At 40.5% G+C, this 288,358-nt stretch overlaps 5 protein-coding genes and 1 long non-coding RNA gene across 19 annotated transcripts; 2 read left to right on the top strand and 4 right to left on the bottom strand.

Moving 5' to 3' along the window:
* Positions 1–3,474: 3,474 nt before the first annotated feature.
* rapgef2b (Rap guanine nucleotide exchange factor 2b) lies at positions 3,475–109,987 on the bottom strand. 13 transcript variants are annotated; one of them, XM_071457595.1, is made up of 31 exons: positions 109,136–109,987; positions 81,365–81,435; positions 78,708–78,764; positions 70,457–70,540; positions 58,781–58,856; positions 55,348–55,515; positions 47,831–47,848; positions 31,899–32,030; positions 26,542–26,719; positions 24,715–24,851; positions 23,657–23,815; positions 22,850–23,002; positions 22,490–22,654; positions 22,118–22,225; positions 21,792–21,995; positions 20,023–20,131; positions 19,433–19,709; positions 18,751–18,908; positions 18,050–18,064; positions 17,373–17,613; positions 16,517–16,900; positions 16,157–16,368; positions 15,000–15,123; positions 14,481–14,504; positions 13,015–13,238; positions 12,547–12,714; positions 11,839–11,988; positions 9,519–9,720; positions 8,874–9,400; positions 7,971–8,388; positions 3,475–6,251 (listed from the first exon to the last, which is right to left on the bottom strand). In XM_071457595.1, the coding sequence occupies exons 1-30, from the start codon at positions 109,202–109,204 to the stop codon at positions 8,015–8,017; spliced, it is 4,968 nt and encodes a 1,655-aa protein (XP_071313696.1). In that variant the 5' UTR covers positions 109,205–109,987; the 3' UTR covers positions 3,475–6,251; positions 7,971–8,014. The 13 variants fall into 13 exon arrangements, with proteins under 13 accessions (XP_071313696.1, XP_071313698.1, XP_071313695.1 ...); XM_071457597.1 differs by having other exon boundaries at positions 7,967–8,388; positions 8,889–9,400; positions 109,136–109,986; XM_071457594.1 differs by having other exon boundaries at positions 7,967–8,388; positions 109,136–109,986.
* A 2,562-nt stretch (positions 109,988–112,549) lies between these two features.
* On the top strand, positions 112,550–126,200 carry elp1 (elongator acetyltransferase complex subunit 1). The gene is made up of 36 exons (XM_071457608.1): positions 112,550–112,690; positions 113,651–113,863; positions 114,119–114,271; positions 114,452–114,533; positions 115,046–115,126; positions 115,280–115,365; positions 115,451–115,641; positions 115,771–115,894; positions 116,071–116,164; positions 116,685–116,915; positions 116,995–117,165; positions 117,636–117,714; positions 117,972–118,127; positions 118,266–118,372; positions 118,643–118,746; positions 118,849–118,902; positions 119,006–119,111; positions 119,712–119,827; positions 119,944–120,017; positions 120,421–120,499; positions 120,838–120,917; positions 121,000–121,137; positions 121,376–121,461; positions 121,587–121,735; positions 122,333–122,456; positions 122,614–122,711; positions 122,946–123,147; positions 123,257–123,318; positions 123,511–123,573; positions 123,760–123,820; positions 123,995–124,108; positions 124,557–124,656; positions 124,767–124,894; positions 125,215–125,366; positions 125,759–125,849; positions 126,057–126,200. The coding sequence occupies exons 2-36, from the start codon at positions 113,714–113,716 to the stop codon at positions 126,122–126,124; spliced, it is 3,954 nt and encodes a 1,317-aa protein (XP_071313709.1). The 5' UTR covers positions 112,550–112,690; positions 113,651–113,713; the 3' UTR covers positions 126,125–126,200.
* On the bottom strand, positions 126,201–142,103 carry LOC139605809 (probable carboxypeptidase X1). 2 transcript variants are annotated; one of them, XM_071457609.1, is made up of 15 exons: positions 141,707–142,103; positions 140,552–140,710; positions 136,457–136,566; positions 136,232–136,371; positions 135,693–135,777; positions 134,270–134,429; positions 134,090–134,181; positions 132,653–132,776; positions 129,900–130,096; positions 129,576–129,755; positions 129,225–129,422; positions 129,043–129,139; positions 127,930–128,069; positions 127,657–127,759; positions 126,201–127,330 (listed from the first exon to the last, which is right to left on the bottom strand). In XM_071457609.1, the coding sequence occupies exons 1-15, from the start codon at positions 142,041–142,043 to the stop codon at positions 127,014–127,016; spliced, it is 2,439 nt and encodes an 812-aa protein (XP_071313710.1). In that variant the 5' UTR covers positions 142,044–142,103; the 3' UTR covers positions 126,201–127,013. The 2 variants fall into 2 exon arrangements, with proteins under 2 accessions (XP_071313710.1, XP_071313711.1); XM_071457610.1 differs by lacking the exon at positions 140,552–140,710 and having other exon boundaries at positions 141,707–142,102.
* A 1,142-nt stretch (positions 142,104–143,245) lies between these two features.
* On the bottom strand, positions 143,246–150,296 carry smu1a (SMU1 DNA replication regulator and spliceosomal factor a). Its single transcript, XM_071457611.1, has 12 exons — positions 150,149–150,296; positions 148,435–148,645; positions 147,990–148,142; positions 147,542–147,652; positions 147,205–147,333; positions 146,930–147,049; positions 146,699–146,815; positions 146,372–146,499; positions 146,102–146,228; positions 145,823–145,990; positions 145,019–145,171; positions 143,246–144,692 (listed from the first exon to the last, which is right to left on the bottom strand). The coding sequence occupies exons 1-12, from the start codon at positions 150,172–150,174 to the stop codon at positions 144,594–144,596; spliced, it is 1,542 nt and encodes a 513-aa protein (XP_071313712.1). The 5' UTR covers positions 150,175–150,296; the 3' UTR covers positions 143,246–144,593.
* A 77,357-nt stretch (positions 150,297–227,653) lies between these two features.
* On the top strand, positions 227,654–284,864 carry LOC139605968 (complexin-2-like). The gene is made up of 4 exons (XM_071457878.1): positions 227,654–228,165; positions 229,237–229,355; positions 275,074–275,249; positions 281,023–284,864. The coding sequence occupies exons 2-4, from the start codon at positions 229,325–229,327 to the stop codon at positions 281,215–281,217; spliced, it is 402 nt and encodes a 133-aa protein (XP_071313979.1). The 5' UTR covers positions 227,654–228,165; positions 229,237–229,324; the 3' UTR covers positions 281,218–284,864.
* LOC139605897 (uncharacterized) lies at positions 243,888–246,363 on the bottom strand. The gene is made up of 3 exons (XR_011684496.1): positions 246,193–246,363; positions 245,046–245,111; positions 243,888–244,041 (listed from the first exon to the last, which is right to left on the bottom strand). It is a non-coding gene; the product is annotated as an uncharacterized lncRNA (long non-coding RNA).
* Positions 284,865–288,358: the final 3,494 nt, after the last annotated feature.

Below are 288,358 nucleotides of genomic sequence, written 5' to 3' on the forward strand. Positions count from 1 at the left end.
AGAGCGATGTAGCTGCTACAGCGTACACAGATGGTTTCGTTCCCTGTTTATAGGGAGGCTCTCTCTCCTTATCTCTGCACATTTGCAGGTGCTCTGTCAGAGGCAGACCTCACTATCTGCTAATCTACCTCAGTGGGGACTTGAGAGCCAGAGCAGCAGAGTCGAGGGAAGAGCAGCACCGAGAGCAGAGCAGAAGAAAACATTTCCTCTCTCACAAACAACCAAATGGTTGATACGAGATAATAACGTCCGAATAGTTTGAAAATACTTTAGCTGTTGTGCTGATTGGCAATACTGAATTTTTTTTTTTTTTAAGGTGTCATAAGATATAAAAATGTATTGATGTAGCTCAAAATGTTTTTACAGTGGCAATTGCCTCTTGGAAATGATTGTTATTGGAAGGTGGGAGACTAGTTTGAAAAGCTGATAGGATGGAGGCATGTATCTCTGTGGTATGAAGCAATGGGCTCTTATCCCTCAGAGGAAAATACTCTGTGCTAATACCTCATACTGACATCACATATTTCAAAGATAACTGTGGTGTAGCAGGGATTGTTTCCAATTAAATCTAAAATATCTGACAGATTTCATAAAATGTAATAATCCAGAGTAAGCGCCTGCGGTAATTAAAGAATTCCATGCTGAGATTACGTTACAGGCTCTCTTCAGAAGTGTTTTGGAGCGATTGAAACAGCATGAGTCTCTTTATGAACCATGTTGAATGTGAACATTTTCTCAATCAAAACAACAAAGGAGTGAAATCTGCTCTAAACTGCTCCTCGGCCCCTGTCTCAGCCCTCAAACCTTTCCTGGATCTTACCACAGCAAATTGCACAGGAAGGCACCTGCATGGGCAGAGGAGCGCACAGCTTTTATTAATCTTTCTTTTTCTCGATTCTTTGACTCTGACAGCTTTTAACTGAATTGTCTGCTCGGGCCCGTGTAGCCCCATGGAGTCCAGACACAGGCCGGTGAGCGCTGTGACATCTCCACTCTCCTCAGCCCTAGTGCTGCTGCCTTCATCCAATTTACCATGAAAGGAATCCAGACAGTCCCATAATATGACCCACAGCTGCCTCGATTGAACACGGTCGACAACTCTGTGCCTGGGCTTTACACACATAACCAGCCGGCTATCTACAGAGGACCACTGGCTGCCTGCTACCCCTTGATAAGGCCCATTGCCCAGGGAGAGAGTGGACATGTCCATGTGGCGGTATTTAATAGTGAAGAGTGCCCCCTGCTGCTTCTGAGGGAGAAGCACACTTCAAGAGCCAAGTCAGCAGTAAACACATCCCTCTAACTCTAATCACGGGGTGGTTTTACTGTCGGACACAGATTACCGCAGTGTTTCCTCTGTAGTTTCATGCAGCTGCATTGCCTGAGGTATTTTTTTGTTGTTTTGTTTCCATCCTCATGTCAGTCACAGTTATCTTTCTAATGCAGGCGACTGCATTGAGAACGTTTTCTACTTCAGATACTCTATCACAATGAAAACATGATTTGTCAGTGTTAGGGATGTACCTCCATTTGTTTTGAGGGGAAAATAGGGGACAAAATGTAAAGCTATTTTAACGTCCCTTTTTTCTCTCCATTTCCTTTGCTGTGATTCCACACCTCGTGAATAATAAGGAATCAGTCGAGTCCCAAGTGTCTGGTTGAGCTAAAGGAATGAAAAACAAGGCAGTGATTTTCTGTTAAGTGAAATTCAACTGGACAAACACTAAAGCTGTGCTGACTTTGTTTTTATCCTTTAAAAATTCAGACGGAAAGCGTCCACAGATAATCCGCAGAGGTCAGAGCTCCTCTCTCCCTCTAAAGACACGCTGAAGCTACATCCGTTCATTTCCTGCTGGTGCGTCGATAACACAAAGCTCTGGTAAAACTGAAAACCAAATCAAAGAAATGTAACTTTCACAGCTCTATGACAAGGTTTTTTCCAGTCTTCAAGAGGAACAATATTAAACTAAATAAATAGTATATACTATGACAACGTTGCAGCTGTTTTGAGATTTTTGACAGGAACTAATTTACAAAGAATATTGAATATTGGCACAAATTCCCTGCAGCTTCAATTAAAAAAAAAAAAAAAGTTGTTTCTCCCACATTCTCCCGCGTTTCTCTCTGCGTGTAGAGAGAGAAGGGATAGAAATAGAAATGGAGGCAAGAGACAGTGAAACAGATATTTTTACCTTTATTTACTTGCCGGAAAGTTACTGTATGAGTGTGTGTGTCAGTGTTGCTCCTCATTTCTCGTGGTAGGAGTGTGTATCAATTTTTGGAGAGTGTGACAAATTGGGGCCCTCGGCTGTGTGATAGAGGAAACCAGGACCATCTAGCCTGCATTATTCATGAGGACCGGGAATGTTGAGCAAGTGATATGGCGTCGAGTGCTGCAACAGAGATACAGTCACAGGGCATCTTCCCATCTGTACACACACTCTCATCACCAAGGCATTTACAGCACCAGCTGATGGTAATGTTAACAGCAGTGGAGTGGATTTACAATGAGCTTACTCTCTTTGTTCATGAGAAAGAACACAAGTAGTGACGATCTCTGAATTTGTTTAGACCAACTACAGTGAATTTAACGCAATTTGCAAACATTAAAATACAGTGTTGAGCATACTGTGTGGTGTATGGCTCAGTTCTTGACTGTTAGAGGAACAGTGCCCTCTTGTGGTCTGAAATCAGAGAAGATTTTCAAAACAATGAAACCACTTTACTGCAGGTCCCCTTGGAAAAACTAATCATTATATGTGTGGTATAAACATTTAAGACATTTAATTTTCAAAGAACAGAAAAACTCTTTATTTCAGACTGCTTGCTGTTTTTATGTTGCTGCAGGCGACTTTTTTGTCATTTTGAATTATTTTTTTAATCTAATGGAAATGTATTCCTTATGTTTTATTCATAGTAAATTCATATTTCTCAAGTTATTATAAATAAGAGTAAATCTCAGCAATTATGTTAAAGAATTAGACAAAAGTAAATGTTTTACTTGCAGGAGAAATAACTATAACAGCATGTATCCCCTGAGCGCTGGCCATGGGTAATACGTTTGGTATCACTTCATTTTTCTTATAACAGGGATGCAGTGCACAGAGAGCTGGAAATCTAGTTTTATCATGAAGTGAAACAGCTAATCTAAGAAACAAATTAAAAACAATGATAATAAAAAAATGAGAGATGGGACTCGCACTATTCTCACAGTTCCGTGTAACAAGACAGCAGAACACAAGCAAATAAAAGCAAGGGCAGTCTTCAATATCTCTTTTTTATTAATTCTGACACACTGAGGTCAGATAGAAAAGTATGAGAGTTACACTTTTCAAGTTGCTTCCATGACTTGTGCAAACACTAGACGGTATCTGGGGGGGGGGGGGGGGGGGGGGGGGACTCTCAAGGAAAAAACTAGAAAAGAAAGACATCAAAATGCAGAGAGAAATGAATACGTGCATTTAAACCTAGGTGTTGATTCTTTATGCAGTATTTATTGATTCCCAGCTTCATATAAACTGGATGTTGAGGCATAAACATAGTACATTTGAACAAAAATATAACCAATATTTACAATTATTGTATTAAAAATACAAAAACAACTGATACGTACTCCACCAATTGTCTTTTTAAAAGACATACAGGTCAAAGTAGTACAAGAAAGAATGAAGAACAGAAGGTCATCACCAGCTAAATGTACATTTCTCACTGACATCACACATCAAACGGAGTAGCAGTTCTACCTACTACACTTATCTTTACGCTTGTACATTTTTGTGCAACTTTTTGTTTTTCGAAATAGGACTCGGCCCACTAATATGCACATTATCTTCAGAGTTGAATGAAAGTGAATGATGCATGTCACCACTGTAATACAAACAAATTATTAACAATCTATCTGCAGCCATTACAAAAAAAAAATTACAATAACAAAAGAAACCCAGGAAATTATTAGTATGTAGTCACAGAACACAGTGGAAAACACTGCACTCATTCATCTTTTTCTCAGTCTGTAGTTTCCAGGACTGATCAATGTGATCAGTGCGAATCAGTGATTGAAGAAAAAGCAAAGTCATTTTTCACAATTGGAGTCCTAATCATTCTGATTGGCAGCCTTGAAAAAAAAAAAGTTTCTTCAAATGTCAACTTCCCTACCGGAGTCAAAGAAAATAAGAAAAATCAAACTCTTCAGTCACTTCCATCTTCCATTGATGGCAAGATATGCTGGAGAACTCGATGCAGGCGTTAGCGATATACATACAGCATCCACTGAGCTGACGTCTGTAACAGGTGAGAGGACTGTTCCTTTTTATTCTTTTTTTTGACGAATCTGGTAGCACAACAGCAGAGGAAGCGGTGCAGGGTCACTGTGTGTAGACAAAAAGATCTACACCACGGCCACAGGCAAAGTTTGAAGCCACATAACAATAAAACAGAAAGAAAATGCTTGACTTCATCTTGTACCGAGTCTTAATATATTAAAACAGTCAGGGGAAGCATCTTAAATAAGGCATTTCACTCCACTATTGCTTGATTCAAGACTGCTCTTGAAACAAGGTGAATCATGATGAGAACAACCATGCAAAGAGATGTATGCAATCATGGCATCGTAAGGCGCTTTGGACATTCACAAAATGTGGCAGGTGTTCAAGATGGGAAAAAGCCAAATCTGAATTTGTGGATACTTTTATTTTGAAGGGAAATGTGTATATTATAAGACTCTGTACAAGATCATTTGTAGAAGTAGTTAGAAGTACACTCACAATTTACACATTAGCATCACTGAAATCTGCTGATGTTTACTACCCTGGTTGCTCCATGTCCCTTCAGACCAAAATAAAGAGACCAGCGGCAACTTTTCTAACGTCAGTGAGTGCTCGCTTACAGTTTGTACTTTTGATTCTTAAATGACGAATTCCTGCTGGCGTCCACACCTGTCAGGAGCTTTTAATTTGGGCAAACAGGGTGAATCTACAGGCTTCAATCTTCTCTACTGCTGCTGACTTTGTGATTTAGTTAAAGCTACCTCGTGTACCTCTGATGCGCTGTAGAGACCAACGTGTTCGCTCAGTTTTCAGTGGCTGGTCAATCACCTTATGTGCTTTTTGATATCACCTACAGGCAACTAACAAAATGGTACGCTGTGATGTAACAGCCAGCCACAGGATGATGAAGAGACTTTGATATAACCAGACGAGCTCCGCGGTGGGATGACAGTAAGACATGGTTCACTCATACCCTGCTATCCAGGCCAAATGTCTGGTAACAACTAGGATTGTGCTGAAAGTGCTATATATTTTTTTTTTTTTTTTTTTTTTTTTTTTAGAAATGGACTCTGTATGCACTAGTACAAAAAATGTACTCTGTGTGTATGTGTATGTGTGTAGGTATGTCAGTACACTGTGCATGTTGATTCTCTCCTCCTAGCTTAGATTTGAACCAACACTTGATAAGCTTTCACATGTGAAACATGAGATAATACTGGATTTAGAGTTCAAACACTCAACAACAGATGGGTAGTTTCAGTCCAGGCAGAGAAATGATGGGCTGACTTGGTTTCTCTTTTCGGCCCCCCAGAGTGCAATCAGTCAAAGAAAAGAAAAGAAAGAAAAAAAAAGAAAAGAAATCTAGAGGGAAGTTGAAAATTAAGAGTCAAGTCAACCGTTGTTTCTCTGTCTCCAAACAAAAGTCTGTTTTGCTGTTTTTTTACTTTGTTCTGTTTTTAGAAAGTAGAAAATGAGAAAGTGCAGATGAAGCTCAACACGTCATGATGCTGTTGTGTTAACAGGTGGGTTTGCGGTTTTTGTCACTGGGTGGGGGCCGGTCTTAAGGAGCCGTTCCCGTTTCTAACAGCAACATCTATGTGGTTTTGTGTGTGAGGCCAGGTCGAGTCCCCAGCACCAGTTAGGTTTCTGTAGTCTTTTTCCAAAGTGCCAGGCATTTTGTCATCGTCTTTGACCTTCTCTCCACCTCTTCTTCTTCTTCTTCTTCTTCACAGTATTTTTTGCATGCAGGGTCATTCAACCCCCCATGATGCTTTAAGGCAGGGGAGGGAGATGAGCAGAGGAATCCACCGATCACGAGGGAGAGCCAAGTGGAGGAGGCAGGCACGTACGTAACTGATGATGAGTCTATTGGTCTTTCTGTCTGTCTGTCTCTTTAATCCTGCCCACCCCAAACCAGGGGGACTTCAAGTTACTGCAAAAGGACGTCCACTGTTGCCCCTCACACCGCTGACACCTGTTCATCCTCTGTGGAGAGAGAGGACAGAGACGGTCAAAGCTTAGGATGACACGCCACATATATATTTCAAGTTCAGAAACGAGGTCACAGACACATGAATCACAGTCTATATTTTACGACACAACATTTGCCCAAAGCGCGCCGTCATTTTTCAGATTGATTTCCTGCCTTCCACTCATGTCAGTGTAACATGAAAATCAACTTGGAGTGACTTGAAACTTGACAGAGACAAAGGACGCTTTATCAATTTTTATTCTTTTTTAAGTTTGTTCTTGACACATGATGTAAATTACTGAATACTGAGTGATGAATGATTTGAAAAAAAAAAAATTATATTGCAGTTATTTTGGCAGATATTGTTTTTGCGATATGAGCCATGATTTTCAGGTGGAATGATCGTTTTTGCATTTTATGTTTACAGAATTTTTTTTTAAATGATAATGTGATTTTTGTTGGGGCTTGTAGGAAACAGGCATGTTTCCTTACATCTGGAGAATATGATTTGTAGGCCGGGGTATCGCTGTAGCGCCACAACATTTATGGTAGTAACAATGCACAACATTGCTGTGACACACATCAAAAAATTGCAGCTCCTGTGATTTTGATTATATTTTGATTAATTGTGCAGCACTACTGAATACAACAACACCACAATGTCTTGTATCTCAGTTTCCTGTATATTAGCAGCACAAGAACTGTCTTCCTCCCTCTAGCCCACCTCTGTCTGTTTTCCCTCTCCTTCTCATGACTTACTTGCAAACATGAAAAACATCAGCAACCCTCAGACCTGCAGTGCATTGTCTCTGTAGCTGTGATGGGGCCACATTACAACACTGGAGCATGCAATGAGCATTAAGGGTCAGAATCAGCTGCCCAGCAGCAACCTTTCAGAAACAGTTACATGAACAGTCTCACAGAATCAATCCATGTCGGCTTAGTGTTTGTCTTGGTAAAAATGCTCACTGCAGTGGTCTCCAGGATGTTTCAAGTCTGTTATTTGATTTTCATCTTGTACTGAAATGACAGAAAACAAAGGCTCCTTGGCAGGCAGGAGAAGAGTCTATAAAATGCTTTGGGAAATTGCTGTTAGTATTCTCGAAGTTCTACATGCTTATATCCTGTTTCAATAAATAAAATATTGATTTTTATACACGATTTTTAGGCAACATCTGTCAGGAGAAAGCAGATGAAAAATTACTTGATGGTAAGAATACATGACATTGACACATCTGAACACATTTCTGTCTTTTAGTTCAATACCTGCTGACTGCAATAATACAGAATTCAATCAGAGTCACTGTAGGTGAGTCAGGTGCGTGTGGGTGCAGGAGAATGGAGGTGCATGTTTTCAGGCAGAGAGTTCTGTGCCTGCTGATGGATGCTGTTCGGCACAGTGTGTGAGAGAGGAGAGAGAGAGAGGAGCAGAATGTGTGGTGGCAGAGAGGTGGTGAGTTTCTGATCCAACCAGTATGACTCATGCATGATGACATATTGTGAGTTAAAGGTGAGGGTCCCACTCCAAATGAACAATTCCCAGATCATAAATACTGAATGTCTGAAATTCAATTGATGGAAAATTGTCATTTGAAATGGGACCGATCCTACTGGTGCTGTGGGAGGTTGTGTGAAGAAATGGTCAGTCTCAGTCCAAGTGTGTGTTCCTGTTCACATGCAGGTTCATTGGAATGGAGAGGGGGGGGCAACCTGATAAATTAGTTTTTACCTGCCTTGGGGAGAGGGGCCCTGCCTGTTAACCCCCGTACACACACTCTCATGGTCTGGGAGTCTCAGGTGTATGCTGTGCCACTGGCTTTGGCTTCCTCAGAGCGACTAGTTTGGAAGACAAGGACTCACCCTCCTCTTCCTCATCGGGCTCTTGCTCCTCAGCCGGTGAGCGAGTGCGGTGGAGGCCGCCTGCCCGCTGTTTCGCCCCCTGGTGGGCCTGGTGGGAGTCAGGCGACTGGGTCACCATGCGCGAGCGCTGCAGGGCTGTGGTGTAGTCTGGTGGCCGGCGGCCTGAGTGGGTCGCCGTGGTCGTGGGAATGGACGGGGCCGGGTGCTGTCCTTCGGCGAGGTCAGGGATAGTCAGGGCAGTGTAGCCGGGGGGAGTTGGGGGAGGCTCACGGTAACGACCTTCTTTCCGTGCTGAAGGGACACAATAGAGAAGATAATGATGAAGGCCCCTGAAAACATTTTTAGAATACAGTCTTATGAAGATGTGTTTTTGGGGCAGGTCCCTGGCTTTAAATTGGATATATAGATAGATAGATAGATAGATAGATAGATAGATAGATAGATAGATAGATAGATAGATAGATAGATAGATAGATAGATAGATAGGATACTTTATTGATCCCTGGAGGTAAACTGCAGTGTTGCAGTGTCTATTCACATATAACTTACACATCTTGCATAAAAACAGAAACAGACATAACACCATATTAACAAAAAGAGATTCAAATAATAATGCTAAAAAAAAAACTGTACAATAATCTTGAACCCCTCAGCCATCAGGACACCCCAGGAGTATAATTCTTGCTGGTCTATTAGTATGCAGCTAAATTAGGTCTGTGCAAAAACTGGACCAATCAGATATTAAAGCAACTGGACTGTGAAGTGCAGTCACTCACAAATGAGGCCTTTACCCCCAGCAGTGATGGGTGATGGAGACGGCCGGCTGAGATGCTTGGCCTCCTCTGACCCGGTGGATGTGATGCTACTTGTTTCTGGGTCGGCATTGACGTCCTTCCCTCCTCTCCTCTTGATGGTGCCGGTGTCACCCTCAGAGTCCTCTCCCCAGTACGCTGCTGAGGATGAAGAGGAGCTGGCAGACGCCCAGCTCCCCCGGGCCTGTGCTGCCCACAGTGCAGGTCCTCCTAAATAGGCCTCCGGCCCCCCAGGAGGGAGCCCTCCGATGCCACCCCCGCCTCCACCTCCACCAAAGGCAAGAGTCTCCCAGCTACGTCCCTGCTGCATGGTCTGGATGTTGTCATGGGAACCAGAGGAGCAGGAAGTCCAGGAACCACGGCCACTGTCTGCAGCATCGAGGGAAACACGATCGCCCTGATCCTGAGTTAGCTCCTCTGAACTGGGCGAGGAGAGAACTGTAGGGCAGCCGGCATAAATACCCCGACAGTCCTGCATCGATGAATATGACCTGCAACATGACACAGAAAAAACAAGCAAACAAACAAAAAAACAAGAGCAATTCATTTAGTTTCAAAGTGAGAGAAGCAAAACAACAGATTTTATAATTAAGTCCTTAGTGTTCCTACCCCAGACTGTACTGGTCGGGGTCAGTAGTGGCTCTTCGTTCCAGCCGTGATCCTCCGATGTGAGATTCCCCAACTCCTCCAGAGTGACGAAGTCTCCTCTCCTCCTGGGCCATGTCGAAAGAGGAGTTACTGACAAGGCTGGAGCGAGAGGAGATCTCACTGTGACCAGAGTCTGAGTAGGCGTCTCCCATCCTGTTGTAACCTGGACAATAAAAAGAGAGGGCAAATTCAAACTTGATTCTTCAGAAACTTTAACCTGAAGGGGAGTATTGTGAAAAATGTCCAACCTAGCATGTGAACCTCAGTCCCACTAACGTATTGGCAAAGAGTAAACCAAACAAGACTAAATCACTCAAGTCTTGCAAGTGAATACACAGTGTTTCATAAAGCCACATTCCAACACACAGCTCCAATTCCCTGATGAAACATCAGCATAACTCATGGTGGGTTGATTCCTTCCTACTCGCACAATAAATCATCTGTAATTCACATATCTTATCTCAGTCAGTTTTCAAACGAGGCATCACACACAGACTCGAGGATAATTGTAGAGTGACATTTCCAAGTTAACCAGCCAGCTCTGCAGGGATGAGTATGTCAGATTCTTACTGAAACAGCAGTTTACTGCGACACTCAGGGTTTCAACACAGCCCTGAAGAGTGTGGAAAAGTTGAGATAATAAGTGTGATAGGACTGAGAATTGCACAACACAGTATGGAGAAATCTCTGGTGCTGACTGCTGACACATGTAAGTACATATTTCCGAGTTATAGGCAACTGTCATCACGGTATTTGCTGTAGCTCAGCTATAGAGTTTAATAGCATAGTGGTCATATTTCCCAGTCATCCTCAGCATGAATCAACCCAGTAACCTCTCCACCCGTGTCTATACTTTTGAGTCTGAGGAAAGGAAAAACTTCTTAAAGGAAACATCACTCTAAATGTAAAGATGTGGAGCAAACATAGGAAGTGCTAATTGATCAGGATTAGCCACCACCAGGTGACGTAACAATTAAGCTCAGGCTGAACCGGAGCCACATGAACTAACAGGACCTAATGACAAAAACAGTTTGTAAGTCACTGACAACTGAGGTCTTTCTATAAACCAGATTATTGAGACCCAGAGTCCTGGGGTCTACAGTCCAACCACCCAGGCCAGCTGCAGACAGCCTGCAGCCAGAGGCAGCTGCATGAAGAAGTTGCATACTGACACATTTCTGATGCTTGTCATTGCTCATTCATCTTTTTGGATCAAATTAAGCTGTATTTACTCTTTTTGTAGCAGAGAACAGTCTTAGACTTTTTTTTATTATTATTTATGGTATTTCTCATAAATTGACATATTTAGATTTGACGTCTGACTTCAATATATATTGTTTTTTTTTTTGTACTCTTGGTATTTTAATATGTTCTTACTTGTGATACTTTGATTGCTAGTATTAATTCATTTGTTTGATGATTTAACATACAAATTAAAAGTATTTTAAATAATCAAGTATAAAAAGACAAAAACCTAAATGTTTATTAAATATATTTGGTCCTCCACATGTAACAAGCAGTGAGACAAACATCAGACAAATACATACACACCGACAACTACAAACAATACTTAAAAGTGGCCAAGTGGCCTGGCCTAGAAATGTATTTTTATCAATCAAAGTCTTAACATGAAATTTCTCAGCACTAAAGATGTTGCCAAAATCCTTAAACCAAGAATTCTTAGGTCTTAGATTCATCTTGAACTACATTTAATGCATCTCACACAAGACTAGTTTGTGCCAGAGTTTTCAGACCGACAAGAATCTGTTCACCACCAGACCAGTGCTAGTTTAGCTGAGGCTGTAGTGGTTTAAGAGGGAATCTGTGGTCTGCTGATGTTTCTAGCTCTGTGACCAAGGCAAACACATCACAGGTTCAAAACTTTGTAGACTGGACCTAGGTGGGAATTTGGCAGCCTCTGTGTGGCCCACAGTGCTGGTTATTTATGTTTTTTTTTGTAGTGAGGTGTGTGCAGGAAACTGCTCCTAATCAATGCATGTTGTGATGGTGGTATGTGTTTCACTTACATTTAGTCATGTGACAGACAATTTTATCAAAAATGACTTACAAGTAAGGGACAACATTAAATCTCCAGTGCAGTGGGAGACCTTGGTGTTTGTGCTAATTAATGAATCTATTCAATAAGTGCAAGGGGATCACATGCTGAAACTTAATGCAATTCATGAAGGCAACCACCAGGTGGCATTTGTGGCACATCATGACAGAAAGAAGGCGCCTGGAGAGAGGTGTGAGAAGGAGGGAGGATTATTGGCTTACTTACCCTTCTTGGGCGAGCTCTGGGGGGAGGTGGGAGGGGATGAGAGCTGGGAGGAGGCGTTGGACACTGTGTCCTCTGGCTGCCTCCGGTGCCTTTCGCTCCCCTCCTCTGACAGAGACAGGATCTTCTTCAGAGACTGCGGGGAACTGGTGCCTGTAGACATTTGCAAGAAGATGAGCAGAATTAGCATCAGGAACACTGCCATTCCCCAAGGGTGTTAGGATGCTAAACTGCTTTGTCTGGGATTTTTTTTTTTTTTGTATGTGCTTGTTGCCAGACAGCCTCTAGGTGGCAGCAACACCATGAAGACGCTGCGGAAGGCCTGCTCTGCTATTGTCTGCAGATCACAGGATGTGGAAGAGAAAACAAGGTAATGGTGGAAGGTAGTGGGACAAGTAAACAGGCTTCCACACTGGTATCAAGAGAAACCATCAAGAACAGAGTGATAGTGGTTAGGGGTACTTCTATCATTAACGGGACTTGTATTCAATCAAGAGATTTTACATGCACAATATTTTTCACATTTACTAAATTTAGTTATACACTTACACACTACAACATATACCTCTAAATGAGAAAATGTTAGTCTTGTTATGAAATACAACTTTTCAAGTACCATGAAACTGATAAATATAAATAAATCAAAAATAAATAATTATTATTAGGGCACCTAAAAGTACTGGTTACATCAATCTCAGTGAAATCTCTTACCGAAAGGTGGCAGGTCTTTGACTGGCACTTTCTTTCGGGATGGGTAAAGGGCCACAGCGGGGACCTGGAGAGCTTGGTTTCCTTTGGCCAACTGGCCCCTCTGCTGAGTGGCAGCTCTGGACACGACTGGGGAGGTGTCCGGTCGTTTCCCACTGGCATTCTTGGGCACTGAGTATGGTGAGAAAGAAATATGTATGTAAACGGATTTATGAGAGGACAGGAATTTGCTGTCTAGTTGAAAAAATGACAGTGAGGTTTGTTGCATGGATCAAATTACTAATGTGGTTCAGCCATTCTTACTCCCTGCCAGTGAGTCTTTAAGCAAGACAGAGTTTTGTTACGACAGTGGTGCCCCCATGCCGTCTGCCTCTGGGCTGTGAATCCTGGGAACATGTGTATATCTTGAGAAAGAAAACGCCTACACCCTATTTGAGTATTTGTGTGTACAAAGCTGTGTCACAAACTCACGCGTACTGATGGAGGGTTCACACTGCAGCGAGAGCGTCTGCAGACTCTCCTCGTTCGTCTCCAGGCTGAGGTTGGACAAGTACTGTTTGACCTTCCTGGCCATCTGGGCGTCCTCGTAAAGCTTTTTGGCGTTCAGGAAGGAGCTGCGACGCACCCGCTTCTTGTGCCCGCCTGTCTGGGTGACGTCAAGCACTGCCGCATTGGCACTACCCTGGCTCAGAGACCTGGCACCCACACAGACACATGCACATAAACACAGAGAGGAACGTAGATTTGTAGCCACAAACAAAGACAAAGACACACGAAAACAGACTTGTTAAGATATCGTTTTAGATTGTCAATGAACCTATAGTCAATTATGAATGTATAGCTATGCTACTGGGCTGCACAGAGGGCATGGTATTTAAACTAGGACATGCAGAGAGCAGCTTAGGTATCCCTCTCAACACCAATACATTCCAGACATTCCAGGCAGTATGGGGTGGGTGGCGGGGGGTTGGGGGTGGGAGGGTGGGGGGTGGTTATAGTCAAACAACAGGGGCGTAGAAAGGGGGAATTCTAAAAGTGTAACACTGTCATTTTTTACATTTCTGTGGCTTGAGTCAGAGCTGGTTGTAGTAGTAGTAAAAGCCTTTTCTTGCACATGGTTTCAGCCAAACAGTAACACAGACAAAAGGCTTCAGTGTTAGTCAATGAGAAGTCATGCGTGTGCTTGTCAGTGGAAAGTTTTTGGTATGAACTGTTCAAAACATGTGTCTTTTAAGTGATATTGACCGTCAAGACACAATTTCTGCACACTGCATCCACCAAAGAAAAAAATATGACTTCAGTGTCTTGTAATTACAACTAGCACCTCATATTTCTTAGAATAAGGTCTCATTATTATGAGAAAATAATCTCATCATTACAAGATAAAGATCTTATAATTAAGTTTTTAGTTTTCTCATAATTACGAGATGCTAAATCATAAATGTAGTGTACCCGTATGTTCCTCATCAAATGCTCAGTATGCACAATGATGTCCCATTTGTCCACAAGAATGTAAAGCATGATAAAATACTTAATATCCAGAATCTGTGGCTGTTTGGAGGTTTAATACACAGATTAAACCTCAAAGACAAAGACTGAAGTTGCATGCAAATTGTTAGGTAAAATAACATAGCACGAGAGGTCACATTTGCTATGCAAGGGTAGATCCCTTAATTAGTAATGATATAGGATATATGTGTTTTGGTTTAGAACTGTAACAAAAGTAAGATTCTGTGTCTTTCTATGTGGTAAATAGCTATGTCAGCATAAGTGACCTTTGTTTAATTCATGCCCTTTGGTTAGGGTCAGGCAGTGTTAGTGGGAGGATTCAACTCAAACTGGTTAATGGAAACAAAGAAGAAAAGAAGCAAGCAAATTGACAGAATATAGAGCCGTGGTGCAGGGAATGCAAAAGGCTGCAGGGTCACCAAACTTACCCTAAACTTCTCCATTTCTTCTTCCTAGAGGGTGGGTGCCATGAACAGAGAAGCATGGGGGGCAAAGGGTGGACGAGTAGAGAGAGAAAGAGAGAAGGAGACAAAGCTTAGGACAGGAAAGACCACCAAGATCACCAAAGAGGAGCAATTTCACCAAAGACCCACATGAAAGTCAGCAGATAGGAAATCAGATGGCAACACTCCACTAGGAAAAGACATCATTAGACAAAGACACACTTTCACAGGAGCACTGTGCACACTTTATGCCAACAATGTGTATGGGGGGGGAAACAGTTACCAGAGGAAACAGTTACCAGAGGAAACAGTTGCCAGAGGAAACAGTTGCCAGAGGGAACAGCTGCTCGAAAGAAAAGCGTGATGCAGAAATCTTAACTCAGTCTATGTGAACTGGCTAACCCCACAGTTTGGTTAGTCAGAAGTGTGCTGACTGGTCCTACAGGGAGGGTGAAGGATCATTAATAATCTGAAATCTGGCTTTGTTGTTGAAAGAGTCCTTACCTTGTCCGGAACATGAGGGCCGGATCCATGTTGACAGATGCCATGCGACCAACATGGCGAATTTCTTTGGCAATCATCCTCAGCTTCTCAAAGTTGACCAGGCCATCCACTTTAGAGTCATTGCCTGAGATATAGGGCAAGAAAGAAGGTGAATATCAATAACACACACATTACACAGCTGACAGAACTAAAACCAATCAGAAGCACAGCAGGATAAACTTCTGATACTGCCCTACAAAGCCACAACTCCATGTCTGGTTCAAATTTGGACAAGAACCTGACATTTTTGTTTTACCATATAAAAATTATAATTGCAAGCCAATGTGTGATTTCTAAGGAGGCCACATATAAAGTTTGCAGTTACTACATAAGCCAGTCAACTAACTAGACAGTTAACATTAATGCAATGAAGCTATCTCAATTCTAAAGCTAGCAGGGGAGATAGCCACAGCCAGGGTTAGCTAAATCTACATTTACCTACTTTTCTTATCTGCTGGTAATTTAAATATCAGTATTCATGGTGCCATATTTTAAAGTAGTAATTCACTTTGTTATACGGCATAAATAAAACAGTATAAAACAGAAGAAATACAAAACAACACAAGCTAAACTAGTCTCACTAAAAAGGGAACTAGCCTAGCTTAGAGGAGTAGCCTCAAAATAGTGGAATTCACATATTTGGTGTTGTTTGGCTATATTTGAATAGCATATTGAAATTACATAAACCTATTTAAATTACACAATTACAAAATTACATTTAAATAACATTTAAATGGTTCGTATTATGGATAAATTTATCATTAGCGTTCAATGAAATGTTAAGTTTGCTGAAATGGACAAAAAGCAGATTCATCAGTAGATACTGTATGTGCATTGTGCTTTTACTTAAGATTGTCTAAAGCACTAGAGGGCAGTATCTGCATTTCTTTTATGTATTACATAGGGTCTGTGTTAAAGTATGTTAAAGGATGTTATAGGTTTATACAAACATGTACCATTACCAACAAAAGACTTTAATTCTACAATCTGATGTTATGAAAACTTTAAAATATGAGACAGCTTTTCAGTCACCAGTTAATTTGCTGATAGCTTTACAAAATACTACCATGTTGGATATGGAATCAGCTGAATACGTATCCATATTGGATATCATCTACCTTCATGTAGAAAGGTGAGGTCCTTCTTGATGACAGGGAACAGGGGAATGATTGGTGGCTGGAGGTTTTGATTGTTGAGGACATTCCTGTACTTGGCCATATTTCTGGAAGGGTCAAAGAGGTCCTGCAGGTCCCCAAACAGCTTCTCGTATTTGCTTGGTAGCTTTTCCCATGTTCCCCTCAGTCTGGAGACTGGAGCCAGGTTCAGACCGCTGTGGGGAGAACCATATTTTCAATGAGAAATGGCAAACTGTCACAATCTATTTGTTTCTGGTTTACTTGATTGCTATCTTTAATTAGAGGCTATAACTAAAATATGATAAAATAAATCATTTGTGCAGATGTTGCACTCCCTCTCACCTGATGATGGCAAACATGGAGTTGAAGTTCTTGCACTCGCGACAGTGCAGGGCGATCTTGATGAAATGCTTGATGGTTTTCATGCGTTTCAGCTGGTTGGGCTCCCGTGTCACCTCCGTGGCCACCCAGAAGGTTTCGTGATTGATGGCCTCCTCGAAGCGCTTCAGGCTGGCTGAGCCTGTCTTGGAGCGTAGCTTGAACAGGTCATCAATATATTCAGTGGGCTCAATGGCACAGAAAAGTTCAAAGGCCCGCATTGAGAGCTGAGTAGCCACCTCCACCGTACTGAGCTGCAACAGAGAGATCTGGCCTTCTCGAAGCAGGTCCTGGGCGTCCTCATCTGAACATAACGTCTCTGTCTCCATGTTGCTCTTCAGATAGTATCTGATGATGGAGGAAAATGTGTGATTTTCTAAAATTTACTTTAGTGCTGAAACAAATAATCAACCAAGTAAACAACAAAAAATGAACAATTTCAGTAACAGATTGTTTAAATCAAGCAAAAATACCAAACACTTGCTGATTTCAGATTCTCTAATGTGAGGATTTATAGCTGTTTATATCATAATTGATCAATAACTTAATTAGGTGTTGGCTGGTCTTGAAAAATATGATTTTTTTTCTGACATTTTTTAAGACCAAATAATTAACTGAGATTAATTGCTAATGAAAATAATTGTTAACGCCAGCCCTCATTTATTTTTATTTGACCTTTATTTAGCCAGGAGGGTCTTTTGAGGTTGGACATGTCATAAGACCCTGTTCATATAAGGAAGAAGAATAAGAACAGGAGGAGAAGAATAATCCTAACAAACAAACGGTGAAGGTTAGCAGATCAAACTAAAGATGGCATTACCTGCCGCTCAGCTGAATTCTGTCGGCTAGTTTAGAGAGCTGGTCTGGCAATCGCCTCTGTTTGATGACGCCCTCTGGTGTGACGGACACCTCACACAGTGAATAAGCCTCTGGTGCTGCAGTCAGGGCAAACTCCCTGATAGCCTGAGCCACCACTTCCTTAGCCGTCGTGTCCTTCCCAATCATGATGTACCGAGACTGCTGGTCCGCTTTGAAGACTCGCAGTACCTGGTCTGACATATCTGTGGACAGCAGATCATGGTAATGAGGATAATCAACATTGTGTTACTACAAGGTCTTAGTAACACAGTAATTCACCAAGAGCCATTCCATCTTCCCATCAGTTTTCTTTTAAGAATAACACACCAGCACCTTTGAGATATCACCAACAAACCGCATTTCCCATAATTCATTTTTCTGATCAGAAATACAACCCGACAAATCACATGATCCCAAATCTCGATGACATAAATCACCCCCATGTACCAAGAGAGAAGTGAGAGGTCAGTGATCAGTGCAATGCTGTTAGCATTACTCAATTAGCATCCACAAGCATGAATGCAGATTAACTGAGTTTATGTTACATCAGCAACTTATTAATGTCTGTAAGTCTGACGGCATTGACAAAGACTTGGCTGTGGCTGGAGAAGCAGGATCACGGGGAGAGAATATACTCACTCAGTATGACTGGAACTGGAAGGACATAAACAACATGTGATGGACAGGAGTTACTGAAGATGCAGTTAAAAATATATTGTTTATAGTTCTGCCACTGGCTTTCAGTTTTGAGTTCAAAGTTTCCTTTTGACCTTGGAAACCTCGAGGTCTGTGTGCTTTCATCATTAGACTGAGTTTCTTGACACTTGACACAACTAGGCAAACTCCATCAGCTGATGAAGATCATGTGAGTGATTGAAAGAAACAGGAAAGCTACTAAACAGACCTTGAGGTGACCTTGATTAGTCAAATTGTTAATCAAATAAATTTCCAGGAAAAATGTGGCAATATCAATATAATGGTATAACATAAAATGAACCATGATTTGATATTTTATCTCTATTATCCCCTGAAAGGAAAGGTATTTCATCACAATGCTGTGTCCAAGATCAAAAAGACCCACTTCTCAGGGCTCTTCAATATTAAAATCTCAACCCCTCCCCCATAAAAAGCCTATTAATAGTGTAGATGGTTTCAATTCATGCTCATGAATCTGCTAAAAGAAAAACAAATGTAATTTTAAATAGGGGAAATTACTGTAATTTAAAAAAAAACTTATTTGCAAATAATGATGTCAAATGTTGTAAAGAAAACAAAATAAAAGTGATTTTTGTTCCCAGTTTCACATCATATCAAAATGACAATGACAGTTAAAAACACACCAGGCTGGTTGTTGAAGTCAAGGATGCGGTGGTGAGACTGCAGAAGGTCTGGGTTTGATGAAGAGAGGTTTCCGCTGACGGGCAGAGCCGGTGGAATCTGTTTGGACTGTTTCATCCCCACAATGCTGTCGTCCTGCGATTGGCCCACACAAACGTCACTAGGGAAGGAAGAGGGAGAGCAAGGGAGGGGTAAGACAGCAGTTCTGTCAACAGAAGGCAGAGGGCGATGTTTGTGTTGGCAAGAACTGGGAGGCGTGGACACCTCTGGCTGTAAAGAATATATTCCACATGAAACATGTCCTCATTTCAGACCTATGACTGGTTGAATGGTGCTTTGACAGGCTCATTCGGCTCAGTGAACAGAAATATCAAACTGAGTTTCGTACCTGGTGCTAGATCATTAGAATAACAAACCTTCTTTCCTTAGGACGTACAGTTAAAAAATCTCAGTACATGAGATTTTCTTTTCTCTCTCATGCTTTCTATATCTTTCTAATATAAAATAGACTGACCTGCTGGTCTGGTGAATAGGCATGTGTGCAGTTTACCGCCATGATGATTATTGGGTATTAAAATTACATATCTCAACCATTTACCTCTCACTGCCATCTACAGCTGTCAACATGGAAATGTTTGTGTGGTTAGTTTGGATTGTAATAAACATGTCAGCAGGTCTTATTACTTGTATGGTTTGGGAGGCAGGATGCTGGTGAGTGTCTTGTCGAAGATCTTCTTCAGCTTGTTGCGTCCCCCCACCGTGTTGGTCTTCGCCTTCTTGCTGACCTTCTCCAGGCCCATCACCTGCTCCACGTCCACCGCCAGGTCGGGGATGGAGTAGCGGCTGGCCTTCTTGATGTCTCCAATCTTTGGAAGGTGGGGTGCCCCGTTCTTTCTGTCATGTTCGTCCTCACCATCCAAGTCATGGTCTTGTTCTGGCCTTGTTAGAAGCTCTTTAAACACTAGAAAGGAGAAGAGAAGAGACAGAAAACTGATAAAGGGACGAGCAATGTTCTCTGTGTTTCTCAAAATACTAATATCATTTAGAGTAACGGCTACCTTTTGAGTCCTTGCCAGCCCCCCCTCTTTTCTTTTAGTTTTTAAGCACTTTCTGTCTGTCTTTAATTGCCATTGGTTTCAAAAACTTTGCTCAGTTTTATTTATTTTAATGGGTTTTGATTCCCATGTGTACAATAAAAAATAATAAGAACTATAACTCACAAAATGGAAATAAAATGTCAATTTTTTCTCACAAATTGATATCCAAAACCTTACCTAAGAGGTTTGTTTTCACAGTTATGGACAAATGGGTGTTGTTCTTCAGAATCTCGTTGGCTTTGCTGAGCTGGACATTCTCAAAGTTCTGCCCATTGACCTCCAAGATCTGCAGAAAGAAGAAATCAATCAGATACATCTTCCTAACTCCCCATCATACAAGTTATAGACTTGAAAAAAAAGCAATGTCTGTTAATGGTCTTGTACCTATATGTCTTGTGCCCAGTTAGTTTAAGAGTTATTGCTACTTCTCCGAATGATTCATTTGAATAATTTTAGAGATCTAAGGAGTTAAAATGACCAATTAATGAATGGAAAAAAATGCAAACAATAGGGCTAAGTGTATATTTTTTTTCTACTTCCTCCTGGGGTAAGTGGAGAAATCTTACCAGGACCTTTCTCTTCCTGTCTTTTTCATACTGTCTCTCACATCTTTGTCAGAATAAAGATAAGTTGATACACTTAAGTCTAAATCTGCAGTTACCTCACCCAAATTATTCGCTTGTCACCATGTAATGTTAAACTACATGACATATTCAACCTGTGCAGAAAAGTCTTGAACCTTGAAGTAAAGGAAATGTGCCAGGGGATGACCTCTGAGCTATATTTCATCCAGTGAACAAAGGCAGGTAATAAACTCCCTAACGCTGACATGTTGTACATCATGACATTTAGTCTTAGACACATGGTTTTGACATTAATGTGGACCTTGTCACCTTCAAATTGTCATGTCTTTGTCTTAACAGCTTGACCTCTGTATAGGGGCCGGATATTTGCACAATGTGCCAACCAGACTTTGTGACTTCCTATTTAGTGGAAAAGGAAGTCACCTTTGACTGTAATGTAAGTACAGGCCATCCGCTGCTGCTAATACAGAACCACTTACAAAACCAAATGTCTGTGTTGGGATCACCAGCGATCAGTGAGATGCTGAAGTTTACTATTGAGGGACTACTGCTAATGACCCAATGACAAAACCACTGAGATAATACCAAAGCTCTGAAATGATGGGTTCTGAGTAATGGCAGAAACTGAGGCTGTTAAAAAATGGAAGGTGTAAGCGGGTGTGGGAGAGTGAATGCTTCCAAGGATGTCAGCTTCTTTGCTTCCTTTTGGGGAAACAGCTGCAGGGGATGTTTGGAGTCAAGAGGGCTTAACTCGCATCCACACACTCAAGATGGTTTCAAGGATTAAGGGACTTTGCTTAAAGCCCTGAGGACTGCCGAGTGTGAAAATGTTTGAGAATTCAAGTTGTGAGGAGAAAGCCAACATGGGCTGCCTGCAGCTACTGGCAAGTTCAACTTCAGACTTTTTTTTTTTTTTTTTTTATAAAAAACCCTTTTAATGCCAGTTAGAGCAAAAATGTAAAACCAATTTCACAACAAAAATTAACTGAGTCTCAATTCAAATGCTAGACTGTGTGACAGGAGTGATTTCTCCTCACAACTGTAGCCTACAGAAAGAAAAAAAAATCTGAGACTGCTAAACTTGTGAAAGATTTTATGTGCAGCTGCCTTTATAGTTGTTATCCTTAAAATTCAAGGGGAACCCCCAAGATTTTAACAAACTGCAGACAATTTCTTGCAGCAGAAGCAGCACTGAATGCTGTCTGCCAAAGGAAATAGGGTTACCTGGAAAAATCATACCCCACAGGCAGATTAGGATGGTAATGTAGAGGCTGTTATGGAGGATGGTGGAAGTGTCCGTGAGTGAGACACCAAACGTAACATGCAATGATGGGAAAAGTGGTAAAGATGGAGATATCTTACCTGATCTCCACGCTTAAGGCCGACTTCTGCTGCCTTGCTCCCAGGCTCCACAGCATCAATGAAAATGCGGAAACCTTTCTCCTGACCTCCGAGAAGGCTGAATGCCAGTGGAGAGTCCCTGGATGGCTTGGTCAGTGTCACCAGCCGCGGCTTGGCTTTAGCAGCACATGCTATATTTAACAGTCTGAGGTGCCCACACATTTTCTGCAAAGATAAAAAAGAAAAACAAAAAAAAAAAAACACGGATATGAGGAGAGTAAAAACAAAATAACCAAATTCAGTTTTGCATGTTCAAAATCTCTACTTAGTGCACTCGTTACACTTACTTCTTTCTCCAGATTGTTTTCAAACTCCTCCAGAAAGTGAGTCATGGCAGGGTCACCCTCAAAGTCATTGAAGTGATTGTTTACCCACAGCAAGACTACCCGTGTAACCTGGAGCAATCACATGATCAGCACAGGTCAACATATGGTTTACTGGTTGACTAGTTGCACAAAAATAATGTTCTTCACATCCTGACCCACAGATGTCCAAAGCTTTTTTAGAACTAATATTTTAATAGCTAGAAATTTTAAGTTTTTAAGCTTGTGTCACACAAGCAATCTATTCAGTTGTGATTACTGGAATATATAGTCTTCATCAATATTTGAATTATTTCAATAGTTCATGCAGGTATACACAAGTCCTTCAGCTCATACCTTGTCCCTGAGACTGGGGTCGTGGAACCACTCCAGGAGCTTCTTGCCCACGACCATGGGGCTGGAGAGGAAGGTCCTGTAGGTCAACAGGAAGTCCTCGATGTAGGTGGGGTCCACCACTGAGTGCTCCTCCACTAGGTGCATGGTGAGACGCTCCGATGTGCCCTGAGGTAATAGTATTTGTATTTAGAAGGGGTTCTGTATAGTTTGTATAAAATAATTGTTCATCCAACTGATTGGCTTGAAGAGATCTGTTCAAATATTTAGTTATCATCACTAGGCTGTCTGATGTTATACTGAGACTCCAGATTTTTTATGGATTAAAGGGAAATGTAGATTAACTGAATGTTCATTTGTCACCTTGATTACGATGTGCCCTTTCCTGGTGCCGGTGCGGTCCAGTTCGCGGTGTTCCTTCACCATGACAATCTCACCTTCCTCCTCGACCTTCTGCATGTTCTTCTCCACCTGGTTGAGGATGCAGCAGTAGTCCTGCTGGGCTATACACACAAACTGGACAAGACCAAGCAAAACAATAGTTAGAGATGGATTTGATTAATTCTGAAAAAAAAAAACTGTATGTATTTATCCTACATGCTTAACAGTATTGCAGTTAGGTGTATTTTAAACATGTATGATATTTCTGTTACTGGAGCCCCTTGATTCTTGATCTGTTAGTGGCATCACTTGAATGGAGATTAGCAAATCTCTTACAGAGCAACTAGTTGAAACTCATAAATGAACGGCCAAATGAAAGTTAAATAGTACAACTGATACCAGCTGACTAGGAATAAATTCTGCATAGCAACTAAACTACTATTCCCAGTGATAAATTATGAAAAAAGTGCTTTCACTAATTACAAGCAAAGGTTTTCTCATCTCAGCCATGGAGCCTGATGAGCTCCGTTCCTGACGATTAAAGGACTAAAACATTTCAGTGTCCTCACTTTCACTGTTTAGTACTTCATTCTCATTAAACACATGATGCCAAAAATGTGACTCCACTCACTTTATGAATTGGTGTTATTGCCCAAAACAACTGTGATACAATGGCAGGGTTTGTGATATTGCTTTTTACCCTGAGGTGCACAGGAAATGGACCAGTTAGCCCTAGCAGTCGAGTTCTGCTAAACTCACTGATCATATGCAAGAAGATTATGATCCCACCTGGCAGTCGTCCACCTTGGTCTTCATCACGCCCTTCATGTATTCCTTTTCCATGGTTGGTGACACCCCGAAGCTGTTACCCATACACAGGATCTCCGTCCGGCTGTCTGGATACGTCACTTCCACCGAACCATTCAGAATCACTGACCAGGAATCCAACTAGCCAAAACACATAACAGTGATAAGATGTTGACAGAAGAAAAGAGAACATTAAAAGAGACCACTGCAACAATGCTAACTTTGTTGATCAGACTAAGCTCGTGCTAATAATATTCCCAACAGCTGTTGTCCCTTAATGACTCATAGTTATGTATCAAAAAGAACCATGTGCAGAAAGTACAAGGGGACTGCTGCACCTAGCAGATGGTTCCTTCTTTACCTCAGAGGGATACAGCAATAGCATGGGAATACTAAAGCTAAACTAAAATCATAAGCTGCAATACACTTCAAGTATTGTTACAAGTAGTACCTGCTTGCTTGAATAAAATGAAGAAAATTTGTTTTATCTTTTTGAGCAAACAAGTAAAAATAAGTATGTTTTCAACAATTCCTGAAAAGCTGGCATTTTGTAGATTCACAGCTTTCACCCCGACAGCAACAATATGCTCAATGATCCCTGAATTCTCTATGACCGGACATTCACTTAAGTGGCCAGGCCTTCGAGGCAAGTCCTGCTCTCTATTATTTGAGTAGCTTATAGCAAAAAGCAACCAACCAAATTGTCTTCATTGAAACTCATGTCATGTCTTGACCAGAGAGAAAGAGAGCAAGTAATGTCTGCTTTAGATGCTTAGGGGATCGCACAGAGGCCTGGTGATAGGAGATGTTCATCCATTCAGGTTTAATAGAGCAGAAAAAACATCAAATGGAAAAAGAAAGATTCATTGGTGTGAAGGGGTAAGACTAAGGTTCAGTTTCCTGACACACACACACACACACACACACACACACACACACACACACACACACACACACACACACACGTATAAATACAATTAAAGGCGAGATAAAGTCACAAGACCAGGCTTGTGCTTGGATGAATATGGACCAACACACACCTCCTCTCCATCATTGAGAACGATGGTGCCAGCGCGCTCGACCACAGCAAAAACCATGACGGCGCAGAGTTCCCTCCTCACTGACATGGTCATGTTTGCAAATGCTGGCAGTTGATGCATGAACTCCAGTAATTGCTCTGTGTGAGGGACAGAGGAGAGACAGCGGAGGAAGTGGAGGAGGTTGAGAAAAAGAGCAAACAGAGTCTTGACACCCAGAGGAGAGAAAGAGGACATGCAGTGTTCTTGGCAAGCCTGTGCTGCCCTCACTTTGAGCCAAGAAGGCACGAGCTGGAGGCTGAGCATCAAAATGGATCATTACCACAATGAATAGCCGACAGAGGAATCATTATCTAGAGAACATAAAGCCAAATATCAATTCCATTGATATAAACTTTCAAGGCAAGCCAAGAATAATTGCTGACACTTCACTCTGTGACCTCTGTGTGAGTTCACGGGGGGGTGAACCCGAGTGCTCTGTCAGCGATGATCCAATTTAAAGGTTCTGCAAATTACCAAAAAGCACATTGTCTCACACATCCCTCGAGGTACAGATGGGTGATAGATTAAGCTGTTGGGCCACCATGAACTGCCAGAACAGTTTCAATGCATCTTGACATTGATTCTACAAGTCTGAGCTCTATTGGAGGGATGAACACGGCTCCTCCAAAGGTCCACAGGTTTCTAATTTAGTGTTCTGATGATGGTGGTGGAGACAGTCTAACACGTTGGCCCAAAGTCTCCCGCTGGTGTTCAGTTAGGTTGAGATTTGGTGACTGTCACCTGACTGTACCTAAGAGTGCAACTAGGTGCATGGAATTTTCTCTGCTGCCTCCAGGCACTGAAAAATGACAAGTGAAAAACTGAAGAGCAACTTGCTTTTTCAGACACAGTTTCCCAGTTACTCTGGAAAATCCACAGACTTTACTGTAAACAGTTTTTATAAGCAGAGTATCTGCACAGACTAAAATCTGAGGATCGTGCGGAGTGAGGTTTCTGATAATGTTCCTGTTGTTTTTTCATTGTTTAAATTTATTTGCTACCACCTCGCCTTCACTGGCTGGCCAGCAGCAGTCTGGTGCTCAGGCTGACCTGTGCTTGGCATGGCAACAATGTTGTGTGTGAAGCTGCGGAAGCACTGAAAGTTTAATGTGCTGGGAGAGGTGAGGCGAGAGGATATGCCAGAGTGACCTAGAAAAGCCTGCCGGCAGAGGGAGGGGTGTACAGTGGCAGGATCGGCTGAGGGGGGGGAGGGGGGCTGGCACTCTCTCTTACTGTCTCTACATTCAATGCATCATCCGCCCCCAGTCCACATCTGTAGCTAAGCTCTGAGAATGTGGACTTATTTTTTTAAAACATGCCTATCATTATCACTGGAGTTGAGTCACAGCTTTGAGGGATATGATACTGCAAGCCTGATGTGGCTTTGAGAATTACTTGAAAGCTTACATTGTAAGTGAGAGCAGTTCAGACTTCAGACAAATGTAAATTTACTGTGACCGATTTAAATAAGAAGGAAGGGTGTGGTTTTTATAGCGTACTGAATTCATTGAAAAATGGGACAAGTAGTGTCCCAGCTGAGAACAACTCGGTGTTTTTCACTGATGTCTTTGAATCACACCCTTCTCTAAAGAAGTGTCACACTGTCAGTTTAAACAAAAACAGACTGGATCTATTTAAAATAAACTGTACTGCACAGACACATAACTGTATTTACAATAGTGCCATTCATAAGCTGCATCGAGATGCAAACACTGATTCTTATTCGGTTTGTTTTGTATCTTGTAGCGCAAACAAACAGAGACAATAGAACCCTGACTGGGCGCTCACCTATGTCATCATCGGTTCTGTCCATCGGGTCCTTCTCCAGGCAGTCACGCACGATGTCCCTGCTCATGAGGGGATCTGACGCTCGCTCGATGTCCTCTTCGTCGTCGTCCTCCTCGGAGTCGACGGCGGTCTCTGGCAGGCCACTCAGGTCCATGTCACCTGGTTCGTTCTCTGTGGCCTAAGAAGGGGAAACAGATCAGAAATTAGTTATTGATTAGTGATGAAGATTGAGGGGGGGGGGGATTTGGTGTCTCCATCTAACATCAGCGGTTGGCAAAATACAGCTGGCTGTCCCAAAGCCAAGGTCAGAGTTCAGATCTGTGCAATAACCAGCAAGTCCATGAAAGCCACGTCTTTGAGCAGGACAATAAATCACCTACCTGCATGCTCATTACACACAGGTCGCTGCTGACCAAGCCAGTCACCAACTCATGTTCTACTGTCAAAACTCAGTCAGAGCTGACTCATTTATGTAAAAATTCAGCATAATAAGGATGCTATGGTGCAGGTTAGCGCATACACACTGTTAAAATAATTTTACAGTACAAACATCAGCTGCAACACACTACATTGCCAAACAAAGCCAAAATAAAAAAGACCTTCTGTAAAACTGCTGTGCAGATTTGACCCACTTCATGAAATGGATTAGAGGTATTCAGTACAGTATGAGAAAGACAGGCATCAACGCTGCATACCAAACAGTCTGCTATGCATAGCACCAGGCTCATTAACTCTCAACCTTCCTCACGTCTCCCCTCAGCAAAATTCGCCGCCTGCCTCGCAGCCAGATCCTGTTCTTTGAAAGCGCAAGATGCAATATGTGTGGAACCAGGAAAATGAACAAAGATGAGGAGCGAAAGTAATGCAATTACTTGTGCATGAGCGATACTAACGGAGTTCCTCTGCTATCATCAAAGAAAATATTTCCATAAATGACAGAGGGGCCACATTGCCTGATTCAAGCTCCTGGTTCACAACATGAAACCTTCTCACACAATAACCCAAAGCAGTTAGAAAAAAGGACAAAAAGCCCTGATAACTAACCACTCCTACCTCAGTATGGTGCTCAACCTCAAGCTTCTTAATAGAAAGGGAAGAAAAGGTTGCCTTTGCAAAATGTCCACAAAATCTCAGAGCCAGACGCATCTTCACCTCCCAGACTGTCAGTCTGCTTTTAATTTTTCAAAGCTCAGAGTCCCCGTACCCGGTCTCTCAACGAAACCCTATGTCATTTCTCCTCAAACGCCATGTGCAAAAGGCTCATTAATGATTCAGGCCAGTGTCTGAGTGGCCATTTGGGCATCACCGACGGGTGGGGCCAGTCAGGGTCTGCAAAGATGATGTGGGTGTATGTGTGTGGCCTTTTGACTGTGGAAAGTCACAGATGAAGTGAGGAGCATTAAACAGTACAAGCAGTGTTGTATATTTTATCTCAAACTAAATTAAAAAAATGAAGAATAAAGGAACTAAATGATATGTAGTATCAAAATGTCTGCAAAAACCACAATGTCTTTCCAGAACTGAAAATGAAAGGACTTAATACAATAATCTGAAACATTCCCTGAACACTCCTTGTTTCAAACCACAGTTGCATATTCATTGCCAATTTTCAACAGATGGACAGAGGACAGAGTCAACAGGTTCACCTTTTATCTGCAGACAATATATTTAGGAACAAACATAAATCCGCCAAAGAGAAGTGAGGATGCATATTCCTTCACAATTACTTCATTTGACTTCAACAAGGAAAAAAAAACGCTGAAGATCCGTGAGCCAACATGCTGCATTTAAGCAAAGGCCGCCTGCTTGCCTTTGTATTCGTGCACAGGCTCGTTTTCGTGTCATATATGCATCAACAATCCATAAATGTGCAGTAAGCATTAAGAATCAGTGGGCAAGTCAGGTGCTGTTAATATTTCATCAGGGCTATTCTTGGATCAATGCTTTCAAAGTCCTTCTGAAGGACCAATTTCATGATTTATTCAGACACAAAACAGTGCGCCATGTTGGCAGTGACGTAAAACGATGTGGTACTCTTCGTATGGTGCTTCAGTCATAGAGGCCGACAGAGGCTGTAGAGATTCATCACAAAACTGCACTGCTATGTCCTCAGCAACTCTTTATACCAGCTTCAGCTATTTGTTGAAAAATGCAATGTAGTCTACAGTTAAGATCTAATACCACCATGTTTCTTTGTACCATTAACTTCCTGTGGTCTCAAGTGTAAAGACCAGGCAATGGTGTGCTTATTCAAAAGCAGCCCCAGTGAGGACCACCAATATCACTGGTGATCTACTTTGCTCTGTTATGAATTCGACCACCAGGGTGCAACTTTAGCTAATGATAGAAAAGAAATATAGCATAATACAAAGAGTTTGAGGAGTCATGCCGGGTACCCCAGGAGGGGAAGATATGAATTTCAATCCTTTTCTCAATTTTTAATGCTTGTACATTTTAATTTTGTGTGCTGAATATAAGTGGTCCAAAAGTTAGGGAAGAAGGATTGAGATCAGTTGTTCATCCCTGGAGATTGGTAAAAGACCACCGATCTTCTTCATTCAACTACAACCACTTCATCGTCATTACAAGGGCTGGTGCAGCAGTTACCTCAAGTGGTCTTGAGATAAATCTGAGAGGTCAGGGGGGTGATATCTGATGATTATTTTCTTTTGTTGCAGTTTTTATGCCTTTATTTAATAGGGAAAGTGGAGAGAGACATGAAATACTGGGGGGGGGGGGGAGAGAGAGAAAGAGAGAGAGAAAGAGAGAGAGAGAGAGAGAGAGAGAGAGAGAGAGAGAGAGAGAGAGAGAGCGAGCGCTGCAGTAAAGGGTTCGGCCGGCCAGGAGTCGAGCCGGGGACCTGCTGCTCAGGGTCCTAACCACTTAGCCATCAGGACAACCTTACTACCTTACTATCTCGATTAATCAATGACACCTCTTGTATATAAAAAGTCATGAACAATTTTCCAGAGCTGAAAGTGGCACACTTGAACCGCTTAAGTTGTCCAACTCATAGTTCAAACCCCTGACACATTCAGTTTATTATCATTAAAGACAAAGAAAAGCAGCAAATCCACAAATCTGAGGCACTCAATCCAGCAAACGTTAAAAAGCCTTGAAATAACTCAAATGATTACTACTTAATTTTATATCAATTGAAAATTCACAGCTCTAAATTGGAAATGTAGGAGTGTGAGGCAGAATGCACACAAAAAAAAAAACAGCTGGCATACTGACAAAAGTGTTACAGGTAGAGGGAGCACAAGCACACATCAGTGAATCACCACTGAGCTGAGCAGAGAAGTCTGATCACCTGTGACAGGAGAGAAGGATTAAGACACTGAGACAAAACAAAGTTGCAGCAAAGTGTTGGAGTAGATCCCGTAAGCAGGGACTGAGCAGTTTTTGCTATAGGTCAGTGAAAAGCTGTATGTATAGGGATCCAGCAAAGGATAATAAAGAAGAAGAGTGTGTGTGTTTCAGAGAGAGAGAGAGAGAGAGAGAGAGAGAGAGAGAGAGAGAGAGAGAGAGAGAGAGAGAGAGAGAGAGAGAGAGAGAGAGAGAGAGAGAGAGAGAGAGAGAGAGAGAGAGAGAGAGAGAGAGAGAGAGAGAGAGAGAGAGAGATGAAGAGACTGCCTGCCAGAGAGCTGCTAGCAGATGGCTCTAAGACCAGGATCACAGACTGGGGACAGTAGAGCCTGTTCAACCTGCCCCAGCCAGCGACAGCATGGCCAAACACGTACACACACACACACACACACACACACACACACACACACACACACACACACACACACACACACACACACACACACACACACACACACACACACACACACACACACACACACACACACACACATATCTCTACAGTAACACTCACTCAAACTGGCCTAATGCGCTATTATAAAGCTGTATTCAGACATTCAATGCCCCTGCACACACAAACAAAAGCCAGAAAGAGGCCTGAACAAAACGGCAATGATTGTGACTGATGCCCCTGAGCACAGTCACAAGCACACTTACAGACAAACACACATAAATAGGCACACAGCAGGTGACAGTGGTGGGAGCCAATGGGGTGAGTGCGCTGTGTTAAGAGGATTAGTTGCAGGGTTTGGGGCACGTCCATAGTCACGAGAATTTGTGTACGTGTGTTCTGTTGAGCTGAATGATGTTTTATTTCTTTCCTTCCTTCCTTCCTTCCTTCCTTCCTTCCTTCTTTTTTTCTTGATAATTTGCTCATAAAGCTCCTTATCACATGACATTTGTTCGTCACAGCTCCCTGGGAGTTCTGTACCTCTGCTTTGAGGTGAGGAGAGGCACAGCTGGAGTCAGGATGTCGGCTGGACCACCTGCTCGCAGCCACCAGCCTGTCTGCTAATCATCCCCTCTGCAAAAACACTGTCCCATTAGTGTTTTATAGCATATCTGGCTACCAAGCGTTTACATTCTTTCCTAAAATTTGTCATCCTTCTTAATGAGACTACCATGTGCTCCCAGAGGTACATTTGTCATTTCACCAGGGAGAGTAGGAATAATATGAGCTGGGCTTTAGTTCAACCCTCTTACTTCATTTATCCACACAGATTGGGTTAGACACATTGGTTCACAGTTCCTTTTACACTATGTACAGGTTATACAGTCCTGCTTACACTGGAAAATAAATTCCACTGTGGAAGAAGTTAATCAAAATTTAGGTCATTTGTCTCTCTCACTACATATTTCCCCTTTGGTTACAATCATGTGTATGATTATTGTTGTATTTCAACAAGCCAAATATGAACTAACTCAGAGTTTAACATGTACATGTAAAAAACTTCCACAGAGAAACTGTTTCTTTGAGAATTTTGAGAAATACACTTTAGATTTTTCTTTTAAGATTTACATTTAGAAGATTGATACCACTTTCATGTCTGAACAGTAAATATGAAGCTGGAGCCAGCTACAGCCAGCTAATCGGCTGTTAGCTTAGCTTAGCATAAAGACTGGAAACAAGGGGAAACAGCTAACCTAGCTCTGTCTGTTGGTCTAAAGCTCACTAATAAACATGTTATACATGTGTTGTGGTTCCAGTCTTTCAACTAAGCTAACTAGCTGCTAGTGCTAGCTTCATATTTGCCATCAAAGCATTAGTGGTATCAGTCCTCTCATGTAACTTTAAGCAAAAAAGCAAATAAGCTTATTTCTATGTTTAAATGTGTAAATAAATAAAGTTGGATACCAACATTTAGGGGAGTTTAATCTCAACTTTATGACCTCATCTACTAACTCGTAGTTGACAAGCTACTGCACCTACTCAGCTACCCGGGGGGAATCCAAGCTGGGGATCCAGCACCAGGGTGGGGAGGCCTTACCTGGTAAATGTCTGACAGGCTGCTGCTTCCAGAGTCGCTGGTGATACTACATCCTGAGTGGCTGGAGGAGACGTGGGTCACCTGTGGGTGCAAGCCGTCGGCCAGGTGAAGTCTGCTGAAGTCTGCGGGGAGCTGCACATACACACACACACAACATACACACAGATGGTCAGTATCAGCCAGCTCAGCAGCCACCACTGGTCACTCACACTGACACTCGTGCTGACTGCCAGGCGTTTGGAAACACACTTAGCGGCATGCTGAGCCTCAGTTGGTCTGGAAATATGACACAACACTGCACACACTGTCTTCTCTGCTTGGATATTATTGCGTTTCGCCCCTAGTGTATATTTTAAAGTCAACACACGGTAAAGCTTGCTGTTTCTTATTATTGGTTAAGCAAATTTTCTGGTGAATTGAGCAGTCAGTCAATGGATGTTTCGCACTTGATTTATACACCAACCATAAAAATATGGCTCCTCAAGTCTTAATTGGAAAGTAGCCTAAAAAGAATGAAATAAATGGTTGAATGAAAGGGATTTATCTTTGTTTTTATTCTAACTGGTGTGATTGCCCAATGTTAACGGAACAAAAAAACCTTAATTAGCTCCGCTGCACGAGCTCAACTTTACACATAATTCATTATCAAAGCAAAGGGAAAAACAGAAAACAGAAGTCCTTAATTAAATCATCTGACTTCATTGACTCTGTCAAAGACATCTATAAGACTGAAAAACATTCCCCTCCTCTTCACCTTCCCACTGTGTGTCAGTTAAAGAGCTGCCAGATAAAACCACATATCAAGACGTTATTTTGCGCATGTCAAAAGGGGAATTGAATCTGAAGGGTCTAAAAAAAATCCACATGATTTTAGTTTAGAAGTCACAAAGTAAAAAATGAACCGAGAAAAACACCAAAACTTTGGTGACACATTTTCTTTTTGCTCTGACACACTATTAGATATCAGCTGTTAGCTGTTAAATGCACTGGAACTTCTTTCATGAACTGAGCAAAGAAACAAGAAGAGCTGCATACATCAAGGAAATACCCTAATTAAAGCCTGCAACTTGGATAATCTAAATGAACACCAGGCAGTAATGGGGGAAACCCCTCTGAGTAATTCACACTGTATAAAGTACCAGAAAGCCCCACTGTAATTATCCATATTTTAAATGAGCCAACCCACTTCTCTATGGAGATGACCCTGTAATGTAAAATACATCAGAAATGTCCTACTGAAGTTTTAGGAGGGAGCTGAATAAAGCAAGTACATTAGTTAGTTTGAGATAATGTATGTTATGATTTGGCGCTTTACAAATAAAGCTGGAATTAATATTTGTGTGCTGCTTTTGTGCGTTTTTTAAGAAGAGCCGAAACAATTAAGCAAACACGTAAAATAGTTGTAATTTTTCATAATATATTAAAGATTTAAGTCATTTTTAAAGAAAAATAACAAACATTTGTATTATTATTTTATTTCACAATTTTCTGACAACACAATGATCAATAAATTAACTGAGAAAATAATCAGCAGATTGATAAATGATTAATCATCATAATCATTTAAGTAACCAACATTTTGTTTTTATTTGTTTTTGTTTTTAAAAATTATATCTGTAATGATAATGAATATCACTAATTTCATATTTCAAACTCTTTACATAAACCATAGTAACATTTGGATAGTTTACAATGTCAAGCAGTAAACATTTTCATTTCAAATGATATTCTATATATTATCTTAAATGTATACAATATATTGTGTTTTCAAGTGAAATTCATCATATCTGACTTGAATGCCAGAAGGGTGAATTATGAATTTAATCAAACTGCGTAAACTGGTTCATGGGGTCTATAGATGTGAATATTTTATGACTTAAATGTTTTATTTACCAATATATATTTGATCCTCAGCAGGGAGACCGGTCTGAACCACTTTCAACTCCACTTCTGGCTGTGGCAGATCATCAATATTACATTTTAACACCTAAAAGTCAAATGTGTCTGATTTAACTAGGCTGCTTCATTCATCACGCTGTTCAGAGCCAAATCTAAACATCCTGAGAGGGAGTTTAGAGTTTTTTTTTTACATGCTGTATAACTTCGGATGTGGATAGTAAACAAGATTTGGAATGTAATTTATGTGAGGTGATTCAAGTCTTCCTCTAGATGATAAAAACTTTTAACCAAGTTTTTTCACAGAAAGACAAAGTTTTCTCCAGTAAATCCTGGTGCAGCTGTGACACTGGACATTGTACAGTCACTACAGAGGCTTTCAGCTTTTCTCATCTGAACCATAAAAGTTAAAATGGTCTCTGAAGTACCATAGTCTGGGTGTCAGCATCTTCTGCCTCAAAATGCACTTTGGGCTGTAAATAACTACACAGCCTCAGATAGTTTTGGAAATTGGTCTCAACAGCAGAGACAGTGTGAAGTCTAACTTGGACGACAAATGGAATAGATTGGATAGAAATACATCTTTGGAGGTTCATTTGCAAGTAAATGGGTTGAAGCCATCATCTGCTCTCCAACGTACTTTAGGAAAACGTCCATCGCTATAGCCTCTGAGGCTCCTCTGCATTATAGCTTAATTAAAGAGTTTTGGAGACGCGAGGGGAAGTGTTTTGCTGCCAGAGTTATCAATGTGGAATACTAGAAACTGGTTTTGACTAAAAGACCTCTCAATATTCATGATCCACAATAAAAATGAAGACCCTGAAAGTGCTGAGACACTGACTTGATTTTGCAGAAGGTGTTGCAAGTTATTTGAAGACATTTCTGAGCTGATTGTGAGGGGAAATTAGAATCTGAGATTCGTCTATTCACAAAGTGCCTTTGTGTGTCGGTGAGAAGAGACTGAGAGCCAGACAGTGCAGCTCCTGTGGCACTGAGGTGTGATGTGATTACACTGTGTCAAAGATTGCCATCACGTTTAATTATCTGGCTGGCTGCACTAACCAAAATGGTCGACCAGAGGGGCCAGCCAGTCACTAACCCCCCTTCAGGCTACTTTTTCCCATCCCCTCGCCTGGTCGACTTCACTCTGACTGCCTCCAGCTGACTTTTACGTTATTATTTCTGGCTAGACAATATTGTGTTTGTGTGATGAATGTCTTTGTTTGTAACTGCAGCGATAAAGCATCATTACGTTTTCTTTTGATGACTTTTGGGACCAAAACTGATCATGGTTCAGTGTATAATTCTCATGTAACAAACCTCAGACGTGAAGGTACATGTACACTGGAGGTGCCTCAGTGACCATTTAAATTTATTTTGAGACAAACAAACATACACTTCAACTTTACTATTATGCTGAAGGAAGTTTGGTTTAACATACAGTCAAAAATGTAATAAAAAGGAATAATTCTGCTGAATGTCTAGATTTTCTTTTGGTCAACAAATCCCACAAAATGACTAAAACCAACAAAGAACTGACCTCATGAACAAGTATTGTAAATGTGTACTAATCTGCTGCTGAAAGTAGTTTCTAAATAATACACGTTTTAGGAAATTACTCAGCCTTTTTTTTTAATTGAAGTGAATATATTCTTGACCCATTTTAAAGATTTACACCTTCACCGTGGGGGACTAAGACATTCTGGGAGTTGGTATTTTGCTGACAATAACAAGGATATAGAATTTAACCAGGCTTTTCCTTTAAGAATATATAGGAATATACATTGAAAGCCTCCTGTTGTATATTAGCATTTTGCTACAAATAATAAATCTAATGCATCTGGTGCTTGTGCATAATCATATGTTGCAGTTACAATGCTATTATGCTATTATGTTATGTCCATGTCAGATCAAGTCAACTAAAAAACAAATACTGTAGCTAAAAGCATCACCACCACGTGGGAATCAACTTTAACATCAGCGTCAAGTAAATCCTCAGTTGTTTACATATTCTTAAAATTTTGGTTGAACGCTCAATAAGTGGGAGTTCACCAGGGAGGAAATGAATTGAATATTCTCATTATTGAGAGTACAGGACCAGTCATGTGGAGGTTGTCGATATGGCCTTCCAGCCAGGCACTGGAGTGGTCTACATGTCAATAATAATATCCCCACTGGTTTCCACAACCAGATAGAAAAGGTCCCACCTCCTTCAAACAAACCCCCCCGCATACAAGGCCCTCCCCCTGGAAAGAGGGAGAGATAAAGGGAGGGCAGGAAAGAGGGATAAAGGCAGAGGATAATAAACGCTTAATCCTTTCTCTCCGCTCATTTAGGTCATCAGTCTGTTGGTCAATAAGCCAGGGTCCATTCAGTCCATAAGCATGTGGTCCATTGACCTCTTCTGCCCAATGGTATGCAAAAGACTGGGTCAAGACGGATGCCAGCACAACAACGACACGCACTCATTAAACTTTTCCAATCAGTGGCACGACAACACGGAAATACATGCACCGTGCATTGTTGACCCCATCGATCTGCGGAGTCTTAACTAACATGCTACTGTTTAAATCTGTCTCTAATATGCTCAACATCGACCGCAGCATCAAATTATGAGCATTCTCCTACCTTAATTGAGCCCTCTGTACTCCTGTGCTCCAAATTCAGCGTTCTCTCACAAACAAATGAAGCGAGCTCTGCAGAACCGCGAACCGAAAATACATAGAATCAGCTGTCACAGGAGGATTAAGCATCGCTCTAATGCTCAAGCCACAACATTCAGTTCTGCCTACATGTGAGCAGATGTGGCGCTCCTTAAATTACACTGTAGACCTAATGACCTAGATTGCTGGGTGGAAGCCCTGGGTGGAAGCGCTGGCTGCCTCTCAATCTCTTTACCGCCTTTATATGCTGGGGGTGAATCTGTGCTACTACACTACATGCCCAATGCTGTGGGTGGCCAAGCTCAGAAACGCAACCCTGCATGGAGTGCTAAGTCTGTAAGAGAGTCCCACTTACACTGAGAACAGACAAATTTAAATTGCTAGTCTAATAGTTTTAAATTATTTAGCAAAACACAACAAGAAAAGGATTTTTTATTTTCTTTCTGAATTCAAACTTGCTGCAGCTGCACTGCTCCTTTAAACATTTCAGATGTGGTTTTTAATTTTGTCTGCTTGTTAAAAGAGACAACAGACACATCCCAGAGTTTCCCCTGACCACGGTGGCAGCTTCTCGCTTTCCTGAGCTTCATGGATCAAGAGATTAAAACCCTTTCAGCAGGGTGTCCGATTAAATGGGCCTGATATGCACTCTGGGCTTTCCTCTCCCTAGTTACAGTGCTACCATTCAGCACCACACAAGCTAGCAGTTACAGGGGGAGATGATTACCTATAATGAGGAATACAGTCCACTATACTGCTGTTACAATCAAAGTTGTTCCAGGTGCTGCTCACTGAAAAAAGTATACTGGTGGAAGTGCAACAAATCAATAAATATTCAAAATATATGTTTGTTTTTACAGTGTTCATATTACTGACAGTTTTCAATAAGATGATGAGGGTTATGAGCAATGAAATTTATATATTTCACTCACTTATCAGGCACATACAAAACAGGTAACAAAAGCAGCACAAAGAAGGCTCTCAGTGTCAAGTCACTGACTCCAATTTCCATCTGATTTATTATCTGAGCCCAGCAAGGCTAAAACATTTGGGCACAGGTCTTCGATATATACACATCAGTTCCATAAAATGTTCAAAGATAAGGCGACAGCATTCATGGCCAAGCTATCGCAAAGAGATGAAGCCATCAAGGTCCATAAAAAGCTGATAAATCAACATGAATTGTACTGTGACTGTGTAAGTCAACATGTGCCTCATTGCAGTAAAGATAAAATGCAGCTGTATGAATGGAAATCACAGGTCTCCAGAGAAAAGATAAGCAATCTGGGTATTAAACACATTGAAGCCAATGGTCATGCGCCCCTATGGTGATGTCATTACTGTAATAGGATATGGTGGCTGTTATTGACTCTACCCATGGTGGGCTTCCTGCTGGGCTAAATGAATATTTACTCAAGACTCCATCTATATGCTAAAAACATAAGAAAACAAAAAAGAAATGAGGAGGATGGGAGAAAAGATGGAGGATAGATAGAGGATAGAGAGAAGGAGTAGGAAAGATATAGTCAATCTGAAAATACAGAATATAAAGACCTTTACCAAGATTGTGACAAAAAATGCAATTAAAAATGTCAATAAAAATAAATCAGTGCCAAAATCAAAAAAATCAAATACTAAATTTTAGTCCCATGTGTCCTGACTGCAACATATGTAGCTAACTTACACATACCGAGAGACAGCCAACTGTACAATGAGCTAAACTGAGACTGTGGCACTCACGCTTCCCAGTGTTTAACATAATTACTATTGTGTTAACTTGCTGGCTTGTTGGCTGGTTTAGTTCAACATGAGGTGCATGTATGTTGGACTGTAGTCCTGCTTTGGCTGTAGGAATGACTGTATCCTGCCATTAATGATTCTTGAATTAGAATGATGTGCTACTTGAATGTACATATGCTGTTTTGCCTTTCCTTGTTAAAAGTCACTATAATAACCACACAATAAATGTTTTAAGGATATTAAGTGTGTGGAGTGGCTACCACCCATGTGGTTCTGTGCTTTGGAGAGATTACTGGAAAACAGTCAAATCAATGTTGAAATATCTGTTTCAATAAAGGGATTATTCAAATGACACAGCACATCTTTATGCCTATAGACTATAAAGGTCTAACCATATCAGCCAAGGAATGTCTTAAAATATTACACACTGTAAAAAGTACAGTCAGCATCAGCATACAAATTAATAGCACACTATGTATGCATGTTAAAGCCCTAGAGCCTACTAAAAGATTTAGTTTAGGCAAGACAAGGCAATGCACGTTTATTTGTATAGCACTTTTCAAAAACAAGGCAAGTACTTTACATAAGACATAAAAGGCTGTAGGACATGTAGACAGTATTACTAGCCTCACTTATGGAGAGTTGCCTTTGGCTGCAATTGGCAGTTAAACACATAGCATTGCACTCCTAAGTATCCACTGTAGAAAAAAAATGTTCATGAAAGATGTTTAAATATATAACTGTATAGATTAAGAGGTTATAGAAATTGAGAATGCTTGCATCTGCAGAGATTCCTAGTGGCCCTATAAGGCCTCAGTGGGGGAAGCTGCACAAGCTGTGTGTAAAGTGGATGAAATATGTCATCAACAATGACACATCTATGACTATTATAGGAATATTACGGTGATTTTTCGTATGGCATCTGTGCTCTGTGATCCATGAATCGTCCATCAGTGTGATTTACAACCCTGCCTGCGCGTGTGTGTGTGTGTGTAAGTATGTAATGTGGTGTGGTCCCGGTGTGTGAGAGATGCCAGCGGCGCTGACAGCCGATCAATCCGTTTACCGTTCAAGTGCAGATCAGCTCGGGCCTCCGAGAGTCTGCTGGAGCTGCCGGCTGCTGCCAGCACCACGGACAGCGCCACCAGCGAGCGGCGGCAAATGAACTGCTGGGTCAAACTCGTGTTTCAGCTGCTTATCGTCATGAAACAAAAAAGACTAGACACTGACTAATACTATCAAGAGTGATCTTGCAAAGGGTCGGTTTTCTCTTTCTCTGTTTTAAAATAATTCACCCTGCATCATTGACTGCGAAGCTACCAGGGCTGGAACAGCTCATGGAGGCTAAAAGGTGGGATAACTGAATTTAGGGCAGCTTCATCCCTGCACACATGACATCACCTCCCATCAAACCACCCCGATCTATTGCTTATAGCCTGCTGTTTTTCTTTTCTTCTCCGTGCAAATGGCATCTGGTGTGGTCGGCTGGCTGGTGTGGTTCATTTCACAGGCACGTCCTAAGGACCTACAATCAAATACTGTCACCACAGTGCGTTGCAAAGCATACTGCGCGCAAAGACGTCGGGCGTTAAACACACACAGATCTGCACTATACATCTCCGTGTGTATGTGTGTGTGTGTGTGTGTGTGTGTGTGTGTGTGTGTGTGTGTGCCTTTAACCAAACGAAAAAATATTATAGCCTATCTATATGGGGTGGATAGTGTGTCTTATTGACCTGACCCTTCGTGTTATGTTCGGATATTTTAATTAAGTACCAATATATGTTATTAACCGTAGCCTATAGGCCTATAAGATCAACTGAGTCCTTAAAATCCACGCAGGCATGCGTGTGTCTGCGTGCGTGAGTGACAGCAAGCACATGGCGGCCGTTTCGAGTACAACACACTGACACACATCGGAGGCTCGACAGGGCAATAATCAGCCTCTGATCAACATGCTCGGGTTGCTGTCTCGTCCTTGGTCTGCCCTGCGTTCATTCATCTTGTACAGGCTCGATAGAAATCCGATGCACGTCCATTATATGGCCAGTAATCATATCTAGTGGCTCATAAACGAGGGGGGGAGAAAAGGCACGATGGGGAGAAAACACTGCACGTCGATAGGCTACTTACCGGGGTTTTATCTTGCTGGCTCGGGACTCCATTGCTGTCTGACGCTGCTAATGGTTTCATAATGAAAAAATGTTCACCGGGCTAAAATCTAACATCCCGGACCTGCTCTATGCCACAGCATAGACCCCCATCTTCATCCAAGCCAGCTGCCCTCTCCCCTCCCTCGGCTGCACCGTCTCTCTGGCAGGAGGCGGCGGCTTGACAGTTTTGGGAGTATCCGCTGTTCCTTGGCCTGATTAGACTCTCCAAACCAACACCAGCTTCTGCGTTTATTCCAGCCTCCCCGCTGCTTCCCACAGAAATATCTTAAAACCACAGAGGAGGAGGAGGAGGAGGTGGAGGAGGAGGAAGAGAGAGAGAGATAAAAAAAAAAATCCTTTTATCCAAGCAAAGAAAAAGGCAGCTTCTTCTCTCCGCGCACTTGACAATCACATCTCCAGCCGGAGGAGCAGCGGCGCGCCGATAATAAAGCAGAAAACAGGAAAAAAAAAAGATGATGAGAAAAATGGCTGACAACACTTTCACTCACGTTTGCTCCCTTCGCCTTCCCTCTCTCTCTCTCTCTCTCTCTCTCTCTCTCTCACTACCCTCCCTCACCCGAAAGTAAAGCCACACACACGAAAACACACGCACACACAAACGCCTTTATGCACCATTAGATTATTTGAAGACCGAGACGCTTGCAGCCTCCACCGAGGTACTGTACGTTAAACCCAGCGGTTTGTTTGTAACGGGGGCAAGGGGGATGTGTGTATGTGTGTCAGGGGTGGAGGAGGGGAAGGGGATGGTGGCGGTGGTGGTGGGGGAACTGGAGGGGGGGGGGGGGTAGTAAGGACCTCCTCCCTGCCTGACAGTGATGCTGTAAGAGCGGCCACGATGGCTGTGCTCCTCTGGAGGGCTTACAACGCCCCCAGCGCGGATAGAGAGATGCAAAGAGGAGAAGGGCGGAGGAGAAACTGAAAGTGAGGAAGAGAGATGAGATGGAGAGATGAAATGAGACGACACACAGAGCAAAACGACGGGCAGGAGGTGCAGACGAGCGGTGGGGGGATGAAAAAGAATTGCAGGGTAGAGAAATAGATGGATTGATGAGAGAAGGATGGAGAGATGAGGAGGGAGGAGAGGAGCGCAGTGCCAGTAATGCCATTATCACGCTCACTTCGGCACAAGACAGCGGCTGGAGCAGGTTGGCATGGTAACCGCATGAAGGAAAGCCATTTCCTGGGCGGGGAGACAGAAACGGAGACAGAAGCACTTCCTCTTGAAAGAGTGAGTAAAAGAGGCAGACAGACAGAAGGAGAGATGGAGTGGCATCGTTCCTCGAGTAAAGGAGTAAGAGAGGAAGATAGAGGCACAGGAGGGAGAACAGCAGCGAAACAAGAGAGACTGACAGCGATGATGTCACTCTGTCACCATCACTCAGCTGGAATAGCCATGGCAACTGGGTGAGCACAAGCCCCCCGCACCCATCCAGCCCCCTACACACCCTCCAGGGCCTTCAGTTGCTGTGGCGACGGAGGCAGCGAGACATGGCGAAATGGAGGCGGCGAGTGTGTTTGTAAAAGAGAAAGAGACAGAAAAAGTGGCAATAGACTCTCCCACTTCACCTTCACTCAGCTGTACTACAATGTGCAAGCAGCGTCACTGACACAGCTTCAAATAACAAATAAACAACACCACTACACTCCTCTGCTTTGTGAGAGCAAGAGCAGAGGGAAAATATGTGTGCGTATTATGCATGCGTGTGTGTGGGTGTGTGTTCAGATGGCAGGCCGTGTCTCTAGAGACTCTGGATATTGGATGCAGAAGGTCTCATATATGAATGTCTCCTGACAGACAGAGATGTGAGGTGGGCGGCAAAAACACATTGCAGGGAACTAGGAGGGTTTAAAGGTCAACCAAGACAATGAACAACGGACCTGCTACAGTTCATATCCACATCCCTACATAACCAGCTATTCGGCTCACAAAAAAGGACTTAACATTACCAAATGGAACTGTTAGGATTTATTCTATAGACAATGAAGATTAAGCAGCACATCACCAAGAAGCTTCACGCTTGAAACTGTAGATATGACATTTATTTTTTATTTCTCTTATATGTCATTTTGCTGTCAATCCACTGTCCTCCATTTTTGACGTTGTCAGTCATTGTCTTTCATCTTGTTCTATTAGTTATTTTCTTGTCATTTTGATGGTAGTACAAAATAACTGCATGAAACTCAACACTTCAGCAAAAATATGAACAGCTAAATTATAATTTTAGCAGTACAACTACTCATCAGTTTATCAGTAGGACTATTTATTATCATTTTGATGAGTGATTAACAGTTTAAGTTGTGTATCAAGAAAAATGCCAAGCATTCACTGGTTCCAGCTTCTCAAACTGGAAGATCTGTTGTTCTCTGGTTTAATTCATTGTATGTTGGGATTTTGGACTGTTTAATGGACAAAACCAGCAATTTGAAGGTTTGACTTGAGGCAATTTTCATCATCATTTTAATTTTCAAGATTAAACAATTAATCAAAAATTATTTGACAGATTAATGAGTATAAACATAATCCTTGATTGCAGCTGTATATTTTCATGATGCTATTTCTGAGCTTTAAATTTAATTATCAGATTTAAATTGTGTAAAAAATTATACAAACACTGACAGACTCTCAAATATATAAAAATAGTTTCTGACCTCCATTAATGCACAGTTGAAGACAGCAACAGCTAATCCAATAAAACCAATAAAACATCTGACACATTAATTTTCTGTGTGCGCAGACAGCTGAGGCTGGAGCTTTTTGTTATGGTGCATAAAGAGCCTGGCTGCTCTGGCTCAGACAATGCCTAGAAAGCAGAGTACTACTAGCTGGTTTTGGAGCTGCTCCAGTCAAAGCAACGGGGAGGTGAGTGGGAGGCGATGGTGGGGGAGGGAAGCTGGAGACCCGGTATGACATCACCTCTCCTGCCCCGAGCCATGATGTAATGTATCAAAACAACAAAAAAGCTCAGGTGCTTTGCTGTGCAGCCGGGTCATTAACGTCTCAAACAATCACCGGGGGGTGGAGAGGGCCGTGGCATCATTACATCACCGGGGCAACGGGGTTGCATCTGGGGAATATCAGTCCTTCCTGCCCAGCCCCCCTTGTTTAAAGCTCTCTAGGAACAAACAAGCCATTTTTTACTGACTAATCACAAGCTAAATGTAAAGGGAAAGAGTCAGGGGAGCATCGATCTTAGACGACTGTGACAGTGATGTGAAAAACGCCACTTGAGAATAACATTAATGCACTCATGCTCAATTGCAGTGTGTGCTAAATGCATGAGGTGAAGTGGGGTGAGGGGGTGGGGTGGGGGCGCTCATCTGCCATTTGTAAACAGTCTGTGAACCTGACATGTCTGCAACTGTCCCATGCATTTACAGGGTGGGCCATGTGATGTTTTTTTGCCTGCTGATGCGTAGCATTAGAGACATAAAAACCTCATTACGCTGCTAGATGACACACCAGTGCACAAACACATGACACACACACCCAGGCAAGTGTTTCGAGGGTGATAACAGACAAAGTGATCATTACATGGCAAACATCTTTAAATGTCAACTAGCTTCTTTAACGCCTTAATCCAGCGCTTTACATTCACACTCACATTTCAAGCATTTCGATAGTGATTTTAGTCAATGTCTTACAGAGCATACAGCAACATGAGCAACACGAACATTTTCTGCAATTTTTTCTGCATTACAATTATAACACAGCTGAGATAAAAACAGTCCTTCAACATCAAAATGCATTCAATGAATTACATTTATAACACATGCTCAGATACTCACAAGTATCAAGTACAAAAAAAAAAAAAAAAAAAAAAAAACATGAACCAATTAACTTCGTCGTATCTGGACCTCATGTCTGAGTTTATCAACCAGTACTTCAGTTCCTCACTTGACATTCTGTGTATTAGAACTTTAATGACCCCCATATCCACACTAGCTTGGTAGCAAGAGAGCTCACACAGGGAGTGAAATACTGTGAGAGTACACACAGGCCTGAGGAATGCTTTCATTTCTCTCCAACTAAACATTACATTTTACATTACATGGAGTTTTGTGCGACTGATTTTAAAAAGACAGGTCTTGACAGGAGTAATTAACGCTGACAAATATGTGGCACGTATAGGATTTACTACCCAAGATGACCAGGATATCAAGGCAGTACAGAGGAGACACAAAGCCAGAATATCCAACAGCACATACAGAATCAACCAGTCCCAGTCTTCACAAATAAAACAACATCTTGCACTGAGACTTCAGCTCCCAATCTTATCTGACTTGCAGTGAGTGAGCAGGTTGTTTTTTTCCAGTATCCTCAACAAGACACACGGACACTCATGTACACACACATACACAACATACTCTCAACTTATTGATCTGTGTCTGACATCGTTCATGTATGTAAGCCAACAGGAAGCCACATGTGGAGGAAACACAGCGCGACTGACTGCCAGCTCAGTGCATTAATCCTTGATGTCGGTCCCATTACAACACCTCTAAATAGCATTGTTAGAACCAGAAAGATGATCTAATAAAACGACTACATTTCATAGCTGCTCCAGCCCAAGGGATTATTTCATTTATCAAGCTGTTACCTGCACGCTGCTGTGAAAATAATTTGGCAGAAACACACGCAGCCAGGCGCGTTTAAAAGATTATGGTTGTAGGTGCACGGGGGCACAACATCTGTCATGCCCCTGCACCTGCCACAAGGAGCATAAATCAAAATGGGGAATGAAAAGAGATGCTCGTAGAGAATAGGGTGAAGTAAGACTGTTGGCAAGTGAGTGAAAAGCTGATGATTAACTAGAGGTTTCCAGATCAGGTTATAGACTAACTGTGGAAGTGTATGAACTGGAAGTCTTTAACTTCACAATGATGGGAGGGGGAGGGGAGCTGGAATGAGGTGGTCTTAGTGAGGCAGTCAGCTACAGGAAGCAAGTGTCACCTTTCTCTTTCTTGCCCAATGTTCCTGTTTCTCTCCATTACATATCAGAGAGAATGGAGAGATAGGCAAAGGCAATCTTTAGCAGTAGAAGGTCAAATGCAAACGATAAACTAAAGGTACAGATTTAAGAAAGCACTTCTGAAACAGCTCTGGCTAGCTTCTAACAGGCTCTACTGTTGTGCAACTTTATGCTCTAAGCCAGTTTTATTCTCCATTCTTACTCAGATATGCTAATGGACAATATCAGCATTGACTTTGTGATACAAACATTTGAATATAATAATATTAAGTCTCTTTTTTCATGTGTGTATGCCAGACTATTTTTTCAAGCTGAACTAAAAACACCAAACCACTGTGATTGCAGTCTTTCATCATCTTCTTATCATCGTCTTCCTCAGCATTAAGATGCACACAGGCGCTGTGCTCCCAACAGGAAGCAACAATTGTACACATTGTATTTTAGACTCATGGAAAGCTTATTTTAACTCTTATTCACCCAGACACGTGGACTAGGCATTATCTCAATATCTGCATTGGTTTCCTGCAGCCCCCAGCATTTTCTACCAGCAGCTAAACACTCATCAGATCAAATAGTTCTGCTATCAATTGTTTAGAGAGATTTTGATCAAATTTAAGTGACACAAACAACAAAAACAGCATACTTTGTTATCCTTGCCATGCAAGCTCATTACCATCTAAATAAATGTCATCTGTCAACCCTTTTGAAAATACTCTATTTCAAAAAGGTCTTTGAATGTCAAAACTGACATGAAAAGCACATCAAATGTCAGTTAGTGTGTCCTATAACACTGGCTGAGGAATGAATCACAGCTGGTTGTAAATGAGTAGCTCGGCTCCCTCACTGGCACAAGGCACAGTTTCAGCTGTATTATCCAGTATGAACTCTGCCCAAAATATCTGTTCTATTTCCATCAAAGCATAATGTTTGATATGTTGCTATAAATATGCAGAAATAACTATAAAAGCAGATTCAGCTTCTGCTGTCTGTGCTAAAAAGGAGATAAGCTACTTGAGAGCTCAATTCAGTGAAACAAAGGAAGAGCAACTTTAACTACAACTCAAAATGTGTATTTAACGTATTAGATACTATAGAAAATAAATTATCTATGTCGCCTTCTATCAATCACCATGACAATGTTTGACAATCAAGTCATTATCACTCTCTTTACTAATTTAAAAATAATGTAAACGCTCCAGAGCTGAAACAATTAGTTGATTAACTGCTCAACACAAAATTAATCGGCAACAATTTGAAAGACTGATTAACCATGTAGGTGACTTTTTAAGCATAAATGCCAATAACTCACTGCTTTCAGCATCTTGAATCATTATTCAGTATTTTCTGGTTTTCTTACAGTAAACTGAAAATGTTTAGTTGTGAGACATGGAATACAGGAGGAAAGAAAACAATAAAAAAAAAAAGTGGATGATGAACTGTTTCTGCTCTCAACCCTGCAGTTCCTACACAATGTCTTTTCAAAACGGAGGCTTTTGTATCTCTGCACAGCTGAAGCAGAGCAGGCTGTCACAAAGGACAGCTCTAAAAATAGGAGCTCGGCTTTTCCTCGGCCGAGAGTGGCAGGTTTGTTCGCTCTGCTCTCGCATTTCTCAGCAGGTCTGACTGCTCAACACCTTGAGCTCTGATCTTTTCAACCTCTTACTTGCTATCCATTTCTGCCCGGACACTGCAGGACCCTGTGATGAAATACTGAGATATGACATACTGGCTCCAGACCTAACAGGGAATGGTGATACTATGTTTACATGTTTTATAACTGAAGTCCATGCAGCAAAAATGTGAGATGTCTTTAACAATCTGTTTTATGCTTGGGTAAGTACCTTTCAAAGCCATCATAATCAAACACTTGGCACATTAACATCACCATCAGCAGATCATTGCAACAAAGAGGCAAGAACCACTAGAACCATACCCACACAGTGGGGATAATAATAATCCAGAGAGCCTGAAGACAGTCAATACCATTATCAAGCACATCAGCAGCGTTTCATATAGTATGCACTTCAATCAGGTAAATTGTCGCCATTATCTCAGTTTACAGGCCCATAAGCTGCACCAGGAGTGACGTTTATCATTTCTCTATCATCACTTAGCAACACGATGAGGTCCATTCTCAACCAAGCTTGCTTATTTTCAGATCCAAAACAAGATAATAAATATGTATGTAATACATTTGTTTTTTTTATCAGGACCGTTTTAGAGGAATTCGATTCATGTTGTTATTGAGGTGATAAAAATGGAGTGTGGTGCAGGCTTCCCTCCTCGCCTTTATCAGCCTGCTTGCCAGCAAATGGAAGGTGTTTATTAAGGAAGTCTACCAGTAGCTACAGATACGACAAATGGGGAACAGACACAGATAAAAACCACCAACAGACGCACAAACACAGACAGCTAGAAAACGCAGAAAATCAGACAACACACACTCACATATAGTAAACACAACAGACAATTGTTAATAGATACGGTACCTGAGGTTTATTGCATTCCTGGGAGCCAGGTTAAGGAGAGAGCCGTGAAAAGAAGAGAAGGAGATGAAAGTTATCAAACATGCCGCCTGCCAGTCAAGGATGTGAGATATTGTGGGTGAAAGCTTCCCCGACATGTTAAAATGCAATGTTCTGCAGCATACTGAGAAAAAATGCCCAACCAGAACACAGAGTGTAGGTGCATGAGACTGCATCCTAAAATATTCCTCAGACGTACTTTTCTTCCAGTCTAAAATATTTATAAATATCTCTTGTTATTTTCAATGCTTGCTGCTTTTTTAGTAGCAGTAATTTCTGTGAAAACAGGTAACGTCCTGTGTTAAGGAAGACAATTCTTTTCAGTGTTAAACAAAAACTTAATTTGTACTGAAAACAAAGATTATATCCACCTACTGGCAAAAATCTTTCTTTCTAGGCTGCAGCAGATTAATGAATATTCAAGGTGAAAATTCAACTTTCTCAGTACTCTTAGCCAAGGACAGGTAGAGAACACACAGACACAGGCATTATTATTCTGTCTTGCACACACATCCTTCCATTGTAGCATGCCTGCAGATTACTGAACAGATGACTTTAACTTCTCAACCTCCTCATTACCACTGCAGGACATTTTCGACCTCTAGCCAGACAGTGATACCTTTAATGAAGAGGTGCTACGTCTAGTGGTTTTTGGAAATCACTATATCTTTGCTAGATGAACTTTGAATACTGTGATTTAATTACCTCAAATTGTAGAGCCTCAATCTTATTCTAGGCACTGTACTATAACTGGTCTCAAATTTAAAGACCAGTCTTTATGTGAATTGTTGATTTCTGTTGCAAAGGACACGACTTGTCCTGTGTCTCTGAATTGGACAAAATGTTCAATTGCAATTTTTCTTACTAGTATTGACACTGCCTTACTTTTGTTGTCCAGGTCTGTATTGTAGGTCTACATACACTATATAGTATCAAACATTTGCCAAACATACAGTATACTTTTCTTCATAAAAAGAATCAGATGAAACGATGCAGCTGTTGACTTGCGAGGTTGACACTGGTGCCAGTAGGTCTCTCTTTAACCCAGTTAACCAGGGAACAGTCTACTTTGAAGTCACCTTGTTTACCTGGATAAAAATACATGAATGTAGCTCACATTTTGCAAGATAGTACAGCAGTGATTTACAACCCTGTACTTTAGCTGCTTATGCTAACACTAGCTTCACAGGCAGGATGAGGGACGTCACTAGTTTTACATCATGGGAAATACACTTATTTGATTTCTTGGTGAAATTCAGATGAGAAGATTGACGCCCCTGTCGTGTCTGTACACTAAATATGAGGCTACAGCTAGCAGCTGATTAGCTTAGATTATTTTAAAGATTGGAAATAGGGGGAAATAACGGTGTAAAACCGCAACATTGTTTTTACACTTGGATTAAACAAACAAGACAATGTATCAATTATGAAGCTGAGGTGCTGGTAGGCAGATTTAGTTACCTTTGGATAGAGCCAAGCTAGCCGTTTCAAGTCTTTATGCTAAGCTAAGCTAACTGGCTGCTGTTTGATTTTTCATCTTCCAGCCCTGGTAACATGCAAGTTGTGAAATCTTCCACATGCACCTCTCAAACATAGAAACTTGTCAGACAAGCTGACAACATCTTTACCTGCAGTAACTCTCCTTCCATCCTGAAGCTATTAAAAGCTGTCAGTAGATGAGTGACCAATGTCATTGTCAAGGACGCTCCGACAGAGCACACGATTGCTGGTGGACACATTGGCTGGTTCAGGGATTAAACCTGTGACCTTCTGATTATGGGGTGGCCTCACTAACCACCAGGCTGCCCGGACAGAGGAAAAGAGTAAGAGGAGTATTGATTGTCTCAGCCTCCTGCTTCTTGTATAATTATAGAACAGCTGTTTAGGGCCTTGGATGCCCTCCTGGCCACTGAGTAAACCCAGAGGAGGAATATAACTCATCTGCGCAGAGTTTGGGGTGGTGTGCGGGGCGGAGGAGGGGTTTAAAAGAAAGGATTGGAGGGGAGAGAAAGAGGACAGTGGGTAAAGGAGATAAGGTGGCTGGATAAGATCAGGAGCGTAGCGCTCAGTAAACATGAGGCCTTAACAGCAGCCACATCAACATTTCATTTCAAACTGAGTGACAGACACAATCTGCACAAAGGCCTTAAGTGAGTGGCTGAGTGAGAGATCACAGAGTAAATCTGTGTGTGTCTGTGTGTGTGTATGCGTGTCAGGTTCGACAGCACAAATGGCTGTTGATATTAGAGGAAGAGATAACGTGTGTGAGATAAAGTGCAAAATGGAGAGCTACTGAAAAATGGAGATTAGGAGCCTTTTTGAGGGAGAATATATAAAGATCAAGCTTGTGCAGGCGCGTGCGTGTACGTGTGTGTAAGTGAGTGAGTGAGAGAGAGAGAGAGAGAGAGAGAGAGAGAGAGAGAGAGAGAGAGAGAGAGAGAGAGAGAGAGAGATGCTAGAAATAACTGGTGTCCACTGTGAACAAGGCACCCAAGTGTTAACCCACTGCTCTGAGCACACAGGACATGTGTTGAATTCTAAACACTGTCCTCTTTCACTGCCCTGATTTATCCGGGACACATCTATGGAAACAGAAATGTATTTTTATTCATCTATCCTTAGCCCTTTAAATCCCTGGATTGTCGTATTTGCTCCTAATGATGACAAACTATAAATTTAAGATTAAACTATATCTGTGTTCCTTTTCAAGCACAACACTTGGGGCAAGAGCTTAACTTCCCTTAGATACATGGAGATAAAACTATAAAGCTCAAAATGACAGAGAAGTAAAACAGAGGAAGAATTTACATCATATTTTAAAACAGAAGCTTTTAATGTTACCCAACAAGGACATAAAAGTAGGTGTGGTCTTTGACTGATACTAAATCTGAACAGTGCATAGAAGTGAAGCCAAAGTGCCATCTTTCCCCTTAGAAATATTGCAAAGGTCAGTCCATGCCACTTACTGGAGGAAGCTGGAAAAACTAATGCTCCCTCTTATCACCAGCAGCCTGATTTACTGTAATACACAACTATGTGAGCCACAAAAAAACCTGAGACTCAAGTACAACTTCAAAACTCCAAAATCCTCAAATTTTTCAGTGATTCACATAGGTTGGGTGTTGCGCTCACTGACAGCTGCTGTTTTCCCAGGTGCAAACACAATTTAGTAAATCACAGCTTTGTAGGCGGGATTAAGAATGGGGATGTTATCTTCCTGTGCCAGAGCCAGAAAAACAGTGAGAGAAAAAGGGCAACACAAATAAATCCACATATTTCTTTGATTAATGTGGCAAATGTTAAGATAAGTGCTCCCGGCAGCCACTAGTCTTGAACCACCTGTAAATGATGTAGACATAGACAGGACAGGTCTGTTAATCACTACTGAATCACACCATGAACACATTTTAAATTAAATAATGAGGTGAAAACTAAACAGCAACGCAGTCTGATTATTGCTATTTTATAGAAGCATTTCCGACAGACCCCTCACATCCTCTGATGACCTGTTCTTATCCATGCCTACAACAAAAGAGGCAGTTTTCAGGTTCTCCAGGCTCTGAAAACAACCATGCAAGTGACACACAGTGAATTTATGACACATTAAAACAATCACAAAAACATATGTTTTCATTGCCCTACTTAATCTCTGATCTCATGTCTGAGTCCGTGTTATTAATATTGTTTAATTGTGAAGCATTTAATTTCATGAGGAGGTGGCACTGATAGACTGACTAACTGATTGACTGTAAACTTAATCAGCTAATGGTTTGGTCTTCAAAGTGATAGTAATTGACCAGACAGATCCAAATGATCAGTTCATTGCAGGGATAGTGTTCATGAGTCCAGACTGTGTTTACAGATGAAAGAAATAACTTGCATTAGGTTTGAACCCTGAGAGCCTAATAATCCTCACTTCATACAGATAATAGCTCTGCTTCAGCGCGTGGTGGAGAATGGGGGTTGGGGGTAGTATGTGTGTGTGTGTGTGTGTGTGTGTGTGTGTGTGTGTGTGTGTCAGCACTCCCACTGGGAGTTCCTCTACTGGGTTAGCATTACATTTATATTTTAGATATTAAGCTGGGACTCTCCGGAGCAACTCACAATGACTGAGCATGTTCAGTCAGTTACTTGGGGACAACAGCAGCTCACACAGCTGTTCACAGACTGTCTGGTCTCTACAGGGGATCGAACCTGTGACCTTGCGGTTACAACCTGCTCTTGCTGCATGCGAATGCTGCCCGGCTACTATCATAGAAGACTTCTTTTCAGGATAATGATTTAATACAGCGCTGAGGACAAAGGCTGCCAGTGGTGCGTCACATCTCATAATGCTCAAAAAGCCATTAAGGTTGAAATGAAGTGGAATATTTCCCTTTTTATTATGAAATTTATCTCATCTCAAATAATCTGATCCTCACAAAGCTCAATTTACAAATCTGCTCCCTTAATGATCTTTGCATTTATAGAAGCAATTTCATGATCAGAGCAGAAATCACTTTTTTTTTTTTAAATGAAACAAAGCTGGTTTGATTGCTCTGCAAGCTGGGACAGGAATCATGTTGTGTCAGCACTGTTGTATCTGTATCCCGAATTAAGGAAAAATCCTGTTTGAGATAAGAACTAGATAACAACATGATTAGTCTAGGGCTCCATTATGAATTAATCTGGTGATTATTTTCTCAATCAGTTGATTAGTCGTTGGTCTATTAAACATCAGACACTACTGAAACACAAACATAATAATTTCCAAAATCCCCAAATGACATTTTCAAATATCTTTTTCTGTCTGGCAAACAGTTCAAAACATGGCATTCACACAATATTTAGCATTTTTGCTTGAAAAATGACCTTAAAGACTAATCTAATATCAAAATAGCTATGTTTGTTGATCGACTGACTGATTAAATGGCTAATCGTTCGAGCTCTACATGAGTTGATCTTATTTCTTTGTGCACTGTATATCTGCACATTGGACTGGTAAATAGAGAAAACAAGCAAATTAAATACATCACCTTGATAAAGGAAAGTAATGAAGTTTGACAATAATCATCTCAGCCTTAAATAAATCTGTTGTCTCTACAGAATTCATCACACTGAAAGAGCTTTAATGCCTTCAAACCAGTGATTCCTCTGATGTTTTCATACCTGGCCTCACATTTGCCTTCACAGGAGTGACTAAGCTGAATAAAAACCTTGCCTGCTGGAGAGATTTCCTTTCTTCAATCCCAAGTTTCTCCTCGGTGCATTTCTCACCTCCTAAATATGCCTCGGGGTAGGAGGAAGGAAAATCTGAGCGGTGCCTGGCATTCTAAATTCTGGAGATTAGCTTGCTATGTCAGCTTAGCATCCGCCCAGATTCATTTCTCTGTCGCTCTGCTCGCCTCCACCCCTCTGTCATCAGCAGCACTAGCAGCACTAGCAGCTGCAGCAGCAGCTGCAGCAGCAGCTCAGTTAGCTCAGTTAGCGCCCTTCCCTACTGTACTTCTAAGTGCACTACTGGTGTTAAGTTAGCTCCCTTTCCTACTGTACGTCTAAGTGCACTCGAGCAGAGCCCATTTGGGACTGCTGGTTGCCATGGCGGCGCTCCATCCTTCCCACAGGAACGGCACTAGCGGGAGGAGACTTGAGTGTGTGACGGGAGATGTCAGGCCATGAGAAAGTTCAGTGCAGTCTTTTGAATCGAAAACACAGCCAGTCTAAATTTAGGAAACAGGGTGGGGCTGCGTGGAGGCAGGAGGACGACGACATTTGCCGCATCTTTCCTTTTTAAGTGGGATTGTTTCACAGTGTTCCAAGAAGAACTGGTACACTGACAGAACCCCCAAGGGAACGTCAGCAATGAAGGGAATGCAGTGAAATTGTGCAGAACAGGAAAACCTCTGCATGCTGGGTATTTACATCATTAGTGTGAAAAAGCTTTGCTTCCTATTCCCAGGGAAAGAAAGCACAGAGGGGAGAAGGCCTGGTGCAACGAAATGGGCAACTATCTCTCCCTCTGCTGGAGTCAAATCCCTTCACATGGGTAAAGTCAGTTCTCTATATGGCCCTGTGATTGGATCGGACTTTGCTCATATAAGAATATATAAGAATATATAAGAATAGAACAGTTGTAAGAGCCATGAAAGGAGGTGCCATCTGACTCATACTGACTCTCCTTTTCCCAAAAACTCCTCTTACATTTTTCTCTGGACAACTTTAACTAACAGACCAGCCACAATATATTCTCATCTTTATGGCCCATCCTCTTCACTATCTAATGTATTGCAAAAATGCCAGTCTTGCAACAGTTAAAGATCATGCTTCTTCATAAACAAAAGCCAAAGTGATGTTGATTTGTTCAGTGATCAGCTTGTTTCACAGATTTCCTTTCAGTAAATGACATATGAACAGCACAAGAATCACGCAACATTGTGTCACTTTTCCAAGTCAAACTCTGAAACAGCTGAACCTGGACTGTGATTAGATGCCTTGTAAAATGACAAACTGTCTTCACATTTCATTAACAAACAGTCAACCTGCTCAATGTATTCTGTGCAACTGTTCACAGTGGTCTGCATTAAGACCAACCAATATTATTGGTGCTGAGATGCATCAGATGCAGTTCTTTAAAACAGTGCTAGTGACCCTTTCATACAAACTAACTGTGACTACTTGCTACAGGTCTGCATCATATTTGTGAACAGTATAATCACATTTAGAAGCCAGATGATGTAAAGATTTACACTTTTACCACAAGGTAAAGGCAAATATAAGAAACAAATCCACAAACTGTTTTCTACACCAAAAATCATCTTGCCACCTCTCATACTCATCTCAAACGCCTCAGCGGGGTCTCGACCCACAGGTTGGGAACCACCACTTTAAAGACTTAACTTAATCTAATTCCATTTCCACTGGTTGGGTGATCATCACACAGCAACATGCATTTTTAGAAAACGATGGATTCTCTGTTGTAAAGCAAAGAAAATGATGGTTGTATTGACTGCTATCAGAAGTGTGTTGTAGAAAACTGCTAAAGGATGCATTTGTGTAGAGGGAGTTTAAGTGCATCTGCTGGACAAAGAAAGTGCAAAAAATATAAACAACATCTCACATTGCAGGACTTTTCTAACAACCATAAGCAGCACAGACAAACTGAGCATTTGGGAAGGATAGCTCAGTGTAGAAATTAGGAAAACAGGCTCCTGTGGGGACAAGCGTGACCCTCTCCAGGACAGTAAACATCACAACACAACAACTACAACCCAGGGCGAGCTGAGGCTACCACAGAAAGAGAAAACATGAAGTTGATGAAACAGACAAGACAAATTTTGAGCTACGCTCTGAAGCAGGACAACACAACAGATTCCAAAGGAGGAGCATGACCCACAAACAGAGCACAAACACAGCAACAGAGAAACTCTGAGGTGCCTCTGGAGTGCACAGCGATCCACCGCAGCGAGAATAAACACAAAACTGAAGTGCAGGTTGCCACTCACCGTGTGGTATCCCCGGGCTATGGGCGGCTTTCCAGTGGGGTAGGGATCCACGGTGTCGATGATTGTCTGCCTCTCCCCTTTCTGGTTAATCTTCCGAAAGCGCCGACGGGACTGTCTGTGCGAGGCTTGCCGCTGAAAGTACTCCTCATTTTCATCCATATAGTCCACCTGAAAACGATAGGGAGGGAGACAGAGAGGGAGGGGGGTGTGACCGCCTTTCGTCTCCATTCACGCCCACCCCCATCGCCCACCCCTGAAAAAACAAACACACTCTCATCCCCAAAACCCCACCCTCCTATATGCCATCTCTGATTCCACCACCACTACCACCTCCTCCTCCTCCTCCTCCTCCTCCTCACCCTCCGCCCCTCTCATTGCGTAAAAATAGAAGTGTGTGTGGGATGCACGATGCACACCTACGTCAAACAGTGCTCACAACACAAAAAGAGAGACAGGGAGAGAAAGAAACACAGGCTTGAGTGTGGATTCTGCATGAGAGGAGGGAGAAACGAGGGAGAGGACTGATGGGGAATAGACTGGGAGATGGAGATAAACAGGGATGAAGCCCGGCGGAGTAAAAGATGAAACAGAGACACACTCAACTCCGTCTCTGTTAAACATGTTAACCACAATGAAATTACATGTTAAAACAAGATAAAATCCATGTTTCCATTTTTAATGAACTGGGAGGAGGAGGAGAAAAAAAAATTCCAAGTGGAAATTGGCACATGAATCCACTTAAGTACATAAGGCAGTGAAGTTATAGTCTATAGTTTTCTAAATGCTACCTCAATGTGACCACTCTGTTGCTTGGCGGCTTTGGGTCAAGATGGAATGACATATTTAAGTTTTTTCTTTTTCTTAATTTTAGGTCCATTCCTCCTCTCCTCTCCTCTCCTCTCTCCTCTGATACTTTCACTGCGGCCTCACATTTCACAGTGCTCAGCCTTTGGGAATACACCACTAAAATCTCTCTCCGTCGTACCAACTGCTGCCATGACAACGGCAGGGGAGTTGTGTGTGAGTGAGAGCAAAAGTGTGATTGTGTGTCTAATTGCAAATCTCTGAGCAATGTGTACATGTGTGCGTACAGTATGGACACGTGAGCGGTTTATCTTCCGTCCTTTCGACACACTAGTCTCTTTGCTAATGTTTGCATGTGTGCATCTCTCTGTGCGTACGTCAAACTTGCAGCAGGAGGTTTATCCATATGTTTCTACACTGCAGCAACACAAAACCCCTCTTGGTAATTATAGGGCGGGTTGGCACCTATAATAGCAAAAGGGGTAAGGCCACAAAGTGTCTGCAGCGGACAGAGCAGAGGGTGTTATTACTGGGGGTTTGTGTGTCTGATACCGTAGAAGCTCAGTTAACAGGACCCCCTCCTCCCCCAACCTACAATGTACGTTCAAGGAGACACAGCAATTATAGCATGTGAAAGGGAGATTACTGACATGTGGTGTGACTGCATCAGTACCAACCCATCATTATTCCAACATGTCAAGACATGGGTTATATTTGATATCTTCCTTTAAAAAAATGGCAAAGGATGAATTTGTGGGTGGCATAAATGGTGGAGAGTGTGTAGGTGCATTTGTGTGACTTTAAAGTGACAGTATCCAGTAAGATAGAAACCACATCACAACCTGCATCTTAGCACAGGTCAGGTGGTCAGTTTGCAGTCATAGTGGCTTCACTGTCCACAGTGTGTGTGCAGTTTGGATGGCTAGAGTAAAAGGGAGTCAAAATATTTGCACAGCTTTGTTCACAGCTCTCAACACACTGTTGCCTGCAACTGGTCAACAACACAATGATAAATATGCCAATTATGTTTTACATGTGTGTACATCTGTGTTTTCATACCTATGGTCCCATTTCTTCTTTCAAGACAAATCAGTTTAAATGTGATTTAAGTTATAAGGACAGGTATACCATACATTCAACCATGAAAATAGACTATAAAGACAAACAAATGAGATTTTGTCTCAATCTTATCTTATCTTATCTTATCTTAAAGAAGTGTGGTAAAGTTAGATCCAAAACTCTGGTCTAAGGTTTCGATTGAAAACATTGTCCTGTTCATCAGAAGTGCATCTGATGAGTACTCATGCCAGTTCTTGCAAGTGTGATAATTGTGGGATTCATTGTTTAGTAGTGATAGTAAACTGGGTAATTTTAGGTTCTGGACGTTTGCTTGGAAAAAAAAACAGGTTTAAGGAAAATGTGGATTGTTTTCAGCATTTCTAGGAACTTCAAAGCCTAAGCAATAAATTGGTTGGTGGAGAGAATAATCTGCAGATTTCGAGATGATGAAAATAATCATTAATTTCAGTTTAGATTCAACTCTTCAGACCACCTCTCCTGTCATAGTTTTGATAGCAATTTTGGAGGTTCTCTTATCGGTGTAGTGTTTCATTAAATGGGCAGATCTAAACTGCAGCAAGTACACTCTCACAGCATTGTGATTAACAGCTGTTTGGATTTGCACAAGGTGGATTTTGTTTCGGGATTAGGCCACAGCTGATTGTTGCAAAATCATCAGCCGAACTGCATCTGTTGTGATCTTCGGGCCTCAGAGGGCTTCTGTTCAACAAATGACTGTATTGTGCTGCTACCTCTCGCTTCTGTGCCCCACTGAGACAGGAGTGATTTGTTCTCAACAACTTCTTCTGTGAGCCAGAATTTGATTTTCCATAAACTGGGTCAGAGTTTCTGCCGGCCTTGGACTCGTGCAACCCCATAAGTTGGAAGGACTCCAGCAAAGACACAGTTAAATACTGCTGCGCTTAAATGCTGTGATAAAATATCAATAGGAGGTGCTTACACAGATTAGTTTACAACATCACAGGGCCAACTCTCAAGGACATTATTTCAAACTCTAACTGTATTCTGTTGTAGGTATTGTTCATTTGATGATCCACATGGGTACAGTTTACTCTCACGACGCAATGGATTTACAAAATCTATAATTATAATGGTCCTGTATGGTACAGAGTTTTAGCCTCAGATTTTTGGACACTAATTACCTCTGTATTTCATTCAAACCTAAATCAGGGATTTATAAAGATCTGAAATGACAGATGAATGCAATAAACTGACAAGAATGCAAGTACTTGTTATGATAGAAAAGAACTAGAGAGAGTTTGACACCATAGTAGTAAGTGCAGAGTCATGTGATTTCCATAAGGGCAGGCTTACAAAAATACAAGACTGGTGTGATTTGGCCAAAATGTGAGCATCCTCTGTGTTTTTGCATCTTTCCACCATTTCTCTGTGGTAGTATACGAGGAAAAGCTTTGTCAAAATAAAATATACCTGTTATATATTCTGTTTTGTGTATGTTCTGTGGACTGTTTCACAGATTGTGTGTGTGTGTGTGTGTGTGGTAGTGCCTTTGACACTTGCGCACTAAAGTCTGAAAAACGGGACTCACCACAATCATCTCTGAGGGTTCCAGGACGATGCACTCACATCCGCGCCGCAGGCTGCCTGCTGATCGCTTCCCAAAACTAGAGAAGAAAAAATGAAAAAAAATATAAAAATAAAATAAAAAACCCAAGAATCAAGAAGTCAACATTCACCTAAAGAGAGTGGAGAAGGTGTTGATACAGTAAATGAAAGCACCTTGGCATATTTGAAGCCTCACACAGCCAGGACGTCTGTGTGAGCCTATAAGAGCCACTGTGCCCAACATTTTGAATATGCAGTATGGAATACTTGTATAAAATGTGAAACAGAGCAGCATTGAATGGACAGTTCCCCCTTTCAGCTGGGACCCCTCCCACCTGAAGGGAAACACCCGCCCCTGGAAAAGTCCACTCTAATGACGTCACAGCTTGTGCAGTATGCCCCACTCCTTATGAGATGTGAACCGGGGAATATTAAAAGCAGCAGAGACCAAAATGTCTCTCAGAAGGGCAGCAGCCCTGGAAACTCTGAGCATGAGGAGATCCAACTTGTGGGCTTGGTAAAGAATGCTGCCTTTGTCCAGCGCTTGACCTCAATGTGGAGACATAAGGACTTCCTTGTTTTTTTTTATTTGTAACATCTTTCGAATGAGAATGTGACCCACATCTTGTTGATTTGCCGATTGTTTTGTAAGATAAACTCAATTGACTCCAAAAAGACAGGCTGCTCGTGTTGTGCATTCCTGCTTTTCATTATTTAGATGCACGAGCTGGGATTTTAGACCAGTGAGTGAGTTGCCTCTCCTTAAAATTTTAATTTGAGCCTTTCATGCTCATTTATTCAGAGTTGATAGGGCTGAAATAATTAGTAAATTTTTCACTTACAGAAGATTAATCATAGGTTGATTAATCAATTAAATGTTTGTGTAATTTTTTTAAGCAAAAATGTATCAGGCTTCTCAAATGTGAATATTTTCGGGTTTCTTGTCTTATATTATAGAAACTGAACACCTTTGGGTTTTACACAGCAGGTTGAACAAAGATTTCATCTGCCATAACAATATTTTTCATGTGTTTATGTAATTATTATTTGACTTTCATTATTGTATTATTTTCTTTCTTATTTATGTGGTTTGTTAATGTTTTGCATTTTCTTCCTTTATTTCATGTTTTCTAATTTCCTTGTTTATATTGTTTTATTTATTTATTTTTTTTCCACTCTGCCAGTATTTCTGTCATTTTTCAAACACAAATCCAAAATATTTCCAACCTCTCAAATATGAGGATTTCCTGTTTGTCTTTGCTAATATGACAGTAAATGAAATGTTTTGGGGTTTTGAACTGCTGCTTGGCCAAAACCAGCGACTTAACGACCTCCAATAAGTTGTAATGGACATTTTCACTACTTTGGCATTTCATGGATTGAAAGATTAATCAATTCATCAGGAAAAAGTAATCAGAATTTGAATTCATAATGCAAGTAAACGGTTTTTTGTATCATGTCACAATTCTTTATTCTTTCTCAATCCATGAACTGTGTCTATTGAGATATTGAGCCTATTCTTCAAAGTGAAGAACTCACAGATGAAGTGTGTGGCTACCTGCGGAGTGTGCAGTTTGCAGCTTTCATCAATCATGCCAACAGGTGTGGACCTCAGGCACAGCATGGCCTAAATGCTGCGGAGCCCTGGGCTTGTGGCAACATGTTGTGGGTAGAGCTTGGTCAGGCTTGGAAATAAATAACAGCCAGCTGCAAAGAGCTGGTCATACTCTACCTGCCACTCTGGCAAAGGGCAAATAAAGATTTTTGTGGTTCCTTTTATTTTCTAAAAGTCTATTTAGCTGGCTTTGCTCTTCTCTTTCTGCCTCCATTCACAGACAAGCCTTTGTTGGGTTTTTTCCTCTTTTGTCAGCCGTTCTGTTGTTTCTCTACCAGAGCTGCAATTTTACTTGACTAATTTGTCAACTTTCTGATGCCTTTTGAACAACAGTTTGTCAAATTACTCTACATGACTCACAACCACTGCTGAGAGGGACAAACTGAAATCAAAGACAACATAAGTGAGTGGCTGGACCACAGTGAGCTGAGAGACAGACAGGGCAGTGAGAGGGTTAATGCTGATGGCTGCAGTTTGCTTTGCCTTCAGTTTAGTACGTTTTAACTCTGCTTGCATCCCTGACATACACAAGCCTGAATTCTACCACAGGGCCAAACAGAGCTACAGTATGGAGAGCTTACTCAGTATTTTCACTCATGTTCCTGCAGGAAGACAATTGCTGTAAATTCTTTTCCAACTTATTTCCAGCAAAGATGATTTGTCAGCTGGGCAGCAGCTTCAGAAAAACGAACACATGCTTTTGATCTGGTTTTACAGACGGTTGGAACTGGTACCATCCCTTATCCTGTTGAGCCTCTCTTGGCTCGCTCTCCTGTGGAAAAGGGAGCAGTGATTCCACCCATTAGGCATCACAAAAACACGTTGGGCCACCAGACGCAAACAGCAGAGTGACATGTTCAATCATGTTCCTCCATTACATTCCTGACATTAGTAATCCATTCCTCCATTTTGCAGGAGGCGAATGCCACTGGGAATGTGAGATATTTAAGAGGGGATTATGGAAGTGGAGAGTGAGGGGGTGGGAGGATATTTTTTCTAACACAAAAGTGTCTTGTTTGGAGATTAAAGGCTCCACTGCTCTATGACTAGTCCTGAGCAAACATAAAGTACCAGACCTGCTGTGTCCGTAAATGTATATTAGACTACAAATATAATATGCCTTGAATAAACTTTCGTTTCTCTCAAGAGATGCTCGGTTGGACGAGGGTGTGGGAATCTCTGCAGCAATCAACACTGTCACACAGCACACACTGCAAAGTTTGACCCATGCAAATATTTAATCTTTATTAGCTCAACTAATGACGCCAAAGTGCACGATCTACTTGCTATGAATAATTAATCACTGAGGAATTCAGGTCCACAAAGCCGCATTAAGGTTTGTGTTTTCTTTGATAAAAACTACAGAGTGTGTTCGCTGACAAACTTAGAAAACCAGATAAGAGGATGAGAGCCAGACGCTCGAGCAGGTATGTAACTCTTTTGTGATGGAGCACAGCACTGAGCAAAGATTATCAGCGTCTTACTATCCTCACCAAAAAGCTGCTACAGAGTCTGTGTTCATCTGTGTCATTTTACTTTATATTCCAGCAGAAATCATTATCCTCACTTCACTTCACTTCACCGTCCTTTCCAGGGGACCTTGCCTTGGACAAGTCATCAAAAATACATCAGACAGTATTTTTTGTATTTTGGCAGCTTAATGCCACATTAATGTTACATCAGTATTAATGTTATCACTAGTTGCATATACATCAACATCTGAGTCATGCTTATGACTGAGAAACTCAGGAGATTTTTCAAAAAGTGCCAATATATCCAACAGGGTACATAATAATATGCAAGTGCTTGAACAGGGATGTCTCCTGCAAGTAAAAATCCCTTGTTCAAAGTAATTAAACCCACATTTAATGAATGTGATTCTACAGTTGTAGTTGTCTGATGATGCTCCCAAGTTATCCCATATAACAAAACCATGTCACAGGCCTTCATTTCAAAAGTAAAAGCTGGAACTCTTCCTTTAACAGGTCATTTTAACCTTCATGGGCCTGGTTTAGTGCAGCACCTGTTGCTCAGAGATGACATTTAGATGACACCACTGGTCACAAATGTTCTTGATTGTTTCATAACATTTCACAACCTCTGCCTGTTCTATAAGTTTTATGCTCCAAAGCAGTAAATGAAAGAAAATGAGAGCTCCCACACAATTAAAGACTCAGAAAACTTTCTGTCTGCATTGGTATCGTTTTATTTTGGCGGGGAAATGCTTTTTTTCCAAGACCGACTTAGAGCTGCCATTAAAGTTTGGTTTGTTAGCTACTGATAACCAGTCAAACTTTATTCATACAGCTCCTTTCATATATTGCAATTCAAAGTGTTTTACATGTGACTGACAAATTAGCAACAAGGTGGCAGAAAGATCTACAGTTAAACAACTACAGACTGCCTGATCCTTTTAAAGATCCTATACGACTGTTCTTTCAAAAATATTCCCGAATTTGCTTTTATTCTGCCACCAGACACTTTCTATGAGCTGGTTTCACACAGGCGGCCAGTAGCTCACTTTCAAATTAAACCCTGAAGTGCTCTCTCAGTGGACTGACTGACATCTCCCCTGCCTCAGTGGCCTAGTTCCCCCCCCCCCCCCCGTTATACAACAAGCCTGGGCGTCTGGAATGTCATTCCACATGCATCACCAGCCTTTCACTCTGCAAGCCCGGCAGCCCACTGCCAAAGCCTCAGATCCATTCTGCCGTCTGACTGAACCAGCACGATCCCTAATCTGCACCCCTGGTCTGAGCTGGAGGAGGAAGGTGAATGGAGGGGGTGGCGGTGGGGGGTCTCCTCACTCTGTTAAGCTATTTAACTGAGTAAGTGTTGAGAGGGCACGGCTGATTTTTTAACCCACCAGACCTTTAAGAAGGACGAAGATTAAACCTCCTGGTTATGCAAGACTTTAGACCCAGCACAGAAGGAGGGGTCAGAGGAGAGAGGGATCCTCAGGAGTGACTGGCCACGACTGTTGAGTCAATAAAAACAGCATCCAGGCTTGAAGGGTTTACCGACATCCCCTCAGAGCTGCAGCTGACCATCCAACCACCTCTCACCTTGCAAACATAAACAGAGTTCCTCAGAGGAACAGTGTGGCCGCACCGCTCACACACCCCAAACCTTTGCCCTGCCACTTCTGAAATAGACGCTGACACCGCTGCCAAGAATGTGTGATTGACTCGTGACTTCTGCTTCCAGAAATACAACTTCACTGACATTGTAACGGCAAAGAGAAAAGGGCACTGATGTAGAGAGTTAAGAGGGAGAGCGAATAGGCTAGCCGCTCAAAACTTTTCCAAGACGTATCAATCAATCACTGCTTGCGTCTATCATCCTTTTCTAACACACGCTCTCCACAGCAGGAGCTCCATCTTTGTTTTGGTTTCAAAGTTGCCAAAAGTCGAATCTTACCCCCAAAAACATAAAGAGCACACACCCCTTTTACTGGCAGCACACTCTGCTCACTCACAAATCCAAAATAACATCAAAGTCATGTTTCACATTCCAGACTTGAAGGTTTTACTGCAACCAGCCCCCGGTTTGGAGGCGAGTCAGATTTTTAAATTACACCCAAAAACACAGGAGTTTTCTAGGCAGCGCTTTAGTGAGTCACACACAGCAGTGACATGCGGCTTCAGTCCGGACACTTACCCCTGGTTGTCCAAACTGTTCCCAGAGTGGCACCGCCACCTGATAAGATAACAGGCTCCTCTGTCAAAAATATCCCCCTGCTGTTAGTCCACAGTAAGTCTGACAAGCATGTTCCAAGTCCCGAGATTTTGGTGTGACTGCGGCATATCGTCCTGTGCACGCCCCAGCGCTGCTTTCTGAGATTTGTGTGTGAGAATGGGAGTGTGTGGCTCTCAAAGTGTGTGTGGATCAGCCTGTGTCCAATGGCTCTGCCCTCTCTCTCTCTCGCTCGCTCTCTCTCTCTCTCTCTCTTTCTCTCTCTCTTTCTCTCTCTGTGTAATGTGGTGCATTGACTACATCCAGCATTCCAGCGTACGACTCACTTCCTGCTACAGTTACCAGTGAGTGAGAGGGCGGGGCGTGTGTACGTGTGCGTGTATGTGTGTTTAGGTTCTGGAGGAGTGGGTAGGTGTGGACAGTTTTCATCCTCCCCTTTCAGTAGTGGTTACTCACGAACTCTCTGACAACACCTATCAACTGACAGTAGCTCTTTCAGAACCAAATTTTTCAATTTGTGCCCAATAATGAGATGGTGACACTAAACACGAATCTGTGTTATGAGAAGTAAAGTATCCACTTCCCCAAACTTCAGCCAGAGTCGACAACCTATCAATTAGCAGTTGGAATGTGGCTGCTTACAACGCAGCTAAAGATGTAATGATTAGGCAGGAAGGCGCATTAAGGATTAGACTTAAACCTGCTTTACTAGTGAAAAACAAACACAACTGGGGATAGAGTCCAACAAGCAACTTTTGTCAATACTTATCCCTGCTTTAATTTCTTCAGTGTGTATAACTTATTTTCCCCAAGTGATTTACCATTGCACCTTTCATTGAGTTTGGCAGGTAGATTTAAAGAGAAGGAGCGAGAGACAAATAGAGAACACACACATGACAGAATTATTCTGAGGCTCAAGATCTCAATTTATGATGGTTGAATTATGATGTTTATGATGATTAAAATAGGAAAGCTAAATCAAAATGAGTTGTAAGTGTAAACTGCATGTCATTGTCTCTTTACTTGTAATCCAATCTAACAACTGATATTTTTCATTTGATTATATATATAGCATTTTGTTGGCATTTTGCTGGCAAGTAGCCATGGTATAAATTTGACAATACCCACCACATTTGTACATTCAATTATGGATCATACTTCCTTACGTATTTTACACAAGATCAACAAATGAACAAACTATACACCACTCATTTATTTACCTCATCACTCTTGAACTGTTATTTTCTTTAACTTTCATTCTAAGTATAAAAAGCAAGAAACTTTTTATCCACAATTCAAGCCCATTACTGTTACAGAACATATCCTATATGAGATATACCAAAGAGAGATGAGTATGGTCTGTATATGAACAGTTACAGAAAACTAACCACTTCGTCATCTACAGTCACAGATGAGTATGTCTGAGCTGCTGCTGGCTGTTAAGAAATGTAATGACCTTTTTCTCAGAAGTTTACACCAACAAAAGTGATGAGGCTGACATTCCTCTGCTAATTCTTGCTGCTGATATGATCTGATTCAGTCAAGAGGTGTGGTTTTGGTTGGCCAATACAAGGGCTGATGATCAGGAAACAGTTGGGTGGAGGACTGGAGGTAAACTCCTGACAGCAGTCAACTGTTAATGATATTAAAGGCCAACAGCCAGCATCATGTGGTCGGAGAAGTAAAACAAGCACAGGGTGTACGACAGAGTGGAAATTAAGAGTTTCAGACTGTTGGGTGTTATTAAAAATGTATCTAAAAATATTTCGATATGTTAATCACATGACACTTCCGCGTTGTTGTTTCAGGCCATTACTTTAATGTTTTGCCAAATTTTAAGTGTTTTGCCTAAAATAACTTTCAGATTTGCAGAAAAATGAGAGTTGCACCATCAACACTTCTTACTTAGATGCAACTCCACTTTTGCAGCTTTTCTGACCAACCCCTCTGACAAAGTCAGTGGAAACTCATTTCTTTTACAAAAATGTGCAAAAACCTCCTCCCATTGTAGTGGAAGACAGCCAACGTAACAAAAATGACAAAAGCACTGCTGGTCAGCATTTGATAATCACCGTTGTTGCTGTTAAATATAAATACACTGTATTACAAGAATTCAATATTTTACTTTTTTTTAAGTCTTTATAATTTACTTTCTATGACATTTTAAATGTATTTTCATATTTTAATTTTTGTTTAAATTATTTTCTCTTTCTTTTTTTAGTCTGTAAAGCACTTTGAGCTGCATTTTGTATATGAAAGCTGTTACACCACGCTCATTCTTATTATAGTTATATTGGAAGACGTGTTCCACAACTTTAGCTCATAGCAGCACAGAGCACTTTATTTCAGTGAATCTGAAACCAATCGACCTCAAGTCAGGAGCATTACACCAAATTAATCATACTCAGGGTGATGTCACCCCCTGCATGGATATATTGACGCTGATAAGCCACAAAAAAAAAAAAAAGACTTCAATAACAAGTTATGATAAATGGTTTCAGGTTCACTTTAATTCATAAAACTGCCCCTAATTACTTACACATTTGTTGTTGGTGCTGTTGGGTGGAACATTGAAGTTGATCCCTGATCACTCTATGATCGTCTAATCTGACATAAATCATGATCATGTCGCAGGTGCCCGTGCATGTTTTAAATCTTTTAAATATAAATCTTATTAAGATTTATTTATTTGGGCTGTATTTGATTTCACACTGGCCTCTGGGTTAAATAAGGCACAGCGCTCCAGCTTCTTCATGTGATGACTGACTCATTCATCTTCCCCTGGATCACATCTCACTACAGCGACCAGTGAGGGGAAGGGAGCAGAGAGAGGGAGAGAAGCACTAAGAGAATGATGGAGGCGTATCAGGTTTTCAACCTTGCTGCCAGTGTAGATATGAACAGCCATTTCTAGGCAGGGCCTGCCTGAAATCCAATTCCACCACATCTTTAAAAGCTTCAGGAAGTCCCGCTGGACTCAGTTCAGTTCCTCGTGTCACAACCAATTTCCCCTCCAAGCCATTTTACCCTCATCATTTCTCCTCTTTATAGACTAGGTGATGCAGTGTGGGCTTTTTTCTCTTCTTTGTCACTGTGGCCATTAGAAAGACTGTAATGACAGAAAAAATTCCAAGTACGCCAGACTGTTGAAAATACACTGTAAACTGAAAGTTTTTTCTTTAAGAGTCTGCTAATGAGGAAAATCCTCAACAAACAGACAACCATTCAGTATTCAAACATGTCACTTGTGTGAAAACACCTGATACGCAGGAAGCGTGACATATGCTCCTGTGCAGTCTGATGGCTTCCAGTTAAATTGCCGGTATTGTACCACGTGGTTTTAAAGAATTTCTCTGGTACTGTTAGTGGGAATACAGTCATACCCCAACTGTCGAGAGTCCTATTCTTCTCTTTTTCATTCTTGAATTGAAAATTTGCACAGTCACTGAAAAACGGTTTCAGTTTCACGACCCGTGGAAGTCCTTGAAACCTTGAATTGTTATGTCACTTTCAATGTGTCATTTCAAAAATGTCGCTGGGGAAATTGGCCTCGCTTCATTCCCCTCAAAAAGTCATGTTTTTCATACTGCCTCTACACCGAGGGGTAAAATTATAATAGAGACTGAACAAAGAAAACTAGATAATAAAATGAATGACATTCTGAATGTAAATTTGCTCATAGCACAGTTTTCAACAAATAAATTCTTTCAATTCCATAATCCCATACTGCATATTTAAACTAATCACAGCTGCAACAAGTCAGAAGTTTAACCAGTCAACCAGCATCCAGAATCTGTAACTGCTCACATTGTAATTAATGACCTTTAAGTCAGCACAGGAAAGGAAATAAAATGTACTGATGAGTAAAAACAAAATACTTATCCTTCTGTTTGTTGTTATACTGGTAAATGTGTCAATGTGATGTGTAGTATTTAAGTTGTATCATATCATATAATCTGCTTCTGCTCCACAATTCAACACCTTCTAATGAGGCATAACGGTTGCTAGCTGTGTGCTGCACCAAGTTTTCTTATCTCCCACCTTCATGGGTAAGTTTGAATGAAATTTAGGAAGCTAAAACTAGTGTTTTTTAGAAAATGAAAGATTGTGGTCATGAAAACCCAAGATCTACTGTTGGATGGAGATCGGACAGGAACCACAGTTTCTGGTAGTGAAATCTCAACCCAATCCCCAACCCAACCACTATAACGATAACTATAACTATGACAACAACACACTACTTTCACCTTTGCTTCTGAAATACAGACAGTTCTTCTTCACACTACCTCAAGAAGCTGTTGTCAAAAAAAAGTAAGAGTAGGTAAAAAAAAACTAAGCACGACAACGAATGACAGATGTGTTCCTGGTGGGGCCGGCGTCAGAATCTAGGTATGTTTTTGTGAAGACTGCCTGCTCCATGCACGTCTTCATGAGCACTGTATGACGTAAGGTCCCTATGCAATTAATGTCAGTTTGTGTTTGTTGATCTATTCATACAATCCTCGACGATAACATCAAAACAAATGCCTGCACATGTGATTTAAGTGATTTTGACTGAAACTTCTCAAAGTGCAGTTTGTGCATCACATGTATAATTTAATGCAGGTGACAGAAACACAACAGTCTTGTGCAATGCAGTTAACAGCACTCTGAGCTAATTATCAACCCGACACAGCCTCATGGAGCAGAGTGGATCTCTACACAGGCTTCTTTGCGACATATGCTTAGTAAACATTTTCACACCCGTCCCCTCCCCCAGCGACTGCAGCCTAGCATTAACTTTAATCTGCCAATACCTGCAAATCCCCCTCCAGCATCCCACTCACACTTTCACCTTGGCAAAACTGTAAAGGGTATATTTAGGAGCAGCCTTTTGGCACATTTCCGATCAAGCTTTCCGTTTTGAATGCCTCCCACGTTCATGTGCATCCAGAGAATGACCGCTGCAGACCCCCACTGCACTGCCGGCACCACTCTGCTCCACAGGCTAAAGCGACGGCCCCGAGCTCTTAGTGGCCGTAGGTGTGTTATGCAAGCCTAATGGATGAAAAGATCATTGTTTTCAAGACGCCCACAGCAATGGTTCATGTAACAGATCCACTTGTGAAATCACAGCTTTTGAAACATTAGGGACTTGGCTTCAGAGGAGGTGATCACTGCTATGAGCTGGAGTCTTGAGTCACAGATAACTAGTATACATGGCCTGATGATAACTTACTCTCCACCTGTCTTTTTCTTTAAATACCATGAAATAAAAACCATGAAATATTCAGTGTGATGGGGAGGGTGACAACAACATAAATCATATTTCTCCTTCAGTGTTGCAGGCACTCACAATCACAATTTTTGCATGTTGTGTTTCCACTTGTTTTAATTCCTCTTTTTGTTATGGACTTCTTCCTGGGGAGGGGGAAACATTCTTTGCTCTCTTTACTGTTTTTGCTGTAAATGTGAAGCTGAGTTTCTTTGTAGTTACTTTATATTATATTTTTTACAGTTTGGAGCTTAAGTTTCTTTGATGTTGTACTTAAATCTGCTACTTAGGAGAGAAGTATGCTGAGATCTGTGTGGAGCAGGCCTGCAGAGTAGGGTTAGTATACTGCTGAGACTATACTGGCTGGTGTGGAGCATTTTGTGACTCGCGATGGTATAACACTGGCAAAGAAAGCATTTATGTAAGGAAGTCTGTAGTTTGTTTGTCTACAGCTGCAGTGATGTGGGACTGTGCCAGAGTATTTGTCTTTTGCGACAGTTTATTCAGAGAAAATGTATTGTGGTTATTTATTTTGTGAGGATTTTAAGTATCTTTTTGTAACACTAGTTTTCCACAGGACAGAATAGAGAGGATTTATGCAACAGAAACCCTGAATGACCATGAAAGCTTTGTTTCTCTAGAACTGCAGAATATTCAACTCAAAACATTCAAATTTTGTCCAGTGGATGGAAAAGAATTGATTTTCTTCAGTGACATCATTAATGAAATTGATCTTTGTGATAGAAAAGTCGATCAGGTTAAAACTTTTCTTTTCAAGAACAACAACAAGCTTGTGTATTCCTTGTGACCTTTAGAAGCTTCTCTGCACACAATGTTTAAAAAGCCAATTTTGGTATAACGAGTCACTCCTGTTTACTCGTCTGGATAAAAAGGGAAACCAACTTTTTTTGAGATAAAACAAAGTTGGCTCTTTCTTTGAGTCCAGGATTCGCTTTTATCTCCCTTTGGGACTGTTCTAGACAGTCTTTGAAATGGAAAGTTGCTCATATGTTAGTGCCAAGAGCAAACCATCAAACAGCACCCAGACCCGAAATGATGATGATGATGATTATGATGATGGTGGTGAACCCTACCTGCTTCTGGGCAGGAACATGGACTCCTTGATGAAGACGGAGCCGGACAACAGGATGTACCAGCAGCTTCCAATGTCATCAGGGCTGAAAGAGAAGAACAAAAGAGACGTTTAAACACAAATTAGCATAGAAAACAATGTGTGTGAAATCCTGAGCAGACCATAATACAATATTCTGAATGGGGAACAGAGTAAGGAGCTGGACAAACTTAACTGGCAAGATAATTAATAGAATTTACTATACAGTATATGTATAGGCCCTGCACACCGAGGTAAAGCTGTAAGAAGAACGAGCAAACTAAAATTTTTTATGTTCTGAGCTGAAATAATGAATTCGGTTTATTGCCAGAAAATTAATCATGTGTTTTGGTGATTGATTTTTTTGAGCAAGAATGCAAAAAATCTCAAGTGGTTAAAGCTTTTCAAATGTGAATATTTTCTGACATTCTCAGCTCTCTGTGATAGTAAACTGAATATGACATCAACTTGGCCTCTGAGAAACAGTGGTGAACAATCTTCATTATCTTGTGACCTTTTATGGAACAAGTGATTAATCTATTACTCTGGTAAATCCTCAACAGATTAATCAATAATAAAAAAATGTTTGTGGTTTGTGTGAGCCTGCACTGTTTAATGTTAATATTTCTGCTTTGCCATTTGCTTCATCTACATGTTTCTGTGATGATGTTGTGATTAAATGCATCAGCAATGTAAGATAGTTCCCTGAGCCAAAAAAAGAAAAGTGACAGGAAGGAAAACATGAGTGAAAAAGAGTGTTTGAGAGAGAGAGAGAGAGAGAGAGAGAGAGAGAGAGAGAGAGAGAGAGAGAGAGAGAGAGAGAGAGAGAGAGAGAGAGAGAGAGAGAGAGAGAGAGAGAGAGAGAGAGAGAGAGAGAGAGAGAGAGAGAGAGAACTATGAATGAACTGATCTGAATCATCTCTCATCCTCCCACACCCATGGCCCTGTTGAAACACACAGACAAGAAATCTGGGCATCGCAGACAAAGTAAACTCAGACTGACCCCTGAGTGATGCAGCTGGCTGTCAAGTCTGTACAATATGACTGGTAAAAAAAAATACACACAAGTACACACACATTAACACTAGCGCCACACTTAACAGATTTTAGCCAATTTAATTTGAACCTAAGGAAAATCATAGCATTTGTCTTTAGATCAACAACTCATTCTATATAAATTAAAACGGGACTGTCAGTGTTAATACAGCATGCTGGCCATTTGTAGAGGATAACACAGTTGTTTAAATGCATGGATTGGGTTTCCTTGCTCATCTAGCTTATCTTTAGGCCTTCATGGATAGCAGAGGGATTGCAGAGAGATAATCTCACGCAGCTGAGATACACTGAATCTTCTTCGCCCAGTACATGCAGGATTATCAAAGAGGCTGTGTATGTTAACCTACCGCAAATGTAAACAGATGCTATAGAGATGGATCAAAAAGTTAATGCTTGCTTTCATTTATACGTAACCCATCAGGATCAAAGGACAAACACAACATATGCACTCACTGTGAGGTCAGTTCAAATATCACTGGGAAAACTGCTGCTGTTTGTGGCACACTTTCACGTTTGAGTTTTACGTAAATATAAGATTCCTTCATGGTACTTCTAAATAGATTTTACCGGAGCTGAACACAGTAGCAGTGTGTGTGTGTGTTCTAGGGAAGATTAACAGTTAACAAATAATATTTTAAGAAATTGTGGTTAATTGTGATTTTTAAAAAAATCTTGTTTGACGGCCCTTGTCGATAAAACATGTCACCTAGCAGCTCCTTGACAATAAAAAGGAAGTAGAAATCCAGACAAGGAAGTATTCTCATGACACGTAACACTGATACCATCTTTATCCAGTTCTGGGAACTTGAAATGAACGGTGAAGTTTCGGCGATGGTGGCCAAAAATAGGCATGTCAGTAAATAAACTCTGCTTTCATTTTGCTCTGGTGAGTGCCAACAACTAAAGCTGCGTTATGACTGAAACAATTATGACCATTGTCCAAGATAATCTGCGCTGCCTCATTGTGATGTGTGATGTCTCAGTTCGTTGCCATTATTGCTTATTTCAGCATCTGGACTGATTTCAAAGTGTTTATATGTTTGACTTATTTGATGTATATTTTTTAAAAGTAAAGCTGTGAATAGAACTATGCATGACTAATCAAGGAATCTTTATTTATTGCATGTTATGGCCTGACTGCAATCTTTTTAAGTGCAGATAATACAATTATTCTCATTACTTTTAAATTACATTTTGAGAATTAAGCTTATTTGCTTTTCGAGTGAGACTTAAATGAGAAGATTGATACCACTCTCATGTCTGTACAGTGAATATAAAGCTGCAGCCAGCAGCTAGTTAGCTTAGCTAAGCAGAGCAACTGAAAGAAGTAGGACACCAGCTAGCCTGGCCCTGCCCACAGGTAAAAAAATTGCCTTCCAGCTCTTCAATAATTAACACCTTATATCTTGTTTGCTTCATCTGTACAGATCATGGTCTTTGTGCTAAGCTAAGCTAACCAGCTGCTGTCTGTGGCTTCATATTTACTGTACAGACATGAAAGTGGTATCAGTCTTCTTATTTAACTCTCTGCAGGAAAGTCAAGTGTATATCCCAAAGAATCGAAGAGTACTTTGTAAAATAACAATCATAACATTTTGAAATGTCTGAAACAAATGATACGTTTTCTAAATATTATCAGTGCCATGCTTCTGAAAGTGCAGAACCTTTCATTATCTTTGCTTTTACTGCACAGCATCAGCTTAACTGGAATTCAAATGAACGTTTCCCTGCCGGACGCCTCCACCAGTCTGTTTACCGCTCAGTGCTTGGAAACATCACCACATCACAGACGACAAACGCCTGCTCATCAAGCTGGGATCAGGTATTATATCTGAAGGAGCTCTGGTGTTAATAAGGCAGCAGCTTGTGTGATTATCGCTGAACATGTTCACCTGCTCTGAGTGAGCCTTTTTAATTGAAACCAGAGGGAGAAAGAAAAAGAAAATCAATGACCAGCCAGACATCAGCAGGGTGGGACAAGTTTGTGCTTACATAAAGGTAAAGGACGGGTGCACTTATTATACACCCGCCCCCACGCAGACTCATATATTCACCTCCAGCATCACTGTGCTGACTGAGTTTCTTTTTTTTTAATCACTGAGAACAAAGTCTCGCCTCCTTCCTCCTCCTCTCCACACTTTCCTTGCAGAACTAATGAGGCTGTAGACAGCACACCCTACTGACACACTACAAAATCTCCCTCGCTCCCCTCAACAGCATCCCTCTTCCTCTTCCCTCTGCTGATGTCCATCCACCTCCCTCCAGACTCGTTTCATCCTTTTAAGGCTCTTCTTTGCATTCAGAGACGACACGAATGAAACGCTCAATTATTAATTGCTGGCACGCAGATGCACGGAGCGAGGGGAGAACCTCACATAACTGAGGAGGAGGAGGTGGAGTAAGAAGACGAGAAGATACAACACCAAAAAAGAGTAGGAGATAGGAGACTCTTATGTGCCACGACAGCTTGACTGAACTGGGTCAAACATACTAGGAGCGATCATCAAACACTGAACATCATCTACCGAAGCCCCCATCGGGAAGCCTTTAACAGTTGGGAATCAGATTATGCGAGTGGCACGAAGGTAGTGGAGGGAGGAAAACGGCTGGGGAAGAGTGATTATTGCATCAAGATTTTCGCAAGAGGAGGTTTGCGTCTTACAAAATGAAGAGTTTTATTCAAGAATGAAATGCCCCTTTTGAAAATGTGCAACAGAGTCATATTTGACTGTCATAAAAAATTATAAGGCAGGCTCAGACATTCACATTCACAATATTTAACCTTTAACAGGATGTAATCATTTGACGTTTATGCAGACCAAGCAACTTTGATCAAGTAATACTTTGATCAAGTAATAGTAATAATATTGTTCTGCTGGGAGTCCTGCAGACTTCGGGACGTCTTTAACAGCTCAACAAGACTAAGTATAAACCTCAGCTCTATCACTGTCAGTTACGAGAGAAGAGAATCCAACTGTAAAACACACTTAAACGCAATTGATTTTCAGATTTATATTGGTGATTAGCATTGACTTCATAGACGGCACTCTCTCCCAAATAACTGAATTTAGATTTAGATTTAGATTTTTAGTAACAGGACATTTATTCTTTTTTTCATAAACCTCTCTGATTATTCCATTGATTAATCCTGAGTAATCCTTTGGTCCTTAAAATTTTATTCAATTAACAGACCAAAATGCATATATAGTTAGTATTTTATCATCAGCATTTTTGGAAGGAGTTGCCTCTGTCTACATTATGGTTTTGAATAAGGTCAGAAGAAAAGAAAGAAAATTGGCTGATTCTGCAGTTGCTATTATTTTGCACATACAGCAGTGGAGTGTGTGGGACCCCTAAACAATGAGTAAGTACAGCCAATGTCAACATAACACAAGGTCTCAAATGGCTGGACTAACAGGATGGTGGGATGTGAGGAGTTTCAGAACAAAAGAGTTGTGTCACTTAGAGGCAAAATGTAAATAAGCAACTAAAAATATGACCATTTTAAATTGTTATTGTTGTGATGCTTTCGCCATGAAACCCTCAAGAGACTCAACACCACAGTGGTGTGGTTGCCATTATGAAATAAAGCAATCATACCATGTTTTCAATTGTCCAACAAACAAAAGCTAGTGAGGAGGCAGGAGAGGACTGAGAGTCTACTTTTAAATGTTTATGGCAGTCAGAGGTTCAGAGCCTCTGATTGGCTCGCTGATGTGCTGAAGAGCTCCAGGTAAAGGCCCAAAAGAGGAAATGTAAAACTACACTGAGATGTTTTTTTTTTTGTTACTAAAAGCCACAATTATTTATTCCTATGGACATCAAAACATAAATTTAAAAGTGTAAAATATGAGACCTTTACTTCATTCATTAACTGACAGAAAATAGAGGAAATTTCCATCATATTTTCCCAGAGGGTAAGGCAATGTCTTCATATTTACTTTATATTTTCACTTCATCATTAGAAGACTGAGAATATTGTTGCTGATTAATTTATGATTTTAGCTCTAATAAAATTGAATACTTGCATCATTGACTCCAATGCTCATGGTTCATCAAAAGTGATTTAAAAAAGAAAATCTGACCGTCAAACAAGCTAACTGTGCCACTCCAGCAGAAAAACAGCAAAAGCTGGACTTTGCAGTTGGACCACACAAACCAGTGTGGGTCAAAGGTGAAGGATTGCACTGAAAGGGCTGACATGGAAGAGGTTAAAGGCTGACCAGACGATACAAACCCTCTTCACCAGCCGCTGTTAAATGTGCCAGGTCAGCCTCCATCTCAGGAGGGGCTTTGGCACAATAATCTCTGGACGGTAAATCCTACGAGGTTCAGGCTCTCACAGAATGGGATGTTTTCCTGAGATATCAAGTGTAACTGTGTGAGTGGGTGAGTGTGTGTGTGTGTGTGTGTGTAGGCGTGTGCATGTAGTGTTTGCACTCTAGCAATCTAGAACCCCAAACGGGAGAAATGAGTACTTTTTAAACTATTATCCTGCTATCGCTGCTCCAGGACTGCCAACCGTCAGGGACAGTCAGTGTGAGGTTGTGAGAGTGAGGGTCATTAACTACACCATCCGAATGAATCTGAGTGGTTTTATTCAGCATTATGGGAGGTTGGAGATAAAGAAAACATCATACATATGTAGTCAAGATTTAGTTCTATGCAAAATGTTCTCCTGGATTTTGGCCACCATTAAATCATGGGCTTCCTGGAAGGCCCAGAAGAGACATGGCTGTCAAACAGTGGAAGTTGGCTCCAATTTTTATGAAGCAAAGACAGTAATATCTACAGCTCAGCATGAGTCAGACACAGTAGTTGTGCTATGGCAAGGAATACTCCCTGCTAATGCAAATGTACATTTACATTTAAAATGTTCAATTAAAGCTTGTAAATGACTGTGTCCTTCTTCCCGTATCATTATTGAATTTTGATGCAACATGGCATCTCTGGAAGGCTTCTGGTTGTGACTGACTCAAAATAAAACCTGATATCTGTCTCTGATGTGTCAGCCTGCTGAAAATTGTAGCAAAAGTCATGACAGTTTTGCTAAAAATATCACTTTACAGTGGCTTTTTCCTTTAAGGAAATTAACTCTCTTTACAGCTGTCTGAGACATGTCTCAATGTACAAGCCATACAATTTTTACAACTTAATTGAGATACTATCACATTAAATTCCCCCATTGACTTTTAAAGCCCTCGTTCCCCAGCAGATTATTGCCGTTGTTATAAACACACAAGGAAATGAAGACAGGCTGTTAGGGTTGTATTTTCAGAAGAGAAGACTGATTAAGATCCTACAGCAGAGGAAATTCAATCTGATCTGCTGCTGTTTAACACCCAGCTCTTATCAGAGAGAGCCCTGACCAACTTTTATAGGTTCATACATGCAAGCACGCAAACACAGATGTACACAAACACATGCAAACAAACTGTTGTTCCAAGACACAACTAGAAAAAAATGTAAATTAAATGACCTGATAAACCAGTAAGAAAATAACCTGCTGTGTTCTCTGCTTTTGCCCAGAGTTAAACTGAGCAAAGTAGAAGCAGTCATGCTCTCTTAATCTGAAAACGCTGTGTAAGTGTGAAACCCAACTTTGTCCATACTAGAGATGTCTGTCCAAACTGAGTAAGAAAGCTGCTTAATCTCTTCTCCTTTGTCCTGTTTTTGTCAGGAAACACTTGAAGTGTGCATCACAGCTGATATCTGGTCGAGTGGGACAAACAAACTGGTTACTCTGCAGGGTGTCAGCGGGTTAAATGTCCATTCAGTTTTATTACACACCCAACCTTTGGATTTAGTTACTGTCATTTACACATTTGTGTTTCTGTTGTCAGGCTATGTGACCAGTCCAATATAGTGATTTGGTTGCAGCTCATAAATACCACCTGTAAACCAGAACTATAATGTGTGCATGTGTATGTTTGTGTATGGATATATAAAATATGAGTGCAATTATAAATAAGTCTGGAAATGTTTTTTCACTTTTGTGATGGTGCATGTAAACTTTTGTGGGTATGTGTGTATTTATTTATTTGTATATTTATTCATTTTCTTCTGGAATCAGCAGGTGTGGGAGGGGTCAGGTTGTGTAATTGTGCTGTTGTGCTTCACATATTGTATTTTGTGTTAAGAACCCCGTTGAAAATGAGATGGTTAATCTCGAGGGGTTTCTCCTTTGAATAAATATATGTATGTGGTTGTGTGAGTGTGTATATGTGTGAGAGTGTGTAGTGACTGGTGTGAGGGGCCAGAGGGAATCTTGCTGAAACTGGAGTCTATAATGTGACCACCGCTTCATCTGCATTCCTATTGTTTAATCAGCTCCCACACCGCCAAGTGTGCTTCTAATGAGGTGTTGACTCTTCCATGTCATTCCAACACGCGCACGCACGCACGCACGCACACACACACACACACACACACACAGGATTAGGGGGCATAGAAGGGACAATTCACCCTCTCTAGCCCCTCGAGACGCTGATAGAGTTAATTAACTGTCTTAATTCTCACCATGGGTGTTTGGAAGACGTCAGCTTGTGACAGCAGTCAAACACTGTGTTTTCTGCTTACTGCAGTTGTGGCAGCTTTTCAAAATGGATCCAAACACACTCAGAAGCTGTCTGGAAACTGTCAATACAGCTTTCCAATCATATTAACCTTCCACAACACATGGCCCAAAGGAGGAAGCACAGAGGCATTTCCACTTGTGACTGGCTTAGAGATGCTTTTAGGAGCCATTATAACTACAGTTTCTCTTTGTCAATTCGGACAGTTTCTTATTGAATCAAGATGAAATTAGAGTGGAAATCTCGTCTAGGTCTTTTTTCCTCACTGATGCTGTCGAGTGGTTTGGTGTCACATTTGAACACACACACCTTCATGAAGGACTGATTCTGTACTTGACAGACATTTGTTTTCATTGAAGTCATGCAGGTCGCTGCACTGTGTGCAGCCAGTGTGTGAAGGCTCATCAATAAGGCTGAGTAACAGCCTAGGCTGCAGTGTTTTGATCAAACTGAACTGAAATATTGTTTCATTTGCTGCCCCCAGTTTTTCTGTGTTGTGTTTTCTTACGCTGGTAGAGATCTAAGTGTTCGAGCACATATCATCAATATCCATTTACACACAGGCATCCACACCCATGCAATACCAGACATTGTAGTACTTACTAGTATAGTACTTCATTGGCCTCATGTCTCTCATAACGCACCGTCTCACACATTATCCTGCAGGGACAGAGGGGAGAGGGAGGGGAGAGTGGCAGTCAGACAACAGGAAGAAATGGTAACTTTACTTTAATAAAAAGCTGGTTAACATTATTACAAACAGACAAAAAATGAGAGGAACAGGTCAAAATCTAGCTCTGCTGAATCCAATAAAATTCACCCTCTGATGAGTCAGTTATTTTAAGACGAAATGTTATTTATTTTTTGGCAAACCTGCAACTTGATTTTCTGTGATCAGTGACACACAATGAACTTGTTGCTGATAATTAAAGATGGAGCTACTGTATGTACATATAAAAGGTTAAGTGGAAGTGTTGTCCAGATGCAGGCTGTACTCTGTGTGTTGATGGAGAGAACAGTAGCTGTACCATATTCAGAACAAGAGCAGAGTCTTGAGAGTCTTGTGGTTCATTGCATCATAGTCTATTGAGGCTACTGATAGTGGGGAAGTCGGTTTTTCTGACTGATTTCTTCTGGTGATTGTGAAAGTTAATTAAACCTTTGGTTTTTTATTCTGAGGGTCAACACCAGAATTTACTGCTAAAGTTTTAGATGCATTGATTGTGTGTGCGTTTCCATCTTTCTTCAAACTACACTGTACTGAAAATATTCTGATATAACATGTCATCTATTTGGTAACCATTTCATGGGAATACCAAAAATATGACCCTGTTATATCATCAGACCAAGCAACACACTCACAGTTGCACTCATGTCACCTGGCACACATCCAGACCAGTTTAAGTCTTGTATATCTGGACACAAGGCAGTTCCACTGGAGCAGCTAATGGTTTAGTGCCTTGCTTAATGGCAACAGAGATTCTCAGTTATATTTGGAGAGTTCAACAATTAATCTAATAATCATGAGACTACTTGTACCTCTGCTCCCAAATAAGTGTCAAGGGTTGAGGAAAATGCTTGAGCTTACAGGCTCGCTTTATGCCCCCACTGCTCCCATTAGTGAAATGTTTTGTTTTTCTTTTGTTTGAAATATTTTTAAAAATACAATCCTTTAAACTAAGGATTTACTCTATTATTTCACAGGGATAAATGATGAGTTACATTTTTAAAATGGTAGCTCTCTGATTTTGGAATTAAACCCTTTTCCCCCCACATGAAATGTAAAAAAGTCATCCATTTACGCCTCCAGAGAAGACAAGAGCACCTCAACATTACGGGCAGGCAGCTATAGTAAACAGTAGCTGATCAAAACACAAAAGACTTCAAAAATAGCTGGGGGCGGCCGTCGTGTTCTAGCCCCATTGCACAAGGACTGAAAAACAATCCTGGCTCTAAAAAACAAGTCGCTGTGAAAAAGAACCACGGAGGAAAAACAACACATTTCTCCCAGATGAAATTAAGTTAAGAAAGAAACTATAACATGATCCCACGGTTAGTGTAATTTCTGGCTGGATGGGAGTTTTTTTTTTTTTTTAAGTTAGGAAAGCCAAAACCACTCAGATGAAGTTGGCGGGAGTGGTGCGGAGGTCTGTGGGACCACGGGGACATTCCTCAGGATCCAAACCGGGAGGAGGGAGAGGGGTTACTGTGGGGTGGGAGGCCTCTGAGGGGTCACAAAGAGGAATGTTCCAACTTGCGGGTCATGTACTGCTACATTGTTCCCTCGCCAGTATAATCCACATGTATGCACACTAGGCATGCTGGGAACAGACTTCTGACATGCACTGTTTGGAAAGTCTACGCCAGACAGAAAAGACTGGAGAGCTAACGTGGTGACAGCAGACTTAAAGGCAAAATCAAATCAGTATGTGGATTATGTAAAAATACACTTGTCCTTTCAGTCTGAATCAGCTTAAATATACAAAAGTGTCCCATGTGAACCCCAGCAGTTAGCCCTTTACTGTCCCATGAAATGTTTGGTGTCAGAAATAGAGACTGATTCCAGCAGAAACAGAAAGTATCGTGGAATCACAATTTTATTAAGTCCAAGATGACTTCAAAAAATTGTTTTCAAATTATTTGTTTGAGGCTGGTGAGGATGCCAAGACAGAGGGCATCAGCCAAAAAACGCAGGGTTGTCTGGCAAAAAAAAAATTAAAAAAAATAGAACCTGACCCAACTCAGATATAGACATGGGACAAGTTGTGGAACTGCTGTAAACAACTACAGAGAGAGGTGCGCCTCTTGCTCACAGGGAGTTAATGGCGACTCTCTCATGTTGCCAAGGTTTATCCAAAAAGTTGCTAGATCTGTCGCTAAGTGCTTTTTCGAAAAACAGTTGCTCAAAGGGTCTGAAAATGACAACTGTCGTGGATCTGCGGTAAACCCCCACTGATGACGTAATAGAAAATGCAAATCATTTTGAAAGAGAACTGGCTAATGGGAAGAGTCCAACACTCGACTAATGGTGTTTTTAGAGAGTTAAATAATTCCAGTAAAGTAGTAGTTAGAGGGCGAAGTGGCTGCTGAATTTAAAAAAATGACACAAATTTCACTTTCAGTGTTAAACTTCTACCCCTGTCTGTAAGTGCTATGGAGGAGACACTGAGGTGTTGCAACTCCAATTGAAATTCATGTGACTGGGATATCAAGCTTTTAGTTGTGTTAATGAAGCACCGGGAATTTGTGCGGACACTCACTTCAGCTGGTGCTCTCGCAGGTTGGACAAGGCCTCCATCCCGTGGAGATAAGAGTAGACGATTTCCAGGTCCTGTGGAAGAAAAGCAGACGTGTTACCACACACAGGAGCTTAGGCTGAAAGTAAACATCCAAAGAAACAGCGGGGCTTAAATTAGAGCTGAAATGATAAGCTGATTATTGAAGTAGCAAATGGACAGAAGATTAACCTGCGTTGTTGATAATCGATTTAACATTGCACCATCTTCTGCTCTCAGTTTCTCTAATCAAAGCATTTGCTGCTTTGCTCAGATTTATTTCATTGTAAACTAAATCTGTTTGAGTTGTGGGCTGTCAGACAAAACAACATACAACAAAAGAAGACATGATGTCACCTTGAACACCTTGATTTTCTGACATTTTAAAGACTAAAATATAATATAATGATGAAAATAATCAGCAGATTGTTAATTAGCTTCAATGTGAGGGCACAAAACTGTCATTAATCCTCATCATGGCTGTAAGTAACAATTGTTTCATAATAGATTATTTTTTTTCCATTTAAACATTTAGTTCATTTAGTTGAACCCAGACACAACTCATTTATATGGTATAAAACAAAACAAAAAAAATCTAAATCTGAAATCAGACATCAGTGAACTGTCACATTTTATTTATTAAATGGTTAAAAAAAAACCAAAACAATCAATTACAAGAATTGATGATTTATTTTTAGCCAGTAAATCTGCTGCTTAATCAGCTGATCGTTTCAACACTGCTCCTACAAAAACACATTACAACACAGCCAAGTTATGATGATGTATTTACATCGAGGCTTAAAACACTGATCATTCATTCTGCAGGGGACAAACTGGCTTCTCATACAACAGAAAACACTTTCCAAGGACAGTGACGTTGATGTGTGTGAGTGAACACTGGGAGAGAAAGCAATAAAGCACCTCACAGTGTAAAAATAAAGGAACTACACTGCACAGCTATAAACTCCCCATTCAATTACTCCATCAAGTGACCCAGTGAGCGACTCAGATTGTTTGGCCTGAATCCAAGTCAGAGGTGAAACAAAGTGGCCCTCTCTGAGAGCTGGCAGCCTGCACAGCTACTCCACTGTCTACTGGTGACTACTGACTGTGTGTGTGTGTGTGTGTGTGTGTGTGTGTGTGTGTGTGTGTTGCGTTGCCGTGCTGGTTGCAGCTACTGGGTTGCCTTTGTCGGCGGCAAATGGAGGTAGATGCGGCGACAGCGGAGTGGAGGGACAACAGAGACTCTGTGCTGAGACCTCGCCAGACACACAATCACACACATGGAACCACACAGACTGGCCACCCTGTCTCTGAGCTATGTTTCTGAGACCAACAATCATAAGTTTATCAAACATCTTACAAAATGCTGACCACAAAAGCTAAATCGGACTTTGTTTTATCTGGTTTGGTTGCACATAAATGACCAAATGTCTGTATGAGTAAAGGATAGTGTCAGAATTGCCCCAGGGCTTTCTGTGATACGTTTAAACTGACCCCAGAAATAGAAAATACTCTTACAAACAATCTTATAAATATAAAATATAAATATATATAATATAAAATAAAACCTCTTTCTGATGTGATTTTCAAAGGAAGACCACTTCTCATAACCACAACACACAAACTGCACTGGTCTGACTTACAGCCAGGCAGCCAGTCAAGAAACTCATGACCTTGGATTAACAAAATAAACAACTTTCTAACAAGCCAGCAAAAAAGGTATGAGACAAAAAAAACCACATCCAAAATGTTCTCTACATCAAGGTTAAATTCAAAGTTTCCCATTACAGACAACAAAATGAGAAACCAGCAAACTCAGCAGATGAAGAAAAGTGTAGTGAAAGTCGTCATCACCACCTGTTACAAATAACCATGTGAATCTAACAGTCAACAAATATGTGACACATTACTACAGACTATGAATTAAAATCATAGTTGTGTTATGAAACTACACAGCCTTGAGGTGGACTGAACTTTAAGGCGTTCTTTTAATTTGGGTTTGGCCTTTAAGGAGCGGACACAGAAAGAAATGAATTGTCCTGAGGGCTGCCCGGCCCTGTTACATCACAGAGATATCCTCACTAACCAAATCCTTATGTTCAAAGTGGCTGTAGTCAGTGAAACACTGTGAACAGGAGCGGCCATTCAACAGAGGCAATGCTCTGACATCCAGTGCCACCTACTGGAGGACTGAGGAACTGACAGCCCTGACTGAATCACAAATTTCTGCTCAACTGCAAATAAAAATTTAAATGTCCACTTAATTTTATGGGCGATTGAAAAATGGGCACAATTACTGGTCTGTGCCCACTTAGCTGAAGATGAAGGTGACCATTTGGGCGGCCAAGTTTGAAGAGTAAAATATCTATTGTACGTGTGGATATTTAATTTGGTACAGAAGCTATTTCATTTAGTGCAGTGGCCCATTTCATTTACATGTTTTTATGGGAGTCAAAACCTTTGCAGAACATTGACATGCACTATCTCCTTCCCATCAATCCTTTAAAATACAGTTCCCCATATTAACTTTAAACACTGAGGATCATTTCAAATACATTAATGTCAATGAAAGACAAATTCTAATGTTACACTTCAGACAGAAAATTTTACTCAAAGAGTAGCTAGCTTGTTTTTTTCTTTTTCTATGTATAATTAACGGTAAAGTGGAAAAGGACAGTTGTTGAAAATATAAATAAAATATAAATTAAACATAAACCTAATTGAAATATTATTGAAATCAGAATATGTCCAAGTGGAATATCCAAATCTCAAGAGCTGCAGTTTTTGTGGTACAGGTAAAATGTTTTGCAACAGACCATAAATGAAGGGTTGTGGTGCTACAGAGACGCCCTGGCCTACAAATCAGATCTTCAGGCGCGAGGGAACATGCCTGTTTGGTACAGACCCAACAAAAATCACATAATCTTTTATGGTTTTTTTTCAGTGAAAATGAAATTTAAAAAATGACTATTCCAACTGAAATACTGACTTGAGTTGGGTTTTTTTGGCATATTGTTTAGCCCGACTTCAAACATTTCACCTCCCCTGCAATCAACTTCAGCTCCAGCCACAGTAAACACTGATGATCAAATGTTCTATATCCCTTTTATTTCTTTAATTTCTCTCATAGATGCGATGCTAATCACTGACTGTGTCGTGATGTTTGTGGCCCAGAGGTTGAAAAAAACACAAACCATGTAACTGTCCACACTTCTGTAACTCTATAGTCACAAAGGTCATCGGCCAGGACCTTTGCTGCATGTCATCCCCTCCTCTGCCTTTCATGTTTTGTGCCACTCAGAGCTGCTGTCCAATATTGACATAAGGCAACAAACTATTTGAATAACACAAAAGTCTTCATCTAATACCAGAAATTAACTTCTCATACATTTGACTGGGGATTTGAACAAAATCCAAAAGATAATAGAACAGGTGTAGAATCATTGTGAATAACGTTCAATGACCTACAACATACAGATCAATTTTGACTGTGTTGACTGTAAAAGCAAGAAAGTACTTATACTTCAGTGACACTAAGTGTTAAATAATCCAGACAGAAAGGCAACACTAGGTGGCAGTGTTGCAGATGTCTTTCTCCCTCATCCCACAGTGACATCATGGTGAATAAAACAGCCCCACTCAAATGCAGCCTCACAGGGAGAAATATGCAAAACCATCAATTGTGGCTTCAGTCTCAAATATTTGAGATTGACTGTATGGAAAGAATGTAAAGGACCCCATCTTTTCCACTCCCTGGGCCCTACATTTTCCGGTCTGATTTTCTTTCTTTTTTCTTACTGGACTGTTGGTCCTTTTAGACGGAGCCAAACACAATCACCACAAAGTGAACGCAGAGAGGATACATAAAAGTTTTAAGACATGGGCAGGAGCATTAAATCCAAAGCAACCTGCATGACCTCGAATGGATTTTAATTATTCTAACAGCTGATTTGTATGATTTCGTGAGTGTTTGATATATGCTTCAAACACCGTTTAGGTGCTTCATGTTCGTTTCCATCTGTGGCTGAAAACAGGAGCGACACTTTCTCATAGAACAGAAACAGGAAGGAAGGAGATCAGAGCAAGTAGTGGGTAGCTGAAACTAGGACATGCTGATGAGGGCTGCATCCAGCCAAATATTCTGCTCATTGTGTGTGTGCTGAATAAAGACAAAGCTTATTCATTTTTTAAAAACTGCTGGCTTTTGGGCTTTTGGAGGGGGCAGCTCAAATTCCCAGGCTACACCAGTAACACCATCTAATCCCTCCCCCTTCCATTTCCAAACTAATCCTTCCAGGAACACAGGTGGCCCCCACAAGAGGAAAAACATACCAAGATGCTGCTCTTGATAAAACCTCAGGGACACTTGAAAGCCAGTTGCACAAAAACTACTTGCGGCGTTCCTCGCATACCAGTTACATACTGTCAATCAAACGTCTTTGTAAACTTCCCCGGTTGTTTCCTTGGTGCAACACAGTATGTTGTCACTTTACACCGTCATTTGTAAGACAGATGGTAGTAGTGCAATGCAGCCAAACAAGTGGAGGTATTTCCTTTCCAGAATACAAATTAAACAATAGCGGGCCTTGTCCTCCCTGTTTGGGGCCTGAATACACACACACTGACCACGACGTCCTCCATTTTCCACCCATTATGTTAGGCCCCAGAGGGAGAGGGTGCAGCGTCGGGCCTGCTGCCAGCCTGCTGAGTGGCAAAGCATTCAGTGGGCAAAAGGGAGGTCAAGGAAGTTGTGATGTTTTTCCCACATTGTGTTCATTGAGACTCTGAGAAAATAAAAGAGCGCAAGGTTGCAGTGAAAACGAATACAGTTTCGCCTGAAAAGATCTTACTGTAGACGGCCAGATCAGTGACAAAAATAGAAAAGTTTGTCTTGCTGCATAGCAATTTTTTTAAATTTATGTTATAAAGACTATAAATATGGCATTCACAATTTCTTGAGGCTACAGTAATAATTAATATTTGCCTGTCACCTATAATGCTCTAAAACCTTCAAATATTCCATTTACAGTCTTTATGACAAAGAAAAATGGCACAAAGTCAGAAGCTGAGACCACAGTGTGTTTGGCATTTTGTTTGACTGAATGATTTATCAACTATCAAAATGTTGCTGATTCATTTACTATCAATATTTGTTGCAGAATGATGACAAAATGAATCTTTTCTGACGTGTGACATGATTTGTTTATCATGCATTGTTTGTCTTCAGTTGCTGCCTGATATTGCTTTACCTCTAAGATATGACTGCAAATAATTATTTTGATTCATTTCTTGAACAATCAATCAATTCATTTCTTTGTTAGGAAATGTCAGTGTAAATGTAGTGAAAAAACCTGTAACAGAGCCAGAAGTCACATGTTCCCCTTCTTGTTTTGTCAGACAAATGGTCCAAAAAACAAAGATTCAGTTTATAATATAACACACAGTATATGGAGAGAGGTGTCAAGTCCTCACATTTAATAGGATGGGACAAGAGAATACTCAGCAGTTTTGTGCCTAAAAAAAAGATTTATAAATCAATTCAACATTGCTTAAGTCGATAATGTAATTTTAGTACTTGTTTTAATTAATTCAGCAGCCCGGGGTCATTCTAAACTCAGGTAACAAAACGCTTTTGCTTTTCTTATCTCTGAACACAACGGCGTCTGCTCGGCAGATAGGAAGCTTTTTCTCTGGCCAGGCCCTTTCACTGTGGCACAAATGGTCAATCCATTTATTCATTTGGCTCTGGCTGAGTGCAGATAGCAGACCCGTGCATGCATCTGTCAGCCACTGTAGACACACATCAAAGAAAGGGGCTGCAACCATTCGAAAACAATGGGACACTGTGGGGGAGATGAACAAAAGAGTCTCAGGTAGAGGTGAAGGACATCTGTGATGACCCCGACAGCCTCCTCAGTAACTGATGTTCACACACCAAATTTTCCATCACATGCCTGAGTCTACAAATGAATGACACTAACGTCTTGTTTGAAAATCGATGTCAATGTCACAAAACAGACACAGGATTCAGTTTGAATGTCAAATTCTTTGGACAGAACCGAGCACAGGTGGCACTTTTAGAGCAGTAACTCAAACACTGATCTGTTATGCTTTTATATCTTGCAGGAATGGCCGCTTTAGTGTTATGAAACCATAAAACCAGGCACATGATTGCTGTTTCGGTGATGTGCTGCCCTCACAGAGTCACTCGGCAGAGTAAATCAATGATTGTGTCTCGGTTGTTGACAATATTAACATCTCCAGTCGTCTGCATTTTTGTGCATGCAAGGCAGTCTCTTATCTAACTGCTGTCGAGGGAATCCAGGCGATCTCAATCACATTTTTTTCCATCTTGCTGAGCTGCAAATCATGTTACCTTCACATGAAAAACCTAAAATCAGGAGGTTTTTTTCTTTTTTGTCTTTTCTGTTTCTTCAAAGAGTTAGAGAGAATTGAGATTACAATTTTCTGAAATGGTCCTTAAGAAAACACATTTTAATGAATTTTGCCTCTTCTCCTCGTCTGCCCTTGTGCCTACGAAAGGTTTTTGGGTACGAGGATATACTGTATGTTTTTGTGGTCAAACAGTAGGAATTTTCTTTCACGTTTTTGTGGCCTTCATAGCTTCATATAGCATTTTGTGGTGACGTTTCAAGTGCTGGAGTTTGCTTGTGGTTTTCCCCTATAGAGCCGCAACTTTGTGCAAGTGCTTTGAACAAATGTGGCTCTTTCTTTGGCATGAAAACTTCATTACCGTCAGAGCTCAGGTTGAGAGGATATATTTAGCAAAAGTGAAAAATGCTCATCATGAACTTTTTTTCTCTCTGTATGTGTAAAAACAGGAAGTTTGTTGGCCAACTCTTGCTGAGGAGGCTTTTATTCTTATCAAGCCAAGGGAATGAGAGGAGAACGGAGAAAGGCAAAGTGAGAGCAGGAATTCAGGGTGGCTCTCTTCTGAGGCATGTGTACTTCTGTCAGCGCTGCCAGGGAACTTCCAAAGAAGTTGTCTGAATGAGTTTTCACACTGAGTACTCTCTCACTGCCAAATTGTGAAACCTGGCAAATAGTAATCACTCCTTCTGTCCGTGGTGCTGGGCAGAGGTGCAGGCCTGTGCGCCAAACTTGCTGATTCATATCTGACAAACCGACGAGCACAATACACTTTCTGCCATCAGACACATTTTGAGTTATAGAACTTTACTGGGTTTGTCACTAAATGCGAACAGGACAGTGGAGGAGAGAAGTGCTGACAAAGTGCACAAAAACCTCAGCAGAATCTTGACTCGTGATTGAAACTAATGCAATTAAAAACCACACTTAAACTGCAGCATTGTACTGCTGCAGTTTCTAGTTTGCAAGAAGCTGCATCTGTCTGCCAGTCGGCTCATTACACCATCCCCGACTAAGATGCTTACGACCTTGATCCCTGGCAGTCAGAGAAGGAATGGCCGTTCTAATCACGGCACTTTTGCGCGGGGAGGATTTGTTGTTGTTCTGTTTCAGAAAATAGCTGCGAAAAGCACAAATTAATCCCCTGAGACTTGGGAGTGAGGACGACCTAGTTTTATAACAATTGCTCACTTGTCACTGTGGGGGGAGTTTTTTTTACTCCATACCTTCACCCTCTGAACTTTAGTGTGTCCGCTTTAAAGCTGGAATCAAAGGAGAATATGGTCGGCAGAAACATCTCATTAAAGAAATGCAACAGTGAGAAAAGGCATCAAATGATGACTTGTTTGAGCTGTAAAACATGTGGACTTTGTGTTTGCTATATTACTTTCTTTTTCAGGAGTTGGCAGAAAAGGAGATACTCATGCCTCAGATGTTTCCATTTTAAATCAAACTGCAACACGTTTCTATTTAAAAAAAAATTTAATCTCCTGTCATTTGAAATGTATTCATCCATCAATTCATTCATTCATTTATTTATTCAATATTTTTGTGCAGCCCACACACCATGTCATGATGCACAGCATTCCTTTGAAGTTTTGACCTTTTCCAGGTTTGCCTCTCTGTGCCACCGACCCCTCATTCAGAAATGGGTTGGTATTCCTGGATCCTGTTACCGTGACAGCGAAGGGGCCGTCTTGTGTGTCAGGCCGGGGTGAGGCTTGCATTCCTCGGATGACACCGGCTAGATAATGTCTCACTGTCCACACCACTAACTGACACACACACACACACAACGCCAAAAGAGGCCATCTCAGTCACACCTCCCACCCCCCACTGCTCGCTAACCTATGGAAGGTACTGTAGATCTCGCAGAGTGGAGGAGTCATCTGGGTCAACCATTAGGACTGTGGGGTGCTGATCAGACACTAACAGTCTGAAAACACACTAGGACTGCAACTAACCACTGTTTTGATTATCACTGAATCTGACAATTAATGTATTGATGAAGTGAATAATTGTTTGTTCCAAAAACCTCAGAAAATAATGAAAAACACAACATGTTACAATCACAGTCTCTTAAAGCCAAACCAGATGTCTTCAAATATCTTGCTCTGTTTGAAACCAACAGTCCTTGACCCAAAGATGTACATCACTATCACACGAGACAAAAACAGGAATGATTTAGATTTTAGAAGTTGAAGCTGAAGAAGACCTTAGCATTTTCATATACTAAATAATTAAAGGATTAATCAATTATCATGAAAAACAAATGAACATTGTTAAATTACCTTTTACTAAAAGCCTTTAAATAAAAGTCCCCCCTTAGGATTGAAGAAAATTAATAAATGCAGACATTTTTGCTTCTTATTGTTTAGTAGTTGCAGTAATTCATTCATTGTTTCCATAATTTTTCTCTACTCACTGCTTCTTTGTTTGAAGCTTATTTTGTCTTATGTGATAGTAAATTAAACATCTCTAGGATTTACTGTTGGTTGGACAAAAAAAGACATTTGAAGATGTCAACAGCTTTAGAAAATCACAGAGGGAACCATTATTTTGACATTTTAAACACCTCAATAATGAAACATTCATAAAGAATATAATTATTAGTTGCAGCCTGAATATACACAACAGCACATCAAAACACACTGTCCCTCTGGTCTTACTGGGGTTCATTAATTAAACTGCTAAATGCCATTTCCTTTAAAGAAACAAGGACAAATTCTGCAAAATCCTTCTGTGCATTGTTTAGGATTCTCCACTGGACTTTAAGGTTGTGTTGCATGAAATGAAATGTCGGTCCCAGCAATGTCTGGCTGTCTAATAAAAAGCATATGTCTGCATCAGAGGCTAAATAACAGTTTAAAGCGAGTGTTGGAGCATAATGAGGTGGACAGAGTTGCTGTGTGAGGAGGTAAACAGCCTGTGGCCATGTAAGGAGATAAACAGACCACTGGGAGTCAGACAGCCAGTGTTGAAGGTTGGAAGGTCATGTTGCCTACGATGCAGTATCTGCTAATGGCAATATATTGCATTATATTGTGTGCTCAGCACAAATGCCGCAGCATGTCTGTGTCAGTGTGCCAAGTGGGACTGAGGAGGACCGTCCCCCTGAAGCCAGACGAAACAGCAGAGATGGCAGTTTTTTCCAAAATGTGCACAGGGTTCATCACACAGCTCAGGGGCAGCAGTATGATGCTCCAGTGAGTGCCACTGTGTGCGTGTCTGTCTCTGTGTTAATATGTGTGGGTGCATGTGTGTATTCCCTTGCCTTTGTTTGTACATTCCCTGTGTTAACAGGGTGGCTAGCAGCCGTCCTTGAATCTCTATTGACAGAGAGTGTGAGATCTGCTGGGTATTTTTATCCATTAGCCTGTGTGAGAGAGCAGGTGGAGGCTTTGTGGGCTACAACAAGGTCACACAGTGACGAGCGACGGTACGCTGCTATCTGTGGCTGTTCTGGCCAAACGTCGAGGTCTAAGTGTCCGTTTTACAAAGACACAGCATGTGACGATAGCAAAGGGAGTCACTGGCAGAACAGAAGAGTTCATTACTAAAACGCTACATTCATTCCCTGGGAAAAAAAAAAAAAACATAAGTGAAGCTAATCCTCATAAATAACTAGATCCAGACAAAGTTTAAGTGTTATCAAACGTGGAATTAAGCTCTTTATTGCAATTGAAGAACTTTTTTTTTCCAATGTCCTGCCCCTAAGACTACATTAAAAACATGTGCCACCTGAATGAAGTTGGCACATACTACACAAAGCTAATTAGCAGTCTTATTAACATTAAGCACTTGGTGTTAACTCAACAGGTTAAGCTAGTAGGGCACATGGCCCTCTCCTTCTTCCTCTCTGCCTCGGATGCTGAATTAAGTACTGGACAAACAATTACACCTCCACTGCCACCTGTTCAGACATGATTAAGAAGAAGATAAGACTCCTCTTTGTCTACGGGAAGACGGCTAATGCATCCACTTTCACTTTTACGTCCGCTCGATGGAATTTATTGAATAGAATTAAACCTGTGAATGATGGTGGGTGAGTGGAGTGGCTGGTGGAGCAGAACAACTCCGCAGTTGCAGATGAAATTTAAAAGCACTTGGGAGCTGCTGTTTATTTCCCACCATGGTCAGGCAGCTGGTGGACATGGTGACTGGCTGGAACAGGAATCAGGGAGGCATGTGAATGAGCTTAACAGCACCTACTTGAGCTGCCTGCCAGTGTAAAACCCTGAAGAACTAAAATGCACTCCGTCTCTTGAGGCATGCAAATTAGATGCACGCTGGACTGCAGAAACAGGAGCAGATAGTGATGATTGTAGTCTTACTACAAGTTTTTCTTTTGTATGAACTGTGCAGCGCTGCAAGATGTTCGCTAAACAATAAAATGTGTGCATGCTTCGTAGAGGGCCAACACATTTGTCTTAGCAGTAAGCATGTCAGAATGAATGCTAAGGGCTCACTGACCTCTCCAACCCATCTGCTTTGATCAGTGCTGCAGCCAGCTGACACAGATGTTAGTTTGGAACGGTGTGCAAATGTCTCAGCACGTCCACAAAGTGAGCTGTTCAGCCAAAGCTGTAGCAACCTCTTCTTGAGATAAAGGTTAACAAAACAATCAACAATCAGCTTCATTATCATTGTGGCATGTCAAAATATAGCTTACAGCGTAAAGAACGTGTTGATAGTAACTTAGTGATACAGCTCACTATCTGACTGATGGCTGCACGATAGCAAACCAGCACAAGACAAAAGCAAAAAAAAAAAAAAAAACCTTCAGGGGAAAAGATATAGGCTGTTTCATGATGGTCTTGTTTTAACTTATTTTAGCAAAACTCCAGTTGAAAAACAAGCTGAAATATTTCAAATAGTTACGTTTTCAACAAACAGCAGATATGAGCAATCTGGGAAAGTAGTTATTTCAGTTGATGTGTTGCCAACACAGCTGTGGAGTCTAAAAAGAACTTGACACTAATTAACAACCATCCAACTGGGAGTTGTAGACGGCAATTAAAAATGAATTCCAATAATGTAATTATTGAGACACTATGGACCGGCCTTGACAGGACCAGCTCCTTTATGTCACTGTTAACCTACATAACCAGGAAAAGGCTCTGTATCTCCCAGAATAACATCAACAAAAGAAATGCTGTAGTCTAAAACCTGCAGTGGAGAGTTACTCCAAGCTACAAGGTAAGAAAGGAAATAATTTATGAGGAAAACGTGGAGGGAGTTTCTGGTCAGCACTACAGAGGAGCTGCAGTGGAGTACATTTTATTAATTCACTAACAAATATCTGTATGATTTATACAAAGAACTGCACAAAGTGAGAGAGGGTAGTTTCTTGTGTTGAGCACCTACTGATTACTAATTCAGAGTCTGCAGTAAACACTGTAGGGACACAATGCTGCACTGTTGTCCTTGAGTGTAAGAACAAGACAAGCTGTCCTATAAGTTCAAATTAACATCCCTGCGTCAGTCTGGGATCTGTTTTACTATTACACACAAAGCATTAGTCAAGTAACACTGATACAGGATCTCACAGAGATCTAATTAGCACTGAATGATTTTTGCTGACTCAGTCGCACCTTGTAATACCAGAGTACTGTCACACAGGGCCAGAAGTCAAAGCTATCAACAGCATCACAAGAATAAAGGTCTGGGATTGGATTAAACACACTCAGAGTATTTGATGAGAGCTTGTCTTGAACTTTAAGGACCTGCAGCTTGAACTGGTCAGAAATTAGTAAGTAACACTTGTGCAAAACATTTTTTGAACAGTTTTTTTTTTTTCAATTATGCTGCAAAACAATGCAGGTTGGCAACCACTTCATGAGAACAACTGTTTCTAAAAAAGAGTGAGCAGTACATGTATAATTGAAGGATCCACCTTGAGGAAATCCTGAGGTGAAAGGTGCAACGATTGAGTTTCTTTTCGTCACACTTCTGATCACAAAACAGGAAGGCTTCATGCCAGAGCCTGTTTTCTGCAGCTGCTTTATGCAACTGAAGGTTCTGTCACGACTTCCTCTCTACAAAGGATTTCACACTCTTTATGTTTGTCTTGATCACAGGGCATCATCATTTCTTTTCTCTATTTTTCACCAAAATCAGGACTATTTGTGTTACTGATTCTTACTCAATATAAGCAAACAGCAACATCCAATCTGCAGCCTCTTGACACAGTCTGTTTCCACAGTGTTGCACCATAACCGCTACTCTGACCACAGCCTCATTCAGAGGTAACCACTGTACCAAACTATAAACACAACCTCAGCACACACACACTGCAGCCACTTACTGTAGGTCTGCACAGTATATAATAAATCCTGTGTTGGAAAACACAAAACATGTAAAAGTCGTGTACAGTATGTTATGCACAGCTACAATCATTACGATTATTGTTTAATTGTGAGTCATTTTTCAAGCAAAACTGCCAAATGTCTTAATTCACCAGGTTTTTTTATGTGAACATTTGTTGATTTTCCTCGTCATTACATTATATTAAAATAAACATGCAGCCTTAACCACAACAATGGCTCAATGTGAATTCAAAGGTGGACTCTGACCAATACTGGACACAAAGGGATCTCTCAGCTCTGTCATTGAACCTCATCATAGCAGGTCTCTACCCGGGAACAAAGCCAACTGTCCAGCCTAATGAAACCCGCTCCATCTCGCTCAAACAAAGGCCTCAAAGAGGAGCCGTGCAATCATCACAAAGTTACGCAACATCATATAAAGATCAATTCATGAGAGCTCAAAGCAAATGCAAGGAGAGATGGGGTACGGTGGATAAAATGGGATGGGGATGTGCTTTAATCTTCCCAGGGCAAATGGCTTGCTTGGTGGCCTAAATGATCCAAAAACGCTGGGTTCCAGCTTCCCCCCCTTTCTTCTGTCCAATTAACTTGACACAAACAGAAGCCAAAGGCTGGAGGAGGGCTACTAATGAAATCCCCCCAGAGTTCCACAATGGGAGAAAAATAACATAAATCCAAACTCAGTCTGGGTTCAATACTTTGCTGTGACTGCATCTATTTGGTCTGGTTTCTACACTGTAGAGCCATTAATCCCAAACCTCTCCCCCTGCTGTATTTAAAATATTTATGGAATTCAATAATCAATCTTTTAAATCTCTGCTGCTCTCTATGGCCTTCTGCATAAAGTAATTCCAGCATTACAATGCTTCTCCGGCTGCTGGTTGCTAGGGAACAACCAGAGAGACCCTCTCTTCCTCTACGAGGACCGCTTTCACACAAGCCAAATTTCTCTTTCTGGGCCCCCAAGGCCACAAACACACGCAGGTCACCAGAGGGACATTAGAGTTTGTGTGTTTGTCTGTTTGTTTGGAAGAAATCCCACATAAAATCTCACATACTGTGGTTGTCTTGTGGATGTTGCTGCAGCATAAGAGGATGTGCTATTGTAGGTATGACTTCAAAAGAATACCCATGTAGGAGAAAAGATATTCAAATAATGTTCACATCTAGCTTTTAGATGTTTTATTACAGAAAGTATTTGAAACCCATGAACAAAATAGTCATTACTTAATAGCCACACTCTGTCATTGTGTTACTTATAGATGGAATAGATAATAATATAGATAAATTATTATTTCTGCTGGGGACCCCTCAAGGATCCATGTGGGTCCCTGGAGTCTGTTTTGAAAACCACTGATTTAGACACTACACTTTAACCAAATAATAAAAAAATTACAAAAAGCTTATCCACTAATGCTAATACTCATTACTGAAAGACCTTCTGCAGTCATACTGCATTACACATGCAGTTAGTACCTGCAAGTGCCACATGTCATGGTGCCAAAAAAAATAAAAATAAAAAAATAAAAAAATACTGAAACAACAGTGACTGTGGCTCAAAATAAATCAACCAAATTCTATAAGAGCCATAATACGCCACATGTAGATGTGTATTCATGATACTGGACACTAATTACTTGGATAAATATGACTTACTGCTTTTAATTTGGCAATCTGGTGCACTGAATTCCTAAATTAGTTTTAAATGCAACCTTGGCAGTGCCAGTGGTCTCATGTTTGGAGTGTTTCCAGAGGGTCTCTGGGCTGCAGGACTAGAACAGCATGTTCCCTCTGAGCTGGTACCGAGCCAGCAGCATTGCCTTTGTTAGTAGCGAGACAACATTGTCATCTACGCTCTTTCATGATTTCTCATCACAATGGAGTGGGGTCTAGCGCCTGCCTGTGTTAAGTGTGACTTCTCACCTTTTTATCTCAAAGGCTGTGATTGTCACACTTCTAACCTTTAATGCAAAGGAGACAATGACAGCGTTGTTTCTAAAATCTGCAGGGGGGGGGACACGACACTTTGGTTAATGTGAGCTGATGATGTCTCTGGTCAGCTGCCAGTTCAAAGAGATAGCGACGCTGTGAGAGCCACTTCAGTATATAAGGCCAACAATGTCTCCTGTGTAAAAAAAAAAAAAAAAAAAAGAGTAATAACTAACTACAAACTGGAACCATACATTAGAGTCAATTCTTGAAGCCCTACTCAGGATTCAAGAGTTGCACTACTCTGGATCATAGTCCTCTGGGGTTTATCATCTGCACCACATTGGTGCGCCCGACTTGCCTAGTCTTGAATGGAAGTTTCCTGTTTACAGAGTTGCCTTATGATCCCACCCAAGGCCTTTCACTTCACTCAGACTAAAATAGGCCTCAGCTCTAGATGGATGGGGGATTTCAGGCTATATCCTGAGGATGTTTTACAAAAGAAACATGGTGAACCATTGTGATCTTTTAGGACTTCAGTCACAAGTTAAGGTTTCCCCTTTCTTTGGCCTCACTTAGGCCAGTTCAAAATCACAGAGATCTACTTGAGATCTTAACTTTTTCCAGTTCATTTCATTTTCTTGAGATCTTATTTTCTATCTATTTATTGCTTTTATTTTATGTTGTTGCATATAATTGCATGTACTGTATATGGTGATTTGGAAATTTTCAGATAAAGAAAGCATTCATAACCAGTTTTCTTTTCTTAAAAATACATTATCACAAAGCTGAAGACAAGACATTTTGGTAATATATGGTTTTAACAGGTTAGTGATAATATCCATCTATTACATGCATCTTTTCAACATTCAATAAGTGTTTAAAATGACCTCACACTGTAAATGCTTTAATAAATGGAATTAGTCAGGTCAGTGAATATTATATGTTGGTTCTCTTATTGACATTATCAATCACCTTTTCAATACACTCTTCTACAAAATTAAGATAGATGTTTGACTGTAACTCATGTGGCACCGGGCTATAACACAAGCCTTTGTCTACTTGGCATGTCTACAGCTGGGGTTTGGTACAGTTTAGCTAAAACAGCTATGGCGACAATGTAATTGGTGTGATTTTAAATGTTTTTGACAAGCAGAAGCTGGTTGTAACAGGGAGTCATTGTGTTGGGTCCACACCACACTCGCTGGATTCAAAGTGCCTGAGCATATAGGGAAGCATGCCTGAATGGTCTGCATCTTTCCCTCCAATTATAATCAAATGCAGTCCTCAGTTAGTGCAATAATAACACAGCCGCAGGCAGTCAGACCCACACAGGCGGGCAGGGCAACTGACATGAGAACGTCACCCCGATGTGAGTCACATACTTCATGACAACTAACACAACTGTAAGTAAATATACTCTGGAACATGTTATAATGGACATGGTCACAATGTAATCACAAAGTCATCTTTTCAGATGGTGTGTATTCAACCACTTAGTCAAACTGTTTCACAACTAATGAAATCTTTCCTATATGTCAGTCAGAGTCAGTTGTGAGATTCTATGAATTGACTGAGTGACAAAACTATTGGCTTACAAAACAAACACTAACCAGAAACAACACAAACCTATTGAACACAGGTCACTGTGAAACTCATGTTTGTTTTACATTGTTTTTGTTGTTCTTATATATAGAGGATTTCAATTAAATTTGAGTAGTTGACCAAGCATCTAAAATCTGACTTTTATGAACAGGTAAGTAGGGAGATATACCTATACATTTGACATTATAGCCTATATTATTTCTCACATAACCAATTAAGAGTCTGTTTAGAAAAGTGAGAAGAAAAGTTAAGACAAGCCACACTTATAATAAGCCACTGTGAAGTACATCCACCACTTAAGTTGAAAGCAGCTTATATTACACATTTTGGTTAAATGTCAAAAAATATAATTGTCAGATTACTATAGAAATGGGCATGTATGAATTCTGAAACTTTTGTTATTTACACTACATATGTGGATTTTATCCTTTTCAAGTGGCAGAAATGTGTCCACGGCATCAACCTTCACTGTCTGCCCTTGGTTGAATCATTTTTCATCATCTCAACTTTTTCACTTCACACATAAGCAGCAGTGTCTGACCAATCAGCTGCCATGAGGAATGCTTTACAACTACTCACTCCAAACACAGAATCACATTAACTGCATGACGCATGATACAACTGTGAAGATGCACTGAATGGGCTGAGGTTTCACAGTAAATACACTTGCAGGACCATCAGGACGCTGCCATTTTGACTGACACTGCAGCACTGCTTTGTTACTGTGATTGATCGGTACTTATTGCGTTTTGTACAGTTCAGACTGAAGCCCTTTTGCTGAACATTTGGTTTGCCGTCAGCTTGCTTACAAACAGTGGAACTAACCAAATTACACAATCGCAAATTAGCAAATACTGCTTTAAGAAGATTGTACAAGCATTAGCCTCTCAGAGGGACTGCTAATGTGGCATTATGTAAGCCTATTTTTGATACTTGGTCTTTGCTACATAACACATAAGAAGATTTGTATGCTAGTCATGGCAAAAATGATTAATGAAAAGGGTTTGTTCTCAGCAGGAGTGGTTTAAGTGTGAAGGAAATATAGGGCCATATGGGGAAAACGTCTGGCAGTAGATGGCTGTTTGAGGTCAACCAAGGCAAGTGTCAATTAGCCCGGTCAAGGTCTGGGGTGCAGATGAGCTAATGCTGCTTAATAAATAATGACGGGATGCAACTGACATTACAACATTTAGAGAAAAATTATTGCTGGAACAGTGCAAAAAAGCATACCACAATGTCACCAGTGTAAAATCAATGTCACCTGGGCTGCAAGGGGAATGTTGCATCATAGCAGTAAATGTGTTTCACAAACTTGTTCCAGAAGGAAGATCCTAAAAAATAAAATAAAATCTGGGTACACACAAGATCACTGGTCCTGATAATCTCTCGACCGGCACCCAAGTGATCTGGACTCGGAGCAGTTAGAAAGAGAATGTAATTGGTGGTTCAGTTCAAGCAAGCTAAGATAATTACCCCCTTCTTCCCAAAAGCAGGAAGCTGGGAGAAACTGTCAAACATTCCAGTGAGAATCAGATTACGTTGAGACCTTGGTAATGAAGGGACATTTTCCCTGATGTGCAACACAGGAATAGAGGGCTGAAGAGTTGGGAACGTGACCAACCACAGGTTAGACAAACCCTCAGGGACCAATTACAAAGATAAGGTTTCAACGGGACAGATATCGTACACCAATCCGCTCCACTGCACACAGGAAGTGGAACAACAGTATTCCTAATCTCCGATTTATAAATGCGGAAAACATTGCGAGGGGACTTTTTCCCTCCTTTTGTTTTAGAACCTCATATTCCTGTTGGCAGAACTCAAGGACTTCAGCTGCAGCACTTTTCACTTCTGACCACAGCATCCATTAGCAAAGACAGCTGTTTCTGCTCATGCTAGCGTTGAATCACCTCTTTTAGCTCACATGGCAAGTAATCACCTGCCGACCACCAGCACAGCTGTTAATAAACCAGTTTGCATGAGGCATGACAGGCTACATTAGGATCAAAGGCACATCCAGCAAACAGTGTAATGACTCAACTTTTGAGCTTGACGCCAACTGGAAGGGCTTTACCAAACTATGTAAAAGTAGCCATTAGATCAATGAAGAGCTGACTGGATGATGTGACTGGTTATCACTAAAAGTCCTTTCATTTCACTCCTCTAATCTGCTATCTTCACACACTTTCACTTTACACTCCTCCAGCCCCCATCTACACTGCAGTGTGTGTTTGTTTACACTTGAACGGGGGTGAGTTCCTTTGCATACAGACACACAATTGGCTGGTGGAAGAAGGCTAACTTTATTGCTTCAGTGGTAGTGGCTTTAAGAGTGGTAGCTTCCCAATGCTCGCAGGAAGCAGTAAATTCTGATTTTTATTTTTTTTTTTAAATTATTGAGAAATTGTATTTCATCATCTAGAAAAAGTAAAACGTTATCATCCCTCAGCGCAGCTCTAAGATATTTGGTTTATTGAATAATCAGATCGTAATTACTGCTGAAAAGATAAGTCGATTAATGCAACAGTATAGAAAATGTATCTTCAACTACTCTGATAATTGAATTGTAAATGTAATTTTTTAAGCAAAACACCCAAATATCCTCTGGTCACTGCTTCTTGGTTGTGAGGATTTGTTCAAGCTTTAAACGGCTGGATGAAACAAGCAATTTAAGAACATCACCTTTGGCTTCAGGAAATTGCAACAGTCATTTTACATTATTTTCTTTTGTTCTATAGATAAAAAAAATCAGTCGATCGTTTCGGAAAACAATCGGCAGCTTAACTGAAATTTAAACTACTTGTCAGTTTCAGCCCTAACTGTGTGGTTATTAGTCTGGTCAGGTCAGGTTTCAACACATAACCTAACGTAACGTAACCTCCCCCTCACTATATCATGATAAAAGGTGCACAGGTCACTCCTGTGTTCTTCTTCAATCCAACTCTGATCTTTACCAAACATTCCTTGAACATAATTACCCTTTTACATAATCACTGCCTGACATTACTCAAAGCTAATTTTATGTAATGTGGGAGAAAGGGCAGAGCAAACTACTAAAAACTTTAACTGATATGATAGATATGATAAGATGTTAGTGCTGAAGAGACAAGGAGAGCTACTCTTTAGAGCATCATGTTCCTTTTATAAGTCTGTTACTGTCAGTAGTAAAAAGATAAAACAAAAAAAGAAAAGAAAAAAAGAAAAGCAGAAAAACCTGGACAACCAACTCGGTTATTCTGTAAGGTCTGAATCACTATAAACACAGCGGTGAATATGTGCAGGTTTATCAATCTCCTAAAAGAATAGAAGGAACATAATACAGACTGATACATGTGCTATAAAAGATTTCTGGTAAGGTGCGGTGCAGTGAGTGAAGCTTCCGACGCCTGGCTGATAAATATCTGAAACCTTACACTTAAGCAGGCGAACACTCAACTAGAGGCATAGTGTTAATGAAACTGGCTCTGGTTCCTACAAGTGTACAAGCACATACTGTGGAGCCATAATGCTAATGAAGCTGGCTGTGGTTCCACAGCAGACTGGTTGGATGCCAATAAGCTGCCAATGACTTGGACTTTTCTTCTAAAGATGAAAAATGACACTTGTGATAGTAAACAGGTCTGCACATGAATTTAAAAAAAAAAAAAAGATCAGTCTTGTGCTCTGCCAAATAAGAAATATGTCAAAGAAAATCTTCAATTTCAACCTACGCAAAAATATTAAAGCATTAATTTCACCCTCTTCCCTCCCAATTGTTAAGGACTGAAAAAATAAATTAAGCAGAGAAAGCTGTGCGCACATGTAGCCTGACTCATACATTAATCTCCAAATTAAAATCTCCAAAGACAATAGCATTATAAATTTGTTTATATGCAGACCTGCCAAAAATGTTGCCCTGGTCTTGACCCTGTTCGTGCAACAGCAGCCATCTTTAAGTGCCGTTGTTACAAATACTGTAAACAAGTATTAGCTGCATGGTGGACCCGTATACTGGGATTTAGAGATCTCTAATCACACAAATTAATCAGCTCTCCATCTGATCCACGTCACGTCTGAGCAGTCTACCATGAGGGAGGATTATGCTGCAGATTATACACCAGAGTGAGGCTAAAAAGCAAACTCACTCAAAGACGTCTTCTCGTTGTTTACATTAATGACATTACAGCTATTACAGATGAAAGAATCACTTCCTAGATTAATATATATTTTTAGCTTCAGTTAAACAGCCTTCACCGTCACTACACTAAAGAGATATTGTCTCTTGAAGTGACATTTTGTCAGCCAAGGATTTAGGCATATCCTACTGCACTTTATGCTATCAATCTTTTTTTGTAATGTATGCGTCACTTCTTCCAAATGCCGGAATTTCCAAAATCTCATTCAGGAATGACGCTCTTAATGACAGCCTCTGCAAGCAGCGAAACTTAATAGCAGCCATGTAAATATTGCACGTCAGGAATGGTTTATTCTTTAAGCTCTCCGAGCAGCCAAGTGGGTCCCGGGCTAAGTTATGTAAAGACTGTGGTCGCTCAGTGGCATGAGGTCTATTGCCTTCTGCTATGAAGGCCAATGGAATTTCTGGAGCCTTGACTCCGGAGCTGTTTTTCTTTGCTTTAAAAATATCTTGAGGAATGTGAACATAAGAAACTGAAACATGCCTCTGACATTAGAATCTGTGTAATTCAGACGCAACAAATGTACAGTGTGACCCAGACAGCAACATCCCAAACTATCTGACAACATTTACAGTCAAATACAGCATCAAAGCTTCAGTCCAATGTATGTAATATGTAGAAACATGAGCATAGTGCATAGTGAATTAAGAGAAAAAGTAATGTGCAACCCAATAGCAACAACAACAAAAGCAACAACTGTATGAATGACATAACCTGGAGTGAGCCTTCAGTAAGACAGAATTCAAAACCAGAAAATCTAAGTACACCAGAGAGAAGACGGCAGAATAAGCAACTCAGAAGCCTGCACGGGGTCTCTCGATAAACATTTTAGAAATCATGTTACTTTAACTTCCTCTCACCCTCTATTGTTGTAAAAGGAACACTGATATGATTTTGCTGAGGGATATCAAGGATACTTTTGCAACCTCTGCAAAATGAACACTTTCTTCACAAACACCTCCTGAGGATGAATCTATGCAAACATTGTCAAAAGTCTTTTCTTGGCACTAAAAACTGAGTCTGGCTGCTGACTCGGTTTTCAGTACCTCTTGTTACTGATCTGGAAAAAGAGAGCTCTGGTATCAGATTTGTACTGTAGCATACCTTGAGTTGATTGAAGCAAAATGTTGGATTGGTGGATCCTTTCTTTATACCACAGGCAAGTATTTTACAACCACCACCACTCATCAATCGTACAGGGAGAAATGATGCATTAGAGACAGAGTTGTCTGAGGAACGTCAATTACTTCACAAATGATCCCACCTGGAATGTTTATGTTTAACATTTATACATCAGGCTTTAATTTTACTTCAGGTTTCAGTCCATATCTATACTTTAAAGACATTAGTATCCACCTACCTTAGTCATTGGTAAATAAAAAAATATCAGTGCAACCATAAAAGTACATATACCCGATGATAACTTGCTTTTGTGCTCCACTAGTACTAAATGATGCTTCATGGGGTGAAAACCACAGTGTTTAACTTCCTTCAGTCTCAGTGGTGAGTTCAAACACAGTCTACACTGGATTGGTCTATTCCTTATTAGATTTGAGGGAGTAACAGGCGCACAGGACTACACAAACACCCCGGTGTATTCCAGTAAGGAACATTTCTGGAATGCAAATCATTTCTGGCTTGTAGTCATATCAGACATTTATCTGTACAATTAAACTGTAAAACTGCCATAAATGCCATCTTACTGAGGCGATTGTTTGATTTAAGATTAGACCTTTTCATTAGCTGCTCCCTGTACAGCCATAACACTGAAGAATCAATGCTTTTAACACAATAATCGATAGCTTTTATGAGTCCACTGACCGCTGGTCTGTAGTACATTTATTACTATCACAATATAATGTAAAAAAAATCTGATGTGGAATTAAAAGCATGATTTAAATGAGCCAATCAGATGCTTGACTGGTACTCTGTGGGTATTGTACGTCGGTGGATTTGTTTCCTTCTTCCCTTCCTGAAATCATCCCCTGTATTTAAACTTGGAGGAATACGTCACTGTGACCGCGGTGTGTGTAACCGCTTCAGCCTGAACTCAGCCTCCACTTTCAACACAAGAATAACATGTGACATCACTTTACTTCTACAGGGTTAGCGCTGCAGTACACAAGCAAATGCCAAGGCAAGCAGCGCCTAAATTTACAGGATGGATGGGAGTTTTGGGGAATTAGAAAACCCTGTGTTGCCTGGGAAAATTACACCATTACGACTCCAGTAGGAAAAAAAAAAAGTTGCTACAGAAGTCCGTCCTAGTTTTTGAGCCGGTGATCGGGACGGTTTTTAAATAGACGTTCACATGCTTCTGATGCCCTGACAAAAATAGGAAGACAGTTAAAAAACAACACCCAGTTTCAGAAAATAAAAAACAGCTTTAGGGGAAAGGGGTTTTGTTGTCAAGACATTCTTCCTGCTTGAGTTCAAAAAGCATCCTGACGCTTTTCCTCTGCCTGATTGTACCGAGCAGGATGCTGAGAGACAGGGCAGCTTCAAGCTCATCAGTCATTTTTCAACCTGTAGCAACTGCTTCCTGTACAGATTAATTATGAGCTACACTCTGTTAGGGCTCTAACAGTATAGCAATGTAAAAGCATCACTGCAAGTGAGTATTTTCTATCTACTGCCATTTAAAAAAAATGTAATGCAGAAATATTGTGAATATTTAGCTGATATTCTACTTTCTACAATTTAAAAGGTAATACAGTATTGCACAAAATCTAATTTGAATTAGCATGAAGTAAATGTTCAGTGTATATACACATATGTACATACATCGAACATTTACTTCTTTTTAGTTCTTTAAAATCATACTGATGAATGCATTAAGAACAAAAGGTCTGCACAATTTACTGTATATGCTGCAATTTCTTAGCTGTACTAGGAATTAACTTCATTTAAAATGAATAAAGAAACAAGTCAGCCTTTGTCTGTTATGCAATAACAAAGCACAGTCCAGCTATGTTGGCACACCAGCTCTTCTCTTGCACATAGCACATCTCTGTCATGCTTTAGTCATTCTACAAAGACAGGAATATTTAAGTTGTTTTAAATTTTTGTCATATAAACAGGATCCTTAAACTCTACTGTTGGTTTCTTCGCGTAATGACCTAAATATTAAAATGTATTTATTCATGACAAGTCATAGCAGCCATTAATGTCCACTAAATGTCCTAATGCATTTGTTTTCTCTGTTGTCTGCATACAGACGCTGTGAGCCAGTGCCAGTCTCCTGCCTAGGTCCAGAATATGTGGAAACAATGTAAAGTAGGCAGCTTGTCCTTCCAGCTATGAAGCTCTAAAGCAGGGTCACGGCAGAGGAGGACTGTTGTTTGTGGCCTTTAGCTTTGCCACCTGGCTAAACAAGAGGAGAGATGTCTGTCCTGAGTCCAGCTACTTGCTGAATATAAACAGAGCAACGAAAGCAGAAGTGTTCGTATGTGCGCCATGGAGGACCAGGTGCAAGCTGATTCTTGTTCCTGTGAGACTACAGAAAGTGATTTCACTCATCATTTCCTGATTGGTTGGTGCAGTGTTGGGTTCCTTGCTCTTTGTCCTTCATGACTCACAGTTGAATGACTACATGAAGAGATGGATGCTACAGCGAAACACACAGTTCAAATCACATCAGTTCAGTACATTTGTGGTCTGAAGTGATACATCAAATATGCAACAACATAAACAAGCGATTCTCAATACTCCCACAGCACCCATCATTACAAGTTAAAAGCCATTTGCTTTGATCTAAGCATTCAAATGGCTCCAGATATGAAACACTGAAGCCCCTTGACTAATACTTGATGAGAGAAGCTAGATCACAGAGTTGAGCAATGTGTGATTTATACAGCTAAAGACAGTCCAACTCCCACCTAGTGACCTGACAAACAAACATGTCATAGATACCAGTTCCACAAACAAAGCCTAAGGTTCATGTTTGATGTTGAACACACCTTCTATTGAAGCTATTATTAGATGCTGATTAATACAATGGGAATTGGTTATAAATGGAGGAGAAATGTCCATCACAGGCCCAGAGCCCGAAGAGGCATCTTAAAACTACTTAATTTGTCTGACGGGCAGTGAAAACGCAAGGTATACAATTTACAGTGATATCAAAAGAGAACGTGAGAAAGCCACTCAAATTTGATAAATTACTTGATCATTTCATGACAGTGTATGGGTTTCATATTCTTTGGTGTCCTGCAAAATCATTTCCATATCTGATCAATGTAATATTCAATTTGGATTTTTAAAAAAAATCTGCTTGACATGACTGCAAGAGTCCTAAAATATAGACCCATACTAGCACCCATATTTCTCCTGAAGCAGGCTCACTGTCATTGTGTCATTGCCAAATCTGATAATATATCTGCCCTTAAGTCATTTTTATAGTGAAGAAAATTACATCCCTAGAGGGGAAAAATGGTGGAGAAGCTCTTTTAAGATAAATGAACCTTGACTTGATTGAGTCTACATGATGAAAACAACCATAGAACCCAATTTAAGATTAAATTTAAAATAGCTAAACTGGGAGGCTGGTCTGTGTGAAATGGGCAGCCTGAAAGTTGGTTGAATCATCACAGAAATGGAGGTTCACAAATTCAAACTCTAGAAAACATCTCAAATTATCAGCCCAGCGCTACTGAGAACCACACTGCTTGTTAGAGAGATACTTCTGTTTCGTTCACAGTCATGTAATTTTCTGCCCAATGCATGATTGAAAAAAATAAATTACAGATCAAATAGCTATGCCATGTTATCTTAATTCACATCACAACTGCAGAAATATGCAGCAGGGCTTTATAGCAGAATTGTGTCATCCTCTTCCCTCTGCTTTTCTAAGTATAAGACTGCCTCCTTAATCCACTGTCAAAATTTTCATTGCACCTCCAGTTACAGTTCACAAAGCCAGTGTGAACACTAGCTGTCAAGTGGTCAGTTATTTAGCCTGCCATGTGACAATAGGGTGAGGCAGAGGGTCATGTCCTACTGTGGTCAGTCTTGAGCGATAAAGACAGATCCCTCTAGCCGTTAGCTAATCCTGACAGAGAGGCCCTGCCAACACCATTAGGATAAACTGTGTCAGCCACCACGTTCGCCAGACACTTGAAAAGAACATGGGGACTGGTGCTGCTATTGAAAAACACCCAAGAGAAGACCTATAGAGGTGCACAGTCACATGATATTGAATACTGTGGGGATTAATGTCGAAAAGACTTCTCACTTATCACAGATGTCTAGTGGACTTTCTACAGAATAACCACAGACTTTTAGGGGCTTTTATTGCTGGGAGAAACCCTTTGAATAAATTGTTTTAAAAATTGTGAACGAGTCAATGCTATATTGTCCTAGTTTGCCTGTGCATGCATTTCTCATCATTTCAAAGACATCCTGAATGACGGATGTATGTATACTCCAGAGGGTTAAAGGACCACAGTTAGCAAACCACTCTGAATATCCCAATAGGACATATTCTATCCAAGCCTCAGTATCTTTTAATCAGACTACTTTCCAGCTCAGAAATTCCAAGTAAATTTCCTCACATATTATTGGTGTGTTTGAACAGTCTCAGAAACAACCTTCAGTCTTTGATTTTATGCTACAGGTCATGCTGACAGACTGTAAATTTGTTCAGGTGTTTGCAGGATGAAGCAGGTCACGTCACATGCATCACAGACTGTCAGCTTTGAATCATAGTCTCTCTTTCATATCAGCAGTGGAAAACACTGCAGAGCAATTTAATGTTATTATTTAAAGGATCATATCATCAAAACGAAATGTAAGTATTTACTACTGAGTAATCACCTGTTTTGCAGAAAATTGATGGACAATTTAAACTCAATCCAACATTATCAGATCTACAGAAACAATTTGTGGATTTCTCCATTAGTCACTTAACAGAAATTAATTGGCAACTGTAATGATAAAAGATAAACTGCTTGTCATCTTTTTCCTATCATATCATATATGGCCATATAATTATTTGTCATATATGGTAGTTATATGATAATTAATTAAATATTTAAATTTTAGGTTGTTGGTCAGACAAAACATCACTATGGGCTCCAAGAACCTTTTCCATTTTGTACAAAGAAAATATTAATCAAGAAAACAATGAAATTAATGATAATGCAAATCATTGTAGCCCTAATATAAATTACTAAAGCCTATCCCACCTTCTGTGAACATTGCTGCTACTGATGTGAGTCAAATTTTATATCCCCCTCTTTGTTTCCTAAAGCATGATGGCATCTGCCACCCATACAAATTATAGCCTGCACAGAGCTGTAAAGACCATGAGCCTAGTACAATCAATGACACCATAATTGTTTCCTCAATGTCAGAGAGGGGGGCAGAAAGCTGTGCCACTAGCTGTAGCCCACAGGTTTAAGTGGTGGCCTATTGATTGTCCGTTGTGTGTAAAGCAGTATGCAGCATCCATGTGCAGTGGAGGCAGCGCTCAAATGGATTAATACCATCTTTAGAGCCACACTAGATTCATTGCGTGGATCTGTGAAGCACAACTGCTTATATCTGATGCCACGGGTGAGGGTGTTGGTGCATGTGGCTCTGGGGTAACAACCACAGCCCACAGGATTTGCGTGTTCAGAAGACATCCAGCTAGCACTCCAAACTTCCCAGAGGAAACTATTGACGTTTATCAGATGATACTGAGGTGGTATATTACAGTGACAGTATTGAGCTGTAGTGAATAGTAAAACTCTACTGCGCCATTCGTAATGAAACCTTGAAAAAAAACACATCAACAGCAGACCCAACTCAGAAGCATATAACCTCTTAATTGTGTCTTTGTCTGTTGTAACTGGTTGGGGGCAACGTCCTCTTTTGGTAGGCTAGTGTGGGCGATTGGCTAAGTTAGGATTAGCCCCAGTCTGTGCCTCTAATGCACTCATTTGTGCAACCTTTTAGAGATTTTTTTTTTTTTTTTTTTTTGCAAAATGCAAAACTCGGATGCACCCAAGACAAAAATGGTTGATCCTCAAATGTGAAAACATGAGGCGCAAAGTGACAGAATAGGCTCGGTTAGATTCCCACAACGGCTGCAGCTCCCGTCTCGTTAAGTGTCCTTGATTATCTCTCCTGATAGAGGGCTTAGCGGGATGTAGCCATACGTAACACTAGTACTAGCTGAGTGGCAACAGTTGCGTACAGAAACACTGGCAGTTTAGGACACAGGGTAAGCGGATGTTGCAGTGTTACAATGTAGCACCTGAGTGGAGAAAACACTGCGGTAAGAAGCAGCTCTGGATACAAATTCTATTAATAGTTAAATACAATTAGTCATTTCTTCTGACCTGTTGCGTCCTTTCAGCCGGATTCATCATCACAGCCTGCCGAAAGCTGTTATCCACATAAGACGCCATTGTTTTGGAAGACGCCGTCTGGAAGATACTGAATTCCTTATCGTAGTAAAAACGTTTATAAATATCCAGGGGCACGGATATATAACAACAGAAGTCCCCCTGCTGTCTTGCTTTATTCTTGTCGCCTGTGCTCCGATGCTAGCGGATAAGCTGGGAGTGCCCGGACCCAGGCCACGACTGGAGCCAGACAGCCGAGCAGTCTCCTCGGGGTGTCTCTTTCTGTTGCCCGAGCCGAAACCGGCTGCCAACGCCAGTCCCACCGGGAGGAAACTTCTTTTTAAAAGCGCGGCTGAAACAGTCTCTTATAACTATTTGCTTAATGTGAAAAATGTCCCTTTATCCAAGCCAACGCTCATCAAAGCCATTCCTTGTCTCTTCAGCATTCTGCTAGCGACGAAAAGAAATTCCATGTAGGGTCCACCAAACAAAAAGAAAGTAAGCTAAAGGCTAACATTTATCCCGTCAACAACAACCTGGCGTCCATTATGAGAGGCAGACCCGGGAACACTCACTGAGAAAATTCATTATATTAGCATTTTTCATGGGTCTAAAAGTGCAGATAGGTCCGCCGCCGCTGTGCTCTGTTGTATGCCACCATGGTGACTGACACACAACTGTCAAGTAGGACGGAATAAAACGTTGCACTTCCCTGAATATTTTTCAAAATAAAACTCCAAGGGGCGCAACCTGCTTACTGAAAATACAAAGAGACAATGAAAAATACCGTGTATTTAGGGCGGCGTCGGTGGTAAATGAATACAGAGTTGCTGTGCCCCCCCCCCCCCCCCCCCCCGAAATTTCTTTTTCATTGCACGAACTCAGAAGCTCTCAGCAAAGACCTGGACCTATTGAAAATGTATCAGCATATGATGTCTTATAAACGTGCAATTACGCTACTTGATGTAATGTGCCAGATTCACTTAGCTATCCATTGCACTGAAAAATTCAAATAAAAACCTTAGACAAATGAGAAACACACAATAGACTACATGCCACACAATGGCTGTCTACTATGCACCATGATACACCATAATAAACTCCGTTTTAGTGTATTCCAAAATTCAACCAGCTGAGCCTTTCCAACTAAGTGGTTTGTGGTGCTTCGATGTTAATATTTTTGCTTACATTATATTTGATTTGTTTAAGCTGTTGTTGTTTGTATTATCTTATTTTGAAGGCAAAATCAATCCATTTCCTGTCCGTCTGTTGTGTCTATGTTTGACTTGACAGAGATTTAGTCACAAGAGGCGGCTCATGGGCGAGTCCATTTAACAAAAAGGGAAAAAAAATGGGAATGGCGAGGGGGGGGGGGGGGGGGGGGTGAGTGTTATGTCGTAAAGTGATGCTTTGGTGCCACCTAGTGACTCATTAAAGGAATATTGATGGAGTCACAGAAAAATTTAGTATGTGGTCACTGGTATTACAACAACCGAGTTATCCCTAAACATGTAAACAGTACAGGATGAAATAAGCATACAATGTACAATGTCCTGTAAAGGTATTAGCAGATTAGGGAAAATAAGCAGGAAAACTGCAGAAGAAAGTTCATTTAAACTGATTATTATGCGTCAAAGACATTAAAATTGTAGCTCTACATCGTGAGAATCAGCTTTAAAGCAACTCTGAATTCACTGTCAAACTTTAGATAGAGAAATGTAAATTTTCAGTCATTGCACTTCCCTATAAATGCACCATTCTGAAGGAACTTTTTTTTTTTTTTTTTTGAAAAACCTCTCCAAATACATTTTTGGGGGATTTAATAATCAATAAAACCTGCAGGGACTGACATATACAACATGCAGGGCACATAAAAAGGTAAAATAAGAAAAGGCTCCCTGAGGGGAAATTGACATGTTACAGCAGCATAGAGAGGCCAACCAGCAACCATGCTCTGTGAACTATATATGCAATATAAGCTTATAGGTATGAATGATAAGTAGCCTACAATATACAGAAATAATCTAAAAATATAAATGTTATTGTTGTAGTTGTTACTGAATTTATTGTGCAGTTAATAAAATGGGATTGTTTACATGAAACATTAAGCACTGGTGCTATTATTAGATTATTGTTATGGCAATTCTGCTTTCATGATGATTCATTTCATTATGATCTGGGACAAATTGAGATCACATGTGAGTTCAACATGCTTCCATGACAAAAACATCCCCTGTTTTTAGAATGTAACTATAGGCCACCAGCACTGACACCATGACAACCACTTGTTGCATGACAACCAACCATCACCCCATGGGCAGAACAGACCGCTGGGCTCAAGTTATCACCCAAGGTGTGCCCATTATTTTGTGCAGCAGCAGCAGCAGGAAGGCCACAGTATGGACAGAGATAGCGATAGCATTATACAGACCTCTGTCCACACCGACACAGTCAGGGACATCATCCACTCCACCATAAAAACTGTAAACGCGGCATCCACAAGCTCTCCTCCTCATCTCTAGGGACTTAAATCAAACCACTTTGCCCACATTTACTCAATATGCCAGATGTCAAACCAGAGGTAACAGTATGTAACTCATCATCCCTCCCTCCACTGGCCAGATCTGACCACAGCCTGATGCATCTCTTGCCTGTGTACAAACCGACAGTACATAGGTAATAGGCAACAACATGTAAGACAATGGTCTGATCAGTCTAACAGGGCACTGAAGGACTGTTTTGATTCAACCAACTGGGATATTCTCTGTGAGCCTCACGGTGAGGAGACTGACAGTCTCACACACTTTGTTGCAGACTACATCAGCTTCTGTGCAGGGAACAAGGAGGAGCTGCAGAGGGAGCAGAATGAGCTGAGGAGAAGGGTCAGGGAGTCCAGAACCTGCTACAGGAAGACGATGCTCAACGTATGTGCAAAACCATACTTCATGAAAACAATGTGAAATATTAAACCTCACGTAAACACACTAACAATGTAAATATTTCTTTCTGATGTAAATATTCTTTATCAATGTATTTTTTTGCTTGATGCCTACTCTCGTCTATATCCTGCTGCAGCTGTAACAATACAAATTTTCCCCCCCATGCGATTAATAAAGTTCATCTTGTCTTGTCTTAAAACCTAAAATTGTGTTACAATATAACTTGAATATTTAATAATAAAATAGCATATATTGTTATGCTCAATTGACAGAAAAGAAATTGCACGCTTAATGCACACAAAAAGAGCTTGGTGAGAGAAAATAGTTTCAACTACTTAAAATATATGTGTCATTATATTTCAAAAGATTTTTGTCAAATGCACTAAAAAAATGCTGATTGGAAAATGAACTTAGTGTTAAGCTGACAATCAGACTTTAACACAATATTTCCATATGTTTACTCCAAGACGCCAGGGGGCGACAGCGCCATGACGTCACGTAACAACGTCAGAGGTGAAAGGTCGTGAGTCTGACAGCGCCACATGCCTGTTGTTGTGTTGTTGATGCTGGACATTTAAAAGGTTTTATTTCTTCAAGCAGTTTGTTCTCGGTGGGTTTATTTCGATTTCTTATAATATTAATACGTTTCTTAGATGTTTCGCTGCTGTATCATCGTTGTTGAACACATGCCGCTTCTTATAGTTTAATGGTAAGCTAGGGCTTCCAGTTCCATTATCGGACAGCCTGCACACTTTTAAGTTTAAATGCCATTACTTTACTCAATGAATCACTAATAACCAGTGTTTTACACCGCGAAAGGCCTTTAAAACTGAAGTTACACTGTTATCGTCGGTTTGTGTAACTTGTCTGATTTTGATCGGGTTGATTTTTGTTCGCGATGCCGTGAATGAAGCATTAAAACAAGGTGAAGGAAATCGGTCAACAACTCAGTGTAACGTATTGAACGACTGTTAAATAACCATGTGATTAAAAACATGCTGACTTCAAGTCAGTTTTGTTAACATCCAACAAGAAGGAGAACAGACGTCTTCTAACTATTCAGTCTGACATAGTATTGAAATGAGAAGCCATTAAATGCCTGTTTACTTGATACATTACTGAACCAATAATATTCAGTGTACCTAATTTATTAGGACAACAGCTATCAAACGACATTTCATCCCCAAATCATCCATATCTGAGCTGTTAACTTTCTGTCAACAGGGCTGAGTCCAACATCTGAATATGTTTGCCTGAATCCCTCAGTATTGCTGATGATATGATATAATAGGAGACATTTTACACAAGGAAAATTGAAAAGCAACCTGCTGTTGCTATGGTGGTCAAGCAAGTATTGGCACTCGCTCATTAACAAAAGTCACACTTAACTGTGTCATGTAATGTAAAATCAGGAAAGTACAACATTGAAGCCTTCATATCATTTAACGTCAAGCAGAGTTCCTAATAATATCTGGTACTTCATCATCTTTCTAATGTTACATTGATATATTGCCCAGCTCTGTAGGTCTCAGGTTCCAGCACTGAACAGATTTAATTGTTGCTGTTTCAGGTCCTCTGCAGCCTTTGGGTCCAGACTCAGGTTCAGTGTGGTCTCTGTCTGTCCAGAGGTGAGATGAGGAACCTGAAGCTGCTGAAGAGCCTGCGCAGCGAGGAGCTGCAGGGTCTGGGCTCCCCGCAGTTTTTCTCTGTGCGGGCCGACACTGGATCGCTACTGGTTGTGTCTCAATACTCCATCATGGAGTATGACCCCCGAACTGGCCAGGTGAGCTGGTGATGACATACTGTACTTGTCTCGGGGTGGGGCTTTACAGCACTGGCTGGTGAGAGAGAAAAATTTTAATTGTCAATGCTCAAGATTTTTCAGGATTTTATTACACATAAATGCACATCATCTCTGATCACTCTTTCAATTTAGCTTCATCTCATTGAGGATAGTCATGTAGTTATTGATGCATCTCGTTACAAGTTACAAGTGGAGGTGAAAGTTGGTTTAACTTTCCTTCATTCTCCTCTGCAGGTGGTCAGTGAAGCCTCGTTGACAGCAGATGGTTTCCTCTCGGAGGATGGCAGCGGCGTGGTGGTCGGACTGCAGGACCTGGCTGAACTCGAGTCGGCATGTTTGGCCACAGCCGGCGGCGATGTCGTCCTCTTCAACCTCAACACGTGCCAGGTCAGCAGTGCAAAAAAAGCTGGAAAGTGAGGACACTTTTGTCCAGGTCCTCACTTCTTCAAAGTGCTGTTTGAGGGCTTGGGGTTGGCTTTAAGATTAGAGTTAAGGTTTGCACGAAGGGCCAAGGATGTGTTATGTCAGTGAAGGTCCTCACAAAACGTCTGTTATCACGGTCCACAGTTGGAGTGTGTTGGCAGTGTGGACAGCGGTCTGACGTCGATGAGTTGGAGTCCTGATGAAGAGCTCGTTATTCTCACTACTGGTCAGTATTTTATACAAATGCCAAAAAAAACTGTTTATTTCGAAACTGTTTATGTGTTGTTTTATCATCAGAAGTTTCCACCTTAGGTTCAAGGTTTCATCAGAGAGGTTTTAGTGGAAATGTCAGTCTCTAAGTTATATTGTCAGTGACTTTACATCACTGCCCACAAAACAAAATGCAAAAATCTAGTCTTGTTTCAGCATTGGGCTGAAAGGCCAGTGCTTACTGAATCCATACACCTTCAGTTACTCTGAAAGGTGAGGGGAGAAGCTGGTCTCAGTGAGGTAAGTTACTATGAAGCCCGGCATTGGCAGTGGATACATTTTAACATAGCACCATTTCTTTGATGGACGTTGTAAAGGACCAACAAACGTTACAGTTTCCTATAGAAGACGACTGTTAGTGTGTTACCTTTATAAGAGACCAGTGCTTAGTAAGTCAAGTCTCAATTCCAACAAAACATATAAAGCTTTTGTACTAATGAATAAATCTGTAACAATTTATACTCACAGGTCAGGAAACAATCATCATGATGACCAAAGACTTTGAGCCAATCACAGAGGTCGGAATCCACCAGGACGACTTTGGTGAAGGTACAGTGGCTCCGAATGGACAGTGTTCAGATTAGATGTTCCTACCTTGGGGGTCACGACCCACAGAGGGTCACGAGATGATTCATGGAATTTAATATGACTGAATGATGATGATACTTAAGTGAAATCTGGTGTCTATTGTGTGTTTTGCAGGAAAATTCATCACAGTGGGTTGGGGGAAGAAGGAGACTCAGTTCCACGGTTCAGAGGGGAAACAGGCAGCACAGAGGAAGATCCAGGTTGGTATTCAACCACAGAAACAGTAGAGTTTGAAAATTTTGTTAGATATGAAAATATTGTGGATAATATAAACTTGCAACACAGGAGATGCAGCCAGCTGCTGAGTGGGACGACCGCAGGCCACGGGTGACGTGGCGAGGTGATGGCCAACTGTTTGCCGTCAGCGCCGTCTGTCCTCAGACCGGAGTCAGGAAGGTGCGGGTGTGGAACAGGGAGGGCGTCCTGCAGGCCACCAGTGAGCCCGTCAACGGCCTGGAGCAGGCGCTCTGCTGGAAGTAAGAGAGCTGTTGTAACAGTTTTCTTTTAGTTCATTAAACTAATGTGCTCGTGGAGAACTGTAGAAATGTGAGAAAGAACCCAGAGTCTTTCATGAATAAATACAAATTTACATTTGAAATCCTCAGACCATCCGGCAGCCTGATAGCGAGCACTCAGCGTCACCCCAACAAACACAGCGTGGTGTTCATGGAGAAGAACGGACTGCTGCACGGAGACTTCACCCTGCCCTTCGGCAAGGACCAGGCCAAGGTATGTTCAGCTGAACCTGACTCTACATGAACATGACACATATTGATCAATATAAAATGATCAGCATGACAAGGATCAGTGGAGCAGTTTCTGATCAGAGTGTCATCAGATTATTAGACTGGTGTGTGTGTGTGTGTGTGCGTGTGTGTGTGTGTGTGTGTGTGTGTGTGTTGTAGGTGAAGGAGCTGCTGTGGAACAGTGACTCCACTGTTTTAGCTGTCTGGTTGGAGGACATGATGGCAGGAGAGGATGGACAGGTCAATACTTACAGTAAGTTAAGCCAAAGTTGAACTTGTCTGCCACAGTAGACAGCCAGAGCTGGAGCCATATTGTTTTCAGGTTGTCTGTCCGTGCCTCCCATTCTTGTGGACACAATATCTCAGTAACGCTTGATGTCAATTTTGGCACAAACATTCACTTGGACTCAAGGATGAACTTATTAGATTGTGGTGGTTAAAGGTCAAAGGTCACTGTCACTGTCAATTTTTTCTTTGTATAATCTCGAACTGCTCGAGGGAATCCCTTCACACTTGGCACAAATGTCCACTTGAAGTCAAGGACGAACTGGTTAGACTTTGGCGGTCAAAGGTCACGGTGACCTCACAAAGCAAAGTAGTCTGAGTCACGGAAGCCTACAACTGCGAGGTGGTAATACTAGTCATAAAACGTGATTATGAGGAACATTTTCTGTAATTGCTTAATAAATGCACAAATTAGTTATGAATAAAGTCAGATTTTTTCTCCAGTCTGTGGTGAAGCAATGTTAAATCTGTTGATGCTTCCTCTGCAGTCCAGCTGTGGACGGTGGGAAACTACCACTGGTATCTGAAACAGAGCCTGGACTTCGGCAGAGACCCTCAGAAGGCTCCGGTTGGTGTCTGCTGGGACCCTGAGCGTCCCCTAAAGCTCCACCTGGTGACACGCAGCTGGGCCAGCATCACTTACGACTGGGGCTGGACGACGGAGCGGAGCCTCGGGCTGGACGCTGCGGACAACGCCAACGTGGCTGTGATAGATGGAGGTGAGGACCAATGAGATGAAAGGGGGTGGAGCCACAGACTGATTCAGCATGGTGTTAATATTTGTCTCATACCCCTCAGATAAGATCCTGGTGACAACCTTCAGGCAGTGTGTTGTCCCTCCACCAATGTGTTCATTCGAGCTCCAGCTGAAATCACCAGTCAACCAGGTGACCTTCCTCTCCCAACCTCAAAGGACCAATCAGCTGGCAGCGTTCACCGCTAATGGACAGATCTCAGTCTACAGCCAAGGTTGGTTATACACTGATTTTCATAAAGAGGCAATAATCAGAACGAATGTGAGTAAAATGAAATTTGGTTGGAAAATTTTCTGCTGGAGGAATAGAACATCTGTCTGTTTTACACCTGAATCTGTCTTAAGCCGTCAGCTGAACTCTGTTTAAACCAAGCACCATGAGCTCAAACCCAGTTAGTTCAGTTATTTGTCCAGGCACTTCAAGAAATAATAATGGACCTTAAAATCAGAGCTGGGATTAAAACTGACTCAGTGGGTTCTTAGTGTCAGTACCTTCAGGATCATGGGTAGAGAAAGACAGACTTGAGCAGAGGAAAAGGATGTCTGGGCTGATTTTCACACTTATTCTTTTTCTTGATGTTTTTAAAGTGACACAGTCGGCCTATATGTGTAGGTGCTGTATATAATTGTATTACCTGTTTGTTCTGTTTTTTTTTTCTACCTGCATGTTTTTGTGTTAATCCAGATTCAGGAGAACAGGCTGACAAAACAGCTGATGTGTTCCGGATTGTGTCTCGTCCCCTGCTCCTGCAGAAAACCTTCAGGTAACACAGCGGCTCGCCTGCTGTGCATGATACTGTTTCCCTCTGGCACATACCTGACTGTATGATCCATGTAGTCTTACAGCTGATTGCCCTTTCTGAATATCACCTGGTCCTAATTTGTGGTTACTTTTATAATTTGAAAAACCAGTGTCTTCATTTCAAAACGCGGCAGATCTTTCTGCTCGGCTAACAGGTTTTCCTTTTTCATTCTCTACCTCCGCTCTTACTGTGTTTTCTCCTTCCTGCTCGTCCTGCAGTGTGGCAGCTCCCCAGGACGACCCTCTGGCTCTGCGGCAGCTGCTGTGGCTGCAGGATGAGCTGTTTGTGGGCGTCAGCTCCAGCCTGCTGCCGACCTCCTCCACCCTGAAGATGCTCCGTCCTGCTCAGGACGCCAGTGACACACTCACTGTCAGGTCAGCAAACCGAGCAGTCTCCTGTAGCCACGTCTTTGTCCTGCAAAGCTTGTAAATGAACATAATGACACTGAGTCCTTTCAGGTTATTTAAGGGAATCATTCCCCAGATTTTTTTATGAAGTTATTTCTTCCTCAGGTCTGAGATAGAAGTGGACGGTGTTGTGGTCAGTATGGTTCACTGTTCTCAGACTGGCACTGTGGCCCTACAGCTGGAGGACGGACAGATCAGGAAGTTGCTCTGGGGTCGGTATCCATCACTGTTTGGAAAATGATCAACTAAGAACGTATTTAATTTTAACCCTCTATTTCAAGAGTTGTTATTCCTGCTTTACCATTGAGCGATAATTTGCTGCTCAATAACAGTGTATCCACATGAGATAAATGACTGTATAAGTGAAAATTACAATGAAATAAATGACACATAGTCTCACTTACTTTTCCCAGTTTAATTCCTCTGCACATATATTGATCCTTGTTTCCGTGACTGAGGAGAATGTTTGAACTCCTGTGTAGATTGCCCTGAGCCGTCAGTGGAGGATTGGTGTGACTCCAGCGGATGTAAAATCAACTTCCCTGTTCCCTGTGTTCAGACGGCCCTCTGCAGCATCAGTGGAGAGGTAGAGACACACTGACTTATAATCACCTAATGAATCATAAGTGAGTTCTTGTTTGTAGGCCAAAAAGCACTGTTTCTGTTTGCTTTGCCTTTACGTCTTTAGGAACAGCTCCTTGGCCTGACAGACAGATCCCACCTGTACGCTGGAGACACAGAGGTACGCTGTCAACTTTACCCAACTCTCTCAGTGTGTTCATCATGAGACAGGAAGAGACAGGGCTGATGGGATGTGTGTTGATTTATATCTGCTTTTTTCTCAGCTGGCCTCCAATGTTTCGTCCTTCGCCATTTGCAACGACTTCCTCCTCATCACCACACACTCCCACACCTGCCGCTGCCTCCAACTGAGCACGCTCAGTGTCAAAGGTAAGATGGAGACAAACACATAGTGAAACTCTGAAACCAGTCTGAGTGGTGCGGGCATACAACCACAAGACGGTAACTCCAGTTTGATCAAGATCTGTTTATTGAATATTTTCACCATGTACAAATGCAAATTCAGTACAAGCCCACCCACCAGACGTGCAGCCTTTTGACACACTTGCCGAAAAGGAGAGACACACACACTTACAAAACAAAGACAAACAGGCCGACAAGCACAAAGCAAGAAAGCAAGGCAGGCGTTTATACATAATAAGGTGCTACATACTCTGCTTTCATGTTTTCTTCAAATGTTATTGATTGAATGACAGTTTGATATTTTTGATTCATGTAAGTAAAATTGTATGATTTTTGATTAGTGATAGTTAAATAATAATATACAATTTAATTTCAAGTAATAACAAATGCTCAATAATTGTGTTAACTGTCACAGCAACAGCAGTAAACAACAAGGCAACTTACTCTGATATGTGATGTTAACATCTGTGCTGTGTTTCTCTGGCCTTCTGACATGAGTGGTTGGGTTGGTGCTGTTGCTGGTATATGTAATGGTCCCAGTGAGACACATGACCTTTGATCCTGCAGGGCTGCAGGCGGCTTTGGCCTCAGATGGAGGTCAGAACGATGAGTCGATACGTCGGGTGGAGAGGGGATCAAGGATCGTCACTGTGGTGCCTCAAGACACCAGAGTAATTCTACAGGTCAGGTCGACACACACACACACACACACACACAGACATACACATGTATGTTGCTACCTTTACTATTTCCGATTGTGTTGTTTAAAAACCTCCAAATCGTTTCTGTTTGTGTCCAGATGCCTCGTGGGAACCTGGAGACCGTACATCACAGAGCGCTGGTGTTGGCTCATATCAGGAAGTGGTTGGACAGGTGAGTTTGAAATTCTTTCATCATATCACATGCTTGGGTTTTAAATGATAAGTTCTCTGTTGAATCTTAGTGACAAACAGACCTTCCAGGTCAACACTGGTCTTAACTACGACAATCTTAAAAATATTTTGCCTCATATTTTTACCTAAACTTAGCCTTGTTTTATATTCATACATAATCTTTTCAACCCAAGGGTTAGGAAAAAAAAAATGCAATAAGCTTGTATATCGAGGTATGAGAGCTGCCCTGTAACAAGGATTTTGGATATCACCCAAGCCTAATTTGTTGCCTGATACTTCAGTGAACAGTTAGCCTAGCTGAGCACAAATACTGGAAATTTTGTCCAACTGAATCTGGAGTATTGAGCTCAGTTCTACATGTTGTTTTCTCTTGTTTTTTTCAGTTTGAAGTTCAGAGAAGCCTTTGAGTGTATGAGGAAGCTGAGGATCAACCTGAACCTCATTTATGACCACGAGCCAAAGGTTTGTTCTGAGTTTTAACATTTGTGACAGCAGAGCTTAAAATTCTGTGCACAGCAGGCAGCTAACAAAATGTTACTTGTTCACAGGTTCGTTAACAAGAGAGCACTGATTAAAAAAATTAAGAAATCATCACATAAACTAAAAAAAAAGTTTTGGCCTGCATAATACCAAGTGAAGAAAACACTGGAACAAACAGGATAAATAATTAAGACTGAGAACAGCATAATCTTTTGTAGACTGGATTTCTCTTAGGCTACAGCCTGTTTCTCACCTTGACCAGTCCTAAGATGACATTGTGCATTAATAAAAAATTAAGAAGTGTTATTTTCCTCCTGCAGGTTTTCCTGGAGAACATAGAGACCTTCATCTCACAACTCGGCTCCATCAACCACATCAACCTCTTCCTGACTGAGCTCAAGTAAGACTTTGTCAGAGCTGAAAGAGCTTTAAAATAAAGAAATACATTTCGTGTCATAAGCATTTTTTTCTTTGGTTCTCAGGGAGGAGGACACGACCAGCAGCATGTACCCTCATCCTCAGAGCGGCCCAGTTAAGTCCCAGCCTGCCTCTGGCCAGAAGAAGGTGGACGTAGTCTGCGATGCTTTACGGAGCGCCATGGAGTCAATGGATCCAAACAAGTCAGTGATGTTTCTATTTAAGTCACACATGCATTTACACATTACAACACAACATAATGTCAGGTGTAATTTCTTTAAATTGTCTGACTAAACAGAGGCTGTGGATCCAGCAAAACAGCCTCTAGTCTTTGTAGTGGATGTGACCAGGAGGGAGCACAGTGATTAGCTCTGTGTGCTGAGACTTCACCAGTTGATGGCAGTAGTGGGCCATAAAATGATCACGTTGTTCTCCATTCAGGTTCTGTTTGTCGATATTGACGGCTCATGTTAAGAAGACGGTTCCAGAGCTGGAAATCGCTCTGCAGAAAGTCCACGAGCTCCGAGGTGAGCACGCCTCAAACACACTGACCTGCAGGAGAAGCAGAACACAGCAGCTGAGCACAGACAGACAGACAGGATTTTTTATGCTCAGTCATCACTTCATTAAGTGTTGTGTCTAATTTGTCCAGAAAACCCTCCTAATGCTCCAGGCGCTGTGAACGCCGAAGAGGCGCTGAAGTACCTCCTCTTCCTCGTCAATGTCAACGACCTGTATGAACACTCTCTGGGAACATACGACTTCGACCTTGTGCTCATGGTGGCTGAGAAATCCCAGAAGGTACGAGACGGCGCAGGAGGAAGAGACAACATCTGACTGTTTTACTTCACAGACAGAATCACAAAGTTCTCTACAGCGCAAATACAAAACCAAAGTACCATGATAATATATGTTAGACATGATCAGTTATGCTAATGAGGTGATTGATTAAGCCAGTTGAAAGTTTGTTGACTCAACATATTTCTGATACTTTTGACTTTGTAAAGGAAGAAGTTTCAAAGAAAAGATTTAACCCTCATTAATATGCAGATTTATGCGCCAAAGCACCAGACGGGAGTGAAAATGAAACGAGGCATTAAAGCTGCCAGATATATTAACTTACACTGCAAGGTGCAGCACAGTCTAATTAGATAATCAGCTCTGATGGGAGATATTAAAAGTTTTTGTATTAGTTATGAGTTCTAAAAGTTCAAAAAATTACATACACTTTACTTTCCGTTTCCAGCTTTTCAGATTGATTTCCCACATTCCTTTAAAAAACACCAGCATGAGCCTTCAATTCTTTTACACTGTACTGCATGACTGAGCTGTAACTGGTGGATGAATGAGGCATCATGTCATTTGCTATGTCATATTCATTCATTTCTGTCCCTGCAGGACCCGAAAGAGTACCTTCCCTTCTTAAACATGCTGAAGAGTCTGGAGCCAAACTACCAACGCTACACCATTGACAAACACCTGAAACGCTACAGGAAGGCCCTGCTTCACCTCAGCAAGTGTGGTCAGTGACACTGCATCTGTCGAACTCCTGAACACTACTTTTCTTCAGGAGGCCACAGTTACGGCACTCACAGCCTCAGCTACTCAGCTCAGACTCTAAATCTAAATATTTCAAAAATCCAAGGTGATCATGACGTGATGTTGTGCTTTGTGTTCAGGGGAGGAACATTTCCCTGAAGCTCTGCAGTTGGTTAAAGAGCAGAAACTCTACAGTGAAGCTCTGAGACTGTTCACAGGAAACAGCGCTCACGTCAAGGTACAGACACAAACGCCGCTCACCACTGTGTTCATTCATGTATGATGTACGTTAGTATGAAGCCTATAGTTTAAGTATAAGCCTCGAGTTTATAGCATGAAACAATTGGATGAAGTTACAACAAAACAGGTTGGCAGGAAGCTGGTACATTTTTTTTTTAAACACCAGACGTCACAGATCAACATGTGCTCATGAAGCTGTACATTAAACCTGACTTCCACCTCTGACCTCCAGGCTCTGAGCTGTGCCTACGCTGAGCACCTAGTGGAGCAGCAGCAGGCAGAGCAGGCCGGCCTGTTGCTATGGCGATGTGGAGAGTCAGTCGGCGCTCTGCAGGCGTTCGCCAGCAGCTCCAGTTGGAGAAACGGCATCTGTGTGGCACAGCAGATCCCACTACCGCCCGACCAGTTAGCTCTACTGGCCAGGGATCTTGCAGGTAACCATAACAACAGGTTGTCAGACTGACAGACAGTCAGACAGGTAGCTGGTTAGCTGGTAAGACTTTCCATGTAAATCCTAAAATGGTTTCTGCTTCCTTCCCTCAGAGAAGCTGACTGAACAGCGGCGGTACTCAGAAGCTGCTTTGCTGCTGGACCAGTACGCTAAAGTAAGATCCTCTGAACAGCTGGACAGAGTGACTTCTAATGAAGCAGCTCTCTGACTGAGCTAAACCCAACCCAAGATTATCAGAAGTTCATTTTTTATAGTTACACTCTGCTGCAAATCACCCAGCAACAGACCACTTCCTGTCTGCAGCTGCGAGCTGAGCTCTGAGGGTCTGTATGTTTCTTCCCAACAGGACTGTGAGGAAGCCATCTTGGCTCTGATCACTGGTGCAGTCTGGGAGGAGGCGCTTCGATTGGTCAGTGAGCAAAATGATCGTCCTTTCCTTCTCACTTTTTAAAAATGTGTCACTGTCTCCCTTTTTGTAAAATGTAAAAACCATTCCACTTATTTAAAAGAAGAAGCTACGTTGTGAACATTCTTAAACTGAATCCTTTTGCGTGTTCTTTGCATGTGTGATGGTTTATTTCTTTGCCTGCTTCAGATTTACATGCACAACAGACAAGACATCACTGAAACCAACCTGAAACCTGCTCTACTAGAAGGTAAGAACACTTCAGACTGGAAGCGTCAGCACGCTGGTCTACGTGCTCAAATTTGAGGAAAATGGTTTAAAGAGTTCTGACAGAGGGAAGCAAGAGAAAGCTAAACAAAGGACTTTAGTCTTGTGATGTTTTGTTATTGTGTTGTTCTGATGTTGTCATGTTGTCTTGTGTCAGCTGTCAGCACCCAGACTGTTTTCCTGGAGGCTCAGGTAGCGACGTTCACGCGGCACAGGACCCGGCTGGCTGTGGTCCGAGAGCAGAAAGAGAAGGCCAGACTGGACATGCTGGGTGAGAACAGCTGTTGTGATTTTATATCAGATCTGTAACTTTTAGTCAAATCTAACCAACCTTTGTCTTTAGAGTATCAAATGTAGCAGGCCTAACAGGAAGTTATAAAAAGCTTCATCTCTCTAAGAAAGAATTGAAATAGTCAAAACGTACAGTAGAATTTTTCAGACCAGTCTTGCAGTGTTATCTACATCTGTTTGCTCGATGAGTTCCAGTCGTATTGTTACCATAATTCAACTAAATACACTCCATGCGTTTGTAGTTTTTAAACTTTAAAGAGCCAGCTGGCTGCTCTGTACCCTCTAAAGAGTATAAACAAAAGGATACAGGTCAAGAATTAAGCAAAAAAAGGAAACAGAATTAAGAAATGAATTAAATAGAAAACATTCTATTATTATATTCATCATTTGAACCAAAGTTTTCGGTAACCCTTCATCGTCTCTACCAGATGAGGATGGTCCAGACTGTCCTGATGCTGAGCTTTACTCTGAGGCCAGCAGTGTGATGACCGGCTCCAAATACTCTCATAGCAACTCCCGCATCTCCTCGTAAGACAACACCTGTTGTTCCAATACAGTTATTACGTTTTTTTTGTCTAGCCGGTGTGATAAATGATTTAATCTTGGTTTTTGGTTTTATGTTCCTGCTCTGCCTGCAGGCGATCATCAAAGAACCGGAGGAAGGCCGAGCGGAAGAAGCTCAGTCTGAAGGAGGGAAGCCCGATGGAGGACAGAGCGCTGATGTACGCCCTGGGTGAGATCATCACCACTGTGGACAAGATGAGAGGTACAGACCTGAACACCCAAAGGCTCTTACTCATTTTTATTTTCTTTATTTTATATTTTTAATAACTTTAAGAACATCTGTGTTAGATTTGTTTCCGTCCCTGCTGCAAAAACTAAGAATAAGCTGTGTTTGCTTGTTGAAAAGTGACTGTAATTCTGTAGTGTACAATATAGAGGTAGTAGGAAAATGTTAGGAAGCAGCCAGGGATGATGGGAAATGCAGTCCTACTTAAGAGAAGCGCTCAGTCTGCGCTCTTACATATAAGAGCAGTTTACTGTACAGTTTGATTGACGACTCTTGTGTCCCTTCCTGCTTTGCAGAGGAAGTGCACAGCCTGCTGAAAGCTCTGGTGCTGTTCCAGTTTGACAAACAGGCGGAGAAGCTGCAGCTGACCTACGAGGAGGCTCTGCAGATGATGGAGGCGGCAGTGCCTGAGGTGTGGCCTGAAGGCCCCCAAAACAACCAAGCTCCGGTAAGTTTAATACCAGAAATGATCATTATAATATCAGTAACATGCTTTCATCACACTGGTTTTTATGAACTGTTCAATTTGTTAAATTTATCGATTGTTGACGCGTTTAATGTTGGTAGATGTGTTTGGACGAGCAGTGACAGATGAGTTAAACCAGAATTAAATATGCTAAAAGACATGAAAAAATTAATTATTGACATGTTCTTGTATTTAGAATTCAGCTGTTCTCTGTGCACTGTTTCTATGAACTGACAGGGAATGATAGCCTGCACTTGGACAAAATAAAAAAAAACACTAAGAACATAAGATACAAGAAAGCAGGATTGAGTTTGTGTATATTATTAGGATTTATACTTTGTTTTATAATCTCTCGCCTCTTTCCTGCTCTTCAGCTCACTGGGCCAAACTCAACTGCAAACAGCATCATGGCCTCTTTCCAGCAGCAGCAGCAGCAGCAGCAGCAGAGACCTGCAGCTTCACAAGGTCAGCAGCGTTAGCTATTAGCTCATTATCTCACATAAACACTCACAGGTCACTGTTTGAACAACATTTTTATTCTTTTAATGCTGATCTGATCTGAGCCACATGTGAACAAACACTCAGAAATAGTCTGGTTATAACAGGTATAAACATATGTCTCTATTTTCCAGTGATTTTTGTGTTTTCTTTCTCATTATTTTTTCTTTGTAGATGCTGAGGTTCTGGCGCCACCAAAGATTAGAAACGGTGTCAAGTGGAAGCTCGCTATTCTTAAGTAAATTAGTTTTGTTTCTAGTGTTTTTACTTGTAAAGTGACATGTTCATTATGTAATAAATAAAGATTCAGTAAATGTCTCCTCTTACCAAATTTGTTTATTCTCTGGAGTTTAGAAACATGACGACAAATGTAACAATGGAAAGTAGAAGTTATTTTCTTTCACACACCTCAAAATGGCACTTAATAATGCACTTATGTTCATTACTTTCCATTTTCAATGCTGTTTTCGCACAAATTGTAGAATCTTATTCAATTTGTGGACATGACACTTTTATTTTGAAGGAATCATGACGCTTCATCTTGAACTACAATCAGTTCAACCACCTGTTAAAGACAAGGAGGTGGTTACAAAGTTAAAAACTCAAACTATGGAGGCTAAAAGGTGGAAACAACAAACATAAGTGAAAAGACAAAATGAGTGGAGCGGGTGTCCTCGGCGCCTGCGTCACTCTTGTTTATCTGGAACTGTGCATCCTCCTCTGGGTAGAGAGAGTCTGAAGTTAAGTGAGGGTCAAAAGACTGAATTTAGTGTGTACAGTACAGTCTCTCCTCATGTTTACTGGAGGCTTATCTGGGAAAACAGACTGATTTCTCATGTAAGGAAAAGCCTTGTCTGATATTTTCCTGTCACGTCACCAAAACACGTTAATACTAAAAGTCCAAACCAAACACAGCAGTTCTGGAGTCTTTAACAGCAACTATAAATGTGTCTTTAAGAAAGAATCTGTTCTGCTGCTCCACAGCAGAAGATTAAATTGTTATTTGTACAGTTGTTGTGGACAAATAACAGCGTTTAAAAAAAAAAAGAAATGGTGACACGACTCCAGTGAAGACCAGTTGTCATTGTGAACTGAACAAGTCCTGCTTTGTTCCCATCATCACCCTCATCATTACACCCTCTTAGCCCGTTTGGCAGCGGCAGCAGCAGCAGCAGCACGCCTCTGGTTGATAGCCTTGGTGGTGACGCGGAGCTTGCGTAGTCGTAGCTGGCGCAGCCTGAGCTGCAGGTCCTTGGGGAGTTTCCCTCCCTTCGCTAAAATCTCTTTTAGCCTTTGTTTGGGCATCTTGGTGAGGCGGAAGTCACAGATTGTGGGGTAGTGGTCATACATGACCTGGCAGGTGCGGGAGGAGGGGAAGTATCCCTCTGCACTGACCGTCACTCTGTACTCGCCGGGGTTCAGCAGCCGCCAGTAATCACCGTCAGCAGCTGCGGAGTAAGACAACAGGAGATGGAAAACTTCAGCCTGGACGAGGAGTAACACTCAGGATATGTGGATAAATGCATTTAATAAAATGCTATTATCGTGGAATCTTACAGTATATTCTGTTGTTTACTTTTCAGAATAACAGAACAGAAATAACAGAATGGCTAGAGAGTGACTGAATCGAAACGAAAAGTGCCACTATTTTAAAATTACGAAGATTCATATGTGAGACAGATGAGTAAAATATAAACCATAAGTTATTTACGGACTTATTTTTCTCCAGCTAGGAAACTTGATTTAATATTGGATGTGAGATGTAAAACTATACCTGATCTGATATGATGATCAATGTCATCAACTTTTATTGTGGCATCTGCTATACCAGCCTCTGTGTCTTTGTCCCGAACCACACCTTTAATTCCACGGTGAACCTGAGTCAGAAAGGAAAGAGAGACATCAAATGAGACATCAATGTTTTATTGTCCGTATATATAAAACAGCAGCGGACTGTAAAAGGCCACAAATAATTGATTTTAACTTGTTTTGCTGACAGAAAAAAAAACAAGACGAAAGCAAGAGAGCTGACAGAAATGAGCCTGACCTGCTCCATGTAAACCAGCAGAGACTCTCTGTTGTTCTCCCACTCGATGGGAAGCTCACTGGCATGAGGAAATTTATCACAGGACAGCTCCACCGTCACCTCAAAACAGTTGGTGTGGAGGTAGCTAAAATCATTCATACCTGCAAGGTAGACAAAATACATGAGAAATGAAATGAAATGTGCTGCGGTGGATGGGTTTCATTCTTACTGGGCTGCTTTTATTTTCCCTACTTTACCTGTTCCCTCATGTTAGGCTTAAAGCTGTAAACCTGGTCACTTTCTGGACATTTACAGTAACATTTGTGAAGATGTTTCAACTTGTGGCTGTTTGCAGTGAGAATGTCATCAGCTAAACAGATAATAGTATTTAAGGCCAGAAAATGTTTTTGCACCACTTCAATTTACTGGCCCCTATTAACTTCAAACACGGACGTATTGCACATGATGTTTACAGAGCTACAGGGGAAGATTAAAAGTAAAGAAACATGTGACGCAAATAGTTGCATTTAAAATGTATGGAAATAAATTCTTCCGATACATAGCACATTAAATTCTGAAGGTGTCAAATAAGTTAACTCATTACAGAACAGTGATCCAACTAATCAGTGAATCTGTGAACCGACAGCAGCTATGGGCTTAACAACAGCAACAGGCAAAAACTGAAGTGCAACAGCAAATGTTTAACTCAAAGTATCTTGAACTAAGCAGTGTCACTAACCTTTCTGACCTCAGAGGACAGAGGCCAAGGGTGAACAACTGCAATGTGCATTTTTTTTTTTTTAAAAAAGGGGTGATAACCGATAAATAACACAAACAACTATTCAATGAAACCTGTTCAGCCTCAACCAAACTTTGAAGTGCACAAACAACACTTAGAGGGCGGGGTTAGGTGTGACAGTTTGCTTTGCTCATGAGGAACAAGGATATTGATATGTGGATTGACAGCTAACTGGTTCATGTTCAGTAAAACAGTGGGACTGATAGAGACGAAGTTATAGGGCTCTGTCACACAACAAATTAAACTTGACCATACACACAATATAAATATGAGGTAATACTTTAAAGGCTTTATGGAGTTCAGCTACACCACACAGGAAACACACACATTCTTACTTCCTGGTACGTTGTGCCAGTCGGCTCCGTTGATGATGTTGTTGTATCTGAGGAAGTCCTTGTTGTGGCAGGGCCGCCGGTCTGGGTTGGACATCACCTGGTCATGTGATACAACAACATGGTAAAGCGGATAGTAGACGTAAAACTGAGAGCGAGCTACCAGTACTGGAGGAAAGAGTGACCTGATTGGTGCTGGCGTAGGCTGTGGCCAGCCAGCGGAAGAAGCTCTCATCGGCGGTCGGCGTGTGCTCGCGAGGTGCCCAGTCCCGCGTCATGTCGTATGGGTAGGTGACCACCAGCTCTCCACCGTGGAGGTTGGCACTGAGAACAAATGGGATGTTCTGCATCCAGTTGATGACAGCTCGGGTCTCTGATGCCACCTAATGTTGGAGGTGGAGATTTAGTCAGAGAAATAAAGCCACAAATATACCGGTCACCCTAAAGGAAAAGATTTTACAAATAGAAGAATATTGCTTATTTTACATCATTATTGTGCTTCTTTTAAAGGTGTGATGTGTGTCTATAAAACTTACAAAGGCCTCCTCAGAGGTGTACTGCTCAGGGATGGGGAAGTAATGGTTGATGAGTTTGGACCGGTCCGTCTCCAGCTCGATGGCAGTCCACATCACTGAGTTGAGGTCAGCAAAATTATGGTTCATGTCTATACCCTCGTAGCTGTAACGTCCCAGGGCCCAACCTGCCAGCTCCGAGCCCTGAGGATTACAGAAATGAAGAAGGGTGGGGCTTGTGCCATTAGAGAATGATATAATCATTTCATTTTACTTCCTTCAGATTGGTGCCTGATCATTTTATTTATCTACAAAACACCATCTTTGACTAAAAGCGGCTCCAGGCACCTTTTTAAAGGCCATCTCGTAGCCATCAGGGTTCATGGAGGGTAAAAGATGGATGCGAGTCTCTTTGACCAGGCGGACGATGCGCTGGTCTCCCCGTTTGTATTCTTGACACATGTACTCCATTAGGTTTAGCAGAAGCTCCCGTCCCAGCACCTCATTCCCATGCATCCCCGCGACATATCGGAACTCTGGTTCTCCTGCAGGGGGCGCCAAGACAAAGACACAGGTTCAACAAATACTGTACCATCTGACATTTTCATGCTTGTGCTTATGCTGCTTCTCATGATCTGTGACAAATGTCCAGATCAGTTACCATCACATGCTGCAAGGATGAGGAGCCCATCCTCAAAAACAAATTCACCTACAGCATCTGGGTTTTCAAAGTACAGCTGCAAAGATCAGCTTCTTGCACTGAGCGACATGAAAGACCTGGATCTGTTTCCTGTTTTCTCCACATACATTACACTCACAAGTAGCTCTGAAATCTCACACTTCCTCCACAAAACAGTTTATGAGGAGGAGTTTCAGCTCACACTGAGCGCTGAGATGAGTTCCTTACAATCTGGCTCTGAGAGCATGCCTGAATTCATGAGGTCTGTACAGTCAGTCAATTCAGATTTATTTTGAAGTTCTGAATTTGCGAAATAGCACAACATCCTTTTCAATAAAGTATGAGCTTCTGAGCCTGGCTCCAGAGGCAGGAATCACTGCCCAAGTCTAAGGGCATATTCTGTCAAATAAATGAAGTGACAACAAAATGTAATAATTTAATCAGGCTAAAACAATTCAGCCTGATTATCAGCACAGGATTTAGACAGCAACACAATGGAAATGATATTTTTCTTGATTTGACAAATCCTTATATAGATATATAATCCTTACATATATAGGTTTCACTTCAATAACAGGAGCTTCATTAGTGTTCTGATCCTTTATTATCATTTATCATTTATCAACAAAACTAAATGAAAAATGTGATGTGCTTTAGATTTGGTCATATGGTTATAGTTCATCTTTCAGACTTTGTGGGAAAGCTGTTACCCGTTGATACTTGTGGGCTTTGGCAAGAGCCTTCAAGTATGTTCAGCGGTTTCTAAGTAGCAAGTAATGTATGATGGAAACAGTCTGGAGTCATTATCCCAGTCAGAGAACTGACACTGGAACTGGGTCAGTTCATTGAAATTACGCTGGTCTCCCCGTTTGTAAAATTATGAGGGATGTGATCAAATTGATCAGGAAATGTAATCAGGAAATGGTCTGTAGTTACATATACTCAGGCTGTTTGTTGTTGAAAGGTTATAATGTTGGCATTATCCCAAGAAGCATGAAGCGGAATTTGCTTAATCTAACTGAAACCTAAGCATGAAACTCAGTGGTGCCTCAGCTGAGACATCAGCAACACAACAAACCTTGAGACAAACTTTGTACAAGAAGCTACATACAGTAGATACCCATGGAGTTACATAATGTGTGGAAAGTTTAGGGGGAAAGGGAGAACCCAGTTTGCGTGTCCCTACTGTAAACCACTGAGGTGGAAGATAACATGAAAAGACTCAGTCAGTGGAACATGAGATGTCACCAAACAAACACTGGTCTTTGGAAAAAAAAGTTTTTTGAGGTGGATAAAGAATCAGGTCACAGACTGAACAGAGTGGAGGGAAAAACTGATCTTTTCCCTCCTTTGTTAAAGCTGCCAGTTATTCACTAGAAAGGAAATCCTAACAAAGCCAGTTCTGGTGATTTTTGTATTTCATCACATCAACATCCACTCGAATTCAAGGATGTACTGATGAGAATTTGTTTGTCAAAGGTCAAAGGTCAAGGTCACTGTGACCTTACAAAACACATTTCTGGCCATAACTCAAGTGTCTAATAACGTACATGTCTAATGCAATAAAATTGATGCAATGAAGTGATGAAATTTTATATCCAAAAGGTCAAAGGTCAACCTCACTGTGATACCATAGTGTCTTGAAAAAGCACCACCTGGTATCCCTACAGCCATGTTCAGTTACTGAAGGGGAACCTACCCACCCACCCACCCACCCACCTATATAACAACCCAAAATAAAAGTTTGAAAGACTGGATGGACAGGCATGATCTCCCACTCTTCTCTCTGCTCCTCTGTGTTGCCTTCACTGCCTTGTGTTTTGGCGGGAAAACCTCTCCACTCTGCTGCCATGTGGGCCAAGCTGAGGAGGCCAAAGAAAACAGTTCTACACCTCAGAGCAAACGAAGAGGAACTCTGGCCTGTGCAGGTTTATGTTTCACACAGTGCTGGACTGTCTGGTTTAGTTTTAGGATACAGTGGCAGCCACTGTTGACGCCTCCTCTGACCCTCTGACCCCTCTGATCACTCTGTGAATGCCAAACAGGATCTGTCCCTCATTAGATGAAATGAATGAAGTGGCGTGGCAGCAGTGCAGCATGTGAAAGACTGTAGTTTCAGTCAAAGATGAATTTCTGAGCTGTGCTCTAAACCTAGAAATAATCTCAATAGCTTCTCTAATTCGTTAATTCTTTCACCTATGAAATGACAACAGATAAAGCTCCCATGAAAAATCTGATGTGCATTATTATTGAAAGAGTTGCAACAATGTTTGGCTGATCAAAATAATGAAACTTTAGCAGTTGGGTTTTCTACTTTTTTTTTCTTAGAGATAACCCATGATGAGACAGTAGAAAATATTTTTCTTTTTCAACCAGACGTGGTACATTTTGAGTGTTTAACTTTCGCATCGGCCTGTCTCACCCAGCTCGTGTTTTCCGGGGTTGTCAGAGATCTCCATGACGTAGAGCTTCAGACCTGTGTAGCTCTTTCCGATGCTGTAGATGCGGGTGATGTCAGGACACGCCTCATTCACTGACTTCATCAGCTGGGAGAAAAAAATTTCGTAAATTATTTTTTATTTTATTGAATTAAACTAAATGAAAACATGGTTAAATAAAAAAATTAAAAAAAAAACGTGACCAACTTCGAACCAACTGCAAAACACACCACTCTAAAATTTAAAGGTCCCATATCGTAAAAAGCGAGATGTCTGTGTGTGTTTTGTTTATAAAGCAGTCTAGATTCTATATTAATACTGTGAAAGTATCAAAATGCTCAACTCACTGGGAAATTCACTGAGCCCCACATCAGAAACTGAGCCTTAAAACGAGCCATCAGGACATCAGTGATTTTATGATGTCACAACTAAAGAGTCACCACTCTTAGCCATGCCCCAAGCACGGCCCACCTTGAACCCCCTCCCAACTTTTTTTGTTGTTGCTTTAACTTTATTAACAACACAACACTAAACGGTCATTCTTTCCGAGCTAGCAGCTACAAGACAGAAACGTTGAGGAAACGGATGTCAGGAAGCCATTATATCATTGCACAGCCTTCTGAAGGATAGTAACACCAGGGACAGTCGGCAAAAAAAACATTTCTGAATTTGACCATCACCAATTTATTTTTTTACTTAAAATAATATTTATCATTTATCATATTTAAGATTTTGGACCTACACACATTCTACCTATTGGGTTACTGTAATAATTCACTGAAGGGAGAGTTAAATATCAATTGTGCATCATCCTATAAGGACAATAGACGTGTGAACCACAGTCTCCTTGTCTGTCTGTCTAATACATCTGAGGAGAGGTTGAGGTTGTCACGGACACTTTTATGGAGTTCAGCTGATTGATTTGTGTGTTTACTGTGTGTGATGTGCAAAATCACACCCAGTGGTCTGTTGAAGTTGTGTTAAAAGGCTGAATTTGTTCCTCGTGAGGAATGTGGATTGGTGTGTTTGTTTCTGTGGGCTGTTTTCTGACCATCAGATCCAGGACGGTGTCCTCACACAGACCGCAGGTAGTGGCAGCACAGTGAAGACACTGCCATGATGGAGTGAAACCTCCCATAATATTTGCTTTCTGGTCAGACTAAGACCAGACCACACACACACTGTGGGAGTCACTGTAAAACCTAAAAACTGTTACATTTGTCAACCTGGCACTGGGGTTTTATTTATATCTGACAACAGAGCTTCTTTAAAATGGATAAAAAATATAAACTTGTCTTATTGGTTGCATTAAAACTTAGTTGAAGAGATCATTATCTTCTCTTTTGACACCATTGTTCATCATGAATGACGTCCTCCCATCATCAAAATCATCATATGCTCCACATCAGACTCTGTCCCACCTTTCTCATCTCCTTGTAGTTGTGGTGTCTGAAGTCCAGTTTGTCTCTGGACTCCGTCGGCTCCGTCTGCCATGGGTAGATATTATTTGGATCTATTAAGGGGGAAAGATGTGTGTTACAGCGGCTAAACATAATGTAAGAAATAGTGTATTAAAGCTATTTCCAGCCTGTAGCCCGTACCTGGGACCGTGCAGCCTAACACCTCAGCTCTCAGACAGATGTCTCCCTCCGTCCCATTCTGGTACCAGGTCTGCGGGTTGATCCGGATGTAACGGGCTACTGTGGAAGTGTTGAACAGGGCGAGGACGGGTGTCTCTGAATCCTGGTTCCCCTCAAATATCTGGTGAAACATGAGGAAATCTCATCAATCTTAAGACTCCTGTCTGGTTTAAAATGAAGATGAATCTGTAGCAATGGACCTTTTTTATGAAGTCATCCGTCTTATTTCCACTGAGAACTTTGAAATGAAAGCACTATTTTCAAAGTTCCCGCATGCAAGACCCTTGAGAAGACACATTTGTTTATGAGGCTCAAAACAGGACTCCATGCCGTCTGGTGTATCATTGCAAATCATGAATGTCAACTTCCACTTGTCCATGCTTGTCAGCTTTTACTCTGTCTTTTGCTCTGAGGTCTTTTCTGTCTGAGACGGAGAACTTTGTTACTTCTTTTCTGCTCTTTTGAACACCTGAATTATGCTCCACAAAATAAAACCAAAAAAAAAAAATCAAAAGCTCAAAAACTGACTTATGAATATTTTCTTTTACTTGTTTGCCTCTGTAAAACTGACACCATCTGGTAAAGAGTTACAGTTCGGTGATGGGGCAGGCTGCCTGGCCCACGGAAAAAGTGAATTTAAAAAAATGGAAAAAAGCATGATGGACACTTCATGGTTGGCTGTAACTAGAAAAACCAGTGAAATAAACAAACCCAACCAAAGCCGAACAATTTCCGACCCTGTTACTGTGGTAGATAATGAAACAGCATGTTGCATTATTACCACTTATTCCTTCCAAACAAAAAGGAGTCCCTTAACACAGCAGCATGTCCCTCATTTACTAAACTTTCCTTTACAGGCCTTTTTTGGAATGGTGGTAACGGTTTGTGGGAGAATTACACTGTGATGACTTTTCCTTTCTTGTTTTCTTATTCCATAAACTGACATTCAACATCTACTGCGTTAGTTTCAACATGAAGCATTTACTTAACTGTGAGACAGTGTATTAGGTTAAAATGTAAAAATGTTACAATTAAAAGACTCAAATGAAATGTTGTTGTCAAATGGACCTTCCGCTTCTGTAGTATTATGTATCACTTCATACATATTGGTAGCAACTGTAAGATGGTCTGCAGGATGTTCAGTTAGGGTAGAGGGTTGATAACATCTGTTAGTAACGCTCTGTATTCAAATTTCCTGGGAATGTCATCTGTAAGTAAAAGCTTCATATTTTAACTCATTACAGTGTAATTCTCACCGTAGCTGTTACCACCATTGTAACCAAATCCACGTCAAAGTCACTGGTGATGGTGGGACAAACGTACGAAGGAGGAGAGAGATAAGAAGGAAGTTTGAAAGAAGGAAAAGTACAGTCTGTTTACTCACAGCTTCCTCAGTCCCGTTCATACATGGCTTCCAGACCAGCGAGTCGTTACTGAACTGCACCTTGTAGGTGTGCACCAAGTCCCAACTGTGAGTGAACGAGACACATCATGTAGTTCTACAGTAGAGATATTATGTGATACACAGAAGAGCCTTGCAGAGGAGCTGACGTCCAAAATAAGGAGAAAAATATTCTGATTTCTCTACTTTTGTATTAATAGCGTTAATGCTGCGTCCAGAATATACTGTACAGGTACAACAAATGTATGTAGTGTTATGTATGTTTCGTATTAAGTTTGTAATGATATATAATCTAGGGGAGTGCAGTCCTGACTTCAAACTTTAAATGTGCAGATGTTTACATCTGCATCACATGAACAGTATAGTAACTGAAGCCTTTAATTTTGGTGAGTGTTTAAAATTAAAATTGGAGGAAGATCACCGTAAAGAACAAAAAACATATTGACTGAATAACAATTTTATTTTGCTCTACAAAACTACATTTCCCTGATGCTGTAAAACCTCTGACCTTCAGCACTGACCTCCAGATGGAGCTGCGACCCTGCAGGATGACGCCGATGAAGCGAGTCAGTCGCCGAGCGTCGACCTCCAGCCACTGGTTCTTGTCTCTGTACTGAGCGCACCAAGCGCCGTCGTAGATATCTCCATCCTCTATCCCAGACTGAAAACACACACATACACAGTGCTGCTCTGTAGACAGCTGGACTAGATTAAGCTCTTGGTTGGCTGCTGGTCTGTGTGGTTACCTGGATGTTGAGGCGGCCGCGGTGAGGGCCCAGGCCTCTGCGTTTGTAGGACGATGCTCTCAGCTGGTTGTCTTTGACCTTTAGTGACTCCAGACCCAATGGAGGACATTCTGACATGATTGACAGAGATTTAGTCACCATTTTAATGTTATCACTCAATGCCAGTAGAGCAGCAAAGTGAGTGGGAGTCAGAGCTCCAGATGTAAAAGTCTGATAGATCAGCTGAGCATTGACTTTTCGACAGCCATTAAATTCAATCCCCAGCACAAACAATGACACATTGTGTTGAAAAGAAAGAAAGTTGCAAGACTTCATAGACCTTGTTGAATTCAACGTTTGAATCGACTCACTTTTGGATTTTTGATCAATCCTGGATGAATTCCACAAACCTGATTCACACACACACTTGAACTTATGTGAGTAGCTGAGAGTTAAGACATTACAAGATCAGTTCTCAAAAACAAGTAAGAGAAAAGGGACAAAACTGTTTATTTGTTTATCTAACATTAAAGGTCCCATATTTTACAGTTTTCTGGTGTTTTATTTCAAGTGTTGATATCCATAAGAAGATATATTTCTGGTTTCAAGAACTAAAAACCATCTCACTGTAGTTCTACATCCCCTCTCTCAAGCTACTCTTTGGAGCTCAAGTAACAACAGCTCTGTTTTCTGAGTGAACTAATTAAAATATAGCAGATTTCAGGTATACATTCTATGGATGGAGGGTCCAGGTGGGCGGGGCTTGGGGCATGGCTGAGACCGGTGACTTCTTTGTTGTGACATCACAAAGTTACAGAAGTCCTGAGGGCTTGTTTGAAGGCTCAGTTTCCGAATACAGGCTGTGTGCAGGTCTCTGTGGACTGAGCGTTTTGATACTTTCACAGTATTAATATAGAAGCTAGACCTGCTTTATAGTCAAAAAAGACATGGAAATCTCACTTTATACAATATGGGACCTTTAAAGGAGATTTGTCACATTTTTATCAATGTGACAAATTACAGGCAATAGAATGAAGAAAAAAACTGTATGAATGTAGAAACATAAATGCCGGTGTGTCTACACAGGACACAAAGGGACACTGAATGTTTTGATGAGTATGAAAATGATGTGAATCATATGGCGATCTCAAATCAACACCTAAGGGAGATAGAGATCGACAGCGTTCTCCACCATCACCATCACAAACATCAAATGAGTGATTATGTTTTTACATTAGATTTTTATTGTTGATAGTGAGGAATTGCAACTTTTTCTGTTAAGCCTAGGAAGTAAATCCAAAGAGCAGTGGACAGGAGGGCAGGAAACAGAGAAAAGCACAACTCTCTTGTAGCTAGTGACATTTCTTTAAACCTGTCGACAGCATTTGCTGCCGTATTAAAGCCTGAGACAGACTCTCATTGTCTGGAGGGTTCAGCTCGGTTCAGCTGCCTCTTCCTGCCAGGAAGCTTCCCTGGCTGCTAAAAAGTGTCAGGCCAAGGTATAGAAGCGGCTTAAAGTAACGCTTAAATGTAGGTGGCATTTCCCTTAAAGACGTTTTCCCCCTTTTGCCTTGCAGTCCAGCTGGATCTCTGTTGAGCTGCCTCTGACTCAAAAATGTTGCTCTCTTTGTTGCCGACAACCACTGGATTCCTGCCAAACCACAAATTTCTGTCTGAGCCAGAGAGACTTGGTAAACTGACAGTGATGCCCTGAATATAAAAACATTAAAGTGGCCCAACGCCCCAGCTGATCATCTGGGTAAATAAACTCCACTGGGTGAAAAACTGAATCCAGATTGTTTGTTGGTTTGGGGGCAAAACCTCTAAGCTCTTGATGGTACTGAAATGCAAACAGAAATGTTGTTTTGTGGAGAGAGGAGCATTATTTGGTCTCACTTTTGTTCTTTGACTGAGGACTGTGTCTTTTACTCCAACCAATATTCACTGTGTATAACTAACTGTTTTCTTCATTTCCTCTCCCCTTATTTTCCCTCACTTTGAAAGGAACTCATCCTGAGTCTCGTCAGGTTTCTTGTGTTCCTCAACATGTCCTTAAAGCTTCATCCGTTCAGGATCATCATTCATGAGCAGCACGATCTTTGTTGGTGACACAAGAATATCCTGGGAATATTGAGCCTTTGCACAGGTATTAACTGTGCTAAATCTCAAGTGAGTTTGAAATCACCCACTCATTCACAACTCCCTACTCACTATCCATGGAGTTCTATGCAGAGGACTATATGGTGAGCTCATTGGTAAAATGGATAACACTTCTGGACACTACTCAGGTTATTTTCTCTGCACCATTTTTCTGTCTTTCAGCACGAGCACAGTGCATGATGGTATATATTGCTTGGCTAGTGACCATCAGCTGTAAGCTACTTTTCATTATGCATTGTGGGATACTATGAGTCCACTATATGGGGTATAACTATTCTCACCATGCATTCAGACAGCACTACAAAATAGCGAACTCCCTATATAGTGGACGACAGCACATAGGAAATAATGAGTGATTTCGGACACAGCCCATATAAATGTATCATGTTGCTGTGGAAACGGAGCTCCTTCACAAGGACAAGCCTAAAGCAAGAGGAGGCTGTGAGTGCTCCCTAGATTTAGAGCATCCAGTGTTGCTCCGGGCTCAAACCACACTGTCCACCAAAATTAGCAAAATCAGTTGACAAGTAGTTGAGACAATCACACAAATGAGACTGAAAATCTCCTTGGCAGAGGGCGTGAACATTTAAAAAACAAACCATAGATTGGATTTGCAGCAGAATTAACATTAATCTCATAAATTGGTTCAACTCTTGATATCAAGTAGTAACCTGAAGAGGTTTGAACTGTGAACAATTAGTCTGATTGAGGCTCATCATCGTGTGAATTACCTGCAACGCTTGTGATGTGGTGGCAAACACCATTTCTACCTTTCATGCTCAGAGAAAAAGAAACAGCTGATGTCTCAGACAAACAAAAAGATTCAGAAAAATCCTGGAAGTGCTCAAACAACGGAGAGTTTAACTGCATGGTCAACTGTTTACAAAGTGTGCACAGATCCTCTTTTCTGTGTTTTGTGGTTTGATTACTTACAAACCACTGCACAAAAAATGAATATTCTCCTCACAAAGACAAGTAGGAAGAAGTGATATTATTAGTTTGTGCTTTGACACTTGCTCTAACTTTTCCAGCTTTTCCGGCCTCATCGCTCAACAGCTAGTCTAACTCCAGCTCTGGCTGACAGGCCTGGATGGATTTTAATGAGGATCGGCTCTGATTTCACGTGACATTACAAGTTGCTTACGAAGCATTTATTTCCAGCCGACCTCCACGAGCTAATCTCTGCTCCGACCGTTCCCTCTACATACACACACTATACTGTATATACAAACGCTCTATACACACACACACACACACACACACACACACACACACACACACACACACACACACACACACACACACACACACACACACACACTTCCGCAGCGGTCTCAGTTCCCTGGGCAGCACACACACAAATATACATGCATACACGAGAATGTTAAAACACAGAGATTTACACACATACAAACCAAACTTGGCCTCAGAGGAAACTCCTACTACAACAGTACGCCACACTTTAACACGATGAGGTCTGTGTGTTTGTATTAATAATTTATGCTAAGGTCAGGCCTTGATTTCAGGGTTAAAGAATAAATGAACCACTGTAAGTACAGAGAGAACGAGCGAGCTGCAGAAAGAGAGAGACTAGCTGGAGAGGAGGTCTTCAGATTGGATCAATGTCTTTACAAGTTTAAATATACAGTATGTGCTGCCTCAGCATGGGAACAACATGAATCAGATCGGGGTCTTAATTTCAGCGTTAAATTAGCAAATAGTTTGATAATGTGTCCGATGCTTTCCTGGGTTGGTTTGCCTGAACCGGTAATTCAGTGTCTCAGTGAGCTTCAACTTTCCCGTTAAACCTTGAGTAGGTGTTGAATTGAATTGTCCTGTTGCAGTAAACCATGCTTTTTTCCAGAGTGGTGAAAGCACTACAAACTATTTGCCACTAATGTCTGACCCTTGTCTGATCCACATACTGTATACTTTAGGGCTAATCCCAATACATACGTGGGACTGTTTCCTTGCTGGCCACTGATTGGCTCTCACTCTTTTTGACCTGCCCTTTGGTTTTCTTAACAACCTTTGTCTTCTTGGTGATGACTTTGGGTTTCTTCAGGACCGCTTTGGACTTCTTCCCTATGTTAATGCTCCTGGTGGGCCTCCGTGCTATGAAAAGGCAAACCATTTTATGCACTAGGAAACATGCATATAGAGCTTGACTTCAGATAAGTGTCTTTTTCTTTAGCGTTGGTTGGAAAGTTGTTGCTCCATCTAAAACCACCAGAGGTTACAGTGGAAGGCTACAGCAACTTCGAAATCTGAGACTGGATTCGTGTAAATACCGCTGTGCTGGAGCTTTGCGCTGTATGTGTTTGCATTTATTTACATTAAAACCATTTGGCTGCAGCCACAGTGAGTATACAGCTGAATTAATCCCTTCATGAACAGCATTACTGGTTTTAAAGAGTGGAATGGGTCTTTCGTTTCTTTCTGGTGTACGGCATCACACTGAGCATCTGGTTTTCATCAGTAGAAAACACATGGCTGAAATCTCCCACTGCACACAGAGCAGAATGCGGAACGTCCTCCCCCAACCCTCGGACACTGACTCTCTGACCGCAGATATGCAGAGACCAACAGGGCTCTTTTTACACTCTGAGAACCTCAGAGGCTTTGAGCAACCCTGAAGGATCTGGGTGGATTTCCAGAAAGACATGGACCATGCTGGCATTTTGATGGACCCTGGACATCCTCACACTTGGGTTTGTGGGAGCTTATCTCTTCCCAGAATCCAACCACCACTCAATTTGTAGATAGTTGAACTTGCAAATTAAACAACACATTGTCTCTTCATATCAAAGCTTGTTTTGTTTTTTGTTTTTTTCTTCAACAAAGCAAAAGGACAAACGAAGAATTAGTTAGGTTGTAAAAAGAACATTTGGTCACATTAGCACAACTGCTATAATGAATTTTTCCCATGGAGGAGTAATCCTACATCAGCAAATTCTACATTAAAAACTATAAATCCTTAATGGAGTGTTGAATGGATGTTGTACTAATTATTACTTGCTACAGAAATATTATTTAAACTGGAGATGCATTAAAAATAATCGCAGAATACAAATACTAACTAATGAAAATATAAATTTAATATCGATTCACCTAATTCCAGAGGACCCTCCTCTTCTTCCTCAGCGTCTTTCCTGTGAACCGCTTCCTCTGCTGTTTTACCAGGTTCATCAGTCAGATGTTTGGTAGCTGCACCGGTTGTGGGAGGTTTGGTTGTCGTCCTACTATAACCGGTTGTGAAGCCTGTGGTGGGAGCATCAGTGGTCTTCGCAGATTTCCCTGCAGAAACACGGCTCTCAGTCGCAGTAAAAGCTGCACCCGTGGACGTGAGTGCAGCTGTGTCATCATCACCGGCAGGTCGGCTTGAAACGAGGGCCAATGATGCAAAAGGCAGAAACAAAAGCAGAGTGAGGTGCAGAACTCCTGCCATAGTAACTCTCCCCTGCAGAGACAGAGCCAACTCTGAACACCCGTTCGACCTCGCTGACCTGCGCTGTCAAGGCGCCCGCCATGCACAAACAACTTCCGGTCATAGATCAACAAAATAAAACCTGAGTTGACAGGCCTGTCTGTGACAAGCACAGCTGGAAGAAACAAACAGAAAAATCCAACAGTAACTGCTCTAATGCGAGATTAATCACTTCAGTCATTAAAACATCTCGGGTTCCAGTTTCACAAATGGGAAGATTTATTGGTTAAACTGAATATATTAAGATTCAAAACAGATGATTTGACAAAGCAACACATCTGTAAATGTCACCTTCTGTTATGGGAAAACTATAATGGACATTTTTCACTTCTTTGTGATATTTTACAGACAAAACAATTCTTCAAGAAAATAATCAGTAGATCAGTCAGTGATGAAAATAAATGTTGCACTTGTTTTCACTCACACAAACCAATACACACATCCATGTATAGGACATGTCAGCTATCTAGAAACCTTAGTCAGTTTTATGCTGAGAAATTAAAGCTTGCACTGTTAGTAGGCAAAATCAACCCCCTGGGAAACTTGTCTATTTAACAAATAACTATTGAGGACAATCTGAGATACACATCCTGAAGATGAGCTGAAGATCCAAGTTTAAAATTGAATATACAGATTAAACAATAGTTAAACTGTCATTGCTTCTGATTAGATGTTAAGTTTGGTGACAACAGATGCAGAGAGAAGCAGTTAGTAACTCACACTTTCAAACTTTAAAATATTACCGATGAAAGTGACAAATGCATGCTTTTATTTTGAAGGCATAATGAAAGCCATGGGATTTCTCTTGCTGGCTGACTTGACTCTCTTCTCTGCAGAGTAGTTGTACTAACAGCTGCCAGACCAGTTTACCCAGGGATCAAACTCAGTCAACCCTCCTCTTCATCGAGGAACAGCATTTGCAAACCTTTTTCTTTTGCACAAAGGCAGCATGCAAGGCTGGAAGATCTGGACAGATATGTCGGACTTATTAAATCCCCTACAAAGACATTCAGTGATGGTTGTACAGTGACATCTGTAGTCCTTTTTCTTTAAGACTTTTGAATAGTCCAGAATGTTTTAAATAATCTCATAATAATTCAGATTAATACAAATTTTGTCTATATTCTGCTTCTCCACCAACAGAGGCCAGCGAGACTTTAAGGTGTTTATCTGGTTAAATAGCTTTAATGGCACAGACAAGAGGTGTTACATGGGACATTTGGACATCCAGTGAGTTATAGAACTTTTGATTTGTGTGAATTACTGATATAATTTATACACTTATCATTTGACAGAAGTTCACAAAATCAGCCAGAGATTTTCAGTTTAAGAAATGGGAGAGTAAAATGATGGTCTGGGATGAAAAGAACATTTATGAAGTAAATACAAAGTCTCTTTTCAAAAGACGTGTTCAACATGGAGAAAAAACACCTGACAATAGGATGACATAAAACTGAAATGTATTATTGTATATTCCTGAAGTTACAGTGAGACCTCTGCTTACAAAACAGCTGTTTATGACAATAACATTATCCATGTCTGAACGGAGTGATTCCAGGAAAAAAGGGGTTTTTGCAGTGAGGCCCCTCACTTAAACAAAGACACGCCAACACACAACTACACACTATTTAACCAGGTCTTCTTGGAGAAAAATGCTATTAAAAAAAATGTATTTACAAAAGAAGTGGAATTTTCAAAAACAAGAATTAAGTCTAGTATCTACACTCCTCACCCCAAACATCTGACACCTCCCCTCGTCTTTCTGATGAGGGCTCTGAAAAATGTCTGTAAAGCTCAACAGTAGAACCTTATCTAACTGAAAATGTGTAATGAATGACTGCAACATTGTTTTTCCACTATCTGTACAAATATGTAGGCACCTTTCTTGAGTGCAGTTAATGAGTATTTTCAATAATTAAGTCTGTGTGCTTCACTTTGTCAAGTTTTTTTCCCAAAAATAACACGAATAATCACTTAAATAACAACTCCCACTCTTACAAATTCATAAGTGTAAAAGTAAAGCAAATGTTGCTTTGTAAGATACACACTAAATCATTTGTTTGTGAACAAATTGAAAATGAAATATTTGAGAAACTGAATGACACAATTTCAATCAGTTGAACTGTTTTATACAATATTTTAAGAAGTGAACATTGATCTAGAAATGGACCTCACTCACACAGGTTCAGGTAAATAAGGTTCTGCTGTGAAAACACCCCAACTGCCACAAACTGTCAACATTCAGCTGCATGTTTTCAATAATACAAAAATTAAATCTCATGTACACTCTCTGCATTTTTATTCATTATACACACACTACTAACTTCAAATGGAAACATGCAGCAAAATGTGTAACTGAGATTGTCAATATGTACATCCAAACCTTTGAGACCACATGCATCTGGGAGTCTGCAAAGTGACACAAACATAACAAAAAGGGCAGAGCAGTGTCCAGAGCGAGGAGAGCAGCTGCTGAGTGAAAACGTTCAGTCTCAGTTTGGGGTCAACGACTTAAGGCTTCCAGAGCTTCAGCAGGCCGTCCTCACTGTAGGTGCCAATGAGGTTCTGGTGGGGGTGGTGGGCGATGCCAATTACATCCTTTTCGTGGACCTGGAGTGGAGGAAGTATATTTATAAGCATACTTAAATTGATTGATGTCGGCACGATTTCGTTAAAATACAGAAAAAACCATATGAGGTGTGGTTGCTGCAAATGAAAAACTCAGCTTTGTCTTATTATTACTATTATTATGAACAGCTCGTAATCATCTCTTTGTTGATTGTTAAGTTATTCTAAGACAGAGCAGCTCCACATTCCACCTTCAACGCTTGGATCTAAACTTCACAGGCAGAGCTTTCTGCAGCAGAAGCAGAGGAGCAAACGAGCTGTGATACTCCTGCACACTTTGATCTGAACTCCCGGGAGCAGTAACATACCGTCAACGTTCTCTCCAGTTTGCCAGTGACTGTGCTGAAGCAGTAGAGCACAAAGTCTTCACCCACGCAGTAGATCCACTCGCCACGGGGCGACAGAGTGCAGCACACAAAGTCACCACCTTCCCTCTTACCGGAGCTGAAACTCCTCACGATCTGTACAGATGCAATAAAACACACACACAAAAAGCAGAAATATGAGAGGGCTGGCAGGTAGGCAGTTTTGTTACTCTGGTTACATAATGACAACACTTGAAATGTTATTATACTATGAACAAAATTCAGTTTGGCAATAACAACTGTTTGATGTGTATTGTGCAGGATTTCGTGGAAAATATTTAAGCTCAAAATGACTCTTCATTTCTCTATGGCATAACTGAAGGTGAGTCAAGCAAATAATATAAAATAAAATTTTACTAAAAATAGATAGATATCTCAATTTAAGTCCCCGCTGATTTGTTTCTTTTTCTCTATTATATACTTTGTTTTACATATTTCCTGAAATTTTTGGGTTGTCTGACTGTCTGTAGACCAGTTTGGTACTTCAGAATAAAGGCATTAGTGGTTCTAGTTTGATTCATTTAATCATAACAGTACATTATTTTACGTTATTTTAACAGTAATTTATTTAACTTAATTACAATAGTTTTTTTATTTAACTAATGGTCCGACGACAAAAAGTAAAGAAAAATCATACTATCAAATCACAATAATTGTAAAATGGCAATACTTAAAAATCAAACCAGCAACCAAGTACTTCATGAATGAAGTGCTGTGATGTTAACTACAGTGAAGATTTGAACTGACCTGTCCCTGCATGTTCATGATGACCACTGTGTTGGAGCGGTTACACACTACAAAGTGCTCCGGGTTCTTGGGCAGCAGGGCGACGTTGTTGACGGTGATGTCGGTGCCCGCTGATGTGCCCAGAGGTTTGAAGGTGTTTGTGCACTCAGTGGTCTTCACGTTCCACACCTGAAGCAGGTCGAGCACAAGCAGAGAAGACATAGGTCATTATGAAGCACAAGCAGGATACTGTTGGACTGTGAATTTAAGAATGATATTTTGGGTTTTTTTTCCTCTTACCTTCACTGTACCATCGGAGGAAGCGCTGATGATGTGGTGGCCATCTGGAGTGAAAGTGGCTTCGTTGACGAAGGAGGAGTGACCGCGGAACTCCTTCAGAGTTTTACCTGACTTCAGTCCGTGGATTCTTACAGCAAAGACATGATAAACATTACAAACCTTATCCTACAAAGTTGCACGTTTAAGAGCCCCATCAACTGCACAACTTAATTACTTTTATAGCTGAGTCACATAGTGTTTGGAAGAAACAAGAAGGTTGAAGGGGCTTACCTGATTGTCTGGTCGAAGGAGGCACTGAGGAGCTGGCTGCTGTCTTTACAGAAGCTGACGCATGTTACTCCTTTACTGTGGGCACGTTCAAATCTCCTCAGACACTGACCACTCTGGATCTTCCACACCTCAACACACACACACAAACAAAGTTTAAAAGGTGTTTTGACTGGCTTTCTTCCTATTGATATTGGCATGCAGTAAGTAAACAAATCCTCTCATTAACCCAAATTTCTACTCACTCTAGCAGAGCACTTTTTTAGTATTGTAAATTAATGGATAATTTAAGAGCTAAGAGCAATGAGAGAAGTAATGTTTGTCCTCTACCTTGATTTTGCCATCTTGTGCTCCAGTGGCCAACATCTCTGTGTCCCGACTGAAGCCCATACACAACACTGCATCGTCCATCATCATGAAGTTATCCTGAGCCTGGTACTTCAGATCCTGTAAGCCACAGTGCATACAGTCATTTGAATGAAGCAGAAGTCCTTTTGAAATGTGTAAATGTAGTGATAGACAGTGAATCTGGTTCATGTGTCTTTCTTGTGCATCACCTACCTTTCTGATTTTGCCAGTGGTGAAATTCCAGACCTCAATGAAGCCGTCCACGGAGCCAGTGACCAGGTACTGACCATCGGGGGAGAATCGGGAACACTCCACGTGAGATTTCTGTCCAAACTGTGGTGGGGAGAAAAAGATGTCAGAACATGTTGAAGGTACGAGACTGGCTCACAGAAAACAACATCATGCTTGGCCGAATGCAGAGTCTGAAAGAGTTAAATGGTCCATTAATGTTGCTCTCTCCCATCCATACATTAGGACAGTGTTGGTACCTTGATGTGTCTGCTGAGCTGGGTGGGGAAGCGCTCCTCCTCCACATCTTTGACAGCAGCTTTACCCCTGAACAAGTCAATGGTCATACCGGGAGGCAGGAGTCCCTGATGCTGCTGCCACTTCAGTGACTGAAGGAGGAAAATGAAAAAGTGGACAAAGTCATCATTAGCTCTTTATTTGGATGTTACCATAAGTTGTATGTATGGGGAATAACAATCAAGAGGCACAACTATGCAAACATGTTGTAAACATGACAAACTTGAAAATCAGTTATTTCATGGTGAGGCTCTTTTTAAGGAATGACTCATCGCGCCTGCAGGTTTCTAGAGCACTTACCTGTCCCAGGAGAGCCATGAGACGAGAGGGTGGCACCACACTGACCTCCCCTGCCAATGCCTGAGCAATGGCTGCTCGGCGCTTCTCCTTACTGCTGCCGTCTGGGTACGCCTGGATGACAACAGACACAAACATAAAAAACTCCAATCCAGAAAAAAGCAATTTTTCAAATGTTTTCTCTATACAACAAATACAATTGAACCAGTGGGTTTTTGAAGATGTATGCAAATACATTCAACAATTATTGTATAACATTCCCATCTATTGTTCTTGTAACGATGAGGAATACTAATAAAAAAGTATAAAAGCACAAAATGTGTGTCCATGATGGTGAACCAGGTGCAGCGTCTTTGGTATTTGAAAATAACTGGTAAGACCTACTGATCCTCACACGATCCTACACAGATGAACAAAGATTGCTTCTTGTTGGTGGATGGTTTGGACTCACCTCTCTGGGATCGAAGTAGGAGCGAGCGAGCAGGTTCTCCAGGTGGATGTATCTCTCTGGTTGGGTTTGTTTAAGCATGATCATGGGGTCGGTCTGTCTGAGGAGTGAACGAGCTGCACCCAGCTCTCTCAGCTCAATCAACTCCAACACAACCTGGTTAGGAAACAACACAGACACTCTGATCCTGAGGGAACAAGACTTCAAACATGATCTACCAGGTTCTTTTACTTGGAAGATCTGCTGGCAGATCACTGTGACAAAAGCAGAAGAAAAGCTGGTAATTTGATCGCAAAGACAACAAACTAAAAGATCTGCATTAAGAATAAGAACATAATATATCTCCTAAAACATCTAATGGATGCACTGGGCACGTAGGACTACATCAAAATCCAGTATGAGCCAATGAGAAGTTCACAAGAACGTTTGCAACTTATCCAAACCTCACCTGTTCATAAAGGTCTATCAGGGTCTTATCTGGCAGCTTGAGGGACTGGATGGCTTGCAGGACAGTATCCCAGTGGCCGCTGTTAATGTCTGCCACAAAGCTCTCAATGCTGTCCACGGTGTTGAGTGACACTGTGGTCTCCTCCTGCAGGGAGGCTAGAGTCCGGTGCAGATTGTTTTCTTTTAAGTACTGCATAATCAGACGGATCACGCTGTGGAAAACACAACTGATGTAAGTCATTTGGATAAGTAAATATAGCAAGACAGCAAGAAACCTCAGCTAAAGCAATTGGTCACAGAAATCACAGAGTAGTAGAAGTCAGTGGACGATAGTAACATAAAAACAAAACAATCAATTGGTTTTTGGGCATCTGTGTTCCTCTTCCTCCGAAGCGAGGTAAGTGATTAAGAACATGCCTGGTGGTAGGAGTTTGCACCTGCCTAATAACTCAGCCAGTCAATATTATTGGTAAATATAATCTTAGTAGAGATTAACTGTTCATGGGCACATTCAATACTGAGCAAAGTTTTTAAGCATTTTAGATATTTAGATTCTTATCTGTCACGCAAAACAATCAGGGAGGCTTCTGATCAGAGTCATAAAGAACCATCTTCAGGGACAAGAACAAGGAGTCGCATAGCAGATGGTCTGTGCCCCACAGAGCCCTGTTCTCAACATCATGGAGTCAGTCTGGGATCACATGAAGAGGCAGAAGACACAGACACAAACTAAATCCACAGTAGGACCGTGGCAGGTTTGCCAAGATGCCTGGAACAATATATCTCCTAAATATAATTTAAAAAAAAAAACAACTTTGCTCTCTGGAGAACTGGTGCCATTTTAAAGGAAAAGGTGGTCACCCAAAATACTGCTTTTGAAAAGCATCTTCACTTTTATTTTAATGCAGAAAACCTTTGCACAGAGCTTAATCTCTATCAGTAACAAGAAGCTACAGACAGTACAGAAAATGTTATGGAAAAGGTTTTTGATTTAAGAACAGTATCACTATTAACTGCGTAATTCACACTTTATTTTTCAAAATAAATGTCGCTTCTAGTTTCAGGGATTCCTACCAAAATGTTCGCTCTACATTTATATCAAAAAATGAATAGACTGTAATTTTGAACTCTCAAATCATCACAGCACATCAGCATAGAGAATATATGCCAACAAACATTTCACAACGGAGTCATTTCAGTTGAGAAACCGTTGTTAATAATTTTACATGTTGTATGTTAAGCGCCCCAAAGGTGCAGTGTGGATTACTGTAGAGTACTTGCAGATATTGCAAGTATGTGACTCCAATAATTCGCTCACTGGTTAGGTTTGATTAATTTACCTTCCCGGTCAGAGGAGTATCTGTGGCAACTGGCAACGCAGCCCTAGCTAATGCTAACTCATACTATCTTCCTTATCTTTCAAGTCTGTTTACGTAACAGTGTAGTATTGAAACACAAAAGACGGAGAACTTTATACTTTAAATTACACAATTACTTTCCCCTCGCTACACCCAAAAAATGGCAAACAACATCTATACGAGGATAACTGTGCATTAGCTTAGCTTAGCTTAGCTTAGCTTAGCGTACGGCGCTAACGCAAGCAGAGGATGAGGTAGGCCTCATTGACAGAAAATGTGATCCAAAGCGGAGTAATAATCTGACAGTTTATGATTAAAAAATGCCCTACTTCACGAGTAATTAACTGGACTACTTACTCTGCGGATTCCACCTCCAAAGACATGGTTATTTATCTTAAAATAACAGCCAGAAGACACTCTTCAGTCTGCAGCAAAAGTAACACGCAGGACAGACGCAAACACGGAAGTAGTAAGAGCACTGAGGGATCTTCAAAATAAAAGTCTCTCAGTCGCCGATCCCTGTGTGGAGATAGCATATTATTTCGGTGTGGTTCAGCTTCGTTCAAAGATTTAGGTTTAAGTTCAGACCTCTGACTCAACACATATATCATTACCAAAATTTGTGGGGATGCTATCAGAATGAACAATCTGAAAATTTTCTTCCCGCAGATCTCAGTATGTCGTTGTTGCTCTGAAAATGCCACAGCAAATCAGAGGCAGGTTTATGCTATATACAATATTACTGTGTATAGAAAGTATTATGCACACATGGTAGACTTCACAAGAGCATCACATATACAATGAGACGTAATAAAGTGCACTAACCTTGCAACTTGCTGTAATATTGAATTTTTAATGTCTTATGTTCACTCATACCTGATATCAGTTATCCGCCTACTTTATTTAGTCAAATTACAGACAGGTCTGTGTCTGCTTGGACTAGAGGATCTATAATATAGTTGCGATGAGCCTTTCGAATTCATAAGTATTTGTAAATCCGCGGCAATCCCCATATACTTTGGTGCTATTCCTTGTTTTCCCCAAAGAGATCAACAGGGGGTGCTATCTGCCCAGCTGTGGCTCAGAGGCCGTCTTGAATCCCCTTTCTCTGCCAGTGAAGGTCTTTCAAGGTTATGATGATGATGATGCTCAGTGCAGCAGCACTTCAGTCTGCAGTCCCATGGCCTGTGTTTGATTGTTTTGGGCAATCATGACATAATCCCACTGTGAGCCCCATCCACATTGGAGATGAATTTGGCACCAAGAACACAGCAGACATCGCTCGGTTTCATTTGCCTTTGCAGATGGAGAAATATAATGGGAAGCAATGAGAAGCAGAGAGGACGGGGAGGGGAGGAGTGGTGTTTTCACACAATACCATAACACTGCAGTCATTCTGAATATATTAACACAAGAGCAGAAGAAAGACGTCAATATAATTTTGCCGTCCTCTGGCATGACAAAGCAGAGGCTGCTTGGAGAATGCTTACCAATGAGGGAGACACCACCACGCAGGAAGAATGACAGCATCACAAAAGGCTGTAATGTAATCACTTCATCCTTTCTGAGAAAAACAAAGAAAGCTCTAAATTTATGTGAGGTGCCAGTCATGGTGTACAATAAAATTACCCCTTCCATTATAATTAGAACATATTAACACCACAAAGAAAGTTAGCATTTCTCAGGTCTTTCAGGAAGGAAGCAGACATTTTGAGGAAACAGGCACACACCTGCTCAGTGATGGAAAACTAGGATTCACATGGTATTGCACCACTTCTCATTCACGATTTCCACAATGTTTTCAAAAAGTGACATTCATGAACCAAACCCTGTCAATCCCAAAAAAAAAAAAGAGAAAGCATTTATCCGCTAGTCACTGCCACAAAATCACATTTTTGGAAAGCACAACAGACAATTCTGCATTCCTGGCACAATCTTCACAACACCAATCTCTTGTGTTCTCATGGAAACCATTTAAAATGCTGAGCTGAAATGACCACTTGGCCACACTGAATACTCACAGCTCTGACAATAATATCAAATGAAAGGACAGAGCCAAGGGAGAGTTGGTTAAGAGATGAATAGATTAATTAATGAATAGATGAAAAAAGGGTGATTAGGAAGAGGAGGATGAGCACTTGGGGATCCATCCGAGGCTGGATGTGTTGACAGGCCAGACTAGATTTTTTTTTCACTTTGGTATCAGACAGTAGTCCAACTTTCAAAGTCACGTGGGATGTGACAAATACCTGCTGTATGTCATAGCTGAGATTCAGTGGCATTACTTATAAATCCAGATAAGAATGAGTTACACGTAATAGTGAATCTTTTTGATGTCTTGTCAGCTAAAGAGGGGATTACAGATGTGCTGTTAGAGTCGGATACACTGGCTTTTCTGAGATTGGAACAGCAAAGATGTTTTGCATGCATTCAGCTTTTCAGCTGAGCTCTGTACATTCATAAACACTGAGATGCAGATACAGAAAGACAAAAAGCATATTTCAAGGCTTTAACTCAGGATAAGATGTTGTACCACAGATTCATCATCCAAATTAGACCATGCAGGAAACTACTAATTGATGTAACATTTTTCTGTTCACATGCAGTGTGAACTGAGTCCAATGCTGTGGACAGTGAGTGGAGGGTTGTGTGCCCTGTTCAAGCATCACTGAAGGCAGAAATTTATCATTTGCATTCTGTGCTCAGATATTTTCATGCAGGCGATCTTCAGATCTTAAGGCTGTTTCACTAACCTTTTTTCGATGGATTTTCATCCATCAAACACTTAAAAACACACTTTTAAAACACTTTCAGATTAGAATTGGTCATGATTTAGTAGCCTAATGTAAACTGAATCAGTAAACAAAAGTGGATCACTGCAGTAGAAAATTTTAGCATGTACTTTAAATCTAGTTATAAACTGACCTTGATTCTGGACCAAAAGCTCTGTAGCCCTGTTCTAAAAAGGTAAGTAGTTGAACTGTCCATTCAGGTGGTCTTTCCAGCGACAAGTTCACACACCTACTGACAAAAAAAAGACTCGTCACAAAGCAACTCAAAAAATTATTCCTATGAAATTTGCTTTCTCAACATTATGGCTAAGTTGTTGAGTGGTGGTCTGAGATGAGGTGCAAACTGTGGTCGCTGGTGTCAAAGTCAGACACTTTATATGCCCAGTCACTGACCCCCTTCTCCTCATTTCCATTTCTTTTGGGATTACAAAGCAAGTCTAGGTTCTTCATTAATACTGTGAAAGTATCAAAGCGCTCAGTTGACAGAGAAATGCACACAGCCTGCATTCAGAAACTGAGCCTTAAAATGAGCCGTCAGGACTTTTGTAACTTTGTGATGTCACAACAAAGCAGTTACTGCTCTCAGCCATGCCCCAAGCCCAGCCCACCTGGACACACCATCCAACCTTGCAGGATTTGGTTTCTCTGAATGTTAACCTTAAATCTGCTATATATTTTTTTCATTGCACAGAAAAAAGTCAGCCAATCAGAAGAGAGGGTTTAACAACCTTTTGTTACTAGAGCTCCAGAGAGAACCCTGAGAGAGGAGATGGAAAAACTACACTGAGATGGCTTTTGGTTATTAAAACCACGAATATATTTTCTTATCAGCACTTCAAATAAAACGCTGGAAAAGTGTAAAATATGGGACCTTTAAGACTTTCTATGAAGATGATGCCACTTCTGCCTTTGCCACTTTGTTTTTCTGGTGAAGACAGTCTCATCAATTTAGTCTTGAGGCATGAGCATGAGCCTGGAACTGAAGTCTGATTTGTTGGACTTTAAGGCAAACAAACTCACCCATCTATTGTACTCTTTTTTGTGAACTCACACAGAGCATGAAAGGTAAAAGGCTTATTTGCGTTTTCATATACAGCTCATTTCACAACACTCCAGTTGAACCAGCTGATGCAGGTGCCATCACAAAATAAAACTCTGAGTAAAAACAGCTTAATGAAACGACAAAGCCTCATTGATTTGTTTGGTTTTGTTTACGTCTCTTTAAGAGCTTTGCCCTCGAGTGTACCTGGCGGCCGAAAAACTATGAACAAGGGTCCATTAATTTGCTGCCGAGACGCTACGCGCAGCTCCTTGCTAATGGCCGATTTTTCCAACAGGCAGTCAGCCCTCGACTAACGAGTGGTAGTGGGTGGAAGGTGTGTGTGTGTGTGTGTGTGTGTGTGTGTGTGTGTGTGTGTGTGTGTATGTGAGAGGTATCGGTGATGGGGGCTGATGGTGATGGTGGTAAGGCGGAGGTTATCGTCTAGGTGGTAAGTCTTGATGGATCTGCCCCTGTAGGCTGTTTGCTGCTCGGGTCTGTGTGTCAGTCAAATTGGCATGTCTATTATTCTCAATGGATACATTAGAAAGCCAAAAGGGACTCATTGAGAAACCCTTATTGATATCCTCAATCTTCTCGACACAAAAAACAGGAACAACGAGCAACACTGTATCTGAAGAACTCTATTCAGTTTGCTGAAGTGGAGGCGCACAAACCCATACAAAGACGCAGAATCGGGTTCTGTCATGCTGTAGCAGCTGGCATTGGAGCTCGATGAATTACGGTTCATTGAGGTGATAAAGCACTGAGCTGGAAATGGGACTGCGCCTGCAAGGCGGCGTACCAGGCAGCACACATGTGAACAGATACATGTTAGTCTCTGAGCAGTCTGGAAAAGAGAGATACGCAGCAGGGAACATTTCTACCTGTGACAATGTAAATAGAAGATATCCACTTTCCGGGTGAATACAATTGCCGCGCCTCAGTTGAAAAGCTCCTGGGTTGTATTGACAGAAAAAAAAAAGAAAAAAAAAAAAAAACACAACCACAAAGTGCTGACACAAGTGAATGGTTTTGAGTGGGGTAAGCTCTCTCTTTTTACTTATTGGTCTATCTCTGCTTGTTCCGGTGCCTGCACTCATGTACAGTCTGACATCTACAACTTGAGGCGTCTTTTTTGTCAGAATTCATGAAGGGCTTTATGGACATTCAGGCAATGCACCTGAATCTTTTCACTTGGAGCCAGGATGAAAAGCATGCTTTCGGAGGCCTTTTGGAGGGTCACAACGGCTACAATGAGCTTTGAGGTTGAAGACACTATAAAAGCATGATAGTCTGCAGATGCAGGCATTATGAGTCAGGGGGAAAAAGTAGTATTGGGACTTAAAGCTAGAGAAACAGCAATAGTTTCAAAGGGTTCTGACTCCTTTTGACACTGTTCTGTTGGAGGCTGCAAAAAAATTTGATGAAATTCTGAAGGCCTCAGTATACTTCAAATGAACTATGCCATATGACATGTCATTTGAATATGTCTGAAGGCAAAAAGTCTTAATACCAGTTCCAAACTTGCCAAAATGTGGACAGGTAAGAATTCCTTTACAACACATGAAAACATACTGAGCACGCAATAATCAGCTCCACTGTTGATGGAAGATTGACATGTTTGTCTTCCTTGCTCAAATCTTCCGGTTTCAAGAATTAACCTGACAGCCTTCAATATTATTTAGAGAAGCACATTCCTCTTATTATAGGTACTGTAAAACCCCCTGAGGTGCAGAGGCACAAAAAGACTCAATACAATAAAACCTCGCTGTGTTCAGAAACCCAGTAACAGAGCTCACAGTAGGCAGATCTGGCAGGTTGAAATGAGGTTATTAAGCAAAACACAGAAGACAAAGGGAGGCTATTTGCAGTTAATTAACGTGGTAATTTTCTTAGTGACTGTCTAATAATTTTTATAGCAGAAGTGATGCAGATACTTAGGTCTCTCTCTGCTTACTTTTCCTGGAGCCACTGCCTCGTTTGTAACCTGGCTTGACCACGCATTTGTATGCCCCTCACACTCTTCCCAGGGAGTTATTGATTCCCTGTGTCTCGCTCATTGGCATGCACAGGCACGATAATAAGTAAATCCATCTTCTGTCAGCCCCTGCTGAAGGGAATGCAGTCCTAAGGGGGAAAAGGGCAACATACTCAGGTCCAATTTTCTTATTTCGTCTATTGTTAAGGATTAACGTCATATTGTTTTCTCCTGTAAAGCCCTAACATGCCAAACTGAGCTGCGCCAATGCATGAAGCGCAGGGGGACTCAGACACATTTGGGAAATTCACTGGCACAGAGAATCCAATAATAGAATAAATTCATCCATGGTGGTTTAATTAACGTGTACTGCTGGAGTGGAACAAAGCTAGTTGATGGGATATAAACACTCAAACAAAGACATAAGTGCACTTCATGAGACAGATACACCCAAACTAATGTACAAGGGATATTGTTTTGTCCCTCTTAAACATAGACAAGCCTTGAAAATGAGCAGTGCTGATGTATTTAATGTGTTCCAGTAGAAATTTAGCCTTATTTTTCATATCCCTTGCCTCCTTCCTGAAGTACACACTGGGCTTTTTTGTAGCATGTTAGCATACATGTCAACTGTCCACTTGGCCTCCAAAACCCTGGTGGTTTTGAAAGGAAGTCCTTGACATTTCATTCTTTGCTGATTGAGGCTATTTTCACTGTTGCACAGTAGCATTTCCCAGCATGGAGCGGGTTTCAAGCTGAAATAATGGGCCGTGGACTGTCAGTGTGGCCCATGGCAGTTGTCATATATAGAGACAGGACTGGTGTGCAAAGTTCCTTTTCAAATATTGGATCGGGCTGGAAATCACTGGTGGGCTCTTCAGGGGGGAGACTGCAGAAACGGAACAAGAAAACTGAAATGTCACTGCCTCTCCCCATTGGTCCTGTAGCACCATCCTGGGTTATATTAGTTTTTCAGTGGCATTTGTCTCCATTGGAATGGGCCTGAGCGTTAAAATGAACGAAAGGGAATAACCCAGTTGCAAAGGTCACAGCCAGATATGACATTTTGTCATATCTGCATTAAAAAATTGAAATTTAGGATGCATGATAATGATACGATATAATTACTGTCTGTCAAGGGGAAATGGCTTGCAGTTTTACTTTTAGCACTAAAGAACTATACTAAGATTTTTTTTTTTTTTTTTGTGAGAATAACTGAGTGTAAGTGCACAAAATAAACTCCTAATACATGACCACAAATTTGCTTTTTGTTATCAAGATCTTTTACTGTGTGTTAGCTCATCTACATTTTGGTGCACAAAGAAAAGGTCAGGCAAAACCTGCCTGGATTAATAATGTTCCTGCCATCTCTTCATAGCACATATAATTTATCAGGGATTTACTGTGATGGATGTATTCTATATGCACATGCAATACCATAAACCCCATGCACATCAATTAGAAATAGAAAGTTAAGCTTGTCGCCTTATATGGCTCTCTGAAAGGAATAATGTGACATAATGTCACTCACTTTCCTGCAGAGAATGAGAAGAGGAGATTAGGAGACTTCACTGGTATAATTAGATTTGATTGAGCGAAAAGCATCTTGTTATCCTACAGGTTGAATATTATTTTATTTTTTCATCATCAAAATGGGAACGCAGGCATTCCATTCAATGACTTTCTAATCATTACTTATTATATAGTGCTTTTTACTGCTTTAGGAATAGTCAGCATACTTCTGGTAATGCAGGGAGTAATGAGGACTGCAGTCTCTAGGGGCCACCATTCAGTCCTGAGACCAGTGGTTCCCAACCTTTTCCACTTCCAACTCATGGTCCACTTGAAAATCTCAAAAATGCTGACAGCCCACATCTGACCCCATAACAATACAGAGGCAAATTAATGTATTCTCAGAGCACTTTTTATTTGATAATGATTAATTAATGATTAAACATTCAGGATTGAACTGAAAGAAGTGGGTCGATTCACCATCTGTCTCCTGATTCTTTCCTTTTAATTCTTGCTGTTGCTAACCAGCCATCCATTTTGATTCTCCAGTTTTTGCCATGCAATCAGACTGAGACTGTAACCAAAATTGTACTGTTTTGCCTGCTCACTTGCAACCTATGGGCTAGAGCACTGCTTTAGACTATTTCGACTTGCTCTTTTCTTAATATGTGTTTATTTCCTGTTTGCATTAAATCAGCCATTCCCGACTGTTTTCTTTTGTGTCCCATATAAATGAACAAGTATCTATGTGTGAGCCAGATTTTCTTGATTCAGGTAAAACTACTCAGTATTTCACAAGCTAAACCAAATATTTGAGAAAAGTTGGTAAAACACTTTAACTTTAATCACCTCATGACCCCTCAGATTTATCTTGTGACCTATTAGAGAGATCACGACCCCATTAATTACACTAAATTGCATTGCATTTAATAGTTAAAATTAAAAGTTACATTCAAAAGTTTAAACCAAATAGTCTATTCTCCAAAAGATCACATATGCTTGTCAGCCTGATGATTTTATGCATTCAACTTGTCATTGATGTCAAAGATGTTTCATGTCCATTTAAAAATTTTCCTTCATTTTGAGCATGTGACTTATTTTTTAGACAAAAACACAGCTGTAGGCTGACGGGCAATTTTCTGTATGAGAATGAATGCTCACTGGTGCAGAGGATACACCTGTGAACAGAAACATTCAGACAGATGCAAATGTTTCCACAGCATGCATGCACATACATACACACTCAGGTGGGCTGGAGTGTGAGGCAGGAGAAGCAGAGTGCAAGCATCCGTCAGTCTCTCCCCAGCCCATCACTGAGCTTCAAAGGGGTCCCCGATCAGCAGGACGTGAGGAGAAAGAGAACACGCTGGCTGCCGCATCATGTGGTGTTATCTTCCACAGCTGTCTGATGCAGTCAGGGTGGCTGCAGACACTGATCGGCGCGATGTGATCTCACACTATAACATTACTGCAAATCTAACAGCTGTCCTGCTAGCAGACTGGAAAGAGTGATTTTTGACTCTGGGTTGTAGGAGATTTAGTGGTAGAGATTTTGCTGTGCTCTGTGTGCATTATTTATCTGCTTTTTATTTGGATGAATTCATATTTAATCCCTCCCCCAAGGAGCAAATACAGCAACACAGAACATGAGCCGTTTATAAAATGAAACTCACAGGTGGACGGCGCATTCACTTTGTGCTGTGTGATGTGTGAGGGGTGAATCAGGGGCCAAGTCATGAGAAGCGTGAGCGTCATTTCAAAAAGTTTCTGATGCATAAATATTTGGCTCCAGGCTAAATGAACAGGTGGAACAGACTGCTCTGTTTGTTTCAAGCTTTTGCAGCCTGAATGTTAATTGCTGATTGAGAGACAGACATGGCCTGAAGCTTCAGAAAATAACCGAATGTTTAAAACATTGTTTTGTTTCACAAAGTTATTAAATGGATGTTTTTTTTTATCTAAGGTGCCTAATTCATACTAGTTATTTAACCAATCCTCCTTTGTTTGGTTTTGCAACATATTCGAAAATAACTTTAGGGACTGCACTACAATAATTTTTATTTGAATTTAAGTGAATTTAAGAAGCTCTGAGTGGGCTGCTCCGCTGCCGCCATCTTGGCAGTACCTGACTCTGCCTAACACCCAGCTAATCCAAATGTGGGCAAACAGGTGGGGCGTGGGTGGAGCCCCCCCCAACACACACAGTTGTCATGAAGGGGAAAATTAGCTTAAGAGTCCAAAACTGTTTTTATGTTAACATAAACTGTAAAGTTGGGCATTTTAAAATGGCAGTGTTTGGGGATTGACTTGCTTTTGCAGCCGTCCTCAAGAGATCATTCATGGAACTGCAGTTTTTGGCACTTTGACAAAGCTTCATCCGGAGGTTGAGGTGAAGTTATCAACCTACAACAAACTGTTGACCTCAAAGCTGTGTTCAGATTGACGCAAGGTGGATTTTATAGGAAGCATGACTGCCTACTGAGACAACGAAAAGACCCCCAAACACTTCTTCATCCTACACTCAAATACTACATCCCAGGGTTACTTCATAAACCTGCAGAGACGAGAGAGGAAAAAAGAGAAAGGCTGGAAGGAAATAAGAGAAAGAACTAGAGTTCCTGGTGAGGTCTAAATTGGATGGAGCCTCATTCATTGCTTTGAAAGCTGCTCACTGGGCACCAAAAAAGGTACTGTGGGTTTCCTCACACTTCTGTGGTTTTGGCTCGGCCAGAAGAGCAAGAGACTCTGTCTGTCACTGGCTGAGCTGGCTGACATCCTGCACACATGAATGGAAAAAAATGATTGAATCATATAGCTCTTCTAGGGCTTGTGTTACTGGACCAAATTCAATTTTGAAGGTTTTTTACAGCCGCTTCCTTTCCAGTGACTGGGAAGAATGTTTTTTTTTTTGGGCTGGTGTGTGTGTCATGTGATAAACGCATAAGTTGCATTACCTCAATGCATTCCTGGACTTGTCACACACACATGTCCAGTGTACAGCTAATGTCATTTCAGCTGGTATACCGGTTTTAGCCTATTTAGTATGAAACAGAGCTTCTTAGAAAATAAAGCCTCCAATTATAAAACCCTGTGGGATGTTTTGATGTTGGTCATAAGACTCTATTCAGTAGATAGTTTAACTGTGTGTTCTTCAGAAATTGAGCAAGCCAACCTGTTTCTTTAGTAGCTAGTAACATAGAGTTGTGATGTGCATTTTTTGTCATTAAAACTGCACTGTAACATTAAAACATTAATTCTGTCATTTCTATCAAAATGGACGAAGTACATTTTAATCTTAATTTATTTGTATTAATATGAACCCTGGTATGTATTTGCCAGCTGTGTTTATCAGCTACAAACAACCAACTGACACAAGAATACAGACAGCTAATAGTAGCAAGCAACATGTTGTTAGCTAACATGTTGTCAGCTGGCCATACGAGCATGTTTTTCCACTTTGCTCCTGCTGTCTCTGAACATTCACAGAGCTCTGCAGCTTTGATGTTAACAGATTTTCTTCTGTCATTTTAAAATTGGATGTTTCACTTTACGCTGCAAAACGCACGCCCTCATCTGGTCTTGCGAATACAATCATGCCCCCCCCCAAAAAATTCTCCATGGTGCTAACACATCTTTAGAAATATATAGAATTTCTATATATAATTTGTATCTGATCTCTTGATGTAGTCATCCTATTTTTTCTTGTCTCTGTACAATAATAGCAACAATATTTATTCGCTGTGCTTTTGGTTTATAAAGTCTACAATTAATGGAAAGGTGGCACAATTTTTTAGTCTACTTGGCAATGGCGGCTGTTGTTGCCCACCATTGCTATCTGGCTTTTCTTGTATTCATTTCAGACAGTGAATGTTTAGCACACAGAATATTCAGTAGTTCAATAACTATATGTAACAGACATTTGTTGATATGAAACTGTCACAGATCAGCACTTTTAGACTCACAGGGAATCAAACCTTGACAGTCTTTGCCTTTAGCACTCAAAATAAAGAGTGCTGCGCAAGCTGTTGCTACAAGTGGCTCTCTTCGTTCCTTCTAGTCAATATTTATTCTGAAAATCATTATCAATCCCATTTTCCTGACTCACCTCTGAGAGGAGGCGTAAGAAAAAAAAAATAGCCGAGGGCTTTTCCGCTGAAAGGAGAGATTATGTTATATATTTGTGGCCGAGGAGAATGGAGGGAATGAATGACGTTAGAGAGCAGAGGTGTTTCCATTCCATTCAGTAGCGTAAAAAAAAGCTTATACAACATTAAAACCCACATAAGCCCAACATTTGAGAGCTGATAAGACTCACAGGCAAATCCAGTACAGTGGGGTGCCAGTGCTGTTTTCTACCTGCAGAGGAAAACACCCAGCGTGTCCAGATTTAATAAGACATGAGAGGCAAGTTTGTGACTTTTAGGTTGTTGCCTCTGGAATCTAAGCAAAATGTTTTTCATGTTGATGAAAGCCCTAAACTTGGCAGGAGGTAAACCAAAATTTCATGAAATTAGTCTTGAGGTTACACCACTGTGGTTTGTTTTCAAATATCATATTGACAAAAAAAACCCCACTTGTTCTCAAGGGGCAGATTGCAGAGATTAAATAAGAAATCAGAAATGTCACTGCTTCTTTTCTCTGTCCTGTGGCTCTGCTGTTACTCTTCTACTTCTAAATGAAAATGGCATTTTGTCTGTGGAGGAATGAGCCTGGCTGTCAAAATTTAATGAAATGAAGGAACTATCCTGTTTGAAAAGGGCACAGCCTAGTAATGAGAGCTGAATGACAATTTTTATTTCATTCATTTTTTATGATGCATTATGTAATAATTATAGTTTATTATATGGTCTACCTAGTTCGCAACTTATTTTCAACTAAATAAACCCCACATTTTGAGTCCACTTGTTTATATGAGTTTTGTGCATAACAGCTCTCATGTAATGTTATTAGCACTGACACTGGGACAGTGACATGTGACCACGTCTCAGCCTTATAAGCTACAACAATGCTAGCAAGATGAAAAATAGCACTCAGGCTACTCAGTCCCCACAGTCTTAAAGCAACAGCAGCCCTTTTAACATCTTGATTAACTCTCAAATTTGCGTGCTAACACAGTGAGACTGTCCTGTAAATATCGAGCCCATAGGTTGTTTATGCAGCACGTTATTATGACCCATAGTTATGTTTTGTTGTTAGGCGACATCTAGTGGCTGTAGTAATTATGACAGGAGCAAAGGGAAAAGCACAGCGACGTTTTATATAGGAGCAACAAAGTCCACGTCAGGAGGAGGTTGTGGTGGATGTATGGGTCAAAGAAACACAGGAACATTATACAAAATGTTTGGATATTGAGTTCTTCCACTGCCAAGTTAGTTTAGATTTTAGTAACCAAAGAAGAGGTCGGGGTAATTCAGTCCCATGTAATGGGTGTATCATGAAAATATGACATGTAAACAATTTTTACTTATGTCAGGTTGATTGTATATTTTAATGTTTATTAAAATTAGTAACTACTGCAAAATGATAAAGGGTGTATCTTAGTTTCATGGTGTATTGTTGACCACTGCTTTACACCCTCCTCCATTATTGATAGATTCCTCCCATGTTGCATTGATCCCTTACATCCTTGCACTGATCCCTTCAGCTTCAACTGAACATACTCACTCAGATTGCAGAAGAAAGACTCTTCAAAAACTGTGTCACTGACATTTAGGGAGAGACACATATAGTGATGAAAACATTCTTTATTCTCTGTGAACTGCACTTACAAGTGAGATTCAGGGGTCATAATGAAGTACTAAGTGGTCCACCTCAAAAAGAAAAAAAAAAAAAAAGACACTTGGAAAACTGCAGATTATCTTTGCCCAATATAAATATAAAATATAAAATCCTGTTCCCACAACACTGCTGACAGTGGGAATATCAGCTGGCAGACTGCCTCAGGGCTAAATGACGTGTCCTGTTGACAAGTGTCAGAAAAACCTGAGTCATTATCCTGGAGGGAAAAAGAAAGTCCCACAGTCTCCTTCCTTCTCTCTCCTCCTATGAACTCATATTTCATAGTCACTGCAACATGACATCATATAATTTTATGAAGTTATTAAACATCAAGAAGATCTTTAATATCACTTTTATTTTATTGCAGTCTTTACTTAGATCCTAAAACACAATTTATATCCTTCACTGGCTTTGCATTCTTATTTCTTTCCATCTCTCATTCATGAACTAAAGCCTTCTGCCAATCTCTCTGCTGCTGCTCCTGCAAACCTCTTTCCCGTCAGGGATAAATAAAGTTTATTTTATCTTACCTTGTTTCTCTAGGGAAAGTTGACAGATCATGTGTTCTTTTATCAATAATGCGATCAGACTCAGTCACAGTTAAATTAATTCATGGTAGGATGCTGCTCAATAGAACCAGTCTTTTGAACACTGACTGACTAAGTCCTCCAAAGCAGTTTGGTGTTTGACTGCCTTGCTCAAGGGCATTCTGACCATATAGTTCTGGGGGAAGTTAGTATGTCTTACCCAAGTATTAAGTTTGTTATTTCCAATTCAGTCTGCTAACAAGATCTCTGCATTTTCTTTGGTTGGTACCAAACTACAGTGTGGTCCAAAGGTCCAAGCAGCCTGTCTCCTTTTTGGTTTGTTATCTACACCCAAAAAAGATGTCATAGTTTACTTTCCAAACCCTACGGTGGCCCTGAGAGCTCAACACACTGCGACTTAGTGTAATACATGTACCATAATGCATCCATCCACAAGTCACAAATCAGTTGACAAGTGCGTCCCACCCGGGTTCATCACTTTTTAATGTCCCCTGGAAACACTTTATTTCTAGGGGACACTGTGTTGTGTTGTGAGTATTTGGAGCACATGCTGTTTAATTGATGAACATATTTTCTGACTTTCTGACACAGCGAGATTGTGTATTTGGTTGTGTTGTGACTATTTGCAGCTCATCTGTTGTCAAATTGTTTTCTGAACTTGCTTCTGTCTTTTCTATTTGCATGTGTTTTCTTCAGTTGCAATGCACTGAGCTCTCAAACCCAGTAGTAAACTGGTACATCACTGCATCAAGATGAGAAGTTAAACCACTGCAGGTGATCAAAAACATGATTTTTCCCCTGACTCTTTTGGCTGCTGGGCCGGCTGCTTGTCTTTATCTGTTTGTGCTGTGTTGCAGATGCCCAGTAGGTGAGGTTGGGTTATTGGTTATTGGGAACAACTGGGCCTGGTGTTCCCAGCACTATAGGTACTCACTAGATATTTTTATTCATTTTTGGATAGATTTAAATAAATTGATGGTTTATGCTTTAATTCCTTGTGTCACCTCCCATTATTTGTCATGATTTTTTGAGCCGGTCGTGACACCCACTAGTAGTTACACAGCATTTTAGAGTAGAACTCTTGAAATGCTCTCTGTGTTAATAATTTGTGAGCAGCGGATGCGGATTTTAAACTTGGTTCGGGGTCCTCTCAGCACCGTTCAGTCTGATCCATGAAACACTGTGAGAAATGACACATCCAGAAGTTCACGGGTCAGTCTGCCAAGTGGTTTCTGCATTTATATATGAGCTTCCATTGATATGATATTAAAAGTCATAAGAGAGGCTTTTTTGCCAACCTTCTTGACAATCCAAATGTGTAATATCCATTCATCAGACTAAGGAAATGCAAAATGCATTTTGTTTAGCCAATAAATTATTGATTGGATATATTGTATATATTGGAGAGCAACACACACACACACACACACACACACACACACACACACACACACACACACACACACACACACACACTAAACTTTTCATTTTCATCAGTGTAAATGAGATCGAGCCCTGATGCTCTGCACTTGGCTTCGATCTGAGCTTCACTCTATGGCATTTCTCCAGACACTCAAAAAGTATATTTCTCATTAACACCAATGACATTTAGACATTTTGGGGTGAGCCGCCTCTTTCATAACATAGACTGTATCAATAATTTAGAAGTGGAGATGAAAGTTGCGTCTAGTGCCACATTCAGATAAATGCACTTAGTCCTTAACTGAGGATGTAGCAGCAAGTCATCCTAAAGTCAGATGAGCCATACTTCAAAAGGTAATTATAGACAGATATTCTGTGCAGTGCTCAGTCATGCTGGGCATGGCCATGTTAACAACAAAGTGCTGTTGTGTCTGTGTATTTTTGCACAGTAAAAGAAGAAAATCATAATTCACACTGAATCCTTATTAAGTGTGCTACACTAGCTTAATGCAAAGACTGGAAGTAGAGGGAAAAAAAGAACACATCACTACATCTGAAAGCAAAAAATATTTTATGTGTTTGATTACAGATGATGTAAACCAAATGTGTCGTTAATTAGTGAGCACCAGCAGTGCTGCAAGTTATGAACACCAAACACAGGCAGGCTGTCTGCTTCCCCTTGCCTCCACTCTTTATGCTAAGCTAAGCTAATTGCATTGGGTAGTACAGTGGTGCAGTGGTTAGCACTGTCGCCTCACAAGTTCTGGGTTTGAACCTACCCACCTGCCTGCCAGCTGGGATCTTTTGTTGTAGAGTTTGCATGTTCTCCTTCCTTAGTTCTCTCTGGGTACACTGGCTCCCACAGTCTAAAGACGTGCAGGTTAATTGGAGACTAAATTGCCCGTAGGTGTGAATGTGAGTGTGAATGGTTGTTTGTTTCTATATATGTCAGGCCTGTGATAGACTGGTGACCTATCCAGGGTGTATCCTGCCCATGGAACTTAAAAGGATAAGCTGTTTGGCTAATGAATGAATGAAAACTAATTCTCTCCTGGCTTAAGCTTCATACTTAATGCAGACTAATTGGATTGGTATTGATCTTCTTATCCAACTCCTAAAGAAAGTGAATAGCATATTGTCCAAAATGCTGTGCTGTTCCTTTAAAAGACTTGAACACCATTTAACTGCAGCTTCAAATTTTGCTCATACTGCAGCCTCCAAATTAAAACTTTCTAAGCTTTTCTCATCAGTAAACCAGCTGTGCAGCTTTCAATAACCGGATTTAAAACCATGTCTGAACCCTCAAACCAAATCCAATCTTTGCTGTTTTTGATGCATAAGCCCCAAATGTAGAGATGTCAATTAACCTGTATAAGTTTATATCTTGTATGAAGATATATCTTATTTATATCTCCTTTTTTTAAATAATAAACAACACCACCAGCAACGAAAATGTAGCAAGATAAACCTGAAGAAACTCAATTTCAAAGGATATTTTACAGACTCGGCTAGACTGCATCATGTCACTCAGGCCCTGCTGAGGGCGAAATATGACATTCATTAGAAGAATAAACCAGACCATTAGATGACACTTTGGAACCAGAAAAGGCATAAACAAAAGCTGCAGACATGGGTGACAAATTGCCTCCTTTAGCTTTAGCAGATCTTATCTGAAAAGACGAGATCTCATCTTCCTGCTTGTTTTATCAACGATCAAACTCATTCCCCTGAAGTCGGCCTCTCTGCCGCCGGCCTGCAAAAACATGACAAACACAATCAGAACAACTCAGGGGAATTTCAGGGCAGATCCGGCATGATATTAAAGGTCATCTCATTTTGCTCTGATTAATTCACTCCCTTGTCTTTTATACTCTCGCAAGGCAATAAATCTTTTCGTTCTGCTTTCACGCCACAGATGCAGTTTTAATCAATCTTCCATCACGTGAATATAATGGTTGGATGTATCTGAACTGCTTCCTCCCCCTTGGAAAATGTTAATTTGATAGAATATCACCTTTCTCATTCCCCACAGTGAAACAGAATTAGTTTAAGTCCAAACACAGAGCATTTGTGTCGAAGAAATCCCTCTCATAGCACCAGTGCAATCAGTCCTGGCTGTAAGTTCACTACCTCCACTCCATTACACTTGATGACAGACTCCTAATATCCATCTTGTTGAAAGGCTCCTTGTGATGAAAGCATGCATTTCACTGTGCAATTTACACGGAGGAGTCAATGAGACTCAAAGTAGTTCCTTTGCACAAAAATCAATAGTATGTGGTAAATTAAGGTGCATTTGATAGTGCACCGTCTTTACGGCTGTGTAAGAAAATCCCATGATGCAACTCTTTTTTCAGCAGTTGGTTGTGTAACTAGCATGCTCAACACAATATGGATAGATAGATATTCCCAGCTGCATAAGATGTCTAAGCTCTCTACTGTGAAATTGTACAATATTTATCTATTATCTACTTTTGTCCCTCTTCACATGCACCCACATTGGGTTTTGGTGTGCATCATAGTTGATATGTGTCTCTGCAATCCACACCAAATTATACAGCTTACTGCATGAGCAGAGCTGACACTAAATTAATTTTTGGATTACATACTAATGTTTTTTCCATAAATATGAAATTCTGTTAAGACCTTATTTCCTCAGACCAAGGCTTAATGGTTTACTGTCTTAGATTTAAACATTAGTTTTTCAGATAGATTACTGGTAGACAAACTATGGTTCAAAAATATAAAGTTCTTAACTTTTAAGTCTTACAAATCATTTTGGCTCTTGGGAAGACTTCCATGACACACTGACAGGGAAAGAGATTTCAGAGAGCATCAGTCCATTATTTGACACATGTAATGGGAGTATTTTTCCAGTGCTCTGATGTATCCATTAGGCCATCAGAAGCTCCTGTACCACATTGTGTGTGTGTGTGTGTGTGTGTGTGTGTGTGTGTGTGTGTGTGTGTGTGTGTGAGAACTTGTTTTACTGTATAAATGGGGTCTGAATACTGGGAGGATACTATGTGGGGACCAAAATGCTGAACTCCACAAGTTTGAAGGGCTGTTTAAGGGTCAAGACTTGGTTTTTGGGTTGGGCTTGTGGTTAGGCATTCACTTGTGATGGTTAAGGTTAGAGTAAGGGTCTAGGGAATGTAACGTCACTGATAGGTCCCCACAAATATAGTAAAACAAGGATTTGTGTGTGTATGTGTATGTGTGAGACTGTTTATAAAGTCCTTGCAGGTAAACAACCTCTTGTTAGAGACAGAGGTGTTGTGATGCTTCCTTATCCTCCCTGCGGCGAGTGGTTCCCCAAAGATCAGTCAGCCTCGGCTTCCTCCACCTTCCCCCACGTCCCATGTCCTCTCATCCTGTGTGACAATAACATAACGGCTGTTGAATAGCTAGTTGATAGCGTAATCAGATGTTGCCTCAGGATGCTGCACACATGGCTGGTCTCTGGTGGCCATGTTAAAGCGGCAGATAAGTGAATCCATCCCTCTCAAAATAGTTGACAGGATGCAGAGTGTTCCTGCTGCTGAAGTGCCACTTCATCTTGTAGTGGGAGCGAAGAGTCGTGCCATGAAATTCACTTGGCTTTTACTGAGATTTGATGAATTTTAGCTTGATGTAATGCTGCGACTGTGCAATTCCTGTGTAGAATTGTGTAGAATGAGTCTGAGTTTGAAAGAGGTCATGAGTTCACAGCTGTCATGAGGATTAAAAGAGTCATATCAATATTTGCTTTCAGAGATACAAGGCATAAAGAAGTTCACAGTGAAACATGGTTCCATTCAGACTTCATTAAACTCGAAGCCAAACGAAGGCCTTGGTTTGGTCCATCTCATTTGTCCAGATTGGTGCTTTTTTCCCCCCTAAGACAAAAATCCCTCTTGCTTTTCACTTCATAACAACATGATTTTTTTTTTCTGTGCAACAAAATGACAGCACTTAATCTGCACACAGGTTGATATTCAACCTCATTAAATCTATCAATACATGATTTGTCTGATGTGTGCAAGTCTGTTGTCTGTAGATCTCCATCAAACAGCTCACTATAACCAGTTTCAATCAGAATGAGAAATTGAAGTCATCCTTTGTAAATGCAGTTTTTGTGATTAATAGGAGTTAACTGTAACTTCTGTGATAAACTCACTTCATTTCCTGTGGCTGTTTCACAATAAAAGCCACCCCACTGATAGCAAGTTGAATATTCTTACTACAAACCAATAGCAGAAGGAAATGTGTGGTTAGCATTAATAGTAACTGTATCCATAACCTACGTTTGTGCTGAAATAGTTGGTTTATAGTTTGTTTACTTAATGACTTCTTTCAAAAATTACCTCACACTGGCCATAAAATGTTGATCAGAGCTCGGTAAAATGATGTAGAAAGGTACACAGTGTGGTCACTACATCATCCCTTCCATTGTTAGTGTAGTTGCTGCAAAAAACATGAAAATTTGCAGTTTCTCTTTGAAGGTTTCACGATTATTCACTGGTTCAACTTTTTGCACAAGATAGAATTTGCGTGATTGTGGCTGTTGCTGCTTTGATGGAGCACGGGACCAGGCAGCCATCAGGCAGCAGCTCTCTTAGCGAATGCTGGACACTCGGTGCCTGACCAGTGAGAGATGAGGAGTCAAGATGTCTGGGTCCACTCTCTTAAAGCTTGTGAGTGAACTTTCATATTCGGACTACAGAGCTGCTGAAGTGTTGCTGGGAAGGTCTGTGTTTCCAAGCAACTGAGGGGAGCCGACCATGTGCAGTAGTAAGAAATCAAGCCACTTGTCGCAAATTAACTAGGCTACAGATGAATTAAACATGAAGATCTCTCTTTAGCTAGGAGTCCGCAGAGAGGCTCACTCCCTTATGTCAATGAGACATTTATCACAGACTCATATTGCTGTTATTGTAAAGGGGCTGCTGTGATCTTGATGCTTTGATATTGTCAAAAGAATCACTTCAAGCCTGCAATGAGGGAAGGAAACCAATCTCACTATCTACAAGATTGTTTTTTGTGTTTCTATTTTTCAGTGTATATATTTGCAAAGCCACCCTCCTGCTGAATCCAAACATTGCTCTCCTGTCAGTCATGTGGGTGGGCAGTTGGCTGGTGTGTGTGTTTTGTGCACCTGAAATACAAGTTAAAAAATCATTAGCCTTTTCTATTTAGTGCAGATAAACTGGCAATGTAACACGCATCACTTCATGTAAGCTGGAGGATTTTCCTGTAAAAACCCACCTGACATTGAGATCAATGGTCTGTAAGGACTCAGGCTATGTTCACACTAATACATTCTAGTTTTAGAAAGTGTCACTTTACATTTCCACCCGGCATCCACAGTACCCCAGAGATTTGAACTACTAAAACTTTTGGAGACTTTTGGAAACGCGACCAACCCCATTTTAGTTTGAAAACACCAGGGTTGCGTCTTAGGCTACACCCACACAACTACATCCAGATGAGTGTTTTAGCTCTGTATCAGATATGATCTCCTTTCATACAATCACACCTGAAAATGCACACATACATAACCATTCACATTCATGTGAGTCAGTGCAAACAGGAATCAGATTGTCTACCCTGCACTTGATTAGTTGCAGAAAATACTACGAACGAAGGAGAAACAGCAAAGGCAGTTGTAGCGTTAAAATGCAGAATTTAACTCCAAAACAGCTGCACCACTGGTAGTCAGGGCTGACCTACCCGGGGAGCAACCATTGGTGTCCACATCATCATTTCCAAAGGTCTCTGATTTTGACCATCCAGACTACAAGGCAACCCTGGAGTTTTCAGGCTAGCACAGCAGCAGTCCTGCAGTCTTTGCTTACAAATGGGGTTACAATAGGAAGTGAACAACAAAATCAAATATGCGATATGAGCCTCACTTTACACCTCTGCTTCTGTAAACATGTGAAGTCACATGGTTTTGACCAGTCCAGTTCCTCATAATTAACATTTTGAGTGCGTACACCTTCTTAAACTGACACATATATGCGTAGGAGACTGGTGAAGATTCAGCAATTAGAGAACAGGGTGAACAAGGGTGGGCAACAGAGTTTAAGTGAGAAAATGTGAAAGCTTTTATCAAGTGGATACATGTTATGTGTCACTTTCACACAATGGTCTTTAATCCTCAGGAATCAAAGCCCCGCTGGGTTTCACTCTGAGCATGTAATCAAACTGATTAGCACCTGGCTAGGGTAGGGAAGACCTCCCAGCATGCACTGGGGCAATGCATTCATACATTTCATTAGTCTTTCAACATTAGTATTGTGTTTTATATTCCACCATCTCCACACTTCTGTTGTTATTCTTTAATGAATCATATTTATACAATGTGACATTATATCAAATGTATGGGTATGTTATGTTTTTTTTAACAGTCAGAAAGTTTTAGTTGAGTTTAGTTATCTTTTGTTTTTACTCATAGTATCTCAAACCAAACCACCTTTCTCAATAACCTGCATTTTCCTACAAATCACAATTATATTAACACTTTTTATATTTAAAGAAAGAGTCATTTGTATATGAAAATTGGTTTTGACATGATTTCCAGGTATGAAGGACTTTTTTTAAATAGGTTTAAGTGTTCATCCTAAAACCTCTTAATCACGAAACAGCTTTCCATTAATAAGACTGTGTTGTTGCAGGTTTGGGCTTATGTACAACTGGAAAACCCAGACTTGAGTCAGATCATCAACAGTCAAATCAAGCCACCACAGTTAACTACATATGAAAAACAGGTTCCCAACACTTTTACAAACTCTATTATGTTGTTTTTTATAAATATATCAGAGTACTGTCATTAAATGAAATCAGTGGTGTCACTATAGAGCGACAAAACAAACTGATGAATTTTGGAACTCATCAGCCTCTGTGGCCAGTGGATGAAAAGGTCAGCTTCTTGACCTGATGACAAAGACCTTAGTCCATTGTCTAGAGCGACAGTTGTGGCTCCACTAACACAGATAGATGTGTAACCTTTATATCAAGGTGGCACAGAATGACGAATGGGGGCGCAGGGAAGATGGAGCGATCAGCATTATCAGTGTTGTCAGTCCAATCTCCCTCCATCAGTGATCTGGGGAGGGACTCGGCAACCATTATTGTGTAATTTCCAGTCCTGACCATGGGACTGCAAGACAATTATTTAGCCTCAAGGCCTCGAGAGGAGTGGGGATTTGTTCTTTGCCATATGATCCCCAAACTCTTCAATCATTTTTATATAACACTGTGGTGAGAATTGATGTTGTTTGGTGTCTCTGTTCAACTTACCAGACTCTATTTCCACTTCATTTAGTCTGGTGCTGAGGATAACTTTCCATAAAACAAAGAAAATGGGTTTACATTTTTTGCGGTGCACTTTTCACCTGTTTTGAGAATTTTCCCTCTGATAAATAACAGCTTGAAAATGAGGTACCTCACTGTACTTCGTAAAGGTTGTGTAAACAATAATACAGCAGCAAACAACTATTTTCTATGTAAAGATATAGTGGAGTAATGGTGTCCTGAGCAGAGAATGAAGTCCTCTGTCTAAGAAAGAGATGAGACCAGAGCACTGGCAGACTGGCCATGAGGATCAACTACTGGCTCTGTGAAAGGATTCATAAAGTTTTCACCAGCTTCTCCAGTGTCATTCATGCGACCATTGTCCCAGTGGATGAGTCCAAGGCTGAATTTCTTTCCCCATCCGACCGTGGAGCCAATACTGCTCTGGCTCTACTGAGATGGAGAGCCCTGCGAGCTGCTAAAGGACCTTCAGCTTGAACTCAGAACTGCTTTTCCCCTCCTGGATGTGTAACTTCATGCTACATAATAAGGTTAGCTAACTTGCTGTTACCCATATTATAAATGTATATAATATATATGGCAAATTCATTTGGCAATTTAAAATTTTTTTTGGCTCTCGTGTACACAGGGTAGCTTTGTTCAGTTGAGCTTCTTGTTGTGTTTAGTGGCAGCTTTCACTGGGCTTCATAACAGCTTGCTAACAGAGAACATGATGGGAGGGGAGCGGGGTGTTATGGCTGAATGGAGGCCGAAGGTGTGCCTGATGAAGTCTGTTTTGGTCTGAGATGCTGGTGGTCTACTGCAACATCTAGTGGCAGTGACGATCATTTACAGAACCTTTAAGGCCACAAATTTAAAACCTAATATCACATAAAAACAACTTCCTTCTTTTGTGTGACTTATTTTTGTAAGTTTCTTTGTCCCTTTGGTTTGACTGTTTTTCTTGTTGTTTTCCTTTCAGTTTTTATGTTATGGTGTAAGTATCTTCAAGACCCAAATACAGACAAACTCAAGATGCAAACTAAGTGCAAAAACGGGGCAATTTAATGAACACAAGAAAGACCAAAAATGTACAACAAAACTGGTGCAGAAGGAAAAAAATTGAGGTTTAGGTGGAAACACAAAACACTGAACTAAAGTAATCCAAAAAACTGGCAAAACTCATGAACACGAGGGAATGCAACAGGAACCAATGATAGCAAACCAAACTGACAAAGACAGAGAAGACAGACTTAAATACACAAGGGTAATTGAACACAGGTGTAACACATAAGGGAAGGGCAGACAATCACAAAGGAATGAAACTGGACAAAGACAGGAAGTGAATTAACCACATGACACACAAGGGAAGTGATTTCAAAATAAAACAGGAAATAAACCAAAAGTCCAAATCAATAGTCCTGGTGTCAAAAAGTGTCTCAAAACTATGGCAGGTCAAGAAATTTTATTCCTTTCATGTGTAAATAAACCAGGAAAATTCAAAAACCTTGTGTCCGTACTCTGCTTTTCTGAGTTGCATGATGAAATACCTTTACTGAATACAACCAGACACAATATATATTTTAACACATTTCAAATTATTAATAAAGAGGAAGAAGGGGAAGATCAGGCCTGGATATAAATCATTGTCACTGCAGCTGTATGGTTACATTCGACTGTCAGATAGATCTTGTACCTCTGTTGACCCCCCACCCCCACATCTCCCACCCCACACCCCTTGTCATCTGTCACCACAGCTCTGTCTCATATCCCTGGTGTGATGGATGGGCAGAACACGAACTCAGTTTCTCCCTGCCAACCTGAATCCATTCAGTGTTCAGACACTCCACGTCACACTGACACTGACATCATCTCTCTTGCTGTTTGAGAATTTATGTCCTTTCATCCAAAACCAAGATTTTTTTCTGGTTTTTTTTCTTTCTTTTTTTCAGGACTTGTTTTGCCTGTAGAGATTTGTGAGCAGCCAACGTATGGGCTGTCATCTTCTAACATGAAAAAAAAAAACACTCTCTCTCTCACTCACACACACACACACACACACACACACACACAAACAGTGTGAGCTTGCATTTCGTGTCAAAGAGCTTGCATGCTGTTGCAGCTCGCTGTGGTATTTCTCAGCGTCACCACAAGCCAGCTACTGCGGCGTCAGGTGGGCGGACCAAATGTCAGGTTTTTATAACCTTTATGTATTCGGGAAAAGGTGATTGTGGCTTGATAGATAGCCCTGCGAAAGTAGCTTGTGATTCATTTTCCACTTTCAGATATTTCCTACTAGTTAAGGATTTTAACCCGCAAGTCACGTTCTGAAAATCTTCAAATTTATATAGCGTAAACCTGTAAACCTTAACTGTTCTGTCTTGTTATCTTTTGAATCCACACTGTTACAGCTGCAGCTGTCTGCTAAGTAAGATACTGGTCCCTGAGGGGAGATTGGCTGCACCTTCCTCTCTGCCTAGGCTCTGATTGGAGTGGCACTTGGTCCAGCCCACCAATCAACCTGATGCCATTTGTAACAGAGAGTATAAAAGCCTGGCCAGCCTGTCAGTCAGAGCCGCTGATACTCACAGCTCACTTATGTACACCTTGTGGTTGTTGAGCTCTTGTTGAGACCGTGTTGATTGTTGAAGTAAGTGGTTAAACTTTGTGAATTAGCAATAACTCGTCAGGCTGTTTGAGGACTGGGACGGGCCTAGAGAAACTAGAAGTGACTACGCACGTACATATGTAGAAAACATTGTTTAGATCCATAAGGAAACAGGGGTGCTGTTTGGCTTTTTATCCCTGGTTTTAGGACAGAGTTGTCAGAATCCCCCCCCCCCTTCTTTTTAGTTTATATTTGGTTCTTCGTTCTAACAGCATCCATTTGCCCTGTTTCCCCCTTTTAGTTAACCTCATTTGCTGTTTGTATCAATCTCCTCTACCTCCTTGCAAATAAATAACTTTGCTTAACTAATTACATCTGGTTCTATGTTGCTTCCTTTTTCCTCAACAGTCACATGAAGGCATAATAGTAACATCAAAAAAGACACTGCCATTCGATGTCTGACCTGAAGACACAAACATAATTCGACCAAAAGCAAAACATTGACTGAACCAATTATTATTTGGATTCTTACTGTGATTTTTTTTTTTTTTCGCAAAACATTGTCTCATTGCATCATCTAATTTTTTTGCTATCAGAGTAATTTTAAATAATCATGTGACAATGCTTCACATAGTGGCTCTAAAGTGATGCCAAGCTTTGGTTAAAGAAAACAAACTTTCAAGTAAAACTTGACTGACAAAAAGTGTTGGCATAAGTCAGGAGTTTAACTTGAGGTTGCCAAGAGTTGACACCGGCTCCAAACTCCCCCATCACCTCTCTCCACACAGAGAGTGGTGATGGTGTCAAGCTGCTTCACATTAAAAGCCTTGCCTTGTCTATGTAACCTGAGGTCTGTCACACATTTCCTGCCACTTTTTTCAACATCAGGCTCATTCTGGAAGCAGGTTGAGACACAAAATGAACGTCTTATCCTCTAATATTGTCATAATAAGTCCGATCTCAAGACTCCACACGTGTCCTAGCCACTACAACGATTACACCCTTTTCACATTTTAACTCAGACACACTAAGTGCTTCCCTTGGCTCTTGAGGATATTTTCCTGTTCCTATAATAACTCAATGATTTGTCTGCTGTATATAAAACCTTAGTAATGATGAGAAATGACATGAAATGAATGACACGGCATGTCACAAATGGCTCATTCCTGTTATTGGTACAACAGCCTGTGATTTATCTAACAGCCGGTAATTTCTCCCTCATAGCAAGCTGGGGTCGAGAGAACAGACAGGACCTGTGATTGGCCTATTTATAGCGTGTGTGTGCATGTGCGTGTGTTTGTAATGAGAGTCAGTCAGTCAGCAGCCTGAGTTGCTTTAGCTGGGTCACTCACTGCCGCCATCAGTGGAAATGTCAACACTGAGGTAAAGGCCCTGAATAATTTACTATGTCTACTATAGACACAGTTTGTTTCCAGCCACTCAATCACACACGCTTTACATTCAATGCACAGTATGGCCGACAACAAGCCTCTTTAATGTACTCTCTGCATGTTGTAGGCAGCTCAGTTGGCTAAATTGGCTTTCAGGGTTGAGTAGAAACGTGTCATTCATCTCGGTGAGCGGTCGCACATCTCCTCTCTAATTAGATGTCTAGGAGAGATGAGAGTGATGCAGTCAGCTGTTACTGCTGTGACCGCAGCCAATCCAAGATGGCATTTTGTCCACAACACAGCCTCTGGAGTTATTATTTGTGATTTCTTACAGACATTTGTTTGCCTCTGGATTTGTCTGTTGAGTCAGCTCCACTTATATAATTTAAATAATTCATTGCTGGCAACAATCTAGGTTTAGACAATGTGGCCGTGTAGCGGTGAATTATAGGTTAGTGCAATTTTTATACTGTGTAATGGATTTTATTTATACCTGGAGGAAGGATGAAAAGTAGAAAGAGAAAGACAAGAAGAAGAGATAAGTGAAAACCATCAATGGAGGAGGAGGAGAAAGAGAGACAAAAAAGAACATAGAAAAGAAGTATGAACTGGGATTTTTTAAATTTATGGAATGATTGCCATGAAGTAAGATAAGATAAGATAAAATAGCCTTTATTAGTCCCACAGTGGAGAAATTCACAAGTAAAAGGTCCAGGCTGAAGCCTTGTTATGTGTACCCATCTTTCATATCACACAAAATCTATGAACAGGCTATAAACAAACTAACATCAAAGAAGCTATATGTAAGTTTTGCTATTGCTACATAGCCGATGTTAGCATTAACAGCTGATTACTTACGAGTCTAGAAGAAATGTGGTGAGTTCAGCATCAAGCTTCATTCCTCACTCAACAAGAGCTGTCTCCAGTGATGGAGTAGCTGCTCAGAGGACATATTATAACCTGTTGTCTTGTAGGCTGAAGCTCTTGCCAAGACTGGGAAGTAAACTGTTACTGCTAGTACTGGCTATACAGCAATAGCAAAACGTATAAATAGCTCCTTTTTAATGATACAAACAACAAGAATATTTTGCTGTTTGTAGCACAGATGCAACAGAATCTTTTTGTGAAGAGCTTAAATATCACAGTGTAGAATAACAATACTGCTTTGCCACTTGCTCTTTTCGGCTTGATAACAAATTGTGATGCTATGCTAAACATACAGGTAAGCATTTGGTGATCGGCACTGTCATGAAACTCCACAGACAATAATTTGTTACAAACACCTACAAATCTTACAATCCCATTATGCTACAATATTCCATTCGCTATTTTGTCTTTGGTCTTGCAACTTCCTGTGTTTTGCATGTTTGTAAAACACTAAATACTAAATATGGGTCAGTGAATGAGTGAATTAACTGAATGTATGAATTAATCAAATATTTGACAAATAGCACAAAGGAGTAACATGCTAATGCAGATCCTGTCGGAAAAAGGCGTCTTTTGTGATTCAGTGGGTCAAATTTCTTCTTTCTGACATAATGTTTCAACAGAGACTGAAAAAAAGAACCACATCTGCTCAGAACGCTGGTCGATAGTGAAGAAATAAAACCTCAGAGGTGGAAGCCAATATCCTCCTTAGGTCGGTCAGTAATTAATTTAGTTTTGCCTTCAGACCTCGTGTGTGAACCTATTAACATGGAGCAGTTTAATCAGCTTAGAGCGGCTTGATGCTTACAGTACGAAAGGCTTTCGGCTTTTTAGCTTCTTTTACTGCAGAATTGAAAAGTCCCGGTCTCCTGCTGAGTTAAACAATAAACTGTCAAAATATTGACCAGTAAGCGTGCTAATGAGAGCAGAGAACAATCAGAAATGTTTAGTGCTGAAGCGCTAAAACATCACAATGGTGGGCTTAAAATACTTGTCATTTGTTTTTCCATCTCTTAAATGAAATATCTTGTAATGTCAGTCACTCACAAAAAGGTCTGTCTTCCAATGGATGAGTTGGATATATCAGCAGCTATAGTCAATAAATATTGAGTCATTAGTATTGATCAAATACCCAATCAGCTCCTCACAGGTATATCACAGTCATTTTAAGTGACAGTATAGCTCAATAAAAGCTGATTTATGGGGCTCCTTCGTCCCCAGATGGAAGGTGAGTCACAACAATTACAGAAGAAATTGTGGTTTCCACACTGTGATGAATACCAAGTATGCAGTGCATACACACCAACACTAACCCACTGCAGATACATATGCATGCAACCCATGAATATGTAACTCTGTCTTTCACAAATTACATTCATATAAAACTCATTTGCATAGGTTAATATGTTTTGGGAGGAAATGTAATGCTGCACAGATTGTGTTCACTGGCAAAAATTTGTCCCAGTGCAAAAAAAGTTGTTGGATTGGGTTGAATTGGCGGTACACATATAATCTTGTGCAAATGCAAATGTAAACACATGCATGCTGAAAATCCAACACACACACACATATAAGGGTTAAAACAGTCCTTGTATTTAATCAAGCAGGCCCTCCTTTTTGTATTTCTACACCACTCTGCCTGCTTTTGCCTCTCTGGCTGATGATAGTCACACATAAAGTGTTTGGCTACCTTATGACACAATATTTTACCCCTAACTGTAAGGGCCTTGTCTTACACCTGGCGCAAAGCAGCACAAAGTGCTACGCACGTGTCTTTACTAGTTAAACAATGACGCTGTTATTTTCCTGTTCAGTGCCCATGTTGTTTAGATAGTAAATACATGTGTGTGTTGGTGTTAGAATGAGGTGTGGTCAGGAGCACTGTTGGAAAGTGATTGACCAACAAAAATTTAGTCTTAAGTAAATGGCATGGTATTTCAGTGTTTTTTTTTAAGAACAAGAGAGTAATACATGCCAACATAGGCGGATGCACAACATGCCTGTCAGTGTGCTGAAAGTGTTCAGGTGGAACATTAGAATACAGTCTCAGAAGGTCAGACCATTCTTTGTGGCATATTGTGTATTGCACAATGATGTCTCTTGCACATCAGTGACACATGAGGCTCTGCAAAGAAGCGTTCTTTCTTACTACCAGGTAAAACCTCCACAGTGTTTGACATTCATCATCTAAATTTGTCCACAGTTTCATAATGAACCCAAGATTTATTCTCAGCTCTCATAATAAACATAAAATATGTGTAATGTTGTGATTTGTGCTGTTACTTCTTTGTAGAGTTGTGCGCAGTGCACTGATTCGCTTCTTTTCCCCTTGGGGCGCACAGAGCGTCTGTATGTGTCAGGCATGGGTTCACTGGTCAGTCACAATATGCAATCAACTCATGACAAATAGAATCTAATTCTGTATGAAAGATTGTGCTATTATAATAGCAATCTGCCAAGGTGCAAGTATGTCTGGCTTTTACAGGAAATGGATGCTGGCACTCTGATTGGTTTATTGTATGTTACACTCAGATCACTCCCATGAATAATTAAGAGATTAAGTGCAACCCTTTTGAACCATGCACCTGGCACAGCAACCATTTTTTTCCATGTTAAAATAGCAAAAGTGATGTGGACATGCCCTAAATGCACGTGCACCACATGCTTTAGACCATGTGCTTTGGACTATTAAAATAGAGACCTGACCATTAAAACTAGATGCTTAACTCCAACCCTTACCACCAAAGCCAATTCTAAAACAGCCTGACAGAGACAAACACAGTTTCTCTCTTGTTCTTTGTCCCATTTGGCCTTTTATCCTCTCTCTTTCACACAAAAACAACAATGTATAGATGGGAAGTGAAACTGCAGTTCACAACAGTCACAGCATGAGGGGGTGGGCCATCAGATCTGCAGTAACAACAGCAAATGAGGCTTTTGAAAACACTTTGTCCATAATACATCTTCTGTAACGCATCACTGGATGTCCAAGAGAGAGGCCAGGAACGTAGAGCGGAGGCTAAAATCTCATTAGTGAGCAACTAGTATATACGTGGCAGAGATGATAAGCGCTGACATGAAAGCCTTCTGGGTATGTTTCTAAAGCTTGTTAGAGCCCTCTGACTTTGAGCCAACTTTCTGTGGATAAGCTTTGAATTAAACAAGACTGGGTGTTTGCCTTGAGAGTGGATCCCTGTCAGCTGCTGCCAAAAGCTCGGGTCCTCCCATCATCGCTATTTGCCTCTGACAACAGCAGAGTGTCCGTCACACATGGGGAGCAACAGACTACAGTAGAATGTATCGTCCACTGAGGCATGGAGGCCTGCAGGCTGTTGTGTGTTTGTGACGACAAGGTTTCCTTCAAAGACAGCTTCTGCGACATGGCCTCGTACAATGTGTTGCAAAGAAGAAGAGCACAGTGCATGGCTGCAGTTTGTTTGAAACCACAGTGTCCGCTGGGGTAGGACGACTCAAGGCTGCTGGGCTACAGTGACAGTGGAGCTGCCTTCTAAAATAGTTTTTCCAGCCAGGCTTGACATGTACTATATACACAGAAAAGACTGGATGATGTATAGTTTTGCAACTTCTACACAAAGAAACAAGCAGCTGAAGATTTGGAATTTGCATTTTGAAGCAGCTGTAACTGATTTTTACCAACAATGACCAGTGCGTCTGGTATTGTTTTCACCTTGTGTGTGTGTGTGTGTGTGTGTGTGTGTGTGTGTGTGTGTGTGTGTGTGTGTGCCACCGTGGCAATATGTGGTCCTAGTGACTACAGTGGGAACTACAGAGTGGTTTTCAGGACTTTGGCAGGTGTTTATATGTCTGTGGAAAAAAATTGTCACACAATGGTGTTGCAACCCTGCAAGCCACAAAACTTTACAGGTGTGGTTGACATTAAAATTAAGGCCGAGTTCGAAGATGGGAATGTCATCAGGTTGGTGGGCAGACAGGCTTTATCTTTTGGACCAGCTGACAAGGTGGCTGGTGTGATTACATCACAAGATGGTCTTTAGTTTTTTATATATCTACATACCATATATATATATATATATATATAGTTTGTCCATATGCAATGTTGCAGTGCACTCTGGGAAGTTGCTGCATTTCTGTCTCTATAGGATTTTTTCATGTTAAAAAAAAACGAAACAAAACAAAAAAAAATCAAGCTTATTTTAAGCCAGATGGAAATCTCTAATACTTCGGGTGATATTACATCAGTTTGAATTTTGTGGTTTATTACAAACCATCCTTCTGCAGTGTACAGCTCAACCATATGGTACACAACATGATCCACTGATGGACTGTCAGACAGGGGTGAGTTGAAAGAAATCTTTGCTTTGTGTTGAACAGAAGGCTTGTTGTGGGGATAAAAGCCCCTTTGCTGTGTTAGACATTCTCCACTTTAAATTCATGGTATTTCCTTCAGTGCAAATGTTCATCATACCAAACATTTCTCTTTTCATTTCAATGCCATTTTTTACTCTTCCTCTAAAATAACTCTTGTAGGTTATATCTTGTCCTACTGATAACCACTATGGTGGCTGTGCAAAAATGCCTGACTCTCCACATCCAAAATAATCCAAGGTCCAAAAGATAAAGCACTGTTTATTACAATGTCAAAACTTAATTTAAGATAAGGATTGTAAAGATCATCTAAGGATTGTCTGAAACAAAGCAGGAGAAGTGTCTACAGCAGCCTGGGCTTGAGGATGTGAGGTCAAAGACTGTGTCAGTGAACCCCTTCTCACAGAGCCCGACACGTTGTACCACCATGTTGCTACAGTGGCCCAGACAAACCAAACAGACAAACCAAACACTGACTCTAGAGAGAGCCATTCGTGTTACATGTTAGCTGAGGGCCACTGTAAGTTCTCCTTCATGCTTAGAAAAGGAGGGTGAAGGAAAGGGAGGGGCATTCAGTTGGTAGCAGTTTGCAGCCTCACCACTAGATGGCACTGAATCTAACACATTGGTCCTTTAAGTAAATTTTACCTTTTGTTTTTTTTTTTTTGCTAAAGCTTCGAGAGTTCTAGTGTTGGGAGTGGAAGCGGCCTACTTTTCTGTTTTTAATAGCACTTTATTGTAAATTATCTCACAGGGCAAAACTTCCTTCTTGGAATTATGTACCTTCATTTTATTAAAAGAAAAAACAGGACAAAAGTTTAGACTAAAAATAAATATTCAAATGGTTTGGTTTTAATACAGAAACCCTCGTGAATACATCGTAAAACGACAGTTGCTGATACCTGTATGTGAATAAAGGCGAAACTGTCTGTCTGTCATTTCAGCTCGGTGAGATGCATTTTCCTTTAAAGATGCACCAATTACTTTCAATTTCTCTCCTTGTTGCATCACAAACTGTATGAAGTGTGAATTAAATGTCACAGTCTGTGGATCACATTATATGTGAAATATATATGTATGAAATAGTGTGGGCCTGCTATCTGTACGTGTGTGTGTGTGTGTGTGTGTGTGTGTGTGTGTGTGTGTGTGTGTGTGTGATACCTGTTAAAGCACTGTCACAGGACACCTATTGTGATTTTCTTCCTTCAAAAACACGTCAGCCTTCGCATGCTGGTTCCTAGTTAGTGTCAAATGCTGAACTACTGGACCAGAGATGAGTTTGTGTGTCTGTGTGTACTTGAAAATGTGTATGTGTGTCCTTGCTATAATGTTATGGTGTGTTGGAGAACCGTGCGCGTGTGTGTGCATTTAATGGTCCCACATTTACTGACCTTTTTGGTATCCACAGGGCTCAGTGAAGAGGAGAGGAGAGGAGAGCAGAGGAGACAAGGAGAGGAGATGAGGAGAGGAAAGGAGAGGAGGACACAAATAAACTGTAAGAAGTGGATGAGAGGTGAAAAAGGAGATTAAAAAAAGGAGGGGAGGGGGAGGAGAGAAAAAGTTGAGAGGAAACAAAGTCAGATGAGACAAGAACAGGAGAGGGGTGGGGGGGTGACAAGAGAAAAGATAGAAGAGAAGAGAAGAGGCAGAAATTAATTCAGCAAAATATTTAAGAATAATAAGATGAGTAACCCTGACTCATTTGAGGGCCAGACGTCTGTCCTCTAGCTGAGCTGGTACATCCTCAGATATGAGCTGGGTACATTATACAATACAGCCTCAGAAAGTAGTCATTGGAAATTAATAAATGGAAACTCAATACAAGGAAAATGAATTATAGGCAATGTAAACACAGTCTGACCTACAGCCAACTAATTACACTGATGGTTAATATAATCTAGTCATGCTTTGGCCTTAAGGTGATCTTTGACTTTTTACAGTCTAGTGAGCATCCTATAACATTACATTATGCTGTGTGCAGGGGTTTCCTCGTTCTGCAGTGCCTTGGCTTTAAGCACCTGCTTTGAGAGAGGACTGTAAAGAGTGTGGTGTATCTGATGAAGAGGACTGCAGCGACCCGAGATCATGATTCATGGTGACATAAAAATGCAATCTGCTGCAATGCAGGTTCACTCAGGAGTCAGGTTTCATTAAGGGTTGTAATAGTACTCCAACTGCAACTGTTACTGGTGCCAATAATATCCACTGCAGGCGGATTTTTTCAATTGACCATACTTATGTTTAAAGTGATAGAAAGCTTAGTAGTCTGACAGTTGATACTATTTATTAACAGGAAAAAGCAAATTAAACTATTAGAAATAAGGATTACAGGTATTTCATTATACAGCTCCTTAAACCAAACAAGTAAAGGAACCAGAAGCCATTGACAGGTTTCCATCTGTAGCAATTAGGAAAATTTTCTACTGAGGTAGAACCACATCAGACAGGAGAAGATCTCTTTCAAATGGAAATTTATTCAAGATAAAACGTTTTAAAGGGTGGATCCAAATCATGCCAGATCTGTGGCTCCACCTCCTCCCTTTTAGTGTTCAGAGGGCAGTGAAATAATGCAACACAGACTCATATAAGAGGTGCTAATCAGGGAAAAACATTAACACAACAAGGCATTAAAAAATGTGCGCAAAGGTTCAGAGGGATTGCTGGCAAAGAGAAATGCATCTTGGAAACAATCACAATAGATTAATTCAGATTAGTCATGTCAAGTATGTGGAAATCCTCTGACCCTGGAGACTTTTAAAAGAATCATTAGTGTGTTTTAGAGCTCACTGGTGTCGATGAATGTGTGAATCCGTCCATAAAATCTACACGTATCTGTATGTGGAGTATCAACAGTCTCTTAACTCAAAATGGATAAAATGGACAATGACATAAATCTGGAACTGAAAATATTATTTTACACTGTCATGGAAGATTTTAATCAGTGAGTTTAGGCAAAACTAAGCAGATGAAGCAGATATAACATATTTTCTCATGCTTAAAAAAAAAAAAAAAAAAAAAAAAATATATATATATATATATATATATATATATACACACACACATACTGTCACAACTTTCTTTAACATTAAGACAGATGAACGTGAACCTTCCATTTATCTGCCTAACCAGCGTTGATAATTAAATGAATCAATTCAGCTGAATTTGGTGGTGTACATTTGCATCATATGACAGTCTTTACAACTCATCCTACTGGCCCACAGCTGAACTGGTAAAACAAGGAGATCACTTTAGCCAATTACCTTGAGCGAATGTTTTGACAACGAGGCGGCAGGTGTTCCCCGCTCCCCACAATACCCCACAGTGAGGGATAAAGGCTAACATATGATCTTCACTCCTACTCATTAGATGACCTTTCAAACGATTGCCTTGATTAAGCTGCACATTAGTCACGTACTTCCAGTGGAGCAGCTCGGTAAGCCCAGTAAGCCAGGAAATCGACCTCAGGGACGGAGCGGTGAGAGCTTCGGAAACTGGCTGGATCACAGGAAAGTGTTTCAAACAAGTGTTAAACATTTTTTACTTTTAAACCTACAGGGAGATTTTTTAAATTTCAAAAAGTGTTTGTTATTCTGTTGGTCTGTTATTCACTGGGAATAAATGCAGACAGGCTTGTTTTTCTTTCTGTAAAGCAGTATAAAGAGGGTGTGTGGGGAAAGAACATTTACATTTGCTCTGCCTATATTGGAAAAACAAACTGTAATGCTTCTGCAGGTTCAGATGGTCAACAGGGAGATTTCAATCCAAACATTTTTTATTAATCTTTTCTTTCAGAAACAAAGTCATAGTAAACAAATGCTAAATAAATCTTTTTGCTTTCCAGCAGCCTCTGGTTTCTCTTTAGGCTCCAAAGTACAGTTACAGCTCACAACCTCCTGCAAGAGCCTGTGTGTAGCCTGAGAGGGAAAATGCAGGGCAAATAAAGTCCATGACTCCTTCGCAGTAGCAGTGCAGACTGAGTAAGGTAATCAGTGAATCAACATTTCAACTACTCCTCTCTTCTCTCTTCTGGACACTCAGAGAGCAACAATAAGAAAATAAATCTGAACTACTGAAATGTTGCAAGTAAGGGGTCCATTGTTAGTTGGCCGGAGATGGAGTAAATTTATGCTTTTGTGGGGCTCTGGGAAATAGGACAGTGATATATCCTGACATGACATTCACATCAACATCACAGCAGGAGACATGTGTCGACTCGCTCCCAGTGTCGTGCTGGCAAAAACATGCATTATTACTTTTTTTGAGTTTGCTGTGCACCGGGTCTGTACTGTATGTTCTGCTTCCAGGAAATGGCCACACCCAATGGTACCAAACACTGACATAATTCTCTCTATTATATTGGGCTATTATATACTACCAAACTAAGTGCCAGTGATCAAAATAGAGGCATTAGCAGCTCAAATTTACAAACTCATGGGAACACATTTGCAGACTGCAGTAGCAGCTGTCTGTATCCTCAACCCTGAACAACCATATAGGTCGTTTCAACCCTCTGATACGACCCATAGGAGTGTCTTATGAAATAGCCCCCCGACAGCGGCAGGCGTATTTGGACCATTGTTACCATGGTTACTACAACATCATGGCTTGGCTAGGTTTAGGAAAAGATGGTGATTGGGGTTAAAATAAGCACTAAGAAATACTTCCTCAACATTAGGCGATCTTCATTGTATGGTTGCAATAATAACAACGTGGTTACCTTTGCTGAACGGTCATGGATAATAGAAACAACATAAACTGATACTTTCACATGGGATTGAACACTGCTCTCCTGTGTCATATTTCTGTGTTTTGTTGACCCATCCATCCACCCCAACCTCCTCCTGACGTGGACTTTGTCACACTATATACTACGCCACTGCACTTTTCCCTTTGCTCCTGTCATACTTACTACGGCCACTAGATGTCGTCTAACAACAAAACGTAACTATGCGTTATAATAACCTGCTGCACAGACGACCTATGGGCTCTTTTTTTTTTTTTTACAGGAGGACAGTCTCGTATCCTAAGCTCAGTTCAACTTAACTCTGGTGGTGATACCTTAAAGTTCTCCATTAATTTCTTGTTTCTTCCGTTACTGTCATGATACAACACACATATTATCACAATAAATGAAGTGAAACACTCAACACCAGCACATTCTGTTAGTGTGATCTGCACATCTGAGGCCTAAGACATATTCAATGTGTAGTACTCAAAACACTGAAGTTTGATATATGTAAATCATGTCAGTATGTACAGTACATCAGCAACATAAGACTTGAACTTCACATCAGTATCTCACATAGAAAACAGTGTGTGTGGTTTTATTTGTTGTATACCACTTGCGGTTTATCCCCCCTTTATGTTTCCTGCTTTAGTTCAGTGAACTGCTTCGTGAAGTCAGCAGGGCCAGACAGCTCTTTAGTCTTTGTACAAGCTCATTACAACCTTGCTAAGTATAAGCCTATGTGGCTATGCACTGCACATGAGTGCACCCCTGTTTATTGTTGTAACCAAAATGTAAAATGTTGTTCAGGGACAGCAGGACTTCTTCTAGAGCTGCTGTGCTTCTAACTAAAAGCAAAGAACTCTTGATAACTCCAGGAACTTACCTCACCCATTCTTTCCCTCAGGCCAGGTTAACTCCCCTCAAAAACAGCACAAGAGACAGTTGTGTCTGCTGCTGTGTTTTGATAGATGTCTGGCATTTCCCACCCAGAAACTAAACTGATCCTCTGGAGCAGTTTGTCCCTATTTGTTGAGATGTTAAAGAACTTTTCTCCATTTACCTGCAGGAGAAACATTTTCTGTCAGCAGAAAAATGAGCCAATTTCAGCCACATAGGCAGAAAGTAAAGTTTTTTTATACATAATTTCAGATACACTTCACTTATTGAGGCACTGGGGGGATTTCAAACACAATGCAATTAAGCCCAGGAATTCCCAACTCGCTCCCTCTGCCAGTTTCAACCTCTCTGTCACCAGGTGTCTGTGACTTTTTTTCCCCCCTATTTCTTCCTCTCACTCTGCAGGGTTTCCCAAAATGCAGCTGTCAAGAGTTGTATCCTGCTTCCAATGGTAAAATGCATTATTCAGAGGCCCTAGATTTATCATTTGATGTCGCTAAATTAATTTGACAGATTCTGAGACAGGCTATACGTCTGTGGCATCTGCACAGTTGCACCCAGAAGCCATTTGTTGCAAGATGCAGAGCGGTGGAGTTGGAAAGTAATCACAAGCTCCTACAGGGAGTTGAGTCTGAGAAGTAAAGAAACAAAAAACAGTTTTGAAATGAGCGGAGCTGTTGGCCAAGAGATGTGGATGTGTGCAAGGGTCACACAACAGGGCAGAACTACACTTTATTTCCAGCCAATTTTAGTAGCCAGCTTCCCCGTCTGTAATTACAGTGTCCATCACACGTACAGAGGACTGCTGTCACTGTTGACATCTTTAATGCAGAAATAAGAAGCACCACGGCAAAACGGGCACTCTAATTACCCACTGCCAGTCTGCCCAGATACACTGTATGAACTTCAGGTTGCAGACACACACATAAACACAGCCAAGCATGTACACATACAGGCATTCACACACACACACACACACACACACTACTAGAGGACACCCTCTCATTAGACTCATTAGTAGATGTTCACACACGTTACAGCTTTTTTTAGCTGAATTTCAGAGAGACACTGTAGCTCCACTTTTAAAGTTCACTTTGACCAAACTTCGGAGCAGTAATTTTCCAGCATGTCTGTGTTAAGAAAGCCAGAGGTGATCCAAGTCATTCAGTTGAAAGCTCACTCTGCACATACGCCAAAAACGCCACAGACTTGACATAGATATAATATCACTTTTTTTTTTTAAACACAAACCCCAAACAAATGACTGAATGCACTTTTTATGGAAACTTGTACATCTGCTTGCAAACTGACTCTTTAGTGTTTTTATCTCTTATTGTTTTTTGTTTTTTTTACTTTCTCTGTGCTGTGGCTTCTCTGCTTATCCACAGACATATGCAGACATGCACTGGCAATTGTCTAAGCTCACAAATATCTGTACACATGAAAACATGCACGTTGGGACTCGCACAAAGAGACAAATACAGAAACGCATCACATACTCTCTCTGTCTCTTTCTTTCACGCCAGATTAGTCTAAACCACAGACTTACAGAGACTTCTCTGCTGTAGGTTGCACTCTTTAATCTCCTTTGATGTTCTGGATAAAGCTGAGATGTCCTTGCTGTTTTGTTGTCTTCACATTAGTTGTGTAATGCACTGAACACAAGGCCTTACGAAAACATGTCAAATGGATATATACAGGGAATTTTTGCATGCAACCGTGTCTTTTTGAGTTGGATCATCGAAGAAGCACTTCTGCAACACCGTTTTTACACATTTCAAAGGGGATCTGGTGGCAGTTGTGTTATTTGTGGTATTTCCTATCTGTCCTTGCTGTATCCTGTGGCGTCATGATAGGGTAACCACACTTAAATGTCTTATCATGTGTCCTCATCTCAGAGAAAAAAAAGGAGGAAGTTATCTTCTAAATCGCTTATCAGGCCTGAACCAGGAAACTGGAGAAACAAGGTGAAGGTGAAACATGGATAAATAAAACAATTAACACAGTCATTCAACATTCTGCAAAAACATATAATATTGATTATAATATCCATTTATACTATAACTACAGTATTTTTAATCTTATCAATCTGTCACAGCACCTGGTTAATTTAATACAGAAAAAGTTCAAGTGACTTCCATACAATATGTTTATTTACATTTCACCAAAACCACAATCTTTTCCTAACCTTAATCAAAGTGCTTTTGTGGCCCAAACTTAACCACAGACTGGTCTGAGATCAGGAGCCAAATATGACAGAGAACCATTGACATCAGCCTCCTATGTAGAAGAATTGGGGAGTTTCAGATAGCAACAGTATCTCCCTGTTGCCAGAATAATTTGCAGACGTGTTAACAAACTGGTGCCAAAATAGTTGCAAAGCCAACATCACCAGCTCTTCAGTGTCAACAAAATTCAATATATCACAGATGCTATAAAGCTCATTTACTATAATAGACTGTGCTAATTAAAATGAGCCTAGCTGTACAGTTCCTATATATATTATATATATATATATATATATATATATATATATATATATATATATATATATATATAATATATATATATATATATATATATATATATATATATATATCTCAATATATTAGTTGAAAATTGCCAATTTAGGCTATTTCTTTACTAAGTAACATCAATCTTGGAACAATGTCTGAACACTCCCAAGCTATAACTAATATAATTTAGTATTAGCAAGGCAATAAAAAAGAAAAATGGCCAATTAATATTAAATAGGTTAAACTCTAGTGGTTTAAGGCCATTTCTGTAAATTCACTTAAAGAAATTAAGACACTAGATAGACTGGCCACCACAGTGAGGAGCAAACTGCTCAACATTTTGTCCCTGCATATGTTGCATATTGTGTTGCATTTTGATTTAAATGCTTTTATCATCTGCAGGTCATTTCTTATTTCTGCTACTCTCATTATACAGCATAAATACAAGTTGGTGGATTTTTATGTACTATAAAAATTATATTATGAAAATTATAATAAAAATTACCTGAAAGCTGTAATATTTTCATTCAATAGCTCAGAAAACAGTCAGCTGCCGACCTGTTTTTACTAGAGCTACAGAGAGAAGCCTGAGAGAGGAGAGATAAAAGTACATTGAGATGGTTTTTGGTTCTTAAAGCCACAAATACATCTTCATATGCAACACTTCAAACAAAACACGAGAAAAATTGTGAAAATATAGGACCTTTAATATTAATAACATCCCAGCACTGAAGCGTACATGTGTTGCATTTTGAAGTAATTTTTTTCAAAATACATTAGCCACAGCACTGTGTGGTCCAAATTGATTTGTTTCTGCTCACTGCTCCCTAATATCACTGCTGGCAATTTGCCTTGTTTACATTTACATTTATATTTATCAGGGACCATTTAAATTTTTCAGGAGACAAGCTCAGAGGCAGCAGCAGAGGCAGCCGTGCAGTTTCCAAAAGCTTCGTTTACATATCCCGTCAGTGTTTAAAGTTATCTTCATTAGCCAGACCTGGCCAAAAAAAAAATCAATGCTTCATCAGGGCTGTTTGGCCATGTCTGTGAGCAGCGGTGAGTGTGCAGAATTTCAACCACATCCATTTTTATAAAACTGTGTGCTTTCTGAACTCTCTCAGGAGAGGACAGAGCATCTGACTTGCCAAGCTCTGCAGTGGGTATTGATCATTGTGTCAGGACTCCATTTGGACTGGAGGAGTTATTATATATTTGTCTTAATAAGTCGTTTAATTTATGACCTGGAGATTAGATGCAGTGCAGTTTCAGCTCAGCTCTCTACAGTTAAATGCCTTTACGTTGCATCACGGCTGAATATGTCATCGTTTTCTTTTCGTTTGTTTTACTTCTACTTTCTTGTGTCTTTGCACTTATATTATATGGTACTGTATTATGTGAAGCATCTTGTGAATCTGGTTTTGGAAGGTGCTTTAGAAATAACTTTTGTTATTATTTTTAACATTATTTACTTAAGTATAAGTTGTAACATTATATAAAATACAAGTAAACAACTTGTTAAGGTAGACATGTTTTGTCACACACACTTCACACTCTCCTGACCATATAGTGGATGTCCTATTATTTTAGTATGGTTTATCAAATTTAGGTCGTCTGAGCAGTACACATATACACATACACATATAACACACTTACTTATTCACTTTGATAGTGGTAAATACATGTAGCTGTAAGGCAACTTGTAACTTGGAAACACTTGCAAATCAGGGGTTTCATAGGTTTTATAGGTTTTGAATGTAAATGATTTTCTCTTGGTGATTCCCAGCTGATCCCTCTGACCTCATATACCATCACATCACATCAATTTCTTTTATTTTGAATAAAGCACCAACACACCCCCACTTTACTATCACCTCCACCTCTTATCCTCAGGCAAGTTAAAGCTATATAACTCCCTACTTTTCCTTCAGAGAACTGCTTCATTGCCCCAGTTTCCAAAAATATTAAGATCTAGTGCTGGGGAACATGGCAGACATGAACACCATGTGCCGCCTTTGTTCCCCGCACAACCCAAACACTGTGGGGAGCTTCAAACTCCCACGCAGAAATCTTATAAATCTCCATCTCTGCTTATAGTGAACATAGAGAACATTACAATGCAGATCACACATGTACACATACAGTTCTTACACACACGGCATGCTCAGTCTGCACACGTACACTCTTATGTCACAGGCTGCAGACTGAGAAAAGGAGATTGTCATTGTTTTGATGGATTCTGAATGTACTGGGTGTTTTGGTGAAACTCATTGCGCTGTATTAAAAGGAAGGAAACACACACAAACACAAACAGTCATGTAGACGCATTGCAGATGTATTTGGGGCGAGCAGCAGACGCCATTGCTGCCATCAAATTTCTGCTCAGTTCTGCAGCAGTGGGGCTTCAAAACCCCCAGAAAGCTTCTGTTTGCGAGCAGAGCTTTTAACTATTCCCTCTGACTAGTGTATAATATTCCCCTGCTGTGTCTTGGGATAGTGTTTTTGTTTTTTTTTTTTTTTTTTTTTTTTTGGTGAAGAAGTGGAACCAAATGACGCATTGCAGCCAATCTCTTTCCACAGCTCAAAGGTTGGAGCAGTGGTTTTCTGGGACACTCAAAGGTCCACAAGGCGGCTTCAGAGGGTTGGCAGTCAAATGTGGAAGAGTTCAAAGCTCCACTAACAAAGTCCAATTTTACATGTGTAATATTATCATTATATATATTTCCCATAGATCATTAACACTCAATGTTGCAGGTCTATAGAGCTTATTAGCCTCTTTTAACTCACTGTTTAGGTTTTACAGTCACAGTTGTGGGTTTGTCGTACTGTTGTAGAGATCTTCAACCCCCAAGCAAATAGCTTTAAAGATGTTTTACAAGCTGGAATTTCATTTCAGTGTAATCTTCACAGCCTTTTGAACACTAGTAATATTGGTATCATGGGGATATTGGGATATCCTAAGGCTACTGGGCTGCTTTCAATGTATTCAGACCAAGATCACTGACCCAGATCTGCATCTTTTTGTGAAGTATCAATTTCCACAGAAGTAGGGGATAAACACTGTTGTGTTTGTCCACTGTGTTTGGCGCAAAGATTATTTTCTTAGCATTTTTGCCACTTCTTGTAAAAGGAGGGATTAGCTGTCCCTTCACTACAGTACACAGCCCTAAACTGCCACAGCAGAAGAGCAAAACTGTAGCATAATTTGGTATTTTTTCACAGCCTTTAATGAAAATGGCTGTGTGCTACAGCACTGCAGATTTGTTGAATTATTTGACTCATTCAGGTACAAATATACAAAGCTGTAACCACAGAGAGAAGAGGAGACAGAATCCCAGACATCCAAACTAATTAATGACTCGCAGAAAGGGAGAGAGTATTCAGGAAGGGTTTACTGGTTTCAGTGTGAATTCTTGGCCTTGGAAACAGAAGTTTGACAAAATAATCTTAGTTCAAGTTCCTCTTATTAGGTTCAGACATTACAGTAATGATAGAATACAGAAATTTAGCTGAAAATAGTTATTTGGCTTCCCTTATAGATCCACAAATATTTACAATAAATGTGTGCAAATTGTGAAGAAGGTGTAGAACACAAAGGCCTGAGCTTACTTCAATCTTTAAAACACATTAGGGATTATGATGAACGATTAGTCAGTGCATTGACTTGTTTCCGTTGACCTAATGGGCAGGAATTGGCAGCTCTGAACTGCAGGGGATTTGCGGGTCTATATGTGTGAAGAAGTGTGACAATGATGGCGCAGAGAAATGAGCAGGAGCATTCAATACAGATTATGTAGCATTGTCCTTAATCACACATTGTAGTTTCTGTCAAATGCTGTGCTGACCTTATTGTTATTCTGCCAATAGGTTTTTTCCATTAATTCTCCAAACCTGAATGAAAAGATTTATTTGCCATTGTTAAGAAATACCAATAGACCTTACAGGAAGCAGGTCATTAGTTCCTATTAAACTAAACTTTTCTCGGTAACTTTGCTTACTGAGATTTTTTTTTTCTTGCTGAGCCTCACCAGACTCTTTCGTCAAAATTTCATCAGACTAGGCTGCAAAAGACGGACCACATTCATATTGTTTTAGACTGTGATAACAGTAAAATCAGCTTTCTGTGTCCTGAACTGACACCAATCCATGCTATGGATGATATGAATCATTATTTATTCCACAGTGAAATGTGAAGCGGTAGTATAAGTGGTGTCTCTGTGAGGAAGGGGAGAAGATACACATTGAGTGTAATTGACTTCAAAGCATCTTTTTGTTTCCAGGCCATCTCATCAGCTGCTCAGATTCATATGTTGTTGACTTTTACTGAAGGGGAAGCCGAATCACTTCAGTCAAATAAGCCTGGAAGCTCTCAGCCTGCGAAGGAAGATGAGAATTATAGAACACAGGATCAAGGCTTGATAGGAGCGTTTGAACCCAGAAACTGATATGGCTGTTTTTTGGATTTAGTTTCCTCTCAATGTTTGTCAGATAGAAAAAAGGCAATTGTTTGTAGATTAGTGTGATTAGTTAAAAAAGGTCCTTTAAGAAGGATCATTTCAGTACAAGGGCAGCACCCTTTAGAGGGTCTACTTTTTATCTTTACACTGGGATGGTTTGCTGCCAGTTGTGAAGAAGTAGGTATGAAAGTTGGCACATCCAAATCTGAGGCCAGAAAACACTACTTCACTCCTTTAAGGGTGGAGGTGAGTCACTTCCGTACGTATCTCAAGATCTTTTTCCCAGGTGAAGGAAAAACAGTACACTGAAGGGGAGCTGAGCTTGAAGGTGAAGCTGTCGACCCTCACCTGTAGTCATTTTTATAGGGACCTTAAGAATGAGAATTTGTTTCGTTCATTGGGCCCACCCTTTGAGACATGGTGAGAATTTCTGACATCTATAAGGAGCCTGGAGTAGAACCACTGTTCCTTTGCACTGAAAGATGCCAGAATCTTTTTAGGAGACCACCTGGATGCTCTTCTATGGAGGCATTCCAGGCCTGACCTTAACTGTTTCAGCAGACACATTACAAGCAAAGACATACATCATTAAAAAATCCTGAATAGAATATTCTGTAATGTCATAGATGGCAGTTTTATGACATTAGTAGAAATATAACCTATGGGAAAAGGACGTTTTGAAACTTATTTTGGGGCAAAGTCACTAATGTTTTTAAGTGTTTTTTACATGTTGGTGACCACTGAAAGCAAAGTTATGGCCCTCTCTCCATCATTTGGATAGAGATCTGGTCTTGTTAGCCTGTAATAGCTGCCTGAGGGTGTTGCCACCAAGATGGCTGGTGAGTGGCGAGACTTGCTTATAAGGACTTTAGTTTCCAGTTCTGTTGAGGACCCCTAAATGTGCATTTGTTGTGACTTCAAAATTCTATTTATTGTTTAAATTTATATGTTGCTGGTTCAGTTAATAATGAAATAAAAATAGATGGTGCTTTGGGTGTGAACCGGGTGCCCTTTACTGAAATACCTACAGCACCAACTCTGTCAACACCAAATTATGTTTCTATACAACAGCAAATATGTTTTGCAGGAAAAGCAAGTATGAGGACTTGCTGGTAAAGATGCAAAATGAATTTTTTTTTTAAATTTCACTTTGTTGACTCATGGTTACCTGCAGTTTAATACACCAAGCACACAGATTTAGCTTTTATGCGCTTGTGTTCTTATGACAGTTGAACCACCACCTGCTAACCAACCAGAAACTCTGCAGCCATGTCATGATGTAATAGGATGACTTTTACAGATTTGACATAAAAATGTCATAAAATTGGACTAGTCATGTTTTGTTGAGTGCATGCTTAGACTATGCAAAGTGGCAAAAAAATCAGCAATGATCTTGATCATGTTTGTTTGCCATGTTTTAATACAGTTAAAGCCTGTTTCAGGGACTAAAAATCACACTTCCTTTTTCCTGCAGAAGTGTCCAGGAATTTCCTCTTGGGCACTGTAAGTATGTAAACTTCAATCTATCTACTATCTAATTAAAAGCCTGTTTAATTAGAGCTGCAACCATTAAAAACAAAATCCAATATTGTTACTTGCCTGTTGTAAAACTGGTTTATTTCCGCTGAAATGCCAACTTAGTGAGAAAAAGCTTCATTTATCATGGAAGAAAACAACAAAAAACCATCAAAATCTGAAAGTTTGCTTCCCCAAATGGGTTTTCCCATCAAGAGCGAGCAAAGTGCACAGGCAGGAACTGGCAATAACAGATTTGAAACTATTGCCGTTTTGTTAGAGCACTAATTAGAATGCAAATCAGAGAGTGTTCTGCCAGCAAAATGTTCTGTCACCACATCCTGCAGACAGAGAATAAACTTTTTTTCAGTCATTACGGCTCCAGTCAGTCATGGAGCTGACGAGGAATAAAACATGATTACAATGTAAATGGGAGCAAGTGTTTCTTTAACACGCAATGTGGGCGAAATGATGAAATGCAGTCTGATAGGAAGAGTTCGACTGTAGCTCCAAGGTGTGTGTGAAGGTACTTCACTCCTGGGCTTATTTAAAATCAAAACACAAGTGTCATCTAATAATATGACTCATTTCACTGCATGTAAAATGTAACTTGATGTTATCATTATTAAGTTATTATGCATTGTGTGCTGTCTTAAATTAGATTTATTACTTGTATAATGTACATTTTGCAATAGCTCCCTCTATCATATTTTGAACCTATGTGTGTCTTCAAATTAATGAAGATGAAAGAAACAGCCCTGTAGTTTTTCTATACAGCAATATCCTCTATGCTGATTCACTTCGCAGCTCTTTTATTAGCAGCATTCTTGATCTAAGGACTAGACTGTAAATGACAAGAAAATATCACAGCCATGATAAAGAGTGGGGGTGATTCTGCCAGAATTGTTAAAGTCCTCCCTCACTAATTTTTCCAATTCACTGAAGAATTTAAATTTGTTCAGTTAGCATTTTTGCATATAATGCATTTTAATCATTTGTCAGTGACATCAATTAAGAAACCAATGAGAAGATTTTGGCAGATATTCAAATAAAACATGTTCTAAAGTTAATTTGCAATATGAAAAGTTAGGGTTATGCAGAAACACGTACTCTGAAAGCCCAAATTTTTGTCCAAAGCTGCATATTTATGAGACTGTCCTCCTGTAAAAAACAAGCCCATAGGTTGCTTGTGCAGCAGGTTATTATGACCCACACTGTAAACCTTTGATGTAAATTTACAGTGAAATCTGAACAGTATTCTGCTGTATTAGTGTCATACAGTGCAATGCAGTCCGAGAGAAAAAAAAAAAAAATCGTGATTACAGCACTTTCACAGCGTCACTACAACCTGCTCAGCCTTTTGTCACAGATGTCCAGAGCTGCACTGATAAGGCAACATCGACTGAGTAAGGTATGTCACCATTTTTATTCTGCCTCAAAGTGTCGAAATATTAGCGAATGTCAGAACATTGACAACAAGTCAAGGAAGTAAAAAAAATCGGTGTGAGACTTTCTCCAGTTGAATTTTCTGCCATTTAAGACAGTTCTTAGTCATTGAAAAGCTTTATGCAGTTTTTTTTAGCTATAGCTAAAATTAACATGTCAGTATTTTGTCTCAGTTTACAATACCATTAAACAACACTGTTGCTTTTGCTGAAAGATAATTTAACTGAAGTAATGTGATGGCTGTAGGTCTAACTTAATGCTTTGTTTTCCAGTTGGCAGAAAGAGTCATACAAGACTTTATTCAGACATTTCTAGAACCAGGCTCTAAATTCACTGTTTTGTTGTTTGTGCCAAACTGTTGCAAATATTCATTGTTAATGACACACTGTGTGGTCGTGTGGATTTTTCTGTAAAATGTGACACGTAAAAGGCACAAATTATAGAGGGTGTGACAGTTTCTTCTCCATTTAGAAACTGCGACAGAAGGTTCCTTGAGGTGTCTACATTTCCATCCCATTTATCAAGAACTCAAAAAATGTTTTGTGAGAGATATTTCAAGAGAAATATTTATTTTGTTCGACATTGTTTTTCACAACCTGCACCGATATTAATCCTCAGTGGCACAAAAGCAAAGCCATGAGAAGGTGCAGACCAAGAAGAGCAGGAACATGGTCAAAGAGGCGACAACATCAGTGAACCTGCATGTTTACACTCATCAAGAAGCTCAGTGACTTCAAGTGGGACTTTGTTTGATTGTTCATAAACACATGCACACACACACACACTCACACACTCAATATTGTACTGCTATTTGAATTAAAAATTGTGATGTTTTTATTTCAATAAATGTTTAAAAATGAACTGCATAATGAAGGTTGTCCCTTTTCATTAATTTGTTTATTATTATCATTATTATTATTATTAGTAGTAGAAGTAGTAGTGGTAACTGTACCATAGTAACATACTGTAAGTTTACGGTAATTTACTGACAAAACTGTGAACAGTATTGTGTTGTAAATTTACAAGAATACAGTAAGAAACTGTAAAAAAAAAAAACAAAAAAACCCAGTACCTTATGGGCGAAGCTGCTGCCAGTAAATTACTGTAAATTTACAATAAAAAGTCTTACAGTGCATAGTTACATTTTGTTGTTAGGCGATATCTAGTGGCCATAGTAATTATGACAGGAGCAAAGGGAAATGAGCGACAAAGTCCACATCAGGGGGAGGTTGGGGCAGATGGACGGGTCAACAAAACACATGAATATCTCACAGGAGAGTGGTGTTCGATTCCCATGTGAAAGTAGCAGTTTATGTTGTTTCTATTATCCATGAACGTTCGAAGAAGTGACCACATTGTTATTTTTGTAACCAGGACAACAAAGATCGTCTAATGTTGAGGAAGTACTTATATTAACCTAAATTACGATCTTTTCCTAAACCTAACCAAGCCGTGACTGTTATTATAGTAACTGTGGCGATGAAGATATGTTAGCCACTGTTGGTTTATTATTATAACCATGACCACCAAGGTCTGGTACGCCTGTCACCGTAGGGGCACTATTCCATTAGACACACTATGGGTTGTATCAGATGGTTGAGAAAAACTCCCTGTATGGTTGTTCAGGTTCGAGGGCTGGTTGTTCCTGCAGCGTGTGGCCTGTCCCCAGGCCTCTGCTGTGAATAAAAATGTGTTCTTAGTCAATCTTCCTTAAAAACTAAAGAAGCAAAGGTTCAGGCCAAAGGCAAGCAAAGCTTTCAGTCACCATGGCTCAAGAGTTTTTGTGCTATTTAGTGAGGCCTGAAGGTCAAAGGGATATTGATTTTGTACAATCAGGAGCCAGAAAAAGTGTTGAAAATGGTGGAGGTAGAAAGAAAAGACGATTTAGCATTGAAGAAACTGCACTAAGGGCTGAAGATTAAGCCATGAAACGAGGAATGATTAATGATTAATAAGGAAAATACTGTAAATAACTTAACGGTTTTCTTGCGTAAACCGTTTCGCACACCTGTGCTGTATTCTCTCAAATTTAAAAACTTTACTGTATCATCTCATAAGAATTTTCATTAGTCAAAAATAACTTAAATTGATTATAACAAATCTGCTGCACAGTGATGTAATCTAGTGTACAGTAATGTAATGAAATGTAATCTAATTGTTCATCTGAATTAGATGAGACCTCCTGTTGTTGTCATAACGACAGGGCTGTAACGACTGTGAAGCATTTAATCTCATCTCATTTTGTCTCATTTATAGGACAACATGACGTGAAGCTTTGTGCCAGAGTCATGATGACAGAGCTGTGCTCGAGTTGGTCGCTGCTGCTCAAACGTGAGGTTTGAAATTACTGTCTGTCCTTTCACTCCAAGGTCACTGATTTAAATCCCACAGCAGCCAGTGTTTGTGTTCACATGCATGAACAGTGGCTCAGCTCTGGTTAAGTTTATATTCAGGCTGCGCTTGAACCTCTGAACTCTTCTTGTTGCCGTGAATAAACCGTTTAACAGTATGTTCCTGTTCACAGCAAAAAACGCCTGCCAGCTAATGGTTCAGTTGCCAGGCACCCACCCTCTGACTGAGATTACTTCCAATACAGAGGAGAGAGAATAATGATCCGAAGAGTTACTGCAGTGACTTTTCACGGCCTAGGAATTTGTCGACTTCAAAATAATGTTGTTTGAACCTGAAGTTTTGCAGATAGTAAAAAAAGAGAAAAAAATGGAACAACTGATGTTTCCATGCAACCTGTTATAAACAGACTTGTACTTCACTTGTTTTTAGTAAAAGTGCATCAGTGAGTTTTTATCAACTTACTTTTCAATTGAATACAATTCAATTGCAGTACCACAGAGGTAGGTTACCAACACAACACAATATCAAAGTGACACATTAAAAGCTTCACAAAGATAGGATATATTACAGGGCTTTTCGATGGATTGCCGTAGATTACACAGGTGAACATAATAGTTTAATAACTAAATGTATAAATATGATGTGCAGTGTTACTATTTTGAATTTATTCAATTAACAGTATATTATTCATAGTAATTTAACATGAAAAATTTGCTGGTTTTCTTATAGTGAGATTGCAGAATAGAATAGTAAATTAAAAATATACTATTATATATAAAATATATACTCTATATTAACTGTGTGTGTGTGAGTGAGAGAGAGAGAGAGAGGGAGAGAGAGAGAGAGAGAGAGAGAGAGAGAGAGAGAGAGAGAGAGAGAGAGAGAGAGAAAATAGTCCATTAGCAAAGCTCATAGTAATGACTACGTGCTGAGCTCCCCACAGAGCACTGCAGGTGATTTTAACATTGTATTTATGTTTTAACTCCTACAGTTTCACTAAACTGACTTTTATGTTCACGTAATCAGTGTTAAATTCCTTGAGGCTCTGCTATTAACTGTGCTTTTGAATGATTAAAATGTAAATGAATGACATCAAAATAAGTTATTGGTCAGAATGAGATGGGAAGTCTTCAATGCAAAAAAGTGCAAAAAAGGTCCAAAGTGTTTAGGTCTCTTTTACTGAATATGATTTTTTTGTGTCAATTAAATGATGTAATTTTGGAAAAATGGTTTGAATTGTAAAATGAAGAAGCAACAGGCTTAAGTAAGATTTTAGTTCTAAACAAACCTGCATGTCCCCACACAATTGCTTTTGCCATCTCTTTCACTTCAATGTCATCATCAACTAAGAAGCAGAGCGAGAGATCAGGGTGTTTGAGGAGTGTTGGACCCGCCTGTGGCACTGCAGTTCAGGGCGCCTCCGACACTCGACTCAAGAGGCTCAGAATCCTCGAACTGACAGCACACAGCGAGCGACTGGAGTTCCCAGCCTGCTGGCATTACAGGAATGCCACTTTACTTACTTTTTAAAGCAAAACAGGTTACAAAAAAACAACAAAGATGTATTTTAAAATATCTATATCTCCTGCAAAGTACATTCTTAAATTACAAATAAAGTACGCTATGTTTATTTGGATTAGCAGCATCCATACAATCCATCTTAAAAATGCAGGTTAAATGTATATCTTTATCTTCTATTTATTTATTTGTTTGTTTGTTTTGGACATTCAATCAGTCCAACATACATAAAGGGACTAAGTGTAAATTTCATCTGCACAGGGCAGTTAATGTACATGTGATTAAGTTTAAGCAGCTAGAAACACTTGGTTCAGGTTAGTTAGAAACAAGTCTGCTGACTCTAGTCAGATTCAAACCCCGATCAACTCATTTACACTCCACCTTTACTTTTCTCTGCATTATGTGATCACACTCCTCTACACCATGGTAGGCACTGAACATTGCAATTAAAAGTAAATGAGTACTTAAAATAGCTGCATGTGCATGTTCAAACATTTAGATCAGGAAAGACACTTGGGACAGTACGTGGCAAGTAGCATGCATTTATTTAAAAGGTCCTCCAACAGAGAAGGAGCTCGTCACTAGTGGTGGTGGTAATCTTTCCAATAGCAGGTGGTGGTGACTGTTGCTTGACAAGAGCTTCGGCCACTGTTGTCTTTATAATACAAGAGATTATAATATGCCTTCTGAGCAGCGGTATTCAGGGCAGATTGGAGGCTACAGTGAGTCGCCATTGGAAAGTGACGAGGTGAAGCTGGCTGTTTAGCATGCTAACTTCAGTAGAAGAAAAGACATTACAGAGACAAGGGTTAAGAGCTCTCCACCACTGGAGACAGCTCTTGGTAAGGAAAGGAATGGAGTTTGGTGCTGAACTCACAATGTTTCGTCAAGACTGTTAATGCCAATGTTGGCTATATAGCAATGGCAAAAATAGCACCTTTAAACTGACCATCGTAATGTAAACCGTGGTATAGGAGTGCAATCAATACCAAGTCAGTGGAACACCATTCTAATTTGTTAACTGCAAAACTGTCCCAGATGATCACATTTACCAAAATCTTTCTATTTTATAAGAAGCACGAATGCTCTGTTCAATGACTGCAGCCATTTTTCACACTGAACTCAGTGAAGATTTTTCAAACATTTAGAGTGAATTGTTTGAAATGTATTACGCTAACAAATACCAATGCTTCAAAAAATTCATAACAGATTGCAGCAAAGCACAAAGGACAACTTTCAAACTGCTGTAAGAGAGCAGGGTAATGACACTTTTTTATTGTCAAGATTTATTGCACTGCTCCTCGAAACGATTTGTTCTGAAATGAGCTAGCGCTGCTCAGCACAATATGAGATAGCGCAGGACAGAGAAATGCCTCATCAGTATACACATAGCTGCTGACTTTTCATCTCATATGCTACGCAAACCACGCAGCCTGTAAAGGAAAACAACTGCATGAGAGAGAGAAAGAGGGAGAATGAGAGTGACAGGGATTACTGGTTTTCTCTCTTTTTGCAGCCTCTGTCATTTCCCATGACATGATCTTTTTTAATGGATTTCCTCATCTATGTGTGTGAGGTAATATGATATGTACTCATCTGAGTGTGACTTGCAACCACATGGGGCAGGCGACTGATGGAGATGTTGCTCATGTGAAAACATAACCTGATTTTTTCCCTGCAACAATCACATTACTCCAATCCTTCCTGTTCCTTGTCTCATTCATAGCACAGTGTTGGCTACAGTATATCCTGAGGTTGTGGGTTTTCTTTGCTGTAGGTGTTTGTATAAATTATCATATATTTTACTATAGAATCTTGAAAATAAATCTGCAGCTTTATTACACTGAGTCTTGCTGCTAAATACATTAGATAAAATACAAATGAAATGTTTTAAAATGAAAGGGTTTGTTAAAGGCCCCATATTTTACTGTTTTATAGTGTTTTATTTTAAGTTTTGATATCCATAAGGATGTATATTTGTGGTTTTACAAGCACTAAAAACCATCTCAGTGTAGTTTTACATCTTCTCTCTCGGGTTTCTCTCTGGAGCTCTAGTAACAAAGGTCGGTCAGCCAATCAGAAGAGAGGTTCAGAGTCTTCTGATTGGCTGACAGTTTTCTGAGTGGTAGGATAAAAATAAAGCAGATTTCAGGAAAACATTTAGAGAAACCAAATCCTGCAAGGTTGGATGGTGGGTCCAGGTGGGCGGGGCTTGGGGCATGGCTGAGAGCAATGAATGTTTTGTTGTGAGATCACAAAGTCACAGAAGTCCTGATGGCAAGTTTTGAGGCTCAGTTTCTGAATACAGGCTGTGTGCATTTCTCTGTGGACTGAGGCTTTGATACTTTCACAGTATTAATATAGAAGCTAGACCTGCTTTGTAATCAAAGAGACAGACATGGAAATCTCACCTTATACAATATGGGACCTTTAAGTCATAAAAACTTTACTCATTCATGAGACATCCACTTCATTATTTAGTTCAAAATGGCAAAAACTAGTAACTAGTTATGGTAATAGGGTTTTTAGGAGCACAGTTTTTGATTTTTCATGTGATGAATAATTGGAAACTGTACATTCCTACTGAAGACAGATACATGGTCAGGCAAGCAATTCATTCAGAGCATACTAATGCCTTATATTAATGACATGTTGCACTTGCTCTGTTGGTGTGATGTGCCATTTGACCCATTTTGGGCATGTGGTAATGGAATTGACATGTGAACCCCTGATTTCAGTCTTGGATCACGACTTCAAAAGACTTCACAAAAGTTGAAAATGAAAGCTCAGAAGGCTTCAAAGAAAATCAGTGAAAGTATCTTTTTCTTCAATTAAAATCAAGTCCTTCCCTTTTAAAGAAATAATGAGAGTACCAGTCAGACCCACAAAAACCAAGTCAGCAAGTGGAAAGAGAGTGAGAATTATACATATTCTTCTTCATTATATGGCCTCACCTTTTCTTTTATAATTGCTAAAATAACTAAGTCATGACTGAAGGTTGTATATTTATGTAGAGAAAATGTGTTTTATGTTCACAGCACACATGTAATCGTCTAGTATCTCTGCATATTTTTTTTCTGCTCAAATTAGCAGTTGCTGACACTGGCTGGCTGATATATAACATTTAATATTAAACTAAACATCAAAAACAATACAAAGCTAGAGGCGACCACTATTAACTTTTCTTGTTCCATCATTTGGCTGGTGGCTGGTATTAATTTCCCATCTCTGTCCATGTAACTGCAGCTGGCCTGTATGAATCTAATCTCTGCATTGGAGACTTTAATGTCTGTTTCTTGTGGGGGATGGGGGCAGAGCTGGGGGCAAAGCGAGATAAGGGAAATTCATTCTGATTCACTCTCTCTGATGAAGGCATAATTGAGTCCATTCGAGGCTTTTAGGGGGCTCAGATATAACCACGATGCCTGCAGACAACTGTGTAATATTACATTAGCCTGAGAGTGTTGGGAGAGCGGTTCCTGCAGCCACAGAGCCAGCACCTCAGACAGGCAGGTAGTATTTGCATAATAATAATGCTTAGCTCTTGTTGACCTGCTCTGAGGACCAAATGCGTGGGGTTTACCACATCAGCACAACTCAGTGTTGTGCAAGTTGTTAGCTGAGTGTTTCCTGGGGTCAGTTAGAAGAAGTGAAAAGAGAGTGATTGAATCCAGCCAGAGCTGGATAAGTGTCTTTGGTCTCACCTCACAAGACAATCAACCAACAAGATCATTAAGACACAAGAAAGCTAACAATAAAACAATGAACAATCCATATTACATACTCACAAAGTAGACATAATCTTTCTTATAATTATGAAAATTGTCACTTATGGCAGAGATGCTCATTACTTTACAGTGAAGCGTAGTGTAAAGGGTTAAAAGAGGAACAAGTTGCTATGCAAACCCAAAGAATGCAAATTCAGGTGCAAGAGAGCTGGAAAGAGGAAACGATTTCAGAACAAACCATCTGTCCATCCAAGGTCAAATAATATTCAGCCTATTAAACATGCAGGGGAAAATGATGGACTGAACTGCCAAGTGACTGGAGTAACTGGTTTAAATACTGTGGGTATAATGGGGTAATGACAGACAGGTCTGCTAGGAGGAACAGAGTTAAGTGACTGGTTTTATGAGCAAACGGTAGTTTGCATTTTGATAGTATTTTAATATCGCATTGTTAAGTAATGTCGATTCAGGGGCCACATCTTACGGAGGCCGCACTTGGAGAACAACTATGTCCCAGCGATGCAACAAAGCTGTCTTATTTCAATGGCTCCTTCAAATGCAGCTGAGAGATGTGCTCCAACAGGTGGATCCATCATGTCCCCACAGACCACACTTCTGACCACACCCATCAGTGGTGGAGCAAGTTTAAAACATTCAACCAGGGAGGGCAGCAAAACGCTGCTTTTTTAAAATGGTGTTAGGTTACTCTTTAAAACCTCTATGTTGTGTTTTTGTTTGTTTGTTTGTTTAAGTCACTCTGTTGAGAAAATAAGATCTATTTTATTTTTATCAGCTGTGAATGAACTTACTTGATGGTCACATATTTAACTGGCACAATGTACAGTAAGTGCAGTACATGAAGTATGCAGATAAGGACAAGCGTGTTCTATTTTAAGTCTCCTGTTCCCCTAAGATGTTGCTTATCAAGCGGCCATTGTCATGATGCGTGGTGCTGCATAATATGAACTGCTGGGTGGAAGTGAAGGAGGGCATGGCAAACAATAACTGAAACCCAACATAGGGCTAAATATATGACTTCAAAATGAAATGATGTAGTCAAGCTGTCAGCATTTACTCAAATGTTACTAATACAGCAAACAACACAACACTTTATTAAGATGTTCTTCTATTCCATACTTACATCGTATTATATTATATGACATGTTTATATTATATTACTTAATATGTCACTCATATATAATTTTCAAACAAACAACTCTAAACTGAAGCTGTAACAGTGCAGGTAGCAAATAGAAGTGAAGTTCAAATTCTCTACAGGAAGTAACATATAGGCTATAAATATGCATCATATTTAGAAGACTTCATAATGGTATCCATCACCATGGGAACCTACTTATTTATTACCACTGCCTAGTGGAAGCAAAATACTAAAAAATCCTTTTTACACATATGTGTCACTCTGTAATGAGTTGGATGTTTGCTGTGCTTTATTTAAATGTACTCAACCTTTCTATGAAATTATCAAAAAGCTTTTCAATAAATGCACAGACCATAGTGAAAGACGGTCTCTATATCAGCACAGATGATATTACAAAGAAGCACTCAGATATTTGTGCACAATATCCTATTGTTTCTAGTTTTCACTATTCTTTCAGTTTAAGGAAGATGTGCTATTTATGTGGAAAGGATAGGACTGTTGAAATCAGTATCAGTAACACAGGAGAATTTCCACCCTGTCAACTGATATTCTCACATAGATCACTGATAGTGTCTGCAGTATCAGGATTTAAAAGTTTGCAACTGTTTAATCTTTAAAGAAATATCTAATTCATCAGTCACAAGTTTACAAGATGATACTCACAGACTTCCTGGATGACTTTGAACAACAAGCTCGCCCTGCAGTCTCCAGGATCAAACAGGCTTAAGCTCTCAGGAACAACAGATTGTTGCAGCTCATTACCTGCATCATACAGAAACCAGGGTCAAACATTTACAAAGTCAGACTGCATGTCACAAACTTTTGGGTTTTTGCTGGCAGAGGGTAATGTAGGCACCAACCACTGTGGTTCAAGGGTCCCACAATCATTCAGTGATGCAGCTCAAACAACCTTTATATAGGCAATCAAGATGTTGCAGGATTTTAGCCAACATCACCCAGCCCTGGGTGAATGCTGCTTTTGTTGGGGACTATTTTCAACAGGGAAAGATTACACATTTGGTGCTCTAGCAAGGCAGTGTTTGTGGTACAAAATAAACTACAGTGTGTGAGTTTCTGGTAATGAAGGAATATGTCATCCAGTTCTACAGTGTGGCTCACTGATGTGTTTTTAATAGATTGTTGACAACAATGGAGCTCTGTGGCACAGAGGAAGAAGATATATCAGACTTTGGATGCACAAACAACAGTGTTTAGTTTTGTTGACAAAAAAAAAAAAAAGTCAACATCCATGCTACTTTATTCATCACTTTTGCAAAGAAGTTATCACAGATGTAACCTGGTTGGCCAAGGACACAGATGGCATTCAGGATTTGCACAACCACAAGGGAAGAATAAATTCAGAACAACCTTTTAAATATGGTCACAACAAAGATTATTTATGTGAACTAATTTTAAATGAAAGGCAAAGCTGTAATAAGGTAATAAACTAATATAATTTGCTGATTAAATGAATAATTGTTTCATTATATTGCAATGTATGTTGTATATAGAGTAATTTCTGCTATTCAATCGTTTTTTCTGCCTTTCACTGTATTTTCTTATTTTAGCCAAACACTGCAAAGTGACCAAAGTTGAAGGACTGTCTTGCTTAATTTCTGATTAAGTTAACTAATCAATTGCATGTGTAACATGACACATCTATTGTACATTTAGTCTTAAAGGTCCCATATCTTACACTTTTTCAGTGTTTTACTTGAAGTCTTGATATCCATAAAAAGATATATTTGTGGTTTTAAGACCCAAAAAACATCTCAATGTACTTTTACATCTGCTCTCTAAGGTTTCTCCCTGGAGCTTTAGCAACATCATTTCAGGTTTCTGGTGAGGAATGAAATCCTACAAGGTTGGACGGTAGGTCTAGGTGGGCCATGATGGCTGTATGCCTGAGGGTACTGACATCACAAAGTTACAGAAGTCCTGACAGCTCATTTTAAGGCTGAGTTTTTGAATAAGAGTTGTGTGCATTTCTCTGTGGACTGAGTGCTTTGATACTTTCACAGTATTAATATAGAACCTAGACCTGCTTTGTAATCAAAACAGACATGGAAATTTACCTTTACACAATATGGGACCTTTAAAGACGCAGTATTCGTAGCCTTCTCTCCTTTTGTCGGTTCATCTGTTTTCAGGTTTAATGTCTTCTCATTCTGGTCTCCAGCTTTCATTTTAGCACTAATGGCATGTATTAGCCACTCTGACAGAGCAAGCCTTTCAGTTCTTTCACATGGGAAAGAACATTAAATTACTCATCACAATGCTCAGTCGCTACTCAGTGTGGGGAGTATTACCTTTCATCTGTTAGAAATCAGAAGATATGAAAAACACTTCATGGTTGCTATCAAAGCACTGCGGTGTAAATAATTAACAAACAAAAGAGTCTGGATGAGCTCCTAAAGCTGGTGTGATACAGTGGACCCTACTACTCCACAGATACTGTATTAGTCCCAGTGTACTAATGAGGAAAAGTTGAAAATAGTTTATTAAATTCTCGCCTCTTACTTTTGAAAAAGGGATGGCATTTCTTCCAGTGTGATGACAAATCATTGTCATTTGCCTTAACACCACATTCCTCTCACTTATTTCAATGTATGCTGCTGTAATAACTGCGACCTTCGCAATGAGCTGGGAGTCACAGTGAGCGAGCTTCACCCTCATTAGTGATCCCCGCGCTTGCTGTCTGCCGCTCTTCTCACTGGGGAAAAACAAGCCGAGGAAAGACACATCCTTTGAGGTGGCTCAGGTGAGAGTGTCCCTGCAATGCTGTCTCTGTCCCCGACCTCGTCCTTGTCCCTTCCTCTGAAGCCTGAGCAGGGACAAAAATGTCAGCATCGCAAGGTGCCAGACAGGACTCCGCCATCTCCACGGGTTCTGAATACTATTTTCTGCTCATTAGGAGGTATAACAAGATTTCACCCTTCTGCCCAAATCAAATAAAGGCTGTGTGACAATAGCCTCAGTGACCTTAAGGCTCCTAATGAATTTGACAGGACAGCATCCCAGCCCCCCCTTACCCATGTGTCCGACAGTATTTGTCTGGTCTTAGTGGACATACTGTTTGTGTTTCCTGGTATATATATATATATATATATATATATATATATATATATATATATATGTGTGTGTGGAGTGACCTGATGATGTGAATAAGCCACAATCTAAGTTTGTTTGGAGATGTATAGTTGAACAAATATTGTTAAGCTACAATCACTCATATTAAACTCAACTCTTGAAAACTAATCTGTTGGCTGTGTGAGCCACTATTACAATGTCATATTACAAACGCACTGACTGGGTTTAACAGTGTTATTAGATTTTAGTTGTCACAGTGGAGACATTTAAGAAGGGCATTAGTTATTGAAGATAACATTTGCATTGATTGCATTACGCTATTTAGCTGCAATATGATATATCATATGTCTCTAACTTTCTGTCTGCTGTTCGTTGCTGGGCAGTTAATAGCAGGTTGATCACAGCTTGATTTTTTAAAACTACTGTCTGCTACTGCTGTAAATGGGATTGATAAACTGAGAATGAACCCAAGTCTTTCTGCAACAAACATTTTAAACAGTTAGATAGATCGTTATTACCTATTGATATTCACTCTGACCAGCAGCCTACGATATCTGCACTGCACTCAGGTGCAATAAAACCCTTCATAGTTGGACTGGCCATCAGGAACACCATGACAAATCCCCATGGGGTGCTGCATTGATGGGCTGCTGGACCACTGTTTTTTTCACCATCCCTCTTTACTGTGTTCTTGTCAGTCAAGACACTGCCTGCGTGTTTCAGGTCTGGGATCACTTCACCAGCCTAAAACACAGGCACCCAAGCAAATGTCACCCCCAACCCACCTGCTGAAGAAAAAAAAGTCCCAGTAAAAACCACTGGACCCATAAACATGATGTGCTGCAAAAATCTACAAGCTAAAAGAGGCCAGAAATCCTTTGGAGCTGCAAAACTGATAATCATCTCTGGGTTTGTCACTATGGAGCTTTCAGTCACATCTCACGACCTTCATCTATGAATAGAGTTTACTGTCTCCTTGTTTTGTGCTCTTCGACTGTGCTCCACTTTCCTTTTCCTCTCCTGCTCTGTTTTGAAAATGTTCTTGCTTGCTTGCATCTATTACATATCTATTACTGACAATCTTAGTGTAAAAAATAGATTAATACAGCTTTAAAAGAGAGAATGACTTGAAATCACATAAACCACGTTACCTGCACACTCATTGGAACTTGCTGGTAATATCAGTCTCAATAGGGCTTGTTTGCTGTTGTTCAGATATGTTTTAAATTTCAATTCATCACTTCATGTAGAAATGTTCAGGAAATATATTTTACAAGTGATCTGTGCCCGGGGTAAACAGCCAACAGAGGGTCAATCCTATCATACATTCACACAAAATCATATCCTTAGTCCAACTTTAATACTGAGATTCAGGCATGTTTTCATTTGTTTACTATATAGTTTTATTTTGACTGCCCTGTACCTCAAACTCATTCACACTACACATGTGTATTTGTTATTATGATTTGTAATGCAATCAGTCACAATCAGTTTGTTATTTCCAGATTTTACAGTTTTGTAAAAAGGAAAAATACTCAGCAATGCTGTTTTCTTCCTCATTTGGTGTTTTTCCTCACATCCCTTTTTACTTTTTAGGCTTGACATAATTGGTTTAAAAGATGTGCCCATTTACTGTCTGCACATTGTGTCTCTGATAAGAGACTTCCAGCCTTTTGTCAAGCAGATGGTGCCTGGATGTTTTGCCCAGCGTGATGGCTCTGACCAAAGCAATGAGAAAGAAAGTAGAGCTACAGTGTACGAAAATTATCACCATGTGCAAGATGATGCTGTGAGTGCTGCACTCTTCATCAGATGTCTGCACTCCGAAATGTCAAGCTTGCAGGTGTTAATGTATCACACACCTTTGGAACATAATGCACTGTCCACTTCTGTTATGCTGCTACCAGGGACCACAATGTGTATTTTTGTATTGATGCTGATCTAATTAAGGTTTGCATGTAATTTTATTTAATTTTTTTTATGTTAATCCAATGTTGGTTTATGCCTTGTATGTGTCCACAGCAGCTGATTTCTACAGTGGCCTAGATGGGTCAACACAATGCAAAATTCTCAACCGGAATGCAAAATAAGCCGCAACAGAAGGGCGCATACATATTGGTCCTGAATGCTAGTTGCTGTGGGACTATTAAAGCTGGTGGACTATTCTGGTAAAGTTTTTGAAGAAATTTGAGATGTAAGTGAACCGCTGTTGCTAGGTAACTGTGATTAATCTCGCTATGTGATTGTCACAACTGAGCAATGTTGTTTATATATCTACGTATTCTGCCATCCAAGGTCAGGCTATTGTGAAGCTATGTATGCAGTAACATTGGCATTACTTAATTTCAATCAGATGAATGTACAGCTGTACCAGTGTATGGAGACTTATAAGTGATATTAGAATAAACCTAGTGCAAAGGAACATTACATTTAGTCTGCCATGTATGGATCTGCCATTTGTGTTGTGGCTTAATTTGCATTAATGTTGTGGTTTTTGTGTTTTGTGTTGTGATTTTGTATTTGTGTTGTGGCTGGGCCACCCTAGATATCCATGGTTTATCAAAAACCTAAAGTATGTGATGACATTCAAGTGTTTTTTTCATCAACTTGATGTATTGAGTTTAGAAATTTCTCTCAAATGTGATATTTTGAGATTAGAAATTCAACACTTATGACTTTCTCTTGCACACCTGTGGCCCACAAAAGCTCCCTGAAAGGCCACACATGATGTCATTAAATATTAATCATTTCTATTAATGCAATATGAGGGCATGGCATGCAAACAATGGCAAACCTCCTCTGTGTTCCAGATTGATCATTTTAATTAAACGGGCTGGGGGACAAAGGCACCTCAATACATCATGGGGTAACTGGTTATGTGTTATCCAGGCCTGTGCTGTGTGTTTTTACCCGCTGAAGCAGTCAGGAAAGACTACACACTATGTTGATACCAAGCTTTTCTTTTCCACCCTTATATCACATGAAATTCAGTTAAATCTGGAGAGTTTTACACATTTGCTTTGAGTTTTATCCCTGTTGTATTATTATTTGTATTTCTCTGAAAGCACATTTTAAATTCCTAAAAAGTTTGCATAATGCCGTTATCAAACGTGTTATTTTTACCATCGGTGCCCTCGTATCCGACTGAGATTGACTGCAGCACACAGACGGACTCTCTGGTTTCACACTGACATGTAGAAGGAGTGGAGGAATGTTTCCTACAATCATGAAGTAAAAAAAAACAAAAAAAAACACAGAGCCTGATACCTCATCAGAGCTCTGATCCCAGGTCTGATTGCCTTTTATCGTTTTGACGGCACAGGGGTATTTGGGATGTGATGGAATCTACATGTGGTCTCATGATTGCATGAAAAAGCAATGCAACCCTTTGTGAAAGAAGTTTTAAGGAGTTTGAAATTTTCTGGAAAAGGGAGAGTTACACTTTAAATTACAAGTTACAAGTTAAATTAATACTTAATATTAATACTAATATTAATACTTAAATACTTTATCAAAAATCCAAAAGTTATGGATGGCCACTTAATTCCTACTTGGAAGTGCCAATGAAAAATATAATAAAATATATAAAATATAATTACTTGGGGTACCGCATTTCCCAATCTTGGAAAGTGAAAGTTTCCCTGCTTCTGAAATGGTTTCTTGCTGGGAGTGGGTGCTGGTGATGGTTGCTTGCATTTACAATACAAGAGGTTACAATACACCCTCTGAGCAGTGCTACTTCTTCAGGTCAGTTGGGCCAGAGCTAGCAGCTTACCGTGCTAACTTCAGTAGAAGAAAAGAAGTGATAGAAACAGAAGCAAAACAAGAGGGTTACTTTCCAATGCTGGAGAAAGCTCCTGGCAAATAAAGGAATGATGTTTGATACAGAATGCTCAAAGTTTCTCACAGACTCGTAAGTAAACAGCTGGTAATGCTAACCTTGGCTATGTAACAATAGAAAAACTTACATACAGCTGCTTTAAATAACAGCTGGAAAAATGAAAGTGTTCTAAAACTTTTGACTGTAATGTAGCTTTATTGAAATCCAATATTTATAATCCTTTTATTATTGGAAACTTTATTCACCGTATGTTTGCATATTTAGCTCACCTGCTGTATGCTTTTGAGAATATTACTGTACTGATTTGCAGAGAAAACTGGATGAGGAGAAGTTCTTTGGGGATATTTTGAAAATTGAGGTCTCTTATTGCTCCAAAAGACACTCCATTTAATTATTATTCCATACATTATCAATATTATAAGAAGCCATTGTTAAGGAGTGTAAGTGTTCAAACAGTGATGTGTCTAGCCTGCTATAACCTTCTCCAAGGTGTTTTATGGTGGAGGAAATGAGTCATTATTGGACATGACCACCAGAAGTCACACTTTACAAGTATAGAAAAGTAGTCATTTGTCATTTTCTCACTGCTGTCAGGTTTTCTGGTGAGTCACCTCAGTCTTATAGCAGTCAAGAGGAGAGGTAAGAGTGAGTTTTATATTGACCTGCAGTTTCATGCACCTATGATGCTGTGATTCAGTGAAAATTAAAACACAGTAAATCCACAGTACAGTGCCTGTAAGAGTCTGTCATTACAACACCCACCTCTAAAACTAAATGTAGTCTCTGTTCCTGGATTTGCACCCTGCATCAACACTGTTCTACTCTGCTGTACATTGTGAGTAATTCCCTTCATGTTCACCATGCTTTGCATATCTGGATAAGCCTAGTGAAATATTTATTACATAAATAGCTTTGCCATCTTGCGTGCATGTTTTTGTTTTCATTGTTCCAAATGAAATATTCATGTAATATTGAATGCAATTTAAAACCTTTTCCTTGCACGGCTCCACCCACAACTTCATATTTTTGCTAATTTCTTTCTAATGCTACAAATGTGAGAACCACCAGGAAACAAGAGGTGAACTTGCATCAGATCATGTGGATGTTTGGCAGCAACTCTAATCTTAGGACTAAAGTTGAAAATTAGCTGGCTGTGAACACACGCAAATGTACACAAGTGTTGATTAATATGCATTGTCCTTATAAATAAATGAATGAATGAATCATAGGAGACAGTGAGAGATAGTCAGGGAGAAGGGACGGTTATTCATCATTAACTGCAAGTCAAAGATATTATGAGGTCTTCACAGTCCAAAGCATAATTTAGCAATAAAAATGTTCTCTATTAGGGTCATGTGCCCTTTCATTATTGAATCAGTATCATCAGTATCATCAGGGAGAAACCACACAACTGTAAAATACTCGTTTTTATTTTCCACCCAGTGACTGTATTTTCATTGTTTTATAATGGGGTTTTAATTGAATATAAAAGTTGCAGACCAAGGGATTCAGCAAGACACAGTAGACTGTAATAAGAATTTATATTGTGGCTAATTTCATCTCTGCAGCCTCACAGATTTTAACCTTGTGTTTTGATTAATCGGCCCCTATATATTCTGCTTTTCCTTTGCTCTTTATTTGTCCTTCTTATCTCATCATCGGTTCCTCCGAAATGTAACCACTAAATCGGATTAAAAATATGTTTGGAAATATCATGTCAAAAAGATTTGCAGACATAATATAGCTGAAAATGTGCAGGAAAGGGAAAAACCCTGACTTCTCATAGACTGATCGGGACTGACTTCAAAGTCTTTAAGTTCATAAGAAACTGATACTGACCTTTTTTGGCAAACCACAAAAAGAGACATGTTTTCCTCTTTCGGTCAATTGTCAGACAGTACCATTGTTTGTCAGAGGGGGTTAGGTTAAAAAGGAACACGGGTCAAGGAACACTTGCTACCTGACCAAATGGAAGCTATGATTCTGCAAAAAAAGCTAAGGCTGATTCAGGTGTGATTACATTGAACTTACTGTAGGCTGTCTGTGCTGCATTTTTCTTCATGTCATACCCCCAACAACAATATTCCAACTTAATTTGTTGCCAGTTCAACATCACCCAGTACATGAATCTGTGTCAGGCTGCTGTGTGAGTGTTGCTGAAATAAGCATAATGAAATACAAACCAAATAACAACATTTCACACAATATATAAACTGACTACAGGACATAAATGGTTTGATAACCACTGTTTTTTCTCACCCCCATTTTTGCAGGTGTCAGCTCCCCAAAACCTCTGCCTTTGCTTGATTGACATTTATGATTGGCATCACTCCAGATGCCTTGCCTTGGGGGCACTGAGCCCACATGGCTTTAGTCTGACCAGGCTCAAGGAGCACAGGCCCCACAACCAGGTACATGGTGGTGAATTGTGCTCCCAGGCTAGGAGCTGCCCCTGGTCCTTAATGTTGGCAATAGCACTTTGTTTAGGTCTGGCCCTTCACCAGGTACTAATTTGTCTTGGGGACTCTACCAGGACCCATTTCCCACAGCAGATCCAGAACATGCTGGAGACAACAAGTCTAACCTAAATGAGTAAAGGTTGTGGAACTGTCACAGTTTAGTTAGGTTTAGCCAGTGTGGATTGTGGTTTAGGATTATGGTTTGGGTTAAGTGAGGACTTCCTTAAGGTTTCAGGACATTCGTCATTGTGGTTACACAGTCAACTAACGTCCTTCTCTGCTCCTGTCATAATTACTACGGCTGCTAGAGGTTGTCTATGTAACTATGGGTCATAATAAGCTGCTTGCCCTTTTTTTATTGCGTAACTGGCTTGGTTATGCCTTTGGATCCCTCAGAAAGCATTTCATGCTGCTTCTAGGTACAAGAATATTTGGGCTATCTCGCTTACATTGCTGCCACCACTACGTTTAACTGTATGGTTGGATGAGAAACGCAACTGAGAACTGATATTCACAAGTTTCAGTTTCTCCCCTCTCTTCAGCCTCTAATTGTACAGGCTGTGGAAGCCCCCTGTAGAAATGATTCTAAAGCAGCCCACAATAACTGATGACTCGTCATCCCTCCAACAAAGGGACCTATTCACAAACTCCCACAAGAGCATTAGATTTTACCCAACCCTCTCTTTCACTTCAAGACAAGGAGCCAATTGCACATGCCTCATACATTTCTAATAAACATCACCCCCGCGCCACACCCCACGCTCAACACTCCAGGGTGAAAAAACTGGTTGTTTATCAAATGCCTCTCAAGTCTGTGGATGGTTGTGGTGGAGAGGAGAAGAGTGAATGGACTTCTTCCAGTGGCCCAGGTAGATATCAGTATAATCATGCACTTGTTCTGTAGTTGCACCCTGGTCTCAAGAAAGTTCATGAAATGAAACAAGGGCTTAAAATATCATGTTCTTTGCAGCAGACATGCACAAGACATATTTTACCACTAATAAAAGAAAGTGGAGAAGGAGATATATGAAGTGTTTTTTTAAAGAAAAAAAAAAAAACTATTAACACCACAGTGGAAAGTATATTTCTCTTTAAAGAAAGAGGACTGTGATCACAGTGCTGTGCACAGGGGTTGCGTGGGGGTGGACTACTCATGATATTTTCCACTGAGAGTCCAAATGCCCTTTTTTAACCTCTTAAAACCAACAGACCTGCCAGTGGGGTTCCATCATTGCAAACTCATGCTGTGCAGCCAAAATTGTTCAAGTGTAGTGGAGACATTTTCAAAGACACTAAATATGTCAGGATAAATTCAAGGGGAATGTGTATGAAATAGTGCACAAGATACAGTGGTGAAGCCATAAGTAAAATGTGGTGCCGTATTTGAATATTTTAACTAAACATGAAACATAACAACTTTATTGAAGTATTCGAAAATACTGATAAGCAAAATATTTAATGTCTGCAAATTGGTTGTTCCAATCTTAAAGGGGAAACAAAACAGGAAAACTGGATGTTAGAGTGTTGAAAACCATCTATTGAACCAGAATATATCTCGACCCTAATGAAACACGTTTTGCCGAAAATCTCAAGTCCCCTTATTTTTCCTCAATTGTTTCTCTAGCATGACATTTGGACTAAATTAACCCAACGTATCGAACCCATTCCTAAACCATTACCTTGTAGATATAAAAGAATGTCAGTTTAAAATGATCAAGACCTCAGTTTGGAACCATAACAAGATCCCGTGTCTTGTTTATGTTTCCCCTTTTTGTCATCATGCAGCCTCATGCATCCTACTTTGCTATTCAAGGTGTTTTTTGAGTGTTTAATTAACTTCTGCTTTCTGTCCAGTTACTGAAATGAAATGATGTTCGACTGGAGTCTGAAAAGTGATGATTAATCTCTAACAATGTCTTTTATTGGGGTCATTAGTGACTTATTAGTGGAAAATGATACTTTATCTCCCATGCTCACCGCTCAAAATACAGCAGGCTGCAGAGTAAGGCAGGTTCCACCATGATATTCAATTTATGTCTTATTTAGTAAAATTATTTTGCTTGTGGAGATACAATTGAAGAAGCCTGCATGTCCATCATCACATGTAAATACACTGCAGATGTTGTGTTCTCTGATTTCAGCTGGCTCAGCTGACTCCTTTGTATCACCATATCAGTCGTCCATTCACACGTCAGTTAAACAGACACATTCTCAACATCATAACTGTGATTAATTTCAGCAGCCTATTTCCTTCCACAGGACATTACCCATGATTAATTTCCTCATCATTAAGAGCTGTGGCTGTATGGCTGAAGATAAAAAACTAGATACTGGAAAAAACTGACTGAGATTATCCTATACATATCTGTATATAGATAAGGTTCTAATACTGTAATCGAAGAAAAATGATTACAATGTCAGCGTAAAGAACTTTACTGTATAATTAATGATATTTAGCCAGTGCAAACACTGTACTCCTTGTTTTACCCAGAAATAAGAAAGGAGGACATCAGGGAGGGAAAATAGATTTGTGAACACTGAACATAGATGAAGTGCAGTTAATGGAGGTTAACTCAAGATGACAAATCCACAGGAAGATGTTCAGACAAATTTGTAAGTACAGTATAATATGCAGGAGCTAATAAAAGACTACTTGAGAAATTCATGAAAGAGTCCACCAGGGAAAAAGTACAGGTCAGAAACCACCAGGCCAGGGAGGCAAATAACATTATATTTCATAAAAACGGTGCCTATTTAGGTTTGTCACATATTAGACAGTGAGTGAGGAGTTTGTTCTCATAGTCAGTGTCTCATATGTGGGAGAAGGCAAGTGTAAAGACGTGAGTAACTTTGACATGGGCAAAGTGGCTATGGGCAGGTGACTGGGTCGGATTAACACCGACTGTGGTCCAAGGAGGGACAAACCATGAACAAGTGACAGGGTGTTGTGGGATGAGCTGAAATAAGTCTGACCTATGGCGGCTCTGCCATAGAGGATTTGCTTGGTGCCAGATATCACAGAGCACCTTCAGAGGTCTTGTCGAGTCCATGGCTTGGTAGGTTGACACTGTTTTGGTGGCATTCAGAAGACCAACAGCATATTATAGGCAGGAGTGGTCATAATGTCAGTGTACACCGAAGAATAAATCAAAAGATGCTCATCAAAACTGCAGAGAACCACTGGAAAGGTATCCTCAAGTATCTCTACTATGATGTGAGGAATCTCTATAGAGATAAATGATGAGGATTTCCAGCTGAAAGCTTCAAGACACTAATACAGGTGCTTTTATGTATGCATTTTACCTGATTAGACCTTTTCTAATGGTGCAGTCAGATCAAAATTAAATCAGGCAACTTCTAAGCTTTTCAGCCTAATAAAATATTTATTAAAAAGATTCAGCTCTCACTCCCACAGTTTTCACTGTTTATACACAAGTGCAACATCAAGGTTCACAAACTTTGCCTTTTTCACACAGTATAACTAAAGACATACATATTTTGTTCACAGTGAAGGTAAATGGGCTGCTTTTCTAGTCTATTGACCACTCAATGTGCTTTATAATGCATGTCCCATTCACTCACTCAACACATATTGGCACAGCATCAGGAGCAGTTAGGGTGCTCAAGGACACTTTAACATGCTCTCTGGAGAAGCTGGGGATCAAACCAGAGCTTTTTATCTGAGCCTTAAGATTCCTTAGTAAAACAAGAATGAAGCAGCAGTTTCTTTTTCTACTTTTGATAAGTTGGATTTTTAATTTTTCAGTCCCTGGACAGACAGAAACACAGCTGTCTGTGACTGGCTGATGAAACATCAACACTCTGTAACAGCTTCTCTTTGTTGGCTGTTAATGTGTTGAAATCTGCAGCTTTTCATCTCATCTCTGCTGCCTCTACTCTCATAGCTTTTCAAGTTGCACATTTCAGCTCCCAGCAATCACATTACATCTGTTCTCCAGGTAGTAGCCCATATGTACTGTTCTGACCTCAACTAATTCTAAACATAGCTTCATCTATTTTCAACCTAAGTTGAGGTCTAATCAGCCAGAATAACTGAAAACACCTATGGTGTGCAGGGTCCTGAAAAATTTGGATGCATGGCAAAAATATTTGCCTTTACCATAACAAGCACAGTAGAGTCTTATTTTGTGCTGGTGTTTAAGTGTATTTTACATTGACCAACAGTAATCAATTAATCTGTGAAAATCTTAAATGTCCGATATTAGAAGCTTTTCTGGTGTTTTATTTGAAGTGTTGATATCCCTAAAAAGATAATTTTTGGATTTAACCACCAAAAACCATCTCAGTATAGTTTCACATCTCCTCTCTCAAGCTTCTCTCTGGAGCTCTAGTAACAACAGGTCAGTGACTGACAGTGACCAAATCCTCCAAGGTTGGATAGTGTGTCTGAGTGGGCTGAGGGTGATGACTGCTTTGTTGTGACATCAAAAAGTTACGGTCCTGACAGCTCATTCTAAGGCTCAGTATCTGAATACAGGTGGTGTGCATTTCCCTGTGGACTGAGACTTTCACAGTATTAATACAGAACCTAGACCTGCTTTATAATCAAGACATGTGAATCTCACTTTATACAACATGTGACCTTTAAAAAGGTATTCTGACTTCAGTGAGTTTTATTCATCACACGTGTAAAACACAACTAAAACTTTAAAAAATTATATCTGAAAAAAAAAAAAAAGTTTGCGCTGTAACAGTCCATGACAAAATGTTTGATTAGATAAGTCAGTAAGAATACTACCTCACATGATTTTGTTGCTAAGCACAATTACCCAAAATCTATGTTAATCTCAACATTAGTTGAGTGTTCTGTGCTGTATATTGTTTAGAAGCATTAGCAAATACAGGAGTATCACTGCTTCCAACTGCAAGACATTTTTTGTAGAATGGTGATTCTGGTGCCAAGTGAAAGAGTCATACCTCATGGTCAAATATTTCATATGGTAAGAGCTTAAAAGTAATTTCAGCCATAAGCATTCTAAAAAAGATTCTGCAGTGGAGTACAATAAAAATGAAAATGCACATACCGCCCTACTGCAAAAGAGCTGTGAACACATTTGTCTGCTTCTTTCTGTAGCTCTCCCTTTGGCCGCAGTGAGCTGTCAGAGGTGATGGAAAACAACTGCTACACTTCTCGAGTCGATTCCCACTCAGATTCCAATTGCTGGAGTTGCTGTCATTGACTTATTGACTCCTGTGTACACAGTCAGCTGCTGCAGCAATGTTGTAGCAGAGCAACCTAAAACGAACTTCAAATTCAACAAATCTGAATGATGTTGTAGGGGCAGCAGCAATTTATTTTTTTATTTTAACTTTTCAGGCTCCTTCTCATATGTTACCATTAAATTCATACTTAGATGGCTGCATGCTCTTGTGGTTGCCTAGACCTAACTGCAAATCCACTATCAGCCACAGGTATTTGCGTCAAATTTCTTTTTTGATTTTCTGGGCTTCAAACTCCATCTACATCATCCTCCACAATAAATGTAAGCACTCAGAGACTTGTGATTCTGCTGAGATGGAGAATACCACTGATATCCTCCAGCCTGGATTACTCCACTGAGCATTGGATTGTTTTCTGAAAACAGGGCTGTCTATATCTCTACGAGGCCTGTGGGTGGCATTTGATGCCGCATCTGAACAATTTGGTTTTATTATGAAAAAAAAAAAAAAAAAAAAAAGGTCCACAACTCCAAAGCAGCACTTCATGGTGAACAGTTTAATAATGCAAGCTCAGTCACTGTGAATGCAAATAAATGAAGATTCAATTCCTCCTGGTGTACACACAATAAAAAGATACAACACTAAAGGGACTGACACAGCAGGGATTATTTGTCAGTAATTATCTTTGGTAAAGTGTCAAGTTCTATGTATTGAATATTGGCAGGTTCTGTGACTTGCAGCTCCATTGAACTGATGAATCTCATTTTATCATCAGCAGAGGTCTGTGTGTGTATACATGTAACTATCATGTTGTGGTGACAAATATCTAATCCTCAAGTGGTTTAATTTAGATTTAGGTTTAGGGAGGTGAGGGAAAATACACACAAAGTTCAAACAGTAGGTGGTTATTGTAAGATTTTGTAATTGAGTTGATCCAAGAGGGCAGAGTGGGGCAGGTGGTGGGGTGGTGGCAGGCAGTTGAGCCACACTAGGTAATGGCATGGAAGTGATAGAAGTCTGAGCTGGAGCGTGGCACAGAAGATGGACAACAGCTGACTATGGCAGGTGAACCAGGAGGTGAAGAGAAGCAATCTGAGGCACAGGCAGACACAGGATTAACCAGGAAAAACACAACACAGGTTACAAGGGAGAGTCACTTGGAAAAACTACTTGGAGTGTTGCCATAGTGTTACCGCGTAGAGACAGAATATACAGTGAAGGACCAGGGCTTATATGCTGCTGCCTCAGGTGTAGTCGATGAGCTGATTTGTCACAGGTGAGTTGGCGGTAGATGGGAAACAGGAAGCCACGCCCATGTAGAACCCCCACAAACAGAAAGACCAACAGGGGACAAACAAGAAACACAGGGGAAGAGGGGAAAAAACGGAGGGAAACCCTGGGGATGAGGAAGAGATCCTGCTTAATCATGACATACTTGCTGTAAAATCTACTTCCCTTGTTTATAATGGAAAGGAAAGTCACACATGAACCAGTTATAGGAGAACACGTAAAACAGCTGTTATCTGTTCCTCAGCCACCTGACAGTGCTCAGACACTGCATACAGGATGCACTGACGCAAACCTGATTTCACTTTATCATTCAGTGAACAGTCAACTTCAAAAAACCAACAAGTCCTGCAACCAAAACAGCCATACAGGTCATTTGTCCCCACCCCTGGATACCACCCATAAGAACAGACCAGCGGCAGGTGCACAGGACCTTTGTCATCATGGTAACAATAATAACCACTCGGTAACGGTTGTGAAGCAGTCATGCTTTGGTTAAGGCACAAAAGTTACTTGACTAGGTTTCAGTTTGTTGTCATGGATACAATAATAAACATATGGCTCAGTTCCTGTGTTAAAATTTCATGTTTAGTTGACCCATCCATCCAACACAACTGCCTCCTAATGAGGACTTTGTCGCTCTTTATACCACGTCACCTGACATCATAATGGCTACAGCCGCTTGAGGTTGACTAATGGGTTGGTAATAAGCTGCTAGCACAGATGAGCTATGGGGTGGGAACTTTCTTAATGAGCTTCCATTCACATAATCAGGTTGGTTAAGGATAGAAATATTAAATATATCCTTACTTTTCCTTTTTCTGTGCTTTGGAGGACATTCAGCAACAGCAACCAAACACACACAGTAACTAGCATTTGCCATCATCCTCCAGCATCCAGGTCACACAACTCATCCTCTGGGGAAATTTTGGGGCTGAGCTCAGATCAGCAGCTTCACTGGGGAATACATACAGTACGTCAATGCTGTCATGCTGGCTTCCCATGTTGATTAACAGACCACCTTGCCACTTAAATGCACAGATCAGCTTTGGCAAGTCAGTGGGGAGCATCTGATGTCTGTGAGTCAGAGCAAGCATTGCTGTTCTGCCTGCACTGGAAACCAAAGATATATCATTACACTTTCTGTGCGTGTGTGTGTATGTGTGTGTGTGTGAGTGTCATAAGAGAAGATAGGAGAATATAGTACATTAGAGTTGGCCAGAGTTGCATTAACAAGACGTCAGGGGAGTAAGTGTGAGAGAGGGGAGTGTGTGATGGTGTGTGTGTTTTTGTGGTCTTCCTTGCAACAAAAGTACGTCCAGGAAAAAGTGATGCTTTCCCTTTGATGATCCTTTACCAAAGTGAGTTCCAAGGCTTACTGCATCAGGTTAGATTTAAGGCAAAGGCTGGATTTAAGGTTAGGAATAAGGGTATAAGTGGAGTGTCACCTTACACAATGAAACACTTCCATTTCATTCACTTTCATTAATGTCATCTGAAGGTAGCTACTGCGAACCGTCACATCCGCTACAGTTACATGACAGCAGTGTGTTCTAACATTAACAGGATATTATTTGTGTGTATCTTATACAGCAGCAATATGAAGCCTTTGATTCTTGGTGCATTCACCTTTGTCTTGTGCAAGACATAAATTAAATAAATGAATGCTTAAATGAAATACAAAAATTTCCAACCATGATTTGAATCCACTACCAGTCTCTGCTCAACCAAACCTAACAAAATAAAGTAAAAAGTGATTCTACTACTTCAGCTAAGAGAAAAAAAACCCCAGCACAACAAACTATAAAAGCCACATCACTAATCTTTAAATTTTCTTTTTTTTTTTTTTTTTCTTCAAGAACTCTTCTTGACATATTTTTTTATTCTGTTCATCAATGATAAAACAGGTTTTTGTAGTGGGAACTGTTTAATGCACAACAATTAACCTCCTATATGAACACACTGTATTCTGGGATATCATTAACGTGTGTGATACACACAAAACATGAACAAGACTGCAAACTTTATTTTGCCTTTAAATGGTTTTGTTGACAATAAGATGTCATGAACAGCCTTTAAAGACAAATGAACCACTTTGAGTCCAATATTTAATACTTTTACATTTGAATTTAAAGAATGAAGACTTAACATAACATCTGAAAAACAATAAAAAGTATTGATAGTTAACTAACGCCTTGAAATCAAACTGAAACTGACATTTTCTTCCTGAATCATCCACCAGTTCAGTCAATAGATTCCATTTTTACAGCACAAAGAAGAAAATGTCATGTTTGATATCCGCAAACTGCACCTGTAGCATTATCCACTGCTTCATTGTTCTTTTGCATCAGTTTAACCAACAACTGGCTAATTTCACTCACTTCAAGGGTGACCACCAAGACCAGAAAATCCCTCTACTCTGAAGTCTGCAGGGTCAACTCTACATGCTCTACACATATTCACAGCTCTATCACTGATCAATAAAATCAATCAGACAATGTGATGCAAATCGGACGCAATCAAAGTCCCGTGGGTGTACAATACTACCATGACACATGGCTTAAAAATATCACTTAATATGAGTTACTATTGATCTCCATCAATAGTCATCTCAGAGGCTGATGGAGGGAACACAAAGAGGCTTGTGTGGATGCAAATGACTTCTGCTTTGGCTAATAGGCATCCTGGGAGGCGACCTGTGGCAACAGCCTTACTGTAGTTTGACAAATGAAGCTAATAGAAATGAATGGAGAGCAGCTACTGAACCATAACCATCATGTCCGTAGAATATAGTTATGTCAGTACATCAATACAATTACTCGACAATATCATTTTCCAACAATTTCCAGCAAATACACAACATAACTTAGACTCTCGCCAGTATAAGCAATGCTCAAATTTTACTGGGTCCTATTCTCAAATGATGTACAATACAGGACCTGCTGTTTAGATACAGAACAATTAATTGATGGTTTGATTTAAAAATGTCTATTTGCTTCCTTCCTTTCTTTGTTGATACCCGTCAGTACAAATAACTGAACATGAACTGTTAACTGCATGAGGATGTATTTGATCCATTGATCCCAATGGATCATCATGCATATAAAGCTGAAATAAAAAAAAAAGGGCCAATCAATAAACCAAGAAAAATCTAATCAGATTTAAAAATTGGAACATTTTACATTTTCTTAAACAACAAGCTGTATTTACACAAAATAACCTTTATTTGCTTTACATTGCAGTTTTAGTGAATAGTGATGAGGAACATGAGTCAAAGCTACTATGCTAATCCTTGTGTTCTCTAAAACATTTACACAAAGCTGCATGAGAAAGAAAGAAGAGCCAGACAAAAAGCTACAGTACGGCCAATGTATAACAGTTACACTTCGCATGTTTGTGTAAAATGCAAAGGAGAGTTCACTTTGAAGTTTAAGGAACTGCAGAAATCCTTAAAGGTGACATCAGTAAGAAATGTAGAAAATGCTCATGCTAAGCCGCCATATGTTCCCTAATGCTCTATGTCAAAGGAACCAGAAGGATGAGAGAGAGAACAGATTTAATGCTAGTAAATCCAATCCTTGGTAGCACTGCTTCAGGTGTGTTTAGATCTGTACTGGACTCACACTTCACACAGCCTTTACAAATTATACATTTTTTTGAGGCTTTAAGTCTCTTGATTCTATGTGTGCAAAGCATTTTATGATCCCCACATCACATCTAACAGCTGTTCGCTGGAATTGGTTCAGACTTGCAGCTCCAAAGTGTTTCAAACACAAAAAAACATGTTTGTGTCTTTGTAACTTTGGTTCAGTATCTCTTATACTCAGTCTGACTTTTTGGTTGTAAAATTTAAAGAATTATGTCTCAAAGGAGACCAGGGTCATGACAGTCAAAACATCATCAAAAGAGTTGAGAAACGGTACTTTTTTTAAATTATTTTTTTAATTTATTTAAAAAAATTGGGATATCTGAACAGTTTCCACCAATGATCAAATCACACACCAAGGTTAACCTACCTCACCTCTTCTCTAGTCCTTCTTATTCTGAGAATAAGACGGCTGTATTTCAATATAAAAATCTTGCCCTTTGCTGCTTTTAAGGTCTCATATTTTACACTTCTCCAGTGTTTAATTTTAAGTGTTGATATCCATAAGAAGACATAAGATAAGATATAAAATCTCGGTGTAGTTTTACATCTTGTCTCTCAAGCTTCTCTCTTAGCTTTAGTGACAACAGGTTGGGTAGGCTCTGAGCCTCTCTTCTGACTGGCTGAATGATTGAATAAAAATACAGCAGATTTCAGGAAAAAAACAAATCGTGCACTGTTGGATGGTGGGTTCAGGTGGGCTGGGCTTCTGTAACTTTGTGACATCACAAAGTAACAGATGTCCCGACGGCTTGTTTTCAGGCTCGTTTCAGAATACAGGCTGTGTGCATTTCTCTGTGGACTGAGAACTTTGATACTTTCTTACCTGCTTCACAATAAAAAAAATCACATATCTCACTTTATACAATATGGGTCCTTTTAACTTGAAGAAAAGCATTGTACACAACAGCTATATGCAGGTAACACCCTTTGCTTTTATTACATCATTTTACACCAGCATGGATTAATGTGAACTCAGCCTGGCTTGGTGGGGGAACTGAGGAAGTCTAATTACCTTAGTTTGGCAGACTGTTCAACCTTTCGCTACCGAGAGGTGAGATAAAAAAGAAAGCAGGGATTAAATCCTCTACATGCAGCCTAATTCCAGGAAACATGTCAAGCCCCCGCTACACGACTGAATAGTAAAGGGTCTCAATAGAGTTGGCACAATTTTAAATACAAATCATGCAAACCAAAGAACATCCGTGAATGCTGAATGGGAGTCTAAATGAGACACAGCTGAAAGGGTGTAAGATGTGAAATTTTAGTGTCACAGCTTTGCATAAATTTACCCAACTATCAGGATAAAGTTTAATACTGTATTATGTTTAGTGTCAGCATTAAACCTCCTTGCAAGAAAGATCCAGATCGGGAAAAAATGTTATGAGCTGGGAATGAAAATGGCTCAAGTGGCATTATATACTAAAACCAGCTCAATGAAAATCATATTATGATGGCCCTCACTGGGAGGAGTGAGACACCACTAGTACTCCCTGCACCTGTATGTTTTTATTTGATCAGGACTTCTGTAACTTTGTGGTGTAACAAAGTTATAGAAGCCTAGCCCACCTGGACCCACCATCCAAGCTTGCAGGAAATGGTTTCTCTAAGAGTTTACCTGAAATCTACTATATTTTTATTCAGTCACTCAGAAAACAGTCAGCCGATTGGCTGACCTGTTGTTACTAGAGCTCTAGAGAGAAGCCTGAGAGGGGAGACGTAAAACTTCAAATAAAACGCTGGAAAATTGTATGTTTGTCTCTTGTGCTGCGTTGCAACTATGCAAGTGTAGCCTATTCTGAAACAGTATTAAGCATCTTTTTTAAATGCAACTGACTTGACACTTGGATGTTTTGACTTGCCATTTGTAGTCTTTTTCAGCCCCTAATGGGAGCATGTTGCCATGCACAGGGCCACATTTTCATGAAAATGTCCTGTATCTGAAACCTTTTTTTTAACCTGGATGTGTCAAGGTCATACCAGCACACTTTCCTGCTTCATTTTCGCATACTTTTGACGCCTCTCTGATGTGCCATATAGTGTAAAAATAACCTAACCCAGAAAAGATGCCCATTTTGCATTTTGCCCCCGTCCCTTACAGCATCTGTGCACACCACTGGCATGCTCTAATGTCTCTGAATATTATAATGCAACAATGGGATATGAATATAATAATGAACAATATGTTCATGGTGCACTATCAAGTACCACAGACACACTAGATTTCCCTGCAGCAACATGAAAGGAAGCCCACTGGAACATTTTGTGATTTTTCACGTTGCTCCACCTGGATGCAAACCGAATGCAACACGGACAAACCGATAGACATCAAGCGACAACAGATCCCCCCATAGCCATCACATATCTGTTCTATTCTGCTCTACCGTTTTAAGTGCAAGCCGAGTCCCTCTTCCCGTTGCAGAGACGGGGGGCGGGCTGTAGGACGGAGCAGCCATCCAGCGTCAGGGCTGAATAATTGATCTCTCTCTATCGGTCAGGGGGACGTTAGTGGGACGTTTCTCTCTTCAGCCCTCCATGTGATTCAGTCGCTCCCATCACGGTGTGAACGGCAGTTGCTTCACCCTCCGCAAACCACCACCACTACACACCCCCCCCCCCCCCCCCACCACCACCACTTCTACTCCTCCTCTTTCTCTCTACGTGTGTGTTTGTGTGTGTGTGAGTGAGTGAGTGAGTGTGTGTGCAGGAAGACGAAGCGGCAGGCAGGAGGAAGCACCAAGGACGTCCTTTTTCCAGCCCCGGGGATGCAAGAGATGCAAGGGACGAGCAGTTAGATTAGCCCGTGCCGCTGTTTGCCTGCTGCAGGATAACTTCGCTCCGGAGGTTGCTGCAGCTCAAGCTCCGCTCTCTTGATCCTTGTTTGGTGTGTTGAGTGTGTGAGGAGGATTTCATCCAGGCGCCGGACGGAGGTAAATCGATGCTTGACGCGGCTCCCTCAGTGTTAATTCAGCGGTTTGGGGAGCTGTCCAGCCGCGGTGGTGCTGAAACCAGCCTCTGATCAGAACAAGGAAGTGCGTGTGTACCTCTGCTTTCACATCTCTCTGAACGCAAACGCACAGTCGGGTCGTTTTTTTTTGTTTTTTGTTTTTGTTTTTTTTTTAAAAACATATTTACCGCACATTCACTATATATGTAGCTGTAAACTCGCATGCATGAGTCTGCATTGTTGCTTAATTAAAGCACTGCACGGACCGCTTTCTTTTTTTTTTTTTTTTGATGCCGGAGTGGGATGGCTGGGTCCAGTGTCTCTCCAATGGAGAATGGAAAGTTTTACCACATGATCAGGAAAAAAATGCACAGTGTGCAGTGGTTCAGTCCGGCGTCCACATGCATGACAGCAGACCGTCCTGCCAAGCTGAGGACTGGCACCGTGCACTTTCTCCAAACTCGCCGGACTGCGGGCTAAGCCCAGCCACATAAGAGCTTATTACTGGTTGTCGTGACACACACACATACACTCCCCGTCAGTGCCTGGCACTAAAACCAACACCTGTCCGGATTCTTGAAAAAAAGCGTCACATTTTAAAGGAGATAATGAGCCACAGCAGCTCAGTAGATTTTAAATGTTTGGTGTTTTTTGTGTGCTTCCCGTTGTGTTCAGGTTGTGCTTGAACCACTGACCTTGGTGTCCTTCAGTTGGCGCATTGAAGAAACGTGCCTAACACACAAATGCACAGCCTATAAGCTTATATGTGACTGTTTGCAGGCTCAGCTGTAACCTTTCAGAAATGATCCTTTAATATTTGTATACTCTTTAAATATCTAATAAGGAGTGTGCCTGTAGTAGCCTATAAAGTGAGTTTGTAGTGATCCTACCTAATGGCGTTTTAAACCATTAATATTCCAGTATAGTATATGCTTTATAGTCATTGCTTTTGGTGTCTTATTTGATAAATTGGACAATTTTAGGATTATTAATTTTAGTATTATTGATCCTTTTCCATGAGGGGAAACATCTTTTTTTTGTCATTTCCTCCCAGATCTGGCAACAAAGGACTTCTACTTTTCCACAACTATTGAATGTAACATCGCTCCCATAAGGAAGGCAGGGAATTAAAAGCCATCATCATGAATTTCGTTATGAAACAAGCGTTGGGAGGTAAGTCTGACCTTTTTTCTCCGTCGGATACCTCCAGCTTGTGTCTGTGTGCATGTTCGATGACGCCCTGTGCTTTTCCCTGGAGGTGTTATTTTGTCTGTAAACTTTTTGAGATTCAGTGCCTTCCCAATTTGCTGCACAAATTCACACATCATTGTTCTCTTCCATCATAGACAGATGCAGTTAATATTTCATTTCTTTTTTTTTCTCATCCCTTGGTGTTTTTTGTGTTTTTTTTTCCTCCACATCTGCCGCTGGCTTTCTGCACACATGGTGCAGTTGATCCCTGGGGCAACACTGAGTATAGCTTACTGTAACAGGCTCGTGATTTGTAATGTAGACTGAACTGCTGTGGCCAAAAGGGCATTTCATGTTCCAGTGAGTGCAACCTGCTTTCCAGTAGGTGTTAAAGCAGGGTCTTTGCCGCGGCTCAGTCTTATACCATTAATCAGGCTGTGTGTGCCGCCTCTTGACTGGACGCTGCAGTGACTCTTATCTCCAAATGCTGAGTCCACACATTCTACCTGAAGGGGAAGGGGAAAAAAAGATAATCAAGGCAGAATCTAATCTTCAATAATTTCATTCCAGTATGCAGGCATGTCAATGATTTTCTAATTGCTTGTGCTGCAACGAGTCCCTGGACATGAGATTATCATAACAGAGTAATGAATTTTGAAGGAACACAGACTTGTTATCATGTATGAATATGCAGATGGTGCGGTGGAAGGTGAAAGGACCTAAGTGGTTTTAACACAGCAGAGCCGCTGCAATATTTTGTCCACAGCGGGACCTTTAGAGTGAGTGTTTGTACGGAGCAGAGTGGAAATAAAACCCTGCTCTGCTGCAACTGGTATCTTCATGGGACGATCAGAGTCAGTACTGAAATCTCTCTGTGTTTCTCACTTATAAACATAAACAAACAAGAATCAAAGTTAAAGTCCAAAACTAAGTAAAGCTGCTTCATCAGGATGGTGCAATTTAACACATTTGTTGGCAATATCCAACCTCACATGTTGCTTAGTCCTGATTGGTGCATGGAAGCATGTGACAACTCCAGCCATGGCCACTTAAAATCATAGTGAGCAGTACTGACTTTGGCAGAAGATTGTATTTATGCAAAACCTCCACAGTCCATGACATGTTTTCATGGCCTTTAATATTTATGTTCACACTGTTTCACACTTTGCCTTCTCTGAAATGGCTTCATTAAAATCTACAAAGCTGCTGCAACTGTTGCGTTATTGGAGCCAGGGGATGATGTAACTACAGAGTACAGTTCACACCCCGTCTCCTGACAACAGTCAAACTTTGGCTCTTTTAAACCCGAATTAGATTTCCCTTAAACCTGACATAATACACCACTGACCTTTGAGCGTAATCCGCTCCTACTCTGTGGATCCAACAAGCATTAGATGGAAAATACTTACTACTTCCAGTGGTGCTTTTGAGCTATGAGGAGGCATAGGTGCAACACAGCAGTGTAATCTTTGTCGTCCTTTGAGTATTAATATAGAACCTAGACCTGCTTTATAATCAAGAAAGACATGGAAATCTCACTTTACACAATATGGGACCTTTTAAAAGAAGTGCTAAGGAACATTTGATAATTGAGTAGTAGATAAGGATGTGAAGATGTGGTCAGTGGAATGAAGTCCTCATGAATAATCGTGGTGTAGGGCATTGTTCCCATTTCATCACATGATTTCCAGCTACACTCATACATTGCTTGAACACCTGTTCTCCATTATATGACTTCATGTAGCATGCACACACAGTCGTCACCGTTTCCTCTGGAGGTGACGAAGGATCTGAGGTCACGTCACACTGAATCTGCACAGTGCGGATGTAAAAGCACGAGGCAGAGCAGGAACCACTTCATTAAACAACCACTGAATGTGAAGCCTCATCTTCCTTCTGTGGCTTAGCTGTGGTCAAATGTCGAGACAAAGGCAACTTATTGTGATTTATTTTACATTGTGACGCATTTAGATGCTCCTGATTTGACATGCTTGATGTAAAGAGTTATATATGTTGTATTTATGACTGAACTTGTGGTGATACCAGTTGAGCAGGTGTTTCTTAGTGTTTTAGTGATGCCACAACAAGATAGGCTGGTATACTCCTCTTCAGTTCACTTGCTGAAGGAGCACATTGATTCAGAAACATTAAAAATGTATTTTCGCTGTCGGTGAGTGTGTCAGTGAGGGTCCCGGGAGCCGCGGGTGCTTACCACCAGGCTCGTACAAAGATCCTCCTCAATAAAGACAAGGAGTCAAATTCACTGAACTGTGCATAAAAGAGATTTCACACATGAGGAAAACCAGGCCGTTTGTGCCAAGGTCTTCACCTTAGACTGAACGTTCTTTCCATCCTGGGGAGCACGTTTTTTTTGTTTCCTTCTTAAGGAGTAATGAGTTTTCAGTGTGCAGTGGATTAGCTGTGGGCTATTATCTCACTTCGCTCTCTCTCTTCACTCTGAGGAGAAACTCACACTCCATCTGCTCCCATCTAGGCTGTAATTTTTTTTTTTGTGCTGTCTGTTTTATACAGTGCAGAGCAAGGTCATCTCACCAGGCACGCAGGAAGCACTCGTCTGTCACCCATGACCTTTACAGTATTTGACATGCAAATCATAGATGAGAATAATCGTGTTTATGCTGCCAACTAGTGGCAACGACATGCTCTGTCCACTACCTGTGCAACACTGTAGCTGATGTCTTCATGGAAGGTTTATGATTGGAAAATGGTCAGTAGTAATGCAACGTATGCCTATAACCGACCTGTGTCTGGTCTTGTAACTTGTGCATGAATTCAAAGTGAATTGCAGCTCTCCATGTTTTAGATTGGGACCTTTATGGAACAACTTAAAGGACTCCTTGAGTCCCCCAGACCTCAGTTCTGGAAGCACTGGCCATAGCTTATCACAGACATGTAGAGAGAAAAGTCAGGATAAATGAGGAATTGATTCAATCTGCCGGGCAGTTACAGCATTGTGTGTGTTTGTGTGTGTGTTTGTGTGCGTGTGTGTGTGTGCCGAGCTCTTATTGCAAGAACGTGAAGCAGTGCAGGGGGAGGGGGGAAGATTTACTGCAGATGACATCATCAAAAGTGCTCGTAAATACAAGTCAGCTTTCTCACCTCTTTCTCTCGATGAGGCCACAACTCAGCTCCTCTCTCCTCCTCCCCCCTCCTTCCTCTTCCTCATCGTCCTCCTCATCGTCCTCCTCCTCCTCTGGCATCTCTGCCCTCAGCCTTGGAGGAAGAGGAAGAGGAGGAGGAGAATGAGGTGTAGGAGGAGATGAAAAGTGACAAATTGATCTTTAAACCTGGGTGTTATATCATCAGTGGCTGACAGCAGAGGTTGTAAAGTCGCAAAGCACTCTGGACCGACAGAGGCTGTAATCTCTGTTTAATGGGAGATGTTTTCTGTCCTCGGCAGCCTTGGAGTTTCTCTTTCTCCTCTTTCCTGCCCCCTACCTCTAATCATCACTTCATTCATCATTTCTCTTCTCCTTTCTCCCTCAAACACTCCTCCTCCTCCCTCTGACCTTCCTCAGCTTCTCAGTCACGTCTCTTCTAGCTTTGTTCCACCCTCCGTCGCCACCTCTCTCACTACCTCATCACTCCCCTCCCACCCTGCACACCTCCCCAAACCCTTTTCTCCTTTTACTCCATCACTCACTCTATCCCGTCTTTGCTGTTCCATCCTTCAATTTAACTTTCTTTCCCTCTCTTTCCTTCCTTCCTTCCTTTGATGATTACAGTAAATCTAAAGGGCGAGGCACTGAAACCTCAATCAGGCAGCCACAGGGGAAACCGGGACGTGTATGTGTGTATGCTTGTGTGTGTGTGCATGTGTATGCGTGTGTGTGATTCTGTGTTTGCCTGTGTGTGGCAAGAGAGAGAGGGGGAGTGAGAGAGAGAGAGGAGAGCAGCAAAGTGTGTGACATACAGACAAGGGAGACTGGGGTTGGCCTTAGTAGTCGGCTTTAGCTGGCATTAGATGATAAAGTGAAAGCGCGTGCAAGTGTGTGTGTGTGTGTGTGTGCCCAAGTAAAGTGGAGAAAGAGATGGTTGACGCAGCACAAAAACATCAAACTCAAACCTACTGACACACTGATGAACAAACCCCAGAATACACACACATACACAGATACACACAAACAGACACACGCACGAGGAGTACGCATGAGGGGGTCGTAATCAGTGAGATGCGACAGACCTCCCTCCTGGTTGAAAACCACAGCAGGGGAACCAAACCACAACAGAACAGAAAGAGCAGCTGCAGTGAAGCCTTCTACTGGACAAACATGTAAACACTCTCTGAGACAGCAAACTTGTGTGTGTAAACAGGGAAAAATAACAGTGGATGTGCTGCAGAGCATTTGGACAGAATATACACGTATAAACACTGAGTCAGAGATCTGAGGAGCTTTCCTGTCAAACGTTTTCTGTTAAAGGTCCCATATTGTATAAAGTGAGATGTCCCTGTCTGTTTTGATCAAAAAGCAGGTCTAGGTTCTATATTAATACCGTGAAAGTATCAAAGCACTCACAGCCCACAGAGAAATGCACACAGCCTGTTTTCAGAAACTGAGCCGTAAAACTACCCATCAGGACTTCTGTAACTTTGTGATGTCACAACAAAGGAGTCGCCGCCCTCAGCTATGCCCCCAGCATGGCCCACGACTGCTCTCAGCCATGCCCCAAGCCGTCCAACCTTGCAGGATTTGGTTTCTCTGAGTGTTTACCTGAAATCTGCTATATCTTTATCAAATCACTGATGAAACACGCAACCAATCAAAAGCGAGTCTCAGAGCCTCTCCTCTGATTGGCTCACTGACCTGTTGCAGCTAGAGCTCCAGACAGAAGCCTGAGAGAGATGTAAAACTACTTTGAGATGGTTTTTGGTTCTTCAAATCATGAATATAGCTTGTTATAGATATCTAAACTTCATATGAAACACTGTAAAAATTTTAAATATGGGACCTTTAAAGTGGTGCTCATTATTATCATTATTATTTTTCATTAGCTATTTCTTCTGTGTAGTCACCTTTAACAATGACGTGGTTTTAACCTTTATTTATTCAGTGTAGGTTTACTGAGCAGAAATGCCACTCCCAGTCTGATCTGTTGATCAGACTGGGAGTGGCATTTCTGAGATGGGGGTTGAATTTTTTTTGCTCATAAATACTTGAACTGTGGTAATGGAGTTCAGAGAACTGAACCAGGGTCCTTCAGTATCAGTTACAAACTATGTCTCTAACCTTGAGGCCACTGCTGCTCTTGGAATGGATTCCATAAAAATCAACACAAACCAAAAAATAAATAAAAAGAAAAAACCCAAAAAGAAAAAAAACAAAAAACAAACAAACAAACAAACAAACAAACAAACAAACAGACCTTTGACTAGTTTTTTTGACCTAAGACCAGGTTGGATTTTGGTATCGTTCTGGATTTCAAATTAATATTAACTGTAATTATGAAATAAACAGAGTTAGAGCATTAATTCCAATGACTTAAGCAGAGTTTCCAGAGCCATGAAAGCAAATGAATAGCTTGGAGGTTTGTAGCCTTTTACTTAATTTATCACCAGAAGGCTTGGTGTCTGTCTCTAAGAACCATAGAATCAATTATTTTGTCAAATTGAAATGTAATTGGAACTAATTTTGTTATCAACATAATCATAGCTACAGTAAACACATTCATGCATTTCTACAAAATCATTTAAATGAGAAAGTAATATAACCTGTCATTATCGGGCACTTATTGAAAAAATAACATTCGAAAGAAAATTTCCCTACACTGTGACAGTGTCCTAATAATAGACACTTATGTCAAAAACAGGCATTAATAGTAAATGTCTTCACCAGTATTGATAGTGTAACCATGAAAATGTAATCTGCAGTATACTGCACAAGGTGGTTCCCTGTGTTCTGGTTGTGCAGTCACATAGGAGATAAAACATAATTATCCTAAAGGATTAATTAGGATTTGCTGAAGAACCCTGGAGAATATTACTATATGAAGATATATGACTCAAGTATGACCTTACAAACCCCTTGGTATATGGACTGGTATTTGTTCTGTATCTGTATTATGTAAGAGAAAAAAATAGACTCATCTGTATTTTTTGTGTATAGTGTTGGGATTTCCTTGGTGATTTTGAATCAGACTTTTCATAATGCTGATGTGGATATTTTCCACGTAATGGACATCCCCTCCCTCAGAGTTCGTACTTACAGGTCCTATATTTTACACTTTTCCAATGTTTTATTTGAAGTATTAATATACATGAGAAGATATATTTGCAGATTTAGTCGCAAAAAAAACATGTCAGTGTAGTTTCACATTTTCTCTCTCTGGTCTCTCTCTGGAGCTCTGGTAACAAAAGGTTGATAATTTTTTTGTGATAGTGATTGAATAAAGATATAGGTAGGTCAAGGTGGGCGGGGCTTGGGGCGTAGCTGAGAGCGGTGACTGCTTTGTTGTGACATCACAAAGTTACAGTCCTGACAGCTCGTTTTAAAGCTCAGTTTCTGAAAACAGGCTGTGTGCATTTCTATGTGGACTGAGCCCTTTGATACTTTCACAGTATTAATATAGAACCTAGACGTGCTTTATAATCAAAACAGACATGGAAATCTCACTTTAAACAATATAGGACCTTTAAACATCTGTAAATCATTGGCTTTTATACGCTTTCTCTTGCATGTTCTCCCTCTTTGCACATCCTCTCTTTTTCCTTTTCATCTTCCTTTTTTTTGCTTTCCCCCTCCTTCCCCTCTTTATCCATCTTGCTCTGTCCACTCTCTGCTAATGAGGCTGATATGGACCGTGTCTTCGTGAGCTACAGGCATGGCCTCCATCCAAATGCTGTGAGACAGATTCATACACACTGTGTTTGTGCAGTTAGAGAGTTGATTGTACAAGTGTAATCACTTTTCTTTCAATATTAAGCTTTGATTCAAACTATGGAAACATGTCCACTTGACACTAAGTCCCACCAGTGTGACTGTGATGTTAGAACATGCTTTCCAACCCTCTACATGGGGAAAAGAATTGTTTGTGTTTTCAAATATTACTGAATTTTGTCCATAACTGCTTGCACCATTCATTTCAATCAGGGTACTAATATGTAACATACCTTACAGGACTTGACCACTTAATCACAGGCTTAGATACCATGACATGTAATTTCTATATGACACATGCTTCCCACTGGATTTCATATGACACTGTAGTGCATGGGTGGGCAGTCTCCGTGAGCAATTCAAATGAGTTTCTTCACACTTAACTGGTTTTCAGCTTCCTTGGCATGTAAGAACAATGTTTTATGGTGGATATCAACCCAATTTAATGTAATTCAGAGAAACGAGACAAGAAGGGGGGGCTCTGTAATCCTGATGAATTGATGTGCAGTAATGATATCTGCCCTCGGTAGACACGTGAGCTACACAGCACAGTGGCTTTTATTATTTATGCTACAGGGCCACTCAACAACAACACAGACTTAAACCCAAATCTGCACTGAATTCTCAACTTTATTGCTTACGCGCCTCATTTTATCATGCTTCATTTCAAACTGATTAATTCTTACTTTTTTAATCAGCTAACAGCAGAGTCATCTTAAAGTTCATATGTCTAACTTGATAATAAGCCATTCAGTGGTGATATGGATAAAGCTTCTAATATTACAGTAAGATTTACGTGGGAGTTTATGAGCAGGAGACATCATTCATTATCACCTGTCACTCTGAGTTGAAAAGAAGAACTTGTTTTTAATTAAACTTTAAGTTTGTTAATGTTATACATTTTTAATTATGTTAAATACAACAACATCTTTCAACTATTAGGTTTTATTTTTTTTTTTATGAAAGATGTATTCCACCAGTTTTTCCTTTTCCTCGAGGAGTGCTGTTATCACAGGCAAAGTCTTTTAATTAGTTCAGAGGAAGACTACAGAGGGTGAGAGAGCCTACAGGTGGATCTTCAGGGGAAACAATCAGTTTCTTTTGCAAAACAGATAAAAACTTTCAAATTATTCAGCTAATTCAAACTGGGATGCAAATAGACTTTCAATTTGCTTTCAGGGTTCTTGTTTATTATTCAAACTTTCATTATCTCTGCGCTGAAGACTGAAAACAGGACAAATTAGCATCTGTGTAATTATTAAGCTTCTGAGGTCAGTGACTGGACCCGGCTAAGCTGACACCTCTGGCTCCAGAGCCAATTCAACATGTTGCCTGTGATCACAGTTATCACCAGTGGAGAGCAGCAGACACAATTCACTCCTCTGGATGGCCAGTGCTTGTTTTCGTGTGGCCAAACATGAATAAATCCACTGAAGAGAGAGGCTAAGAAACCCCCACTACCCTTATTTCTCATCAAAGTCAGATGGAAAATACAGATTTACAGTGAAAAGCTCAGCTCAGCTAAACAAACTAAACCATTACCATTTCAAGCTGTTCTATAGGAATTAGTGCTAAAACCTGGAAATGAGTTAGCATGTTAACACTTCCGATTCCTTCATCCTGAGGTCTCTGGGTTGTTGGAAAGGTTTTTGGTTCAAGACATTTTCACGTTTTATTCTACAACATAAAATACGTCAGTAAATACCCCAGTCATGATTTCTTTACACTTTCATGTTTCTTAAAAAGGACGGCTGCTAACAAGTGGCTAAATGAGACTATATAGGTTGTCGGGAACATGAAATGTCATCACGCCGAACATGATAACCGATCTACTCACCAGTCCATTTTTTTTACAACCTTGTTGTGTTTATACTCTCAAACTGTTGCTAACTTTGTAAGAGGAAAGGCTTTTGTAGATGATGTCAGAGCTTTGGTTGTGGTGATGTTTAAATCATGTGACTGTGGTGTCATTTGTTTATAGCCTATTAGTTTTTTACTTATGGTGACTGTATTTAGGCTTCAAATCGTTTGCTGCAGGGGTCATTTTCTGCTGTATTCCAAAAGCCCATATAAAAATCCCATTGGCTTTTTGTCAAGGGAGCCAGAGTGAAGCTAACATCCAGGTTAGCCTACAAAAATGCGTCATCCCTGCAGCGCTCTAGAACAACCCAGGTAACAGCTGTACTATTGTTGACAATCTAAAATCATAGTCATAAACTCAGCTCTTTCTATCAGAGGCAAAACTGGCACTCTGTGATCTTGGTGGCACTTATTATATATTATATTTTTGTCAATTATTCCTCAGACTCGGTTGGTATTTTACAAGATATTTTACAGAGGAAGAAAAAACTTTATCATTAAAAACGATGATACAGTAAGTACAAGATGTTAAACACTAAAGTTAACTGGAAATTACATTTTTATAACAAATAAACAAAGACACAGATCCAACAATTATATATCAAACATGGCCAGTAAAACTGGTCCATCCTTTAGTTACTGTCTTTTGAACATGACTTGTAGTGATTTCAGCCAGTACCTGACTTTGGTGAATGAATGCAGCATAGTAGCTTCTAACATCTGCATTTCTTTCCTGTATCACTTCTCACTGATGTTATGACTGAAAATAACAAAAAGTTTACACTGGATGCTTGTTTTTCTGTTCAATTCACCCCATTCAGAGCTAACCGCATGTTTGTGTATGCCGCTCCTACAATTATGCTTTTGTAACACATTCAGAAACACAATCAAAAGGAAAAAAGCACCCAGACTCCTCTTCTTCAGAAACACAAGGCCTCCACCCATCTCTGCTGAGGGGGCAAATTTAAAGAGCGTCAGACTGCGGATGATTGATCTATTGATATTTTACTTGTCATCATGGTCCAGAAACTCACCCTGAAGGTCTTCATGTCACACCGTGTGTGGTGTATGTGTTATAATCATGGTGAAGTGACAGCGGCCGACCGAGGGGCGTTTTCTGAAATTCAAGTTACAGACCACTGCAGCCATGTCCAGAAGATTGAGTTTTGTGACCTATGAGCTGCCTGTGGCTTCAACAGTCAGGAGTGCTGGCAGCAATTCAAAATGGAAAGGCCTTTCTTTTAACCTGACTTTGTTCTGGTTCTGTTTGCAGCACATATCAGCAGCTGGTGCATTCACGTAGTTGCTGACAGGATAATATTTGAACAGTGTAACCACAGTCTTCTACCCAACAGTTACAGTGCTGCACTGTTTCCACTGACACCACTGGAGAGGAGATGGTTCAGTCACCTTAACTTTAGGGAACGTTGAAGAGCTGTGGTCCAGACTACCTTAATCAAGACCAGGTCATTTACAGGATAAGGGGAAGAGGGTTGAGCTAATCACCTATTTAAAAGTAGGTAAAAAGCTTTCCTTTTTTCCACATGTAAAAAGGATTTCCAAAGAATAAAAGGATCTACCGAGAAGTGCTACGCCTGCACTCAATAGCCCCTTAATGAATGAATAATAAATGATTGACAAGACCATCCAATACATACACAGTCAAGTACTTCCAGACCATACTGAACCAAATGTTTGTATTGCTTTGAAGGAAGAATGATGAACACAGATGGACAGGGTTGAGCAAATGTTCAGATAGAAAAGCAAAAGTTGAGTCAACATTCATTCATTTGACATTAGACAATCTCACATCAGAAAGTAGACCAACTTTGGCTTAATCTGTCAAAAATACAATTACCAAATCAAATTTACAAAAGTACTTCAAACCAGTGTTGGCCCAAAGTAAAATGAAAACTATCTGTGTCTTTATTTTTTACGAGTTCAATACTCCATTCCTCCCCCAAGAATATAAGCATAAACCTGCACTCTAAGTTTGACACTGGCAACATCTTTTCCCGCCTACTTTCTATTATATGTCACCAAATTAACTGTCAGTCTTACAAATGAAAACTCACTTGAGTTCTGTGTGACAAGGTTCAGCTTTAAGCAGCGCAGGTTGTAACTTTCTGAAATGCTCCACTTAGTATCAACATATCATGTTTGTGTACCCTGTTCTATTGCGACTTTAAAGATGCAGAACATCTAAAACTGGAAAACCCAAAATACTCTGTACATTTAGAGATCTACACGTTATATAGTGAGGGATAAACACTTGAACATGTCAGCCCTACTTAAAATCTTTACCAACCAGATGAGCACATCATTTTATGATGCATGTGAAGACAAAAATAGGATTATCAGGATGCATTAAAATTACAGGATCACTATGATTGAAATAGGCATTTCTCAAACGGATCTAAAGCCCAACATTTCTTTGTTTGTTGGGTTCTGTAGGCAGCTGATGTCTAGAACCACCCAGATGCCCTTTGTGCAATGCTGAGCTATATTTCTCCCTTATGTAATAACGACAATAGATTGACATTCTCCGATCTGTGGGGGTTTTCTGCCCTGCAACAGCCTGCCGGGGGTGGGCGGTCCAAAAACTACAGAGGGAATCCCCATGTGGCCAATGTGGCTGTCAATCACAGCTTTTCATTTTCAACATAAAAGTCCCTCATGTATTCTCTATGCAGAAACATTAGCAAGATAATGGCCACTTACATAGCTGAATGCACACCTATACAGGACACACTAAAAACCAAAACATCAACAGTTTGAATGACAGCTCACTGAAGTCGTTTAGTTAATTGGGTTCGTTCAGGTTTCAGTATGATGCTGGATTTTTCCAATTCACTCTTTAGCGTGACTTTGGTGCTGAACCTAATGCTGGGATCAGACTATATAACACATAACATTTATATCGTTAGGGATCGTCACTGTATCAGACTATGTGACCACTGGGACAGACTGTATTTCAAGTTGAAGTCTGACCAATAATAGCTCAGGGTCTTTCATTAACGTGTATGAGGCGCAAAGGTTTTTCAGTGAAAACGGCTGCCTGCTGCTGTTGGAGATCAGGTTGCTTAAAGCGGTGAGACTCAACCAAATCAGGAAAATATAGGCCATGTCACCAAAACAATGAGCTGAGAGATATTTAAATGCTGCTTAGAGCTGAGGGGAGCCCCATAATTCTATGTGTGTTTGTCACTATAAACAACCCCTTTCACATGGCACAGTCATTTGATTTATTATTAATATAAAAATACTGATTATTGCAAATTTGAATGAAGGTCAGTGGAAAAGAATATAATGCAGTTAGAGTATCTAATCTTTGACATCTTCTTCCATGTTTGAGCTAGCTCACTACACTGATGACATTTCTAGATAGGCGCTATGTGGTGCAGATTTCTTTTAGGTGCTGTTGTTCCGTGTGGCAAATAATGCTTAAATTGTCTATGAGTTTGATGTCACGTGGATTAGATTAGCAGCTACCATGCAGTGTTGGCTACCAGTCTGGAAAAGTTGAAGTCTCCAATCCACTCTTCCTCTTTACAATAGTTGGTACAACTGACAGGAGTACGATCCCAATTTCACAATAAAAGAACCTAATTGTACTTTGTATTCATTGTGATCAGTGCAAATTCCTTAATAATGTCGAGCTTCTGGTTTTTTTTTTGTTTTTTGGTAACACCCTTCACCTTGTGTGAGCCAGTGAGTGATTTCATGTCACTGGCTAATTAACTGAGGATGTTAGTAAATCCATATTTACTAAAAAAAAACAAATGGTTTCCCTAGACTGCCATCGGCATGACAAATATACACACACACACAGTTACAGACACAGACTAAAACCACATGGCAGTCCCGCTCAGCTACCCGTGCAGACAAATGAGCGTCTCTGAACCTAAACACACAAACTCATCAGCTCTTTTTCTTTCTCTGTGCTGATTACATCTCCTGTTTTATTTCTGCATGATCTTGGTGGAAAGTTCAGGGAATCAAAACACTCCACCTGCATCGCCGGGGAGCTGAGAGACACCGTGCTGCATGAGAGACGCTGATGCTTATTACTGATTCACGCTTTGACCTAGAAGGCGGTTAATGGCGTACGCTGAGGCTGCATGACACTTAACTATACGCTATGGTGAAAGGGATGACTAGCCCACATTAGCGTTATGGAGCACCCTCTCGACTGTGTGTGCCTGTGTGGCTGTAAATGCATATGGGGCACAGTTTGTCATCATTATTTTGTAGGGATGTTGCTGCTATTTTTCACTGAAATTTGCAGTTGACTCTGTGATCTCCCAGGTGTTATTGTTTTATGATACAAGTTTTCATGGCTCACAGCTAACTGATTTCTGATGCAGCGAAATGTGTTAGTCATAGGCGTTAAGAGTTTTTGGACAGCAGGTTGTTACCTGTGGGTGAAGCTGATTTATGACCTTGAACAGTCTCGGTTTTGTATGTGATGGTTTTTGTTCTTTTCAGTGTTAATGTGAAAGAGGAGCCTTTTCAAACTGAAACATCTTGGACAGTAAATAAAGCTGTATCCTACAGGTTTGTTGGCTGAACACAGACAGCCTAAACATGTACGTGATCAATGCCAGGAATCTATAACAACACCAGATGGCATCCTGCCAGCCTCAACCAGCCAGCTGGGTGGGTGGGACTAAGTGAGGAAGTAACAGCGACTTGAAAATATAAGGGTTTACTGTCGTTCCTTTGAGACTGTGAGGACCTTTACCCCAACCTAAAAAATCTTATTTAAAAATCTTTTTCTTTTACAATGTGGGTGTTTTGTTTCCCACATTTTTGCCATCTTTGCCGTTGGTTATGAAAACATTTTACTCACTTGCTCATTTTATATTCGGGGACATAAGGACAATGAACACAGCTAGTCAGATTTTTACACAGGTTGTAAACAAACATAAAAATTAAAAAAAAAATTTCACATCTGCCTAGTTTTTATTTCTTTCAAATAAATTTGGTAAAGCTGGAGGTTTGTTTTCAAGATGTCATGTTTACTGACTTCCCCTGTTCCTTGCTCTGTTGGACTTGTTTTAGCATTGTGTTGTCATAGGAATAAGGGCCAAAATTATGCAAATAGGACACACATAAAAAGAGACTTTTCACTTTTCCTTTAATATTTCTCGCCAGAAAACAGTATCAGAGTAAAAAGTAACAATGGGAGGTTCTCTATTTCTGAAACCTGTACAAACCATTAAAAAGACTAATTGAAAACTTTTTAATATTAAATGACAAGAAAAATGTAGAACTAATGGACCTGCCATTAGCAGTGTGACTTTTAGAGCACTGTACAAAGTAAGTGATGTACAGGACAAGCTAATGGACCTTCAGGCACTGCTGCCAAGGTTTCTGCCATGCAGGTACAATATGAATCACCATGTCAGACAAATAATGGAGGAGGCCCTACTTAATGCTGCATCCTCCCTTGGCAAGTTGTTTCTTTAGATCACTGCACAACAGACTAGAGTAAGTCACGTCTACTGTAAAATAGATGTGTAGATATCACCCCCCCCCCACAGGAAAAGTATGAAATATGGAACCTTTAATATGTAGTTTGCATTTTTCAACTTTGCACAAGTGCACAGATGGAGGACAGACACAAGAATTGGCCAGGACAGCAGGTCAGTCAGCCCAGCAGCATCCAGAACTTTCTGCAAGGGTCAGCAGCTGCACACTTGGCACACACACACACACACACACACACACACACACACACACACACACACACACACACACACACACACACACACACACACACACACACACACACACACACACACAGGCAGTGGCAGGGCTGTCTGAGCAGAGGGCAGGGGGAATCGGTGATGTGTTGGGGCCTGCTGAGCTGCCTGGAGGACGCTGATGCAAAGAGACGCCGCCTGCTGCTGTGACACAGAAAGGGGCGTGAAGTTATCGATGACTGCTGCTGCAGGAGCAGTGGAAGCTGCAGAGTTTGTTTTTTCCAACACAAGTTGGGCTGTGACGTGAGTACGTGGCCAAGAAATTACTGAGTCACTGTTGTTGCTCAACAACTTTAACAATCCTTGCAGATTTACTGCAAGTTTGTGTAGTTTATTTGTGCAGTCAGGCCGAGAAACACATATAAACAAAAACATAAAAAAGTGTATATGCAAGTGTGCTCCAAAAGGCTCAGAGACAAACAAACAGGTAATAATGGAAACACATATAAACACATGATGACAAGTGAAAAAAAAAACACTTTACATGTACATATTGACATAACATAAAGCATTGTTCCAAATACACAGAGAGCAGCACAATAGCAGCACACATGCACACCACAGATGGGCTCCTTCTCTACCTCTGCAGTGACTGTGCTGTGAGGAAATGAGTCATCTGTTTGGCCTGAATATTTGCACCTATATTATGCAACGTCACTGTGCCAACCTCCACTGTCTGTTTATGGCGATTTAACATCCAATGACACTGTTTAGTTCAGGTCAGGAGGGTTGAACAGATAAAATACAGAAGCAGGTTTTTACAGAAGTTCAGGGCCAAATGAAAATATACACACAGAATCAACTCATCCACTGATGTGTGAAAGTTATCAAAAAGCTCCTATTTTCAGTGGGACCCTCCGTGGAGCTACAGGGAAATCAGCAAGTTGGATTTTTTTTTGTTGCATAAACACTTTATGGAGGCAGAGCTGCTCTAGAGACAGAAATAATCTGATTGGTTGACTGAAACATCAGTGGGAGGGGCCAAGACGCCACAGATATTTAGAGTGCAAGTTAGCTTACTAGCAACTAAGTTGTGATTGTATTCTCTCCTTAAGTTTCTATGTACACAAGCTTCAACGCCTTCTACTCTTTGACAAATACAGAACTCAACCTGAAAATGTTTTTATAAGTAAATGTAGCATTCATACCTGGACAGCTACAGGCTTGTTTTGGCTAGCTTGAACTTGAAACACCAGCTTGGTTTAATAGGCGACCTAGTAAAGATGAACAAAAATGAAAAATTATTTCCTGCTGCAATATTGTTCACTGGTCTTCAGTAGTATTTTCACTACAAATGATATTTTTATAATTTTATTTTACCCTCACTACAATGCAGCCTGAATAAAATTAAAATTATGTAACTGTAGCTGATTATATAAAGGAACCACTGTTGCCTAAAATAACTCTGGTGACGTCTCTCCTCCTTAGATAACCACTAATTTTCCACTTGGCTCTCTCATTCAACATGCTGGGCTGCTCCGCCCAGTGAGAACAATGGTATTTCTTTGGCGAGGGCAAAAAGCAACAGCTGACCTTCACTGCACCTTCTTGACCAGCATCCAAAATGGCCACCCTCTTCAATATGTCACTTTGGCATTAAATGACTGTCCACTCCTTGGCTTAAATTATGCCATCATCACCAAACCCTTGGAGGATTAGAAGTGATTCCCTTAAAGCTGCACTGCGTGCCCACACACCTGCACATGCACAGACACACATGTTGAAAAGGAGAGCAAAATTCTGCAGGCTGAGCTGCTACGTGTCCATTAAAGTGTGTTACTCCATTTTGTCTGCTGGATCTTTAACCAGAACACACTATTTCTGCAGGTGTGTGTCTTCGCCCTGCACACATGTATGAAATACAGCTCAAGGTCGAGCTGAAAGCTTTGTGGATCAAAGACGCAACAGAAGAGAGCCCACTGAGGTTTCACTCAAGGTTATACCAAGGCTGGCACTTTTATCCTCACTGTCATTAAAATCTGGGAGATTTTCAACCTGAAACCAGAGGAGTTATGATGCTGCTTATTCCAACATTATCAGATGCACTGATGGAACAAATCGTCAAAGCCAGTAAATGGCACTTAGAGCATCTTCAGCTTCCATAATTTGACTTATTTCCGAGTGAAATGGGATCCGAGGGCAGAGAGGGAACTGATCTAATGCTTTAATGTAACACAGAGCTGTACAGAATTGGTGGCCTCCACCAATACCTCACCCACCCATGTCTGGAAGGTCAGGAGGCTGAGATGCAGATACACACCTCCCTCGCTCCCCCTGCTGCTTCTGTGACCGTACCTGCAACCTTGATGAATGTACGTTAATCCTTTAACTTCTCTGAAAATATAAAAATGATCAAATCTGGACATGCATGGTTTTCACTGGCTGAAGGCAAAATACCTAGCTCAGTGCAGTCCTCTTCTCTATATTCTACAGATGAGGCTACTGCTGGTTTCCCATCTTACTAGATAACTGGCGTTAATAGCATTCACCTGGCTGCCCAGGTGTAAAGGAGTCCCTGATCAGCTGGCAGGAGTGAAAGCCAGCGGGACTCTGGACCCTGAGGACTGAGTGCAGGAGCTTCTGCAGTGTCTGTCTTCAGCCCACATTGACAACCAATGGTGGTTTACACAAAATGTACACTGCAAAGCAAATATGTAATAGTAAATAGACAAATTTGCTGCTTTATTGCTGGGTTTGTTGCGCTTCTGAGTTTTAATCCTGTATTACAGTTAGTTAGTTTCTGTATGGTTCTCCACATGGTTCACTACAAGTGTTCCCTTTTTCCAGTCCGTACAGGCCAAGCTTTGCACCCTGCTGGTTGTCATATGCAGAGTGTCCTGAACAATCCTAAGACCCGAACACTGCCAAGGTTTCTGTGGTTTCATACCTACTGGGTCAAGCCATGCTGAAAATGTATGCTCACGATATGGTATGGTACTGTGGATTAATAGCTTGTAGTATTCGGCGTGGTAGCGTTGAAAGTGCTAGGGGAGAGGGACATGTGGACGAAGGTAGGGTGGTTACGGTGGGGGGTAGAGAGCAAAGGGACTAAGACTAAGGCTACGTCATCCACCATCTGTCTCAGGGAAATTCCTCCTTCACTGCCCAGCACAGAGTGACAGAAGCTGGACATAAAGTGACCAGAGAGGTGCATGCAAGGAGGTGGAGATTATGACAGGAGGTGTCACCAACAAGGCAAATACTCAGACAGGTAAACACCTACTGAGGAGGCCATATTTAAACTGTGGCTATTTTTATTTTTTCAATTTTCTGTGGTGTATTCCTAAAGTGCTTTGCGGTGGTTGAACATTGGAAGATTGATCTTAAAACCCCAAATTGGAATCGGTCAACAAAACCAAATCCAAATAGCTGCATTTATTGCCTTAACTCCAAGGCACTTGCAATATGTCAAATGCACTCATGGTAGACGAGCAGAGGAGAATAACAGTAATGCTGAAGAGAGTGAAAAAAACTCCCACATACTGTCGCCTCTTCCTGGGAAAGTGGTGCTTTTGCACAGTAGACCTGCATCAGGCATGAAATGCCAAGGTGGCTTGAGTAGGAAAAAGTCTGAGTTCATACTGGTGTCTGATGGTCACCCAAAACTCATGCACAAAGCTTTATCTTGTCAGAGAAATCAAGAGCTGGTACTATATTTTCTGTTGCCATGACAAACAAAGCAATGTTACATCTTCTCAGCAAGTAAGACTGCATTGTATAAATTAGTATCCTTGATTTGAGGTTGCTCTACTGCTAAATCATGCAGATGGTCTGTGTGCATCTGCAGCTTTCATAACTCTATCCTGGCAACACACCAGGTTGCTGTTCTCAGAGCTGCTGAACAGTTTTCACATGTCTGCATACTTTTCAAATGGAATTAAAGTAAAGTTTAGGGTGGAATACCCCCCTAAGACATTTTATTTTTTGTTGTTTTGGGATTACTGTAGCTGGAGGCTTTCGTGCATATCCCCGTGGCACTGAGTCTGAGCACCAGTTCATCCGTCTCCCAGCAAACTCCTGAGCTCAGGTGACGACTCCGGGGAATCGACTCAACAATCCTGACGCTGATTCTAAGTTTTCAAAGGCTGAATGTGCTGTCCACAGCAGGCTCCAGTCTGGGCTTTTATGCATCTCTAGTGTACGTGTGGTGCAACATGAACTTTGTGGACACCCACACACCTAAAGTTTGCTTGGAGCATTTATCTTTGTAAAGTAAGTTGTTAGGAGAGATTTTTAAAGGTCCCATAGTTTACGCTTTTTTCTGGTGTCTGTGGACTGAGGACTTTTTTACTTTCACAATATAAATATAGAACCTAGACCTGCTTTATAATCAAAAAGACATGGACATCCCGTTTTATACAATTGAGACCTTTTTTAATGTAAGAAACACACACAAACAAAATTCACGTTATTTCAGTCTTTTTATGACCACAATTTGAAAACCAAACTCTTAACAAAGACAAATCTAAGTTTGCGTCTGTCAAATGGAAAGATGGGATGAGAGTGCTCTCTACTATAGATCATGTAGATCTGTTTTTGGAAACAGAAGAAAAAGCAACAAGAATCTAAAGCAGATAAAGCCGCTGACACTGCACTGTGACAATGTTCCAATTTATTGCCAAGGTGAGAAAAAAATCAATGCTTTAAAGGTTGTACTGTGTGGCAGCAGACAAGGTCTTTGCACAACAAACAATTTAGAAAGGAACTCTGTAATAGATCATAGCTATTTGGCCCCATTTCTCTGTGGGTCCGCTTTTTCCCGAATACAAACATGAGGAGTGCGGCGCTAAAGCTGAAGGTCTCAAAACTGCAGCAGTTTCACTCCTCACTGTGTGAACCTTTGTGATGGTACACAGGTTCAGGAGATGTAGGTGTTTGAGAAAAGGCTGCTGGGCTGCCCTGAGTGGGTGTGTGAACTGCTAAAAAGCTTTATGAAGCCTCCTGGAGCACTCCACCTAAAGAGCAGCAGCGGGCATCCAAGAAACCAGGTCGTACCATTATTGCTGACACCGTGGGTCACAGGTTAGATACGCTCTTTAACTGACTCCATATCTCTCTCCTGGTGCTTCAAGGGAACTTTCTCCAGTTCTATTCTTAACCACAGTCACACACGTTGTAAAGGAAAAGAGCCACTCATACATTTTCATAGGTGAGCTTCCCACATCGTCTACTAATGGTATTTTCTCAGTTAAACAGTGCTATAAATAAAAGCTCAGTCACTCAAGGCCGATTTATGGAACTGAGCAAATACATCGTCAGCAAGACGGCAAGCCATTGAAAAGAACAACTGTTTGGGGGAAAAAAAAAAAAAAAACAAAAACATGAAAATGAAGCAAACTGACACAGTGGTGCTCTAATCTTGCAGATGTGAATTGGATGGTAAGTGCCTTGATGGGGTGTGTGTGTGTGTGTGTGTGTGTGTGTGTGTGTGTGTGTTTTTTCGGGGTGGGGGGTGTTGAATGTGTTACTGGCAGTAAAGGAGTGAGGCATGAAATTGGGCTGTTTAAGTCGTAACCCACATCACTGCTTTAATGAATCACTGAGGACCATCTGAAAAAACATGAAGGTACGGATTTTAACACAGCAACATTGGCACGATGAGAAAATCAAGCTACTACATCAAACAGACTTTGGAGTTAGGAATTGAGTTGACATGTGGAGAATATCCTTAGATGCAGGGATCTGTTAGAACCAAAGGAAGTTGTGCTAAATTAAAAGGCGGGGGAAAAGAACAAAGGTTGAAGGTAGGCTGTTGTTTATGTGACGAATCTCAGGCTTTGCTTAGCATTCATATTGTTTATATAAATTCTAACTACCTGTTGGCCCTTTTTGATATATAACGAAGAAATATTTTTTCTCCAATGTAAACCATAGGAAAGTCAACTCGTGCCGAGTATGACTCATTCTGCATGAGTTGCCTGTGCATATTAACACAATTTCTTTGATAATTGATATACATGTTTAACCCATGATTCAATAGACGCAGGGAATGGAGCACCTGCTTACAAGGGTCCCAGAGTTTGATGTTCACACGTTACACCTGCTCCTGGCTAAACGCAAAAACGAGTACATGATGTACACTCATCATAGCATGTTAGTTGCGCTGCATGTTAGCCCTTGGGATCCGCTTATTTTGCCGAGCTGTAGGACGTGTCTTGATGCAGATGGTGCAGGGCGGGGCTGCCTTTCACTGATTCAAGGGGGCAGTTTAGTAATTTTTTCACTTTATGGTGAGAGGGTCAGGACTGAGGGCGAGGAAGATGACCTCCTGTCAGACATTTAATACAATCTCAAATGCTCTGACAGTCTGCCCGAGAACTCAGACAGGAATAGCCTTCATGGGACTTTAAAAGAAGCAGAGACAAACATTTGCTGTAAAGGTCAGTCCTTCCATCGGCATTCACTGACTCAGTGCTAACACCTCACATAGTTCACAGTTCCTGTGACATTGCTGAAGTCATGTCACCTCACTAACTCCCCAGAGGTAAAAAAAAAAAAAAAATCAATAGCAGTCTGAGGGTCATGCTGAAGAGGAGAATTATTCTTTCTATTGCCAGAGTGATTATGAGAGTGAATTGGCAGCTCTGTTATCAGGCTAGTGCACAGTTGAGACGTCAATGCCAGTTTTTGTCCTGCAAGACATAAGAGAGGAGATATCTTCTCAATCCATATCTACAGTGCAACTACAAAGGGACATGTCCTGCAGGCCAACGAGAGCAGCACTAAAGCCCAGCTGACTGAGCAGATGGAAAAGCATTGATGGAGACAATGCAGCAGTATTCAGGGGGAAAAAAAAAAGAAAATGACCAGAGGGGGTCATTCAAAGTGTTTGAATTAATATTTGATTTTCATCTTTTTGTTGTGTTTTTTTTTTTTTTTTTTTCAGTTACAGTACAACATTTGAAACCTATTTATAATATTCAGTATGACTGTATTAAATTCCCTGATGATTTTCAAACTATTTCTATTGTTGACCGCTGGTCTGAGCAGCCAAAAAGTTTAAAGTTACAGCAGGAAAAAAAACAATTTTAAAGACAACACAAAATTCAGATATTGATTTCCAACACTAGGTTGGAGGTGGTTGTGTTTCATCAGAGTGATTCATTAACCAACTATGAAGACAGCACAAACAATAACTCTGAAATATTCTTAGAAATGTCTGCTATGGAAAGATAAATTCCCATTCTTTAGCCACCTTTTACTTTTATAGACAGTGGCTCTGATTCTTGCTAACCGACAGCATTCTGTTCAGACTCTCAGATTAAATATTAATTTCCTGAACGAGTAAGGACAAAGCTGCTTTGCAAAATTCTAGATAAAGAAAAGCTATTTATTGCAGATATATAAAACATGAATATGAACTCAAACAATCCAGTAGGTCCAGAAGTTGTGTTTTAGTGTAACATTTGTGGTTGCTTTAAAGAGCTTTTGTTAACCTTGAGGTTGACATTAGTTACATTTATTAAAATAATAACGCAACAGAACAGAACAGAAACGTGCAGCTCAAGGCTGCCTCGTGTTTCTTTGGCTCCTGTGCTTATTCAAGCCAATTAGGACTATAGTCGCAGATTAGCAGAGAAACCAAATGAGAGTAAGACATGATGAGGAGATTGCAAATGAAAGAGGCTAATTTATGATGCAGCGGTGATGGTATGCTAATAGTAAAGCTGCTAATTACTGATGATTCTGCTGGGGTGAAAAACAGAGATGATATCAAGTCATGTGACATGAGAAGTGTCAATTAATTTGTTTTTTCTCTTTTTGCCCTTGAGGGGAAATGCTTGAGCAGCAGCAGAAGCAGCTGGAGTGTGGCTTCACATCAAAGACACTCAACTTTGAGTCAATAGGTTCAGAGACTCTTTGCTTTGTTCACAACAACTGAGGTCACGTTGAGTGTCAGTGCACAGTTAAATTAAACTTCTGCGCAGTGTTACTTTTTAAACAAAATCCCAAGTTGCAGCACAAACAGTGAGATGTGAGTAGGAGCTTCATTCATCTTATTACTGTAGTTGTGAGACGGGTCTTTTTTGTCTGAAATTGCATCCTGCATAGCTTAAGAAATTATAAAGATTGTGCACTTTGCAGCACTTTTGCTTTAATTAACTTTAGTTCAGCTCTCAAACTAGTGCAAACAATAAATGGGAAATGTAAAGGTCCCTGTGTCCAGGATGAGGCTACCAGGATCTTCAACGATAGGATCCAACAAAGTCAGTTATTTAGCTTTCTGTTCATTGATTTTATAAGAATTCTTTCATTTGAGGGTGTATACATGCATGTCTGACAAACAGTGGAGAGACTTTAGCCCTGTCTCCTGCTGCATTACTCCATCACTGGGAGAGCCTGTATAAAATGTGTTTTAGTTCTGCACAACTCATAAAATATGGCTATAAACCATCAATTTAAAGCTGGAATTTAGCACATTAACCTCAGATGCAATTTAGAGCACAGAGCAAATTTCCAGACACACTGTATATTCAAGAAAACTTATCATCACTCACACAAACAATTTAAGACCGTCCTCCTGTAAAAACGAGGCTGTAGGCTGTCTGTGCAGCAGATTATGACCCATAGTTACGTTTTGTTGTTAGGCATCATCTAGTGGCCGTACTAGTAATTAGGACAGGAGCAAAAGGAAAAGTGTGGAGATGTAGTATATAGCATGACAAAGTTCACGTCAGGAGGAGGTTGGGGTGGATGGATGGTTGGAAATTTGGAGGACTGGTTGATATATTGTCAAAAGAGAACTCCACCAAAGGAGGTATTTAATACTAAAACCAGTGGTTCTTTACAAATCAGCCCAAGTACAGAAACTGTGTTGGATATAAGTAGTGACTTTTCAGCCTCTTGACTGTTTGATTTAAGCAATCGTGGTCTCATTTTGACAGCCTGGTGTCCAGGCGAGGAGTTCCTTGCCAGGCTTTTATCATGAGCCAGTTGAGCGATCTAAGCTGCTCTGACATCAGTTCACTCCCCATCTGATTCCCTCCAGGTTCAGTTATCCTCCTAAAAACCTGGCACACATAAGCTTCTCTTCCCAGGGTTGACATATCTGCCACTGACCGGCATTCCCCGTTCAACCCTGAGGAATAAAGGTTAATTTTCCAAGTGAGCTGTTCCTGTCACATGCATTAATGTTGTGATTCATACAGTGCAGCAGCTGTGTGTTGGTATTTACACAACGCCAGGCGCTGAATGCATCTCGCTCGCCATGAGTCACACGTGATCCCTGACTCTCAGACACTGAGCCTGTCAGGACTGATGCTGTCAACCGGCTCAGACCTGAGAAGCAAAGAGAAATCGACTGCAGCTAACAAGGCCATGGCAAGTGTGATTATGAGCTGTGTTTATGTGTTACAGCATGAAATCTACTCTGGAATTTGTCTCGTATAGTTATCCATATAACTCACCGTATCAACCTCTGGACAAGCTCCATGGAGGCATTTTAAATTCTGTCATAGGATTCAATCATGGCGTCCTCCGTCGTGACTGGTAGGGACAGTAATACTGTAAATGGTGTTTTAATGATTACTTTTCAACAGTCATGTCAGTTATTGTTTGTGATATATTTACATTCTCTATATATTAGTGGAGTCACAAGACTACAAATAGAAGTACATTCACCTCAGACAAGCTCACCCATATCACTTGTAAACTTGTAAAGACGCATCAACGTGCAAAGATGTCACTCTGGGTGACATCTTTTGTTTTACAAGATGACCTTGCAAACACATTTTCCATTTCGTTCCCAAACAGAAGTTTCAAGTTTCCTGTTGTCTTGAACGCAGCACCACTCTCCTCACCAGCTAGTTGCTAACTGTATTTGTTCTGGTGTTGGGTTGGTTGTGCACAGTAAGTTTATCAGAGCTTTTTAACTGAAAACAGCTGTTGCTGGAAAACAAGGTTGGTGAGACCAGTTAGACTGAACCAAAACAATAAAGTCTCAGGCCATAAAATCTGAACAAGGAGCTGAAAGAGGCTCCAAAGCTCCAGAGCACTGCAAAGTTGGCTATAACTGTCTTAGGGTTCATTAATATACATACAGGCCATTGTTTAGAAGAAATAATTAGCGCAGCTTTTAGGATTAGAATCAGAGTATTTGAACTTGAGGCTCTAAGAAAGGTGTTTTATGTTGTCTCAGATCGTAAAGTGTCTCAAAGTTGCCCTTGAACACACTGTAAAAACTGCAGCAGTTCATCATGAGTGCACGTACACAAAGGCAGTGAACCAAAGGAGATGAAAACAATATGGCAAAGCAAGTACAGCCAATATTAAACAGACCACACTGACATAAATGAGGCTGTTCGTAAAAATTTTAACTGAGGTCATAAAGCCCGCACACTCTGCTGACTCTGCAGCTCAGACACTTGTTTTTTTTATTTCTATGACATAAGGTAACTGGAAGTTGTTGTTGTTGTTGTTGTTGTTGTTGTTGTTGTTGTTGTTGTCGTCGTTGTATTAGATTCATGTGAGGCAAAGTTGTAGATCAGGGATGTGGTGGAGAGAATGAAGTCAGGGAGTGGTGAACAAATTATTTCAACAACAGTAACTGATCAGACAGTCTGAAGTCAGAATATTTTCTTTGTCTTCCGGCTCACATCTGCCAGACTTTGGTGGCACATTTACAGGATTTTTTTTTTTTTTTTTTTTCTTCATCATGAGTAACACAAAGGTGTTTGGATAACAGATGGAGATATGAAAGTTGCTGTTTCAGAACAGGTCATATCCATTGTTCTTCCATAAACAAATCCTTGAGCAGCAGTCTGCTCCTGTGATAATCCTTTGTGCTAGTTAAAGGATCAACTGCAGTGCAAATGAAAACCCTTCTTCTCAGAACTGCTTTCTCTTTCAGTCACTTCACTTCTTTTTACATCCACTAGTTTTCTCATCTATCTCTTGTAAATTTATATTCATTTCTTGCATTCTTTGCAACAGAAATCCCCAAAAATACCAGGGATTTAATAAAAAGTTGGAGACCTGCAAAGACAACCATGCTGTATGCCCTCCATATGCACGCTCCCACTGGGGGGATGCAGGTTTACTGGAACACACCGACATAATCCAGTGCTTTATGTGGAAAATCTCCCCTTTTACCCAATAATTTGAATCAAGATTCATAATGAAGACATAATAAACTAGCATTAATGATTTTCCCTCTGAGGAATAGAGTTCCATTATATAGAACATCCATCTTTGTTCTTGGTCTAATAATACCTCAGAGTGTCCTCACTGACCTCACCTTGACAGCCTCCCATGATACAGCACCAATCCATTTATAGTGGAGGAGCTCTGAAATGTGTTTTGATACTGTTGTTTTCAAGGGTCAGAACGAGAAATGGACTCACAGACTTCACCCACTCTAATGAAGCCAAGGCAATAGAACAATAAACAATACAATAAAATGCCTAAATATTTTGGTTTGTTGCCCGTTGTCCATTCTGGGGTCAGACAGCAGAAAAACAGCAGCAGCTCTGCAGCTGCAGGCGACTCGGTGTCTCACTGAAGGACGCTTTTAGCAGGATGGATGCTCACCAGCACAACTGCCTTCACACATAATGTACCTGAAGTGTAGTCTCTTAAAAAGCCACATACGCCCACGGCCCAAATAGCTGAACCAAATACAGTTTGTCAGACTAAATCCTGACCAAGCCGAGGAGACATGGACATTAGTATTATCAGCCTGTTTTTCCATAAAGCAGAGCTTATGTAATCTTCCCTAAATAGAGGCCATATTGGAGGCACTCAGCTCCCAGCAACAGCTGTGAGCAGATGATTGTGTCTCTAAACTTGTGACTTGGCTTTTTTCAAATATATGGAACAAACTAGGTTAATGTCTGTGTTGTTTTTAGAGGAGAGAAATCTTTAGTTTCCCTGCTGAGAAAGTTAACAGAAGAAACTTTTCCCAAATGTAAAAGAAAGACAATGATACCCACGATTATAGTAATAAATTAAATCACTGTTTTTGTGTCTGCTTGTTAGCTCATTGACAAGTACCAGTCAGTTAAAGCTGAGATCTGTAATGATTTTTATCAATTTATTATACTATTCCACAGGCCTAGAACCAGTCTGTGATACCAGGACTCAGCCCAGCTCCCTGCCTTTGCTTGCATACCCCAATGCCAATCCTCACAGGTTGTGGTTCCATGTTATTTTTCTCATGTTGCCAGCCACCAGACATTCACTGGCAAGCTCCCCTCAGGTCTGGCTTTTCCAGGCAAGGTACTGTGGCTGATCCATTTGGGTTTAGTGAATCACATAGCCTGGCTTCTCCTTTGGGACCAATTTGACTTGGGAGACCCAAGTGGAGTTCAAGTATTGCAAGGAGTTGTTCGCAAGTGAGGGTATGATGGAGTGGGAGATTGACAGGTGGATTGTTATGGCGTCAGCAGTAATATAGATGCTGTACTCAACTACTGTGTGAAAGAGAGAGCTGAGCCAGAAGAGCTCTGGGTAGTGACGGAAAGAAAGGAAAATATTATAGCTTGTCCACATAATACTGCCTGTCTTCTATAAAGTGTGTTGATAAGTGTAACCACTGAAACCAGTGAAAAAGGGAAATCTTACCCAAGGAAATCAGTGCCACTGATCTGGGTTTAGTATTTTAGGCATCAGTATCGGGTTCTCTGGAATGTGTTGGACCCAGGATCTTAAAGGTTGGTTTGGTTACAGGTTCTCTTGGTTCACTGAATTCACTAGGTGCAGTAAGGAGATTGGCAGTAGCAGATTCTATGAAGAGCAGTGAGACGTCCAGCCCACACGCAACACACACGACCGCTGGCTCATGAAAGTAGTTGGAAAAACACATTAGCAAAGGGTTTTGTTTCTCTGTACGTATTAAAATAAATTGGAATCCAACCAAAATTATAAAATAAAAAAATTAAAATAAAATAAGTGTGTGTGTGTGTGTGTGTGTGTGTGTGTGTGTGTGTGTGTGTGTGTGTGTGTGTGTGTGTGTGTGTGTGTGTGTGTGTGTAAATGTATGTATGTGTATATATGATCTTATTCAGTTTCAATACCTTTACTCTGACAGCTCCGTTATTTGTTACCTTTAGGTTTCTTCACAATAACAGTTTTTATTTGCAAATCATTTTTGAGTAATTCTCCTCAAGTCTGTCTCTCTCGCTCTTGGACTTTACATGTAATTTCTGCTGCCTGAATAAATCCAGCCCCAGTTTCTTGTGTATTAACATAAAATTTATGTCACAATTGGGCTGTCAAAAAGAAGGATCATTTACAGATTAAAAATAATAAACAACTCTAAGAGCTATTTGATTGAATTGATTGAACAGGTATGTCCACTGAGTCAGCCCCTCTTTAGTTTTGCTAACTCACCAACAGGCCTCCATGACAGACCCAGCAGTAGATGTGTAACCACAGAGCTTTGTCACAGAAACCCTGAGATTCTGTTTAAAGCTTATCGTAACTAGATTTGTCAGATTTTGTCAAACACAGCTAAGAACATGTAAAGTTTGTCCCCGTCTCTCTCGGCTCCACTTCAGAGGAGAAGACATTGATATTCTATCCTGCTCCCCTTCCTCTGCCAGGAAAGGTCACTGGCTCGGATGAGTCAGCACCACAAACCCTGCCGTCACACTCTACTTTCTTTTTGTCCTCTGCGACAATCAGCTCTCAGCCTCTTTCTTACCCCCCACTCTTTCATTATTTCTTTCTTTCACTCTCCCCCACTTCAATCTTTCCTGTTGTTGTTCAGATTCTCACCTTCTTTCACTCTACCTCCCTTCTCGCTCCCTCTTCCATCACATGGGGATTATGTTTCTTGAAATTCAGAAATAAAGGGGCAGATCGGGGAGTGCCTCGCCCGCCATGGAAAACTCGCAGAGAATCAAGCGCTGACCTCAATTCTCAGCTTGCTCTCACACACTTTTCTTTTTCGCCTGAGAAGAACTTCAAAGAGCCGTGGGAGAGGCAGGGGTCTGGATGCCTGGTGAACATCAGAGGACATCTAGAAATACGTGAACATCAACCCAGCCTGCTGAAAGTGTGCCAGAGCGTGTGGCGTGACTGAGATCAGTCAGGGAAAAGGCATGATGGGATTTTTCTGCTGCAGTCAGTCACACTTTTCACACCTAACTGGCTGGGTGTGGCACAGCAGCGGTTATTAAACTAGAGCTCAAGAGGGGTTGTATAGGAAAACAAGGACATCTGAATAAAAAAAAAATTCTAATATACCTTCAGTTTCTGAAACAATGTTTGCAGCTTCCAGCTTCTCTCCAAGATTTAATCACGCAGCACAGCCTCAGGAGTGAAATCAGACACTGTGTGGTGTGGAAAGTTCACCTTTTCTACTTGTTTGCAGTTGGATTCCTCTCAACTACGCCTACATGCCACTCACACAGGGTGACAAGTAGGATTTGTCTTTTCGGAGGAAGGTGTGAGCCAGGGAGTTTGAGTGTTTTAGTCTGAAATTCAAAAGTATACGGTGGGGTCTGAGACCAATGAGAAAATGTTCTCAGACATTTGGCCTCCACTGTATAATTGAACAATTCATGTAAAATTCACAGCGTAACTTTCCTCAGTCGCAGGCATAGTCATGATAATTGAAGAAAAGAACAACAAGCTATTTAAGTACTTTTTGTACCGGTTGCTGTGATTCATATGCTAGACTGTCTCTTTGCCTTCAGAGCCAGAGTAGCTTTTTCCTCCTGTTTACGTTCCTTATGCTGAGATAAACTAACCGACAAATCAAATTATGCCTTTGCCTGTGTTTACACAGACATTAAGGACCCCCACCCCCTCCAATGAAAATTAAGTTTTTCATATACATATGGTGTGTTTGTTGTTGTTCTTTTTTTTTTTTTTTTTTTGATACAAGGCATATCATGAGTGAAATATGCCCTCAGTGCCATGACTGAGTGTTTCCACCGTGGACCTGCAGTGAACCAATGATCTGCTCAAAAAAACACTCATACCTAAGGAACCAACCCTGTCAACTTGCGAGGATCGCGGGTGGGGAAAATAAACCCAAAACCTTGTCAGTACAGGGAATGAGAGTTTGCATTAGCGCAACCAGTAACACTGTGTCAGCCACTGCCAGTTACAAGCTAACAAACGACATAAATAAATAAAACATGCTAATTAAGCTAACTGCTCTGATACATCTGTTAGTCTCTGATTCTGTACAACAGACTCATCAACTGATGACCTACTGCAAGCAGCACAGGTTTTTTTTTTCACTTTGTGGGTAAAGCATGCTAAACAAAATATCAATCATAACAGAGTATTTTTACATCGTTTAAAACGTGTCTAGAGAGGAACTTTAATGCTGCATGAAAAAAAGCAGCGTTCTGATACGCTTCAATGAGGTGACTGTGTTGGCTCAGCAGGGGTCATCAGACAAAAAAAGTTGAACCTGGCTCAACTTTTGCTACACTGCAGAGTCATCTGTTTGAGGAATTGCACAGTACTGTTTGCATCATTAGTTATAAAGTCCTCTCTCATAGTATAGTAAAATGTTAAACCATCAAACCCATGGATCGTTCACTTGAACTGGATCTTCCAAATCCTATGTTGTTTCACAAAAGCCTGAAGAAACAAGGCCACAACCAATCTTTGCATATATTTAATTTCATCACTTTTCTAGTGTGAACATGCTACATACTTAAAACCTGCCTAGAATTTGGATGTAGTGTATGGACCTGGAGCACAGAGTTGGAGTTGATTGAATCTGCAGTTGTTGTTGCTTTCTGGGCTTTCAGGCTTTCATCACATGTAGTTTTCATTTGCACCTTGCACGGTAATAAAAAAAAAAAAAAAAAAAAAAATTTTCTCCCCTGTGGAAAAAGACGCAGAGGTCTCACAGTGCACAGAGCACAGTGAGAAGCTGAGGATGGTAATGCATCCATACATACTTTTAATTAATGTAATAAAAGTAATAACTCAAAGACACACCATCCTGCAAATTCATGAGACTGTGAATGACTGTGGCTGCCCTTTATGAAAGGATAGGAAATGGTTTATTACATAGTATCACATCATTTCAATGGAGGGGTTTATAGAGAGAGAGAGGCTACAATTATTCATCTGGCTGTTATTCACAGTATGAATCAGCTCAGCTGTATTTCAGTACCAACTGTCATTCTGCTTCCAGACGGTGAGATGGTGAATAATTTGTAGCCCGCTGCATGACAAAGAATATTTTGTTGCTCATACATTTTAGTGCATCTTTATTAATCTCCTCTACAACTATTAAGTTTGGCTTTGAAGTGGAACACTTAACTTTCTTTTGTGTTGAGTAAATGTATAAAATACAAGAACACTTGGTCTCTTTACGAAGGACAGAACATTTGACAAGTGAGTTAGAGGAAAAGCTATGATCCCGTTTTTGGTTTTCAAATTTTAAAATCCTCTGACTTCTTCTGCTCGCTAGACAGAATGAGTTTTAGCAGAAGGTGGTACCTGTGGTTTATGAGGACACAGATGGTTCAGGATGTTGGCACCAGCTTTCATGTAAATATTCATTTGTATTGGTATTTTATTTCTGTGCTTATAGCAGGCAAAAGTAATCTGCTTTAATTCAGTTAAGGTGCTTGTACTTTTTTTTATGGTGAAAGTACTGAGAGAAAACATGGAGACTTTTTGAAGTAGCAAAACTTCTGTAAATATACACCATCATATGGAAAGGTCCTTAAATTTCAATTTTACTAAATTGACCTTAACATGATTTTTCCATAATATTAAAGTGCTGTGAGAGTCTAAACAACCATAAAACAGTTTAATGACAAGTCACTACAAGTGGATATTGTAATGTCAGATATTCTGGCAGAAACCCAAACATTTTACTGATATGTTCAGTATCAATGTCTTTGTGGCCTTTCAGTGTTGAATTTACAGCATAGATAGCAGCAATGGCAAACAGCACACATCAAGTGTACTTCTGACATCAGTCCATCTGACAGCTGTATTTACTACTTGTTTGAGGTTTGATGGTACAAACAGATCAGTGGCATCATTGTTATACAGCACGCTAAAACATGGATGTGTGAAGGCCTGTCAGAATCTAACTGCAGAGAAACATAGTTAAACAGATGTGGACTGAATGAGCCAGAAACGCAGCTGATGCCATTTTTCACACTTGTGTATGTACATTTAGAAATTGTGACCCAATCAAAGCCATGCAGAGCTCCACAGTCCTACTCTGCATGTACATACTCTCTTTGCTCCCACATGACCACTCACACTGTGAGGGGGGATGGGAGGGGGTGGGATTGGCATGAATTACATTTTCATATTTCACACGCTCAAAAAGCTCCAAAGCTGCACAAATCCAAGCCACGGTTGGCGGTGCGGAAGTCCCTGCATTCTCATGTTTGACTAATGTTGTTAGTTATCATTGAAATCTGATTTCCCCCCCACGTGATTGATGAGTATACTCTGAGAGTGGCAGTGGCAGGACGAGGTGAGGGTGATTATGCGTAGTGGGGAGCCGTGGCTCTGTTGAGCTAATTCACACTGAGGCTCTCCAAAAGCCATCAGGAGCCACAGAGGATTGAATCATAGTTCCTCATATTAGCATAGATGCAGGAAGCAAAATTGGAGCTAAGAGCATAACTGTGGGGGGAGAGGGAAGCAGAGCCTTGGGTCTCTGGGATCAATGTGCATGCATAATGCTGAGAATACATTCCCAAAGAGGATCTCAAACAGCTTAGCTCCATTGGGTTTTCATGGTAATTCCTATTTCGGGAAGGTGACAGCAGCATCACAGCGCTCACATGGGAGCTTGAGGCTTTGAAAAGACGACTTCCCTCAAAGGTTGTCCTACAAGTTGGGATTTGAGTTAGATTTCACTTTTTTTTTTTTTTTTTTTTTTTTTTTCACATTTCCGATTGAATTTTACATTATACATTTAAAACTCATCTGGAGTAAGTAATTAAATGTTTTTCCTGAAATCCATGCAACAGAAAATTAGCTTTTTTTGCCGTGTCCAAATTTCTTGTTAATAAAGTAAACAACTTAGCTGACTCAAAAAAAAAAAAGTTGTTGACCCACTTGAAGAACTCCTAAGCACAACACAGATATACTTAAGCCTTTAAAGCTCTGTAGCTTATGATTTTCTTTCCTCTCGTGAATGCTTGAGGCTCAGATCCTTCACCTCTCACTGCTTGGTTTATGACTTCCAGTGGTTTACGTTCAGTTCAAATGAACACAAAGGCATATTTTCCTTCAGTTTTAGCCTTTAGATGTAGTAGTCTTTCAAGCAGATAGGGATATCATCATCGTCATCATCATCAAAGCTTGGCTCATTGATTTTCATTTTTTTAAGATGACAGATCTGGAAATGGTGTAAAAATGAAAGCCATGTCAGAGGCTGCTGTTGTCCTTAATGTGAAAGAGTCTTTTAGCTATGATCGATGATGCTGAGGAGGGAGTTGCATTAGCATCCGTGTTCATGTGGGAAATACTATTTCTGAAAATGCAAATGAAATGTTGACAGATTCTCCTAAACATAGCTCCTGGTTGGCCAGATTAAACAAAACCCCTTTTCACTTCATGCATGTGGGGGAAGTCAGTCTTTTAACTTAAGGACTCATATCTAAAAACTTTTAATTCCTAGTTCATGTAGAATAAAATACAATATCATGTGTCTGTGCTACATACATAAATATACTGTAACAATGCAGGAAGAAAGATACAGATTTTAAAGATAACAAAAGTCTCTGTCTCAGAGACACTGAGGAATAAATGAGAGAAAGTTAAGTTTGAGAGATGTTTGTTTTTTTTTGATCATTTGCACTCAGCACAGTAACAGGGGGAGATGAATCTGTTAATTAGTTAACCTGTTAATTGGCTCTGGTATGTTAGAATTCAGATGTGTTAGAAGTCACATCTCAGGTATGGAGAAAGTGTATAAATAGGACATGAAAATAAAGTGAAGATTTTCAGGTGTGATACGGTAAATTGTCAGGCAAAGAAACAGTTGGATAACAGATTCTTTTGTTTTTTGATAGATATTTTGTCTCTGCACTAAAACTGACTCATGGTTTAATTGTTCACACTTCAACTTGTCATCTTATGAATGTCTCATTTTAGAGGAACTTGTGAAAGTAATGATAACTTTGATTATTAATGATTTTGTACAGTTCCATTGTTCAGTCATGGAAAAAACATTGCCAGAAGAAGTAATTGAAGCGTAATGCACTGACTTGAGGAAAAAAAAAATGCTCGGGTCTGTTTCTCTGAATTAATGAGATTATCTCAGAATTTTAGGATAATTTTTTTTTCTTCTGTATATTTGCTTTAATCAATGAACAGTTTATTTAAATTTGAAGGAGGAGCTATTTGTAAGTTTTGCTATTGCTACACAGCCAGTGTTAGCACTAGTGTAGCTGTTTACTTACCAGTCTAGAAGAAACGTTGTGAGTTCAGCATCAAGTATCATTCTTCTACTTGCGAAGAGATGTCTTCAGTGGTGGAAAGCGACGCCAAGGTTAAGCAACCAGCTAGCTAGGCAGCTAGCCCTAGCCTGTCTGGTCACTTCCGGATAGTGACTCACTGTAGCCTCCAATCTGCCCTGAAGACAGACATAGCACTGGTCAGAGGGCGTATTATAACCTTTTCTATTCCAAACACAGCAATGTCCGAAGCTCTTATCAAGCAGAGAGCACCACCACCTGCTCTCAGCAGGAAACCACAGCAAAGACAACTTACAAATAACCCCTTTACTGAAATAGAGAGCTGAAGTGAAATGCTAACTTCCATAGAAAGACTTTAGGTGTAGGCCTAAAGCTGGAGAGATGACCTTAAAAAGTACAGTATGAGTGGATAAAGGAAAAACCAAGATTAAATATTAAACATAGTATAGTTGCACTGGTGAATATTCATGGGATTTGTATTCTATTTTTGGATGCATCTTATCATCACTTATTGATTGGAAATGTACAGATTGGAAAATGTACAGTGAATGCTTAAACAGACAAAGAATTGAGGGAACAGCCTGGAGTAACATTTATGGTTAAGAAACAGGTCATGAACAAATCACGAAAAGATGTAAAAATAGCTAAATGTAAATCACGTTTTAACACTAGGGTGGGAAAATAATTAAACACAAGCTGGATAGGTTGTAACAGACCAAGAATAGAAACCTAGAGGGCATCTGATGTCAGGTGAATCTCTTCCAAGGTTATTCACCTTCAGGGATCAGTGGCTTGATGCAGCCCATTGAACTGTCTAGACATGTACGCCTGATGTAAGCTCTGAGGGAACACGACAGGCGAAAGGAAGTAATTCTCACCACGCTGTTGGTGTTTTATCTACTTTTTCAAACTAAAATCTTTTCAAAATCTTAACAGGAAATAATTGAATGTGATGACAAAATTAAACCAAGACTTGTATGAAGACTTTGCACGACTCTCCATTATGTTAAATTCTGTATTAATGCCTTTGTCTCAGATACATTTAATGAGCAATTTGTCAGGCTATTTTCTAAATATTTCCTGTAATGTATGCACACACAGGGACCAGAAAATCAGACACAGCCATTTAAAAAAAGCCCTAGTACCATCTGATACCTTATTGATCCCTAAAGAAAATAAATCTTGTTGACAGGGTGGTCAGGATCAGCAGATCTGTTTTTTTAGAGCAGGGCCCTTGAACCAGACAGAGGTTCTGTAATTTGCTCAAGGACGCTCTTCAGACACTGTCACAGGCTGCGTCTTTGAATCAATACTGCGACCTCGGCACAGCCATACAGTGTCATGTGTTGTATGTGTTAAATGTAATGTTGTCTGCTTGTACATTGGAAGCACCAGCTTCACTGAACCACACTTAAAGGCTTATTAATTGATTATCCACAAGCCCTGAACAATATCTGTTTACTTAAACAGCAATGTGTCGTATGAAAGTCATGCATAAAATCTCCATTTGAATTTTTGGTAGTAATTAATTACGAATTGATTAAAGATAAAATTTAATGTATTCATTTCTTTATTTTTTTGTTATTTAAAAAGGTATTAGAAATTCACTCACAGGCATCAGACTCAGCCACTTAAAATTTCATACATTTACGTTGTTAACAATGAGTTTTCTGTAAGTGGCACTTCTAACCTTCATTAACAAAAACAATGCAATTTTCAGTGCGTACAGTATGAATGACATTGATGTCATGGTAATATGTATCCTACTGACTAGGTTTGTTTTTGAACCACATGTGTGTTCAGTTACCCAGGAAATGCACATCGCTAACTAATCGTCAGATTGGTGGACTGTTTTCTGACTGATCAAATCAAACTATAGCAGATTTCAGGTAAACACTCAGAGAAACCTTATACAATATGGGACCTTTAAAAGACTCTTGTTTACATGAAAATCTTTGAGATTGCCACTTTAATCTCTGAAGAAGGCTCACTGTTGCCAAAATAAACACTGAAGTCCAATCATTGTAAAGTGCTCCCGCTTTCTTTGAAATTCATTATGCTTGTTTTTCCACTGAAAGTGTATTGAGATTTAGGGCAGTAGAGCACATTTTCCCACAGTAATGACTGACTCATGTGTTGTCTAGTTTAATAGGTAACAACATTCACTTGATTGCTTCTCTGCAGCAGGTGACACAGCACAGTACAGTCCATACAGCAGCTCCTCTGAAATACAGTTTTTGTTTGCCAAACTTTCTCTGCATGTCCAAATGAAATTGGGCTGCTCCATCTGATTTAAACATATAACACAGTAGACTTCGCTCTCTGTTTCTATTGTTTTACCTCCCCTGTGACTCTGAGGTGGTGGGTGGTGTCCTTGGTGTTGCTGGTGGAGGGCCACCCTGCCGCCGCATCACCTCCATGACTCATTACTGCAGCGACTCCAGAGTAATTGCTCATGAAGTTCTGCAATTCCGCGCCCTCTGTGATCTCTTACACGCGACCAAACGTTCCACTCCAGCTGTCGCGGGTTGTTAGAGCATGCTCCAACAGAAAGTGCTTATCTGAAGAGCCAGAGGAAGCGATCAGACCTAAATTCCATAAAAAGCCACTTATCATATAATGAACTTCATGATGAAAGTGACAGCTAAAGTGATATTATCCGGGTGAGATTTTATATAAACAGAGAGGAAGTGATTGAATTTTGGGTCTTTTTATCTCCATTTTTTAGATTATTTTTGCAAGGCCTAATGGGATTTGTATCTTTATATACCTTGGTGGTCTTATGTGAACTCCTTTGATCATAAACTGTTTTGGATTTTCCAATCTGATTGTTGATTTCCATGATTCATAGTGTCATTTATCTAGTTAAATGTGCTTTTCTCTGAGCATTTTACTAAGAAACTATAGAAATCCTCCAGTAAATGCCTGTGTTGGTGACCTGCATCCTCTGTGTGTGTGTGGATGGATGGTTTGTCTCGTCCTTGGTGCCAACCTCAGAGCTGATAAATGTGGCCTGTCCCTTCTCGCTCATCACCAAGGCCAGGCTCTGTGAGGCTGTCTTCCAATGATAATGGTAGCGAACGGGTGATAAAGCACGGGAATGATGTACCTCAAGCCTTTGTTTCCCATGTACCCCAGAGAGTTACTGAGGTATGCTGTGGACGGCAGGGGTGGAGGGGTGGGGAGCACCTCACACATCTTCCCTCCATTTTGCCTGTAGCACATGAAAAATCATCCTGCGTTTCTGTCCGTTTTTCCAATTCCTTCAACCAATGACATGTTTTATATTCCCACTTCCTCTGCTGTACTTGTCCACATTGTGGTATCTTCATTTCACTTAATTTCAGTTTATTTCTTCAAATCAAATTTAATTGGTTTGTTGACTGTATTCAGATTTAATTTCCACATAAAACTGCACAAAAAATGACAATTACTTCAAACAAGCCTCAGACAATAAAGCTGGAACACTTATTTTTTAACAATGAAACACTAAACTCTAAATACTGGCACCATCATAAGGGTTGTATTAATATGGCCTGTGAGGATCAATATGTGATCAATGTGTGACAAAAATGTTTTTCTCTGAAATTATGTTTTCTCAAAAGAGTATGACTATGACTAAGACCACTTCTACTTACACTTCACTTACACTTAGCCACGAATGTATCTGCATCTGATCACATCCATCTTGGTTTTGGCTTCATGAAAACCAGGATCAGCTTCACTGGTAAGACTAAACTAGGACGTTGACCCATAGTTACATTTTGTTGTTAGGTGACATCTAGTGGCCGTAGTAATTATGACTGGAGCAAAGGGAAAAGTGCAGTGACGTAGTATATAGAATGACAGAGTCCACGTCAGGAGGAGGTTGGGGTGGATGGATGGGTCAACAAAACCCAGGAATATGACACAGGAGAGCGTTACTTACGATTCCCATGTGAAAGTAGCAGTTTATGTTGTTGCTATTATCCATGACTGTTCGACAAAGTTAAGCACATTGTTATTATTGTAACCATGACAACAAAGATCGTCTAATCTTGAGGAAGTACTCATTTTGTCCCAAATCTCCATCTTTTCCTAAACCTAACCAAGCCTTAACTGTTATTACAGTAACCATGGTGAGGAAGGTAGGTACACTGTTCTCGGTACAGTCCACATGTTACCATGACAACTGAGGTCCGGTACGCCTGTCGCCATAGGGGCACTATTTCAGGAGACACCTCTGTTTGACCAACCAGATTTGACTGTCTCTGTTTTGATGATCAGATGACTTGATGACTCATCAGCAAGTGTTAATGGGGTCTGTGGTATTCTGTACATGTCCGACTCTTTTGGATGAAATGTACCTTCATCATGGTGTTGACATAATGAGACTAAGATGAAGATAATTTTCTTCTAACAGTTAACACAGATGTGTTTCGACTGTTTCCTCCAAGATAAACATGAACTCCATCTTGCCAGTGAGTTTTCTATTCACTTAATCAGACTCTCACTCAGTTTTTTTTCGTCACAGGTGAACAGTATAAAAGACACAGTGACACATTTAAGCCACGAAGGACATGCTTATCCATATGAATGCACAAGGAATGAAAAGGGAAGCACTCTGCGTCTTGCACAAGGACACTTATGAGGAGATTTTACTTCACAGGTTAGCTATGAAATAATAATTCAGCCCACCCTGGTCGGCTTTTCACTCTCAGCAATATATAATCAACCCTTTGTACTGAACAAGGCTTTCTCCTCTTCCTCTCCCAAAAGTGTTGTTAGAGCTCCCTGAGGACAGCCGTGCTCCAAAAACCAGTCTCCCTGATAGTTGATAGTTGTGAAGGACCATCACAGACAGCTCAGTGTGAACAGTGACTCAGTGCTGCTTTAACGTTTCAAGGTCTGACATTGATTAAACTTTGTGTGGGAGTTCTAACACAGCCACAGATCTTTGAAAGCGTCACGATGCAGCCATGACTTCTACACAACCTTTAAGAAGTTGGTGAGATGTGGATGTGATCAACTTTTGTATAACTTTTGTACATAAAGACACACAGTGTTTTCACTCAGTCAAGGCAAACTCAAACTGCACAAACTCAAAAATAGCAGGAGAAAGCATGAAAAGCTGTGCTGAGTGCGTCATGCTGTGCGATTATTTATTGGCCTCCCAGTCTACCGAGTCCTAGTCAATCCTCAGTTAGTGAGTAAACATCAGGAATCTTTATTTAACCTTTATCTTCCCATTATTTTGTTAGTTGCTAAGTGTCAGGCCACATTCTGCATCCTCTAGTGTTCATCATGGACATTCATTGACCCAGATTTTTTGCACAATGGCCACAGATGCACACTGACCCACTTTTTATTAAATATAAAGAAGAGGTGTATGTGTTGATGAGCATCATAGACTTGTGTTTTACAGCACCATGTTGACAGGGATACCGTGAAATATGACGCTGGCGTTGATTTCAACCTGCACTTTATTCCAAAGAAACTTTTATTTGCAAGTCTTTACATTTAACCATTACTGACCCTTACTATGCTCCTGGTGTTTTTCAAAAGTATTGAAACAGCTGAAACAGACAACCAGAATTTGATCAGTTATGTCAAAAGAAAATTGAAGAGGCATATCTATAAATAGTTTCATGCCATTCATGTGTACCAAAGGAAGACAAAGTCTCAAACACAAATGTCAACCGACCCTATGGGCCCATGGGCCACTCGAAGGTGGAAGAACTACCAACCAAACTGACAGACACATCGCCAGACATACTATCTCCCTGTTAAGTTGTTGTAGTTGACATTTTGGGAAACAATTATCTGTTTGGAAATCCAGAAGTCACAGAGCAACATCAGCATCCACTGGAGTTGTGTTTCTGTCTGCCTGCTAGCCTAAATACAATATTCACTCTCCTACTAGCTCCGTTTTGGTCTCTACCACCTACATTTGGCTCTTTAGCTGCTACATATTCCCTTTTCTTCACGAGCTAGCCGCTAACTGTTTGTGGGTGGAAGTGAATGGGGAGAATGAACCAAACAGTGAACGTGCTGTAAAACTAAAACTGTGCTAAAAAGAGACTTTGTTTACACTGTGGTCTCATGATCTAAGGACTCCAGCCAAAGCGGCTCAAAGATGGGGGGCGTTGAAAGACCGAATAATACAGCAAATACTTTCAGTCTGCTCTCTCTGCACCCTGCCGTGTTGTTTTCTGCTTTACAGTGAGGTTCTCTTGGTGGTCTTTCCACTGGGTTTTGAGACCACCTTCCTGTCCAGCCTGGGGCAGGAGCCTGATGATGATGATGATGGTCTGTTACGCCTGGTGTGGGCCGTGGGGGTTGAAGCAGAGACCCATTGGTCGGCAGCCGCGGGACTGCTGAGGATGGTGACAGATGGGAGAGCAGGAACACAGAGTCCTTGAGCTGGTCCCGCTGTTTCCTCTCTCTTTCTCCATCACTCTCTATGAACACTTTTTTTTTTTTTTTGCAGGGTCTCCCATTTTCTCTCACACACTCACAGTAGCCTTGTCCTTTTATGTAATCTTCTCTCTATTTTTCTCTAAATCTGTCTCATCTTCATCTGAGTTTCCTCTTAAATTTTCCCCGGTGTGGATTTCTAAATGATTCCCTTCTTTGTCCTTTCTTTCTGGCCATTACTCCTCTTTTCTGTATTACAACCCCTCCTTATCATGGAATTTTCACTTCTATTCTGTCACTTATTTTTACTTTATACTCTTCTATTTTCTCTCCCACTCTCTAATTTGCTTCATTGTAGTGGAAATAATCTTACTCTCATTCCAGTTAACCTTATTCCTCTGTCCTTGCTTCCATTTCTGTCTTCATTTTCAGCCCTTTATCCCTCTCTGTCTTTCTCCGTCCTTCTGCGTGTGCTTTCAGGCTCCACAGGGAACTCTCTGCACGAAATAAGAAAAGTGTAACTCATGCACGCATGCACGCACGCACGCACGCACACACACACACACAAGTTCACACAAGTGGAAAAGCTCTTGGAGCCCAAATGCACCTGGAGGACATGTACTCAATCTTATTCCAACAGGATTTTTGTGCGCACACACACACACACACACACACACACACACACACACACACACACACACACACACACACACACACACACACACACACACACACCATACATGCACAAGTCATATGGTGGGAAATTAAGAGCTGTACATTTTGTTCTCATTCAACACACACACACACACACACACACACACACACACACACACACACACACACACACACACACACACACACACACACACACACACACGTTTTAAAACATACAAATCTAATGCCTGCCTTTATGTAACTCAGCACAGTCTGATCCACTGCGTGACACAACCATCTATAACTTCCAGACTTTTCCCTGATCTCTTTTCAATTTCTACACTAAGCAGAGGAACCTTCTCCTACTATAAAATTAGCCCTCAGGCTTCGGCTGACCTAAAAAGCCCCTTTAAAGCTGTAATGAGTTAGCACGGATAACCAGCTCTCCACGCTCATGGCAGCGATGTCACTGTGCAAGTTAAGGACTGTACTGATACTGTGGTGTAGCTGAGTGACTCAGTTTTAGCCATGCTAGTGGCATGGCTCTGGGGACAGTGATGTCACTCTCTGTCAGCTGGTCCACCACTTTGGTCGCGACTGAAATATCTCAACAGCTAATGAATGGACTGTTATAAACTTCCCAGAGGATGGATCCCAATGACTGATGATCCCTCCCAAGCAGGCTGATATTTGTAGTTCATAGTGAAATGTCTCACCATCTGGGAAGAATTACAATGCAGCTGTATGTAGACATGGTCTTTGGTGATGCACTATCCTTTACTCGGCACCATCATCACATCAAATGTTCAATTTCTCCAGTACTTTGTCCAGTACTTTCTTATCTATTTTAAAATTGCATTATAACAGCTAGTGCGACTGTAGCATCTTGTTTCATATCACAAACACCTCCATGTTCTCATGTGTTATCTTTTTACATTTGTACAGCTGTAATAATTTTTAGATGAGCAGAATTTTAACTAATTGAATTGTGGACAGAATGGAATTTGATGTTGCTTTGGATTTTTGAAGAAAATATGAAACATTTTCTAGCAAGTCTCAGTGTCACTGTGAGTTCCCCCAACACAAACGCAGATCAACAATGTCTTTTACTGTGTACAATGCTCAGACACATTTACAACATAACATCACACTCTTATTCTTGCAGCATAGTTCGACAGTCTCTGATGAGCCTCTCTTCCTCATGTGCGTGTGTGTGTGTGTGTGTGTGTGTGTAGGGCAGTCCTCTGAGGTACAAAGGGGAGTGTAATTAGTCAACAAGCAGCAGCTGATCAATCGACTCACCTAGCACTGATCTCATGAGCCATGTCTAAAATCTTTATTTGCAGTTCCCATTTAAAGTAAAGTTGCTTTTTTTGCAACAAGAAATACTAAAATTGTGTTGAGGAATGAGTTGTTCATTGTGTTTTCTAATTAAGTACATTAAACTGTAGCTGAAGTTCTCAGCTCCTCCTCTGGAGCTTTGTTGTTTTGCTTTGCGCTCCCAGACTCCACAGCTGGCAGCGTTTGATGACACCAAGGCTTTTGGGAACAGCGGGTGTCTCTGCTGCGGCACAGCAACTTTGTCACAATCAGACAAGCTAATTAGCCCTGAGCATCAAGATTAGTGATGTGGAGGTTTGGGAGAGGCTCGGGAACATGTGGGACATGGGAGATGTAGAAGTGTCAGTTTCAAAGAGGTAAAAATCATCATCAGTAGACCAGAGATAAGATAAAATTTGGCTAATTTATGAGCTAGACAGCGACTGCACAGGTAGATGTTTATAAATCAGAACACCGTGGTCAACAGACAAAAACTACATAGGTTTGATCGTGGAAAATCCCAAAATAACTTCCTGAAGAAGGTGAAGAATTAAGGTGAGAATAGGTCATAACAGGAGCGAAGGAAGATACAAGGTATTCAAACAAGGTATCAAGTTGAACAAGTTTTTAATTTCAAAAGTTTCACTGTTCAGTTTAGCCAAAGAAGAATTTATTATCCCTGAAGTGATGGATATTCCCCCTCAGAGTCCTACTCAGCTTCTGCTAGTCATACAAGATTTGAGAAACCTCCTCAGGCTTTCGCCAGTAAAGTCAGAGAGGAAGTTTAGTCCCATTCAGCAGTTTTACTTTAGCCTGCAGCAGAGCACAGAGAGAATCTGTAAGACGTATTCTTATGAGTGTTACTACAAGAAAGTAACTTTACAAAGCTCAGCTCTATGAACGCATACAGACATTTCAATAATAACGAAAACCAAATGTTGCGAGGAAACTCTTTGCTCGCCCTGAGACCAGAGAGGTCACTACGCTCAATATATCTGATGACATCATGTCTCGTACAAACTGATTCTATGTGATGCAGGTACTAAGAGAGCACAAACACACAAAAATGACAGAAAATGTAAAAATAGTGTGTGGTTGAGAATAGATTCGGACAGGATAATTCCAGCCTATAATGTCCATTTAATGCATATCGTGTTACTGTCAATGCTACACATTACACTGACATGAAAAAGCCTTGAGATAATGAACATCAACATGCCAACATGTCATGAGTTGAACACACTTTGAGTTCATGGAAAAACATGAAACATAAACATGTCTATTTATTAATTAGCAGTCACCCGGCTCCGTATGAACCAAGGACCGAGGCTCGTCCTGGTCCGTCAGCAGGGCATCTTCAGACTGCAGCCAAGAACCCCAAGGTCAAGGCTGTCTCATCAATTTCACGGCTGAAGCAGATGGCTGTGTCTTTGAGTCTTTTACTCCAGAGAGCCTGCAAGGCGAAGCGTAGCAGATGAGCACAGACCATGGTGCAGACAGAGGCGCTAGTAGTTAAAGGAAGTGCGCTGAACTCGGGGCAGGGAGAGAGCCAGGCATATTTAAAATTTGCCTGGTGTGGTCCAGGAGGTCCACTTCTCATTAAAATCAATTTCCTTCCTGCGAGTTGGACGTGAGCAGAGGAGTCGTGGGTTCAGGGTGTGTCGGGGCCACTGTTGGAGCACTGGCTTGTTTCCAGCCATTGAGCTGGAAAGAAGACTTAATGCCTCTGGAGTGAGAACACGCAGCCATAGGTCTGTGCAGAAGCACTGGAGGAGCAGCTCAACATGGAGGTTGACACCCAAGATCTGTGTGCCCTGCTAGCTCACCTGGTAGACCACGCACCACTAACAAGGCCGAGTCCTTACAGCATCAAATAACATAAAGCTGAAAAAAAATAGAAAACATCCTGATTTGAACTATGGGCTTACAGGTTGTTAAAGTTTAAAGAATAACACCAGTGCTATCAATGTTATTGCGGCTGAGAGGCTACTGAGGTGTTATGTTCTGTAATTCATGTGAAGGAGAGTTATGTCTGGCTTACATTTCCCATTATTATTCCCAAATAAATGCCTCCATCATATTCTTTTAACTATTAAAATAAAGCATTAATTAATATCACAATAAGGTGGAAAGAGAAACTGTGTTCTGATGCACTGCTTCCTCTGGAGACATGCATCTCTTTGCATGTGACTGACATAGAAACATCACACCTGCACAAGAACTGACAAAACAAAATGTTGACTGTGCAGAATTGTCTAGTTCTGTGTGTGGAAGCTGCTTTCATGTTGTGCAAGAGTGAATGGCAGAAAATGTCTTTGTCTGAGTCCTGACAGCTCCAGTGATTTCAACGGTGTGAACACATAATGATCTTTAATGCTCCACTTTTTTTTTTTTTTTTGTTTACATCCGTGGATGGTTGCTACAGTATGATGACTGTTAGCAAGTGACTGTGGGTGTGTGTTTTTGTATTGTAAAAATGAGGCCACTGGATAAGTTAGTCAGGGTTGGGGAAAGACAGAGGAGAGGCAAACAAGCAAATGTTTTTGGCCCCCAGTGGTCCCTCATATTGTCACATTATCTCCTGTTACTATACAGTGCACTTCCCCTGCCCCAAAACCCCATTAAGTGGGGGCCCTCATGATGTGTGCTGTAGCTAGAATCAACCGTATTCAAATCTTTCTAGACTCCATCCATTTACCATCTCTAAAATTCAGAATCAAAGTCTTCATTAATGACATGCAAGTATCCTCAGATAAAACTTCGGTATTTACATTTAAATATGATCTGATGCTCTGGTAACAGTCAGTGCAATGGTTGGAAATGCTTCATTTATCTGAGATTAGCATTAACAAGTGATGTGATCAAACAAACATAAGATATAATAAATATCTTTTTACCACATGCTCGATCTCTTGCTTGGCATTTCTAATGATGAGATCAGTAGCACAATGAGTTTATTATGGTCCCTCCAACAGCACTCCAAGCCTTTTGTTCTCAGGTCTTGACCCCTGGTCCGAGTGGACACTTTGCATGAAGATGTAACCTTGTAAGTGGTGATAGCAAAGGCCAACATGAGCAGCACAAAGGCAGAAGAGAGGATCGCTAATAATTTATTGCAGTGTCTTTTATCTCAGGCCCTTGTTCGTGGCGCTCACCTCTTGTCACACACTTTTGTCTTTGTTTCAGTCGAGGACAGATTGTGGCGCTTGTCCACTGGCCTCAAAGAGAGGATTGAAATACAAAGCAATGTCTATTGAATTATCTAAACTTTACATGTACCACTGGGCACATCAAATGCTGAGCAACAGGCCGATAGATAGAATCCATTATGTGCAATTACTGTGAATTGCCTGTGTCACTCGTTAATTGATTTCTGGTTGACATTTGTTTCATTTATCACTTTCCTCTCTTTGTCTCTCTTTGTCACTGACAACAACAGGGGCCACCAAAGACATGGGCAAGATGCTTGGTGGGGAGGAGGAGAAGGATCCTGATGCTCAGAAAAAAGAGGAGGAGAGGCAAGAGGCACTGAGGCAACAGGAGGAGGAGCGGAAGGCCAAATATGCAAAAATGGAGGCAGAGAGAGAAAACATCCGACAGGGCATCAGGGATAAGGTAACAATACCTCACCACAGCTAACTGATGACAGCTGAAGTCAAAGCAGGTCATACACAGAAATCTAAAACATATAGATCAAACAAAGTCAAAAACCATGGAATCAAACAGAGATGTGCACACACAAGGTACCAAATACTGGCAAAGTGGGAGTGGGAACAGGTGAGGGCTGACAGACAGGAGCATCAGGGGCAGGTGAGTAATTGGAGGCAGGTGTGGATGATGAAGGGCGGGAGACGCATGAGGGCTTTTACTTTGTGCTGCTCAATGCATCAACAAATCACATTTCAAAACAGTAATATGTCTTTCCAGAGGCAATGCTGCATTTTGTTTGTGTTATTGTGTGACATTCAGTGGTGGACGAAGTAATCAGATCCTTTTACTGAAGCGAATGTACCACACAAACAAGCTAACCGATCGAGGTAGCTTTGACCAGTAACTCCTGTGTTCTGTGAGGTAAATTTACTGGTTTTGTCAATGGAGTCTGGTCACAGTATAACAGCTGTTTGTGGTGAAACAAAAAGGATGTTACTCTTTAACAAAGTAATCTGTCTCTGTAGAAATCCTAACCATAATGTTGTGGCAAAAACAAGCACGGATGGACTTTAACGTGGCAGCTGACCCATTATTTACATTGCACCAGCTGTTTCACAGTTGCACCAATTCCAAAATGTTTTGTCCCTACCAATTATTTACACTTAAACATACGAAAGTAAAGCCCCAGTTCAAAAATGTCCAAGTTATACTTTAACCTGGATAAACTAAGGAATCTCGCTGTCAACACTTGAACTACGTCCATCCAAAAAACACATAAAAACTGTTTTATGCTGTTTGTATGACTGACTTATGATTATGTTTAGGCAACTCAAAGCACTCAGTTAACAAAGCACGGGACAGGATGCTAACTGTGGCTGTATACTAAGTTATATGAGACTGGGTTGTTTCTGCCATGTTCTTAATTCAGAAGAAGTTGGTCTATCCTGGATTAAAATTTAGGTTGATTTAAACCATTCAAACCTTTGCAGACTGGTCACATTTGTAAACACAAGTGAACCATATGCAGTTTAGTTGGTGATTAAATTCCAAAGCTTCTAATTGATTTTTTTTGTCTGACTGACCCTTTTCTTGTCTCGCCAAGACCATCTTGTCTTTAATAAATTTGTGCTCAATATTTAATTAATCTGTAATGAAATGTTAAAGGATGATATCAAAGAATCTGTAGCTTGCTGTGAAAATTTTGCTCTCGACATTGCAAATATTTCATTGACTATTTGACTTGAAGACTCTTTCAAGCTGTTGTAAAACTATCCTCGGAGTTGTGAGAGTGGCTCTGCTCTCCACTGGGTCCCAGCGATTCTTTACTTTAGTTTGGGAACAATTCTGAGAAAATGGAGAGGAGGGAGTGAGAGCGATCTGACAGCATATCTTTGGAAAGTGTTTGATTATAGCGAGCGGAGAGGGGCTGACTAAGCGTGACTGTCAACTGATGCAAAGCCTTTGTTACTGAGGAACGAGTCTGGGAGTGACAGAGAGACTGAATGAAACAGATTGCAGGAGAACAAGACAGAGGAGCATACAGTGAAGGCAGAGAGCAGACAAAGGAGCAGAAAAAGATCCATAGGAGAGATCCACTGACTAATCATGCTAATGTAAAGTTTTTTTCCTGTCAGGTAGAAACTTTTCTAGAGTGCTGAACCAAGACTTCTGATTCTCCAATCTTGCGCAAAAATGCTTTAGTTTCACCTAAATTTGAAGACATGTTTGACTTAGAGGATGGATATGAACTCTCTTATGCCTACAAGTATCCAGCTTTTGAAAAAATATAATAATTATAATATATAATAATAATATCACCCAGACATTGATGTAATGCCTGCAAAATATTCACTGTCAAAGTTTTTCATTTGGTTCCTTCTGAATATTCCAAATGTGGCAGCTGGAGTATGGTTAATGTAAATTTAATATTAGGCCAAATAACATAATTAAAGCTCACTAGCATCTCGAAATAATAACAATTTTTATGCTTTGAGATGAGACCTGCAGTGTATGTCCTGCCACAACCTGGCTCTGAAACCATGACAAAAGTGAGAGAAATGCAGGATTAAGGGACATAAGTAATTTATTGAAAATAAATAATTAACACAATAGGGTGACCAAAAAGGACTCCACCCTCCACGTACCTACTGCATAACAAATAGAAAACAGAATAAAAATGAACTGCCCAGAAATAGAAATCAAAAGCTAAAGATGGGCCATTGGACTGTCACAGGCCACTGTATTGGACAGGGTTCAGTGGTAGTAGCTGCAGACAAATGCAATCTGTAGGATTGTTAGATGAAAGTTAGATATAATTCAGTATGGAGGAGATTATATTAACTTTTATCTAACAATCCTACAGATTGCATTTGTTTTTCACCATGTTGAAATATCTAGACACTTCATTATTTAAGGTAGATTTCAGAAGCATTCTGGGCTGTACCTTCATTTTAAAGAGGTGACTTATTCTTCTGGGAGTAGGTTTTACAACCTAAGGAGGAGACTCTTCAATTTAACACATATTACATGTGTCGGTTAATTAATTATCTGATTCTGAGAGAGGCATTTCTTGAATTAGCTCCACAGATGAACTGTTAAAAATCCCTGTTGAAAAACAACCGACGCACAATGTTTGAGGACAAACATTTGTGTTATAAGTCCAAGTATCAGGGAGTATCATCTTTTAAGCTGACAGCATGAGGGTGTTAGCAGAGAGGGAGACCAAATGGCCTCATTTGCTGCAGAAAATGAATACTTCAAATCCAATGTTGAGCAGAATATTAGAATATAACAACCAGCATCAGCCAGCAGCTGATCTTTGTCAGAGCACATTGGTTTTGATTGTCTTCCATTGTAAACATTCAGCTCTTTATTGTGTATCCATTTTCAAGAAGATCTTCATTTTGTTTTTAACATATTCAAGTCATCAGGCTGCCGCTCATACCTCAAAAAGCCTCTCTTACTTTCCATGGGGGTGCATTTCTTTGAAATACCAAAGCTCAAGAAAAGGATGGTTCAATCATGACAGCAGATATTGAGCTAGATGCAGACTTTAATGAATGGCAAACAAATTTGTAGGACGGCAAAAACAATGTTGAAAAGCTGTGTTTGCATACTTTTTCCTACCCCTCCCCTCTAAAACCACACACGCAGATGCTGAAACTGCCCTCAGGCATACTGGTAGTCCTCCTTTAAGATATTTATTGCTCAAGAATCACATTTACACGTGCCTGGGAGAGCAGCAAAGAGGTCACGGAGGAGTCCAGCTCATTTTCCACATCTCTGCCTCGAGCTCAACCATCGCTCAGCCCGTTGACCTTCCTGTGCTCTGTAACCTTTTCCTTGCAGTCTTAACTGTATTGATTTTGAGGACCACACATGCACAAAATATACTTTACAGGCTTAGTGCCAAAACAAAACGCAACAAGATCCTGGTTTCGCATAGGAGCTAGAACTGACATCATCCACTGTCCATCTGCATAGATTCATAAAAGCTTCAAGTTCAGTAAAGGAAGCAGTGTTTAAACTGACATGATGAATTAGTGGTAAATTGTCTCAGCCTGTCCAGACTTTTTTGTTTCACAATGTTGTCATTATGCAAAAATCTTGTATCTCAAAAATATGAGCTTTTACCCATAGACAGCTTCATTACCAACATAATAAGCAGATTTTGGGTTAATCCACTGCTGATTTCTCTAAATTGTGGTCAGTCCCAAGAGTCCAGAGCTCATACAGGAGAATAAATGACATTTTTAAACAATCAGCCACAGCTTATGGTCTTCATGGGTGGAATTAAGAAGATAGGAAAAGGAAAATATTTTATGGAAGACTGAAAATCTAGAACTGGTAATTTTTCAAATAACAATTGGAAATTTTTAAAGGTTCATATTGTATAAGGTGAGCTTTCCATGTCTTTTTTGATTATAAAGCAGGTCTAGGTTCTATGTTAATACAGTGAAAGTCACCCTCAGCTATGCCCTCAACATGCCCCACATGGACCCACATCCAATGTTGCAGGATTTGGGTTTTCAGAGTGTTTACATGAAATCTGCTATATTTTTATTTGATCACTCAGAAAACGGCTCACTGACCTGTTGTTAATAGAGCTCCAGAAATAAACGTGAGAGAAGAGATGTAAAACTGCACTGACATTATTTTTGGTTCTTACAACCACAAATATATCTTCTTATGGATATCAACACTTCAAATAAAACACTGTAAAAGTGTAAAATGTGGGACCTTTAACTATAGCAATGGTGACAGTAGAGTGAAATCATCAACATATTAACTCTTTACTTTTACATAATCATGTTATTTTCATGTTAATCATCCTCATTACTGAATAGTGAAGAGAAGAACAATTACACAAGACTGTTACAATCAAGGTGCTGGTAAAACAGATTTCCCAGCAGCTGTTATTCTCTTTAATGTTTCGAATTGCAATTTTGTGCTCACACATGCTCTTGATTTAATAAAACTCTGTTGGGGCCCTGGGTTTTGTAAGCTAATCTTTAGCATTGTATAGCACACCTACCGAGTTCCTCAGCCTGTAATTGGAGCATAAAATATCCAGGAAGGTCAAATTAGAGCCGGCAGTAGTTAAAACTCCCAGTGTTCACTCACAAACAAACAAAACACAAGAATGAAGATTTTATGTTCAGTCTCACCTCTACATCTAATTGCAGAAATCAATAACTGCTGCTCATGCAGGTGCCGAAAAGCTAAAGCATGTGGGAGCAGCCTGAAGCTTATTTGCGCCAATTAAAAAATCTGAATTACTTCGCAGGAGTACTAATCATTTTTACCTAATTTAGATGCATGGAATGATTATGTCAGGCTTCACACATTTCTATCTTTAGAGTTAAAACTGACGCTGACACAGATATACCCCATTCAACAACTGTCCCTTAGACAGTGGCACAAGTATGAAATACTGACTGAAATGCATTAAAACTACATGTTAACGAGCAGTCACTTCCAAGTTGCTGCTCTGACAACTGTGATGTTGCCTGACACAATCACCAAACACACAAGTTAAAGACAATGGTTGTGCTGTAATTTTCTGCAATATTTACTTTAGATAGATAGAAGCTGCATGAAACCCTGACCTCCCGCTCCCAGGACAGAACTGGTGACTCTCTTCTATGGAAAGTGGCTTGTGTTTGAAAGTGTTTTGTCCAAAAAGTTGTTACATTTGTATATTTGGTGCTTTTTGGGAAAAGTTGGCAAAAGAACTGAACAGTTGGGAAATCTACTGACAAGTGCTAAGTTGGCAACACTGCTTTTTTGTGCTAAATTGTTTTGAAAGAACAGTGACCAGTGAGGAAACTTGAACACTCGACTGGCCATCCAATGATGTAACCTCATCACTCAGTCACTCAAAGTTAGGAGAGATACAGTAGCTGGCCTGGCTTTCTAAAAAAAAAAAATGCCTACCAACCTGGTTCTAGTTTTAAATGTAGTGGATACAAATGAGTAGTTCTGATCTCCTCATTTCAAAAAGTGAAAGTGAAAAAGGACATTTTCTAAAATGTCAAACTGTTCCTTTAAGATTTTGTTTAAAATTCTACCCCTAGCCCTGACTCCAGAGTGTACTCACCGAGGGAAAAAATGATGGTCCAAAGGTTGTCAAGAACCAAAAGTTTCACTTTCACTTTACACCCCGAGAGAAATAAATCCCATCCTGTTGCATCTTAATAATACAGGTGCCTGTTTTCTTTTTCTCTTTCACATGTAGTATGGCATCAAGAAGAAGGAGGAGAAGGAAGCCGAGGCAGCAGCTGCTATGGAGCAGGCCTCCGAGGGCAGCCTTACCCGTCCGAAGAAGGCGGTTCCCACCGGCTGCGGTGACGAGGAGGAAGAGGAGAGCATCGTGGATACGGTCATGAAATTCATCCCGGCTCCCCTCATGGATATGTTCAATAAAAAGTAACAGTGTTTTTGGGTGAAATCTGATTAACTTCTTACAACGCTCATCTAACTGCTGCCGTACCACCCTGCCCCGCCCAAACCTGCAGTCACACCTTTCTTCACCCCCCCTCCCGCCCTTTCAGCCCAACTTCTAAGTGTCCTGGAACCCTGCAACGCGTCATGACTTTGCCCTTGAGGTAGAACATCTGATCTCTGATGGTGGTACTTACTTTTTAATCTCTCATACAGAGCATCTTTCTCGATAACCTGTGATTACCTCTGTTTTAAAAAGTATGTAACACCTGCACAGATCCAGTGTCTTAACTTCAAGTCAAACTGATGGCATGTTTTCAAAGTGTTCAGCACTTAGGAAAAGCTGAGACATCATTCATCATCCACCCTTTTTGTTTGTAAATAGACTCGGGTAATAAAAAAAGAGAACTATATATGAGTGAAATATGACATAACAAGATGACTAAGAGTATAAGCCATATTTTTAACTTTTAAGAAATTATCCAAATCATATCAAAATTTGATTGAATTTTCCTGTTATGTTCTTGCTAATATTTGATACATACAATGTATATAAATACTTGCATTTTTATTGGTTCTCCGTTGTGAGGATTCACCCCATAAACTGTCCCTCATGTTCTCATTGGTTTACTGTGAATGTGTAAAATGAGCACTGGTAAAGTCAAAACATCTGTAAAACCAGAAAGTGAAGGAATTAATCATTTGAAATGAGAATTTTTTTTCGTTTTTTTTTTTTTTTTTTTTTTTTTTTTAAGCATGCAGTAAAACTTTGGTGAAGTGAAGTACACTTATGGATACCATTTACTTGTTATGATGAAGCGAAATACATTGATATTTGAGGCAATAACTGGTTTTCCATTTTTATTTATTTGATGTCATATCCACCATGTACAGTAGGCGATAACTGACTTTGTGTCTGAAATGTTCTTCCATGGGGAAAACTATAAATGTTCTCCATACCTAGAGTTTGTCTCAAATCAGTTAGAGGAAATGCTTACTATAAATTCACTTATTATACATGTTTGTGGTTTAAAAATTCAGTTTTATGTCCCGTGGCAGGTGTCACTCGCTCTGCTTTTGCAATAGGACGAGTAAAAGTTTGACCAGACTAGCTGATTTTGATTTGTGTTAACATTTTCTTTTTTTTTTTTTTTTTTGTAAAAACGAAATAATATAAACTTCACAAACACAACTATGTTGTGAACACACTATATGTGAACAGACAGTGACAATAGTGCAATATATTGTTCAAAATGAAGTTGTCCTGTGTCCGTTGGTTTAACTGATGGGAGCGAAGTCCCAAATCAGCAATAACAGACAATCTTCATTGTTGTGTGTTTAAACTTACTCCTTAATGTGTTAGTCGATGTTAAAGACACAGATGTGTCTTCATAGTGACAGTGAAGCGTTTGTAGGTCAGACATATCTGAATAAGTAAGAGAAAGGGGGGAAGGTGGGATGATTCGTTTTATGTCGTTAAAAACTGTTCAGTCATGTCACAGAATGACGAGCACAACCAAGATTTGTGTTCGGACTCACAAACCAAAAGGTAACTCAAACTGCAGGTTTTCAGAGGCAGGCATTAGGACGAAAGCTCCATGACAGAAAATGTTTACCTGTCCTACAGACTCCAAGTAAATGAGTCTAATGGCACAAATTTAAAGGGGGTCATATGAGGATAAAATCAAAATTTTCTCCATATGCCTTGTGTTTTTTAAATTTTTTTTATTTCTCCTTCATTCCACAGTGTCTTGTTAAAACATTCCAGATATTTCAGACATTCCACCAGACTAGTGCTGGTAACACACAAACTTGGATATTTGCAGTAGGCTTCAGTCAATGCCTTGTCAGCCTACAAGCGGGCCTACATCACAATGAATAATTTGATGTTGTTATAACCTGAAAATAGAGACTAGAGTGAATCTAATATACACACAGATTCATAAAATTTCCAAGTAATTGCAGGAGGTGTTTTAGCTGCCATGTAGGCTACAAACAAAAAATCCCACATGAAGTCTAAGGCAAAGCTTAAATGTGCTATTAGCAGTGATCAGTTAAATCTTGTGATAAATTTTGTTGGAAAATGTTTTTGTGATCCACATGCGCACAGTAGCTGTAGTTGTAATCAAGGTTTTCTAGACCAACTTTTCTGCCACATTGCCACTGTTTTTTATTGAGCTAGCTAAACATGAGCATAATGCTATTTCTGGACTTGTGCATTCCTGTGGCATAGATGAGGGAAATTTAGTGTTTATCAGGCTTTGTGAGCTCTGTAATCATGTTGAATATATAAAAAAAAAAATAAACATCCAAGGACACAGTGTGGTAAGGTCACCTGTAGAGCACATTTGTTGAACTTCCTGTGAGTTAAATGTATCTGTAAACTGCCTTTGCCAGCCTCTGTTTAAACAGTGTGTTAGCAGATTGTTAGCATCCAATAGAGATGGAACCATGCATCATCAACCCATGATCAGAGCATTATCCAATCAAACCAAAGACTAGTGCTGGTAGTAGTAGACTTAGACAAGAGGTTTCATTCTCATTTAGTTACTGCATATCTTATTTATTTTGAAGTTCTCAGGTATTCTATCTTTAAGTTTAATAGACGTTTAAACCATAACTAGCCTTCTCTTAGCATATAATTAGCCTTCTCTGCTAAAAACTGGACAATTTCATTGCAGGGGCCTAGCAAGCCTGAACCAACTTTTATTTATGAACGACATATCTCTTGTTTGGCCCAAGAATATTCTCGAAAGCTACGATTACTGCCCCTGTATAGGACTTTCCCAGCAACGTACACTTAGCGATCATCATCAGTGTGTGCAGTGCTTCAGGCTACCAAACTGCTGTGCCCAGAAACCTGATCACACTTCACCTTTCATTTACCAATGTCATCATAAACTATCATTATCTCGTAAATGCCAATTGATTGCGCTCCAAATGGCTTATAGACCACTGCCCAAACAAACTGCCCAAGTCATGCGTAATCAATATTTGGTTGTCCAGTAGATGCCACTTCAGTTTGGAGTCATTCATTTGTGTCGCTCATACAGCCATTAATACGATATTTAAAAAAAACTGCCTGAAAAATATGCCACTTAAAAAAATACTCCTTTTGATGTGACTTGAATGTAACCGTCTGATGTTTTCTCTCTCCTTGCATCTGTCTTTCTCTGTTCTGTATGTGTTGAGAAGATGCTTACTCTGGTGCAGTATTTTTCTCTTTCTTGTCTGTAGCCGGTCCTGTTTCTGTCCTCTGGTGGTTGGTGTTTTGAGAAAAAACAAAACAAAACAAAAACAAAACAAAACAAAAAAAAAAAACGTTGATTTGGTGCATTTTTTTTTTTTTTTTTTGTACTGCGAAATCTTCTCTCTCTCTCTCTCTCTCTCTCTCTCTCTCTCTCTCTCTCTCTCTCTCTCTCTCTCTCTCTCTCTCCTATTTGTTGACAAAATGTATGCATGCTTATGGTGTGCGATGTAGGCAAGGTTGTTGATATACTTGTTACGTGTCCTCTGTGTTTCAAAGCTCCACCTGTTAGCCTCACTGCATGCCATTTTAGACAGATATTTCAGTCTGTAACTTTCCTGCAAAAATGGAATCACCGCACACTCTGAGAATAAAGTGATTTCATATAATTTTTCATCGTCTTGTGTTTCTGCATTCAAACAGTTCTGCAGCTGGCTTTTAGCTGCTGCTCCTTCTGTGTGTAAAATTAAAAAAAAAAAAAAGAACAAAGTTCTCATAAATATATATGGAAGCAGACGTGCAGTTCATTTCTGGTTTGGGAGGCAAGATCATTCCTGACTTGTGAGACTGAGACGTGACCTGCAGTCATATCCCATTGCATGGCATTCATTCAGGAAGTATATGTGCAAAGACCTTCAATGTATATCACATGTTACTGTTTCTGTCTTTCATCTCAACATGGCTGTTGTGCTTTTTTTTTTACATTTTATTTTTTTTCTCAGAAGGAATTTCAACATCTATTCAATAAAAGCAAAAAGGGCTGTAAACAGAATGCACTGTGTCGTTCAAATCGTGATTGGAGAGTTTTTCAAAAACACAGACCTGACATGAGTACAGGGCAGGGATATCAAAGTGATGCAAATAGCACATCTCTCTCATGGCAGTCTGTTTGTCATAAGTGGGTCTGTGATATGGGTATCAACAAACCTTTTTAAATCAAACAAATCCACTGAAAAGATTATGGAGGAACGCCAAGCAAGGATTAGGGATGGCAGTGACTTCTGCGTTGGCTTTAATTCCAGCACGAAAAGGAGGCTGACATTAAAGCAAAATTAATTGATTATGATGCTTTGACATTTTCAGGCTTATTGCTTGTCAGAGTTTTTGGTTTGGATTTTAAGTGAGGTTCTTTCAGAAGGTTGCTCGTATTACCTTTCAACACACACAGTGCAAAAACTATTCATTTACTGTATTTACCTTCCACTCACGCATCAGTAAATTTCACTTTGGTTGGCTGCCATGTCCTTGTTACCTGCAGTGTCTTTTTTAGAAATAAAAAGCCACAACTTCTTTCAAAGACAAATGAACACAATTGAGCACAGTAATTTATTTAGTGCGCCATGTGGTACATTAATAATTATTTTCACTTGCCTGATGCATCCTGCATCTTGGTTGTACGCCGTCATGCTTCAAAAAGCACATGTGGCTCGCAGAGAGAAGGAGAAAACAAAATCTTTCTCACTGTCTGTTGCAACAGATGTTGAGTAATTTACGCTCTGCCAGTTCCACAACATAAATACCCCCATCCCAGAGACAGGTTCTTCTTATTAGTACGGTGCCTACTGTAGATGTAACAGTACGACCTATTAAATACAATCTCCAGCTTTTGTTCAAATGATATGCCATAAATCTCTTGCTCTAACTTCTAGGCCACTACAGGGCATTAAAGCTACAGGCAACCAACAACAGTAAATAATACAATACACAATAAGATGATTTATTTATTCCTTCAATATTTACATGAATAGTAGCTTCAGTATGATTAAGATGTGGTTAAGGGCAGCATCAGTCTTACAGAAGAGGTAAAGGTCCTCAGCATTTAAAGGAGCTATTTTTAAGTTTTGCTATTGCTACATAGCCAGCGTTAGCATTAATAACTGTTTGCATCCCAGTCTCAGCAAGCTGCTCAGCCATCTTAGCATTTACAAGACAACAGATTATAGTATGTCCTCTGAGCAGCGCTACTGCTTCAGGGCGGACTGGATGCTACAGTGACTCGATATCGGAAAGTGACAAGATGGGCTGGCCAATGCAACGCAGTATTGTTTTTTGTTAGACCCTCCCTATTTGGTAAATGGCCTTGTTTTTCATACTGAACACAAAGGCTCTTTCAGGTGCTTTCCTTTGTGTATTTGAGGCTTAAGCCAAGATTGTAACATCACCATGATCATCATCAAGGTATGTCTCTCAGATTTTGGAGAGCTTCCTCCAGAACTGTTTTCACAGACTGACTTATACCAACCATGACCAGTAAATCTGATGCCTGCCCTTTAAACAACACTATAACACTGAATATTAGTATTCGACATGCACCGTTTCCTGCAGAATCATCCAAAATGTTATTCCTAGGGATGCAGGACTTGTTTTAAAATATAAATTAATGTAAAGGGTTGTTAGTACTCAGCATAAAACATGCACAAGTGATTGATTTGACTTTGCTGACTTTGTAATGGTCATGCTATCTCATGTAATGCCATCTTTTTAGCCTTCATGGCTAACCAGCTTGTGCTCTATGTCAGTTTTATTTGCGTATAAACCTATAAATGTAGTGGATACTGACCTTACTAGGCACCTTCCTGAGCTAATTTATCATTTGGTCAGATTAACTGTGCTAAATGTTCTCAAGCTACATTTCGTAAATGAGCATAGCATACCTTATCAGGACATTCTCCTTCACTATATCACCTTTACCAAATTGAGAGATTGGTATCAGGTATCTTTTCTTCCAGCTTGCCTGTGTGCCATGTATGTTCACACAGCCATTTCTCCATAATGGCTCCTCACTGCTCAGTTTGTCACAGAACTGCAGAGCCTCTGAAGGCTTCACTCTGCAGCTGCTTTTCCTCCACTTCAGACTGTTGAGCACACACAAGGGTTTTGGCTCCTCCTCTGTAATAAAAGTCCACACGTTTCCCTGCAGGAAATGGAGGTATAAATCAATTCCATTAGTATTCATGCTCAGAGGTAGCCTTTTCAGACCAAGCTGCCTTTGTGCTTTCTGAGCAGCACTCGGGCTGCAGGGGAGCCATGGCTCGATTGGTGTCCTGTAGACATGCTACAGTCAATGTCAATTAACTGCTTTCCACTGGGCACCGACCCCATACACCAACCAGTGTGCACAGACTGGGAACTGAAATCTGAAAACAGATCTCTGTTTTATTTTATTTTGTTTCATTTTATTTTGAGGTTGGAGAGGTTTTCAACAGAGCTACTGTTATTCTGACTGCTGATCTACTCTGTGGTAGTTTAAATACTATTCAGGACTCAGGGGGCAGAGATAACTCCACTGCTTGAACTAAACCTCAGCGGGTCACATAGTAAAATGACTAATTGCTTTAAAATGTTGTTGTTGCATTTCTGAGCACACTAAACATTGACCAGACATCGCATTACTTTATAGTACAAAACTAAAGAAATATGAAGCAAAAGAAAAAAATTAGCCTGTGTGGGGATAGCAGAGAATTTCTAAAATAGGGAGAACGTCCTCTCTCAGAACGTTTGTTTGTGTAGGTGGTGCTCGTAAGACAGTCCAGAATAAATGATAGCGTATGGAGGTATACCCTTAAAATGCAACATTTATGGGTAAAAAAAATGCTGGCAATTTTCATTGTGTTTTCAATACAAGGAGTAGAGACAATAGACATAGCACCATTGAATTAGATTTTTGCTCAGTTGTAGTTGAATACCTTTCTGTAAGTATTTGTGATGTCATGTACCACAGCCACTTTGTGGCATTCGCCATTTTGGCTCACACATCAATCAAACAGCAGCCACTGATAATCACCATGCACAACACAACACAGCTGGAACCACCTACAATATACTGCTTCTGTAAGTTTCTGTAAAACATTGTGTTTTAAGCATATTAATTTGTCTTAATTTC

Source organism: Trachinotus anak, unplaced genomic scaffold, assembly GCF_046630095.1.
Source record: "Trachinotus anak isolate AG129_WGS33_773 ecotype Australia unplaced genomic scaffold, CSIRO_AGI_Tana_v1 ptg000021l, whole genome shotgun sequence".
Lineage (NCBI taxonomy): Eukaryota > Metazoa > Chordata > Actinopteri > Carangiformes > Carangidae > Trachinotus > Trachinotus anak.

Excerpts from the sequence above, each read along its gene's own strand:
- rapgef2b (XM_071457595.1), bottom strand. The coding sequence starts at position 109,204 with ATGGCGTCTTATGTGGATAACAGCTTTCGGCAGGCTGTGATGATGAAT. Across the intron at positions 55,516-58,780 it reads AACCCTCAGAGATGATTGTG|GTGGACTATATGGATGAAAA; the intron begins GTGAGTCCCGTT and ends TATCGTTTTCAG. Across the intron at positions 9,401-9,518 it reads CCCGACCAGTACAGTCTGGG|GTCATATTCATCGATGCAGG; the intron begins GTAGGAACACTA and ends GTCATGTTGCAG.
- elp1 (XM_071457608.1), top strand. The coding sequence starts at position 113,714 with ATGAGGAACCTGAAGCTGCTGAAGAGCCTGCGCAGCGAGGAGCTGCAG. Across the intron at positions 117,166-117,635 it reads GATCTCAGTCTACAGCCAAG|ATTCAGGAGAACAGGCTGAC; the intron begins GTTGGTTATACA and ends GTGTTAATCCAG. Across the intron at positions 123,319-123,510 it reads TGCTGGACCAGTACGCTAAA|GACTGTGAGGAAGCCATCTT; the intron begins GTAAGATCCTCT and ends TCTTCCCAACAG.
- LOC139605809 (XM_071457609.1), bottom strand. The coding sequence starts at position 142,043 with ATGGCAGGAGTTCTGCACCTCACTCTGCTTTTGTTTCTGCCTTTTGCA. Across the intron at positions 134,430-135,692 it reads TGAACGGGACTGAGGAAGCT|ATATTTGAGGGGAACCAGGA; the intron begins GTGAGTAAACAG and ends ATGTTTCACCAG. Across the intron at positions 128,070-129,042 it reads CTGGCACAACGTACCAGGAA|GTATGAATGATTTTAGCTAC; the intron begins GTAAGAATGTGT and ends TCTACCTTGCAG.
- smu1a (XM_071457611.1), bottom strand. The coding sequence starts at position 150,174 with ATGTCTTTGGAGGTGGAATCCGCAGA. Across the intron at positions 148,143-148,434 it reads TGATAGACCTTTATGAACAG|GTTGTGTTGGAGTTGATTGA; the intron begins GTGAGGTTTGGA and ends TTTCCTAACCAG. Across the intron at positions 147,334-147,541 it reads TCATGGCTCTCCTGGGACAG|TCACTGAAGTGGCAGCAGCA; the intron begins GTAAGTGCTCTA and ends TTCCTCCTTCAG.
- LOC139605968 (XM_071457878.1), top strand. The coding sequence starts at position 229,325 with ATGAATTTCGTTATGAAACAAGCGTTGGGAG. Across the intron at positions 229,356-275,073 it reads TATGAAACAAGCGTTGGGAG|GGGCCACCAAAGACATGGGC; the intron begins GTAAGTCTGACC and ends TGACAACAACAG. Across the intron at positions 275,250-281,022 it reads GACAGGGCATCAGGGATAAG|TATGGCATCAAGAAGAAGGA; the intron begins GTAACAATACCT and ends TTTCACATGTAG.